Consider the following 266,140-nt stretch of genomic DNA (forward strand, 5'->3'; position numbering starts at 1 on the left):
AAAAGAAAAATGGAAAAAGTGCTGAGGTCTGTTAGCTCTTGTACAAAATTGAACCAAGAATGAACAAAGCCCCCAGAGGCAGCATCAGCTGCGGGCTGGCAGATAGCAATCCAGCAGCTTACTTCCCTCAAAGGAAGGACATGTGCTAACGAAAGGGATGTAGTGCTATGTAAAGCCCTCGCCTGACTCCCTCTCCCCATCAAAAAAGGGTATGGGATGGATATGCAAATTTTTTTCTCCTCCTATTCATTAGGAGCCCACTCAAATATGTTCTGTTCCAGCGAGTGTACCACTGCTAGTGAAAATCCCATAAACACAAGAGGCAGTCTTACAGAGTAGGACTCCTGCAGACAGGGAAGGGCACAAACACGCTATGGATAAGAAACGAAAAACACACATCCCTATTATCTCCGGTATTTGCGGTGCTACAATGCATCCCAGCTAACTCAGCCCCGGTTCTTTAAACACTGCAGAAGTGCGCTATAAAAAGATTTTACATTTTTTCCATGAGCACAAAGCATGGGGAAAGTCATCCCGTGTGCTTGTCCCATCCGATGCCACGCCACCACCGATGTCTTGTTGGATCAGCAGCAGCTGCACCAGGGGACCAACTCAAGGTATTACCACTAGGAAGAAGCTGTGCAGTCCCAGTCAAACACTAACAGAAGTTTTAGTTTTATCAACTGCTATTGTTTTTCCAAATCTTATGCTAGAATGGGCATTTTCCCCCAAACAGCAGTTGCTGGAAGCCAGGCATTGCATAAAAATCCTATTTTCCACCAGAAAAGTTTCCCATCCCCACAGCCAAACAAAGGTGGGAAAAGGAGGACCAGAATACAACAGGGCACTGAACAACTGGAAAATGTTTCAAAGATACATTTGAACTGTGATGAAAAGCCATGATTTTAAGACTTGGTGGGGTGTTTTGGGTTTTGGTTTGTGTTTTTTTTTTTTTTTTTTTTTTAAATTTGCCATTATCAACACCATTGTTGAAAAAAAAAATCAAAGTCCCTACTGGACAACCTAAAAACAAATTAAAAGCATGCAAATACTTATTTCATACAGAACAAATAGTAATTCTGCCCTGCAACCCTTGTGCAGCGTGTCCCAGTCAAAAGCAAACTGACACAGCAGGACCAGTAAGAGCCAGCACAGGAGCAATGAACCCCCAGCCCACGCCTGTGCCGATGGGTGCCCAGGAGAGCAGCATCCCCCCTCACTGCCCACCTCAACCACAGTTTTTCAGCTTCTATGTGGTTGAAATTTTCTTACAGCTCTATCTACTTCGAGTAGAAAATTCTCCAGGGAGCTAGCAATTTCTAATGAATCTGAAAAATTAAATAAACAAACATTATGACCCTATTAGCACTAAAAGTCTACAAACCCCAGAGGATGGATTTTTTAATAATACTGGCACAAGCGTAGTAAGAAGCATTGATACACAGCACAGTAATATCTTCCTATAATTTGAAGCAATAGTATAAAACAGTCACTGTGACAAAGCTAAGTTCTCCAGGGCTTCTCCTGATGCTCCTTTTTCTTCCGGTAGAAAAAAGTACAAGAACCCAATGAAACAGCACAAAGAAATGGCTGCTCAGAGCAGGGTCCCAGGAAGCAGAGTTCAAGGGTTGCCACAACACCACTTGTGCACTTTGGAAGAGAAAGCTCCTGGTCATTTCCAAAACTGGAAATGACTGACTGGTCTTCACCAAACCTCCAGGAGCCGGGTGAGAGGCTGGTTTTGGAGGGGCCGTGCCCTCATGGATGTTTGGCTAGATGCCACCATGGTGGAAAAGCAGCTTTGCAGCTCCTTGGGCTGCGGGATTTGGGGCAGTGGACTGAACAGAGCTGGCGATGCAGGGGAGGTGAAGCGCCCTGAAAATGCAGGATATCATCAGTGCATCACTTCATCGAGCGCTGCCACTGAACAATGGATTGAAATGGCCTGGGCAATGAAATTCAGTTCCCAAAGGGAATCGTTAAGCTTGAGCCCGAACATCCAACTTCATATTCATGCGATAAACCACAACGCCCCTCCAGACTGAGACACACAGCCACCACTAAAGGGCTATAAAGAGCTGCCTTGGCAGCAGGGCATTCGTGTACACTGCACAGATCAAAAAATTTTTAAGTAGGCCACATTAAAATTGTAACACAGTTTCCTGCCTTTTAACCCAAAACACAGACGAAGACAGGAAATGCCATACAACTGCCAAACTCACCCTAGGTTAGGAAGAGACAGGAATCTTGACTTGAAGGCAAAAGGAAAAACAATTTTGCCACCCCTGGCATAGAAATTAAAACCAGGACAAGAACCACTTGTGCTGTTTCTCTGCCCCGTGGCACCCGACCTGCCCCACACTCCCCATGCAGAGGACTGGCTGTCCAATGCCTGGCAAGCCTTCAAAGGAGGTCAGAGCCTGAGGGAGGAAGTGCCGGTGACCGCAGGGCTGTGACATTCACCAAGGAGAGGGTTGGGGAGCAGAGGGATGGCTTCCTCCAGCATGATGGGCAGGAAGGAGAGACATGATATGGAAAGGGACCATGATGGAGAAGGACAAAGAGCCCTAGGGGACAACTGCATGGTGCTACACACATGGACAGTGCCACCCGTGGGGACACCGAGCCTCTTCCAGCTGCAGAGACAAGCTCTGATAAAACTGTGGCCTCCCAACCCACTCCACAGGCACAGGTGGATTAAGCCCCATAAGCTTCTTTGCCACTTTTTTATCCTAGGCAAGACGTTTCTTTCATTTCAGGCTTATAACTTCGTCTCAGCACAGCTTGGAATTGCAGAGTTTAGGAAGAAAAATCAAATGAGTTATATTCAATGGGAAAAAAAATGGTAAAGCTCCAACCTGCTTGAGTTTCTAGCATGTAAGCCTTAAAATAATCCTTACAACTCCTGGCATTAGTTTATTACAAAAAGAAACAATACCCTAAAGCGTTCATTTATCGAGTTGCTAGAAACAATTCTGGGGTGTCATACAAGCCCCAGGCTGGTAACCAGCTGCTCTGTAGGCTGTATCAGCTTAATAACCAGCTACAAGTGAAGAAACGCTACCTTGCTGATGATGTGGAAAAGAGGCACTTCCAGTTCTAACATGCTGTGGGACTTCATCTTGTCTAATCCTTCCCAAATAAACTTCTTGCTTTTACTCCGTAATTGATTTTGTGATAGCCCTTTAGGACTACAAGGGTCAACAAGGAAGAGTGCAAATTCATCAGAGCTAGTAACGCTGAGGGAGATCATCACCTTCTATGTGGCTCGTCTGAGTTTTACCAAGTTTGCTGCTGCTTGCCTGCCTGTCTGCATCACTGATGCATCCAGAGGAATTCACGCCACCCAGCTGCTGTGCAGTGACTCCTACTAATAAACCCTCCTGTAAGCACAGTTTCTGTGCAGAATCATTACTTGCTGTGTTTTGGGAGCAACACAGCCTACCTCTTCAGGTAACTTCAAGCCTAAGCTACGCACAAGGTTAGATCATCAGTAGTGAATCAAACAACTTGTTTCTTCTGAAGTCCAAAACATGGTTTCTTCTCGGACCAGAGCTGAGCAGTTATGGAGAGAAAACAACACCGTAGGTCCGGTTGGCACTTCTGCTCCTGGAACGCCTGTGGGCAGCAAACACAATCCTTACAAACTGCATTGCCGTTAAAAGGAAACACAGCTACGAGGCAGTCGTCAGCCCAGCGACGCGATCTGTGCCAGGAGGTGCCTTGCTCAGACACAGCCCACCAGCGACAAGACATGATGAGCGCAATGCTGCTTTGCAACGCGCTGCCCGGCCTCACGGCACCAGTGCTCCCATCGAGCGCTCATCTCTGAATACCAAACCCCGACTTGTGTCTTGTGTTGTCCTTTCTGGAGGAGCACTCTCCTGCCACTCATATCTTCGATCTCTTTCTCTCGCCTCAATACCAGGTAGTCAAGATTTTAGTGTTTTTGAAAAATTTGACCACTTTCCATGCCAACATGCCAAGCAGACACCTAAACAAGAGACAGTGACACAGGGCTGCTGTCGGCCAGCAAGACCAAGAAAAGCCTCTAAAATAAGTCTTCACTGCAGTGGTCTTTAAACAAAAAGCAAAGCAAAGAAAAAAATCATTAGTAGCCACTTACAAAAGGTTCAGAGAGCTTCACACAAATGGAAATCTCAACCCAAAGTCAGCTCCTAATGACAGAAATTCCTATAACGAGAAGTTCTTTGTGCAAAGAGCAGAGAAGAAAGATTCCTGTGTCACTAAACCTTTTTCTTCTGCTTTTCACCAGTCAGAAAACACCTCATTAACAGTTAACGTCTACATAATGGTTGTATTTTACCACCACCTGATTTTTTTAAGCTTACCCAGTCTTGTCAGTAGACATTGCAACTTTGACCACATCACTGACTATATAACCTGTCTGTCAATATTCCTGCCTTTCAAATACAGTTCAAGACCATTTAAACTCCCCGCCCTCAATTAACAGCCACTTATGTCCCACTTGAGGCTGAAGTTTATAATTTATGATCAGATATGTTTCAAATCCCTATAAAACATCTTATATTTTTAAAATAGCAGGTAACACAGATGTGATTTATCTGTCAATAAACAAGTAATACAGCCTTTCCCCTTTGAACTGCTCTACTTTACCCAAGGGTAGATTGAACTTTTGCTGAAGAATGTGAAGTCAAGATTGTTGATTTTATGCTTTCTTCTCATTTTAAATCTTCCTCCCTTGCCACGCTCCTCTCCCGCGGTCACCGTGACATTCACCAGCGGTGACAGGTTGTTATGTCACTGCAGCTTCTCACTTTCCACTCATGAAATTCAAAAGCAGCTGCTGATACAAGCTGGGACACTTATACGCTCCCTTGGTTCAGTACGAGCTGCTTCTCCAACACATTCCCTCAAGAGAATGTTGTTTAGGATAGAGGACCAAAGAGGTTAATGAAGAAAGTGAGAAAATTCAAAGCTAGATGCCTCTGGCATAGACTAAATCAAAAGGAACTGATAAAAAGATGCTTTCGGGCACTTTTTTCCCTGGCCAAACTTTTGCAGTTATTTGGGCCCATACAGGACACACGCATGGGAAAGGGATGGATCAAGCAGAGCTTTGACACCTGGTGTAAAACTCACCAGCACCTGCACTCAATCTTTCCCAAAAGCCTAGGTATATTGCTCTACTCAGTGCCCAAGTACACATGAAAAATGGCAAAGCAGCTTCTGTGTAGCCGTGCAAGGAAGAAGCCTGTTCCCATTAGCTCTCGCACTCAATCCACCAGGCTCCAGCGGTCTGAGTTTGCCAGATAAGCTCTGAGCAAGAATGTGAAGTCTGGGTGCTGCTCCAAACCCAAATCTGAAACCTCTGCTGCTGGCCCTTCGCTGTTTGACTAGCACAGTCCATGATGGATGACTTGCCACTGCTTAGAATCTTACTGAGGAGATTAGATACCTCTCTAAAATGAGAGGTTTTAATCTGGTTTCTGGAACAAATCCTGCAGTGGTTGGTATCAAACCCAGATTTACTAACCCTAATAATTCTTTCTGGCCTTAAAAAAAAAATAATCTAATCTGTAATCTGGGGGCATCAGGCATCTGTTACCAAAGCTGAGATTAGAACCCTGTTCCTCCTATGCAATCGCATAAACCTATATAAAATCTTTCAAGACTTACTCCAAAGGAAAAAAGTGAGGATAAATGTGAAATGTTTAATTATTACTGACTTGCTGATCAACAGATGGCCACTGCAAACTATGGTGCATGTAGAGTTCTTCTCTTTCAAAATCCAGACAAACCTTGACTAAGCAGTCATGACACATGTGCATCGTGAGCCCAAGTGCCTCAGGTGGCTTCAAAGAGACCAATAGCTCCAGCCCTGAGCACCCACTGTGGGGCCAGGGAATCCTTGCACCCAGCTCTTCCTCTGCACAACTCAGGGCAATGACAGCGCTACCCAACATCCCAAGGACATATTGATCTTTATTTGAAGATGACACCATGCTTTCAGAGGTCAGATATTATTCACTAGTACCCTCTCTCAAAGGAGAAGCTGTGCAAGACTGCAGCTCACACTATCTTTATTTAATGAAGAATGACTAATGCTAGATAAAGACATTAAAAATCAAGTACACACATTACTGCTTGGACTAGTATTTCCCTGAAGTCACCACTGCACCAACACAAACCGTGCAACTTGATCATAAAGTTCCTCCCAGAGCCAACCAAACCTGGCAAAGCCTGCATGATCTTGCAGAACCTCTCCCCTTAACTGGTTAAAGATCTTCCAATTTGTAGGCTAAATCTGCTCATCTCATTTGAAGTGAAACATTTAACCGCAGATTGACACTTTGAAGCAAACTGCTGTCATAACAGTGTTGTAAACTGGATGCCATTACAAAATAAAGGCTTCATTTTGAGTTAAGGGTTCATTAAAATATCTTGAAGTGCTCAGTCTTAATTAAAAGAGCCAACGCTTTTCATTCTGTGCATTTCCAAATTACACCCCCACCCCCAAGTTTACAATTTTTTGTAGTTCTTGTATTATAAACATTTGATCCTGTCACATAAAACTCAAATACCATGTATATTCTGGCAACTGTTTCCTAGAGGGGCATGACATGGGACACTTTTGGTGTCTCCACCTCTACACCAGCACAAAAGCCTATTTGTTTTCCCCAACCATTTCATCCATGCAATCACACCCATGGCCAGCCCAAGTCCAGCCTTGACCTGTTATCAGAAACATGCCCATTGCACATTCCTCCTCGCATTGCGGGGAGGCACTGGGCAGCAGATGAACTGCATCATGCCTTCCTTAACCCCTACTGAATAGGAAAGAGGCTTTGAGATGTTGAAACTCACTTGCCCTGTTATTTTGGCATAACTCTGATTTTGAGCTAACAAAGCGTAACCTTATTACTGAAGGTTTAATTATGCTAGTGCTTTTACAGCCTTAGATAGTGTATTTATCTACCTAGATTTAAAAGGCTTAACACCACATAGAGGAGGAGGAAAGGCAGAAGACCACAGCAAAGGGACTGTAAGGGCTCCATTTCACATTCATTACCAGGAGGGCTAATACCACGTGTGCAAACAGCACCAAAGAAACTCATTGTGGAGATAAGGGGCCGCACAAGGTGTTGTGGCACAAACACTGCCACTGTTCCCCTCTTTCGGGGGGGAAATCCCTCTTTCACAGCAGGCGATGGGAGCTTTGGGGCTCAGCAGTGTGACCAGAGGAGCCAAATCTGCTGGGAGCACACGGCAGGGCAGGATACAGGCACCAGCAACTGCATCCCTCTAGTCATCAAGGTGTTGAAGTGGCTTAAAAACATTCCTCAGGCCTTCCCACTTATCCTGATAAGCATGGTTAGTGTTGCTTGCAAATGTGCTAAGGGCCTGAAACCCCTGTTGAGTTCAGCCAAGCTCTGAGGTACAGCACCCTTGGGGTAAGAAAAAAAGCCACCAAAACATTATGTATTTTAAAGCAGGCCTTACATGTATTGTGCACATTGCGTTCAGACCAAACCCTGTCCTCCAGCATGCACAATCATCTCTTCTAGAGAACATGAGCATTTAAGAACAGTCAGTCTTTTAAAGATGGGCCTTTGATCTTGTTCCCAGTTATTTATTGAGGTTCACCCCAGAGAGCAGTAAAACGTATGAACTAGTGGAAGAAGGCAGATTTTACATTTTACAAAGTTTAACAGAGCAGAAGAAGCCATACGCATATTTAATATGACAGTTTGCACCAGCTCCATTAAAATACAATCATACATCTTTGAGCAGAAAAAGTCCAAAGCGTTTCTAGCCATTTGGTGTATCTCTGCATACTTCACAGCCCCTCTGCTCTCCGCCATTCACCTCCAACCCAAAGCAATAATAAATGCAAAGGGAAAGCATGGAGATGTATTATACAGTCCAAGCTGCTTAAAGTCTGCTCCAGTAACACAGTTACACATGCGCTGCTTTTGCAAGACCAGAGACCCAAGCAGGGTATTACCTCTTCATTTACATTCAGCCCTAATCTAACATGTCATGCAAATGGCACAGGAGGGAAAACAAAACCAAAAAACCTCCCAGACCCTCTCGTACCCCTGAACTACCAGACCATCTGCAGTTTCAAAGAAATTCTAGCAAGCACAGCTCAGCATCTGCACCCCATTAAGATCTAATTTGAAACAATTGCTATTCACTATCTCTCTTGTTTTTCTTGGGTAGATCAGCTTTGATGTCTCCCAGTTGACAAAAATACATAAGAAATAGGCATTTAAAAATATCAACTGGAAGGTAGGAATTCGTTCACATGAACAACAGGTATCAGTGTTCAGCAAACAGAAACCAGAGCCCCGAGCACTCACACCTCCCCGGACACAACTACTGTACAGGGCAGGCAGATGTTGCCTCGCGTCTTCGTAACTATCACGTTAGGAGTAACCGCAGCTCACTCATAGGGCTCAGCCTCTTCCAACCTGGAACTGGGAAAAGAGAATTCCCCGTATACCCCAGGACAGAATTATCATAATTTGTTCTGCAAAACCTTGTGACAGTTGCAGGTTTGATATAAGCAATGAATAGTAAAACAAAATATGAACCCAGGTGATTCATCCCTTGCAGACAACCTGCATGTTTTCTTCTCATTCCTCATACCTCAGCTCTGACTTTGGGTCCCTGGTGAGGACCCACCATCTTTTCTGAATGTATGTTTTACATAAGTTACTGACATTTTAAAGGAAGGGCAATTAAATCAAAATGAATTAGTTTCAAGTGCATTACAGTAGATGCCTGGCATTTTAATCAATGGGGCAATAGCTTTCCACTTCTTTAACCTACAAGAGAATATGAATGTGTTATGAAAAACCATCCATCAGCTTCCAAATAATCCCTGCAGTTGAAAAGCTGACATTCTCCCCATATGTTTAATCCTACTATGTGACTCATACACTTATTTTTATCCTTATAATGAAATTATTATTACTGGAAAACTTCTCTTTGCTAAATCAGTCTCTGTAGGTGCCACACATGAGTTGAAAGCTTATGAAGTCAAAGAGGGCCTTTGGTTTTCAAGCTAAGTCAGCTGGTGACCAAATGGCACATGTACTCTTTAAATGCAGATTTCATAAAACAAAGCAGTTGCTTGCCTCTGCAAAACTTTGCCCAAGCACAGGCTTCCTTAGATAAACCAGAGGTGGCTGAGAGTATTTAGCATATGGCAATTCTCTGGTTTGTTTTCATCAGAGTATGAATAAGGAAGACTGATACTTGTACAACTGTGGAAGAAAAAAAAAACAAACAAACAAAAAACAAACAAACAAAAAAAACCCCCAAAACACTAAACTGAAGTGCTCCAAGGCTCTGATGACCCAGAACAGAGCTGCAAGGAAGCACCATGCCCCCTCCAGCCAGCAACAAGGGGTGATAGTGCAGCAGCACCACGGGATACAACCCAGTTTGTGATCATCTCTGATCATATCCATCCCGAAGTCCCGCCTGCCCACCAGCACAGTCACTTCTCCACATTTCACATTGGAAAAACTGTCACAGTGGAAAGGCTGGATGGGGAAACACCAATACACCCCCGGTTAGACCCGCATCCTACAACGCTGCTGCTCTCCACAGACTGTAGCAGGGCCACCCTCCCCTACATCAGCACCAGTGGGAAGGCCTGAGGCCCACCAAGCCATAGCAAAGCCCAGTAGCCAAGTACTTAGATTTGGCAAAATTGTAGGGGAACCACCCACCTCATCCCTGCTATTCCCCTCCTCCAAAAGCCTTGTTACACCCCAACTCCCCCAGCACCGAGAAAAGGAAACAACCCTCTTGTTTTACAGGCAAATCAATAAGGACAAGAGATGGCACTTTTCTAGCAGCATAGAGAGAGGGGGGCAAGTGGGCACCCAGCACAAGGGTCCCCCAGAAAGGGCTGAGGTCTTGGACTCGTGCAGCAGCTCCTGTAGCTTCAACCCACACAACATCCTTTGGTGATAATGGAGATAGGGGAAGCGGGATGTGTCCTGTGCTTGCCCCAGCTGGGTTTGGCAGAGACCCAAAAATTTAAAGAGCAGAGGAAAAGCAACTTAAGGAGATAAGCTTTACAAGTAATTGGGAGATCTTCCACCAATTCGACAGGCAGGGGACCAGGTCACAAGCAGATGTGACTTGCCAGTATTTTTGTAGCGTTCCATCACCCTCGTGGTGCACAGAGGCTGGTTTCCCAGAATTTTAAGCTAATGTACACAAACTCAAGGAGAAAAACCCCCAGTAACAGCACTTTGGAGTAAACCCATCCCAATCAGATTAATCCAGTTCTAAGTTGCACACTGTGCTGGCGAACATGTTTTCCCAAGTTGTAGGTTATAAATATTTACAATTTCCGCAGTAACAAAACGTGAACAAAAAACTGCATACAGCTCATCAGGAACAGCGCTGAGTGCCAGGCACAAGAGCTTGGACTTGCAGTAGTTTCAGTTTTTTCCCCCATGGATCTTTCAACACATTGTTTAACCTACCACTGCCATCACAGGAGGGGTTTAATCCAGCACTGCCCCTGGAAGAGGCTCTGCCACTTGCTCCCAACTCCAGCCCCATCCAACCCTCTGCCAGCCCATTGCTGGCATGGCTGCAGGGTGAACCACAATAGAGACAGAACAGAGATTACTGGGGACAAACAGAGAGAACAAGGTTGGGCTGAATCCTTAAAAATTTATGCCAACAAAAGGGAGAAGATTCTAGAGGAATAAGAACCAGCACAGGGTGGAAAAAGCTCTTTGGGTGGCAACATGAGTAGATCTGGTTCATGTTGCCCAGGAAAATGCATGTTATGGAGAGGTCTCATATTGTGCCTAAACGGATCTAAGAGCAGGATTTCTCCAATAGTAGCCCTCTCTCCCTGCCATGGGACCTGGGCAGAGATCAATGCAAAGATCACCCCAACACCAAGCATACTGCCAAGGACAGAGTATGCTGCACCTTTTGGTGGCAGCTCATTGTTCATCAGTTTGTTGCAGCATGAATCCAAACAGGAGGCTTTCTCTTTCATCCACAGCTGCGGCGCCTTCATGCACGGCACCGTACATCTGTACGCATACATTCGCATATGTAAACACATCTGCAGAAAAATAAATAGACAAAACTTGAATCTGGCACACGCTTCAGAGTTGGTTTCCCTGGAAGGCTCCTTTCACACCAACATCTGAGCAGGATGTTCCACCTTGTCTTTCTTCCCCATGAAGACCTGGAACATGCAGAGTTCTAGGAAAAGCCTCCAGGCGTACTTTAAAATATGGCATTTTTGAACCGCAGCCGAGATGAGGTCAGACACCCCATCATACAACGACCACCACTGGTGCACACCTAGAAGCAGGCAGCTCAGCCCTGCCCGAGCCCTGTGCTGCCAGGGCTGCGCCTGCCCAAAGCTGGGGAGCAAGCATTTGCTGAGGCACCTGGTACGTCCCCAACTTGAACAAGCATTAAGTAGAGACTAATAGTAGATGCCCTTCCTACCCCAAAGCCCCATAGTAAAGAGGCCTGCAAAATTTATCAATGAGAGCTGCAAACTTACAGGAAAGCCTGAGTGTTTCATGGGATATTTCAGAGCAGGGACATTTTCAGTTTACGTAAATAAAGCTGACAAATGACTGGATAGACATCTGAAATCCCCCTGTAAACTAAATGAGGCAACTCAGCTTAGAAGTATCTCAATTAAAAGCACTAGCAAACCAAGTCTCACGCATGGCTATAAAAAAGCCCGAAAAACAAGCAGCTGTCAAGGAAAAGACAATAAATAGTAAACACCCCCATGCACACCTTAATCCTCCTTGCTCAGCTGCTTAGCATCTACTCATCTTGTCTCCACTCCTTTTAGGAAAGGTATTCAAGGGCAAGAATGTATCATTTTAGAACTCCTGTTACTTGGAAGTATTTTTCCAATCACTCTGTGTGCACAAGGGAAACTTTTCCCAGCCATATTTTGCTCTCCTGTGTCAGGGAACAGCAAACTTCTCCCTCATGACTCCCTCCTGCTCAGGGCACCAGGCTGCACCAAAGCCCAAGAGCACCTGCAAATGGGGCTGACAACGTCTTGGACTGATCCAGCGACTCACCACAGTCAAGCATAAGGAAAAAGGTGAGTCCATGCCCTCCTTTTTGAGCTGCACCCAGCCATCACACAGCCTGCATAAACATGAAACCATGTCCCCAGCACGGGCGGTAGGTGCCTACAGAAGACCAGAAGGAGCTCAAAATGTGAACTCCATTAAAAACAGTGATATTTACTCTTTTTATTAAAGTACTTTGAAGTTATTAAATTATTTAAATAAAACTTCTCATTTCTTCTGTAGAAAGTGGAATTGAGACACTGGGACAGCTTCCCCTGCAAGACTGGTAGCCCCACGCTTGTTCCAGTCCAGTGTAGAGTGCAGTGTCTCATTTCCAAATTCACTATCTTCAATGGTTGCAATTATCATCTTTTAAACAATACGAAAGCCACCGTGCATGACTCTGTCATTAGGAATTTATCATATACAAGAGGAGCTCCCACACAGATCAGGCAGCATAAAGCCAAGTTTCTATTAGGAATGCATTTCCAAGGTCCTGGAAATGGAGCAGGAGGGTTCATAAATGCCAGGAGAACGTGTCTCAGAGAGCTCTTGTTGTCCAAGGTTTAAAGTAAGACCTACTCTTTTCAGAGATGTCTTAAGTTATGCCCTTCAGGAACACTGTGTGCTATCACATTTACCCTTTAATTTCTTGGATGCTTTACTCTAAATCACAAAGTCTGCTTGCAGCTGTCCTGAACTGTGCAGCTGGTCTCTGGGGACGCCAAGCACCATACGAGGGCAGTGATACCAGGGCCACCAACTGCCTCCTGTTACCCACCTACACTCAGTTAAAAATAATAGTAAAAAAGTCTAAACATCTCTTCAGCCATCTGACTTGTCCTCAGGCCTGAAATGGGATGCCAGCAACAAGCATCATCTTCCTCTGAGGAAAGCTGACCTTTCAGCTTGTGGCTGACTCAGATGCGAGCTGTAAACAACTGCAATTTATTCTTCCCCTGTAGCCGTTTGTCCTCCTCTCTCGATCTCACGCTGCTCTGCAGAGTTCAGCTGCCCTCCCCGTCAACATGCACTCATACTCACTTTTGTTGTTTGTGGTAGAGGAATCCCTTTGTTTGAAACTATGCCTACTACTGCAGGAAGTTTTATCCTGGCTCAAAACATCATACTGCACAGAAATAGAGTAACATCTATGAAAGCTATTATGGTTTTTTTTTGAGTTTGGGTTTTTTTTGTTGGTTTGTTTGGGTTTTGGGGGGGGTGTGTGTGTGTTTATTGCCTTCTTTAAAAGAAGAAACAACAACAACAAAAATTGCATAGTCACCTCTCCCCAATATCCTCCTTCTGTTCAAGAATTTCCTCGCTATGCCTCCACATCACCTGGGAAACCTGCTCATCTCTGATACCTTTTTCAGCAATTTGATGATGTACCAGGGGAGTTTCCAGCACCAAAAAGGCAGCGGTCTCCTGGCTTGACAGCTAGCTGCTAATTTGAATCAAAAAAACCCCACTCCAGCTCTTCCCTTCAGCATTACGGCTGGCAGAGCTATATTTCCAATAAGCCTCACACCTTTCACTCAGCACTTTACAGGATGTGTTATTGCACTGCTCTGACAGAAGATAAACGGCACTTTATGGCCACCCAGAGCACTGACTGTTCACATTACACTGACTCTTCAACACCAAAAACATCAAGGTTGCAAGGAAAGTAAAAAAAAAAGTCAATCAGGACTTGGGATATTCAGCCAGTCAAGTTAAGAGCTTGTCATACAAGCAGCAGCTCAGCTGTGGGGGTTACAGTTGAGTACGTCTGAGGTGAAGTCTCTGTGGGACGGAAGCACTCATGCTCAAAAGCACATCTGTCTTTCAGAAGCATATCTGCTAGAGTAATGCAAAGATATTGCCTCTCCCCTGCAAAACATAAACCTGCATAACACATTACCGCTATGTGATCAAACAAGCCCGTAACTCATGAATCACACAGAGCCCATGCTGCTCCCTGTGAGCAGGGGGCAAGAAATTCTCCACTCAATGAAGCCTGTGCAAGCACAGCACTAATTAACACTGTGGACGTACTTTGTTATTAAGAAGCCCTGATCAGTACTGTCAAGGCACTAGCTGGACTCTTGACGTTGTGGTCTCTAAACACAGACCTATAGGGTTTTATCCACATCGTTTTATCTTTTCTAGCAGAGTCACTTTGGTGAGGGTGAGTGAGCCCAGCAACTGAAGATGGGTTTAGCAGCTGCTGTTTTCTTCAGCAGACATTAGCTGTCATGAGTGCAGTAATTTGGTTGTCTTGGTAATGACCAACACAACATGCAATGTACTTAAGCTGACCGAGCTGGCCAGGTAGAGCACCCTCTTGAGATATTGAGCTCTTCTGGTCTCCCAAAGTGATTTTACAACTCCAACCGTGAGTAAAGAGATGTAAACGCAGCAAGAGCCCACTGCTTGTGACTCCCAAGCAACCCAGAGCCTCCGTAACTGATGGCACCAATGTCATTGCCAACATCTTGGAATTCAGCACATATTACGCCAAAAATATCTATATGGCAAACATCCAGCTAAGTGATTAAGAAAACTATTTTATGGTCCTGATTACAGCAGAAGTCTCCACCACCAGCGATGACTGGACGTTCACCCTCTTTTAAGTTCTGCCAAATCACAGGGTTTCTGCCTGCTATGAAAGTCTGATTCAGCCCTGATTGCCACCAGGCAGAGGAGTTGAGGGGCAATGACATTTTTGGTTAGTTTGAAAATTGCCTGCAATCACACAGAAAAACTCTGGCATATTTTAACATCAAAAGCACTACTGCAGGGACAACCAGCAACAACAGCTAGTATCTACGTCAAACCATACACCACATTTGCGATCAACAAATTGAGCGGTACAAGCCTCAGCTTTTTTTTTTTAAAATATAAATTAGGTTGATTAAAAACAGAAGGAAGCAATGACTAATCCCCAAAATAGAAGAAATAGTTGGGTCAAAGTGACATTGGCAGGGGAAGAAAAAAAGAAGCTGTCAAGGGACACAGGGATTTCAGCTCAGCAGCACTTGTGCTTATCAAATTATAAACCATCATTTCAGATTTGGACAGAAGCACAACTGTCCAGTTCAGAACTTTTTGCTTCCTTAAGCTATTAAATTTTAAGTTCCTCAACAATAGAAATTTCTTTATAAAACACAGCAGCAGTGCAGGAAAAGAAGTATATGGGTTCAGACAACATTAAATAGCCTTTTAAACCAACAGGGCAAGAGACATGAATCCAAACAGACCTCAAGGTACTAACTCAATCCAGTATTAATTCATGAACTAGAACACAAGAAGCTTTTCTGTATTTGGTATTTTTCAAGTTATAGACGCGAACCCTCTCTTTCTCACACATAAAATGAGAGCCCAGTCCAAGGTTTTAATTGCAATCCTCCATCCATCTCAGAAGGCATCACGGAAACTTTACTGATGGTGAATAGAGATGAAAGGTGAATTACCTTTAATGAGCTACCTGCTCGGCATCTGCTTCTTCCCTGTTCACTCTGAGCTATCAATAGAGTACTTTTGGTCTTATTACTGCCAAAAAAAGTTAAAAGACTATGAGGAAAAAGCCAGGTACAAAGCTTGTTCTCTCAATCTTCAACTATTCTTGTGTAAGAAGCTGCCTTTTTCTATTTTTATTTGCCTGCGTGTTTACTGTCAGCTCTCTCAACTATGGATTAAAGAAACCATTTACGGGTAATTCATTCGGGATCCAAGTGCCCTAAATGACATATTTCGTGCCCTTACTGAGCAGAGTAATTTTGCAAGATTTTTGTCTTTTTCACTACTTCCCTGAAAACAGTTTAGTTGCACCTCTTCCTAGTTTGGGCTACTTGTTCCACTTCCAGTTTCAGGCACAAAAGATTATAGTCTACTCAGGACCCAAACACACATCCTGAAGCCAGACACAAGGCACTTTGTACTTAATCAAATATTAGTACATTTTCTATGTTAACAGCAAAGTACTTGATGCAACCAGTTCCTCCTTTCTGATGTCTCCATTTCCAACAGAGCACAGAAATAGCAACATTTTCAAGTACGAGAGTCCAAGCGATGCACGTGAATGCAATTGCTGGGGCATTTTATGTGCTGCAAGGCTATATTGCAAGATGATTGATTTCTTATGGCTGAAACTGTCATGTTCAGGCAACATTAAGCGTTGAGTCACGGTATTTAATCTGCAATGTGTCACAAGATCTAGATTAAAGAGGACAATTGCATATTCTTTTCCAACCCTCCAAAAACTCAACAAAAATATACCAATGGCAACAAATTAGGAAACCTGGGCATTTCCTTCCCTTTCTTGGTTACAAAAATACCACTAAACATGTAACTTATTCTTTTTGGGGAGTCAGAGGAGATGAAATACATAAGTCACTATGGGAATTAATTACTCAAATGCAACAAGGGGAGATAACATTTTCCTCTCAGACCTCTACAGAATTTTGGGGCTGTGATATCCAGCTCCAGCTCCATGCCTCAAACTCCCAGGGAGGGCAAAATATCACAACCAAAAATCAGCTGGACAAGTTCAAAATACCAAACTATGTTCCTAGCCATCAAATAAGCTCCCCAGTGAAAGCACTGCACAGTACAGCACAGGAAACCAGTTTCCACCCCATCCTAAACCAGGGATTAGAGTAACCAGACCTATGTTTTATGGTACATTTCCAAGACCAGCTTTGGTTCACAGAACACTTGGAAACATAATATGAGGGTTTTCTTTAGGGAACAGCTACTTTCCTCAGATTTCCAGGCTATTCATGAACCTGAAAGACTGGGTTAACACGTTAATAGGCTCATACAAGATTGAAACCAAAAACACTGAAAAAAAAATACAGACACTAAACCCAGCAACAAGTCAGAACTGGGACACACACTACCAACGCCGGCACCAGGCTGACGTACAGCGGAGGAGAGACTGGCAAAAGAGAGGATTGTGTAATTGGCATTACCCAATTCAGAGAAACCCTTTTCTAGATGACATCGGTGGCTCTTGATGCCAAGCAAGATGCCTCCTGTTTTTAAGTCCTTTCCAGAAATGCAAACCCTGAGGCCAACTCAGCAGCCATGGGCTCAGCAATGTCTCAGAGACCCCTCTTCAGAGGCAGATCCACATCGTTCAACGCAGCATCCATCCTCCGCTGTGTTCTGTATCTCTGCCAGTCCCCATCACAGCCAGACTTGGCTTAATTAAAAGCTCTGATTCCACTTAAATAACCATATACCAGCTTTCTTCTCAGGTTACCAATTTAAAGAACGAGACCAAAATGCCTCATAAAAACTCTGCAAAGTCTAGAAGTGCCAAATGCTATAAGGAGCTATAGAAAGCAATTATCCATCAGTTTATTTAAACTTGTTCACTGAAAATATTTAAGCAGGAATTTCACGCCGAGATAAGCCACTCGGAAAGGCAAGAGGTTATGGTAAAGATATAAGCTCTTGTATGTGTGCGGGCATAGGTTACAGCAGGGAGCGTTAGGACTGGATGGCATTTCCAATTTAATCCCCTTTTCAGTTGCAAATAGCTTTATTAAACAAATTTTGCAAAGGTCTAAAGTTTTCCATGCATCGTCTGAGCCCGAAGGCAGTTTTCCTTGTAAAACTTTAAGTAATGTTAAGTTGGAGTTATGAGCGCTAGAAAATAAAAAAACAAACCATGTTTTAGGCAACCCATTGGTTGAAGGAAAAAAAGAAAAAACCCGACACATGGGAAAGTGTATTCACAATTATTTTTACTTAAAAAGCAGAATATTTCTGAACATATGGGCATCAGCATTTCCAACTGGGAGAGGGGAAACCTCTGGGCTAGATAGTCCACACATAATGAAATATGATCCCTTTCTCAAAGCCCTGACTATCTGAGGGCTAAGTCCAGAGACTCAAATAGGCCAGAAAAACTCAAAGTAATTCACCACCAGCCCATATTTTGAAATATGGGGAAAGAGAAAATAATTTTTTTTAAAGATAATTAATGCATACTGCATCAAGTAAGGACAAAGTTAATTCTTATTCAAAACAGAAAGGCACTATCACAGCAAAGTCAACCCAGCATTTAGGAAAGAAACTAATGTTTCAAGATAACAACTCTTAATTCCCCCCAAATTTTATCTTCCTAATTAATATTTTGCAATTTCCTTTCAAATTGGCAAGCAGGAACCTGCCGTTCCCCACAGGCCCCCTTTCCCCCTTCCAGCCAGCCCCTTTCAGGGGAACTGTGAGAAAAATGTGATGGGAAAAAAGTTTCTAAGGAAAGCAGAGCAACGCTTTCACAAGCATTTCTCTCCAGTTATTCCTCTTCTCCCAACATTACAATGTAATTTCCTCTCCAAGGTATTCTTTATCGCTGGAGATTAAAGGCACATTCTGCGGCTGTTTGATTTGGCTTGTGCTCAGATAAACAAGTAAACTGCAGGAACGCAGAAGTCGACAATCAAGATCAGTTGAGTTGACGGCAACCAGATAAAAAGAAGCAGGTCAGGGTCTGGTTTACTTCATTTTCTTACACATCCTCTTACCCTGCTACAGGCAGGGCTCTGGGAGGAACTATTGCTCACTTAAAAAAAAAAGGTAGCTCTGTGTAAGAAAATAATTAAATTTTTGGAAGAAAAGTCAGCATTCAACAGCACCTTCTCTTATACCTTACTTTTTGCTGGAGGGAAAGAAAAAAAGGAAGAAAAGGAGGCTTTTCCACCAAGAAGTTCACATCATGAGAAGTGATGATTTTTCTGCCACCTTCTGCCTTCCTCGCTTGCTCTAAAGGAAAGGCACAATAACGTACTTGCTCTCTTTCCTTCCCTGAAATGGCAGAAGACGCAGCAGGAAAGATTTGGGAGATCCAACACTGAGAATGGGTGAACTGCTATATTTCTATGGATAAATATACACACCAAAAAAGTATGTATGTTAAAGCACTCACCATTTAAAAAGTTTTTTTTATTGAAATGAAAGCCACCACTCCTGCATGCAGAAGCAAATCTGGAGTAAGCCCCACTGTGCTGCACTGGGCTCAACCTTGACTCCTCCTCCAAGCCCTCAGCTCCCCAGAATGCCCAGCTCTGTACAAGCTCAGCCTGCACAGTGCAGGTTTCTTGGGAAAAAAATAACCAGGCGCACCCACCATCACCGCCTCCCCTTCCCAGGCCTCAAGTCCCTTGCACAAGGGCCGACCCCAACGCAGTATGCATCTATGCCCTCTGCCTCCACCTCTCCATCACATCCACAGGCACCCGGCTTAACCTCCGCTACCTGCTGTATTAGACTAAACCAGACATCCTTACACGTTACAAGTTAAATTTCAAGAAATAGGTGTAAAAAACCCAACCAAACCAAACACAGCAAAAGCACCCCATCACCAAAACCACCCCAACCCTACAACATAGAGCTGGGACAGGCAAGAACAGCAGCGCTTGTTCTGTGTTGAATAAGTTTTCTCCCTTTTACCCCAAAAAGGGGCCAAAGTGACACACAGGCTGTTTCAAACCAGTTATTTACCACATAACCAAGCCACAAAAAGCTCAAAGCTTTGCAAATTTGATCAGCTCTGGAGGATTAAACTTCCTGCATCTCCAAAGACAAGCATGGCAAGCTGCCCATTCCTGGAAAAGTTGGCCAAAAGGTATTTTAGGGCCATTTCTTAAATTAACTCATTCAGTGTTGTTATTTCTTTTGGGTTTGGGTTTGTTTTGCTTTAGCTTTTTTTTAATTAAACATTCAAGAAAGGGAGCTAGCAAAACCCTTATTTTTAGGCTAAAAAAGTAAACAATTAATGAAGTTCCTATAGCAAGAAGTTAAAACGATGCATTCATGGCATACTGTGCTGGGAGCTTTATTGATGATTACAGACATTCAGTAGAGCTAAGGAAACATATAATATTGTTCATAAAAAGAACAGATTCAAGCTGAGCAAACAAAAGCTATGAATTTGCACTTATCCTCATAAATAGTTTAACTGGGGTAGGAATAAGTGCAGAAAGGAAAGAGAGAAAAGTTTTTAAAAGGATAAGAATCAAAAATCTTCTCAATTCTTAGTGGATTTATTCAGTCTGTTGCCTGCTTAGAGCATATCACAAGCAGAAGACAAGGACTTCAAGAAAGCAGAAAGAAACTGAGCTCTAAGAAATAACAATCTTGTTTTTATTATTGGGGTATTTCTAAGGAAGGCTGGGCCAAGGGTAACAGAAGAGCAGTGTGGAAGCAAGGTTTTCTGAGACCAGCAGGAGCTTATAGTTTTCCCTGCCGTACCATGAAACGTTTATGTGGAGAGCAGGGTTGAGCTCTCAGCTCGTGGCAGATCTTAACACTCTCCTAAAGGGAAGTTTTTCAGCAAACCGCCCACCGGCATTTCAGAGCAGCTCCTGTGGTCTGCAGACGTGCTGCTGGTAGATACAACAAACCAGGGGGATTTGGTGTTAAAATACATTCAAGGACAACAAAGCAACTCCTTCAGCCTGACCACAAAAATTAATACATCTAGTAAGTATCTTTAGGTCACTTTAAACACACTGGTGGTTTCAGTATTGCGTGGAATGCAATAATAAACTCAAATCCTACTGGTCCTCCCAGCAACCACCTACAAGCGTAAGTTGGGATGAAACACAAGGTTAGGGATCGGCAGATCGCAGGCTTTCTCTGCCGGCTATGCCATCGGGCACGGTCTTTGCTTTGCCCTCTATTACCAGGGGGATTTGTCCCCTTCCCTGCCTGAAACAAATCCTCATGACTTCTGGCGCAGCAATGCTTCCCCATCTCACCTGTGACTGTTATCGTGATAAGCAACCTCCCAACCATCCAGCTTTGGCACAAATAACTTGCAAGCACATTAAAAGCCACGCTCAATAGATCACGTCTGCAGGGAAGGCAGGCAAGATGCCATCAAGACGCATAGCCATTAACAGCTCAGTTGGTCTCAAATATATTGGCAGAAAATCCAGTTTCTACTAATGGCCACGCTGCCAACAAAGCCAATAGACCTACGGGAACTCAGCCATATCGCCCATACGCGCCTGGAGAAGAGAGACAGCAGACTCATTTCAGAGCAAGGGTTTTTGAGACAAGGAAGATGCTTACAGTAGGTGTAGGAAAGCCAGCAGCCACAGACTGAGGTTAGAGGAGCAATAGTCTTCATCTGGGCCAGAGGAAGAATGTGAACCGAGAAAAATCACGGGCAGTATAAGCCAAGGCCTGAGCCACCACACTGTGCATGGCTTACAGACAAAGCCGGTCTCCTAAAACTTCTCCCTTCTCTCATTCCCATGCCAGACGCAGCCAGGACTAGAAGCAGAGCTCCACGGGGATGTCATGGCCACGAAGCTGAAACCCTGCTTCCAAAGAGATCCATGGGAAAGGGAGAAAGGAGAGCAAACCCCCATGGTGAGAGCCCATGCCATCTGCCCTGCTGCGTTTCACCTTGAGGAATAAGGGAAAGGCAGATGAGCCACAAGGAGTCAGAGGAGAGCCAATCGCCTTCACAAAAGCCACTGCAATTCATGCAGCTGTTGCCAGGAAAAAGATGGGCATGGAGCTGGAGGCACAGGCTGAAGAACAAACTGCTCATGCGGAAGGAACAGAATCCAGGCAGAAAGGATTTAAGAGAAAAGATAATTATAGGAGCATATGGGTGAGCCTTAATTCACTCTTTAAAACTGCTTCCGTGGATGGCATCGTGAACTCAAGTCGGGGAATGATGAGTCACTGGGTTTTAACAGCTCCATTAGCCTGTCCAAATGGTTGTACTGGAAACCCAGATCTGCACAACACACGAACCTCATCCGTGAGCATATTCACTTTCCACTACATCTGAACATGAATTATTTTGGCAAAAGAACATATTTCATTTCACGAGTTTAAAAAAAAAATTCCACTTCTTTTGAAACCAGAACATAATAAAGCGAATAAGAAATACACAAGCAGCATGATGCTCATTTATTTCTTATATAGACCAGAAGGAATGTAATTTAAAATGTGAACTTTGGCAATTCATCACACAGTCTTTCAGACTTCAGAATTCTCAAAGAAGAAACTGAAATGAGCAAGATGTTTAATGTTGAGAAATGCCTACCACAAACACCAGAACTATCAGACATAAGGATACTTACCTTAAATGCACTAAATCCAACTCATCTCTGGTGCAACTCTCCCAACTCTGAGACAAGCAAGTCTGGCATGCTGCTCTAAACACATCCGTGAAATACTATTTATATCATCACATCTAAAAATTCAACATAATTACATGGAAGAGGTTTTTAAAATTAAAATATTTATAGACTGCAGGTGACAGAGCCATATAAACCTGTTGGGTAAGTCATACCTATGCAAGACTTGCACAAGAGTTAATGTGAATGCTTGTGTTCATCACTGCTCTGTTGGATAACACTGAAGATTTGTGCTAAATATCTACCATATTACTTATTTCTGAATCCAATTTGTTTACACAGCAATTTGATGTATAGAAATAGAGCTTTTCCTATCAGTGTTCTTCACACGGCTCAATCTTGGTCACGCTGAACACGGTGCCCCCCAGGCCCAGAGGGCATCAGGAGCGTCCCAAGCCAGAGCTGCTCTGGGCAAGACGAGATGTGACAAACCATTGCACAAATTTGTTTTTCTGTTATCACTGATGGAGGAACACTGGCTTTTCCATAGGATATGTTGAAGTAACCAGCAAGCCCATTCACTGCTTACAGTTAAAATTAATAGGCAACCTTGCCCTTCCTTATCTATGCAGCAATTATTTCCTAATGCAAGCAGCAAAGTCATGCCAGGTTTGCCCTCTGGGCCCCACAAAGCACAGCCTAATTCGCATTATCCGGGAGCAGCCAAGCCAAAAATTTTTAGAGGCAGAGATATTCTTATATCTGCTCTCATTAAGCAATTTCCTGTGGTATTTACTGAGTGGCTACAGCCTGCCAGCACACCCGACAGCCATACCCCTCCCAACGCCCAAGTTCTTCGAGGTGTCTAATTTTTTTTTATTTTTATTGGGCTTTTTTAGGGACTGAGGAGTGATGTCCAAACAGCTGAGAAGTCTGGCCAAGAAAGCACAACCCAACTCTGTCGCCAGAGTTATTTCTGCTGCTGGCTCTGCAGGAGTCTAATGCCACGTTACGCTCATCTGTCCCATCAGGAGGGAAAAAAAAAATTAATAGGGTGGGTTTTGATTGTTGTTTGTTTTTTTTTTTTAAACTCTAGAAGTAACCTGTTAGAAAACGAAGAACATTAGTGCCAGACCTATATTAGGCAAACAACCAAACACCTATTTCTCCTGCAATGTCCAAGCATCCCAATCCCAGCTAAGCTTCCAGGACTCCGGCAAGTCACCAGCCTAATTTATCTGACACTTTTCTGTAACCCCTTGAATACAGCTATACCCTTTGTTTTTCTCCCTTCCTCTGGAAGGTGATATTGGAATTGAATATTACCACCTCCAGCAAACAAGCAAAGTCAGAAGGGACTTGAAACCTTCACATTTCACAAGTCTTCTGAAATTTTGGGTTCCTATTTATGTTCAAAATTAGCACTTTTTTTTGTTATTGTAGGACTTAGACATGCATTTCTAGCGAGGACTAAATTTCTCATGCAACTGAACAAAGCAGCTCAGAGGGTTAATTAAACATTACAACACTCATGATAAATAAAAATAAATCAATGCATGCTTGGGAGTTTATTTTACAAGTTAAAAAACCATGAAGGATTATAAGAGAGGAAACAAAGAGAAATCCCAAGCTAAGCACAAGTTGGATTGAATTAAATTTAAGTCAGCCTGGACTTAATTGGTGACAACCTCTGCGAGGGGACTGCATTAATAAATGCCTCATGAATATGGTAAAACTTGAGCCGAGCTTGCAAGATAGCTCCACAGCAGACTGTTTTTCACCACTACAAATGATCATAATCTTCTCATTTCTCTACTTTCTTCCTGTAGCTGGAGTGGCACGGTTATATGCTCCACTACGTTTTGTTGCCAGAAGTGGTACACAGGACACCCTTCAGATAAGGGCTTATTTTTATATCTTAAAAGAAAAAAAGCAAAAGCATTTTCTCCGCATTAAGCGGTCTTAAAGATGTGATTTGAACTGCTCTGGAAGCATTTATATAATTGAATTATAATTTGCTTCATTTGGGCTTGCGGTCTCTTGTGCACTGTCCAGTGCACAAATCAGGCATTTTGTACAATTCAATTACAAATATACTCAGGAACCTTTTAATCTCATATTAGGTTTCATAATTGATTCCTGCTGTCAGCATCGAGTCTCAGTGTTTGGAGAGTTCTCTCAAATCGTGTGCAAAGTCTAATGTTGACTTATTTCATATGTTTATAGGCAAAAAAAAGGTACAATTAAGTGTAATGCATAGGTTAAGCCAGATTTTAGGGACCTGATCGTAATTTACAAGAGCAGACATAAATCCATCCATGTGTGCAGGGTGGGAATAGTCAACAGAGCAGCAGCAATCTGTACTTGTGACTCTTTCCCTACTACTTTTAAGCTCTGGGTTTTCCACAGAAAAAGAATATATAGACATTATTGAACTATAAGGCAAAAGATAGAGTATAATCAGTTTACACCTGGAAACACATCCTCTCCTACCAGAAAATTGCATGTTTATATTTTTAGAAACTGGAAAAAATCCACAGTAGTACATCTGTTAAACAAACATCTTAAAAACTCTTGCCTAAAGTAATGGAAAATGTCATCACAGAGTAGCGTATGCAACAAGCTCCTTTAAGAACTGAAACCAGGTGTTACCACTCTGAATTTTAAAGAGAATAAACACTAAACACATCAGTTTACAGAATATGAGTGAATCACAGGCATCATTTTCCAGAGAATCACCATTTCTCCTGTCCTTCAGTCTGCTCAGGCAGCACAGGAGAGCGCACTTCCCACAGAAGTCTGCTCCCTTTCAAAACTATCTGAAGATCGGGGATTGTGGTCATCAAAGTATTTTTATACAATTAAAACAGCTCCAGCAATCACAAGCACTGCAGTGCTTTTAATTACCTACCAACTTTTTCTGCAGAATCTACTGATACACTGGCTTTTGCAGAAATCTCTCCCTCTTAGAAAAAAAGTATTGAGTTTTCTATAAGTGATAAAATAGACTGAGTTCATACCAAAACATGGAACCACCTTAGCAGTACCAAAGCTTCACAGGACTATTTTCCTATTTTTCAGGCAGGTGTGAGATTCAGCAGAGCAAATCCAACTCTGCTAGCAATTATACCCGCACAAATTCACAGGTCTTGAAGGAGCCACATTGGATTTACTCTTCTGTAAATTACAGTAATATTGTATTTAAGCCACAACCACAGCTTCCTCCGGGTTCAATGTCCTCTCACACCTCTGCCAACGTGCTCCAGCCCATCTGCGTCAGCTACCATCTTTCACAAGGTGAATACCTTGAGACATACATCCCTCTCTGCTTCTTTTCTCATCCTAATCTCTTGCAAAATGCATACTTTTAGATAATAAATTTCATAATATGTAGAAAGTGGTTACCATTATACACCACCCTACACAAGTTAGACAAGCGCTACTTTCTCTGTGCAAGCAGATCAACAAACCAAGATGGATATAATGAGGAAAACAGGCAGATACACAGGACATTGGGTTTGACAAAAGCAGAGACTCATATACAGCAAGTATCCACTTCATAACCCAAATTTAGTAAAACAACTGGTGCTTCATTTACCATTTGTTTTTTTTTCATGGTTCATGACTGTGGTTTCATGAAGCAGCATCCAGTTTTCCCCCAAAGGCTCTTTTAAAAAATAAGCCAGTGAGAAGGAAACCTCCAAACAGCTACCTGAAGTTAACCTGCAGAGTCATGACAAGCATCAGATTAAGTTTTTCCCTTATATGCTGCCGTGGGACCAAAGAAGAAAACTTTCCACCTTCCATACCATGTGTTGTGTGTTTGAAAAAAAAGAAGTAATCTATGATTTCAACACATTATATTCATAATCAGTCCACATCAGACAGTTATAAATGCTACTTCAGCCTAAACACACTTAAAACAATGCTTTTCACAAGAGAATTGAACTGCTGCGGCTTATCACAATACAAAAAACAGCAGCTCTGGGGGGTCCGAGGAACTGCAAGAGTTTGTGATATGCAAAAGGAGGGGGGGGAAGCCCCTCCAGTAAGGAGGGCGGAGCAGCCAGACACGAGCAAGCACAAATGTGAGCCTAATGGGTGACCTTGGACTCTCTTGCTGGCATCTGAGATTGTCCAAACATAGATGATGGCTTTTACAACACAGACTGTTAAATGTCACATCCTTTGACAGTGAGGCTTAGCCTTAAAAACTGATATCGCGACCCAGGGTGGCATGGGGTAGGGCTGGCTAGAGGAGGACACCATATCCACTGTGGATTTATTGGCTTGCGTTACTCAATAGCACTGTGTGGGCAGCTGATTGCAAGCAGCACTATCCCCCTCTGCCAGGACTGGCACGGCTGCAGGTGGGCGGCCAGACCCAGCTTTGGGCCCCCCAAATCAAGGGGGATGTTGATCAAACCCTTCCGCCCAGGAGGCTGGACAAGAGCCCTCCTGCAACACCTTCCCACCAATGTTTCTGCAATTCAAGGTTCTCTTTGGAAGAAACAATAGCAGCCCAAAAAGTTTAAAAGATGATTTTTCCTGGGGAAACAAACTATTTTGCAGTCTTTTCTTAACAGCCTAATTTAACACGCCTCAAAGGCGCCTGCCCTTTAGCAAGTGTGCAGCCTATGCCCTTGGAAAGGGACAGGCCTGCTCACAGATTTTATTGCCATAAAGCGATTGTTCATTTTTGAAGTGTTTTTGCCACCCTATTAAAGCTAAAAGAGTTTTAACCAAACCAATATAAGGACATTTAACAGCACTTTTGGGATGTTCATCATTCTGCCCAAGTGAGAGACCAGCTGGTACAGCTGTTACTACATCACATCAGTTCATACCGCTGTAATCCCAGTTCAGGATTGCCTCGTGTTGCTCATTTTAGAGACCCTACTTTATATATTGTCCTTACCAAGCCATAAAATGATGATTTCTATGTCTGTATCTCTTGCCTAGGGCTGGACCAAATGAGTTGTTCATGTCACAAAAGCTTTTAAGAGTTTCTCCATTATCCCTCAGTTTTAGTAAAGTGCATGAAGAGCAGCTACATAAAGGCTTACCTGGGGGTCCTGACTCAGTTTCACTGTTATAGATATGAAGGAAGAAAAAAAGAAAAAAAAGAAAAACAAAAAAGGTGATCCAGCTCCCAGTCCCCCCAAATCACCCCAAGGTCTGGAAGCCAAGCTAGGTCCTTCTCACAGGAAGGGGAAACCCTGCTAATGGTACATGAGCCCAAAAAGCACACAAAAAAAATCCAGCTTCTTCCTTCTTTGCCAAACCGACACCACAGCGTTAGGATAAATAAAACCCAAGATGATTTGAAACACATCTTCTAAAAAGGAAGGTGCTATTCTCATGCTTCAGCTTCAACACAGCCTGGGGTTTTAATCTTTATAAAAAGTTTACAGCCTTTAAGACTTGTTAAGCAAAAGCTAGGGTAATATTATACATTTAGGCAGTAAAACTCAAAAGGGAAACATTATATTTTAAAAAGCACAGAAAGTGCCAAGTTATAGGCAGAACTAGATGCAACAGTTTTATCCTGGCAGCACCTCCAAGTGGAAGGAGGGAGGAAGGGGCTCAGCCCCGGGGACAGACACCCCCTCCAGATGGCTTTGTTCCTTGCTGCATGTGGGCAACCTGTGACAGCATCCTCTTGAGCCAAGAGTCCCCGAGACCCAAACTGAACTATAGGCAAGGATAAAAGACACCAACACCTTGGATCTTCATTAAATTACTTTTATTGTTTATATGCAGTTAAACCACAGGCTTGCAGGACCTAGGTCACCAACTGACATCAGAAAGTCCTCTTCAATAGCAAGGAAAAAAAAAGTGGTTGGATAATCCCATCAGCAACGCAAGCAACAACTGGCAGAGAGCAATCCCTGTGCGCTTGCATCACCTGCCTCATTTCTGCAAGAAATCAGGGTGCACTGGACTGACGCAAGGGCGATGACAACCTTGGGACCTTTTCCAATAATCATTTTAGAAGTTGATTTAGAAGATGTATTTGCCAACAGAGACAGACACAGCCTCTTTCCCTGCATTAGACAGTCACGAACGAGGACTTAACAGGCACAAGACTTTGTTGAAGATATAAAATGTCATAGCAGCGTGAATCTTAACAACGAAACAGGGTGCAGAGGAAGCTGGCTACATCTGCAGTGTGGAGGAATCAGATTTTAGGTGCTGATTTTGTGTCAAGCTCACAGCACCAGAAAGCATGCTGATTTGTGAAGTTTCGGTTTAGCTCCCCAGGATCCTCCTGAGTTAGAAATAGCAATTTTCACCTTGGGTCTGAAAAAAGATGCTCACTTAACTCATTTCACCCATTCTTAAGAAAACTATTCTTTGAGAAATTCAAATTACTGGAAAACACCTGTGTCCGCTTCAAATTGCATGAAGCAGGTCTTACATCATGAGGCAGGGTTCATTACGTCACACCAAGTAGATGTGAAAGTCACATTGCTATGCTTACTCAAAGAAAAAGAACAGCATGATGCAATAAATACTCTTTTATATATCTATCTATAAAATAGCTGGAAATATTCCAAGCTATATATAGAATACAAAAAATTGAAAGCAACAGAGCCAAAAGCAAGTATTTTTGCATCTCCCATGGTCGTCTAAATCTTGTATTCACAACAGAACAACTTTCTCCATGGTTCACAGCTTCTCACAACTAGGACAGAGAGGGACTAAAGACTGAAACAACACCAGAATTCACCGTGCTTTAAAAATCCATTTTACACTTAGTTCAACTGGTGGCACCATTATTTCTTTTATTTCTTTCTAGGCATTGGGCTGAAACTGAGTTTTTTAAAATTGATTTTGCTATTGCAAACTTGATGTGTATGGTAAGGAACAAAGCAAAAGCAAACCGGCCAGAAGGCAGCACTGGGCAGCAGGAGATGCCACGCAGCCTGCGATAGGGAGAAGCAGCCAAGCGCTGCAGTACGTACCTTCCAAATGAGACCCAGACAGATTTCCTCCCTGTACTATTTGCCCAGCCCAAGAGGATGGGCCAGATTGCCAAAGAACAAGTACGCTTAAGCATATTGTCCTTAAACTTAGTTACACTCTCAGCTAAAACATACATACTCAGGACAACGAGAACTGAGGCATCCACACGTGCATCTGACAGATTTCATTATCCTCTCCTGCAGTTTACGTTGAAAACTAATTTGTCAAGTACTTTCTATATCACTATATCACACAACCAAATACCCAAGGAAGTCAGAAACTTAATTACTCACACTTTTTTTAAAAAAAAAACCAAGCTGCCTCAGTAACGGTCCCATGAATTACAAGCCCTCAGGTCACTTTGCTTCCAGGGTGCGTATAACAATGGTCCTTAACTGAGGTTCCTGGGTGCTACATATAACACCACGTGTGCAAAGTTGCTACAAGAGCAAGAAAAAATACCAACGCATACTTTGCCTCTCCCAAAACACACGCCCAGCTCTGTGTACAAATTCCAGAACTTTAAGATGATTCACTTCAGTTACTGATCACACCAAAGGCTTTAGTAACAATTAAAATTACTCTGTTGTCTTTTTCTTCAGGTTCAGAAATATCCTGGTGAGCTTTTGGGTGTATCTGCATCTCAACATTCATACACGGCAGCCCCGGTCCATCAAGCCAAGACCAAAAAGTTTGCAGAGAAGTCATCTCATGGGACTTATTTGGATTTTCCCTTTCTTCCACCCTAGATGAGATTTAAGTGCCTCACGTGTGATGTTGGTATATCACCTGTGCTTTCTAACTTCACAAAGACCACGGCCAGGTGCTACTGAGGACTCCCACATTAACATATCAAACAGCCAAGAAAAAAAAAAAATGCATCTGGAGAGTTTCTGAGGTGAATTATGCACAGGCATGGCTGCTCTGCAAATGGGATCCAGTTGGTATGATACTCCAAGTGTGTTCAGTATTCATCATAGAAGCGGGTGATTCCAGAGGAAATGCACCTGTGATTTCATCCATGTTTTACAGTTGATCTGGATGTTTTCCAAACAGGAAAAAAATAAATACCGATCAGGAAATATCTCCTCCTGCTAAGGATTCTGAATGCTTTTGGTTCAGCAACATTACAGAGATGGGAGTTATGCTGAAAACAAAGATCTAACTCAAATCTTTATATTATTCAAAAGAACGTATTAAGAATTGCCTGAAACTGCAAGTAAATTTTGCCAGCAAGTCAAAACGAAGTCTAGCAACTGAGTCAGAAAAATCATGATGAAATTTGAAACATCCATTACTTCTCTGGTTTGAGACGGAGCTCTGTGGGAGCACAGATAAAAGTCGCTGCAGCCTGCCAGCAACTCAGTTACCTGCTGTTTGAGTGCAACATATCAAGAGATCTCACTCATGAATGAAGACCTCAGTGTGCTATCTGCTGCTTGCAAACAAAATGAAGACTCCCGGTGTGCTTTGTCTTACCCCAGTCCTCAAAACACAAAGTATTCATGCACCAAGTGGGAGCAGTAGGAGAATTCTGAGATGCCTATTTGCTGATTGTCCATGTTCAGACACGTCTTTGCAAGGCAGGTTAACCCAGCTCGAACATTACAATTCTGTATTTCTGCTGTAGATGATGATATCAGATTCTGGAGCAGCCAAATTGGCATCGCTTGTCAGAGGCATAAAGAAAAAACCAAACCCCTGATGAATAGCGACATAAATCAGAGTTGAATACTTGTCACAAGGGACAGGTTTTTAGGTTTTAATCTACATAAAGATCTTATCTTTCCATTCACATGGACTCCTGCTAATTGCTGTGCCAGAAAAAGCTATAAACCTGTTAATGAGCAGACAGCCAACTACATGAAGTAATATGTTAGAAATAAAGTCTTCCCATTTTCTAAATTAACAGGTCCTAAAATGAACCACAAGAGATGACCTCTGGTCAGTTTTTTCCTGCAGTTGCTCTATGAAAATGAAGTTGATTTTGTATCATGTTAGTTTTTCCACGTATAATTCAATTAGCACGAAAACCTGTATGAAAACCACATCCTGATGTTTGTTGGCTACAACAGTACAAAGTCACTTACGCAGATCCCAAGCTGCTCTGGCCAGCAGAGCTGTCATTTATTTCATAAGTGCATGGCATTCTGGCACACTGCAGGTTAGAGTTTTTAAAGGCATCTGATTTACCTCAAGGGTACCCTGAAGAGTCAGCCTAGCATGAAAACATACACACATTTCATAAAGGTCATTCAAAAGTACATCTGCTGTTGATTCAACCTGAAAACTCGTAACTAATCCCTATAAACAGTTACTTAATCTTCTCTTTACTAAAAATTACTCAAAAGGACTAGAACCTTCTCATGCATAAAATAACTTGGTTATTCATCTCGATTACAGAAATATAGGGAGAAAAAGGACTCTGGTTGGAGGATTATACCAGGCCCCTCAATATCATCATCATCATCAACATCCCTCAAGTAGAACCATTGCTTAGCACTTGCCAGATCTCAGTTCAGATGGGAAAGTTCAAGGCAGCCAAGAGTGCAATGGTGAGCCTTCCCCCACCTTCTTTTTCAAACTCATTCCTCAAAGGACAGCAGAACCATTTGGCTTTCTCCTGAGATGTCCTTTAGGACTACAACCACGTTCATGGAGGCCAGGCACACTCATTTGCAGGACCTGGTAAACAGACTTGTTGCATTCAATCTCCAGAACAACCCGTGCCCATGTAGTGCAGACCCGAGGCTGGGAGGGCTGCGAGGTCCCAACTCACCGTACCAAAAGCACCCCCAGCACCTCCTTCCCAAGGGGCCTGGCAGAGGCTCAGGGGTTTACAGCAGAAAGCTGGGTGTGTATCTAAGTCACCCCAACTGCCTTGACATTAAAAAGGACAGCAGGCACTGGTGTTCAGAGGGAACTCCTGCAGGAACAGCTGCTCGAGGAGGACAAGGGATTTTGCTTAAGGCTAGGTAAGCCACTTGCTTTGCAAATTTGCAGTGACTGATCATTGGGGGAAGGAAGGGACATTTGCCACACTGAAACCTTCCCAGTGATCAAAGGCACTTTCATGCACCTAAAAGGACTCTACCTGCTTTGCAGCTGAACATAAAACCTAACACAATTTTAGGAACGAGGTATTAACTTCTTAACCGTAGTTCTGCTGTGTTAGGTCACTCTGACCCTCAGATCCTAAGCAGCACTGTGCATTGCCACCAGTCCCTCGGATGTAGCGGGACAGAGAGATGCAGGTCTGACCTGGTGGTGTGTTTCTCATGCAGCCCCATCATCACCCCTTCCGCCAAGAAATTCAGGGCTATGTTTTGTCCCAGCGGGTAAAGAACCTGCATTGTCACCCATTTCACTTCCAAGCTACCGAGTTCCCTCTCTAGTACTGCACTTTCTAAAGAAAAGTAACAGGGGGCTGGAGAAATAAAAGCTGTGTTAATGTAAACAGGGATGTTTTCAGACTGAAACTATTCAGGCCATTTAGAGTTTTCCAAACAACCCCAAACCTTTTCCCAAGTGATTTTCCTCTTGGTTAAGCAAGAGACACACACATTAATTAAAGCATTCATTTAACTCAGGTCAGAGTTAGTTGAAGGCCTTTTGGTGCTCAGAGGAAAAAGAAAACTGGAAGCCATTCTAAAGAGAAAAGTTATTCATTCACTCGCAGAATTTCTCGCTACCTGTTGCTTCCTACGGATAACTGCTTATAAACCATCTCAAATTGAGATTTACGTGTCTCTGTTTCTGCAACAGTCCTCGTAATAAGCCAGACAACTGCTTTTTCCTTCAGCCTTGGTGGTTCAGGAGATTATTATACACACAGAGATCCTAACTGAGCAAACTCCTCCTGGTTGTAAACCTTGCTGTGCCCTCCCGAAGCCCAGCATGGGGACAGCCCACCCCTGGCCAGGGACTTCATTACGCAGATATTTAAGAACATTGGATCTTATCCCCCCGGTTGCAGATACCAACACACGTAAGTTCATAAAACACAGTCCAGTCTGAAACATTCAGGACTATTTCGTAACAACACAGAGCAGACCTGGATGCCTGCCCGTCACTTGTACAGGTTGTTACATCTGTTCTCCAATACTGTGCATTCTTGGTGGGGGATAAGGAGAGCAGTAAGGAAGCACGACCTTCTTGCTCAGTTTATCCCACTATTGAAATATGCTTTTTATGCACGTACTTAATGGTTCATCCTCTCCCATTGTTGAAAACATCCTGCTTCAAGCATCACTCTCTCCAGAGGGAAAAGCATGTATTCTTTATTTTTTTAATATGGCTATGCATATATATATATATGTGGGGACGCACATTATACACGTGCCGCTCAAAGACAATTCTATATAAGGGGTTGTGAGAAGAAATCGCTGTGTTTTAAAGGCAGTGAAATCAGTCTCGGCTAAGTAGTGCTGTAACAGAATGTACTTACAGCAGAAACGCTTATGGTCTCTATAAGCATCAGTGTGAAAACTCAGTCCGGCACAATTCTGTATGGTTAAGCACACAATAAACAATTGGTTTTTAAAATTTTAGGTATGTGGAAACACATTAATATATCTGCCTGAAGGATTCCAGGGACAGCCATAAACATTGTGGACATGATAAACTCAATTAGTTCAGTAAACAAACAAGGCACTGATATATTCACTTCGGAAATGTTCAGTGGCACATTATCAGCTTTTGCATCATACATCCTACATTAACAAACGAAGACATTTTTGCACATAAAGATGCATACTCTCCTCTTTAAACCCACAGCTACCTCTGCGGCAAGTCCCATGCTCTTGGGACGGTTTCTTAATTATGTCCACGGAGTGGAGATAGTTCAAAGCCAACTCTGGCTGCAAGCTCACGCCTCAGTAAGCTGAATTTCACTGGAACATTTGCTTAAATCATTATTTCCAACCCCTGCTCCCAGTGGGGATCTTGCCTTTGGCTTTCCATAGCAAATGTCAGCTGCCCATCAGGCTGCTAGAGCTTCTAGCTGTAGATAATCAGTTGCCGCTGCGCCCACAGCTCCTAGTTAGCCAGGACATTACTAAACTCCACCAAACTTGCTGCACTAGGGAAAAGACCCCATCGTGCTCCATTGTACTATTTTGTCTGGCTTTTTCCAAGAGTCGCACCCCCAGCACTGTCGCCAAATGAAAGATGCAACACAATCACTCTTGCTTCTTTCAATAACCACAATACAAACTGCACAAGCGCAAAGCTTTGATAAATACATTCTCCACCTAATTCTGTCAAGTTTTTATTCACCTCAGACCTTCCCCCCCATACCGCCAGATAACGCTGCTGATGTGTTTTACAGCAGAGCATCTTCTATGGAGGCCAGAGGTGCTACATGAGGGACTTCTTATGCTGCTGGTATAGGTGGCTGGGCATCCCTGCTCCAGTGAAACAAAACCTGCGTGACCAAAGCCAAAGTACACACTCTCCAAGCCACAAATCAGTGCCAATATAAGAATATCTCATTTTTGCAAACCCCAGAACAGAATTTTATTAGGTCAAAACTACCTGTGTGAAATCCAACCACCATCCCATCAGGAATCAGAACTTAATCCTCTCTTCCCAGCAAGTGGAAGAGTTGATATTTTCCTTGGCAGTCAGAACTGCTTCAGAAAAACATATTAGGAAAACCACAGCTGGACAGAGGTGAAAAGGTGCACTTTCAGAGCAGATCCTATTTGGTATACACAGCAAGGATGAAGTTCATTTCATCAACACAGAAAACCTAGGCAGTCTTCCAGCTTTCAAGAAATTAAAGGCTTGATACAACAGCAATTTGAGATGTGGTCAGCCAGGAAACATCATGTTCATGCACAAGCGGCCTTGGAAATTCAGACCTGGGGAAGCAAATGTTCTCCTGCCCCCAAATCATGGGTCCCCTGATACCGTCACCACCACACAGGGATGCCCTGTGCATCTTAGATTCTGAAATCCTGATTTACCAGAGGATGACTAGCCAAGTTAATTAATTCTAACTATATTTCTGCACAGGGGAAAAAAGCATGCATCTTTCCCACTGAAGTCAACATTACATTCAGTTAAACTTTCCAGCACCTTGTCCGACTTGAGGTGCTGCTTCCTGAGCACGTTTGTGTCCCTTCCTGCAGCCACGTGCTTCAGCCCTGGGGAAAGGGAAAGGTGTGAAATTGTACCGACTGGGGAAAATGCATCAGAGCTGGCAAAGAAATCACAAAACAAATAAATGCACGCAATCCCACGTAGGCAGACATTAAGCTATGTGTGTTTCACAGCAAGAGGGAAAGGGGTTTGGTGCGCGCACAGCCAGAGCCCAACGCCACCCAAGGCAGTTTCTGAGGATTTGGGGTTTTTTTTTTTGCCATTGCTCAAGGCATACACTAAAATATAATAACAGTTTAAAAAAAAAGAAAGCAGAAAGATTTTTTACTCCCTGGGTTAGACACTGGCTGCTAAAATGCATGTTTGTCTCAGTTCAGGGCATGGAAAGTTTCTGATTTTAAAAGGAATTAATCTGTTTACCACAGACTGTATTAATTAGGGTTTATTGCAGAACTGTATTCTGTGCTTGAAAAATACCACCACATATTTATCAAATTTTAACCATGATTATTGTGTTTTATTGTTTCATAAACTTTGAAAATGTCATGTCATGATCTATTTCATCTCAGACTTTCCTTTCCATTTAGAAACCATTACATATGCTCCGAGGAGAAGCCAACCCAGCTGCACATGTATGTAACTACAGGATTCTGTTTGCAATGAGAATTATCTGCAGTTGATTCTCATGGAGACCAGTCTTCACAGGCATTCTGTGAAGCCAGAGCTAAATAACAAACTATTTGTAAAAAACCATACGTTTTCCTGCAGGCAAAAAAAAAAAAAAAAAAGGGTGTGGGGAAATACAATTAGTGCACTAATGGCAATTCCAAGCTAACGGAAATCTCAGACATCAGCAAAGTGCTGGAGATGCCTCACTGCGATTTCAGATGTTGGAGCTCTGTGGAACAGCCCAGCAGTCCACAAAAGAAACCCCAACAAAACACAAACAAACAAAAAAAACCCCAAGTTTTTGAAAAATACTGAACTGGCACCAGAGGAAAACTGCATGGTATAGAGCCGAGACAGACAAGCCAAGTAGCATTGCTAGTGCTTCTGCCTCCCTAAATAGTGCCACTGGTCCAGGTGCCCTCAAAGGGGATATGATGAACTCCCGTATGCCAGAATGGCTGTGGAGGACCATCATGAGCAGGCTAGCCATGCCACTGGAGGCCCCATCCTCTCTGCCCTGCTACAGCAGCACTAAACTCCCAGCAATGTTTCTTTGCTTCAGTACTTGAGCCCTCACAAACTCCAGACTCTCTTCACCTACAGCCATGCCACGCACCAATCCTCCCTTCCAATTAATTCCAGCATTCATGTTTCCACATGGGAATTTCATTTACAGTCCCTCTATAGTCTCTCTGTACTCACCCATCCTTCTTCTCTGGATTTAATTAATTCATCAGTTCAAACTCTGTGTGATAAGGGGAAGATGTCTGGGTGTGATTTGAATCCTGTTTGAATCTTCTGAATTTACCAGCCCAATTACAAGGGCTCTGTGTTCTCCATCTTCCCTTATGGGTTTTCCAGCCTCCACTGGGACAGGGGAAGATACTTGAACAACAAAAGCCTCTGTCTGTGAATGCCTACAATTCCCCTGGGAGCTATTGAACCTACTTGACACCATGCTCAAAAGGTATCATGCTGCAGGCAACCCAGCAGAGTGCAAAAGTCTTGCTTTGCTTAGCCTGATATAAGCATCCCACCGAGAGATGGGGAAGGCCATCACCACACTTTAATTATAACTGAGCTGATATTAATGGGCATTTCAGGCAGGCTCCGAAGCAGGGAATGCTTTCCATCCCACCACCCGGGTGTTGTGCCCGGGTGCAAGAGGTGCATGGCTGTGCCTGACCCTGCGCGAGCAGAGGAAGGGTGGGAGATGCTGGGCTGACAAAGCTGCCTCCCTCCATTACCACAGCCCGCGCCTGCTCTGCACACCAAGGTGTTGGCCTCCAACCTCAAAGCTGTTACAAATAAGCAAGTGCTTGGCTGCCAAGCACAACGTGAACAGAGGGCTCCTCTTCTGCCTCTCTGTCCCACCAGGGTCATAAAGTCCTCAATGCTGAAAGCATCCAGCACAGAAACTGGTAAAACCAATCCATGAATTGTATTAAAACCCCGTTTTCACCTCCCAAAGCAGAGGCCTTTACTAAGGGAGAGCCCTGTCATGCACACACAGGGCCAGGACACTGCTTTTGGGGAAGAAACAGGCACTCGAGCTCCCTCCACCTCCCCAAACATGCTCCAGACACAGGGAGGATAGCTCCAGGGCTGGGCTGGCTCCTCTCAAGGAGCTTGCCCATTAGGGCATGCAGACTCAAAAGAATCCCCAAACCTTACATAATTGATTTTATGCATATTCAGTAGATTTTATGCATATTTCCTATCTTTCCTGGCAGCAGAGTGGATACAAAAGGAATCAAGTCCAGCATTACTTGCTAAACAGATGGAAAAAGTCTCTGTCCCCTGCAAGAAAGTACCACTGAATAAAATTCAAAGCAGCAGTGCTAAAACTGTAATATCTAGGCTAGTTCTGAGCACCAGTAACTGGTTCTCTGCCTCCCTCTGACCTTACAAAAACCAAACACATGTCAAAAGCTTCCTATTTCTTCAGCACCAAATACACTACTTAATGTTGAAGAAGTGCCTCCACCACATCTCCTCCACACTATCACTTGCAACACTTTTATCCTGCTTTTTATAAAGCCTGGGGAGTTCAATATAGGCTGATAAATTCTGAAACAATAGAGTTTACAAGTGCAAGAAACACTTTTTTTCCCCCCCTTTTAAACTTCTCTATTTGAAAGTTTGCTGGGATTTCTGCCAGAATCTGGTGGAAAGTTTTCACATCTGGGCTGTACAATTAAAATGTCAAAGCCAGAGATTATTTAGTGTATTAAGAGGAAACCTAAAGAAAAGCCACACATTTTTAAAAGTCATATTCTTCACTGAATTATGCCAAGACTATCTCCTCATTCAGTGTGAGCCAATATTTCATATACTATTACAACTATTACGAGGGTCTAGCCAGTTTTTAAACTCTTTTTGCCACTTTTCCCCCTTCCCTTGCCAGATTTCTTCCTCCTGCCACACCAGCAGCAATGCCTTGAGCATCCCTCAGCACAACATGTACCAGCACCAAAGCTGCCGCAAACACGCACCGTTAGTAATTAAGATTCAGTAGGTGAATATCTGCAAGAAGTCTGGTTTGTGAGGGTGTGACATCAGATGGCAAAATGCATCCGTGTTATTCAGACACACTTCGATCACTAGGACTGTTTCTTGAGCTCTCAATAACAACTTAAATCTGAGTTGCTGCCGTGCAAAAGAAACAAGGTAAAGCTGTTCAGTACAGCAGGTTCTTCCAGACTGAAAATCCACCGGTCTAGAAGGGGCAGGGGAATCTTTGGCAGCAGGCTGGCCAGCTTGGTGAGGCAGGCTTTAAACTGAAGGACTTGGGGGGGCAGGATCCAAACTGGCAATGCTAATGCCATCACATCCAACGGGATAAGCCAGGCCAACCCGAGCAGCGACAAAGGAGCCTTAGCTGCCACAGGAGATGACAATCAGACCAGATCATCACAGGGCCACAATCTCCTTGCAGTTATAGAGACGTGGTGGGATAGCTCGCATGACTGGAATGCTGTCATGGATGGCTACATACTTTTTAGGAAAGACAGGCCAGCAAGGCGAGGTGGGGGAGTTGCTCTTTATGTGAGGGAGCAACTGGAACATATTGAGCTCCGTCTAGGTGTGGAAGAAGAATGAGTCAAGAGCTTACAGGTAAAAATTAAGGGGCAGGCAAATATGGGTGACACTGTTGTGGGCGTTTGCTACAGGCCACCTGATGAGGAAGAGGAAGTCAACAAGGCCTTCTACAGACAGCTGGAAGTAGCCCAAGTTCTCACAGAGGACTTCAACCACCCTGATATTTGCTGGAAAAGCAACATGGCGAGGCGCACACAAGCCAGGAGGTTCCTCCAGAGCATTGAGGATAACTTTTTGACACAGGTGGTGGAGTAGCCAACAAGGCAAGATGTGCTGCTGGACCTTATACTAACAAAGAAATTCTGGTTGAGGATGTGAGGGTTGGGGGTAGCCTTGGCTGCAGTGACCATGAGACAGTCAAGTTCGGGATCCTGCACGGTAGAAGCAGGGCAACAAGTAGGATTACCACACTGGAGACCTAACTTTGGCCTGCTTGGAGGAATCCCATGGGTTAGGGCTCTAGAAGGTAGGGCGATCCAAGAGAGCTGGTCAGCATTCAAGTACCACTTCCTCCAAGCTCAAGACTGGTGCATCTCTACAAGGAAGAAGTTGAGGAAAGGAGCCAGGAGATCTGCACGGATGAGCAAAGAGCTTCTAGAACAACTCAAATAGAAGGTTTACAGTATGTGGAAAAAGGTACTGGCCATTTAGGACAAATACAGGAATGCTGTCAGTGTATGCAGAGATGCAATGAAGAAGGCCAAGGCTCACTTGGAACTAAATTTGGCAAGGGAGGTCAAGGATAACAAGAAGGGCTTCTTCAAATACATCAGTAGTGAAAGAAAGACCGGGAAAACTGTAGGCCCAGTGCTGAACAAGCTGGATGCCCTAGTGATGCAGGATGCAGAGAAGACAGTTAATGAATGCCGCCTTGGCTTCAGGCTTTACTGCTAAGGCTGGCCCTCAGGCATCCTAGCCCCCAGAGGTGAGAGAGAAAATCTGGAGAAAGGAAGACTTGCCCTTGGTTGAGGAGGATTGGGTTAGAGGTCATTTGGACAAAAATGGATCATCACAAATCCATGGGCCCCGATGGGAAGCACCCAGGAGTGCTGAGGGAGCTGGTGGATGCTGGCACTAAGCCACTCTCCATCATCTTTGAAAGGTCATGGAGAACAGGAGATATGCCCAAGGACTGGAGGGTAGCCAATATCACTTCAGTCTTCAAAAAGGGCAAGAAGGAGGACCCAGGAAACTATAGACCAGTCACAGCCTCACCTCCATCCCCAGAAAGGTGATGGAACAGTTCATTCTGGAGTTTATCTCCAGGCATGTAGAGGAAAACAAGGTTATCAGAAGCAGTCAACATGGGTTCACCAAGGGGAGATCATGCTTGACCAACACAATAGCCTTCTATCATGGCATGACTGGCTGGGTAGACGAAGGGAGAACAGTGGATGTTGTTTACCTCAGCTTCAACAAGGCTTTTGACACTGTCTCCCATAACATCCCCATAGGTAAGCTTAGGAAGTGTGGGTTAGATGAGTGGACAGTGAGGTGGACAGAGAACTGGCTGAACGGCAGAGCTCAGAGGGTCATGATCAACGGTGCAGAGTCTGGTTGGGGGCCTGTAACTAGTGTCCCCAGGGGTCTGTGCTGGGTCCAGCCTGTTCAACATAGTCATCAGTGACCTGGACACAGGGACAGAGCGTCCCCTCAGCAAGTTCACTGATGACACCAAGCTGGGAGGAGTGGCTGATACACCAGAAGGCCGTGCTGCCATTGAGCGAGACCTGGTCAGGCTGGAGAGCTGGGCCAAGGGGAACCGCATGAAATTCAACAAGAGCCAGTGCAAGGTCCTGCTCCTGGAGAGGAACAACCCCCCGCACCAGCACAGGCTGGGGGGCACCTGCTGGAAAGCAGCTCTGCTGAGAAGGCCCTGGCAGTGCTGGGGGGCAGCGAGGTGACCCTGAGCCAGCACCGGGCCCTTGGGGGCAAGAAGGCCAACTGTATCCGGGGATGCATTAAAAAGAGTGTGGCCAGCAAGTCAAGGGATGTTATCCTCCGCTCTTATTCCACCCTAGTGAAGCCACATCTGGAACACTGCGTCCAGTTCTGAGCTCCACAGCTCGAGAAAGACAGGGAACTACTGGAGAGAGTCCAGTGGAGAGCTACGAAGATGATCAGGGGACTGGAGCATCTCTCTTCTGAGAAAAGGCTGAGAGACCTGGGTTTGTTCAGCCTGGAGAAGACCGATATATATCTAAATATATACACACCTATAAATGCCTGAAGTGTGGGTGTCAAGAGGATGGGGCCAGACTCTTTTCAGTGGTGCCCAATGACAGGACAAGGGTCAATGGGCACAAGTTGGAACATGGGAAGTTCCACCCGAGTCTGAGGGAAAACACGTTCCCTGTGCGAGTGCCAGAGCAGGGACACAGGCTGCCCAGAGAGGCTGTGGGGTCTCTTCCCTGGAGACATTCACACCCCGCCTGGACGCAGCCCTGTGCCCCTGCTCTGGGGGTGCCTGCTCCAGCAGGGGGTTGGACAAGATGATGTTCAGAGGTCCCTTCCAATCCCCACCATTTGTGATTTGCACTGGAGTCTGCAGACTTGCAGTAGGACACTTAGAGTAGACTAACAGCATCAGAATAATGCACTCAAAGCCAAAGAAAGTGAATACTCAAAATCATAGGACTGGGAGGAGAGTGGGCTGGTATTTTGGGTGGTTTGTTTGTTTTTTAAAAATAAATCACAGGGACACCTTAGATCCCAGCAGGCTCACAGTTTCCACAAGCTCTTCTATGCTTGCATGAGCCACAAAGGAAGTGCAGTGCTGGGACACCAAAAGCACCGCAGCTTCTGCTTCTCTTACACGATTCAGTGACCTGAGAGTCCAGAAGAACCCAGAGACCAAGAGCAAGCTGGGTTCCTACAGGACTGTTTGCTCATTTGGGTTGTCTGTAGCATTGGTAGGGAAGTGATGAATTTAAGCTTAATAAAAGTTTCCTTATGTTAATGTTTGAAATAACACTCCAACATTTTCAAATTGAATTTTTACCCAATAACTCTGCAGAAAAATATATATTACACATACCCAGTTTCTACCAAAACACAATGAATTTATTTCTTCCTGAAAGTCCCTCCTGCAAAGCAGGAGATGTCATAGGTCAGTGCTATCTACATGGCTGTACCAGGACACAGCAGATATTTAGTGGAGCCCTCCAGCCACCATGAGAGCGACCAGTGCCAGCCAGCACCACTACTTTTTCCTAAAGAAGATTCACAGCCTGCCTTGTCCTTGTCCCTGTCATGTAGGCACCACACCCTGAGCTCCCCAGCACACATTGCTGTGACGCAAATAAAACCAAAATAATTTTTAAAATATACTAATTTCTCACTGATGGGACTATTCAATCCTGTATCTCATTTTTCCCAGTACTTCGCCTCAGGCTGTGCAAATAATAATGAGTTTCATTAAGTCTGAGTGCAGCTCAGATTTGGATAGCAGCGTCCTTACCAAGCGCTAGAACTAATGGCTTCACAATTTGATAATGCGAACCAGAGTAAGGAGGAAATTATTTTGGCAGAAGAGAGCAGAACTGGAACTGAAAGGTCAATCTATTTAAGGAGTGGTACCACAACTTCACAGAACATACAGCTAAACCGCCTGCAGGAAATATGATCATCTTCTGGGTGATCTGTTCTACAAGAGACATTGCAACAATCAGACAAATCAATGCATACACAAGCCTAATAAAAATATCTGCGTCCTAATAAAAACCTTCCAATCCCAATAAAGAATAAATAAATCTGTTAACAATAACCAGAACCAATACTGACCAACAAAAGCTAGAACTGGGACTGACTGCAACCCAAGGATTTAAAGTTACATTCCCATTAGAAGCTACCTTAAGATTATAACTGACTTTTCGTATACAGCAGAGAGACCCGAGATTAACTCAACAGTGTAAGGTAAGGCAAGGGCTCCACAAGCATGGACTGCACTGAAGGCTGTTGGAAAAGGATGGGCTTGCTGACTAAATCAATGTCCTTAAGCAACTTGCTGCAAAAATACATATTCCTGTCTTGTTTAATCAGTATGGTTCCCTCCTGCTGTTTTGAGAGAGGATTCATGAAAGGGCAGCAGGTACAGCAGAGCATCTTGCAAGAGAAGATGAGATGGGAGGGGCTGGAACTGTGAAGCAGGTTCCCTTTCATGCCCAGGTAGTTTGTCTGATGTTTGAATTACAAGTTACATCAGTCATCTTTCTCACCAAAGCTGTGTCTTGCCCAATGTGAAACACATTTATGATGGAGATTTGTCTCCTTTTGTTTTTAATTATTCATATGCAAGTCCATTTTTGGAGGGTGGGAAGACCACGATGGAAATGACACGTCAAGATACATAAACTGGTAAGGAAGACAAGGGAACAAAAGAGGGCTCCTCCAACCAAAAATATCTGCAAACAAACTACTTCAGTTTATTTTTCACAATTTCAGATGGATTTTTTTACAGATGAGAGCTGAAGAGTCGCGTGTGAACTGAAATGAGAGACTTAAATGATAACACATTAGCGATGTCTGTACATCTAGGCTGATCCCTAAAGAAAGATGCAGGCAGGGGGACATGTCCATCCCCAGTGTATTTTTACCTAGACAAGTTGGAAAAAGCAGATTTTGGCTGCAGCTCTCGAGCTGACCAGAGCTGCATGCAATGCTTGACACTGGAAAGCTTCAGTTCAGCCCCATTTTATACCACTTATGGTTCCAACCAGCAAATCAGTTTGTGCTACTTAAAAAAAAAAAAATCCTCCCTAACTTTTTAAGAGGGGGGGGGGGGGAAAAAAAAACCAAACAAAAAACCCAAACCAAAACTGAACACCCAGCAATGTTTAGCTCTCTCAAAACTACTGGGAAGGACCCTTTCCCTGCAACAGTCCCACAGAGGTGTTCAAAACACAGACCTCCCGTTTTCCCTCTCTGGAAATGACAGCCGCGATTAGGACTTGGCCGCATAAACTCAACGAAGCGAAACAAAAACATTTCACAGCCCACAGCATTCCTGGCTCCCCATCAAAACACTGGCAGCTGGGAGAGGGAAATCAAACCCTCCAGTCCCAGGCTGAGCCTCTGTCCCTTCATCTCCCTCCTTCCAGCTTTTGCACTTCAAGCTATCAGATAGGTACAAATTGCCTTTAACAGGCATTACTATTCAACATCTCAGGTGCTAACAGCTCTATCATCCACAGGCCCTGTCAGTGTGTCCTAATTTGAGCAGACACAGCTTCAGTAAGTGGCCTTGATCAGAGGGGTCCCCCATCAGCCTCCCAGCTAAGAGCCATATTTCAGCTGGCCCCGTTCATTAGGCTGTTCATTACTCCTTGGCAAGGGTACAGCCCCAAGCAGAAGAGATTAATTGCTTAAACCCAGGGCCCCAATTTACATTAAGGCAGGCTATTGCTAACATCTACCAAGCATCGAGGTTTAAGAGCAGAGAGTTTGGCACCAACCACACTAAAGCTGGCATCCATCAGCAGCGACCTCCCCATCCACCAGCCCCACCAACAGCCACGAGCTCGTGCTTCATCAGCACAGATGAGCAGCAAAACAGCAATTAGCAGTCACTGCCTATGAGGGCAAGACACATTTCCACATTGGGGCTTGGTGTGGGGTTTTTTTGGGTGTTTCCTCCCTCTTTGCATTCTGTAACACACCCCAGACAATGTTTCCTTCATCCATAAAGGTTTACCTGACTCCACCCTGCCCCAATATAAATACTCCACACACAAAAAAAGCCCCAAACAACAAAAACCAAAACCCAACAAAAACTCGCAAAGACAATAGTGCAGTCACATAACCAAGTCGTGGAAAGCCTACCACAAACAGAAGTGTTATTACTAACTGTCCCTCCATTGCCTGGAAAACCTCTTCTTCTCCGAAAGTCACCTTTTTGGGATGACAACCCACTACTACATCCGCTATTCTTGCAAAAACCCCACGTTGCTGTTTCACCAGGGCCAACGGCCAGGCCCAGTCCCCGCTCTCTGCCGAGCTGACTCCCACTGAATGAAATGGAAATCTGGGATGGAGGGTTCACCTCGGCATTTGCCCATCAGCAGGGCACAGCCTGCTGATGAGAAACATGAGAAACATGGAGGTTTCTCGAGTACTTAAACCCCTCTTCTTTTACAGACAACCCAACTGTGTTACCAGCGGTGGTTTACAGGGCCAGTGAAACCACTTGTGCAGGAAGGTGGGGGAATACAGTTGGGCTCTGCAGCTATTCCAGAGTAAAAGCAATACTTTGCACAAGTAAAGGGCTAAAAAAAAAAAACCAGCCAGGAAAGCAAAGACTCTTCAGAAGCATCCTGTGGTTTATCATCTTGAAATTGGGCCACTTCACCCTTCTACTAAGGGTTTCTAAGGTGCACATTTGTCAGACATTCCCCACATTCACCAATTACAGCACAGTCTGCAGCAACCAGACATCCAGCTCTAAAGGGGATGAGTTAAAACAGACTTCAAAATCACACACTCATACCACAGCTCAGACCAAAAGTCTCCCTAGGGCAACACACCACCTCTTGCAACAAAAAGGGCACGGAGAGCCTTGCTACAGCCTCACACCTCCAACGCCAAAAACATAAAGGACTTCTCTAGGCAGTACACAGCCTACTTCAACAGCTACCCACAGACCAGACCTTATATGAGCTCCTCCACACATATCCACATACATAAATATACGCACACCTCTGCTTTCCTGCCTGTTGGCAATGAGTTTCACCCCAGTACACCTTAACCCCTCCCCTGCATTTTAAAAGGCAAGGGGATTCAGATATTCTAAAGACACCTGTATATAACACTCATTCCCAGACTGAAAGGCAATCCCAACTAACATCACAATGAGCACATGTGTACAAATTGTCCTTTTGTTACACCTTCCCAAGAACTGAGAAACAGCAAATGCCACAAGACTCACCTCAGCCACAGAGAGCACAGAGCCACATCCCACCAGCCTGGAGCCCCATCCACGCCGCTGAAAAACCCCACAAGGGCCCAGGAGATCAACATGAGACCTCACAGGAGACCACCGAGCCCACACTTGGCCAGAAGGGCAGGCACAACCCCCAGCCACACCTGGGATGAGGGTGGTACCTCAGGAGCAGCAGCTGGGCAGTTACCAGCATCGGCAGGTGACAGCACTGCTTCCTAACGGGCCGGGGGGGGGGGGGAAGAGCATGCACCAAACAATGCTCCTCTCTGCAAGAAGGGGGGGAGCAGCCCTATTGTCTTTTCTGATCCCTTCCCTAAGATACTCAGATGAGGGAGAGAGGTTCCTGATGTCCCTTCTGGCTCCTCGGAAAGAGAAGCAGTAGCTAGTTTGGGGGTCATTCTGGGGGGGCAGGGGAGACATGAGAAAGGGATGAGAGAAGAATCTGGCAATACAGGCTCAGCATTATGATTTCCAGCCTGCAGGGAGTGCCTCTCAAGCTGCAGGTGAGGTGGGGACGTCCTCGTCACAGCCCCGGAGCAGCACAGCTCCACTGCTTCCCAGGCTGGTGGCCTGCATTGCTCTTCCTCTCACCATGAAAAAGGATTGTGAACTATACAATTAAGAGAAGCTGCGTTGCTTATTTTGTCACTATTTAAACGTGCATTTGGATTTTTTTTAACTTGCATCAAGAGCTTCAATGTAAATAAGTTTTAAAGTCTACTAAGTACTTTTTATTGTTTTGCCCTGAGAAGGATGCTGCAAAGTGTTTAGAGGTCCAGGGCTCCCTGCTGGGGCTGACAGCACGTCAGCCACCAGGACAGCAGCCAAAAAATAAAACCCTCCTACATGTGAAGATGCTACAAAATGGGATTTTGGATCTTAAATGACACAGCTTCGATACGTGTGTTTCCTCTCCCTTGAGTGAGCACAGTTTTACACCCAGGAAAAAGCCAACATTTGGTGGCAAAGGCCAAACTCCTTGGGGTATCAGTGCCACGTTTGACACTGCAACTTCATTATGGTGGCTCTGCATGGGATTCCTGCCAGCAGCACTGAGCTCGCTCTGTCAAGTGGCTGAAATTCAGATGGCAATGCCATACAGACTCACGGCAGTGGTTCTACGGTGGGTAAAACTTCCAAAATTATGTATCAAATAAATTTTAAAGCAAAACAGTTCAACAAACTGTTGGGTTCAAACAAGACATAATTACAGCTTAAACCAAATCAGGATGGAGCCACCTAATTTCACCCATTTCCTGCAATGAAATCCCCTGGGGATGAGCTCTCTCGGCGCAGGGCCGTCGGTCAGGGCCGATCTGGAGCAAAGAGGAGCTAAAACCTGCAACAAGCAAAGTCCAGAACAAAACCCAGTAAAAGAGGATGGGCATTTATTCACCGAGGAGAAGGGATGTGTTTGTAACTCCCTGCTCCTCTGTTTTCATTGCATTTTGCTTTGCCACTTAATGAGCATTAAAGAGTATATATACATATATATGGGATTATATATGGTATGGGATATATATATATATGTATAAAAAGCATTCTTCCTTATAAACACCACAATGGGGCTGAAGAGTAGGGGGGCTGTGCCCAGGGTGGGGGAGGTTGGAAATATCCACTGACCTGATGAGGTGGGAGGGATGGAGAAGGGGTGCTTCCAACCTCAGATCCCCTTGTTAAGTCAAAAAAGTGAGGTTTGGGGATTTTTCTTGCTAAATCCCAAGTCCCTACTTTAACAAATCACAGCCTCCCCTTCTCTGCTTTTTTTTTTTTTGGTTTGTGTGTGCATAAAAGCTGAGAAGCCTGGCTTTTATCAAAGGCCTGAATGTGTCTTTGTGTCGCTATAACCAAGGGGAACCAAACCAGGGGGGTGATTGTGCTCTGCTTCTCCAGATACTCCAGACCTCATGTGTCTGATCATCTCCAGCACAGCCATCTGCCTCCGGCACCGGGGCACGACCAAGCACCCGGGGATGCTGTGAGGCACTGATGCACTCTGACCTTATGTCTGTGTGAAGAAATAGTTTAAAGACTGTGAATCTTTTCACTGTGAAAATGAAATGGAGTTCCTTAAAGTCTGTCTTAATTCTCACTAAAGCAACCCTCACAGAGCTAAAATCCAGTGCTTTTATCCTTAAAGTCAAAGTAGTCTGCATAAACTCCCAAGTTAGAGTTTAACACCCCTTCTTGGGGAATTTAATCATATCTCTGGAATTAAAATAAGACTTTTATACAGTCCTGATCTACAAAATGGATAGATACAAAAAAAAAAAAAAAGAAAATGCTGCAGAAAAGAAAAGCACATGTAACTGCTGGCCGGGGTCAGCTGCTCCAGTGTGGGATCGACATGCGCCCAGCATGAGGGCAGGGGCAGACCCACACGCCCACACGCAGTGGTCACCCCAATAACAAGCATGACTCCTGATCCAAGCCCTCCAGGGCTGAGCTGGAAAAACTGTGGTTTAGTATGCAAAGTTTAGGACAAAAATTTAAAGCAGCAAATGAACACGAGAAATCCCTGCATTCGTGTCACAGACGAGCAGCATCGCCCAAACCAATAGCACACAACCCACTACCAACAGCATGTTTCCCATCTAATTCCCCTCCAATAAATAACCAGCTGTTTTCAGATGAGCTAACAGCAGCTGCTAGTAGCCAAAAAGCCAGGCTTTCTCTTAAAAAGCGGGACATACATTCCTTACCAGTTCCCTATCAGGATGCATTTTTGCAATCAGCCATGCCCTCAAGCCCCCCTGGGATGGCGCGTTAGTCTCCTGACAGGGTCTCCACGCAACACGGTTGAACATATTTAAATGTTTGCACAATAGGGACCCAGAAGCTTGGTAGTAGTTACTGCCAAAGCTTCCCAAAATATGAAACAGATCATATCAATACCAACTGTTCTCATCTCCCAGACAGATCTGCTGGGGGAAAAAAAAAAAAAGAAAAAGAAAAATCTGTTCGACATCTCATCCAAACTCTTCCATCTCTCTTAACAGTGAAGCAGCACAAACCTGCTCAATCCTCCTGCACCAAGCGCGCCATGTGCTGGAGTAGCACGAACGGGGACTGCTCAGAGACAGCACAAAATGGGGAGAAAACCCAGACAAACTTGAGCCAGAAAGAAAGATTTCCAGATGTAGTGTACTGATAGACCTCATGTCTACTAGTTTGGTTTTTTTTCCTAAGTCTGACCACAAGCATACAGATGGATGGGAACTACATCAAACCTATTTAATTTTTCTTTGTAAATACTTCCCTCTCCATGTCATACTTGCCGGGAAGCCACCCAAGAGCCTGGGGCATGAGGGGTAAAATTTTTATGTGGTGCACAAAGCTTGAGTTTAAGAGGTCCACCCAGAGGCCGTTGGCCTCCATATGCTGCTTGTACAGCCAACAGCCACGGTCATGCTACGAAGAGCCAGAAGCAAAGGGAGAAACATGGGATTTCTTGCAAGCGCATAGGAAACATCACACATGTGCTGGAGCCAAGTCTACCACTGGAGTTGTCCTGGCATAAATGGTGCCAGTCAACTTGCACCAAAGGGGACCTTCTGATGGACAAAGTCCCATGCCATTGGGGATCAGTGGCTCTTGCCATAGGAGTCACACAGGGTGTTAAAACATAATTTGTGTTGCATGGCCATCCCCAGGTAAAGACTGGATTCTCTTGGCCTTCAAGTCTTGTCATGATTGTAATCATTTTGAAAAAATAAACCATAAAGGGCAGCCGCCGTTCAGCAGAAGCCAAGTTCTCTTTATGTCTTCAATAAATAATTATACAAGTAAACCAAATTTAAAAGTGTGCCAGAAACATGAACAACAGCTTCAAATGCAACCAACGCAGCCCCACATCCCTACCCCAACCAACATGCAGTACGGCCTACAGGCTGAATGTGAGGTCTTTCATGTCTACCTTCCAACTTCAATTTGTAGAAGAAGGTGGATTTCTGGCACCAAATGAGCATTTAACCCAGCGACAGGCTCTCTGGAGCCCCCTCCGTGAGCCCCCTGGTTCACTTGATTCATCCTGCATGTGCATTTTTTTTCTCCTCCTTGCTGCACTAGGTCACATTAAAAAAGCAAATGAGCACGTACTGGGTGGGCAGGGGGACATTCAGGACCTGCCATCCCCTGCATTTCCAGCAGCTCTTTGCCTCGCTCATACAAAAGACTGTGAGCTTGATCCATCTGCCGCAGGCATGAAACCCGAGAAGCACATTGTATTTGCACAGGCTGCCAAATACGAGTGTCCAGGAGTATCTTGGCACCAGCGTATCTTCTGCCACATGATAAAACAAAGACTGATGGTGACAAACGAAGAGCAGGTGGAGGTTTAATTAGGTCACCAAACCATGTGATTGCAACCTGCAAGGCCGCATTAACACAAACGCTCGCGCCCACCACACTCGTGCTGGGGGTGGAAAGCCACCGCCTGCAGAGACGATCGCCTTCCCCCCGTGCTGGATGCTGCATACAAGCGGTGGGATTACCGTGGGGTCATAGCTGGGAAATAACGAGAATTGTTGCCTCTTGGGTCAGATTTAGAAAAGCAGAAAGAAATCTAGCCTTTTTTACTGTCCAGTTTATCATGGCAGGACAGGTGCAATTAAAAAAAGATCAGCAACTGAATCTGTCTCCTCATGCTACTCCTCCTTGCAGTGTGTCACCACGAGGACCCGTCACTCAGAGACTGGTGTACCTTGTGCACATGCATGGCAAGGTCAGCTCAATGGTTAGTTCCTGCACATCCAGCACCAACCCCAGCCAGGTACAGCCACCACGTCCCCGGCACCCCAGCCAGCACCCCGGGGCCAGGGGACCTCAGGGACACTACTGCAGCAGCGCTGTCTCCAGACACCTCACAACCACAGCTAGACAAACCTGTAGCCAAATCCTCCACGTTGGATGCTTTTAAAATAGCTTTTCAGTGATTTCCACAACCAGTACAGCTTCATGAAAAATGAAGGTACAGGAGTACTCGGTCACACAGCTGCAGAACTGCCACCCCCTTAACACAGCTGGGGACAAACTCGCTGGTGTCACACTGTCTTCCCATGAAGCAAGGTCCGGGTGTTCTGCGTATCAGACATGATAAATTAAATAATTTCGCTGCTGATCTAGATAGCTGGTCGCTACAATAAAGGTAAACCCGGTTCCACGCTCAGGATTAAGACTGGGTTGCATCAAGCTCTGCAGATACTAAAGACACTGACAAAAGTAGGATTTTCATGTTGCAAAATTCCCACTCACTCAGGTTATTGCAGCTTCAGCTAGGAAACCCTTCAGCAAAAGAAAACCCTGCCTCCTTCCTCCCCACTGCTGGCTTAATTGAACAGCTCACTCAAGCCAACTTCCCAAGAAGTTCTGTTATATAGAAGTTTAATGACCTAAACACATTTTTCCCAAACTCTTTGGAGGTGTGACCCACTCTCGTTCTTTGCCTTCACTGACTCCAAGCAGTTTCTAGAAGTTATTCACCATATTTACAGGTTTTCCCCTGTTGTTCTTTGTATCTTCCCAATGAACTGTGACACATATTTTGAGAAAATAGACACAAGGTTCCTGCTCTTGCTCTGCTTTTATCTCTGAAATAACACCAGGAGCCTTAAGTGTGATCCCAGCTGGTATGATTGATGCTTGGTTTGTGCTCTGGGTTGGTAGCGGAGGGGCGAGAGAGAAGCACAGCAGTCCACGCTTGTGGCTGGTATTTGGATTCACACCCTGGCCCTCACGGGCCGGGCAAGCCTCACTTCTCAGTGAGCAACTGTTGCAACATAATTACTTGGTTAAAATCCTATTAGGGCTCTTAGCGGCAGCCAGATACGGGTCTCATCCTCCAAGTCACCTTCCTCCCTCCCATGAAAACAGGATGGACAAAGGACGAGCAAATTGGGCAAGGTGAAGGCATGTTATTCAGGTGCTGGAGTTCAGAGGAATACTTTCCTTTAAGGAAACTCTATTTAACAAGAGCTGAAAGGGACTCTTTTGCCTGGAAAACTGTAAAATAACCCAAAAGTTACTGATAGATTTGCCCTTGGGGATGAATTCCAGCCTTTATTGGAGTGACATGAGTGATGGAGATACGTTTGGATTCCTTAAAGTGCAGTACATCTACTGCCCCTGCAACCCTACAACGTAAAACAAATGACCATGTCTTGGAGCAACAAAAGAGGAGCAAACAAGCAGCACCAGGGTGAGAGCAGTGCTTCTGGTCTTTGAATGGTGAAACAGGAGATAACACCAGGTTTTCTCAAGTGGGAAGCCAAGGGCAGAGGTTGGTGGGGCAGATGTGGCTGTTTGTCCGGCCTTTGCCTGGGCTGGCGCTCCCTGACAAGAGGCCACAGGGATGGTTATTTAACAGTATCTGTTGAGGAATGAAGCAACCCCCACCCAGTGCAGCGAGCACGGAGGCGTAATAGTCATACAGCCTCCCTGCTCCGGTTTGATTTTGACTGCTGTTACGTACACGCTCCCAGTGCAGGTGATCGTGCCTACTATGCAGCATGCACTTGTGCAATGCAAGTCATGAACCATCAGCCTGGAGCTTCTTGGTGGCAGAGAAATAAGGCAGCTCTTGCTTCAGGAATACATCAGCCGTAGCTGACTTCCCAGAAATCTTTTCTGTACTAAAACCTGCTTCTGTCAACACTGCATGAATGATAAGATCCACCTAAAGCATGCTGGGTTTGCAACACATTCCCATCCTGTTACACCCAGGATGGACAGGAGATGACAGCACTACCGGCTCAATGAGACAGCATGGAGATACACCAGGTACCATGCCAAGCGCAGCCTATTTCAATAATCAGTGCTGCAAAGCCAAGTCGTTGGTCACGTGGGTGACATTAATCCATCATTTGAACAAGAAAGAGAAGGAAACCAACTGGAAGCTGATGGGAAACTCCCAGGTGAGTCAGTCCATGAGCATTGAACCAACCTGCTTCAGAGCCTCCTCTCTGGAAAAGCAGTGCTGAAGGGGCTGGCAGCAAAAAATATCTGTGCCTAGATAAATGACTTCATATGTCGAGACAAAGATAAAGTTACACAGTGTGTCTCACAAAGGATATGGTCATCAGGTTTATTTTTGTAGTTTTCATTACACTCAAAATAACTTTGGCAGACTTAGAAAAAATAAATTTTCAAAGCCTTCTCCCATTGATGTCACCAGTTTTAATTAATTTTTGCTGAAGTGATTTAAAGATGAATGCTGCTGGGAAAGAGCTGGTTGCTGGTGTACTGCTCTGGGCCTCTGTGTTAAAACGCCCGAGCTGCACCAAACACCACCAGGATAAATACTGCCGCAGTCTCACTAGGAGATGGCTCCAGCCCATTTTCCTGTGCCAGTGGTTTTGAGGCCAGACTGCCTTTTAGCTCAGGCCTCTGACTCTGTGTCAGAGGCGCTGCCAGCTCTGGGAATAACACTGGTATCATGCTATTTTCCGCCTCAGAAAGTCCTGGCCACATCCAGCATTTAATGTTACCTCAGTAGGACATTAAATGTCACTGCTGGCTGACACAGCAGCTGATCTGGTAGGGTATTGTTTGGATGGGTGTTGAGCAGAGGACGTGACTTCCCTTGGACACCAAGGTTTGACAGCAATCCCCAAATTCCCAGACTCAAACCTCCCCTTTGCTGCACACCCGGCTGTCACCTGCCGCTCCCTCCGCTACCACAAGCTCCTCAACAGCGGTGCAGAGCAGTGCCAAAAGTGGCTTTTCAATAGAGAAAAGCAAGCCAGCGCGAGCAGAAGTCCCCCTGACGCTGCCATGACATACCTGGCTGCTGCCGCTCTGCCAGCAACCCTCTCCAGATACAGCACAACCCACAGCACCACGAGAAAATCATTCCTCTACTTTCAAGAGGAACTTTGGGCTCCTTTCCCCTTGCCAGCTGGCACCCCGCAGCGCCCAACGCACGCACGAGTCGTAAGGCTGGGAGGAGACGCCAAACTGAGCAAGGCTGCCTCTCCTCCATTTATTTCCATCCATTGCAACCACACAAGAAAACAACTCCCCGACACATCGATTTCCATCAACGGAGTCCTGAAGCCACGAAACAACTCTCCAAGCAGCGCTTTAAGCTTCCCAAGGATGAGATGGGGGCCCACCACTCTGCGGCGGCTGCTTCTGTAAGATGGAGGGTATCCATGCCCACCCCAGGTAGCTCCCGGGAGAAGGCGGCTGGCGGCTCCCACACATGTGGCGTGCAGACACGGCTCCAGATGTCCTCAGGGCCTTCCACAAATATCCAAAAGGGACTGGGGAACGGTCGCCAGGAAGGAGCTGATGGAAGGTGGCCAGCAGTAATTTATATGCTCAAAGAGCGTTTTCCCAAAAGCTGCTAAGATCTGTGATCAGATTGTATTTTTGAAGGGGTAGGATTTGAAAACACGTTAAACAGAAAGTAAGTGCCTGCATTTAAATGGCACCAGTTGTCAAAAGTCCTTCCCAGCCAGTTGTTCTTCGTTATTTAAGTGCTTTAATGCTTGGCTTCTAGCTCATTTTTAAAAATCCTGGCACAGGTTTTTCTGTGCAGGAGAGGATTGTGATTGTATTTGTAAGTTTAGTGCAAAAAAATCCTGTTTATATTAATACTGTAATTCTAATGTCCCAGCCTCCTGCAGGCAAAGTCAGATCGAGAAAGTAAACCCTGCTGAAGTGAAGTATGGGAAGGGATGGGGTTCTCACAGAAATCACGGCAAGGCGGATTTAGGAAACATTTTTAAACTTGAGGATATTGTAAAGCTCTTCGTCCCATTCTAAATCATAAAAATTATAAAAAATACTGAGTTTTAATGGTTTCAGTAGGTAGGAAAGCATCTTTTTATGTGACAGTAAGGAATATTTCAGACATTTAAGCTCAGCAGATGCAAAACAAGTCAGAAAAGCAGAGGTCACCACTAATTTAAAAAAGAAATATTCACTTCCATTTCATATTTTTTCATATCTATTTAACAATCCTGAAGGACACATGACTCAGAAATGCAGGACTACAGACCCAGATACTGAAGATGTAAAAAGAGCAATAATAGAGAGCTGCGATCACGCAAGAGTGCGAAACAAAGAGCCGGCGTTAACAGAGCTCAGTGCATCCCATTTGGCCTGCTGGAAAACATCTGCTGTTTGTCAGGACTACAAAGCAAGCAGGGCCCTCTTCTCCTTGATCTCCAGCAATTAGGGAAATTCTGTTGTGCTAATTACCTGGGGAGACGACGCAGGGGGGGAAGGCAGATAGTGAGTGACATTGGAAGACAACTTTTACACCAGTAAAAACTAGACAGATATTTCAAATTGCTGGGAACCACAAAATGTACCGCACCAAGCTTCCACGGCAAGCTGGAGAAAGCTGATCCTTGTGTATAAAGTTAGGGTAAAAATTTAAAAAAAAAAATTATATATAAATAATAACAAGCACAGCAAGAGAGCCTCTGGAGTTGCTGAGTGTGCAGAGGTAGGGAGGATTTTAAATGATCGGCTTCCCCAAGTACACATGGTTTGAATTGCCGAGAAATGGAGCAATCCGCCATCCTGCAGGCTGGAGTACCACTCCGCTCTTCCCGCTGCCAAGCCATTATTGGGAAATATTTGTCACATATTAACTGGAACATCAGATTACTACACTGAACATTTAACACTGTTTTGTAATATATACATACATTCAAAAGCATATGACACCATCTCAGCGTGAATTCAAGATGAAGACAGGGACATGCATCATCCAGCAGCCAGGAAATTTGGAGTTAAGGCTCCAGAGCACAAAGCCTGCGGAGGTACCATTAAATGAAAAGGCACACGGAAACACAATGCATACGTTGAAATACGCAGTGCAAGAGCAGCTGAAGGAGCTGGAGAGTTTCACATCCTTGGTCTGCAATACAGCAAGGACTAGCTGCCGGACAGGGCATTTTTCTGTGGACTGTGGCTTGTTTTAAACCTTTTTTTTTTAAACTGGATTTAAGAGGAAATGCTTGCTTTCAGGGTCTAGCATGGTGCATCCAGCACCTCAAGCTCTTGAGGGACCTTCTCACAGACCCTGAAGATTTTTGGCATGGCTGCTACTGTATTTAACAAGAGCCTTTCGCACCTTGGGTTTCAAAAGACTGCTTAAAATTACAAGGGGGAAACAAAAAAGAATCCTTAAAAAAGAAAAAAAATAATGAAAAGGCAGTCAGAGGCCACACAACTGCAAACAAAGTGTCTGTAAGCATGAAGTTTTAGTCTTGCTTTCAACCCACCTACAAGTGCTCATCAGCTGGAGGCTGTCCTAAATGCCATGTAAACAAGTGGGCCTGCACCTGCTGGATTTTATCTTGCAGCGAAGGCTGTGTGAGGATCCCACCAGAGAAAGAGGCTGAACATAAGGGATGAGGGGCCTCTCTGCAAAATATTACAGGCCTGGCTCAGGGAATGACAATAATAATAAAAATATTGAGCTGCTGTTTCGCAGCGAGCCAACATATGGGGACAGCCTGTCCTGGGCCTGCCCGGCGCCAGCAGCATGCGACCGCTGCGCCCCCATCCCAAACAGGTGGGGGGGCGGAAAGGCCGCGTTCCTCACTGGAGAGGGGTCACCAACCCGCCCCGTCAAGGCATTTCGGAGCCTGACCCACACCTGGCCCTGCTGCCCCAAACCCCCAGGACGCTCTCCTCTCCCTCAGCCACAGAAAGGCCCAAACCACGAAGGAGCCAAAGTGACACAAAGTTGTTGTCATCGTGCCCTCCCCATCGCCTTGGTCAAATAAATAAATAAAGCAAAACAACTCAGAGCAGCACACAGATGCTAAGAGCAACTACGGAGGCACCTTTTTGCAGCTTCCCCAGCGTCAGAGCCAGGGCAGTAATTTTTTAAGCTTTAAAAAAATTATTAGCATTTTTCGTGACGATTGGGATGCCTTCGTGGCCCTGGCAAAACAGCCGGGCCCCCTCTACTGGCCACCGGCCCCATCTTGTCCTGAACTGCTTTTAACACATAGCAAGTTGTTTTAAGCAAAGTGATCCCCAAAAAACATCACCCCACCCCCCAAATGGAATTGCTTCAAGGGAAAATAGGACTTGTTTAAAACAAGCCCAGCTCGCAGGGCTCTGAGTGCAGTTTGCTCCTGCCGCTGCCCGCGGGTCTGCGGCGAGTGAGTCCCCCTCTTCCTGGAGAAGCACTGAGGGGGGAACCACGCCAGCACGACGGAGCAGACAGCACCACCATCGACAGCTCTTCAGTGGGCTTGCTTTAAATCCAGTGATAAGAAAGAAGTCATCTTAAGCTTAGCAGGATTTCTGGAGGAGGAAAGCCCCCCAGCCTGTGCATTTAGGAGACCCATCAGCTTCCAGCTGCCCCCAGGAAAGAACGAGCAGGGCTGCAGCCAGGGTTGCCAGCACTGGCCATGCTTCCCACCTCCCCCTGCCTGCGGGCAGGGCTGGCAGGATCTCCCCATCTCCCTGTCCCCTCCATGGAGGGGATTTTCTCTTCCCCAGGGGCTGCTTATTTGGTGAACGGAGGCAAATTGAGGCTTAGTCGTTAGTTTGCAACCTGGCATAGCTCTGCAGCAAATATCACAAGCCACAAGCTTTTGGGATATTTCTGGACCAAGCTCTTTACAGACCAGAAGGCAATTCAGCCTACTTCAGGAGAAAGAGGAAGAAAAAAAACCCACCACATGTAAAGATTCTTTTGATTTGCTCAAAAATAGCTGAAAGGCTTCACAACAGCTCAGCAGAGCATCCTTGCCTTAGCACAGCACTTGCCTCCTGAAAGGTGGTAGCCAGGAGCAGCCACGGATGCCACGACTTTTCCTACCCACCAGGGAAGCACTTCTCCTTCCTTCAGCTCACACATTATTTTGACGTTCACTACTAATGACTGTAACGAGTATTTCAGCAGCACGTGGGAAAACCTTCCCCTTCCTCTCTTCCCCCCATCTCTCAAACAGAGCAACCAGCAAACCCAGTGACCCGGAACAAAATTGGGACTTCTGTGGCCACAAAGGAGCCTCTTCAATCCCAATTGCTTTCTGCAGAGCAAAGGAAAAGCTTCTTGACCACTTAAGCACACCAGTAGCACCCCGGTTGCACAGACCAGAGCAAGACGCAGCCCACAGAGCCCCGCGAGGCTGACAGACTTGGCTGGGCCTGCGCATCAGAACAGAGACAAGTGATTTGACCACCGGTGTCTGACGAGATGAAAATAAGCATGATTTGAGTCTCAGCTGACGAGGTTTTGTTATAATACAGTGAGATGTACAGGACACCCACAGGACCCTTCCACTAGAAAACCAGCAGGTACAACCGCAGCAGCACATTTAAGAGCATCGTTACTGAAATATTTCCGAGGTTATTATACATAATCTTATGGAGAAAAAGTCCATCTTTTTTTCGCCCTGTGAGTAAGGACTAATGCTGTGTGTTCTGGTAGGACTCATAACCAGTATGGCAGGAAAATCTGAGACTGCCCATTTGCCTATTATGCATCTACATGTAGCATTTCAGGTTTGGTTTTCTCTTTAAACCCAGAATTGAACTATCTGCTGCTTGCAAGGCTTTGCAACATGCCTATGCATTCTCCCCCATCAAAGCACTGCACATCTTTCACCCATCTTTCGCTACTTCTGTGAAAAGCAAAAAAAAAAAAAAAAAGAAAAGGCTTGAAGAGCCTCAGCCCGAAGCCATTCATGCCATTCAGTATGACAGCAAAGCTCTTAACGGAGCATTTCTATAAATGAGATTCCTTTACAAACTAATCTAAGCTGTTTATTGTTTCCAAGGAGCATGCACTTCCACAGCAGAACAGGAAGTTTTGACAGTTTAAGAAGTTCATTAAACTCTGGGAGGAAATTTAAACAATCAGCGACAGCTTTCATACAGCAAGGCAGCACTGGAGAAGTCGCTACCCTCCTAAAAGGCAGAGAGGCTGCAGCTTTTAATTATCACACTTGCATTAAGCCCCAGTGATTTTGTTACTACTTCTAAATTGTTTTGGCCCGACACCCAGGGCTCACAACCGAGTAAAGCTATTTGCTCTTTTATTCTTATAGCCAAACGTCGCTTTTGTCCAAACCTCAAACTCCTTTATCTGTAAACAGGCCAAAGCAAGGCAATGGAAGAAGTTAACAGTCTCAAGCACAAGAGTGCTTCAGCTTGGAAAAAAACCCACTTCTCAGTGCATTTTTCTTGATACGGAAGAATATAGAAAAGAGGAGATCAGTGGCATCAGTCCAGCGAGAAGGTGGCTCCTGGGCAGTCTGGCGTTGGCTGTGCCGGTACGTTTGCACCTACCTGGGGGGCACATGCAGTCTGATGGAGCCTCTCTTGCCGTCCGCAGCTTTGCTAGTCCTTCACCCAGTTTCTGTTTGGAGAAGAAATAAAAATAGCCATTTAGAGAATAAGTTATATCTAAATGCGGACTGCACATGCGTGCCAATGGCCAAACCATCCAGCACGCTTCCTTCCAGCGAGAGGTAATAATTTCACCCTGTTCTGTTCAGCCTTTTGGGATAATATCTCATGCCACGGTAGCACACAAAATATTAAATGTTTCTTAGCAAATGGCCAGTGTACAACCCCCTCACACGGGGCAGGCAAAGGCTCCTTGTGCACATCCAAAAAGCCACCTGTGACAAGCACCGTGGGCTGGATTCACCCTGAGCAGCTCTAACAAGTCCCGTGTTCAGATGTCAGCATCGTCTCAGCGTGTTTGGCGGCAGGAACAGTGCTGGGGGAAGAGAGCCCCTCTGCTCCACCACGGCTGGCCCCGACAGTGAGGCAAACGCCCCGGGGAAAGCCTCCCTGCAACCAACCGCGAAGCTGCTTCCAACCACCCTGGAGGTTACGTGGCACGGAGATATTTGCACAACAGATGTGACCTGATTTGGCTGATTTTCTACTTAAAATTCATGCTATGTGGAGTATTACAGGTTCTTTAGGACAGGGGTGAGGGGACAAAGGACAGGGGTGGGCACTGCCACCGAGACCGGGGTGCTCAGCCACCCCCAGGTCCACCAAAAGCCCCGTGCTTCCATCTCCAAGGTGAAAAACTTACCAGTGGGACTACTAGAACTTGTAAAAATCCACAAAACTAAAGCAATGTCTACGTGGCATATTGCAGACAGATGTGAGCACACTCTGCCTGCTCTCTAAGCCAACCAAAATGTTCGTGCCTGCATTTAGGACACTGCCAAGCCCAAGTTAATAAGGCCTGGTGACAGGTAAGTTATATTAGCTCAGGCATAGCGCTTTGTGGCTGGGGCAGCCCAGCAAGGGCGGGAACATCTCATCTTCACCCGCAATCATTGCGCTCACAGTCCTCCAGGAATGCCCTGTCTCACCTGAAGTATTTACCAAGAGAGAAACCAATAATCTGATAACTGGAGTCTCCACATTTCAAAGAGAGAAAATTCAAAGTACTTATTGAATTCAGGGCGTTCAGACTTGAATTTTACACAGCTGATGACCCAGTCTATGTTCAAATATTTGAACACTGTGGACTATTCAGGAATTAGGCTACCTGTGAATTAGGTTCTTTTCCCTTTATTCCGGGGATTAAGTAGTTTTATCTGCTGTTGAAATCCTGTGCATTCCTTTCTAGCTGCTCGGATGAGATGCTAAGAGGTCCTGAAAGTATCAACACGGTTTCACAGCACCTGACAGAGAAGTCGTCCTAAGGGAAGTGTAAATATCGGTATGATCCAGCTGCTTTCTGCCGCACATACGCTTTCCTTGAGAAAGTGGGAAGTATCTAAAGAGACTTTTCTGACAGCCACTTGCAGTCTAAACATTACAGTCACTCAATTTTTATGTTTATTTTAAAGTGATTTGGATTATGAAGGTGCTCAAGGAAACAAAAATAAGCTCTTTCGTCCTTTCAGTTCAGCAGGCACCACCAGGAACAGCAGAGGAGATCTGCTCCGGTCCTGAGTCCTGGAGCAAGTCCTCTGTTCTCCCATTGAATTGTTCTTGTCATGAAACTGATTAATCTGGACACTCTCTGCCTACCATGGACAATAAATCCTTTGTGAACAAAAGGGTCCAGCTTTGTTTACAACAACTGGATGCTTCTATAATCCTCCCGTTAACATTTTCCCTTCAGGATGAAAACTACGCACTCTGAATTGGGGCTTTTGACATAGAGCAAGTGGAGATGCTGCCGCATTCGGACCATGCTGTCAGAAATATTTCGGAGGGCATCAAAGCAGGAGCCTGCAGCACGTCCCGCTAAAGGAACGGCCAAGGGAAGGGCAAGGTCCCGCCCCATTAAAAATCAGTGATTTCTCCAAAGTAAGACAGATGCCTGTCATGGGGCCAGAAACTAAATCCTAGCTGTGCAAATCGGCTTTCATTGCCTTAACTACACAGTCACCCTTCCTTTATTATTTCCTATCCTCTTTTACTTGCCAAACCTTTAAACAACACTAAAAGGAACAGAGACAGCATGTTGTTGTATTTGCTGCTCTTTATATGCAGCTCTGCCATAAATTACACCAGCAAACCCCTCGACTGGCATATGGAATAATGCTTTTTGGGCAGCGACAGAGAACAAAGTATGCCGGGTCATGCACAGAGAGCGTACAGAGCTTTGGTTTCACTTCTGAAATATTGTGGTAAACTTCAAAGGAGGACCAACACAGAATTTAACAAAAAAACTGACCCCAGGCACCAGTTGATGTTCATGATGATGGAAATATTCTCTCGCTGTCCAGAAACAATCAAGCACAGAAAGGACAGAAGTTGCCCGACGAGCCTTGTGTAACGGAGAGGAGTTTGGTCAAGACACTTTCTGAGACTTTAACATAAATGAGTAGGGTCATTTAAAACGTCTGTTCATAGATAGCACAATCACTACCGTGCGTTCCTTGAATCTGCCACTCGTTTCAAAATTTGCTTTCAGTATTGACAAAAGTTTGGTCATACTAAACGTTTCAACAAGCTCACTCTTGCATTAGAAACCCAATTATGTGGTTTTGCTTTATTTTCCCCTGTACAATCTCCATCTGAGCGTTCCCAGTACAAAGCAAGCTTTCCACACTTAACTAAATCTCAGCAAGAGGTTGCACATGATCTTAGGCAGTGCCACAGAAACCATTCCCATTGCTAAACACATTTATTGGAGTAATTGGAATAGAACCACTGCCACGACTGGCAGGCTAAGTCCTGCCTGGGGAAGAAACGTTAACTAGATTTTGTGATTACGCCTCGCAGGCACCCCTCTGTTCTGGTATTCAGGGTTTTCACAAAAATATTTTTTAACATTTCCCTTTATCACGGCACATCAATGCAGCCAAGTTTCCGGGAGGATGGACACGCTGCGGCGGTGCCAGCAATGCCCTCACCGGAACAACCAGCAGTAATGCGCAGCAGGAGGAACTGTCTCCCTGACTCCCCCAGTGCCCCCCAGTGCTGCCACTGTCCCCCCTCGCATCCCACCCCACGCCCAGTTGAACCAGCTCCGCTCCCCAGTGCTGCTGGCAGCTGGAAGACACTGCGCACAAATACGTTTTTGCATGATTGAGGCTTCATGGCTGTAACGATTTTAATGCCGCACCATGTTTTGCACCCCAGTCACACCATTAATAAAACCCCAGTGTAAAACCTTCCCCAGATGCCAGAATCAATCACTCAGGAGCATCCTGCGGCAGCCCCGTAAGCCGTGGTGACTCTTGCTGCACTTCATGAACTACTGTTTACACAAACCCAGCAAACCATCTGTGGGATCTTCATGCGCTGCCTATGAGCGATGGGAGCCCTCCCCGTCCCCCTCGCCGGTAATAAGCCCTAAACCCAAACACCAGAGTCCGGGGAGAACGCTGCGACCAAGCGTAACTTCTCCCGGAGATTTGGTTTAGTTATGGAGAAGGGCATCAGTGTGGACAATTGTTCTCCAAGTGGGAGAAACCTTTCAGCACCATAATCTTTACTGAGTAATTTCCAAAAAGCCTGGGACTGAAGATGAAGTAAGTAGTTGCTCATCTCTACCTGCCATAAATCAGTTCAGCACCATTGGGCCACATGATACCCCGTGACAGACAGCCCAGATAACAGGGATCACGTTCATAAATTTCTAACACGGAACTTACAGCCCATTACATCCCAGGACAAACAGCATTTAAGCGCTGGGGCTACCTTTGCCAGTGAACAGAAGGAGGGGAAAAGCCGCATGTTCTCAAACATCACACGGCTCGCCTTCCCACCCGGGGCGTTTTCAGAGCCCGAAGGGCCAGGCTTTGCCGCGCCTCGCCCAGCAGCCCGGCTCACGGGGCGGCAATGGACGGCAGCGGGCGAAGCCGGGAGCAAGTTTTCCACAGAGGGGACGAGAAGCCGGTGACTGAGGGAGGGAGCGAGGCCCCGGGGCCCCCCGCGCCGGAGCGGCCCGAAGCGCCCTCCCCAAGTTTCTCACCCCGCTGCCCCAGTGGGTCCGGTCCTGCGCGCCCGCCCGTGGGTGCTGCCCGCCCGTGGGCGCTGCTCGGCCGTGGGCGCCGCGCGCCCGCCCGGGGGCCCTGCCCGGCCGTAGGTCCTGAGCGCCCGCCCGGCCGTCGGCGCTGCCCTGCCGTGGGTCCTGCGCGCCCCTGGGCGCTGCTCGGCCGTGGGTGCTGCGCGCCCGCCCGGGGGCCCTGCCCGCCCGCGGCTCCCGCCCTGCCGCGGGTCCGCGCCGCCACTCACCTCGCGGAAAAGCTGCTCCACGCGCGGCTGCAGCGCGTCCAGCAGCGGCCCGGGGCCGGCGGCGGCCCCCCGCTCCTCCAGCGCGGCCAGCCGGCCCTGCAGCTCCGCCGTCTTGGCCCCCAGCAGCAGGCAGACGGCCACGGCGGTGAGCGAGAGGAGCAGGCAGAGGGCGGAGGTGGCGGTGCCCGCCGCGGCGGCCGCGCCGCTGCCCGCGCTCATCGCGCCGCTGCGCGGGGTCCCGCTCGGCTCCCGCCCGCCTCCCCCCGCATCCAGCGCCCGCCCCGCCGCCCTGCGTTGCGCTGCGCTCCGCGCCCCGCCGCGGTCGTGGGGCCGGCAGCTGCGGAGCGGCCGCTCTCCTCCGCTCGGCCCCGCCAGCCCGGGTCTTAAACGGAGGAAGCTGGGGGTGGCGGCTCCCCCGCCGCCTCCCCCGCGCTGGGGAAGGGGGGATGCGGCCCCCCACACCCCCACGGGGGATTACGCGGAGCAGATCCCACCCCCGCCGCCCGGCCCCCCGCGGGGACGGCTCACCACCCCACCCCACCCCCCCCCCGCCGCGCTCCGGGCGGTGCGGGGGTCGGCGGGGCCGCCGCGGGGTGCGGGGCGCCGCGGGCGGGCAGCAGCCCCGCAGGGCAGCCCGCAGCGGGGCCGGGGGCCGCGGGCGCGGAGCGGGCGCCCTCCAGCGGGGCCCGAGCCGGGTCCCCCGGCCTGCGGGGGGGTGCAGAGCTGGGAAGCGGCCCCTCCTCTCCCCCCGAGGGCAGCGGTACGAGGCGGCCGGCGCTGCAGAGCTCGGGTCCGCCTGTGCTACAGCCCCCCTTCGCGCCGGGGTCTGGTTTGGGCAGGAGACGGTACGGGCACCGTATCGGCCGTCCTCCCCCGTGCTTCTATCCCAGTGAAGCGCCCGTCTGCCCTAGGGAGCCTCTGAACGAGAGCAGCTGCGCTCAGCCACAAGCACTAAGTACCCCCAGACTCTGCCAAACGTCCTCACCCTTTTCCTCTGTCACAGATTGTGTCATGTCAACTCCTAACTTACCTATAAACACCCTCGGATAATCTAGTGCCTGTCTATACCCTGTGCACCTAGTGTACAAATCCAAATGTACTCTTTGCCTCCTGGCCACGGATGCTGCCCTTCTAGGGGCGAGTGTGGCTTCTAGAAGAGGTGGGTGAAGCCTAGGACAGGCCTTCGAAAAAACCACGAGGAGCGATGTCCGTAACTGTGCTAGACACCACACGCATGCAGACGGCAAGACTGCCGTGTCGTAAATATACAGGGGTTTTTGCAGCCACTATTTCCCAAGCAGTTAGGCAGGCAAATCTCTTACCACTTGCTAACAACTATTTCCTGCTGCTCTTCACATGCGTGAAGATACAAAGAAAACCCCAATTTTGTGAGCAAGAGCTTCCTTACCTTCCTGTCCCCCTCCTCTTCCTATAAGCCTGCTAAGACTGCGTAGGAGCTCTGCTCATGGCACGCGCAGAGCACACTCACGCTGGGGGAGCTTCCAGGGTGCAGAGCATCTTGTCCTAACACACGTCCAAGGACCCAAGGCCTCCTTACACCAGGGACACCCAGAAACTGCAGCAAGAGAAAGCGCTGACAGCTGTAGCTCTGAGCCCTCTGCCCCCGAACTCCTAACCCCTTTCCCACTAAGGTGAATCCCCAGCTCAACTCTCCCCCTGCCCTGCTCGGCTTCCCAAGTTCTGGATCTCGTACGACGTTTGCACTTCAGACACAGCCTGCTTTGTTCACTTAAAGAACAACTTTATTTTATGCTATCATCCACGTTTAGTAAAACGTACAGCTGACCCCTAATGGAAATGCATACCCTTGTCTGCCTGGCTGAACCCTTCACAGGCTTACGGACCAGATTTTTAAGGTGCGATAGCTAAAAATCTGAAGGGCAGAGAAAGATGCCAACAGACGATTATTTACCAGCAGCTATAGGCAGTTAGTGCCAGCTTGATCCAAACACATAATACATTAATATAATCAGCACAATCTTTAACAAGACAACCGAGCACGTGTGTATAAAAATCTCTCCCTGAGTAAAGACAAAGCCAGGGAGGGCAGCCGGAGGCCAGAGATCAGACCTGGTAAAGGCAGAGCCCTGGCCCCCGCTCTGCTGCCAGCGGCCCCCCTGCAAACTAACGCTTCTCCGGTACACGCTGCAAGGCCTGCAGAACTACTTGGCACCTCACCGCAGATGCTATTAATCTTGACAGCACTTTTTTTTTTTTTTTTAAGTTTACTGGGAGAAGGAAAGTGAATTTAAGCGGGTTTAATAATACATGTTTTTTTTTTCTATCATGTACCTTCTTTAGCAAGGGAAACACGTTTTAGAAACCGCATTAAGGCAGGCTAGCACTCCTTAGGCAGGAGTACGCAATCTTTCCCCTTCTGATAGAACTGTTTTATAGTTACAGTTTTATAGTTATAGCAGCACATAAACTTTTTTCCCCCCCATCTGCCTTTGATTTGCATGGCTTAGGCAACAGGCTTCGCCAAGTCCTCGCTTTGCCTCTGGAGGTGTGGGGCAGGAAGAGGCGATGGAAGGAACCCACCCCGTCCCCCTCAGCCCTGCCGAGCTCACCTCTTCTGTCCCGTGGAGAAGAAACAATGATGCGAACACCAGCACCTAGGAAGGGGGGTGTCTGCTCCGAGATACGATTCGGCACAGGAGGTGGCACTGGCTGCACCAGATAAGCTTTCAAAGCCTCACCCCGGCTACATTCTACCCCCCAGTTGGAGATATGCACGTCTGGAGCCTCTTGCAAATTAAGCCTCCTCCACATCACTGGAACAAGGACATCAGTTTAGAAGTCTTACAGTGCATCAGGACTTAGCACAAAACCTGAAGTCAGGCTCCTGCAGAGCTGAAACAATTTACTATTTCCTTCCTGAAGAAAGGCCTGCACAGTGAAGTCAGGGCTGAAACAAACGGCCGAAGCCTGCGCTGACAGACAGGCGGAATGAAGCCTAGCACGGAAGCTGCCCTTGCCCCTGCTCGGCCGGCCATCCAGGCTGTGTCAAACACCTTGAGAGCCTTGAACAAGACTTAGAAAACATCAACTCGAACAGGGAAGAGCATTAACAGGGCTCGAAGGGCGCTGCCGTTCTCAACTCAGCAACCGAGTTCAGTTGTGACTGAGAACACCCCCCCCCCCAATCTGATAAATCTGACAAGCTTCTCAGTTGCCAAGGCTGCTTAATTCATCAGTAATTAGAGACCAAGCTCCACAGAAATACATACCTGAAGACTTCAGAATTATCTACTGCAAGGGCTTCAATGGCAGAAAAGGCAGAGCATGGCCCTGCCTTTTTCTCCAGGGGCACTACAGTCGTCCTAAATAGAAAACTTTATCATCAAAATGCTGATTTTCAGTGAATCAGAACAGCACTGAAAATCCATGATGTTACTTTTCAGAGCTTAACAAAAAAAAATTACCTATAAAGACTTTACACTGACAGCATCAGCCCAGTTTCCAGAGACTAATTAGCCAGCCACAGCGGGATGCGTGCTGTTCAGCAGAAAATCTGGGAAAAAGGTGACCCACGAGAGCCACCCCCACTCAGAACAACGGTGTTTCCGAACACTATCACGCAGCATCACACAGCATGGTCAGGTAGCCTCAGCCCTTCCAATCTTTTCTTTGTGAATCTCAGAAGGAAGCAAGTTAAACCCATTTAATGCTTTCAGAACTCATTGGGCCAGCCCACAGACTCCTCACCTGGAGCCAGAGCCCTAGCTAGCCCCATGGGCAACGCGTGGGGTATGGTTTCAAAGAGAAAACAATCTTCAAAAATGAAAATTACTTTTATTTTTCACTTCGATACCCATAAGACTACAACTGTTCAACAAGGTAAACATAACAGTTATAGAAAACGTGGAACTATTTACATACTTAACTGTACAAAATAATTTAAGGTTTACAAAAGCTTCATGCAACCTCTGTTGACTGACACAGTCTAGGAAATCTCCTTGGAGAAGCATAAAAGATCTCTGATTTTGTGTATTTATTTATTTAACGGTTCAAAAAAAGGATGCTGCAAGGCTTCATCGAGAGTAATTCTTTTGGCCGGATCATATTCCAGCATCCTCCGAACAAGGTCAAACAGACTTTGATGATCTGTGTCTTGGCAATGCATGAATTCCTGAAAGAAAAAAAGAGGAAGCGTTTGAGACAGATCTTTCAAAACTGGACATCTGACAAAATAAACGTGTTGTCTCCTACCTTTAAAGGCTTACAGCGTCTCCTAACGTATCGTCCTGCAGAACTGTGTTCATCCCAGTCCAGTTGGTCATGGTGAAAGTAATGCTTTCTGCACGATGAGGAAAACAGTTTTAAGATGGTGTCAGTGCCTGAAGCGGGCAGACGCTTTTCTAAGAAGTTACATACTGCACGACACTACAGCGCCAGTTACAGGATTGTCTGGAGTAGCTGGCGAGAGGGCCACTTATTTCAGAAAGAGAACGGACCATCAAATGCCACGTGCTCTGGATTTTGGCCACCTGGGGGGCTAGGGGAGCACCCTGCACTGGCTGCTTCTCCTTGCAGCGGGAGTAGGAAACTCCTGCTGCACATAGTTCTCTTTGGGCAAGAGAGAAAGATCACTGAAGCACATGTCTGAGGGGTACGAAGGGACAGAGAGAGAGGCTGGCAGCTCTATTAGCAAGACAGGACCCTCTTTTTCCTTTCAACATAAATCATCTGATGACAGCAGGTTCTTCATTCTCACAGATTACACAAAAATAGGTGTCTAATACTGTTCTAGTGACCATACACTTTGATCAAGAGGCTGGCATTTTGGCAGCTGGCAACTCATACTAAAGCCAGAAAGGAGGACTACTATCAACTATTTAGTTCACCTAAATCTGACACAATTTCTTGCAACAGACTAGCAGGTAACAAGAAGTCTGGAAGCCTCTTTGTTGATCTTCAGAAGCTCATGGTTAACAACAAAAACTTGAGAAATTTCTCTCATAATAAGAAAATATTAGGCAATTTACTACTTCTACAATGAACTTACCTGGATTTCTTGATCATGTGAGCTGGCAGAGGCCCTAGTATTCTTTCCATCATAGCCAAGTGTTCTTTACTATCATGGGTCTGTGTGGAAAAAGCAACAATGCACTTATCAGATTTTTCTACACTCAGCCACTTGGCAACAACACCCATCTACAAACAAGATGTGTGCTGGAGTACTGTCACTGTACCTTTACAAATTATCACTATAAATTATTAAAAATGGGTTATGCAATGTAGATTGTTATATAGCCCTTTCCATAGCTAAGATGGCCCCACATAGACCAAGTTTTGTACTAGTGTGTTTTCTTTACTCTCAATTGCAGCAGTACCTTCAGACTCTAGACAGGCTTCATCATCCAGGAAGCCACAACAGATCATCTTAAATAGTCTGAAGGAAATACCCAAGACATCACATTTTCACATAGGCATGCAGTCTTTCAATCTCGTTTATCTAATCCTTAAAAAGCCTATGAAGTTATGCCTTTCACAGTAACAGTTAAATGCATGTCATTAAAAGAGCAGAATCAGAAGCCTGTATCAAAAACAGTCAATTTAACATTATGTACCTACCTGAAACACCGTAAATCCTAGGTAATACTCGATGAGAATACAACCGATACTCCAAACATCACAAGGCTGCGACCATCCCAGTGCTGCAAAAGAGGCAAAGTTTGTTTTATTTTTTAACATATCCTCAAAACCTGTAACCCACAAAGCATATTCCCAGTTTCCATGCATTTTCTGATGCCCATTTTTCCCCGCCATGCCTCTCCCCAAACCTTGGTGGGAGAGTGGGACAGGAACATGCTGGGACTTCTGTTTTTAGAGTATTTCTTTTACTGTTTACTCTCAAGAATTCTAACACTGCCATCTGTGAGGGACAGCTGAAGTATTAGAACCATGAGCAACTACTCCATTTTATTAAATAAAGGCATTTCAATGAACTTTAACTGCCAGAAGGTTTAAAAGTCTTTACTGACCTAAAATAACCTCAGGAGCTCTATAATGTCTTGTAGACACTAATGTGCTGTGATGCTCATCATCAAAAGTTGCACTTCCAAAATCAACGACTTTGATGTCTGTGTTTTTTAAAGTGCGTTCATCTCGCTTCTGCAAGAAAATCAAAATGTTAGCATTTTTTAAAAGCATGCTTAGGCAAAAGTCATTCATCACATTACCTTTAAAATACCAGTTAACATAAAACGCTAAAAATTAAATGTATGTAACAAAACACTCCTGCCAAATACAGCAATTCCTATTCAGCTCAAGCTCTGAGAGGAGCCAGTAGCAAAGCGATTTAATCTGAATACGCAAAACAGCTGAGTGAAGACCTTTCCCACAGTAACAAAGCTCCTTTCCTCTTTTCATTAACCTTCAAATTAACTTCAGCTAGTTATCTCTGTCTTTTTTTTTCTGTCCCTTGGTGCACACGTTCGTTTATAATTTTAGCTCTAAAAAAACCCCCATAAAATCAGCCTTAGGGATAAACTAGCAGCAGTGAAGCCCATACTGCTTTTCTGTCTCTTAAGAATTTCTTATACTTTGAAAAAAAGAGCAGCAGCATAAAAAGAAACTTATATTTCTGCCAGTGCTAATAGCAATTTGTGCTGACAAGTTCTTACCCTAACGCTGTGCCTTAGTGTTTTCTTAGATTTAGAAGGAAGACACTGGTCAAGAATAGCCCTATCTGGGGCCTGTGCCAACTGTAACACTGCCCAGTGACCAACACAGAAAATTCATCTTGGCTATTAAGCCAAGGACTGCAAAAGTGGCAGGTGCTTCAGACTCCAGGGCAATCAGACAGAAAGCAAGGTCTGACATTCCTCTCAAAACACAGGGATGCTTTAAAGAAAGGCTTAAGATATGGAAAGAAAAAACCTGGCTAAATTCAAAGCCACTAACACAACGCTCCCTGTGAATGCCAGGACTTCATTAAACAGCGAAGAATGGAACTAGTGATCAGATGAAACAGTTTAGTTTGAGTCAGAGCAAAGTTATTCACATAGCAGAAATTTAGTACATCTCAAAGAGCACAAAAAAAATTCTAGGAAACATAACTATCACTTCATCTTTCTACAAATTATTTTTTTTTTTAAAAGTAAAGTTCAGATGAAGCAAGTAGCCCAATTCAGGGTGGGAGAAACAAAGAACAAACTTACCATTTTGGCATTGTACTTCACTACATAATCAGACTCCACAAACAAGATGTTTTCAGGCTTCAAATCTGTGTGAGTTAGTTTATTATGGTGTAAAACTACAAGGAAAAGAAGAACAGTATTCCGTAATTAATACATTAATTCCCTAAGGGAGAAAAATACCATATTTGATAAGAGTATTGAGATTTACTTACAGTTTATAGACTGGCAAATTTGATAAGCCATATTTCTAATGTCATTAATATGAAATGGCAGAAAGCTGTTTTCCTTAATAAAGTCGTAAGTACTAAGTCCCAGCAGCTCAAAAACAATGCAAACGTGGCCATGATGATCAAACCACTCCAGCATCTGGACGCAGCGGCTTAAAAAAAGAAAAAGACACATCAACAAATGAAAACTCAATTTATTGAGTAATTATCTGCTGCAAATCCTTAGTATGCTGACTATTCAGATTTTATACTTACAAAGTGCTGCTTGGATCCATGGAGTTCAAGTGTTCCAACACCTGTATTTCTGAACGGGCTGCTTCCCGGTATCTACCAACATTTTTCACTATTTTAACTGCTACATGCATTCCTCTCCTTTAAAAGAAAGTAAAGCATCACAAACTGAAACAGTTAGTGTTAAATACCTACAACCACAAAGCAGCTCAATTTTACCAGAAGAAACACAGGAAGAGTAAAGGTGATCGAGAATTATGTGTTGGATTAGGGGAATTTGAATTAAGCACAATTCAAAGCAGATCTGGTTTTATACAGAAATGCAATACTGATCTTTCGTCAAATACTCATAGTATATGCTACATTAACTACTTCTCAGTGTTATTATCTGATCTAAGGTAGAGCAAACATCAGGAATCCACCTGCAAGATGATTAAAAAAAATTAGCAAAGTTCTCTTTTGAAGAAAGTACTGAAAAAATTTGACATTTTTTCCTGCAACTTGTACAACTTGTTCCGGTCTCTTCCAGTGCTCCTGTGGGATCAGGGGAATTGAATAACTTCTGGAGTTTAGATTCCGAGTATTTTGTACTAGTGAAAACTGACCTGCACACAGTGTAGCATTCAAACTGTACAGCCATTACTTAAGTGGATCACAGATACACATAGTTCAGTCTATCCCATTTGCTCTTCCTCAATTTTTAATTGTCTCTGTAGAGCTATTTAGATTCTAACGACTTAAGAATACTGTCTGCCCTCAGAACACGATCTCAACTTGCAAAATGGCAGAACAAACAAACTAAGGGCAGAGCAAAAAATACTAGAATCATGTCACAGAGCTGCAGATACAAAACATATGGTTAAAATAATCTGAGTTTTACTAACACACAGAGGTAACCATTCCATCAAAAAAGGACTGGATGCAGGAGTACTGTGCATTCAGAAAAAATTCCAAGGATAATTCTGAATATGGAGACTGAGGAAATATATTTAGAGCTTGACCAATTCCAAGCAATTGCTCTCACTAAGAACCAAAACTACTTCCTCAGCATCTCACTGCATCGTCTTCTAACAGTCAGTCTCCCAGATCAATTCCGTACTCTTTACATATCCTCACTCTAGTGTTCTCTATGTTCTCTAGTTACGGCAATAGCACTTGTAGAACCAACAGAAAAACACAGTGAAGCAAATCATAGTTCTCCCTCTTTAAGAAGGGCAGATGACATCTACTTAGTAATCAGGAGTTTGCACCATGTGGTTATACAGCTTGCATAGAAAAAAAATAAAGTATAGTTATATAAAAAGGTTTATTTTTGAAAGAAACCCAGTTTAGGCAGATGTTTCCCAAGACAAATGTGGTTAAGGAAGTTTACTGTTAAAGAGATTCTCAAAAGCTTAGAGAAAAAACAAAGTATTTCTCTATATACCATCTTCTATAAAGTCTATAAAGGATGGTAGCCATCCAAGGGCCTTTTTTCACAGAGCGGCAGAAGAAACAAACACACGTTTATAGTATTGGAAGAGAAGACTGAAGAACCTTAAAAGCAATCAGGGACAGATCTGGTATCACCTGAAAATCCTTAAAATTTTTAAGCTAGAAATAAGCTTACAAGGTAGCTCTCAAAATCAGTCTAATTTCTTTCTTAAATATACTACAAGACTTTACTTGAACTGCTACTTTCTGTTAAAGAAAGTGTCCCTGAGCTTTAATTTCTGAGCTAAGTAGTGCCTTTTAAGAACTGCTTATAAACATAACCAACACTTACATATCATGATCTATGCACTCCACTACTTTTCCAAAAGCTCCTTCTCCTAAAGTCGCAACAATTTCATCTAAAAAGAACAAACACAAGTCAGAATTATAAAACTACTTAAATGAGAATGAATGTTATTAATGTAGATTTAAAAATGTACCATTACAAAAGCATAATTACTTTAAATTTCAGCATCTGAATGCATTATTTTATTGGACAGGTGTCATGAAAACAGTTAGCCAAAAAACTATCTCTTGTTCTAATCTCAAGATTCAAGTTCATTTACTAATTGGAACTTTTTGAACACAGTATTTAAATTATACAGAAAAGAAGATATGCAAAAAAACAAAAAAGCACAAAAAAAAAAACAGAACAAAAAGAGCAATGAAGATTTCTTTAGCCCCCCTCCTCTGACATACTATTCTAAACAGATTTTTTGCTGAAAGTTTTTAAAAAGTGTTGAAAAATGTTCTATACATCTTGCTCTTAGAACGTCTCCACTTTCACAGATCAGGTGACCCTCCTCATCATCCTCTACACTCCTGGATCTTTTCCTTCGGTGACTCTTCTGGAAACGGCACCAAGATCGTCCAGCCAATCAATATATCAGAGTGAATTCAGGGCAGAATACGCAATTCATTCAGCGGGGAGATATTCAGGCATTCAGTTACACACCAGGCCACGAACAGTTGGCAGGAGCAATTTCAAATTCAGTCCCCAGAAATTCACAGGGCACAGTTTATGTTACAGAAGAAAAACATGGCAAGGAACAGATTTTCAGATAAATACTTAAAGTGATAAAGCAACAGAAAAAACAACACAATTTTGTCTCTCAAACAGTGGCTTAACTGCAGACAGATTAAGAATGCAACATCACTATTTCTAATACTTTGCTAGCAAATAGTAAAAAACAGTATTTATTTACATATCTAAGCTTACAGTCAGGTGAAATGTTTCTACTTTTAACACACACACATTATATAATCTAAACAAAAAATAAAGTAATTTTACTTCCCTCATCTTTACAGAGAGAAGAAAAATTACTCTGAAGTCCTTTATTTGCATTGCATACTCTAACACAACTTGATGTTTCTATTGCAGAAATGTGACATAGAACACCTGGAGCTGAAGATGTATCAGTGGGCATCGCGCCAATAACAGGAAATTCAGAGAGCATGCCTACAAAGGCGGCAAGCAGCAAACTTATCCCATCTTCAGTAAAGACATTACTGCCATTAGCCAGACAGGTGGCTTATCGAAGTTTTCTGGGATCAGGTGTGGAACTGTAGAGCTTATTCTCATCAATTTACCAGACATGCACATTTCCTAGTTCCAATTAGGCTTACATTAGAAAGGCATGTCACTTCAATTACTTTTAGTAATAAGATGGATGGCCTCTCACAGTCTACCTGAAAAAACATAGTTCACTATGTCGTAGAACTAAAGAGTGGTAACCATACTTCCAAATAGGATAGTTACCTGTCTTCAATTTCAAGATAACATTTTTCAGATTAATCCAGTGATCTTAACTACTGGCCACCTACGTTCCCAGTGTATAACTAGTACTGGTGAAAATCCACCCCCCACCCAACACTGATCCAAAAGTCTCAACTAAGAACATATTCATATGCTCATAAATGGACTCAACTACAAATCCTTTTAAAATAATATAATATTTCTTAAAGTATTGTGACCAGGAATTGAAGTTCTAGCACTCACTTAAGAAGTCTATTACCACTAATTCATTAATAATAAAGTTAAAAATTACTCATACCGAATGTGATTGGTGACTGGAGCAATGATGTCTCTTATGCTTCCTTTTATGACTACTTTTCCTGCTCCGACCAGAGGATTTGCTATAGTGATGATGGTGACTCTTTTCATAGTCTCTGTGATAATGCCTGTGGTCATATACTTCACAGAAGTCATTTCTGTATTCCTCAACATATCTCCGGTCATGATGGTCTCTTTCATTTATGGCTCTATCGTCCAAATAATGACTGAAAATATATTTTAAGTGAATGTTCTCCACTTCAAAAACTTGAGGTTCCAACAAGATAAGCGACTTGAGCTGAGTTACAGAGTTACAAAGTATCCACCTTTACACCAAGAATGTTTCCTAATTGACTCCCTCCCCAAAAATAGTGGAGCATTTGATGTTACTTTATTAGGAATCTAACAACATTGTCAGTCTCAAATACACAGCAGCCATCCACATGAACAATAAATAATCCGTCCACAGTTTTCACAGTAAATAAGAAACTCAGATTCAAAAAGGAGAAACAATTACAATCTCCAAAGTCACAGGATCACTCTTGATACAGCAATAATCTCCTTCTATGCTTCCAAAGCTCGAAGTGTTAAAAAAGAAAAATAAAACCTGGAGACTGAGGAAGTAGCATTTTTCTTAGTACTCGGCATTAAACATTAAAAATCTCAGAGAATATCTGGATGAAGGATCTTCTGCACGAAAAACCTTTAAGAAAGCTGCTGCGGCAAAGAGCCCCCGTATTGCTGTGGACCTACCCCTTCTGGCTTTTATAAGCTTGCGTATGAGCTCTTAAGAGAGCTCCATAGGATCTTCTTCTCAAGGAAAAAACCAGAAACACACACCCTTGCAGTGAAAACATTGCGGGAGAAAAAGCAAACCACTCCAAATTAATTAGTAAGAGAAGCTCATACCTACCATTGCATTAAATGATTAAACAAACCTTCTCTTGCTTTTGTTCACATTACATAAATGAAAAAGCATACTTTTTACTTGAAATGTAACACTGAATGTATTCAATACCAATTCTTAACTGATGACAGTGAAACAAACTAGTAACATTCACTTGTTTTTATTACAGAATTTCTATTTAATGGTTCAGGTACCATGTTAACAAAACTTGACTACTACTTAGGCTTAAGTGAGCCAAACCTTAAGGAACTGCAAGCTCTGGGCAGTCAAAAACTCTTATCCTGAAAACATATTTATTTTAGACACGATAAGAAACGTTAATGCTACTCAATTCAGAGTCTTATACCTTTCTGAAATGTGATTTGGTTTATAGTGCTTGCTTTCTTGTCCACTGCTGTGGGACCTTTTCCTGCGTTTACGACTGCTACTGTGCTTTCTTTCATCCCAGCTCTTTCTGTCCTCCCATTCAGGACAATGAGATTGTTTTGAATGCCGCATCTGCCACTGAAAAAAAACCCAAATCAACAGAAACACATAAAAGACAGAAGCATTACACTGGTATTTGTAGATGCAAGTCAGCTACTGTAGTTTGATCAAATACGACAGAACTAGAAACAGAACTTCCTCAAATAATTATTCTTGGTCAGCTTCCCCCCCACATTATTTTGGTTTGGTCAGTAGACATCGTGCTCTCATCCTAACATTGTGACACTGTTATGCAACACAAATCAGGATTAAATAGGCCAACTCATCTTCACGTAATAGCTTCAAACATGTCATTAAAGCCTGTTTTAAATAAACTCTCAAGTGACTAAACAGAATAATTTCCATCTTCTGTTGGGGAGAGACTTTAATCTTCAAACATCCTCGCTGACAAAAACTGGATTTAGTTCTTCATACTATATTGTAAATAAGTTACCGCATGAAGTTACTACTACTCTTACAAATCGATTTACAGACCACTGTTAAACACTTTTAGAAGTTTTAGCAACAATCACAGTGAACTCTGATATATTAACACATAACTCTCTACTACTACGAGACAAAACCCACCAGCTTCCGTTGCTGGATGTTATATGCAGGAATTCTGTGTTCAAACAGGTACATGCACAACTGGAAAAAAAAAAAAGAAAAGTAAAGCACAGCTGTAGAATTAAGGGTGTAACAAAACCAACCATTATTTGTTTACTTTTCTTTGGCTGGAGTTTTTGAAAATAATAACAACCTTACATATCTATTTCAATATATTCTGAAGAATGAACTCAGGACAAGAAGAAGTTTCCATAGTGAGCAGTAACAGCAAGAAAAGCAGTTTAAAAACAAAGATAGCACTAAAAAAATAATCATGATGGTGTAAATTTACACAGAACGTTAGCTGCATCTACACCAACTGAAGATATTAAAAAGAAAACTTTTAGAACACTTAAATGGCAAGCCTGTTCTGAAAAAGAAGTTTTCTGATACTTGTATAATATTTGTGACAGGCTGGTAGCTAAAAAGAAACCACAATAGACACCTGCACCAACATATTTTACAGAAATCTGTTTTAAAAATACAAATACAATGCAGGCAAAGTGACAAACCGTGCAAAAATAAATGCCTGGTAACACCCTTTGAGTCACTCATGATCTAGGCCTCACAAGAATTTTATTCACTTATGATACATTAATATGAAATAAAAATACCAATGTATCAAATAACAAACAAAAACACCTGAAGGACCAAGACAAAATTTAAACCAACTACTGTTTCATTTACATGTCAGAATTTCTTCTCTTCTTACCCAGCTCCAAAGCCATTTTACTCAATTTTCAACCTACGTAACTCAAATTATGAAACACACTCAGGTTTCAGTTATTCTATTTTTGAGGTGAAGAGTTTCCCCCCCCGACTCAGTTATAGGTGAAGATTTTACTTATGGTTGCCTTTTTTTTTCCTTCTCCATTTGGCAGAAGGCAGACTGCCTAAGGCCCTAGAATGGACAAATATCTAAACAAAATCACCATTAAAATGTCCTGCAGAGGGGAGCTTGCGGGGAAGGACATTTGACACAGGAAACTGGAGAAAAGGTTTAGTTGAAGTCTAACTGCTGCTTAACTACACTCAAGTGCCTACAGAACTAAGACGGGATACTGCAAATTCCGTCCCTAAGGGAGCCAAACAAACGCAAATGAGGAAGAAATCGTTAGAATCGGTCTGTGCAAGGCCCGAAGTGGCCACAATCCATTTTACAGTAGGAGCCACCTTAAGATTTCTTGACTGTTATGTACTCCCTCTAAATTTATGCGCCGAAGCACTTCACTTACGTAATACTGACAGCTGACATGAACATATACTTTCCTATAGCATGTGATCCTCATCCATATCACAGGCCGTTTCAATCCCATATTTTGACATAAGGTTTCTCAAACAGGAGCCATGGACCTTTTGTAAAAGACCCACGAATAAAGCCGCCTCAGGAAGGCCACAGAAGTCCTGCCATAAGCTGCCTACACAGCAATTTCTAAAGGTCTCTCCTCGAAAACTTGGCAGGCTGTACAGATCGGAGGTCAAAGGCTTATTCCTTTGAGATGACCTAAGTCCACCGGGCCGGGTCCATCTGAGCGTCTGGGGCACAGACACGCAAGAGCAGGTCCTACAGGAAACCCACCACCCCAACCCACGGCCACGAAGTCCCCTCCCACGTAGGTCTTCCCTCCGGCGGCCTCTGGAGCCGGGGGAGGGCGGGTTGCGGGGGGGAGAAGGGCTCGTCTCCGTGGCCATCTGGGCAGCCGCCAGACACCCCCGTGCAGGCCGGGCTCCGCCGCCCCCGCCCCGAAAAGCACCCGCCGCACACGAGGCCCCAGCCCCGCCCGCCCCACCCCCACACGTACGGCGCCAGAGGCCCCCTCCGCCACAGGAAACCCTCACCGGGGGGATCCTGTACCGAGGATCCCTCTCCCGCCCGAACCTCCTCAATAACCCCTCACGCAGGGCTCTACGCTCATCCTGCTCGCCGGGCCGCGGAGGCGACGCAAGCAGCCCCCCCTCCCCCCCTCCCTCTGCACCCCCCCTCCACTTCCCCGCCGCTTCGCGTTCCCCCCTGGAAACGTAAGGGAGAGAGGAAAAAGGGAAGAAGAAAAGAGGCCAAGGAGAAAGGCCGCCTCCGCCACTTACAGCTGAAAAAACCAAGCGAGCGAGCCCCGTATCCGCCCTGCACGCACGAACAAAATGGCGGCCGCGCCCGAGAGCAGAGAGACTGCTTCCTCCTCCGCTCCTCTCTCGCTCTCCCTCTCGCGGCTTCTGCGCGGCGTGACGTCACAGGCACAGCACAACGGGCGGGCGCAGGACAAAGGCCGCCCCCTAGCGGAGGCGGGGGGTGGGGAAGAGCCGAGCCCGGACAGGCATAGAGCGGGCGGCTGAGGCCCCGCCCCTGGAGGGGAGGCCCCGCCCCTGGAGGGGAGGCCCCGCCCCTGGAGGGGAGGCCCCGCCCCTGGAGGGGAGGCCCCGCCCCTGGATGGGAGGCCCCGCCCACGAGGCGTCCTAGCCGCCATGGCGGCCCCTTTGAGGGGGGCCGGGTCTTCTCAGCCCACACGCTTCAGCCCGGCCTTCCCCCGCGCCCCTCTCGGGGGAACTAATGAGGAGCTTGAGGCCATGTGGGTAGGGACACAAATTCACCCTGGTTTCAAAGGCTCCTGCCGAGCTGCAGGGCTGCCCTCTGGGGCCCGTGAGTCAGCTCCACACACTGTCAAACGAGCGGAGCGGTGCAGAAATCGCACTATCAATTAATGCTGCGTAATGAACTCACCAAACGTTGTGTTTAAGCAGTTCGGTGTCGGGGTTGATTCCGCTGTTAGGCCTGGCTTTGTGCTCACACGTTAAGAGTAGCTCGTTGGTTAGCCCCAGGGGAGTCGTTCCTGAGCGATGCTGACAGGCTGTGTGGTTAAAAACGTAATAAAACCGATTATCTGCCCAAGTCAGCAATTTGCAATGGCCCCTTCTTCCGTGAGGCATTGCTCTGACACTGAAAAGGGAATATGTGCGATGCCGAGTGCAAGCAAATGGCCGCGTCCTCATCCTGGGACAGACCCCGGAGGCGCCGCGGCGGCCGGGCTTCCTGCGGGGTCGGGGTGCGAGGAAAGCAGGGTGCCAGGCCGGGCCCCCGCGTGTTGCCCTGGCCGTGCCGTTCCCGAGTCTCACCCCTGGAAATGTGATATGGTGAATCCAGCTCAGTCATGTGCTTCCACCAGAGGCAAACGCTTGCTTCCTCCGAGAAAAGCAAAACCCTGGTGTCACAGGTCTGAATTCATGCGGTACCATACGGTGGAAAAATGTCATTACTGACTCCTCTAGCAGTCATTCAGACAGAGAGTTTAATAAGCCCAAAGGGGTTGTTTTAAAGTAAAGAAAAGTAAACCCAAAACAAGGAGGAAGTGGGAGTGAAACACAACTTCAAACTGATTAACTCACAATGTTTTATCTGAGGGAAATGACAAATCTCTGAAGGTTAGTTGATAAATTGAAAAATTCCTGAACTCTGTCACTCTTTCCCAGAATAATTTCAGCAAGTTTACCTCTAATATGGCAAGATTTTGCAACTGAAGCAAAAACCAGAATATCTAAGGCGTAGTGTACTTTTTATTGAACGAGAGCTGATGTCTTTTTAATATCAGTCCCCCAAAGTATCAGCAAATAGTACTAAAATGAAGACATACATTTGTTTTTGTGGTTTTAAAATTTTCATTAAGATTTGTTTGCCAGTGAGCCTAAGATTGGCATTTAAACATTTAAACATGGTTTACACTAGAGTGAAAATCCTGTTTTTCTTCTTTTTTTTTTTAAGAAGAGAAACTAAGATACGGAGCATTGACAGCTGTTTGTTGCCACATGGTTTTTTAAAAAACAACTTTTTACCTCATAGTCCTTGTCGCACACCAAATCTGACGATGCCAAATATGGCTTCGGTGCCAGTGGTCTAGTAGTTCTCATTTAGCATGTAAATGATTAGTTATTATTTATAATACTAGCAATAGCATCTGCAAAGTGTTAAGAGTTTTCCCAACATCACTGATACAGCCCCTGCCTAAGGAATTCTCTCAGACCGCGAGCAGCAGAAAAAGATAGAGGGATAAAATTATATACACAGAGAGCGAGCATGTGTATGTGAACATGCATGGAGAGTGTTGTGAACGTGCAGAAAATATCCGTTGACCTGACACTAGCCAGCTGTACCAGATAATTACAGTTTCTCACTGATTTCTTACTCCAGTAGGAATGTCTAGGAAGGGTATCTGGATTTTGCGGAAAGTTTCGTGCTGAAAGGCTGGTGGCCAAGCAGTGGCTGGTATCCCTGGCAGGGCAGGGAGATGGGATGTGACAGGATCACGCTATCTGCCTTCCTTGCCTCACTGCCTCTGCTAGGGCTTTACTAGGTCTTACCTTTGCTATTTTTGTCTTCTTATGTAGATGACAGGCCCTCCCAACAGGGTACAGCAGCTCGGACAATTTGGGAAAGCCCCATTTAATGGGAAAAATAAGCCAATGCTGAAGTGACTGTCAGAACTGACTGCCTTGAAGCAGGAAAATTTTGGTTCTAGGGTGTGTCGATTCTCTCCTGTTAGGAAGAAGGATCTTCAGCTTGGAACAGAAGAAGTGGAAATAACTATTGTTCATTATGAAAATGCAACAAATGGGAGCTAGTGAAAATGTACTATTTTCAGTCAGAGGTTTTCAGCTGACAACTGAAAGAAGAACAAATTTAAAAGAAGTTAAGAATAATTAGCTTTTCATTTCGAAACTTTTTGAAGAAGAAAGGTGGTGTATAAAGGTTGTACCACCTTCACATCAAACATACATAAACTAAAGACATTTCACTCTGAAGCAAAAGCCTTATAACAGCTTTCATAGAAAGGAGCCTCCATAGACAGGTTGCAAAGCAGTGTCAGCTGTTGCTGTTTGGGCTGAACAAAGGGCTTTCAGAAATACCTCTACAGACATTCAAAAGAGAAGCATTATTGAAAGCAGTTAATTTTCGTTCATGTTCAGGAGGTGGCAGTGGAGACCCAGCAGTGAGGAATGTCAGCTGGAATTCAAGTAGTGTCTTGGAGTAAGATGAAGTCCGGAGAAATTCACTGGCCATGACAGGGTTACAAAACATCAGCCCCTCTAGAAATGGCCATTTTTAAGATAAGAATAATCTAACGGTGAAGAATCAAATCAGAGAAATTTAGTCTTTACAGAACTGGGAGGAAACTCATTCGAGTGTAATTACAGCTACTTCTGCTGTCAGCCCTTATGGTGTTTACTTTTGTTTATATGAGTTATTTCCTTCTTTAATTAGCTTTTACAACACCAAATATATGCACAACTTGAGGAAAGGGTAACGCACAACGCAACTATGTTTTAGCTTGCTTTGTACAGCAGAATACGTTACAATTCAGTGTAATTATGCTGGTGGGACACATTTGTGCATATATGAAAAGCTACATTCAAAACATTTGCTTCAAAGTGCAATTTCATATGGTCCCTCTTTCAAATGCTTTGCAACAGTAGGTGATCCATCCTCACAGCAGCTATTCAGGAGACGTAAATCTCATTTAGTTTTCTCTTTGTTCGGATACAAAATTTAATGCAGGGGTTGTCTGCCTTGCTCAAAGCCTCAGAAAGACTCAACGGCAGAGCCAAAAATTCCTGGCTTGCTTTCTCTTCATTAAAGATGTATTGGTTTTGTTTTTCATCCCTCTGGTTAGTGTCAGAGGGTGGTTGATGATTAGTAGTTGTGCTTTGCTTTTAGTTGTTTATGGATTTCTGCAGTTCCATGGTTTGTTTTTTTATAGGGATGGAGAGAATTTCATAGATCCCCTCAACTGGGTGGTACCAGCTGTCGCTTTGCGTGGGAGCTCAGGGCCAGAGTAATGACAGCACTGCCTGTTTACAAGGGACTGAACTGAATGGGGATGGAAAAAACCACCAGCAGCATTTCTAAGATATATCAGGGAAAATATATTATTCATTTCACAAATCACTATAACTACTGATCAAGGGAGCCAGTGTCCTAGATTGTTGTGGCGTGTGTAAATTCTAAGAGATAATAGGAGCGTGGATGGGTGGGCCAGCAGAAGGGCAAAGCAAGAACCCACTGACAGTAGTATTTCCACCCCATGAGAGTTCATTTTTGAAAAGGATAATTTTAGAATAGATTTTTCTTTTTTGCAGATTATGCAGTAGAAGACTAAAATGCAAATATTCAGCCAGGTCAAAAAGAACAAGATACGGTTATAGCTCAGGGAGAGGTTTTCCTTGTTAATGAGCTATTAGAATTTTTCTTAGGAAAGCAGTGACCCAGAACCTTTGTGTGGGCGTGGGCACTTGTGCTCATTCACACATGCGTTGGTGAACAGTTGTGGCCAAATAATGTGACGGTTCTCTCTGAGCTGTGACTGGTGGTGGAACGGCCTACACTGCCCTCAGCGTGTTCACTCATTGTATTAAGGGAAGAGAAACACCATGCCTTAAACAGCTGGCAGATTTCCACTCAGGCACGATGTTTTCTCTCCAGTGTTTAGACTGGTTTTCGCTTCAGTAATAGCGCTGTGACTGTCTGTGTGGGATCACCTCGGGCTGAGCTGACCCGATCCGCTGCCTTTTATTTCAAGGCTCCCGGGGAAGGTTGAAACTTCAGCTTTTCTCACTCTTACTTACAACACAACTGAGGATTGAGCCTTCTAGGGACTGAAATGTTTTAGCCTAATAAAGATTTGGGTGCTTGATACTGGGAAGCCTAAATAAGCTGCAGGCTGCGGGAAATTCAGCCAGATGACTTGCCAACAGTCCCTTTTGACAAGAGCTCCAACACCCTGAGTAAGAACACTGTGCTGAGAAAGGGGGTTGCACATCACGCTTCTGCAAGCTTTGGAGTCAGTGACACTACTTACACAGAGCAGAAATCCTCACCTGGTATCAGCAGCCAGAGCCAGGCTGTGCTGAATAATGTCACATCATGAAAACCCCACCACTTGGCACCTACACGAGTTTCACCTCTGAGCCTCTTTCTGCTTTATTTAAAAGAATTTTAAGCTACCTGAGCAAGGATGTCTTTTACTGTACGTGATTATTGAAGGAGGTCCCTCATCTCAGTAGAAGCTCTTGGTTTACTGCAATACAAAGAATAAAAGAATGCATTTAAACATGAGTTGTACCACGGAGTTTTATAGGAACAGATTAAAAATACTCGGGCTCAGTCCCAGCTTTTTCCTTCCATTATGAAGAGGTTTGGAGTCTATAACTCCTATTTGGGAAAACACTTTATTATGGGAACTAATTTGTCTCTTTTCCTTGCAGTGTACATGCAGTGCAACGTTCTGAATGCATGAGGATGAAGAGAGGAGCAGTAAAGTGGAAACAAGAGGAAGAGCAGAAACCACAGGTACTTTTGTGCCTACACACATATTCATGACTTGCCGTGTACAGTCAGAAATATATTATTTTTGGAATTTCAAAGCAACCCAAATTTTCTCACAGCCTGTTCTGTAGATTTGTAGCTGTTGAAATCTCTACTACAAATAAAATCGAAAAACAAATTCAACGCTGCTGAGCCTTTTTTTTATTATTATTATTATTATTTGACACTCACATTACAAAATTTAGAAACCATAGACAGTTCAGGCAAACTGTTAAAACACAGTATAAATTAGGGGGGTTTAATATATAAATTCTATACATAGGTAAGTTAGCTCGAACATGACTGACAAAAGGATTTCATAACAATTTTACCACAACTGTATAAAAAGGCATGGGAATAGGATGGGCACTATAATCATGAATGCAGGTTAAGACATTTTCCACAACAGCTATAAAGCGTAACAATGACCATGCGATTCTTGCAGTGGTTATGTGGGGTACAGTATGCATATTACCATTAACATTTTGCAAGATCTATGTACAGTCACAAAATCATAACAGCCACTTTCAAGTAACCTTACTGTTTCCTGCCTGTGCAATTAATAAAGTGTCGTTATTTGTTCTGAGGACTTTGAACAAAGCTACATGGTTTGAATATTATGGATGGTAGAGAGATTTCAATTTGCCCTGAAAGTGCTAATCATAACATGAAATTGCTTAATTTAAAGAAAAAGCTACAGGAAAAGCACAGCTCCTCATTACTATCGCTTACACAATCGGTACATGCCAGTCTTTTAATCCATATTTTTTTCCTAGCTTGATTCTTTTTAAAAACTGAAATGATAATTTAGTTCCCTTTTTTTAAAGCACAGTGGTAAAAAGGGGTTACACCCAAATAAATGTAAAACACAGATTTGATATCTTCATAGGGTAATTTTTTGAAAGGACGTGCTTCTCAGGCAACTCTGCCATTCAACCTTTGAGTTTCTCACTCTGAAAATCAGGACAGTTTTGCTCACCCATTTTTACTCTGTGCTTTTAGGTCTGTGGCTAAATGTTTTATAATAGTATGTTCTTGGAGTTTAGGTTTAAGACAGCTGGTATGTCACTGTCACTAAAAGTGAAAAAAAATCTTAAAATCTGATTTCTCACCTTTATAAGATGGTGAACACTTGCTAAGAGTTCTGCAACCCAGGGGATAATTTATTTTCCATCTATGTTGCATACTAGCAATGGTCTTCTTACAGACAGACTCCTCAGGGAAGTACTTGTACATTTTTAAGAATCATATCTTGAAATACTCGAATTTAATAGCTCTGTGTGTGCATCTTTCACTAAGTTTTCATGATTAGGAAGATTCTATTGGAACAATTCCTCCTCGTTCAAGGCAAGGACAGATAAGTGATAACCTGACTTGGGCTGTTATGGAAATACACGCAATGTCAACTGTCCAGTCTACAGCCCCCGTTTTCTCAACTCGCTTTACCCATGGGCCAAACATCAAGAAACCATCACATGTTTAGTTGTTTCAAAAAGACTGGAATTTTAGAAGCATAATTAAATAATGAGAGCAGCGATGTAGTACTGACCAGTAACAGTTCACTGAGGAAGTCACATTTCTCTGAAAGGTAGCTGGACTATGGAATTTTCTGGTCAGAATTCCATTAAATGGGCTTTGCACATTTTAGAAGGAAGTTTCCTGTACAGATATTTAACTTATGGGACTCATGAGCTCTGAACTCTTAAGCCTTCTGCATTCAGGAAGGCCTGGGAACATTGCTGTACTGCAGTATTGGTCTGGGTTGCCAGTTTTAGGGCCACAGGGATGAAGGGAGAAGGACTCCTATTCTATTACGACAGCTGTAGAGTATGATTATAGAGCCCTTGTATGGCAGAGAACTAGAAAAATGTTCCTATGGCATTTTGCAAGAGCTGTTTATGGAGCAAAATACCGCTTGTGTGAAGAGAAAGGCATCAAGGGAAGAGTAAGCAGTCTAAGCCACTCTGAATTTACAGCATTACAGTCTGCTCCAGGCCACTTTGCAAGGCAGGGATATAGACAGGAGTTACTCGTACTTAGCTTTTTTCTGTAGCAGAGGTTATAGCCTGAATTTCAGTGCCTTGCACCCGTGCAGAGTGTATGAAATACCACCCATACAAGCTATTAGCTTCTCATCTACATCTTGCATAATGTAAAAATATTTGCAGGATGTGATGCCTTGCATGAGCATTAGCTTAATGTATTTACTATTTTTTGCATATATGAAAATATGCAAAAAGCACTGTAAAATAAATTAATACAAAACAGATTAGCCTCCAGATCTGTTCCACCAAAAAAGGTAACTTGTTTGCTGCCTCCTCTGCCCAGCTCAGAGCTCAGCTGCTCCACAGAGCAGCCAACAGTGGTTGCAGGGAAAGGAACACGCTCTAAGGCAGTGTCCTTTCTTTCCAACATACCCAACATTAAAACAAAAGTACTGGCACAGTTTTCTGCATCAGTATTTCACTGTATTCTCTCCTGCCTTAGCCTGCCCAGCTGCCACTGATATTACCCCTTTGGGTAGGGGTAGATAGTAGGGACAGGCACGGATATCTTGTTCCGCTCTACTGCCATGCTGTGAAGTATGAAAGTTAACAACCATCTAGGTATTTCTCATAATTTTTTTAAGTACTTATTTTTCCATGTTACTTCAATCTTAAAACCTCTGTCAGTGAAGTAACAAATTCTTCACTGTTTCAAGTCCTCTAGAGGAAATTTCAAAGAATTTTCTTGTAATCATTCTGTCGGATGGATGAGGAAGTAGGCTTTGCCCCAGGTGAACTTCCAAGAACTGCCTACCTTGCAAAAGGTGTGTGTCCCAGCATCAGAAACCTAAGAGTGCAGGCTCAGATATGAATTTGCATGTCAGCTTTGTACAGGATCATCTAATCACCTCTGCATGCCCCTATATGGGTACGTGCTGCCATACAGACACCAGGTAAGTGGGTGCTGTTTCCCAGCCACAGTTCAATAATGCCCTGCACCAACTACTGAGGTAATGTAACTCAACAGATAATGATAAAAAGGACAAAAGAAAAGAAAGACATTGGCCCACAGTTGAGCCTCTGAGCAGTGACAAAGGGGCTTTTCCCTGTTTCCTTGTCACTCCCTAATCCCATTCTGCAATTACAGCAATGGAAATAATCAGTTTGCAATCAAAGGGGTTTTAATTTCCAATGAAAGACACCTGAGACAGTAGGGCTAATTTCTACCAGTCTAAAAAAGAAAAAAAGGTTCCTAAAGCCAGAAAGTCAAATTTTGCTCTCAGACGTGAATTAATTAATTGGATCAGGTTTAGTCCTTGAATTTGCTGCTGAAACTTCAGCAATGTCAAAGAAAACTTCTGCTAAGGCTGGATTTTCACCCTATGAAGTGCAACCTGCCCATCTGAGAGTTGCACCTGGCTCAAAAGGCAGGCCAGGGAGTATATTAGTTGTCAATGCAATTTAATCCCTAGGAATAATTTAGAACTGTACTGTAATGAATAATTGCAGGACTGCTCCAAAGCCCATCACAATCAATTGGAGTTCTTCCTCTGGCACGTCGCTGTGCCCTGGGATCAGCATCATTCTATGGAACACAGTCATCATTAGGCCAGATACTGTTAACTGTGTAGCATTTTCACATGGATATGCTTAACAATATCTTTTCTACTAACATGTCTCCTTTTTGATAACTCCAATTACATATTCAGTAATCTGAGCTCTGTTCTAAACTGGATTTACAGTTATGTGCAAACCAGTGCTCGTGCTTTAATAAAAGGTGCATAAACTATTGCAATAAAACACGATGAAGCAACCAAGGGATCAGTAAGGGAATGGCTTGATTTTAAGTGAGTGATTATCTTATCACCACTGACCACATCATAAATATTTTCAAGCTGAGAAAAATATCTCTATGCTTAAATTGATTCTTATTTGAAGTGCTTTAGCAGCTGTGTCCACACTTTGTTAAAGTGCCATTTCAGCAGTGGCTGGAAAACAGTTTGCTTCCAGATCTGCGTGTCCTCTTATCCACCCCGGGAGCTTCCAGCCAGCTTATGATAGGATTGTGTTAACTGCCTAACAGAGAGACCAACGGTACGCTAAGCTCGGTGTATTCTGGTGCACAGGGTTCTTGTGTGCTAGACTCATTTCAAGAGTTTTTTTGCCCTCAGACCTACATCCATCCACCTTTAATTAGGTAATGTGATTGATGCTGATGTGAAATTGAAGGCAAGACTGTATGACTGAGTGTCTTTTGAAAGGCATTGAGCAAGTTCATCTCCTGACTTCAACACAAGCTGAAGGCACACAATTCCCTCATTGTTTTTCACAGGGCTTTTTATCTAGCCCCACGTTGCAGAATGGCACACTCAAGAAATGAAAAAATAGAACTTTTGTTACCACTCTGATTACACTAGAGGAGGTGCAGAAGTGATTTTGTGTATCTGGGTCTTTTAAAAATATTGCTGTATACACAGAAGTTAATGCTTCTGAAAGACTCTGTATCATATACTCACATCCTACTAACTTAGGGTTTTTATACTAATGCTACAGACCTATAGCTCTAGCTTTGCTCTGTTCTCTGTATAGCATTAGTTCAAGCAGCTGTCAGGGAGGTGAATCCACTGAAAAAAAGTGGAATTAGAAAGCCATAACATTATTACTAGTAACTTGTCTAGATGTTAATGACTACATGCCTTACAGTAGCCTAGTGCTTGGTGTTAAGCGATATTGCTTTCTTTTCAGCATGGTAGGAGTTCTTTACATGTTTATAGCAAGAAAACATGAATTATTGGTGGTGCCTTTTCACATTTTCATGTAACGTTAATACATTTTTGGAAGAAATCTATTCCCCAAATTGTCATCCTTTGTACTCGCGCTTTGTAAAACCTGTTGGTGAAGCAAGGCTCTAACCACTCTCCCGTCTGAGGTTGTACACCCTCCTTAGGCCAAATATGAAATACAAATGCAACTGACAGCTGTAACTTAAGGCTTTACATTGCTTCCATTTAAACCAATCGGATTTTAGCCATGAAATTATGTGAAGACAAGCTATGATTCCTGAAGTGTGTCTTTTAAAAGTGCTGTCTTCTCGTTTCAAGTTGCTGTGTACTCTCATCTCCAAGTCGTTTTGCAAAGAACAGCCTGCATCTCTGGAGATAAATACTATGGATTGATATGCCACGCACCTCTAAAAAAGCAATAATCACCTCAGTGATAACCAAGAGATGAGGATGTTTAGCACCTCTGAAAAAAGACCTTTTAAATGTGTGGCTACATAAAGGCTTAAAGATAATTTGGCGCTTCAGAAGTCCCACTAAGCCCTTAATACCTACCTAAATCTGACCTTTATGCTTCCATTTTAAGCACTGAGGTTTGAAAGTTTTGGACTATGAAAGTGATTTAGTTTGCAGCAGTGATAAACTTTATGAGATCTAATTTAACCATACTTGCAAAATTGCCTGAATTCATGGAAGATGCCCAAGAATATGAAGTATTATCATGAGAAATCACATTTTGATTCATCCTCAGGGTGTTATAATCTCAGCTGTACTATCTTCTATGGGCTCATCAGAAAAGGAGTGAGGATTTGCATTTTAAAAAGCAGGTTTTAAGAAAGGGCTCATCCACCTACATTGGGTTTCAGGTAAATAAAAAAAAAAAATCCCACTATGAAGTCACACTGTGCCTGTTAAAAAGATGCAGACATTAAGAAAAAAGTGACCATTAGCAAACACTTAAGCATTAGCATTGTTGTAGATATGTTTATGGTTATTGCTCTCAATTTGGTTGGAATTTAACAGGCTTTTAATGGCATCATTTTGCAAATGGTTCTGCTTGAAGGAATGGCTTTGTGTGCAAGCTTCTCTGTATAGCTCTCAGCTTATGTATGAATATTAACAAACAGTATATTAACAGTATCACCAGAATAGCGATCATTCCCTGCCTGGAATGATGTACCATCCTTACACTTAGTTCTTCCATATAAAGCTTGAGTAAACACACGACGTTTTTACGTTCCCCCAGCTTGAATTCATGTGCTGATAGACCTATACAGAGAGGAGATCTGAAGTTCTGCCTCAAGCCCCTACGTATGCGAATCTAGCAGAAGCTGCCCTGCTCATCTCAGCAACTGCAAGAGCAGTGGATTCCAGGTGGCCAAGATCCAGACTGCACAGGTTTTCACAGATCACAACCCAACATAAGAACTGCACTGCAGACACTACAAACCTTCAGTGTTTCACATAGAGCATGTCTCAGGCTGCTGTGCTCCCGATCAGCTCAGTTGTCAGAGCACCCCTCAAACGCTAGCTCACCAGTGCCTCACATTTCAACGACTCACTCAGGCATGGATAACTTCTGAAGCCTGGCAGAGGGCACAGACAGTTCCAGTTTTCTGGCTAAATGCATAAGCCAACGCAGCCAGGTTTTGTGATTAGCCTAATTTTTCAAAACACTACAGCCACTTGGAACCACTCTGTATTGAAATAAAACCATTACTGATCTCAAGGAAAGGGTTATGTCCTTCCATTGCAGACAGAGAAAGACTGGAACATCTGAAAAGGCCAGCATCAAGTCAGTAATAAAATGCAAAATTTGGTATTGTGGCATTTATGTTTCATTTCAGGTTCTTGAGATCTTTTCTGGGTCAGGTAGGAACATTCCTTCCACATACAATTAGTCTGCTGTTAGGGCTTAGTTTTGAATCTAATATCCATACAGTTCATTATAATTTAATATTATGTGTTACAGTAGCACCTTGATTATTGTACAACTTTAAACAGAAGACACAGCCCCTGCTTCATATTATTTGTAAGGAAATGGTGAACATGATTTAGAACCTAAAAATAAAAAAAGAGAAAAAAGGTTATCTGCTCATGAATGACAAGTTCTTTAGCGCATTCAGTCTAGTCTGAAACCCTTTGTCTTTTTAAAGCGTACCATGTAGTTCCCAAATTCAGAGCGATTACCTCCCCCTTCCTACCCTCCCACATCATGTTGCAAAATAAACAGCGCTGTATTAATTGGAACCTGATAGACTTTTTTTCAAATGGTAATGCAGTATCTTTTTTCTGTAAGTGTGATAACACCCTCTAAATGCTGCATCTTGGCATCCACAAAATTAGGGAATACACTACATACATTAAGTAGAGGTAAGTTGAGTCCAGAGTCATTTGCTTCTTCAGTTCAACTCTAGATGTGGTGGGGCGGCTGGTCTTTAAGCAATACCATCTACACTCTCTGCCCTCCTCAGGTCTGCTGAGATTCACAGTAAGAAAAGCAACAACGGTGGTGGGAAGGATAACTAAGCAATAGTCATACTTCAGATTGTTCTCTGTAAAAATTCACGGGGTTTGTACAACTGTCCCATGCTGATGTGGTCTGTGTGTGACATACGTGTATACATACGAGCGAGTGATGTCAGTTTTCATCCGCTTGAAGCTTATACCTGTAGCAGTCAGTGCTTTGTTCAACAAGGCTGGGGACTGCTAATGTGAGATTAAGTTCTTTCTTCGTTCAGCAATTAACCAGATTGCTGCTGTGTCTGTGTTTGATTTAATTTTACAATCCTCAGAGGGTTTAAAGAGCTGCTATCTGAAGCACCTGCTTCTGAAATCTTCATGTGTATTTTTTGCTTTCCTTTTTTAATACTTTTCCTTTCTCTTTTGCAGTACCATGGTTCTCCATGCTCCTGATTTTCGTACGTTTTCCTTCAGAGGCAAAAGTTACAGTGATCCTGATGCAGTTTGGGCACAGCCGCAAATAGTCTGTTTGTCCTTCCTCTCTATGTCTCGTAGTTAGAAAAGCGTCATTGTGCACACAGTTCTGTTGATTTCAGTGGATGAATCCAGTTCATCCATCATGTTAGGCAGTCAAAAAACCCAACAAAAAACTCAAACGAAAGAAATTGTCTAAATCCCAAACAGGCATCTTTGGAATCAGTAGTGCAAAATGTTTGCGGATTTCTTTTCCTTGACCTACTGCAATAATCTCTTAATCTTCAAGTCTTTCCTAAAATAGTGGATCTGTAAATTTAAAACATAAGAACAATGAAAAAAAAGCAAATATAAAGGTGGTGTTTTTTTTTTTAAGTCACTCTCTTTAGATTCTCATTTACACCAAACCTTTATACATCTCTTAAGAGATGTAAACTGTACGAAGATCCAGTTAACCTAGGACATTTTTCAGCTACACCAGGCCTCTTTTTCAAGGGTACAGCACTGTATAAATGCACAAGTGGAGGGTATTCTTTCAATAGTGGGTAATTGGAGATTACAGTTAGCTTTTATCAGTGCAGCCTCAGCTCTACAGATTATTCTTAAATGGAAAAGACCTCCATCAGAGGTCACATTTTAAATGGCAGCATGTTACAGGCTTTGACTATCAGTGCAGCATTTTGGAGGTACTTTAGAAATGAGCTGTAAAGTGAGTGGTTACCTTAAGGATTTCCACCTGTCTTTTTCTGTCTGGTTTTCCGGACTTTCACTTTCATAGGAAGCCAGATACAAACCTGGAACAGGTAAATATGTGTTACTCCAACAGCAACAGTGACCTCTTATCCCTCCACATTCTTGTACATCCTACATTGCACCACACAGCAAGAGAACATTTAAAACTTCCTGGTCCATCAGGTAGCTGGTAATAAGTAGGACACTGATGTTGAGCTCACATGTCTACCTTTGGAAGGCTGTTAGGTTAATTTTGATGGAACAGTAAAGGAGCCCAGAGTTAAAATATGTTAGCGTGACCGTCTTATAACAATATTAAACAGTTAAATGGTCTCTGGTTCTGCATATGGAGATCCGGGCCTATTTACCCCATCTCAGAACTGCTACCAAAATGTTATATGAACATTAAAAAAAAAGAGACAGCGAGTGCTGACAGCTAAACAAATAATCATTTCAAAGTTAAGGATATTCCCATCACTTAACACAACTTTATTTTCCTCAAACTTTTAAAACTTGTGGGGACATGGTATCTTAAATGAATACAAAACACACTCAAGGTGAAAATGAGTTACAGAAACCAAAGAAGGAACCCAGTAGAAGAAAATAAACAAGCTTTTTTTTTTTTTCCTGCAAAGCTGTGCACTGTAGGATGTATTTTATAATACCAAAATGTGTCTAGGCTGTAGAGTCTCCTCTGCAAAAGCTGGTGATGCATTAATAGCTCCCTGTCTTGACAGAATTGTTTTAAAGTAGGCTGTGATTTGCATTCACTTACATTTCCTCATCTGTTTAGCGATGCTTCATCCTTTCATGCTCGAACCATCTCAGTATTCAAGTCTGTGCTACAATCCAACTGCATTTTAATATTCAAGTGTTGGCCCACTATTCCTCCACACCATGACAAGCATAGTACAGCTGCATTTCACATACCACTGCTGCATCTCTCTATTATATTCTCCCACCGTTTACTCAGGGCAGGTCTTTCTCCTCTGCACTTCCCCTGGGTAACAGGGGAGGCCTGCTATGGCTTCTGCAGAGGGCATCGCATGAAAACAGTGTGGATACAGGGGAGGGCACAAGAGAAAATCTGCAAACAATCAGTGGGTTAAGGTGACCCTTTTTTGGTCCAGCCACCTGAAAATGGTACTTTTAAACACCACTTCTGAGATATCCCTGACTTTCATTTCTGTCCCTTTAGAGCCTAAAACCAGCACAAATGCCTCCATCCCATCTCCTTTCGATATGTATTACTTTAATCACATTAATTATTCTATTTTGGCAGACATTCTTCTTAGGATTTAGGCAGGATTTCTGAAGCAGTATTTTGTGTTCTGAAGTAGTCTGTGAAATGAAAACTGTCTGGTCTGCTTAACTTGGATTAGTACAGAAAACTGCCTATAGAATAAAGAAAACATAAACCCAACACCAGTATAGCTTATGGGAATACAGCTAGAGACAATTTCTGCGCATGACAATGTACCAAGAGGCAACTGACATGAACCAATACAAAGTGACACACTCTGACATGCTGGATGCCACACTGAAGAGGACACATAAGTATAAAAAGACAATCAGAGAAATAATTTCAGAACAGAAATAATGTCAGAACAGGGCTTTCATAGCTACAGCTTCAATTAATTAGTGGAAAATATTTTTCTTAAATTTTTTTTTCTGTAGGTAACACATTTCTTTGCTGTAGTGAAGGAGGTCAGCTGGACTACCATTGCCCTGGGCTGTGTTCACTGAAGAGATGACAGTGTTGGGTTGTTGAAGAGATTAGTTCTAGCTCCATCAGTCACAGGAAGAGTGGCTAAGGGACAGCTGACATTCATAGCAGTCCATGACATGGCTGTGTGGCCTCTTTTCTGGTGTACAAAAATAGGGCCACAATGGCAACTTCCTAGACAGTGCCTTATAGAGAAGCTATCGACAGAAGAAAAGCAACCAGGCAGCAGCTTCATGAGCCAGAAGGTTATATTTGCAAAACCACCTTGCTAGACTGGGGATAAACAAGCTGCATGACAAGAAAGCTAGGGAAAGAACTGGGACTGGTCAGTGAGAGAGCTCACCAAAGCATGGATCAGGGTGTTAATTAGCAGTGATGAAGAGACATATTTTCAGTGATTAGAGATTGTATAGAGTCTTACCATCTTCAGTAAAAATGGGAGCAGTATGCAAGTAGTGGATGATGTTAGGGTCTTGTTCAAAGGGACATTCCACTTGCTTCCATGTTATAAATTCTCCTACTTGTTTAGCCAGTTCCAGAAATTTCTGTAAACATAAAATCATTCCACTCAGATCCAGTAAGATTATCTCACTAAAAAAACTACATCGAAGCAGATGAATGGGATCCAGGATCCCTTGTGCCAACCACAAGGATATTAGCAGAAAAGAGCCTCATATGTTTTAGATGGGTTTATTTTCACAGTTCATTTACAGGGGAAAGCAAGAGGAAAGGGTGTGCTATGTTCCTTCTTACAAGCTGACTCAGTTTGTACTTAAATAAAAATGTATCTGTGAATAAAGTTATGGGTTACACATACATACTTAAGAATAGAGGACATAAACTTTGATGGAACAGGAGAGAGCAGAATTAGATATAAGTTACACAAAGTGGAGCGACTCCAACACCCCACAACTCTTTGGGTCTTGTAACAGTTCTGATATAATTTAAGGCAATGCCAGGCTCAGTATTTTATACATTACTCACTATCTCACAATGCCACTAACTGAACGTGGGACCTGGGGGGATCTGGTCGATGGCAAGCTGAACGTGAGCCAGCAGCGTGCCCTGGCAGCCCCGAGGGGCAGCCGTGCCCTGGGGGGCATCGAGCCCCGCATCGCAGCCGGGCGAGGGAGGGGATTGTCCCGCTCTGCCCCGCGCTGGGGCGGCCTCACCTCGAGGGCTGCGGGCAGGGTTGGGCGCCGCAGGACATTAAGGGTATAAAGCTACTACAAAGAGTCCAGAGAAGGGCCACGAAGTTGGTGAAGGGTTTAGAGGGGAAACTGTAGGAGGAGCAGCTGAAGTCCCTTGGTGTGTTCAGCCTGGAGCAGAGGAGGCCGAGGGCAGCCCTCGTGGGCTCTGCAGCTCCCTCCCAAGGGGAGGAGGAGGGGCAGGGCTGGTCTCTGCTCTCTGGTGACCAACGCCAGGGCCGAGGGAACGGCAGGGAGATGTGCCAGGGGAGGGTGAGGCTGGGCGTTAGGAAAAGGTCCTTCCCCCCGAGGGTGGTGGAGCCCTGGAACAGTCTCCCCAGGGAGGCATCACGGCACCAGCCTGGTGATATTCAAGAAGCTCTTGGACGATGCCCTCAGAGACATGGTGTGAATTTGGGGTGTCCTGTGCAGGGACAGGAGTTGGGCTCGGTGATCCTTGTGGGTGCCTTCCAGCTCAGGACATTCTATGATTCTATGAAGGAGAAATTTAATGCAACCAAAGTGATGCTGAAGAAATTTACAAAGAATTTGAGAGCTCAAACTATTTTCTCATCGATGCTGGGCAGTTCTTTCAGAAGCACCCCACCTCTGCCCCTCCACCAGTGTATAAACACAGCCACCGCCATGCACAGTGCAATGCAGAACACCTGAGTGCCTGCACACTGCCACTAGCAACAAGTTGCCAGTGTAAAACCATCCCCTCCTGCACAAAACTGGGGTTACTCAGGATATGTGACTGATACGACCTAGTGCCAGGGCTGTGAGGGAATATAAATCCTTCTACTGCATTTAATATCAATCCTTCTGTGTAAAACCTAAAGGCAAGAGATAACACATTCAAATCCTTATATCAGCAGCATGACATTTACCTCATGGACACAGTGACTGGGTACTCTAGATGTAATTCTCTTTGTGTTCTAATTTTTCTCTAATGACCACAAGTAGTTTATGTCTTACTTTGCCAAACCTCTTTATTAAAAATGAGAAAGGACTAAAAAGGCAGATAAAATAAAATATAAAGCATTTGATACTGACTTGCGTCTGTCTGCTTGTGTAGGAAAAGTAGTTTTCCATGGTTTCTGAAAAAGTCATCTTCCCCTCAAAGCCGTAAGTACAATCTTTTATACTATTGACACTATATTTCTAGCAGCCAACCAACATCAAGCAAGTTAGGATGATCTGCTTGTAATGTTTATATCAAATATTAATTCTTTAAAAAACATTCTGGGATTGGTTTAACCTTCACACAGTCACTAGAGATCGACCCTTTTGGCATATTCAGTCTTTGTCGGTCTGCACTGAAACTGCAGGCAAACGGTCTCAGACAGTGCTGTCAGAGCAGGATGTATAAAAACATTTTTCAGATCTTACTTCAAAGTTGACGTGTCCATTTGGAAGGCGATTAGCACATCCTTCATTCAAAAAATAAATGTCTTTGATCAATAGGCTGAAGAAGGGGATCACAATCTGTGAAGAGAAATGACATAACTGTTATCTTTCCAGTTCAGTATTTTCTCTGCATGAAAGAAGAACTCAATCAGGAGAGAGGAGAAAAAAAGAAATAACTTTTCAGTGTTCTGTGCACTTAAAAAGCAGTACAGTGACAGGGAAGTGCAAGGGCAGTAGGGTATAGAGACACCTTCAGCCATCAGGAGGATGTAATGCTGAATGAACTGAATACAATGTTCACTGAGCAGAATAACATGGCTAAGAAAATGCTAATAGCCCAGTTTATTATCAACAGCATCACTGTCTGATGACAAGATCAGACAGCAAATTGCAAAACAGAATTGCAGAACTCTTCCTTTCTCTGTTGGGTCTTTATAAGCAAAGATGTTGAATACACAAATTAAGCACTTTAAAGACAGCTGGGAACCAAAGAACCAGTATTGTCCCTGAGCAAGACAAGACGAATAAATTTTAATGACCAAGGACTTGTCTACAAACAGTTAATCCAGAGCTGTTTAATTTTCAACTGCTCCATGCATGGCTGCCTCTTGAGGGATGTAATTTCCTTACTGGTGCCTGATTAGTACAACCTGCTTCTCCAAATTAACCTGTAGACAGTAGGATTGAAAATATTAAGTCAGTTGACAGGAAACTGCCAGCAGTATCCAGAGAGATCATTGTAGCGCCCGAAATAAGCCCTGGGCATCATCCAGGGCAAAGTGGCATATAGCAGTGATTCAAGCCTTCTCTCTAACCCATCAGAGTCAGGTCATAATTTGTTATAGAAAAAGTCTACTTCTAGGTAAGACTCTTGAAATTAATGCAATTGCAGCAGAGATAAATTCGATGCCAGATGTTCTATGGCAGAAAGCAGCAACACTGCTCCTGAAGTGCATCCCCAGCACTTTGGCAGAGACCCAGGGTGCAGCAGACTCCCTCTGGGTCCTCTTGTGTCACAACTCAAAGGGAAAAGAAAGATAACACGAAGGACCAGTCCATGACAAAGCTGACCCCCAGGGCTCTGGGATTCAGTATTCAAATCTGAGTTTACCCACCTCTCCAGCACTGGCACTGTGATAGAAAAAGGCCACTTGGAGGGTTTGAGCTATAAGGTCAGCAGCCACCTCTGTGAGCACCTTCCTGTGGCAGCAACACCTGCCTTCTAAGCCACTAAGTATAAACTTAATCACCACAAACTTAAAGGAAAGCCCTCCATGCTAGAGTCTCTAAATGTTTCCACTGTTCTATTTGTAAATTAACAGAACTGTAGCTTGTTAAGCGTGCACCAAGGTTAAAGTGCGTTCATGGCACGCAAGACCAGCCAAGGGAGCAATCCTTAAATATTTAATGTCGTAATGCTATTCCACCTCATGTTGTACACCAGCTGTAACAGGATATGAAATGGACCCAGGACAGGATTGGCAGCCGTTATTTTCCATTCTACAGCCTTCACAATGCAACAGTGAGTGCGAGCAAGTCATAGATGTGAAAACACTTACGGAGGCAAGGAGTCCACAAGCCACTACCAACCATTGCTGTGAAAATGGAAGCCAATTTTTATTTCAGCTAAAATACCACATGCAATAAACTTCCAAAGATCCACATCTCTGCTGGCTTTTTTATGGGACAGCCATAGATAAACTCTGTAATATCAGTGTAATAGCCATAAAAAAGCTTGGACTGACACTCCAAGAGCCACTGGCATTATCCTGATACATCCCACTGATATAATATAGGAATGGAAACAAAACACAGCCTAACCCCTCAAAATCCTGAGCCCTCCTATGAGGGTGAGGTGGAGAAATTTCTAGTCAAACTGAGCTACATGTGTTTCAGGATTCACTTTTATATCATCAAACTAGATTAATCAACGTGAGATAAAGAATACAATTCAGTCTATGTGGTTTGTTTCTTATAAAGATGATGATAACTCTAACCAGTGTGGTCTTATAAGGTGGAAGGATACAGAGAGCTGGAGCCAGACACTGATCCCCAGCTAGAAATTACTGCCAGGTTCTGTCTACATATTTTTTGCAGGCAGACGCGGGCTTGTTCTGCCCTGCTCCACACTGCCTGGGAGCTAGGTCACCATCATTAGTGGTACTAAACATAAATGAAAAGCCTTGCTGAGAGGGAAGGTATATGAATGTGGGCTCAATGCCATGCTAATACAGCTTCAAAGCCACCAGTCAGCTCAGAGAGTGGGTAGAGCTTGTTCTCATCTGCATCCAAAAGGTGGCAAAGACATACCCTGGGATACCAATTCTTTACACATTGCCAGGGGATTTCTTTCTTTGGGTCATCATTTATTTCCCCAATAAAAATGTTACCCTGTATGTTGTGCTTTCCAAATTTCTGTAGGAAAAGCAATAGAAGTGGATACAGCTACACTCTAACGTTGGCTTCAATCCAGGCCCTTTGCTAGCGTAAAATCTGGGTCAGTGCCAGAAACTCATATTTCACTCCCTTTTGATTCATCCCCCGTGCCATCCAACCCACCCACATGCTGAAGGACAATTGCCTCCTGCAGAAGGAAGAAAGCTAATGAGATCAGGCATGTTCTTCATAGTATGAGATGGCAACAACACAGAGTACCGCACCGTACATACTCCCAACATTTCAAAGCCAGAGAAATGCCATTAGCACAATGCAGGGTTTCCCAGTAGAATGACTTAATTTTGGAGATGGCATAGGTCAGCTGACTGCATAGATAAAGCCAGACTTAGTTCCTAACAAGCATGCCCCTCTGAATTCTGCATGAAATATCAGCCCTTCTTCGTTACCAGTTCTCTCACCCTGCACTTTGGCAGGTTTGTTTCTGCTGCTGTATTGCTCCCCTCAACTTTGAGAGCTGCCTTGCCATGCCTTTTTACAAGCCTGCTCCTGAACAAGTAGCGAGTAGTTATAACTATGCCATTTACACACTGAGAGAAGGGCTGGATTAGAACCATGAGGACTGAGGTCAGGGATCCTCCATGGGTGTCTTGAGATCCTTCTCCTACAACCTGTGCTGCAGTCTCGCACGAGCACCCTGAGGATGAGGATGGAGCGGGTGATGAAATCAGGCAGTGCTCTTTGTGCTGGAAGGCCAGTGTCATGAGGGGGATTTGGGTGAGATGGGTGCACAGAGTAGGAGGAGGGAGGGTGCCCCAGGTCCCTGGCTCACCCTGTCTCCCTCCTAGGGTATAATTTAGCCCCCGAGCTGCGGTTCTGTTCAAGTGCTGTTCGAAACTCAGCAGCCAAGACACCAGCCCTGAGGAGAGAATAAAGTAACGTTTCTGGTGAGGCTGCCAGTTAACCATTGGCTCCTCTGAGCCTACAGGCAGTTTTAATTCCTGCAAGACATAACCCACTGTTCAGTCCGTTGGTCTGCGATAAGAGCGCTCCCTCCAGAGTACCTTCCTTCTCAAGCAGGTGGGCTGAGGCCTGAAGCCTCCATCTGTGCTTTTGGGGTGGCCACTTGTCGAGAAGAGGCATTGGGGTGGAGGGCATTGGGATCTCAAACTCTTGTAAGCACAATTTGATTTGAAGGTAAAAGTTTTCTTCAGAGTGAGCTCTGCTACATGAAACAACATAACATTTTCTATCAAAAAAGTGATCATGTTCAATTTTATTCAATCTCATTAAAATAAATGATAGTCTTGCTTATAAAAAGAAACAAAATTCCTTAATTCCTACAGCAAAAATTGCATGATCTGCTGTACCTGACACTGTAAAATACCCAGTGTGAGTAGCTACCAAATCATATGCCTGTGCCTTTTCTTGAGCTAATGTTATCTACACAAAGGAAACAGAATATGGGCTTTTTCTTATGTAAAACAGATTCCTTTCAATCTAACAACCTCTCTGCCCTCAGTATTAACCAGCTAGGGGTAGAGATAGGACAGAGATTGCTAACTTCCACAGGAAATTAAGTCAAACAATGAAGCAACTGGTTTGAATATATATGATGGTCGCAGGAGAACTAAACTGCAGAAGCATCTCAGACTGACAGGTCTTCGCTGCAGTATGTGAGTGTTAAAAGAATTTCTCTGCCAGCCACAAACATCCAAAGCCATCATCTCTTCTTTGGACAGAGAAGTGCTTTTCACAACAACTCAGCGCACTCCCACTGCAGCTGAGTCAGCCTGCAGCCAGATGCTGATCTCATTTCACTGTAAATGCTGTGAGACTCCATTAGCTTCAGCAGATTTACATCAAATTTGCAGTGATGTGAGAGTAGCGTCTGGCCTGGCTCCTCTAGTGAATGAATACTAAATTCCATATTACGCTTGTTCATGCAGTATCTACTTTACCTTAGCCATGCTCTGCGCAGATTACCCATTTATGACTATGACAATCACAATGTTAAAAACAAACCCTCTTTCATAAAACAAAATAAAGAGAACTGAATGGAGAAATAAGAAAATTAACAAGAAACACACTGGGGCACAAAACAGGAGGATCCTGCACTAACCTCTCATCAATCTGATTTTTGCAGCATCAGTGACATCTCAGAAAGCTATGTACCTGCCACGGACACTGATAAAACACACCAATTCTTGTTCACTGAGATGGCTGTAACAACCTAATGAAATGAAAATTCAGGAGGAAAGATTTTCACCCCAAATTTGCTGCAATGGGTTCAGACCAGACTTTTTTGCAGGACTTGTGGTAAGTCATCTTTCCCTAATGTAAATTGAGAAGCACCTCACCTCTGCATGCCGTGCCCTTTGCTCTCTATCTCAATCACACACTGCACAATAGGGGCTTGTCTGCACAGAGGCCTGGCTGGCACAGTTGTAACAAAAGCGCCGTTCCACCTGGACCTGCCAGGCTGATGCTCCCTACCAAAATAAAAGTAATTTTAGTCTAGAAGACCTGTTCCATCAGCTTTATCAATCTAAACAATGTAAATTTTCTAGGGAAAAAAGATGCTTGTCACAACATCCTCCACGCTGTGTGCTCTGCCCAATGTCTGAGAGCAAGTCCACAAAAGCCCTGTGATCATTTTCAGAGTCCTTTCAGCCACAGAGTTACATTTCCAGTTGCATTTAGCAGTGCATGGGCCTTGCATTGGTGACCCATGGAAGGGAGGAGAGCATTTGCTTCAAGTCTTTGAGCCACTGACTCTCAGCAGCAATGCACACCATCTATCTGGAGATAAATGAGGGAAATGTGGTCACGCCTACCTTCTCCCTGTTGCTGTGTGCGGTGAGTGATCTGTGAGCAGCCCCCCGCAATGCTGTTCTGTAGTTATAGAAGTTACCAGTAGGATCCATCTGGTGCTAGATACACAAATGAAGACACGTTGGTTAGCAAGCGACCTGGGTCCTCTGAAGACAACTTTACCCTCAGTTGTAGCAAACCCTGAAGAGAGCCTAGCCAACATCTTCAAAAATCCGCATGCACAAAAACCCATGAACCACAGCTACAAGGACAGATCTACAGATCATGGCTGTTTGTACCTTTGATTCTTCTAGTAACACCTTACTGATCTTTTATATAAAGAATAAGGACTGCACGTTTTATATATGCCGAATCCTGGTATCCTCAATACAAAAAACAACCTTGGACCTTGTTTACTCAACATCCAAGGTACAGCTTGGGAGCTTTACGCTCAGCATTGTGTCTGTGGCCAAACAAAACTGGCGCTGGTGGAAGCACTGTGGCTTGCATATAGGATCCTATTTTTGGTTTTATTCCTCCTCCTATCTGAGCGCTCCAATTCCCCTCTACATATCAGCAGCTTCAGAACTTCCTGACTACACCTGGGAATCTTCAGCCAGAATCTGGCCATCTGTGTATGGAACACAGCTACAGACATCTCATACCTGGATAAAAATGTGAAAATTCATAAACAAAAAAAATCCAGAATATAATTCAAGCAGTGTATCAGCACCTTTTTTTTTTTTTTTACCTCAAGAATGAAAAATTTGGCTGTTTTCACTTTTGACCAAGTCTTCTTTAGCCTGGAAACTGGACTCATGTTCATTCCAGCTGTGAGTGAGAAAGAAGAAAAGAAAGCCATGGATGAGAGTCAGATTTCCCCTTTTCATCTGTGACAGCTGATGTCGGGACCTGGTTAGAAGCTGTACTTACAAATGATTGCCATCAGCGAATTAAAATTCCCTATGTTAAAGCACTCTCGGGCAACGTCAATGAAGAATTCGATGACTTGTGCTCGCTGTTTCTTTTTTGCAGGCTGCAAATTAAAAATAAATTAATATCTATAATAAGCATATGCAGAACTGGAGGGCACCTCATATATTTGTTACATACATAGCAGGGATCCAAGCACAGCTTGGGTCCTCTGTGTCAGCCACCGGCCCTAATTCTGTTCCAGCAATCCAGTGGATGCTGGTGACTGGCAGTCTCCAAAATCAAAGCTTTCATTGCAGTGACACAGAAGAAATTCATAGCAATTCCCAGGCTTGCCTCAGTTAATGTCTTAGCACTGGAACAGGCAGCCCAAAGACCCCTGAAGTAGTGCCTCAGCTCCCTGCTGGCCTCCCTCAAGTCAGTGGGCACATCAGCACAGACTTTCCTAAGGGTGGGATTTCCCATCCATGCAACAGCAGCATTATTCCAGACAGACTTTGTTTCACTGCATTAATCCCTTCCCCTCTTCTGGCCCTTTCAGCAATATGGCCAGGCCAAATGGTAGCTTGCATTTTAAATACACACTTTAATTAGACTACAATCACCCCACCTTTTCTAAAGATGATCTTCAAATGTTAATGCTTTTGAGTCATGGGCTACCTAGGCTGTTTACACCATTAATATTCCTCTCTTCCACACCCTTTTCAAAGGAGAAAACATTAATTTAGTTTTGATGGGGCCAAGTGAACAAAATAAAACCACTACCAAGTTAAAAAGCCACTAGTCACAGCTACAGTAATGGGCAGCAGGACAAAGAGCCATGCAATGGGAATTCACAAGCACAACAGAGCTTTAGGATGACAGATAACAAATACGGCTTCACTAGAATCTTTTCGAGCAGAAATCTCACAGGATAATTCAAGGCATTTTTTCCTCCTTTTTTCCCTGCAGGGTTCATTATTCCACACTGTGCTCCTTCTACATCAAAAGAGCAGTGCATCCCCCATGTGTCGCCAGCTCTGTTTTGTGACGTGTTTGTCATTTATCAGGTTGCTTCTGCCGAGTGCAATATTACTAAAACTTACTGTCGGATGCTTAGCTAGGTCACAAGAAATAAATCCCCAGGTTTGCTTATTAATGTACAACCTCAAACGGGTACTTCAGGCCTGTGGTAAAGCATGCCACATACTTTTCACTCACCATGCAAATTTCTGTTGCTACAAGATAGCAGAGTCTATTGAACCATTTCACATAGGCCTCAAGGTTACTCGTCTTCTTCTGTTCACTGAAACAAGTCTGGGGAGAAAAAAGCACAGAAAGGCATAGAACTGTGCTTCAGTTAGCTGTGTGATCGCTAACGTAACTACTACACAAAGGTGATTACTTGGCCACATCTCTCTCATACACATGGGAGACTGTGCATCAAGGGCCCTGCTCAAAAGGCAGCGGGTAGGTGAGTGGCTGGGAGATGCACAGGGTCTAGCTGAGCGTGTCACACTGCACAGTTCACACTAGCATATAGAAAACAGCCCCGTTTTGCCTGAGCAAGTGTTCACCAACACAGTCTGCACTGACCCTTGTTCACTGGGATGTTCACAGCTGGGGCACTGCAGGATTCACACAGCAACAACAATATGCAGAAAAAGTAAGACAAGCACAGTCTTCCACAGCACGCTCAGTTTGTGCGTTTTATTCAAGGATTTCCTTCACTTTAGTAAATGCAATCACCCACAGCCCTTTTCTGGAGGGGAGAGACCAAAATTTAGTGAAGCAAACAAAAGATGAGCAAAAGAAAATACAGTTCTAGTTGCTTCTGTGTGGAAAAAAAAAAAAATCCCTTATTGAGTTTTCAGGATAATAGGCTCTCTAGTGACAGCTCTGTCTTGATGGCTGCTCTTGAACAGGTCGCTTATATGCCAGAGATACTTCATTGATAAGAGCCATTACAAAAGCTTTTTTTATATGAAACTTAACGTAAATTCCCATAACAGATACAGGCTGTGGGAGTAGATACTTGGCTGAACTCTTCCAGTTCCTTTGGCATCAACAGATAATTTGACTTCAGCAGAGCAATAGGGCAGTTCACATAGCCTGAAGATGTTGCCTGGGATTATAAGAATTGAAGTAATTTTCCCAGCCCTAAATATTTAGCCTGTCCATCTAGGACACACAGCTCTCTAGAGTTCATGTGATTTATTTGAACATTCATTAATATCCACTAGAGGGTATCAGAGAATAGCGATTTTTTTGTTTTATTAAGATGATCATTTCCCAGAGCTACCATAAATACATGCCTCTAAGAAAAAATCACAACGCATAAACACAGATCCATTAACGTCAATGGGATTACCCATATTATGTAAGTTAAACAAGTGACTAAAACCCCTTAAGGCTTAACAAGCCCTGAAGGCTTACAAGATTCCCAAGGTAATTCAAGGTAAGAAAATAGTCACCTGTGATGTTTAGAAACAGAAATCACAGTACCATGCTATGGAGAAAATCTTAACAAGCCTGAAATTTCTAGCCACTTTGAGTAGACTACATATACAATACAAATATATTTTAAAGCATCTCAAAGGTGAATATCAGCAAGCAGCATGTAAATATCAAACAAAACAAAGGGTACCCAAAGCAGCCCCAGTATATCCACAGCAGTTGCTTTTCTTGCACTCTGAGGTACTGTCCCTTGTTACTGCAAAAAAGTACACGAAACCTAGGCTTTGTTCTGAATATGGTATTTCCATCTCAACACTGCTGTCCTAACCAGGGCATAAGAACCACAGCTAATACCACAAAACTTGTGAAAAATATGCAACAGCTAAAGTTGAAACAGACTGCTTTTTAAAGGTTAAGCTTTATAAATGGCAACAATATTTAGCACCTCCCTAGCATCTTCCATCTGCAACTCAGAGTGCTTGATAAACATTCATAAGCGAAGCCTTTTGAAGCCCTCATGCAAGAAAGATGTTTAATATGATCTCCAGCTGGAGGGAATTCAGACCAGAGCCAACTCCCTGTGGTTGACAGGGGTGGTCTCCATAGGTCGGGGAATGATATGTCACTCCATGTAAGGTCTGGGCTGCTCTGTACAATGTTCTGCTGGGTCCCACACAATCCCTTGGCCATACTTTACCCTGGTGTGGAGGCTCTCCTAAATCATTGCTGGGACCTATGGTCATCCCAGGGAAAGGGTGGGGAAAAGTTGCAAACTACCTCTGCTCTCACCAGCCTTGCTGACTTGAAATCCAATGATTTCTTAGTGCCATGTCTTGTGTGAAAATGTTACAGCAGTTTTTGCTTTACTAAGTAGATCCTCCTGGGGGGGAAGACATTGCCTTGAACTTAAAAGGCAATGCAGTGGCGCATCCCTGCTTTGCACATGGTTTTTAATCTGTTATGCACTTCATTGAAGTCACAGAACTGTTACTGGGCAGCACCTTGGTGTTCAGATTTGCATTTGAAGAACATGCATAACTGTCAAATAGCTTGCCATAGTCTGTTGAGATGCTTTTCTTGGATTTCCCATCCCACCATTATTTTCAGGCTCTCTGCCTCTCATTCTAATCCTTCCCATCCACTTTAGCTGACGTTTCCTTATGTTTACTTGGTAACCTCAAACTCTCTTCACATCTTGGTGGTATCCTGTGCTGGCCCTGCATTTAAAATTCTAGGCACAGCTACAGCCGTTGTGTGTACATTAGTTTATTGCTGAACATTTCCTTTTTCCTCTCAGCATCCCCTCCCCTCTATGGCTTTATGTAATTTGATTTCACTCACGGCTGCCCCCCTTCTAGTCTTCCAAAATTCACTCAAATTTAGTGTCGTCATTTGATCTCTTTCATTTTACTTCAATACAGATAATGACAGCTGTTCATTTTCAGTCTTGTCCCTTATGTTTGCAGCAGGTTGCTGAAATCTCACTGTGGCTAGTTTGATATTTCACCTTTTCTGATGAAATTTTCTGACATTTCTGTTATTATGATGTTTCTGACCCATCTTTGCTATCTTGAGGTTCCTTCCTAAAGAATGTGATCAACACTCAGAATACTCGAAACACCATCTCTGCCCACTCCTCTCTCCCTGAAACCAACTGCAGAACCTCCATAACTCCAATAAGAGAAGGAAAGAGCCCAGTGTTGCATTTTTGATTCATCCACCCATTTTTTCACCATTACAAGCCATTCTGGTGTTCTTTGGACAGCACTATAAACAGAGGTCTTCCTGTTATGTTCAGCATCCAGTGATGAAATTCTGCCATTGATGTATGATCTCAGTGGGAGCCCATATGCAGTTCTGGGGAAGAATTTTCTACCCTCTTTCTTTTCTGGCGGTATGTGAAATCTGTGACTCTCCCTCTCCAGCCAGGAAGTCTCTTTCCTTATTGAGACTCACTGAAATGCTGCTTCAAACCCCACTGAAATCAGTGGAGAGACTCCAACTGGCTTCCACAGACTTTGGATGAAGCCCTGATCAGGCACTCCATTCCCTGCGGTGCTTTGGGTTAAAAGCTATTGTGTAGAGAGAGAAGAGTATGTTGATTCATGACGCACTGACTCATTAATGTGGTGTCTGGGCACACACTATGGGCATTACATCACGTCCAGAGTCTTTACGCCTTCAGCACTGGGAGCAGACATTCCCTGGTTATGTACAGCCACAAGCCATCTGCCCTGGCCAAAGCAGGTTAGGAGGAACAAGCCAGAAAGCAGAACATAAGGGTGCTGGCCCGTCTCAGGCTGGGACATACTCTCATCAGGAAGGAATGGCAATGACCCGCCAGCACGAGTTCTACCAACAGGTCCCATCCTTGTCACGAGAATACAGGTGATCAGTCGGCCTAGCCCTGATCGACATGTGCCCCAGGCCCTGCTCTTATGGATCTCGTCACATCAGTTCACCTAGAACAAAAAGTGATCACAGGAGACACTTTACATGTGGACAAATCATACCTTGGTGCCATCCAGAGGGTCTTTATGTACAAACGCCTGCACAAACTCCTCAGGTCCAATGTGACTTAGCCTTTCCTATTAGAAGGGGGAAAAAAAGAGAGAGAGAGGAAGAAATAAGAAAGCACCCCAGAATCTCTTCTGTTTCTCTTGGGAAGACATCCCCATTATCTGTCAGCTCTGAATGGTGTTACTGAACTAGTAGACAGCCAACTAGCACCAGACATAAAAATTCATAAGAACAATTAGAGTTATTTCAGCAGAAAGAAGAAAATGAGAATAGATGTGTCTTATTACTGACAAGCTGCAGGAAGAGCCCTGTTCACTACGCAGAGACAAAGGTGCCGGATGCACAAGGCTCCATCTGGGAGCCAGCAGGCCTCAGTTTTGTGCTTGATGCTGCCACAGACCTGCTGTGGTCCAGCATTACTCAATAGCCTTGTTTCCCAGCTGTTAAAGTGGCAGTTATGCTGTTATCTGGTAACTACAGAAATCCATTGCACATCTGCACACACAGTGCTCTGACCCTGCCTCCCGACCCACTGGCGCTCAGGTGATGCCCTGGGGTGGTGGCTCTGTGCCACTGGGGAAGGAAGGCATGGAAGGTGCATGCGCTTACATTAAAGGTTTTGCTTACACTGTGGAGTGTCCCAGGCATTACCCAAAACAAGAGTAAATAAAACATCCAGATCTCTCTTGTAAAAGACAGGCCACCTCCCATCAGCTCCTGAACAAACCTGGCATTTCAAGCCACACACTGGCCTTCTTACTAGGCTTTTCAATTTCCTTAAACATGTTTATTAGACAAATAGTATTTTCAGTAGGTTGTAGGCCACAAAGGTACTTCAGAGGAGATATTTTGGAATTTCTAAGGCCCAAACTTAGGACACTCAATCAGCAATGAAGTAAACAGCAATTTTACTTAAGTGAAAATTTTATGCCTATTGCTATCCTATTTCTCTTAGCTTCTCACCTTGCCACTGGTAACTGTATAGGATTCTTATTAACAAATAACTGTTATCAAATAAGTAACAAATAATTCTCACTAACAAATAGAGAGTTTCAGTGCAGAGTAGTTGGTGTACTGGATGCAGTAAGTGAAAGAGAAGGTAGAGAGCATTGCCTAAAGTGAAGTGGAAGCTGCATCAGTATGAAAAGTGCAGTGGTGCCCCAGTCACAGGGATCTGCCCTTGGAAGGCAGTTGTACTGTGAAGGAAAAGAAAAGCAAGAAAAAAACTCCATGCAAAACAACTTCTACTCTCTGGCTTAAGTTAAGCAAAGAGAGCCAAAGATGCACGTTCTGAAAACTAACAAAGGTGAGATGATGATCCTAAATTTGGGGTTTCTGAACTATTCTACTTCTTGACAAATGGGATGTCAACTACCTTCAGAATTCCCAAGGCTAATTCCATGATATTCACTCCAATCCACAGTTCATTTCACGGTTTGTTTTTCCAGCCTTCCTCTCAAGGATGAACAGTGTCTACAGGAGGACAGGCAGCGGGGAATCATTAGAGGATCAAGAGATCTGCAGATGGCAGTAATGTTTTGTATTCTTCTGTGAATATCCAGGAGGTCCGCATGGAGGACCTGAACCTGGGAGAAGGGTGTGCAACACAACAGTTCTTCCAACATCTTGGTACTGCAATTGGAGCAATTGCCATCAAAAGCCTCTTTGAGAGTGGACTGCAGTCCAAGGAGGGAAACAGCAGGACTTCATGTGGGAGTGGTATTTGCACACCCTTGTGTCCATGCACGAAGTCCCAAAGGGAAGAATAAAAAACATGTCAGGCAACTCAGATGCTTTGTGTATCTGAAGGAACGGATGTGAAATGTTAAAATGTCTTGCAAATTCATAGAAGGGCTAATGATCACCCATTTCTACAGGACCTTCAGGTTGTGGACTAAGAGGACCTTAGAGAAATGAGAACCTCTTGGCCTTCATGGGACTATGACTTGCATTTCACTAATAAGCAAGCTGAAAAGGTAAAGTGACCCACCTCAAGATGCATGGGAACACTCTGATATATAGCTTGCTTCTCAAGCATCTCTTAACCTGTCAAACCCTGCCTCCTGCAGCAGTGCTGATACAGCACGGGATGTGCTGCAGCAGTGCAGACGTTTTTTGGTTGTGTCTGGAATACTTAGCAGCTGGTGGCTTAAAATAATATCTCTGACTGCAGAAGTTGGGAACCGTTCCCACTTACCAGCTCCACATGTGTCAGCTGCTGAGCCAGAGTGTAAGGGTCACTGCAGACACTCAGAATTTCTCTCTGAATTGATGGAGGTTTACTTTTAAAGGCAACCAGCTTATCAGAGACAGCAGCACTGATCTTGACAATCCCTTCTTGCCCATGGCTGAGGGTTGCAAGCTTCTGATTCAGGGTTTGCAAAAGCTGATTCATCTTTTTCCAGTAGGCCTGGAAAGACAGAGGGAGAAAGAAACATAAACCACCCACAGAACTTGACAAAGGAGTGTTTTTATGCTGAATTTTCCCTTCTGCAAAATATTCCTAAGCCAGCAACAGGTTACCATCTTATTTTCAACAAGCCTATTACAGAATAACCAGTTGGCTTAATTACAGTTCTGTGCTCTGGACCACAGAAACAGACTGCAGTCAAGGAAAGAGGCAGGCAGGACTGGTGGGTTGGGCTGGCACTGATACTCTCTTATTCCTGCCAACACCAGGATCAGAGGAGAGGTAATGCTACAACATGAGTTATTGCAGCTTTCTGGAGCACAGCAGCATTCAGTACCTATCCTTTATGTCAGCTACATGTTGGCCAAGAACTCTACCTGTTGGTGATGCCTACTCAACTATTATTTTTAGGAATAAAAAATGTTTCTAATGCTATTCTCTCCATCCTTTTTCACCTGAGAGACGCAGAAGCATGCTGCTACTTGCTACCCAGTTGGAGTGGTCTGAGCATCATGTAGCTTTGAGTATTTAATATCCAAAATGTTAACTGCTACTGAAGGAAGCTCATATCGTATTCCAAGCACAGCCATGTGCTCAGGGTGATCATTACTAAGTTGCTCAGGTTGTTCTCAGAGCTGGAGCAGCTCTTTACAGGCAGTGAGTGGAGCCGCTGGCCATGGAGGATCGGCAGAAAGAAATGCCTTCAACCCTTCATGACTGACAGATGCAGATCTCATAAAACTGAGATAACTGAGAGAACTGGTGGATAGGCTCTAAAGACAAGGATTAACTGGAAATGTCCTTGGGCAAAAGCCTCATGTGGAGCACAGGGTGTACACTGCTGAGAAACATGGCCTCATGGGCTTTCCCAGACAGAAAAAGGAGCAACAGGCAAGGGTGCAATGGGTCCTTGCTCAATTTCAAAGAGCACAGTCACTTAGGAATACAGTTTGCACACTGGCCTACTACGAGCTCCTCTTCCAGAACAAAGACACACAGTGAAGAGATCCTCTGGCTGCTCACAAGTGGAGTGCCTCCTCACTCCACATCCAAACAGAATTTAGTAAAGTCAAGTTGCCAGCAACATCAGTTTGTAATCGTCAGTGTGCAACCAGAGCTGGCACGAAGCCCTCTTCTGTTACATCTGTACTGCACAGCAGATGTACACCCTGGCACCCTCCATGCAGTCCTCATCATCACAACAGGGACTTGGACGGAGTATACCTTCCCATGAAGCCAACACACACCTGTGTTGCATCCCAAGCTGGATGCAGCCCAAGTGAAGTCTTGGGAAGTACTCGTGAATCCCAGGGTTTAGATACAGCCTTTGTCTTCTTCAGGCTTTTGTAGACTGTGGATAGTCTTCAGTGTTAGACATTGACAGCACTCATGTTTTAAGTGTTCAAGGTACCAGAAGCCAGAGTCAGTGCTCTTCTCACCTACACAGGATCCCACCTGCACACTGGAAGTAGCATCTCCCACTACTTCTCAGCAAAGGACAACATGCTCATATCTACCCTGTTTCCGTAACAGTCTGAGGCTGGAAACCTTCAGAACATCCCAAGTGCTTCAACTTCTGCTGCAACACTGTAACTTTCATACAGCTTTTCTAGCAGAAGGTTTCACATTGCTGAGGAACCTCTCACATCACTCAAGGAAGATGCTCTCTTGAGCTGGGCTGGAACACAGGCCAGACAAGCAGGATGTAGTCAGGCCTTTTTGCAAAAGAGAGCTGATAGGTCTGCAGTGAAGCAAGAACGTAGAAGGCAGGAGGGACTTGTCTTGGAGAATGACAACACGTTATATTTGGAAGCAAATCACACTGGAGAAGTGAAAATTGAGTGTGGAAGATGTAAAATCAAATAATTTAAATAATTTTTAGAAAATTAAAGAACATTCTCTTAGTTTTTATCTGTTCCTGATGTATACCAGCTCCAAGGAAGAGAGACTCCTGGGCATCTTCTTGTAAATCCTCATTCAAACAGATGGTCACGCTTTTGATTTATAAAGACTGTCCTGGACACAAACTACTGAACACCATCTAAATATTTCTCTGGTTTACATCCAGGTGTGTTTGCAAATCTCAGCATAGCTTATCAAGCTCTATAAATAGAATGTTATTTTTTAGTGGAAACTAAACAGCGACATATTTGGTATTTTTTAAACATATTTTGTAAACAGGAGAATTAATTTCGGGGTGGGGGGCAGGCACGGCACTGAAATCCAAGTTTTCTACAGAGCATAAAACATTTGGCTAAAAGACTTTTAGCTGAAAACCCAGCTCTCTTTCAAAAAGGAGTTTGGATGAGAAATCTTGGACCAGCCATGTCTGTGCAGTATCAAATTCTTCACTGTTTGGATGAAAAGCCAAAAAGCAGCATATAATTGCTTGAAAGACATGCATATTAGCCAGTCTTTCAATAAATCCTTATCAAGAGATCTAGTTTCACCTAGTTTTGTAGAGAATATGGCATGATAATACAGATATAGACAACAGCAAACAAAGACTCAGGTAAGCCAACCACCTAATAAAGAATGAAATGAGAGGCACTTAATGGACACAAAAAAGATTATTCAGAAATTAGAGCTCTTGAAGAGACTCACTGAAAATCGGTTGGGTGCCCCCTTGCCTAGAAAGCTTTTCTGTGCATGTTGGGCGAGAAATTAAAAAACATCCCGCTTTTGCCCTTTTAAAAGCATTTCCTGCCTTCTTTAAACTATGTTCACTAAGTGAAAACAACATTGTTCATTACCTTCAACCTGCTGGTAATTACCTTGCCGCAAAGTGACCCCCCATTGTACAGGGGCTGCATGCTGGACTCTACCAACCGATTTCACTTCATTGCCACATGAACAGTCAAAAGAAGCATACTACTGTTTAATATTTAAAGAAAATGTTTCGTTCTTAACTGGGAAAGTTCCTCTGAAGACGGCAGGCCTCAGCAGGTGGCTTAGGAGCTCAAATTTTAATTAAAATTTCTAACTCTAAATGCAAATCACAGCACTTACTAAGAAATGCTTCTCAGCATGGACACCTTTATAAGCACATCACAGAGCCTTTAGAAAGTAGACTCTACAAAGGACAGAAGCGTACACTGCAGGGGCAAATCCTGTGCTAACCTACATGGACTAGATGACCTCACGAATCTTTCAATCTTTAATTTCTATGATCCACAACGGAAACAACTTTCTTCCAAACAACTAATGGGCAGCACCACCCTTTCATGTTGTCCCTTAAAAAAAATATGGAAATTTGTATTTGCAGGACAAGAGCTGTTTCTTAAATTAATTATTGATTTTGCTCAGGCATAATCACCATTACAGTGCCTAGTAATATTCAAAAAACAATTATTTGCCCCAAAGGGCACCCATATGGATTGGTACACAGCCATGCCCACTCCAGAGCAAAGGTGTGTGGCACTTGCTCAGGTTATGCAAATAAACTATTGCTTTGTATGCAAAAAGTTGATTTTTAGCACTTATGGCTCTTCACCAGGGCAGCTACTGCTTTTAAAGACCACCCATAAAGCCCCTGTTCTCTGCCCTTTTGGCTGGTTCCTTCTTTCCAGTGGATGTGATTTTGGTGGGTGTGTATGGGTTTCTCCCACTTCAGATGCTGAAGAGATGCAAGGCACCTTTCTTGGTGGTTGACAGTGACAAGTTCATTGCCTCTTCCCCTTGAGGGAGAAGTTCTACTGTTCTGGTCAATGGAATTGAGGTCACCTTAGCTCTTTCAGAAAGTCCTTTGTGTTCCCTTCACCTCCATCTGTCACATGGCTTCCCCTTCCCTCCCACAGGCTGGCCAGCCCAGCCAGCCAAGCCATGCCAGTCTGCAGCCACCCAAAAGTGCCAGCCGTGATGCCCGCCCAGCCCAAGACCAGCTGTTTCCATTTCTCCTGTGTTTCATGTGGGTAGGAGGGTCTAATTTCACTTCCGTTGTGCTGCAGCCCTGCTAATTCCTTCTTCTTCTCTCCACCCCTCTCTTTCTTGGACTCATGGGCGTGCTCTTTTTGTTCTACTGAATTGCACCCATCTGTGGCCTGAACTCAGGCCTTGATGTAGCCAATGGAACTGAATTTTTTCACATCCCATGGTTAACCTAGAAGTAATTAGAGACTCTCTATGTACTATTTGCTTTTATCCTTATTATTTTCATGGATTTTGCGGTATTTTTAATGTTTCTGAATTAATTTATGGGATTCACCCACCTGAATTTGCAAGCAGGTCTCCCAGAGACTCCATTCACTGTGTCCTACTCTGCCACACACATGGCTCAGGCATTTGAACACCAAGACCATACAGCCATCTAGACTGAGTTTTGCCCAGCAGGCCACAGCCTGCTGTCTTCTGCCACCTTCATGCTCCCAGAAAAGTTACATGTCCATAAACATTTGTATTTTCTTTAAATGTAAGGACTGCCCCTATCTATCTCACCATATCAGCCCAAACAGGCTGGATTCAACGGGAGCTATCTCCCGGCCCATAGATCCTGTGAACTTTGATGGGGATTCCAGTGGCATCAGTCAAACTATGATCAGAGCCTGCTGCTCTGTGCCTGCTCACCTCCTGGGTCTGGGTCCCTGCTTTACAATATCAACCAGCTCAAGCACAGGGCTTGTGAACTCTTTTACACAGGACAAGAAGGTGTAAGCCAAACCCGTGTTAGATTCGCTAATGAAAAAGATGACAAAATGCAAGGATTGTTTAAAAAAAAACCCACCAGATGGAAGACATGTAAAGTAAGGAACAGGAAATTAGATTTTGGCACAAGTGATCAAGCAAATAAACAAATGGGGAAGGTGAGGCAAAAAAGGACCATAAACGCCCTTTAGTGGTTACTCTTTTGCAACCACTCATTTTCTTAGAGAAAGGAAGCCTTCATCAGGTGCCTTCAGGCAACTGATGATCTTTTTTAGCTCCCCAATGCAATCATTTGGTGACTGGCAGCTTGCTCCACTCCTCATTCACTAACTAAGCATCCTGGAACACTCGTGAGCCACTGCTTGGCCGGGATGCTTGGTCTCAGGTCACAATACTTCACTCCTCTGCTAGACTGTAATTTGGGACATCACAGCTCTGTTGCTATTTGAATTGTGACCACCACATTCAGTCTATGCTGTGCCTCAGATCTTCCATCTGTAAAATGGGAATTTTACGCTCTTACAATTTGACGTGCAGTAGGTAAATTCCACTGATTACTCCAGTGTGTCCTCAAGTCACTGCCACAGGGGCACCTAATCAGAGAGATGTGGCTTTCAGGGAAGCTACTACAGGTTTTAACCATTAGAGAACACAAGCGTAAGAGTTCCCAGGAAGAGGCACAGAACAGAATGTGGCAAAAGGAGGAAATGGAGGAGCCAAGTGGGGAAAATGAACATAACAGCTCCACACAACATCCCACGTCAGACATCCTCACCTCATCGCACGGGGCTATCCTGTGAATCATGTCTTTCAGATGACCAATCATCCGCTCTTCCTGAAAGTCATACGGGAATGTCTCCGTCCACTCTGTCAGCAACTGTAAGATTTTGGGTCCAAATTTTCTGATCCGTGCCTGAAATGGAAACCAGAATGATGATCAGGGATTGAAACTTTTACTTGTTCAAGTCTCCCAGCAAATACGTATTTCACTGAGAGTGGGGCCAGATTTTCAAAGAAGGAATTGATGGTTGCACCTGCAAAATCTGCACACATGCAAACAAATACTGTGGTGCACAAATGGTATATTTTGACATGCAAAATATACCAGTGTGCATGCAGGTGCACACACAACTGTCTGTTTTACATGCAGATTTAAATGTTCTGCACATGCAGTTGACCAGTTTATGGCTGGATAGATATTTTGTTGGTGCAACCTTTACACCTTTTTCAAAAACATCTGGCCTTTTTGCTCATTTGAACCACATGTTCCTTCCTTTTGTACTTAAAACCCTTCTACATTTTCACCCTTTCTTGAAAAATTGATTGCAATATATTTCTTGACCAACAAAGAAGTGAGTCTTTTGCTTTTTGGCCATATGAAAAAACCACATAGTGACCACTGGCAGATGTAACATGAGGAACAAAAGACAGAAAAAACCACTAGCACTTTAGTAACTTTACCTGGGCTACTGATAACGTTGCTCTCTTCCCCCGTGACCTCAAGGTCATGATAGGACAAGGACACCCACTCACATAACGTACAGCTGGTGCCCACTTTACTTTTGGTGTAGATTTATCTGAGGATGCAGCAGTGGGAATAGTCAGGAAGACAAGGGGCAAGGAGGGATATGTGGGGAACAGCACAACTGGTGCATTAGTATTATCCCAAAAGATGGCCCCAGCATGGCTGCTTCCAAAGCTTCCATCCTCCATTATCCAAGAACATGTGAAAAGGAAATTGCGTTAAACAACAAACTGCATTTTTATTTACAGAAAACACAGACCAAAACAAACAGCTGCCTTCTGCATCCTACGTACTATAGCTGAAGTGCACCCTGTAATCAGGAAAAATTATACTCTTGAGCTCCACAGCGCTCTGCTTTTCAACCAAGGTGGTTAAAATGCATATTTCAGCTTTCCACCAACAACAGGTTTCAATGAACCACATCTCTAAAAATAACTGCTGTCAGCTAGCATTAAGCTCATGCTCAAAGACCAGCAGGTGGCTGCTAAGGGGAAAGCTTTATTGGAAACTGCAAAGGTCTGAGGAGACATTTGCTCCAGCTGTGTAAACTGCTATTAGGAATTGAAGGAGAGGACTTTGTGAAAGTCACAGGACACAACTCGGGATGGGAGGTTGCTTGTATGCAAATTTCAAAGTCAGCCCCACTCTCAGGAACGCAAATTCACCTGTGTCCCACCAACTCTGCATTACTACAGGCTAGTCCAAAATGCAGACTCACCTCAGGCAGATTGGGAGATCTTCATAATAACATAATGTTTCTCATTTCTTGCAAAGTTTAATGAGCAGCAAAACTTTGCAATGCTCACATTTTAATTCTGCGAAATTTGCATCTGCCATAGTATTGGAGAACAGAACCTATCACATCTCAGAAAAATTGTTTTGGATGCTGCACCTCATACAGATGTTTCTATTAACACAATCTGTACAGGCAACCCAGGTATCAGACTTCTCTGTAGTCTGTCTGCCTGCTCTCCACAGTGAGGGCAGAGCTCCTGTTACTCGTACCACCAGTTGCCTGGGCAAAAACAAGCACACGTTTACAGATGTTGGTGATTCAGTATGTGATGCCAAAAATCCTGTTTCAAAGCTGAAAGGATGATCTTGAGAATCATTTCAGAATTTGGGGGTTTTTGAAAACTTGCAATTAATGCACGTTCTTCCCTCCACTGCACTGAAGATGCATCTCCTGCTCCAGATGATGTACTGTATAGGTCTTCGTCAATGCACTGAGGAGAGCTTGGCTGGAATCCGGCACTGAATATGATCCAGTGGGTTCCATCTCCACCGTAGTGTCTGTGGGACTGCCAGAGGATGCACATGTATTGTTACACACTGTATCAGTCCGCCCAGTCCCTAGGGCAAAACAGGAGGAGTGCCAACGCAGTAACAGCTTGGATTTTCTCATTCTGTTAGCCTGTCACAGCCTCACTACTGCTTCAACTCCTTCCTGGTGTGCCAGACAGCGCTGCTCTGCAGCACGGCCGTGCGGACGATCTGTCCGTGCCGGCAATGGGAGGTTAGTGGGTAGCTGCATGCTGTTACGTAGCATTCGAAGTGACAGGTAAGGCCAAGAGGAAATATTACTGTCCCAGAAGCAAGAAAGCAAAAGGGCATACACATTAAGTATAAATGGGACAGTGGTGTGTGACATCTGCAAGTGACAGTGTGTGAGGTTTACATCCTACCTCCTTACATCCCAGAGGCTTCATCAGAGCCTTAAAGAAGTTAAGAAGGAAAGTCACCTGGGAAGACTGAGACAGGGGAAAGGGAAAATTGGAAGAAGATTTGAAGTGACTAGTGCCTGGAGCACTGCTCTTGGACACAGATACTAGGATGCCTCAATGTCAGGATCTCAGCAGCAACCGTCATCCTTTATGAGAAAGCTTCATTCCATCCAAAGGCAGGCAAAGGACACACACCAGAGCCCCAGAATTCTCTGCCCATTGAAAATACCTCACATTTTTCTGCTGTAAAGATAAACTAACCTTGTCCAGCACGGGGTCGTCCAGCCGCTGCTGCTCAATGCACTTGTGACAAACTCGGGACAAAAGCTCATGGGGTTCGATGAAGAGTCTGGAACTCAGCAGGAATGTAAAGATATAGGCTTTCTGCGGGGGAAAGACAAACAGGCCTGCTGTAAGCAGCCACACAGAGGGTAATATTAGCTATAAAAGCCCCGAACTCCACAGCTTTTGCATTTCACTGGGACAGACCTCTATGACTAAAAGACATAAGGATTCCTGACCCTGAAATGGAACTGGTTACAACAGGAGGCAGTGGCATCTTCCTCCACAGCATCCACTTCCAGCCTTTAGTTGTCCAAACCCTGTGCAAACATCCAGCAAAGACAGTGTGTAGGTCACTCCACAGGATAGTGAGCCCAAGTATAGGAGACAGCACAACCAGGGATGCACGGAGGCCAGTGAAAGCTAAACGTGTAGACACTCAAGCATCTCTGCGTTGTAGCGGGTTGTGAATTGCAGATGACCCCAGATTACTCACGTCTTGCTATAGCCCTGCATGTCTCACCCAAACTGTCTTAAGGAATATTTAATTTATTCTACTAACTTTCTGAAATGTATTTCTACCAGCCAAGCCATATCAGATGCAGTCCCACAACTATGAAGCTGTGGGAAGCAGGCCTGTTGGATAAATCCTTGGATTACTTAAAGTATTCCAGCAGTGACTTTAAAATATATACATGAATCCTCAGTTGTTTGCATCCTGACCCTTCCCAGCACCTGAATTATCTTCTTTCCCCCAGACCTAGCCATGCTCCTGAGCAGCAGGTATAATATTACACATCACACATTACTTAATGAAAATCTCACAGCCTAATCTGTCCATTACCTATTTTTATTGCCTTTCTGTTCTTCTTTTTTAATTGATATGCTTCCTTATTACTTATTTTTAGCTGATCAGAAACTGAACTGTGGGTAATTTAAGACATGCTGTCTGCTCTGCATTGATAACTTTCGTAGTCTTCTAAATTGCCCAGAAGTCAATGCTACTCTGTGCTTTGAAATACAAGCCTTTCCACAAAGATATACTAGCACTTAAAAGTCTTCCAGTCAAACTCTGTCCTGAATTCCACTGAGGATGTGCAAAACCCAGTGAAGTCAGTGGCTTGCAGAACTATAAACCTGCTTCCGGTTTAGATCCTCACACTGTTGATGAAGGAACACTGAATATTCATGATGGAGCAAGTATTAGGATCTGGATGTACCGTCCAGTGACTGCAAAGCTGATGTGAATATAACCCTAGGTAAATTATAAACCCATCAGAAGGGGCGTCTCTGTTGTCACTGAGGGAATGCTTTGTACATGCAGACAAATCTGGATGACATCAGCAGCTACTGAAATTCAGCTAATTTAATGCCAGTACAGACTTGAAGTTTTTTGCTTCAGTCTTCATCTAAACCTCCCTGGGATGCACTGCTATTTTTGAAGTGCTCCAACTGCTGTATCACTAATTCATCACCACCACAGCTTTCCCTCCCTCACCCTGTTCTCTTATTTAAAGGCAGTATCAACTTTAGGATCTGCTTTTTCATGGGAACAATTATAGAGCAGTGAAACAGCATTTAAAGCAATGCATCAGTTTACCAAGCTTTAATTGCATGCAGCTTTTAAATTAGTCCTCTTAATTCAAAATTTAACACATTTGCACTTTTGTATAAAGCACTGCCCCAATTCATCAAAATTAAACTGCTTATTATACTGTGAATTACTTACTTCAGGGTAATAATCAGTGGTAGGTATGAGATGCTGGATTAGAGCATCCAGAGATGCTGAGGTAAGGTTTCCATCCTGGAAGATCAGTCCTCCTTGTTCATCTTCTTTTGAAGTATGTAGATGAGGGCTGAAGCCACATGGGGTAAACATACTGGTAGAACTCAGCGTTTGGGGCATGCCTTCCTACAAAAGACAGACACTCACATCAGGGACAAGAACCATCGGATTCACAGCCACATCTGTCTTCTGGTTGATTTGAAAAACACAAGCCATTAATGAGAGCTTCCTGTTTACAAAATTCACATGATCACTTCATTATAACCTTTTATTGTTGCCATTGGCAGATCATGCCTGCAATGGGAAATACACAGGAAAATGGTACATTGTGATTTATGCTTTTGGGCTAGAAAGAGACATCAGCTGCTTCAGGCTCCCACCCCAATCATGGGTGTCTGTGATGACCTGTTTTTTGCTACCAGCCCTGGTCAGTCCCACGTAGCAGAGGTGAGATACTTGGGTCTTGAATTCAGCATGTTCCTGAGCAGAACAGAGCTGTTCATCTGAACCTCTGTCCCCCTGAGAATGAGGTACTGTTCTGGTATCAGCTGGGATAAAGTTAATTTTCTTTCTAGTATCTGGTGTAGTGCTGTGTTTTGGATTTAGTACAAGAATAATGTTGATAACACACTGATGTTTTAGTTGTTGCTAGGTAGTGCTTACGCTAGTCAAAGACTCTTCAGCTTCCCATGCTCTACTGGGTGCACAAGAAGCTGGGTGGGGAGGGGGCACAGCTGAGACAGCTGATCCAAACTGGCCAAGGGGATATTCCATATCATATGACATCATGCCCAGTACATTAACTGGGGGGAGTTGACCAGGGAGGGGCAGCAATCACAGCTCGGGGATTGCAGGGGCATCAGTCAGCTGTTGCATCACTTTCTTTTCTCCTGGGTTTCATGTCTTCCTCTCTCTCTTATCTTCCTTTTCATTACAATATTATCATTAGTAGTATTATTATATCTTATTTTAATTATTAAGCTATTCTTATCTCAACCCATGAGTTTTCTTACTTTTGCCTTTCCCATTCCCTCCCTCATCCCACTGGGGTGGGGGGAGTGAACAAGCGGCTGGGTGGTGCTCAGCTGCTGGCTGGGGTTAAACCATGACAGGCACAGAGAAGTTAGGGTGAGAGAGGGAGAGAAAAGGGGTACCACCCAAGGCTTTCTCAGGAGGGACCTTGAGAAATGCTCTGTGACTCCCATGGGACAGGAGAGGCGTCAGAGCGAGCGAGGGGTAGCAGCAGGAGCAGAAGTCAACTGGAGGAGGATGGAAAAATGAAGGGAGTTGGAGGGAACGTGGGAGCTGAAGAGGAGATTAAAGAGCAACGAAAAGAGAAATGACGGAAAGTGAGAAGACAGACACCTGCACTATTTTTGGAGCCTGAAGTTAGTCAGTCCTAGATCTATACTTAGACACTAAATAAATGTTTCAAAAGGATCCTGAGCACTCACTGACTTCACTAGAGATGCAGAGTCCTCAGTACCTTTGAAAAGGAGGCCAGGCAAACCTGGAGCATGTAGCCCAGTTTGAAGCTCCCTGTATATTGGTTCTCTGGGCTCTCTGGGTTGCATTCTAGGCTCCATCTCAATTTTGTGGCTTACAATTAGCTTTTAACGTTTCTTCTGTTGAGCAAAGTTGGTTTGTTCCTGATTTGGTACAGGGGGATGACAGATTTTGCCTTCAGAGCTTGAAAGCATCTCCAGCTGCCTCCAAAATCCCCCCTAAAAGCTGCTCCACTCTCAACAAGAATAAACATTATAGGATGTGGGCTGAGGAAAGCACAGGGCATGCTTACTCCCAGGTCAGCAAAAGTATTATCCAGAGCAAGGGATCCCTCTGTGACCTGACAGTTTGCTTCTAAATTTGATTTTACTTGGTGCGAGGAAGGATGGAAAAGAGGTGAAGGAAAAGTCCTAGAGCCAACCTCTACTCTCCTGAGCAGCTACAAAACATCTCCTAGGACTCCGTCTCTCCCTCCTAAGCATAACTTCTGTCTGCTAGAAGAGCAAGATCTGCACCCTGTGGCCTGCTGAGCTGGCACCAACCTCCCACGTAGGAAGGCACAGGGCCACAGGCTGACAGGGCCTGCCTGCTGCTGCACCTCAGCCTGACGACTCGTCCTCCCCGCTGGTGCTCAGTCACGGGCAGTCAGCAGATATGCCTCATTCTCCGGTATATTTCTCTGCTCTGTTCTTCACCCTGCTCCATCTAGCATTCTGCCTCTTCAGCATCCCACACAACTTCAAAAGCTACCCCATGGATTTGGCTTAAAAACTTGAGTTTGCATTTCTCCCTCACATATATCAGTAAATGTGCTGTGACCCAGTCAGCTCAGCTTCAGTTACGTGTACAGCATGTTATATTTATTTCTGCAAATATCCCTGCGTGCAAAAGCACCTCTCTGCCTGGCACAAGCCGTCCACTCCCCCCGCCAAGCTCAGGCTGCTGGAACTTGCCAACTCAGAGCAACCTTAGGCTGCCGAGGATGAGAAGGGCAGTGTGCCTGTAAGCCAGGCGGCATGTGAAGCCCTGGGAGAGGCTGGGAGCTGGGTCCCAGCACCATGGGACATGAGGCTTTATGAGCAAAACTTGGGTGACTTCATCCTTCAAAGTAGGGACCATTCCCTGGGAGCCAGTGGTTCAGTTACTGTGTCTTATCTCCTTCTGGGAGGCTCACACAGGCTGGGAGCGTGGGCTGCCTCTGGGATTTGCGATCAAACAAAAAGGAACCAAAATGTCAAAACCAACCAATTCCTGCCTTGACTGAAAAATAAAATAGATGTCAGGGATTTTAGTTTTGTTTAAAGACCAGAATATCTGAATGTCATCCCAGCCAGAATGGAAGTTGAAGTATCTAGTTTTAATGAATGTGCAGATGTGCCTGTTAATAAGGCTCTGAGAGCAAGTAATTGCTGCTTTTTGTACACAGCTCAGACTGTGTAGTAAATGGGAAAAACTGCCAAATCCCATTTGTTACTTCTAACACGGTCTATGTTACGGCTTGTTTCTATGGCAGTAATCCCAAGAAGGATTGCATGTCCATATAGATCAAGAAATAAATCTCATGGACATATAGCTGTCTAGATGAGGAAAAGAAAAAGTTAAAACATCTGTGAACTTACAGGACACATCCTGGCTTCAGTGTAAAACAGAGCTCAAAGTAATAATTTATTCAGTGCAATCCCTCACTGTCAACGCCATTTTTATTATCAAATAGAAATGTATCTAAACAGGATATTGCCTGAACTTTTGCATCTCATTACATGAGAAATCTTGCTGAAACACATAGCAATGCTTCTGGGGAAAAAGTTACCATTTTTTTCCCAAATTGAATAAAACCAGCTGTACAACTGTCACTGAGACATCCATCTTGGGTATCGTTAAGAAATTAAATTTGACTTTTTCTTATGAAGTTCCTGGTCTAATCTCAGATTTTTGGCCCGTGTCATATCTGAGCTGGTGCCTGGTTGCCACCTTACTTGCTGCTGAAGACGACCTTGACGTTTTCACTTCATGCCTTTTTGCTCACCGTTGACCAATCCTGTTGTGTTCACAGCAGGATGAATGCCAACTATACAGACTATAAACCTCTTGCACTACTAAGCTTGATAATAATTAACATTAGTATTTGGCAGACAGGAATTTAGGACAGGGACTTCTCTGCTCACAACACCTCATTTCTTTTTCTGTTCATGCAGTTTCCAAAGTGCTCTTTTTAAAAGCACTAAATAGAAGCAAGATCTTGCTTTGAAAGAGTCCACATGTGATTGCCTCCAGTAGGCAGAAGACAAGGTTATGCTGTCAATCACTTGCAGAATACAGAAACAACAAGGGAAGCACTGAGAGAGGAAAACAAACAAGCAAACAACCTCAAGGAGATTTGTCTTATCGTACTGATGGTGGTTTGGATGATGGAAAAGGTAGGTGGTTCAGACACAGTCAGACCCTTCACCGAAGAGCACAGTGACGGGACGAGAAGCAACACCCCCAGGCTGCAGGAGGGAAATTCCAGTTGAACATAAGAAAATCCTCCCAAGCGCCACACGAAATTGGAAGAGGGACCTGGAAAGGATGTTCTTTCTCCATCCTGGGAGATTTTCAAAACTCAACTAGACAAGGCCCTGAGCAACCTGAGGAAGCTTTGAAGTTCGCCTTGCTTTAAGCAGGAGTTTGGACTAACAGCCACGAGAGATCCCTTCTGATTAACTTTTCTGTGATTCTAACACGTCTGTCTGGAACTGTTGCACTACTGCCCCATTTCTGGGCCTTTTAACACAAATGACAGCAAGGAAAAATCTAGTCCAGATCATTAGATATTTGTAAAAAAACTCCATGTTGGCTGTTTCCACTTTTCCTGGAAACAACAGCCCACATGTGGTAAAAATGGCCCCAAACTTCACTTGAAGACCACCTGGACTTAACTTGAAGTCAGTAAGGTTTAGACATGTGAAAATTCAGCAGGTAAGCGCTTCCCTGAACTTTAGTCTGATTCAACACATAATGTTGCTGTTCCTCTCATTTCAGGAAATCAGATTCCAATTTCAATCAAAATTTGCAGGATGATACAGAGATCTCAAAAGCATCTGAGTTCCTCCATGTGCCATAAACCTGAGCAGCTGGGTAGAGGAGAAACCCAAATTATTGACCTCCTGGGGAGAGAGCAGCAACATGAGCTGACCTGTTGCTGGACTCAAGAGGACTTGTAGAGAGGTGAGAGACCTTACAAATATGCTAGCTGAAGAAACAGCATCCACCAGCCTTGCTAAGTACAGGGAAATCTAATCATGCAGGAAAAAGCCAAACCCCCAAGTCTCACAAGTTCTGCTGCTCTTACACATACTAAGACCTGGAAACTTCCAGCAGTACTGCTATACGCTGGTCCCAAACCCAGACTTAATGCTTGTGAGTTCAGAAGGAGCAGAGATGCTTTGCTAATGGCACACAGGCTCTTGTGGTAGTGACAAGGGTAAATATAATGCATGCCTTGAAGAACCGCTTTGATAAATGGTGCTCTGGAGGAAGCGCTGCTGGTGAGGGGATCTTAGTGAAGGGCAGACTTCCATACCCTGCCATGCAAAATGACTGATGATACAGGTGGCTGCACACATATGGCATTTAAACTATCCCTGTGCTCTAAAGGACTGAGAGCTGGAGATGTGAAAATGTCTCTGCACTGGTTAAAAAAATAAAAAAGAAAAAAGAAGATGCAAGGGGAGAATGTTTCTGGGACTGGTTTCCATTACACAGGACCTTCCATGTGGGATAAGGCAGGGCATGTGGTTCCTTCCTTGCCTACAGAAAAACAGTTATAAAATGGAGAAAAAGCAGGTTGGAGTCAGCACTGACATCTCCACAAAGGCAACATAAAATGCTACTGAGCCAGTACCGTAGCATTTTGCATTTATTACCTAAATGTTAAGACCACTGGCAGAGGCACAACGCAATCAATAATTGCAGCTCTGTGCAGGTGGTGCTGCGCAAGAAGGCACAAGAAAGGTCCCTCCTCAACAAGTGTTGGGCACTTTGCAGTAAGTCGCTAGGAACAAGGAGGACAACGATGTCCCACCGGATCAGAGTGGGCTCCTCAATGTTCTCCCAGATCCTGGGGTTGTGTGTTCAGCCAAGGATCCTCTGACTGGGAAATGCTCAAGCAACAGCTTGTTCAACTGTGACTTTTTTTGGATGATGAAGTTGGCTTTGCTGGAAGTGAGCCCACGGCCACTGCAGAGGAAATGCACTTCTGAGGTGTTACGGTAATAACTGGAACAGGGAATCCTCTCCTGTATTTATCTCTACCTCTACTCCTTTTTGGTTTTCTTCTGTTTCATCATTCATCATTCTTCGTTTTTATTGGCTATTACAAAATGCCTTTTCTTTTAATATATTTCATACTTTCATAAAACTGGAAAACAAGTTTAAAAATAATGGCAATATACTGCTTTTTAATCTTTCTCCACTGTCCAGCACTGCTAAGTACTCCAATATAGTGGTGAAAATAGGCAAACCATACACACTTCTCACTACAAATTATGTTCCTTACATAAAAATATTTAAGGACTTTATCCACTGAGTTGAAGCATGAGACCAAACGATCACCAACACTTGGGAGAAAAGCCACCCACAAACTCTGCATCTATCTACAACCTCAAGTTCAACCTCTCGAAAACCAGAGCCCAAACCTGGAAAACTGAGCTGGGCATGGCTGAAAGGACGGACTGCCTAACTGCGGACATAACATGGGCCCACAAATCTGCAGCAAGAGAGCTTCGATGTGCTAGAGGATGGCTAACAGGCTGCCAGCTCTGCCTTCCTGGTGCCAGCCAGGTGACCTGCAGCACAGCCACGAGGGTAAATACCCCACCAGCATTCCCCAACTCCACCGCCTGCTGTTACAAACGTCCCTGGCAAGTATAGTTAATGCTTATGTGGACATTAAATGTTCAGGAAACATTTAATGTGTTTTTCAGCAGCTTTGATGTGATAAGTGTTTTATCCTTTTATCAAAAACTTAATCACACTGTTTACTTTTGATCTTCATTTCATCTCTGCCTTCCATCTGCTCTGCCTCTCTCAAGGGGAAACAAGAGCTGGTACCATGTGATGAATGGAGCAGGGCTGCAGACTTATCTTCCCACCCACTTAAGTTTCAGATTAACAAAATAAATAAAACCCTTCCCACTTCAGGGATGAAAGGCACAAGCTTTTGACAATCTCCCACTGGAATTACAAGAGCTAGAGAGGATGGTAAGGGAAGGTGTGGAGGTTGGGGTGTCCATCTGTGCCGTGAGAGAGGCTCCAGTTTCACTCGCTATCCTGACCGTGATGGTAGGCTCCTCCGTGCAAGAACTCAGGACATGCAAGTCAGTGCTCAATGAGCGTGAGCAGGGGATAAATCAAGGGTTCAAGAGACTCAAGGTCAAGCCTAATTTGGTAAGACACAGACTTTAACAAATATACCTAATCTGGAGTGAGTTGGACTGGCTCTTACCCCCATCTGGGAACAGAGGTGGGACACATCTCCCATCCCATCCTATCTCAATCCTGCAAAAGTCTTTATTGATCCAACTTTCACCAAAACCAGGCAGCTCAAGGAAGTGAGGGTAGTTCACACTAAAACATTTTGGAAAATAATTTTGGAGAATTCTTGGCCAGCTTTAGTAACCAAACCTATCAATCAACCATCACTAATCTCTCTATGCAACACCAGAAGGGCTTTGCTGAAGGATTTGCTCTGCTCCAAACGCATCAGGAACTAAGGGATGGAATAGCAGAACAGAGAAAGAATCACAAGCAACCAGAATCTTCTCTAGATAGATGCTGGCCCAAACGATCTAACAGACTGCACAGGCCCACAGCTCACAGCAGACATACAGATCTCTCCTGTTCAGTTGCAATACCACCAAAACAAAGGCCCTGTTGGTTCTAATTCATATACAGGTGAATCATGCCCTAAACAGAAGTCACCATGGTGATGGACAAACAGTAGCATAGGATGCTGGAGCCAAAGCTGATCTACTTAATGCCACAGGTGGGTGAAGAGCCAACTCCCCATCCTATTCATTGGGATCTGGGGTCCAAGCTATAAGCAGAGTTACCATCCAGGTAGCTTGGAAAAGATGGGTCCCAAACCGACACTTAAACAGGTAACAACTGAAGGAGCAGAAACAACTGTGCTGTGGAGCAGGTTGCACAGTGCAGATGAGTTTCGAACCCTCCCCACTGACAACTTCACAGACAACCTGAACACACAAACTAGAGCCAGAAGTTGAGCTGTTCACAGATGCGTTATTTGGCATGAAGAGACTTTATCAATGATGCTTCTTGTCTCTGCCTTGCAGTCCCTGCAGGTCAGGACATGGCGTGAGTCCTTCAGCTGCTCCCCATGAAGCACTCGCTTTCTGCCCCATCCCCCGCAGAACAAACCCTGCTCCGTGCTCTCAGCTAGGACAGCATGAGACACAGTTGGGTCTCATCTGCCCCAGTACCTGACCGCCATTGTCATACAAGCTCTAAATACCGGTGGGCTCAGCAGAAACTTCAGTAACAGATGCTCATTTTTCTTTACATTACTTTCTGTAATTTTCCAGCTATTCATCTTTGCAGACAAAAAAATTTCATAAGATAATCATAATGAGTTAAAATTCAGATTTTTCTCTATTTCTTTTGTAGGGAAGGAAGCAGAGGAATGAGGGGAGAAAGAATTCTAATGTTTCAGAAAACAAAAGGAAAACTACTGCGAAGTAATTGCTTCCAGTTGTCAAGGCCATGGTTATAAACGTTTTTTTCAGCAAGAGTACCTGGCATTAACAAACTCAATGTATTTGATGCTGATGTAATTAGGAAACTGGTAGCAGATGTAACTTCCTTTTCACCTTTTCAACAGGCCATAAAACATTCAATTTACAGTCTATGAAGTTGTGAGATTGCAGAAAACTCAACCTGTCAATCCCAATACTGCTGGAAATGGTTAAATGAGCAATATAATGGAGCTACACAACTTAGAAATACAAAAGAATCACAAGGGAAAAGAACCATGGGACAGGAAAGGTGGGGAAAAACACTTAACTGCAATATTCTCCAAACTCAATAACAATTACATCTCGATGCGGGCTGGCTCCCTCCCCTTGCAGCAGCTGAGACACTCTACTGAGATTCCCATGAAGGAGACTGCAGGAGCAGCAAGTGAATTTAAGAGTTTGGGGTATATAACCAGAACTAGATTACAATTCTATTTCCTTTGATCCCACCTGATTCTCACCTCTTACTCATCTTCCTTCCCAAATTGCTTCCCTAAAGAACTCACCCCCACAGTCCTCTCATGTGGAGCCTCCTTTGGGTGTCACAGGTCAGGAGGGGAAGGAAAACTCCTGATGAATTTAAACCAGCAATCTCAAAATACAACCTTGGGTAAGGTAAGGGAAAGGAGAACAGAGCAGTGGAGAGCAAGAGCGCAGCTCCCCAGTGCGTTGTGGCACACGACACTCCAAAGCAAGGGAGGGATGTGGGCCAGGAGCCTCAGGGTGTCTGGAAAAAATTTGTCTTTTTCTCCTGGAAGTTTTCTTTTTGGGGCAAAAAAATTCTGCTAAACACCTAGTTTGGCCCAAAGTGAAGCGCTCCGAACTGTCCTGGGAGTTGCTGGAGCCCCATTCCTGGGGAGGAGAGGCACGGCATGGCGAAGGCCCAGCCCTCAGCACAACGTGGGGAAGGGGCTGTGCTGGGAAGCTCTGACTGGGGGGAACAAGCTACAAGAGCAACTGAGCTGCAGCTTCCATGGGGCGCTGGGGAAGCACCCAAAGCATAAATCCTCCTCATCCAGTTTTTCAAGGAAAAAATGAAACCAAAGTGACCTCTGCTGTAAAAAGCAGCTACAAACTTACACACTAAGCAATTCTTGATGGACTTCCCGACTTCCCCATGAAAAAGCATTCTAATCCAAAAAGAGTAATTCCAAAGATTCAGACCAGAAACTGGGCCCAGCACCTCCAAACCAGCATTTACATTGCCCCAGAACACGCAGAGAAGTCCTCAGGTCTCCATCCTCTCCCTGCTAGCACTTGGGCGAGTCACAGAGCAAAGGCTAACGTTCATGGCAGGCACAAAAACTATCCCAGCTTCTTCCCTTGCAGCAAACCTCCAAACCAGAAGGGCCTGGTGCGAGCGGCGCCTGCAGCGTAACTTCATTCCCCTAAGGACATTGCAATGTGACAGGAAAAAGATTCGACTCAACCCCACAGAAATAACTGGGCTCTGCCTCTCACATATTTACTCCAGGCTAGAACAAGAGCTTTTATTCTCCGAGATATGCACATAGCTGCATTCAAAGCCAGTCAACAGGAGTGGCGTGCGTATGTCTACCAGCTGAATTTTTTCCATCACGTCAGTGAGAATGATCACAGCTACTCTTGTACTAGAGGTTTATGAGAAAGATCTTGCAAAATACTACAGTGAAAAACCAACTACGCTAATCAATTACCTCAAAATCTGATGGACATGCCTCAGAAAGAGACCCAATTTATAGGTAAGGAGGCATTAAATCGATTACCAGCACGATGCAAGCAAGAACAAGGTCACCTTGCTGAAGGAATATTTCTGTTTATGCTCATGTCAGAGTATTTTGTTCGATAGAGAAAAATGAAAACCTGATTATCATGAATTTGGTAGACTGGTCTGAAGTAGAATGTAAATCTGAAACAAGAAGATTTATGGCCAATTAAATTGAACTCCAATCAAAATCCCATTCAGGCAACAGTTCCCTGGGGGCTTCAATTTGTTAGTGCCACATTTTTTTAATAACTTTCTTTTTCACGTAACATCAGCAATAATAAAAGCCCTTCAATAACAAGCAGAGCTGCAAATACGTTATTTATCTTAAGATGCCATCATTGCCTGGAATCAGAAAGCACTGAAAGGACACACTGAAATCGCTCAGGAACAACCCCCATGAAACCGCAACCTTTTTTTCTTAGTCTCAGAACAATTTCTCTTTTTATTAATCTGGTTCAAGTCTGAAGTATTTCTCCTGAGTAAGAATGAGCTGGCATCGACCCTGGCATGAGACTGAACACAGCCTCCGATGTCTCAGACACTTCCCCGCTATTGTGCGTGCATGTGAAGTACAGGGCCGGTGGCATATCTGTGCCTCATCATTATCAGATTTCTAGTAATATTAGAAGGAGAACACCTACCAATATATTCCAGATGCCCTTGACAGTACTCAAATGTACACTAAAGGCAGCAGTCTGCATTTCTTTCACTTCAGGCTAGGAAATCTATTTTCTGCTCTAATGTGCCTCTACTCTTATGCTTCCCTCTTCCTCCTGAGTTCCTGGTAAAACCCTTAGACAATATAAAAACTATTCTGGTATATAGGATTTATTTTAAAGAAAAATTTATCCTTTTTCTTTCCTTAAGGAAAAGAAGGCTTTCCTTTTCCATAAGGAAAGAAAAAGGGTAAATAGAACATAAATGGAGCAAGGAAAATGAGAGCGCTTAGAGTGGGAATGAATTCCCGTACCTTTTGTTAAACACAGAATTGCAAAATTTGCCCCAAGTGAAGCCAGAGTTCAACCAGACATGGACAGGGAGGGAAATCCTGGAACAAAACCATGCAGGCAGTGTTCCCAGAAACCACTGACATTAACAGGAGCCTTTTGGCTCAGTCCAGTCATCGCTGAGGGGCCACCACTGTGACTGCCTGGAAATCAGTCAACGCTTGGATTTTCTTGCTTAGGCAGTAGAAGTGGTAAGGAGAGGAAGTTATTTAAGGATAACTAACAGTTGTCAATCTGAAGGGCTTTGGGGTTTGTAGGGCAGTCGGGGCTGCGGCATCAAACTCACACTTGTAAATGAGAAAGCTGCTGTAGGAATTTTATTTAATACCTAAATACACAGGCATGACATCGCGACTGCCTTCAGACCTCAGAAGCCGCCTCCTCTCAGGAACAGCATCTTCCAGGCCAAACCTGAAGGAATCAGAGTGCCTTAAAAGCAACATGGCAGAGACTGGCCCCTGCAACACCGACAGCTTTGCATGAGCAAGGACGCCTCTCGCCATCGAAATGAATGCTGTCTCCACCGCATGCTGTCAGAATTACAATGGAAAGCCCGTAAATAAAACGAAAATGCAGACCTCAGTCCTCCTCTCTCATGACATCTTGGTGAGAACAAGCCTTGACAGGAATAAAAAACCTCCCACGCTAAGCAAAGCAATTCTGCTATTTATGCAGAAGGAAGAAGGAAAGCTGTATATCAAACAAATAATTACAAGAGCAGCTTTATCAGTCCCTGCTGATTATTCTCAGCTCGGTTTGATGATTCTGCCAGCGCTCCGCAGGTTGTTCAGAGAGGTGCATGTCACAACATTTCACTCACAGTTCTTTCATTTATTAGCACCTACTGCTACCTGTCTCTTAGTCAAAAATCTTGGCATACATTTGGAAATTGGTCTCCTGGAGTCTGTCAGGAAAGTTTAAAAGCCTATAAATCATATTTTTATATATACACATACATCCTTCAGACAGACTCCGCACATGAATATGAATGCATAATGAGGTATGTTGGGCGTTACATACATATACGCACATGCAGTTATACAGAGGCACAGACATTTTTATATAATTACACCTCCCCTCCCCAACGTGTAAAGATAGCAATTCAAGTACCTTGCTTATCACTGCTCCAGTTTGGCTGGGACATTTCATTTGACTTTTCTTCCCAAATTTGCTAAAATATTAAATGGAATAGGGTCTAATCCTTACCAGAGAAAACATCAATGCCTTCTGAAAAGCAGCATAAGCTTTGTCACCAATGTCAGTTTATCACCACTGTTAATTTGAGCAATGCTCAGTTACCAGATTAGCACAAATGTGTCTTAAATTTTTGCTCTTAATTGCCACAGACTGTGGGCATCCCTGAGATTTATGTCCCACTGCAAGGAATCCTTTCTGGCAAGCACCTCTGTGCTTCAGTGTGCAGTGCTGAGCCAAGGAGACATATCTGAGCACCTGATCTACGGTGCTCACATTCCCTGTCCTCGACTCGCCTTCGAGAGCTGTGCACAGAACTGGGGATGCGTAAAGAGCAAGAGGTCACAGCTGAGCCTGTCAATGATGGATCCGGACACACAGGACTCCTAGCTAACTCCTCCCAAATATCCCCTCAACCCCGGGCTGGAGAGGCACAGACAGTGACACTCAAACACAGGACTTCACTCCCTGCTAGGGAAGGGGGACAGAGCACAGGGGGTACACCAGTGCAGCCAGCATCAGGACCCAGGCTTAGCTATAGATTTGGGTTATTTAATCCTAGCAGCCCCAGAGGGCTCCAGACTGACGAGCAGGCTCTTGCTCTGTATGGATGACATATGGATGCATCTCCCTAAAAGAAACAAGCTCGTGAGCTTCTGGATTTTCCCTTCTGGAGCACCATCTGTGCCTGCTCCCAGTCCCACCACCCACTACCACAGCGTGACCCAAGGCAGCTGGGCACACTTGGGCGCTCGCTAGCCCCACGCTTCTCACATGAGGTGAGAAAGCAGCAACGTTTTCTGTAGCTGTCCCCAAATTTAAACACATTCATGCTGGAATATGCTCAGCCCACGCAAGTTCAACCTTCTTTTGGGCAGGCAAGGAGTCTTCTGCTGACAGATTTTCTCTGGCTGCATTAAGTATTAAAAAAAAATTAAAAAAAAAAAAAAAAAAAGAGACACACTCTGCTGACATTTAGGATAACACAGCAAGTCTGTAGCTGGAAAATAAATCCCTCAGCTTCAGAAAGAGGACGTTTCAGCTGCAGCCCAAGTTCTGCTGCTGCCTGTTCTCCAAGGCACCACAGGTGGGGGTGCTGGGCTGGTGGGGGTCCTGCCAGGGTTCCCACACCCCAGAGAAGCACCTTGCTCAGCCCCAACCACCCCTTCCCCAGCAGGCAAAGGACAGGGGGGAGTCACTGCCAAGCTGACTAATTACTCATTAGCCAAAATTAACTCTGTGAGACACTTCTGTGATCACTGCTAAAAGTCTGTCATTAAAAGGGACTGCAGACAATAGTTCTTTGCTTTCTGTCCAACCGCCAGCTATGTGATGCTCTGGCTTCAAGATCAGCAATCTGCTCTTGGAGAAACATGGGAATCAACCGTGCCGAGCTGCCCACAGTCCATCCAGCTCACCCGCCTGGCTCTCACACTGGCCACCACCGGATACATCATAAAAAGGGGCAAGAGCACTGTGGAGGGCAGAAATGCAATAGTTTGCTCACTACAGCAGCCTCTTTCTGCTCTCTAGTAGTTACAGACCAGTACATACTCTGAAGCACAAGATTTAATATCCATCCAAAAACTGCTATTGTTATTCTTAGTGCCCCTGCAAAATTATAAACTTCAGTAACCAGCAAGCAGAAGCCTTCCTAGAGCTATGGTAAGGAGCCTAGTGAAATACACGCGTGTTTGAGGATCCAACTTTAAATATCATGGGATGGATTTTTTTCTTGGCATCATTCCACTGATTTTTGTGGTATAAAAACCAGGGGTGAATATGGTCCAAGATATACACAAAACGAGCTAAATTCTGAACTGCACTTGCTGACCTCATAACTCTTCAGCAGTTGAAATGTGGGTTACAAAGCCAATTTCCATAAAGGACATGTTCAGTTAACAGTGGGAGGCTGTGCTGACTCGAGCTGTGTGAGCACACTACTGAGATATTTCCCACATAATCTACATTCATTCCATACTTTTTGGAAGTGCTTCTCAAAAGATGGTGTCAAGGGTGCAAATCCTATAGATCAGAAAGATATGTGACCTGCCGGAAAGCACAGAGCTTTTTTAACTCATTATTCTGGTGTTCTGAGAAGCCACAAACACCACATATGGTTTTTCTTCCCCACACCCTCCAAGGCTGCAGGGTAGCAGCTTGCTTAGCACATAGGGACATACAGAGATCCCCTCCATAGCATTTGAAGCAGAACAAGCTATACAGGGGCACAGTGAAAATTCCAAGTTTTGTCTATGGATAGGGCCCAGCATAAAAAGCTATATTAATTCATTCATTTTGCATATTGCTTGAGCAACAGTGAGGTTTTTAAAGCAGCAACCACCATTGTTACGAAATTGTACTATTTTAATAATATAACAAACTACCTGATACAAAATTTGAATGTACACCAGAGTTGTTACCCTGTGGCTAAATGTCTCACCCTTACTTAATCTTCTAAGACTCCAGACCTGCACAGGCAGAGACGTACACAACAGGACTTTAAACACTGTAGGGGAATTTCTGGTAAAATTATGCATGTACAGATATGCAAATATGTAGGATTTGCAAAAGGAAGAGTCTAATGTCATCTGTAATCTCTCAAACCCATCGATTTATACATGCAATTGAAGAAAAACCCTGACTTTCCACTCCACATGGGAAATTGGATGAATCACATGCTCAAATTAGGTCTTGTGTTGCAACATAGCTCGGGCCAAACTCTAACCATCTTATTTCTGTTCAGTGGCCACAAACTTAACAAGTCTTTGAAATCAGCGTGACTATTAAAAAAGTATGCTCTGCTTCATGGGGATACGGGGAGTCACCTCCGCTCCCCAGATACAACCAATTGCTCACGTAAATATTTACAACAAGGTTAGATATCACATAAAAATTCAGTCTCTGGTATTCATAAATTTTCTAGGAGCGTTAATACCAAAACCAGAAATGTGCAACTTGTCCTGAAGCATTTATTCAGCTAAATAATCATTTCAGTTTGAGTAATTCTAAAGGAGCTGAGCCAGCAGCCTTTCTCAAACAAATAATATTGACGGGAATGAGCAAACACTAGTTTATGCTCAATTTAAGGCAATAACTAGAAGAAACATAGAGCACGTTGTCAAACAGATATAAAACAAGTAGGACTATGTGCTTGGAGAGAGAGGCCTCAAAGGCTATTGCAGTACTACTTCAAATTTAAGTAATAACAGAGATTAATGGTCAAGACATCAACAGTGTGTCCAAAACTTGCATGGATGGGTTCCCAGTGCAAAACACCCTGCACGGACCCCGTTTTCAGGAAATGGACTAAGGTTGCACTCACACATTTACTGTCACAGGAGTTTGCAGAAGGATGGACACAGGACAGATGAAGATTTAGTTGCTAAATGCTCTGCTGGATATCCCCAGCTGCAGCTACAACAGACACAGGGTATGAGAATCTGATTAAGAAACAATCTGAACTCCATAAAGGAAAAACTGTGGAAATGGAGAACATAATGAAAAGTCCAATGTTCAATACAACAAAGACATAGGTTTGAATGTTGACTCATAAACAATATTAATTAGACCAGAAAAATATAAGAATGACAGAGTCACACAAGCCTTCATCACAGTTTTCAGCTGAGGAGTTGGAACGCCATATACAAACAGCAATGCCTCTTCTCCTGGTGCACTACAACACTACTACGGTTTAGACATGGTATATGGTTATCCTGTTCTTTGGGATGGCACTTTAAGATCCAGGATGCTTTCCTTGCATTTCAAATTTTCAATTCCCCATTTCAGCAGTCCCTGCTGTACTTTGGGATGGCGCTGAAATTTCACAGTCAGTGTTTCCTTAGTGACACACACAACTACCGAAAAAATCCATTTAGGAGGGAACTGGGGAGGTAACCAGCTGAAAACCCATGATGAAGGAAAGACTACTTGTTACCTCCCTGAGGGAGACTGGGGAGAGTAAAAGTTAATGGAAGGATAATCAGGAACCCCTCAGGGATATCAGTTTATAGGGCAGGAGCATATATAACCGAGACTTGTTTGCATATCCAGAGACTACAGGAGGAGGTGTGACAGCCAAATGCAGCTTATGAAAATATGGCTATCTGCAAAGCCAATAGCTTCTTCACATGTGAAAACACAATCCCAACGCTCAACTTGGCAAGTGAAGGCTAAATAACATCAATATGTCTGTTTTGGGCAGCCTGTACAGTGAAATAGCTTCTTACAACATTCACAGTGTTTTCAGCAGACATGCCTGGGACTCAGAGAAACAAGCTAGTTTTTTAGGGATTTCAAGGATCCCTGCTTAAGATACCCACAAAAATGAAACACTCAAGCTTTAAAACAACATGATGGAATTGGGTGCTTTTTAATGGTCAGTGAAGGAAAAAACCAACTCAGATTGCTCAAAACCAACACATTATGCTACAAGAACAGGGCAAGATGTAATTCAGCTTTAGACAGAGCTCTGGTATTTAAATTCTTCAGTTTTAACAGATTAAACTACAGAGAAGCTGCAGTATCCAAAAGCACAGCTGTAATGGCTACTTACCTACTCTGCAAACACCAAAAGCAGTGCATATCTACAGCCGTGTCACCTCATCTGGAGACCTCCCCGTATCTCAGCACAGCCAAGAGCCCTTCATGTCAACACTGGCATGGGAGCCCTTTTGGGAAATATGAGGAGTTTGCCTGTATCTCATTTCATCCTCTGCTGTAATAAGCATTTTGTTCAAGTACTATTTAGATAGAGATGTCTGCAAAGATCACCCCCTTCACACCAATACTCTGATTCACTTCCGTTCTGCACATTTAATAATCCCTCCAGCTGGTCCCTGCAAGCATTGCCGTGGTTTGGCCAGATCTGTGCCCTGACCTTCCTGCCAAGGCCAGCACAAAACTCTCCTTCCCTTCCTGCTCTGGATGGGTTGGCAATATTGCTACAGCCTATTAAACAGCATGAAAAGGAAGGATTACTAAAAGCCTTTCATTGGGCTAAGCAATCAAATGCAGGATTTTATTAGTAGAATCTGTTTTGTTGAAAGGAAGATATTGGCCAAGATTATCTCAGTCTGTTTATGATCATTTTAGTGAAATCTTTCATGTTAGCCAAATCCAGAAATGTGTGGGAAATTAAGTTATTTACCCCATTATGCCTCTTTCACCATACTAATAGTCAATCATCTTCTTTATTGTCCAGGGCATTTTTAAGTGTATGCCTGTCTTTCATAAATATATAATTGTTTTCTTGTTTATAATTTTTATTAACATAGTGAATATTTAGATGGCTACCACATATTACTTGGGCAGAAAAAGACATCCATCTTATATATGGTACAAATCCCCAACATTTTTAAGGGCTGCAATCCATTTTACCAGCCACAGTAATTTCTCAGTCAGCTCTTAATTCTGAAATTCCCAAATCCTCCACTTTTAAAGCATCCCTCTTCATGTTACATCGGCTCTACATTCCACTCCACTGCAACACCACACACCGTGAGAAGCTGGAGTCGAAAGGTTATTCCAGAGCTCAGTCCATCATTATTCAATACCCATTTCTACAAAAGCCTCTAGGAGTTTCCAATTTCCAAACGACCCTCCCACAAAGAAAGGTTTTGTTCCAGCGCCATGTCTCCATCCTCTGTAGAATCCCATGATTTTTCTTCTCTCTCACATCCACAAATCTTTGTTAATTTTTACCTTCTCTAGGCCGTTCTGTGACACTTCTGATTTGCAAGTGAGTTCAGACAGGAATTTTACCAGATGAGTAGTTTTGCTATCTGCATGCATTTCACTATCACATCAGTACTGGCCTTCTTCCAACCAGGAGACTTAGAAGAATCCTGAAGAGGTCTTTGTATTCAGACCAAGCCTTCTGCTGAGCTGTGGGCACTATCTATAAAGTGACTCTATGAAAATGACATCATTGTGTGGCAAACGGGTTCTTCCTACAGTAAATTTGTTTGGCATGCAAAGTCAAAACCGAGATTTTTCAAATTGTCAGCATCTTGAGCTCAGTCTTGCAGCTAAATACCACGTTGTATTCTTTCTACTTCATGTCTCGCACATCAGCAACAATATGAACTCGGCAATCAAACCTGAGCTGGTGTTTTTTGTGGTGACTCACAGAGCTGATTAAAATACAATTGCTATCCCAGATCTGGGCTGGCGCAAAACAGCAGCAAACGTATCAAAGAAGTGTCTCTTAATTCCCCACCCTTTGTTCAGAAAATTAAACACACACAGAGAAGAGACAGATGCATTAATGGAGTGTGCATTTTACCCTTGTTTGTAACCGGTCCAACTCTTAACTAATGGGGCTTGATGCAGTTGTACATTATGATTTCAGATGGGCGTCTTTACTCACGCTGAATTATGCACTCCATGAGTAGCAGTAACAAAACCGCGCACTCACCAACTGAAGCACTGAGAAATAAGGCTGGAGTGAGACTCTAAGTTAAAATGACATTTAGTAGCATAACAGCTACATAACCTCGAGATAGAGGCTCTTAACCCATAGCGGGCTTATTTCTAATGCCATGTTTGTCACAGGTGACATGAAGTTACGTGCTCCCCAGACAGCAGTGACACACAATAGAGAAACCTTCAGTCCCTCTGAAGGCAAAAATATTTGTCCTTGTCACCCAGCAAAAGACGGCAACCCCAACCCAGCGTGTGTTGTAATCACACCACTGCAGAAAACCCAGGGGGAGGAAAATTAAAGCAGCAAAGAGGTAGTGCCTACCTTTTGAATCGATTTATCTTAAGGCATGCCTGTAGCCCTCCTCTGCAAGACACCACTGCTGTGCACTGGCAACCTCTCTAGAGCAGTCAACAAGTATCGACCTCTAAAATGCCAGCCAGGCTCTTCTGTATGAACCTTGGATATGACTCACCGTGGGAATACATCTTCAAAAGCAAGAGCTTCAGACAGCACTCTCTTTTAAAATAATAAAAAAAAAACCCAACAAAACTGTCCCAAACAAACAATTCATTTCAAATCACACTTCCTTCTTCCTTTTGTTTTTGCTTTTAATTGCACCAGGAATGATTTTTTTGGGCTACTATTTTAAAAGTCTAAGCCTAGGAAATTCTGCCAAGTCCTAACAAAACACGATGTAATTTTAAAATTACAGTCTGACAAACTGCTGCTTTGAGAGAACGATCATCTTCTAAATGACTGGGCAGGCTGTCTCAAATCGCAGCTTTACATGAGCTGGAGAAGGGGCTGCAAGAATGCGTAGCAGACACTGCTCTAACTCTGTGCAAGCCCCCGACTTCAAAGACATCTGAACATCACCACAGTGCTAATAAAAATCCCAGGGAATTGCCCTGCACCATCTTTACTTGGCCTGAATTTGCTTACTGCGCTGAAACGTCAGGAGGGTACCAAGGCAAGTCTGTTTGTGCCTTCTTACAACTTCAGATGGATACCACGCAGCTCCATCAAATAACAATAAATCATATCTCAGATATGATTAAACCCCTTTGTGTTATTTAAGTCTGAGCTGGACTGAGCACTAGAGAACATTAGACAGAAACTGGGAGCAAAGGGAACAGCAGCGATCACCTAAACATGTCTGATGCTCTAAACAACAATCCGATTCCAGCTGGAGGTGGGACTAAAAAAGCAGTGATGGATGATCTCTGAGTCTCACCAGAGATGGGATAGTCATCTATTTTCATTCCTCCAAACCCCTCTGCAGCTTTCAGACCTGTCAACAATAAAGCACTGCCTGGCAGGAGCAAAGTAGTTCAGGATAACCCTGCGACATAGCTCTTCCAAATCAATTGGAGTGATAGGCAATGGCACCTCCACTATCAATCCTGCTCAGCACCTCCTGGACCACAACGTGAAGGGACACGCAAAGACTTAAGAAACTGTCAGAGAGCAGAGAAGACACAGCACTGCCTGCCCTTTGCCTGCACAGCTGTGCTGCAGGTACTAAGATGATGCATTGCACAGGGGAGGATGATGAAGGGCCAGGAAGCAGCTGGGTGAAACTGAACCCAAATTTCAGAGACACAATACTACTCAGCAAAGAAAAGTGGTTTGGAGAAGGTTCCAGCCACAATACTGTCTTTTAGGCCAGAACAAGCCTGTGCCCTGCAGTCATCCATCCCGGGTCCGGGCTGAGGGACAGCGTGTGACGTGCTAGCCACATTGCTGACAGCCCTGCTGGCAGGCAATGAACAGCTTTTTGTTGCTGGATGTGAATCCATGTCCTTCAGCTGACTTCCCAGAGACTTCGAACCTGTGTATCACCACGTCCCTACGGCCAAGGCCAGTGCAAACCATCTACAGTGCCACCTTCTGCTGTGCAGGGCCCCAGAGCACCAACACCAGTAGCACAGTGTGGGGCCACCTGCATCACAGATGCTGCCTCTAATCAAGGAGGGTGAGAGGGCAAAAGCAAGAAAAATTAGTTGGCTGGTGAACATTCAATCACAGCACAAGTTGATTTATCCAGGGTGGAATTCACCCCTGAATTTGCCCGGGGGGAGGGGCGGGGTGTGGGGAAATTCACTTTTAATAGTTTACATACTTAAAAAAAATTCAAACAGCTTGAGACACTGCAGCCCAAAGCAAGCGTGTGTCCCCGTCTTTTAGCTTTAGCAATCTGCAGCGCCCTGCTTGCTGCTGGCTGTAACCTAGAGCATTAACACTGTACAAGATTTATGTTTAAAGCATATTAGTAACACTTTTTAATGATGAAGGAAGCATTTTAGCAAGCAGTAAATTCTGCAGAAGCTGCATTTGGCAGAGTTATCAATAATCCTATTAATGACAAGGTGCAATTTACAGCAAACTGGCAGTGGAAAGGAGATACGGGACTTATGTGAAACAAAAAGATAATACAATATTATTCCATTGACTGTGCTTTCTCTTAATTGCCTTGTTATGTACACTCGGGGCACACAATCTATCACGGATGAGGTTGTTTGTTCATAAAGCAGCACGCAAGAGGTTTTTAATCCAAGATCCCTCTAGCTGCATTTCAGGATTTATTTAAAAGTTGCCTTTAATTTTTCTATTTTGTGTAAGTTTATCCTAATATTAGGAAGCACTCTGCTGAAAAGAAACTGCTGTGCTTGATTGTGCTACTTGTACAGGATTATGTGACTACTTACTCAGGCTTTACTCAGTAAGACTGCACAAAGAGACATAATTTGCAGAACAGACTGCAGATCTCATGTCGCTCTTCCCTGACACCAGGTTTGCAGAAGGGCTGCTGGCCCTCAGGACAGAATCCAACTAATATTCATTTGTGCATGTCCAAGTGACCCATGTTGAACGTGCCAGGTTCAGGACACACATTATAACCAAGGCATCAAGAAGATCTTTTGCACAGTTATGAAGCAACTCTACCAAACTGAACGATACAACTGTAAAGTAACAAGCAAACTTTATGCCTCAGAATGTATCTATCCTATTAACACATGAAAAAACACACTGGAATCTTTCAAGATTGTAGAAAGATGCATTTGAGGCTTTAAAATCATTTAAAGATTTGTTTTCTTTTCCACATGAACTCATCTTCAGGTGTCCGTGTGGGAGGGCAGACAGATGGTTACTCAGCTGAGGAACTTGAGGCTGTTCTGTCTTTGTATCATGGTAACAAACAGCAGTCTGGAAAGAAGATCGGCTTCAGACCAGGCCGAAGTCCAAATACAAGAGAAGAGACTCTGGAAACATCACTTAAGGGAACTGCTCAGATCTAGCTTTTGTGTGGTTTTGCTTCAGCTTAAATTCCCAAGACTCTCACAGATGGATTTGGTCATTATACCATGAACAGTTAAAAAGCCCAAGGTGCACGTTTTTATACCATACATAGTGCAAAGAATGTAAGCTATGCTGAGAATGAAGATGATGAATGAATTTGTTTTATTTGTAGTTTTAATTATCAGGTAAATTCCACTTACCACCTAGAATGTGAATGTGTTTTATTACAATAATATGCCTTCGGCACGATGCCAAGACAGAGCTTCCAAGCAAGGGGGAGGAGGGGGCATTACATTGTGCTGACTGGTGTTGAAAGCGCTTGACATTTCTCCATTTCATTTCCTAGGTGCAACGTCATAAATAAGCTCAATAAACTGTTGCTTACAGCCCTGGCCAATTTGAAACCCTACCTGATAGATTTATTTCAAGTATACCCTGTCCTCCAAAGCTGCTGGGAAACAACAACTTATCACTGCCAACCTGTTATTTCTACACCCTACGTTGTCTGTAGCATCAGCAAAGCCATTTCCAGTGCTTGCTTGAAGAGCTGCTGAAAGTGACTGGAAGCTGACGGTTGCCTGCACTCATTGCTGAGGACACAGCAGATAAGCTGAGTGACATTTAGCTGTCCTACGTCACCTGCACTGCCAAAAATGGAGACCACAAAAATGCAGAAATAGATTTGGATTTTTGCAATTCATATTCCACAATTTAGAAGAACTAGAGAATTATTCCTTGCTTAGGATAATAACACTGACCAGTCTTTTTCTATAGCTCTACTCACATAGCAACCATGTTGACTTGCACCAGAATAATTCAAAGTTTTTCAGAACTTTCTCTTATAAAAGCCATCAGCTTCACATTATCTGCCTCTGGCAAATGCAGAGCAAAAATCAGCTGACCGTGTTTCTCCAGGTGTGTGCTTGTTAAAATGCACACATGGCTGGCACCCTCTGTGCAGATGACCAATGTTAAGAAAACCAGGACCTGGACTTTCCAATTTGGGGAGAGCCTTACCTTAAAAAAAAAAAAAAACACGCAGATGAGTAGTCATGGTCTGCTCTGTTAGATCAGGTACATGGTGAAATTAGTGAAACCAATTCAGTCCTGGCATCTGACGCCTTAGTGACAAGCAGCGCAATTGCTTTGTACAGCTGATGCAAGCTGGGAGCTCACATCACAAGAAGCATTTGCAACACACGCCTATCTTGGGGTTCTCCGACTCAGAAAGCTATTTCACACTCATGCTGTCATGCTGCTCTAGCTGAAATTTCAGCTTGCAAAAAATCAAACCCTACCCTGTTCATCCCTTGACAAGGCTGTTTGCCACCCACCACCCTCTGTATGCCCAGAGTCCTATAGGAACATTTCCCCCTCATAAATTCAGTGCAACAGTCTGGCCTCCGATCCCAGCTGGAGCTGCTGGGCAGAGGGAGACAGTCCAAGAGATTCCCACATTATCATGGCTCTCCATAAATGACTTCAAAAGGAACACATAGATCCTATCTTCAGCAGATTAGCTGGAAGCATAGCGCCTGCATAGGCAAGCTTGTTCCAGTCTTTTATCCTGTAACTTGCAGGATCTCCATACAGCAGAGAGAATTCAAGACCACATTTGCCAAAGCCTCCTACACTGGGTCTGCCGGATGGTCATTTCCAGCTGCCAGAGCTATGGAGAGGATGGGACAACACAGCCTCTCCTATAGGACAGAGAGGTGTTTATTCCAAGATACACAACAACTACCATTGTTTTGGTTAATACGTATTCAAATCTTGTGCTGTTTTGAGTTCCAGAATTGCTTTTACTGGTTAGTTTACACAACATACATAATTACATTTCCATGTATACAAACCCTATTTCCTGTCATGCCTTTACGTTCAGATAAACAGCTCAGCAATACATAAATCCATATGTCTGAAGGATAGCAAGTCCCTGGGTGCTTTAGATGCATCGTTACAGGAAAGAGCTTTGGCCGCAAAGTGGGGAACAGAAGCTGCACCTGCCATGAACAGTAAACAACGCTATTTTGAAAAAGTATGTGTGGGTTCCTGCATGCAGCTGTGAAGCCCCAGGGAAGCTCCATATGCTGTTTTATTTCTATTTAGCGCTGTCAGACATAGGTTGCTTGGGCTCTGCACAAGCTGCTGTGGATAGGGCTTGGACAGTCCCTGCTCACAGCTGTGTGAACTAATGGTACCCACACCAATGCTCTTAGATGCACTTGTGAATTTTCACAAGCGTCTCCATGTTTGACAGACTCTCTGGATTCCCAGAGATCCTACCAGGACAGCAGTGGAGAACCAGGGACAGAGAAAAGGCACGTTCTCCATACACCTCAGCCACCACAGAAGTTTTCAGAGGGATCTCAATGAAGGAAACATAAGCTAAGCTTCACCTCCATGTCTTGCTCATGCCAGCCGGAGGAATAAGGATAGGGCAGAGAGAGAGCAAAATCACATGGTTGCTGTTTTCTCCCAACAGCTTCAGCTCAGTGTACTGGCAGGCTCTGCTCTGGGCTGCTGACTGGCACTCCAGCTCCAAGAGCCAAACCCCCTTTACCCGTCTCGGCCCATACAGGCTCAGGGCTCCTAGCAAGGCCTGCCTTCAGGGTGTTTCTGTTTCCTCACTGTAAACCGAAATGCGAAGGAACCTCAAAGTTGCAGGGCAGCAAAGATAAAGATGGCGCAAGTTTCCCTCTCCTGGATGAAACCTTGGGTCATGCCAACTGGTGCTGCATTATGCACATCTCAAACTGCTCCAGCTCCGCATTAGCATTCTGGAGCGCAGTTTTATCCTCTTGCCTCAGAGACCAGCCCCTGCTTTACATAAATCTTTAATGAAAAGCTCTGCCTCAAGCACCGATGCCTACGCACAAAAGGCAGAGTTGAAGGAAAACATGGTTTTACCTCCAAAAAACAGAGCAGTCCTACAGATCACACATGGAAATTATGCTTGCTACACCTCTCTAAGATCCCTGGAGCACCCCTAAAGAGAGGATAGAGCATCAAGAAAAGCAAGGAGCTGGGAAAAATTGTAAGTACTTTCCAGAAAGGCAGGGAAGAGAGCTGTTCAACTGTGGTACATGCTAAAACACAGCCGGACCGATCCAGCCTCCCAACATGCATGTCTGGTTGATGCACATGCAGGAGGCTGTAAGGCTGCGTGCGCTGGGCCACCAGCACTGAATGCTCCACAGCAATGAAACAGGCTTCCCACCGATCAAGAGGCTGGTGTTAAAACCTCGAGATTTAAAAACACATGTCCAAGTCTATCAGCTTTATATTCCCTCTGGGATTCCGAGCGCTTATGGTTAATGCTGTCAAGTGTTTCAAGTGTTTCTTTCAAGAATTTAAAGGCTGTAAGTATCCATCTCCCCCTGCAACACGCACTAAGTAGAAATAAGAATAGGAACGGAGACTGTACTGTTGTGAATCAGGACTAGGAACTGTGATTTTAAGATACAACGAAGTACCATTAAACTAAGATAAAATTGCAGGGTCTGGCAACACAGCACGATAAGGACAGTTGTGGTCTTGGTGCAAAACGGTGACCAGGAGAAAAGGCCTGCAGAGCTGAGAACACAAGCTGCAACGCAAAGACGTCAAGCATTTGGGACATCATACTGTAACACTTGATTGATGTTTTTCAAAGTGGTCTACAGGAATTAAGGCACATATGTTCTGTTAATCTTAATGAAAATGTTTGTTTAAGTCCCCAAAATTGCCTTGAAAAAAAAGTATTTCATCTTCACAATCTGGACTGGATGCTTAAATTTTAATTTTTAATATCCACATCTGCATGTAGGCCCCAGGTCAGTAAATCATTTAAATGTGTGTTTCAACATGCAACAGCCAATAAGGCTACTCATGTGCTCAAAATTAACATATAAATAACCCATCCAGCAGAGATGGGGTTGCTCACATGGTTCTGTGTTTTGCTGAACTGCTGCCCAAAACCTGCAGAGTGGTTGCCATAAGGAAGTTACTGTTTTGCCAACAAATACTGTAGTGTTACCGCGCTTATTCCTCCAAATCAGGACAAAAGGCAATGTCAGAGACATGCTCCAAGACAGACTGGTGTCCCAGAGACATTGGTTACTTGTGCACCTTGACTTTCTCACACATATTTTGGGTTCCCAAATCAGGGATCTGAACCAAGCTGAAAAACAGAACCCAACTGAATATTTTTCAAATATTCCTTTAGTTTTTCTGAGCAGCAAGAGTCCTGGACTAGGTTTTCTGTATCACAGAAGCAGCTATTGTGAGGATTAAAAATAAAGCAAGAAAACACTCTAAAACCCAAAACCAATACCTTAAAACAACAGTAACATGGAGTAGAACAAACCCTCCTCCCCAGCTAGATTTCAAACACACAAAATACCCTCAGCTTTGGCTCTCCTTACCTCTACAGGACAGCACAGGATGCCAAGGGACAGGAACTAAACTCAGGAACTTGAGCTGAGTGCCCAAAGACAGGCAGGGGGTTATTATGCCCTTTGGACCTAATCTCCAACTTGGGAACAGAGTTCTCCGAAAGCATGGAAGTATTTGGAACCCATCATCTGGTTACCCTGATCAGCATAAGAATCTGACAATAAATTAATTACTTCATGCACACAATATTATAGCTTTTTAAAGCCAAACAGCCATTTGCGGCTGCATTTTGAATCTCAGAACTAAACAATAGTCATATAAAAGCTCAGCAGTTCCCATTTGCAGGCACATCCAACGTAAGCAGTAAGTAGGTAAGACAGCAGTTGGATGTTAAACATAATCCAGTGCAAGCATGCACAGCGTGAAGGAGAGATCCTGCTCTCCCACCACTGACTGTTGCTTCCCTTGCAACAGAGACAGCAACTGGTAGACAAGCAGAGCGAGTCTGTTCAATCTGCTCATCTAGCAGATAAATTAACACACCTAGAGGTAAAAACCCTCCAAGGACTGCTCTGACCCTTATTGAAACTGAACACTGCCCACAGGATGAGCCCGGGGAGTCCACTCCTGTCAGCCACACAACCTGCAAAGCTGAGGCAAGGGAGAGGGAGGAGCTGCACAACTGCAACAGCAGAAAGATGCTGTCCCTTCCGGCATCAGTTCACAGGTAGGGCAAAGCCTTCAAGCCACGCTCTTGGTGAGCAAGTGGCATCCAGCACACGTGGGGAAGAGACAAAGTTGTGGGGTTTTGGGGCTAGCCAGCAGACAGAGGCAGGTTTGCACAATAATACATAACCAGCGCAAGCAGAGATGTGCACATAAAAATCACAGCACGTGGCTGGCAATCTGCGTGATGCTTTCCCACAGCTGGGCCGAGAGGCACACTCAAACGGAGGGTGCACATTTGGCCTCCCCTCCGTACAGCTGTAAGCTTGGCTGAAGTCCTGCCAAGCACAGAGGAGTGCCATTTTTTCTACCAAATCCCTCCTCCCTCCCTGAAATCCTTCATGTATTTTTGTAATTTGGAAGGAAGAGCATGTGTGAGAGGGGCAAGAGGACTCACTTACCCAGTGTGCATTCGTGGTGAAGTGCTGAAGGTATTGGCCCATTCGCATGGGGGAAGCGGGCTCATGCCAGCAGGTACCAGCCACAACAGCTCACTGTTGGACAACTGCATAAACTTCCACCGCCCTCCTCGGACGGCTATAACAGTCTGAGCTGTATTCATATTGTCCTAGAGAGACTCAGCTAAACCCAGCTGCAGCAAATCTTTTATTCAATGCACTGGTACTGCCAGAAGAAAACAAGCAAGCTGCAGTATTTTCTGCAGCCCTTTACTCATATTCTCTCTGGTAAGGTTATTACTCTGCCTCTTCTGCAAACACCTTTGGTACCCTCATCTTCCTAAACATACACAGACCCTTACTCCTACATTTTGGCAAGGACTTATGTGAACAGGTAATTGGAGTCACAGCCTACCCTGCATAAAGAATGAAGCTTCTTTGAACTCATTTCTGTGTGAATGACAGCACCATTTGCAGAAAAAAGAAGCTAATTTTGATCTTTCTGAGTAATTCCACTAATTGGAGCCACCAGTAGATTGCTCTGTGGCTCACTGATTATGCTCAATGTGAATAACTGCATTACTAAAGTAGACTGGCTCAGGCACCACTGGAGGCAAGTCAGAGCAGCCAGGGATGGCAGAAGTGGTGCACCCACCTGTATCAGGGCCACCCAAGCACCATGACTCCAGGACGAAAGTAGAAGGTGCTTGAAGCTGCAGAGAACTGACCTCCAGAAGGTCTGCAGCTCTCTGTTCGTCTATGCCTGTATCTTGCTCCCAAGTGGATGGGCCACTTCATGTCATGGTCCCAGGCGTGCATTTAGTATGCATGACGGTGCTCCTGAGGGCAGTGCCTACGCAAAGCAATGCTAAACATGCTGACAAAGGCAAGGGAAGTGACCTGGAAATGACAAAGTGAAGCAAGGCAAGGAGCAAAGATGAGTCGGCCAAGGAGAAATGTCTGCATGGTTATATCAATTAAGCCCACCAAGGAAAGCCGATGAGTTTTGTCTGATACAGCTGGTGCAGTACAGGTGTTGCTAGGTGTAACTGGTTTGGGCAAAAGCTCTGTAGATTAGCAGCCACAAGGTTAGTCTTATGCCACCCAAAAGTGGTAGTGGGGGTACACATGGAAGAAAAAGCGCGCTCCTTTATTTTTTCATCACGTAGAATATTACATCAAACAGCAGAGACGCACTGTCCTGAGCACATAAACAGCTTCCTGGCAGCAAGCACAGAGCTGCCACACAATTCTGAGCAGTTTAAACTGTAATTCTCAAAGCTGAGGTCCCTTTTTCTTAACAAGTAGCAGCAGTAAAATTACTTCTAATATGCAGAAGGAAACACTTGTGAAATCAAAGATCAATTCTAAAAAACTAAAGAGCTATTTTTCATGACAGATGATGTTTTAAACACCGCAAGAGAGAAGAAGCTTCCCTTAAATAGGTGCCAGTTAATTAATGAGATTTGGTAAATGAGTGCATTTCCTGCGCAACAAACTACAGACTTCCACTTCCAAAGTACATTATGTTAAGTTGGACAAAGGCCCATTATTCTGGAATAAAACATTGCCCACTGGAGGGTTCACACTAAAATAAGTATTCCAAGAATATCTTCATCCAGGAATACAAGCAGTGTATTTGCAAGTGGAGACCAAACAACCCTTAACTATACTAATATCTCCTAAAGGAATTACTACAAAGATTAAACACTTCATAGCCAAAGAAAACATAGTAGCTGGACCTATTGGTTTATACAAAAGCTCAGGAGACAGAGCGATGAGGTGCCTGTGAATACAAGACCCTCAGGGCAGGTATATGCTCTCTAGTATAAAGTCATGAACTGGCTCTGTACCCTGCACTGTACCACGCAGACATCACGTCTCAGCCTGCCTCAGTGCCCTGGGACCACGGTGTACTTTCATTTGAAGAGTGCACTACATTCTGAGCTGGCGTGTCTGAGTTAGCTGAGCATTGGGGCACCACGGCACATTGTGGGTATGGACAGCACAGGGTGAGCGTCCTTAGCATGATGCAGGGCACCACGGTGGACTTGGGCATTATCACCAAATGGGTGAGTGCATGGCTTGAGCACAAGCTAGTGGTGGACACTACAAATGCAATACGTGCTCCCACTTCACACTTGAGAACACAGACATGGCAGCTTTTCATCGCAGTCCCCCACGCACCCTAAACCCGCTGAGAAATGGCAGGGGTGTCAATAACAAAGTTGACAGAAGAGACACCAGTCACAAGACCGGTGTGGTTTATAAGCACTCTCCCCAGCTCACCCTGTAACACTCCCAAAGCCACCTCCTCCAAATTCCACCCAAAACCTTGCCTACAAAAAGCTTTACACCAGCAGGGCTGCTGGCCCAGATGAAGGGATGCTCACCAGTGATTCACAGTGGGCTCCTAGGCAGTTAATTCATTTGGGACAGACACCATCTTGACCACACGCTCTGGGTGTCCGTTCCCCAGGTTAAAGATGATAATCCTTAACAGACTATGTACTGCTGACACAGAAAACTATTCAAGTTATTCTCTGGAATAATAAACATCAACCTTACCTCCTTAGGAACATCCCTCTGAGCTCTCTCACTGCAAACAGCCAAAGTCAACTCATCAGGACGCCAAACTCTTGACTTTCATTATGGTAAGTTATTCAGAGCAGAAGTGTCACTTCAGCAGTCTAAAATTCCTTGCCTTTATAAATATTTTCATATCATGACTTTCCTTCTCTTATACCTGTGGAGTCTTAGACCACACCGGTTTCTTCACCTTTAGACTGTGCATAGCTGTTCTCACACAGAGGACAGTCCCCAACTTACTAGAACACAGAGCAAGACTCACAAGAACCCTCTCTAGACCTTCAAAAAGAAGCATTAATATTAATTTCTTACAGCACTTTCAGTGGTTTTTCCCATTCCCCAAAATAAATTTCCCTTTCACACCAGGAGACCCAACGATGCACACACTCCACCTTCAGTATAATCAATATATTGATATAGAAGTGAATCCCTTGCAGTACATCATCCTACTGCTTTAATACCCTGACTTTTCCCTCTGGCTGTTTGAACTAAATCCATTATAAACCTTAACTGTATTTCTGTACCAATGATTTCCAGTTCAAAGGCTTTGCATTGCCAATTACACACATACATGCACATACCTACATATACAACTTCTGCTAATACTTCAAGCGATACTTGAATCCTTTAACACTCTCTTGAAGGCCTTTCACTATCTTCCCACAACACTCTTTAGGCTACCAGTCAACCTCACTGAAACACCACTGTTGCCCAATGCTCGTACAACAACAGTCAGAGAGAGGACCATGTCACAGAATCATGCATTCATCTTCTCATATGCATGTACAAAGTCCTGGCTTGCCTATAACCATGTTTTTGCTAACTTATCTAGGGACAAAAACACTATCAGTTATTCACAACTCCACTTACCCACATCTCTTTTGGTAGTTCCGCGCAGGAGCGCTGAGCCATGCTATGAGAATCATTACTTTTTCTTCAGTGACCTGTGTGGCATGCCCAGTGCTATCAGTTTACACAGGTTTTGCACACTAATAGAACGACTAGGACTGTACAGCAGCAGCAGCACAGCAGATAGGTATGCTGTAGCAGCTAGGACACATCACACCCCCAATCTCCTGTAACATGCCACCCCTAAAATGGTAGCAGGGAGGAGCACTACTTTCCATTTCCAGGCCTGGTTTCATGCTGTCAGCCACCCCGAGGTGTGGACGTGGGCAGCAGATTATCCCGTCACAGACAGGATACGGCTGAAGTCTACAAAGGGCTTATCCTTCCAGCAGCTTGTGCCAGAATAGCTGGGGAAATAAGTGGAGACTCAGAACCTGGGTGTTGCTCAGAACCTCAATTTACAGTCAACCTTCCAAGAAGATATTTCTATATCTATGAAGTCTTCAGGACCATATTGGTCCTCACCTGTAGGTCGTATAAGGAAAACAAGAGTAGAAATAGTCCCTTCCACAAGCCCTGGCTGCCAACGGATTCTTGCTGGTAGCAAATCTTTGATTTCTCAGTCTTGGTGGTTTTTAAATTGAAGTCACCTGCAGTATCCTGTTTGGGAAAGCATTTCCTAACATGCTTTTGTCCATTGGGATAAATGCACATTTCTGTGCTCTAGTTAAGAATTGACACTTTTTTCTGATCAAAGGAACTGGAACTTCCTTGTTGCATAAAACACTACAGAAATGAAAATACACTTTTCCTATTATGAGCATGAAAAAAGAAAAAGAGAAACGCTCCTATATCAACATGATAGAACAGACACTCAAGTTGCATACTAAGCATTTTACAGTGGTTTGGGAAAGAAAAGAAATTCAAAATTTGAAGTTAATATTCCTCATGGAATGAGATTAGAGATATTTATTTTACGCCCGACTTGAACCAGCATGGTAATTTTCATCTGCACTAATAAAAATAAATCAGAAGCTGATCTTCCATGCATTAAAATTACTATTTCATGCAACAGTCACAATATTTGAGACATATGTGCCCTTTGGAACTCCTGCCACAAACAGAGCGGAATTTAGGGACTGTTGCGTGCACAAATTTATTATATCAATTCTTTCCGGAGGAGGGTATTGTCATATACAAAATGCAACATGGACAGCTAAATAAAAGCATCCAGCACCGAGTAAAGGCTCTTAGCTTTCAAGAAGAAAATAATTAGAATGGAACAACTAAAAGAAATACCCTGTTTGGAGCACACTCGTCACCTAGCCACAAATTAATAAATTCGCAAGCAGTCCCTCTGTCTGCAGCTCAGCTTCTCACAAAGATGCTCATTTGCAGAGCAGGATACAACTTGCTGTTAGACAGGAGTTCAATATTCATTAACCAGAAGAACCCCCACTTGCTGCTGCTGCCTGCAGTACAAATCATCTGCCCACAGGTTTTGTCAATCCCGTCACCCGCTGTTTCGTGAATGCTGTACCTGGAGACACCGCGCAATGCATCAACACTCCCTGCCCTCAGCCAGGGCGTTTTCATCACCAGAGTCCAAAGCTGGAAAACCACAACCGCCTTTTGAGCAATGGAAATAGAAAATGTTGTCAAGACAAAAGGTTTCATCTCAAATTTGCATACAGCAACTTCTACTTGCAATAGTTCACTCTTCAAAAGATAAAGAAGCTATATCAAAAGGGAGAATTGCAGCGGGCAGTTGCACGTTGGGAGGTTTACTCCAAATCCTCCCAGGGAGCCTGCGGCAGGCTTGCAAGTGCACGCTTTTCTTTTGCGACCCAGGACCGCAATACGTTCAGCTGTGCTAAAGCAAAATTGTCAGGCACACAGATTTAAGGAGGTAATACAGTGAAGGCTCAGAGACTAGATATAATCATAAAAAGATGCAGGCAGCAGCTGCTTCTTCCTTGCTATTTACTATCAATCGTCTCCACTCTTGTATTGGATAGGGAGGGCATAGCACAGTTGCTTCAGAGGAAAGGGTGCCTGGGGCTACCTTTTCCTCAGCCACCCCAAACCAAACTCAGCTTGCCTCGATCACCCCAGGTCTTCTGGCTCAGAAGAGCCCAGCTCTGGTGACCAATACAAATGGCTGCATTCAGGTGTGTGAGGCACTAGATGTTTAAGGGCTCACTCTGCTGTAGCTAACACTGTCAGGTGAAAGTGTAACTCGCTTAAGAGGCCAAAGATGACCTTTCTTAGATTCTTCTGTGTCTACATTTCTACTACTGAGCTCTGCAGTAAGTCTTGGCAACACACAGATGAGCCAAGAAGCTCAGTAAAGACATGGATGGGAAATACTTAAGTATGGTAGAGACCCAATACTATACAAGCTGTAAAAAAATTTCCTTTCAAATCTCTGGAAGCCATGCAGAAAAGATCTTCATAGCCATCTGCTTGGTCCCTGTAAGTAGTCTGTCCCACAGGTCACACGGGCAAAAAAAAAACCAAACAAATACAGCAAACTGGAAAGCCCCATAGCCATATTTCTAGTAGCACGTGGGCTGAAGTCTGCTACCCCAGCACTGGCGACACTTGGTCACACATGCTTTTCTCTCTCCACTGTATGCTTGAAAATGCTCTGTTTAAGGCACAGCTGTGTCAGACAGCCTTGTCACCATCTTCCAAATAACTCATATGAATGTCTCGCATTTTTCAAGTGGTGTCATAAAATGTGGGGCTGCACATGCCACAAACACTGACATATTTCACTAATACAATCCAGTAGCAGCATATGGAGAATATTTATACAGGTCTTTATTATTTTTTATGAAAGGTAAACTACCCTTTTGGGGAAATGGTGACTTGCACTGACAGCATCTTAGCTTTTAAGAAGAAAAAAAAAAAACAGTGGGGGGAACTTTGCCAATCTATCTCATGGGTACAAATTCTTCTGGTCCCATTGCAGGAAAAAACAATCCTCTTCTTCCCAAGATGTTACTGTTATTCATTGTATAAGCTAGTCTTGCTAAACCAGTTCCTTGACACAGTAATTAGTAGAAATAAGATACATATAAATAAAATCCAGTCTTCAAACACAAGTTCCCATAATTTAAAAGTCACCTCCTCGATATACTTTCATATCTTAAGGCCATATACTTCTAACTGAGAAAACAAGTGATTCTGCTCATCACTGCAGGGCTTACATTGAGCAAAGTTAGCTAGCTGCACGTGCTGGTCTGCTACAGCATTCCCAAGCCCAGGAAGCAGTAAGATTTCAGACATCTGAGTCTAAGTCTCCTTAATTGTTGTTTTACTAATTAGGATGGAGCAGTTTTGTCATGATTTTAGCTGTTGACAATTAAGTAGAATGTGGCATTAATTGCTTCTTGGTCTACTGAGGAAAGGCAACACACATTCAAACTCAAGTGAGAGAAACCAAAACTAATCTGAGTGATACGATATTAGCACATGTTGTCTCACCAGGTAGAAAGCCAAGAAACCAGCACTGGCTCCCCACAGTGCCAAAAGCAGAGATCATTTCAGCTCTCCCAGCCCAAGCTGGTAAGGTACCAAAACCTCAAGTCTTTGCACTTGTGCTTTGCTTGCTGACAGCAGTAACACCCTTTGAAGGCCATGCCAAGGTGACTCTTCATCTCATTACTTTGTTTTTTTCCTCTCGTGTTTCCTGGTATTCTGCCTTTGCTTTACAATATTCCAGACTAAAGACTGCTTGTGTTTCTACTGATATTTCATATTAGCTCATATATCTGCAAAAAAAAAATCTCTTCCATTGCTAGTAATGAACCCAGCCTTCTTCTACTCTACTAGGAACAAACTTTTCAATATTTTAAGCACTCACAGAACACAGAAGGACCTACACACAGCCTCTTGTGAATCAGGTAGCACTTTTTCACAGCAGGGAGACGAACCAAGGTAAAAGCTGATGGGTTTTGTTTTTTAAAGCTGGCCCGTTGATAAAGGAAGTCCACGGCCTCACTCCCTGCTGTCATGAACCAATACAGGGAACTGTGGGCTGAGCCATGCCTTGGACCCACATCATTCACTTTTCAGTGAATTCACATGCAGGATGACTGCTCCAGCCCAGCCCAGCTCTGCCAACCAGCATTTTGGCCCTCAGCTTTGGCAGGGGGTCTTTTCACAGAATCACAAAATGGCAGGGGTTGGAAGGGACACCTGGAGATCATCTTGTCCAACCCCTCTGCTTGAGCGGGCACACCTAGAGCAGGGGGCACAGGAACACGTCCAGGCAGGTTTTGAATGTCTCCAGGAAAGGAGACTCCACAGCCTCTCTGGGCAGCCTGTGCCCCTGCTCTGGCACCCGCACAGGGAACGGGTTTTTTCTCCTATTCAGGTGGAACTTCCTGTGATCCAACTTGTACACATTGACCCTTGTCCTGTCGTTGGGCACCACTGAAAAGAATCTGGCCCCATCCTCTTGACACCCACACTTTAGGCATTTATAGGTATTGGTAAGATCCCCCCTCCATCTTTTCTCCAGGCTGAACAAACCCAGGTCTCTCAGCCTTTTCTAAGAGAGATGCTCCAGTCCCCTGATCATCTTCGTAGCTCTCCACTGGACCCTCTCCAGTAGTTCCCTGTCTTTCTCGAACTGGGGTGCTCAGAACTGGACGCAATGCTCCAGATGTGGCTTCACTAGGGTGGAGCAGGGGGGGAGGATAACCTCCCTTGACCTGCTGGCCACACTCCTTTTAATGCATCCCCGGATACAGTTGGCCTTCTTGCCCCCAAGGGCCCGGTGCTGGCTCAGGGTCACCTCGCTGCCCCCCAGCACTGCCAGGGCCTTCTCAGCAGAGCCGCTTTCTAGCGGGTCACCCCCAGCCTGTGCTGGTGCGGGGGGTTGTTCCTCTCCAGGAGCAGGACCTTGCACTGGCTCTTGTTGAATTTCACGCGGTTCCCCTGGGCCCAGCTCTCCAGCCTGTCCAGGTCTCGCTGGGTGGCAGCACGGCCTTCTGGTGTATCAACCGCTCCTCCCAGCTTGGTGTCACCAGCAAGCTTGCTGAGGGGACGCTCTGTCCCTGTGTCCAGGTCATTGACGACTATGTTTAACAGGACTGGACCCAGCACAGACCCCTAGGGACGCTAGTTACAGGCCCCCAACCAGACTCTGCACCGTTGATCACGACCCTCTGAGCTCTGCCGTTCAGGCAGTTCTCTGTCCACTCATCTAACCCACACTTCCTAAGCTTACCTATGGGGATGTTATGGGAGACGGTTTTACCGCTGAATCAGCCAGGCAAGTGCAGGGTCTGCATTAACAGCTCCGATGCTGTGAAAACTGGGAACTATCTGGAGTAATTGCGAAAGGAATGGGGCAAATCCCTTCCCCTTCTCAGCTCCAAATCACCATGGAGACTTCAGCCAAGCCACATATGTGAAAGACCCAAGTGATAATCTCCCAAACACCTTTCCCCGGGAGGTGGTTTAAGATCAAGACCTGCTAATTTGACACTGTCAGTTTTCACTACTTCCCCTACAACTTTTGTTTTGGTTCCCCTCTCCATCCTTCTGGGACACCCCATGCTGGCTCCTGCCTTCAGTCCTGATGCACTTTTCCTAATGACATAAGTGCAAGCTCCTCAAGCAGCATGTGAAACACGCTGCAACTGGAATGAACACCATGGTCCTTACTGTGCTCTTTATTCAGACACTGGAAAGCCATTTACACACTCATGTTCATTGGCTTTCCCAAACCTTTGTAACAGAGGACTAAGATTTGTCTTCAGGCTCCAGAGGAAGGTCTGCACTGTGGGAGAGTTCCTGCAGTCACCATGGTAGAAGATGGGGAGCACATCTCTTTTCCCCTTTGCAACCGAACGGTGTCTGCTCCCCAGATGACAAAGCACCCCAGGGCACTGATGGGACAGGTCAGCACCCTCCCCTCCTCTGCCTGCATTTGGGAGCCTGGCACAGGGAACAGTGCCAGTTTTACAAGGTGTTTTTTTTTTGCCCTCCCGAGGAAGGACAAAAGGACAGTATAGCCCAAAGTAAGAGCTATGCACAACTCAAGGGACCAGTCTGGCTTTTAAGGTCCCAGCACTTAACTCTTGTGCTCTACTACACCACACAGTGGCCTCTAGACAAGTCCCATAATTTCACTGTCCCTCTGTTTCTGTCTATCAGAAGTGGATAACAGCCTGTCTCTAACATGGAAGGACACCTTGATAAATACACTAATTATCACCAGACATCCCACCCAACAAGTGAGAAAATAAAAGGCCATCCGTTTGGCTAAAAATCTTCTAGTTATAAAACCACTACCAGAAAACTCTGCAAATCAAGACTCTGGGATCCGATTTAATTAAATCAATGAGAAGTGTATCATTAATTTATAAGAAAGCTCAAACCTAACAGGAAATTGTTTATATTGACCAGCATACAAAATCCTTTCATCGAGCCGCTTGGCGGTACCTCCGCCATCGAACAGTCCTCACAGCCCAGCTGCACCTCCGCTGCTCCATTTGTCATCTCAATGCACCATTTGTTCCTCAGAACACAGATCATCTTACACAAAGCAGTTGTCATGCGTCTTCCTAGTCCCTACCATCTCAAGCAGTTTCCACATTCCTCTCCACATGTGCTCATAAAAATCACTTGCCATAAGAGTTTTTAAATGGGGCTTGTCAAAACATCAAGATAGAAGGAGTGCAGAACAGAACCTCAGATTTCTTGCGCTACTTGCTGAAACACTCGTACGCACAGCCTTATACAATAGGCTTTTCTTTCCGCAACATACCACTGAGATATTTGGACACGGCTTGCAAAGGAGAAGAATCCTGCCAGGAGGGGAGGCGAGAGAGACACAACAATCTTAAAAAGAAACTTCATGCATGTAAAAGCCTACAAAAAGTAAAACCTGGCTATCCATAACAGAAACAATTAGGAAGTGATCTAAAGCAGTTTAGAAATACTGTTTCAGTGGTTGGCTGAACACCTCCTTTTGAATACAAATATTCAGCAGGCTATTTATAGTCCAACGGGACAAGCTCCTGATTTCCCCTATCCCAGCGCAGCAGGCCACTGTCTGTTCTCAGTGAGGAACATAAATTTTGAGCAACTCCAATAGACATGAACAAGTTGCTGGATTTATTTCAATTTAACAGATTTCAGAAAACTTAAAGAAGCGATAATCAAGACAAGCATTCTCGAAGACACTCAAACCCCTGCTAGACCTATTATTGCACAGATAGCAATTGCTGATTTATTGACTGCAAAATGCTGTGGATCAAGCCATAGTATTTACTAATACTGCTGCTGAAATTGTCCTTTAATGGTCCAATCCAACTCCCATTAATGACAAAGGAACACCTATTTTCTTTAATAGAGTTGTAGCAGGTAGCATCAGATCAGGAAAAATAAAGCATTTGGACCAATTAGTCTACTAGCTGCATTTTATCTGATATGAAAACTTCAAATCTAGGGCTACAACACAGAAATTATACTGCTGTTTCTACATTTAAAAAAAAAAAACAAACCACAAATAAAAGGTTGTTGACAAGTGGAAATCCACCTCTCATTCACTTGGGTGTAATTCAGAAGTAACCCTGGTGAAGCCGGGGCAGCTCCAGGAACATAAATGCAAAGTGACAGGGAAATCCAGCCTACTATTCACATCACATATTTCATGCTTCTTTTTATTTCACAGTAATACACCAAGTTAAGCTGCTTATTAGATGGGCATATTCTCCTAACCGCAGCCAGACTTGTATTTTATGTTGGGCTCGCTATCAGCACTGACTGTCCTTTAATCATAATTCTGCTGTCATTTGTGGTTCCACTTTGGAAGATACTTCCTTTAATAGAGAAACTGGATAGCTGTTACCCCAGAAAGGAGAGGCATATGAGTAATGCCACGAGAGGGACTTAGTCGTAACCATCCTTATTTATACAAACCTCTCGCACATTTTGCCAACAATCTATACTCCCAAATACTTCTGTTGGCCTATATGCGGCACATACTTCCAAGCCTCACAGTACACCAATTCACAAGTAATGACCTTCCTGAAATGACCTAAACACAGCTAATAGTTGTGCAATAAAGAACAAAAAGGTTGTTGCGGTCTCTCCTGGAATAAAAAGACCACCAAATTTTTATTAGCAGAATCACTAATGGACACATGGTTATCACATGATCTACTTAAGAAATGCATAGTATCAGATAACAAAGTTATCCTAGAAAACAAAACCAAACCCCAAACCAGCAACTTCAAAATGCACACTGCAGTCTGGCAGCTTATGAATGAAACGCTCCGTAGGTGTTTGTGTACATTTATAATTTACTACACCACATTAAGAAATAAGACAACTGCAAATGACAAGCTGATGCTCTCCCAGCTGTGTACACTATGTAATGCTATCTTCTGCCAGGGCTTAGCCAGCCTCACCATCAACTTCTCACTTGCGTGACAGACAGAAGGATCCAAAGGATCCAAGTATCTCCAGCAACTGAGTAACAAACGGCAGCAACTCCGCCTTCATAAAGCCTGTATTGCTGGTGTTGTAAAGCAATACACACGGCACATCTGAAATGCTGTTTAACATATGCACACGACGGAAACAAAAAGCACAAATCCTGTCCCTGATGCACAGAATGAGTGTAAAAAGCTTGCGCTGGCAGTCTTCACGGAGGCTGAGAGGAACAGATACCCCTACAAGTCTTGTCACAGCAGCATCTGTGAGAGAGGCTGCTAACCTTGTCCTTCAGCAGTGCTCAGATATGGGGAACACTAACTGCACCCCTCCCTCCATCTCCTCTCCTTGGAGCAGGACAGGAAAGGCCAAGGGACACTGCTCCTTAGCAGGGACAAATACCATGGCCTATTGCCTGGTTCTCACCTCTTGCATGTCACTTGCATGAGGCATGAGTGGTTCAGCTATGCAGAAGTTCACCCCCAGGTCCTGAAAGAGAAGGGTCCCATCTCACCTTGCTCTGCTCCAGACCTTGCTTTTATCTTGCATCCCAAACTTATAAAAAAGTGACTGCTAATGTCAGCTGAAGGCAGACATCCATATCTGACAGCTCGTGCAGGACCAAAGAGCCAAGTAGTTGACAAGGCATTAAGAAAAACAGCTAAATAGCTAACAGCCTGTAGCCTTAATTTGCAAATGCCCAGGCTCAGACACTGTCCCTACTGACTTCTGAAGAACTGCTCACACGCCCTGAATTATTTGACTATTTAAAACATCTGCAAGATTACAGGTTTAATATACATGTCTGTTTGCCAAGACAATGTATTTTAAAGAGAGCAAAGTAAAGCCCTGATCTTCCAAACCTTGCTCGCTTCCTGACTTGGTTGCATTGGATGTGATTGATGCAGTAACCATTATTAAAATGACAAACTGATTTTGAAAAACCAACCAACCCAACAAAAAAAAAAACCACAAAACAACAACCCCAAACAAAACCAAAAACAACTTCAGCACAGAATTACTTGATTCTGTCAGGGAAGTACTCTGATCATGTGCCATGACCCAACAGGCTAAGTCAACAAGCCAAATAACTTTCACCTGTCTTTCATTTTTCCTCTCCCCCACCCCCACCCCCACCGCGTTTTTCTGCCAATAGGTATTGTACCTTACCTCAACCTTTGAGAAAAACACAGAGGACCCACTGTGTCTATGACCAGGTGACATTGGGCTTGTGTTAGAGACCCCCAGACTTCTGCAACTATTGAAACCACTGGATTTGCAGCAACTCCAGCTGTTAGATTGCAGGAAGGGAACAGGAACAAGCTGCTACTCAAGTAAAAAGCACACCTAGTCTGTAAGCGGAGAGTCAACACAAAGATTTTAAGGCTTCATACCCAAACCCAAGGTATGATGCTTTTTTAAAGACATGAAAGCCGGAGCCATGGACATTGGGACTGCAGGGTCAGCCCCTCTGGAACACGGCACCAAACTTGGCCAGCCACACAGAGCTTTAAGCATACTCCCAGCTCAGGAAGAAGTCTCCTCATGCAGTTTTAGGCACATAATTAATTCTGTGAAACTTAGTGAAACGTAGGCTTTTCTTTACGTCATCACCAGGAGTAGTCTCAATATAAGCATGCACTGAAGCGCCTCGCTGATTCAGGCCTCACACAGTGACCGGGTCACAGCATAATTTATACAATGCTTTCACACACTCTGGATCTTTCAGCTGAATTTCTCTATTGGATCCACTGTTTGCAGGTGCACCTGTAACATCGGTGAATTATTTCATACAGTGTCATCCTAATGGCTGAATCATAAGCGACCTACAGGACTGTAACCCCAAATTCCTTTCTGTGCATACAGATAAGGAAGCTCTGCAGAGTTTCAGTTCCACGAACAAGATGGCAGATCCGAACGAAGTGATGGAAGAGACCAGAAGATCTCAACAGCCACCTCTGTTCCCTGCAGACCCACGGAGTACACATAACATCTCGCCTGTGTTCCAGGTTCAGTACAGCTATCCAGGGATGGCCACTGAGCCCTGATGCTTTCAGAAGGCACCTTCTCCAGTCCACAGGGCAGAGAAACGGACTGTGTGAAGACATTCCTCAAGTCTGTTTTCTTGCCCAACTTCTATACCTCCACATAATCCTCATTCCTATAACCTCTCAAACTCCCGCCCCTCAGAAAACATCAAGCCTTTTTCCAGCACCAACGTGGAACGCTGCAGCTTCTTGCACTTGTGGCTTTCTCTTCTACCTGCTTTAATTTGTGGAAGATGCATGGAACACGAGCCCCAAGCCTAGATGACCAGGCTGTACATTGTCTATGGTGTTTATACACATGCACTGGAACAGACTATACGTTCAAAATTGCTGTAATAAGGAAATGAGCCATGAAATGTGTAAGCGATGGCACATTAATAATCTGTTTAATAGCTTAAATTAGAATCTTCGGAATTTCACAGCCAAAGACTTCTAAATAGGTCAAAAATGTGGTAATCACACTTAATGATCACACTGTGATATGCACTGCGTCAGAGCTAGGAAACCTGAGCAGAATGGATATGAACTACTGGCACATTCAAAAAAAGCATTTAACGAACCTCAAGTACAAGACACATAGCCCAGGCCAGAAGTTTTTTTTTGCTGCGCCTCCATATCTTCCTTCCACTTATCACTGCAGCTCAGCAAAGGTTTTGACCACTTACAAGCAGCAAACATTTAGTGGTGAAAAGAAAGCCTCCCCCAACAGAGGAATGTGGTTTAATTTTGTACTTGCCCATGCACATTTCAGCCCAGGTAGGCATAGTTAAAATACATTCCTGGGTACCAGCATTTTTATTTCTTTTTAAGAAAAGAGCAAGACTTGACAGACCAATCGCAGTAATCCTCTAGGCTCCAAAGCGGGGAAACCCTTCACAATTTTTCTAAGTGTAGACACACTTATATTCTCCTTATACCACCTGACTTTAGGTACAATAAGCCTGATGGATAAATTGTGGAAAGAACAAGAATTTCAGCAAAATAGACAGTCATTGCTAATTAATCCTGTCCTGTCAAGCTGTTGAGGCATAACCAAAAAGGTAAACCACAAAAAAAATAAACCAGCTAATATTCTGTGAAAACAAAGTCAATGTTTGTCTACTGTGAAAGTACAAAGTCAGCAGGGGAGACTGCTTGGAAGCTTACAAGAAAGCAGGAGAGAAATTTTTTTTTGTTGTTTCTTTTTTTCTTCCAGTCAGACTTGGCTTCTTCTAAAAAACAAAGCAAGGCAAAAGATGAAAGGCCTTCTCTTCTGAAGCCAAAGATGAAGAATACAAAGAATATTAATGACTAACAAGTCTGTCTGTAAATGCCATGAGCTTAGCTGTAGTAAGGACAAAAAGGAAGAACAGCACCACTATTAACTAATGAAGTTTCTGATCTAACGAGCAGTGATGAAGGCTGATTGGGTCATTTATGGAAGGGAACGTTAGTTCAGAAGAACACAGGTTCCCTGCAGAGGATAAAAGGAAGGAGGGAAAGATGCCATTATATACATGCAAAAGCTCAGGATGGCTGTGGTTCATTCACAAAGCACATAAAGGTAGTAAATTCCCAATTAGGGCTTATCTGTCCCCTGCGCATGTTTGTATGTGCGGGTACACCAGACAGCTAATCTGCAGGAAACTCGAGAATTGTTGCAAATTTGCCACTTGCCTTAAATCACAAAACATCAGATTTTGATGAATCGCATTTCCTAAAGGAAAACTTCAAAACACACAGAAGCTTGCCTTTGTCACGGGTATTTGATCTGGCATAAGCACCCCGGCCACCGCAGCTTCCCAGGGCCACGGCATCCCACAGCCATCCCGGAAAGCCTTACTGACAAAGGGCAGAGCAGCAAGAGAGGCAGGCGCCAGCCTCTCACCTCTGCACTGCCCCAACAAGTGCTGCTGTGCAAGATCAGAGCAAAGCACGCCCCTCCGCATTTGAAGTTTACCCATTCCCTTTTGAGAAAGTCTTTGACCTTAAGGAAATGAAGCAAAACAAAACCAGGTGGAAAAAAAAACACTAACAAAAAAACAACCAAAACCCCTGCAAAACAAACAAAAAACCCGAAACAAACAGAACAAAAAAAAACCACAAAAAAACCCACACCAAAAAAAAAACAAAACAAAACCAAACAGAAAAAACCCAACACATGCAACTCTGAGCCAGAAGTGTTACTACACAAACTTCAGATTTGGAAACTGATTCATTTGCCAGCTCATAGGCACACACACCTAGTATGTCTATATTTATATGCATGGACTCAGGCTCTCTGCTCTGTAGAGGATTCTGAGTATTTTTAAACCAGTGAAAAATCCTTCTTTCTCTAAACTGTGACCATTCAGATTACAGAAGTCTTGAGACAGCAGCACTCCTTACAACATCCAGCAAGACTGAGTGCCAGGATGGATACAAGATTTCCTCTGAGATTCTTTCCCTTGTCAGGCCATTGCTCATTCCTGCAGACAGACCGTATTTTGGATTGGAGTCTGATCCAGTAGGTGATACGAGAAGCCTTTGTGTTGGGATGGAAGTCTGGGGAGCATTCTGATCGTGTGGAAGATGGCAATGTTTAACCAAGCACTGCCAGAGAGCTGTGCTGCAGCCCCTGCCTTACAGGGCTGGGAATTAAAGGTTCCAAGTTCAATGCCCAGCTTTGTCCATAACCCACAGTGGTCTCAGCAGATCACCAAACTCTCTCAGCATCTCCTTCTGGAAAATGGGGATAAGGGCATGTCACAGTAGCATCACAAAGATTTGTCAATGCTTGTAAGCACTTTGTAGATAAGGAACATCAAGACAGCAGTTAGCAGAGGGATTTGGGTACAGACATAAATCCAAAGTACTCATATCATATACTCTTTTTAGACAAGCATAGCAGCAGATCAGCTCCCTGCATTTAGCTGTTGCGGGCTCCATCCTCTCAACATACTGAGCACTCTGCCTTTGATCCAAAAAAAAATTAGTCCAGGGAGAATATTCACATGTTTAATGTTAATCATATGCTTAAATCCTCTGAATCTATAAAGAGGGTAAAAGAGAAAAGTGTTCCCCAGCTCCAAAACACACACAAATTCCCAAAAGTTATATTTAGGACACGAGTAAACATTTGACCAGCAAAAGAAAGGCCTTCACAACACACCTGCTGAGCTTCTGCATACCTGTAGAAACCTGCAGGTGGGAAAAGTGTCCAGAGTGAGTTTGCTTAGATAAAACATTTCTAACATAGCCAATGCAATGCTAGTGGAAAGAAGCAGCCCAGAGCATTTGAACTACTATTCCACAGGCAGAGCAGTCCTTGAGCAAGGAAGCGAGAAAAAAGAATAAAAGAAGTTTACTAAGGAACTCACCACACAGATTTAAATTTACAATTATTAATTTGCTACTATTAATTCCTTCATTTTTTAACTGTCTAGTGTGAGAGAACAGGCACTGCCACCCACTCCTCACAAACACCATGCGTCAGCAGCAGCACTTAGAAAGCATCTTCTAACTCTGTATCAGAGAGCAACAATACTAAACAAAAGGCATTGGATCCCCCCTTAGAGCCATTTTAAGCACATGCTGCTCTCTCTCATCTTAGCTATCTGAAACATCTAACTCAATTTACATCCCGCTAAACTCCTGGTCTAGCTAATGGCCTGGGGCAACAAGTCTCTTAGGCTCACTGGCCAGAGCATCCTGAAGTCTCTGCTCTTGCATCAACCCCACTTGACTCCTTTCCAGCAGGTGCAGCAAGTCAGTGGAGCAAGGACACAGCGTTCCTTTTGCACAGGTGAGCTCAGCACAGCAAGAGCAGGTATCTGCAGCACCACCGAGCACCACCTGGGCACAGACACACCCACAGAGCAGAGCACCTCACACCACATCCATGACTGCAGCACGGACATATCCCTGACCAGATTAGCATCTGCAGCATAAACAAATAACTGGCTTCCAGAGATGATTTTCAAAACGCTGTTAAACCAGCATGTATAGCAAGAAAAGCCTCAGGCAATTAAAGGACCACTATCCAGAGCTTCACTGCTTTAGCAGATCTGTAAACATTATCCAGCTTACTCACAGCAACATCACACTTCACCAGCGATGTGAGAAGGACAAATCACTCTCTCACCAGTGTAAATTGCCCAGGATGCTAAATAAGGCTGCTAATTATTTCTACAGATTTTTAAAGAATCCTTTAAGATTACTGTCCCCAAATTTGATTAAATAACACTTTAAATCCTTTCAACTGACCGTCATTAGGTGAAGTTGACTTGATGGTATAAAAAATGTTTTCTCTACTAGTGGCTTGTTGAGAAGCATGCTTTTTAACAGTACACACCACTTTTAACTTAACCCAGAGGGAGCTGTAACACCTTACAAAGGGTTAACAAGGTAATTATCATCCTTGGCTGGCTGAATTAGAGCTATACAAAATGCTGTGCCTCAGAGGAGGCAGAAGCTTACTCCTAACCTTCACCTGCTGTAAACCAAGAACTACAAGGGATGGAATTACCGCTTCACCCAGCAATGTAAGAAGTCCAACGGAAGTTAACACACCAGTAGAAATGCTGGTTTTGTTTCTCTACATCCTTTGCAAAAGACACTTTGCTGTCCTAAGGTTTGTAGGTACTACAGAACAACACAAAGTTCACTGCTATTGCAGCTTGTTAGTATGAGGTGGCAGATGCCACCACTGGGGAAACCCTCTGGAGACAGCTGAGTGCCCAAGAAGGCACTCCCATGACTGACTTTCTCACTATTTTCCTGAAGGAAGAACCACCACCTTTCACAATGGGGTAAACCACAAGGCATAACTCCAAGCCTCTGCAGTCTCAGAGCATCTCTGACACTAAGCTAAGACCTCTTAGAGATATCTTGTGCCTTTGCTTTGTTCAGTGCCTCCACTAATACAACCCAGGAGGACAGCTCTAACACACTTCATTGCCAGACACTTTCCCTTAGCTAGAGCCTTGACTCCTCCTTTGCTCTGCCGTTTCTTTGTTGTCATCTCTAAAGAGCCAGAGGGTAACGAATGCATTCCCCATCCTCACCGCGTTACCCAGTCATGCTTCCCCACCCTACACATGCAGTCTGCTCCTCCTCATATCCCTAACAAAATAAGTGAGCTCTAAAGAGTCGTGGAAGGCAGAGCACCAGCAAAGTGCATCTTTCAGCACTGAGGGCAGAGACACCTCCAGGCAGGAGGTGCCATCAGCTCCACCACAGAGCACAGGTATCCCACAGCAAGACCTGAGCCTGGGTGAGGACTGCTGGAATACACCTTTTGTGCTATACTGGCTTGAAAGCAATAATTAAACTCCAGACTAATTTTCTTCTGATCTACAGTTCTAGCTCCTGAATGACTCCCATTATGTCAATTATCAATTTGGTGTCACTCTGGATTTTTGCCTTAAATAAGGAGCCCATGAAGCTACTAAAATGATTACAATCTTTTTATCTATGAAATACCTGCCCAGGAAATTTCTTCTGTGGAATATAAGTGTCAGTATTTTAGGTTTCAGTAGCAACATTAGATGTACCACCACCATCCTACTTGGAAAACACAGGGGCAGAGAACTATTAAGGACCAAGTCTAGAGAATACAATCCGAGCACAAATGGTTCCTCCTCTGCGCTTCTCTTTCCCCCCTCATCTCCTGGTGTTTCATGCTGTGCCAGAGCATCGCTGAGAGACCAGTGCCCAGCGTGGGTCCTCACACAAGCCACCAAAACACCCCAAGCTACGCTGTGTCACCCAGGAATACCCCGGGTATCAAAGCCATCACTGACAGCCGGGGTTTGTGCAGCTGCTCCCTTGTCCTGTTAATTAGGTGCTGTGGACACGCTCACGCTGTAAGCGCATCTTTGACATAACATAGCATGACAATTTCTTCAGAGTCACAGAAATGCAGAGCATACAAATAAACCTGAATGCTGAAACCATTTCATTGTTCATAAGAATATGCACATTGCACCTGTTACGAGCAAGGGTACTGCCTGTGCCTTGGAACTGAGTATTTCAGCCTCTAACAAGCCCATCTGTCTCAGAGGACTGTTAAATTCCAGGAGTAAATAAAGCACAACAAAATTATTTTACAAAAAGAAATCATTACCCAATACACAGAGAGAAGTCTTTAGACCCAAGGTAAAGAAAATAATCCTGAAACTAACATTTTTCCCTGAGCTTCTTAAAACAGCTGAGTCAGTTTAAATTCAATTTAGCCGAAAGAAAATAACTCCAAGATTGATACCGGTGAAGTCCTACCCCGAAACAAATGTTTGGGAGCCCAACTGCAACCCCCCAGCCCAGGACTTCTAACAGAGAGGGAGGCAGGACGCCCGCCCCGCCAGGAGCCGGAGCGCTCTCCCAGACCCCATCCCGCAGAGGCGACGCTCCCGCACCCCCGCAGGCAGCCGGAGCCGCGCCGCAGGGAGCAGGTGGCAGAGCCGGTCCCTGCCGCCCAGCCCCGGCGCCGCCGCCAGCCGGGCCCCCGCCGCCAACGCGCGTGGGGCACCGGGGGTGGGGAGGGGAGGTTGATTTTTTATGAGGAGAGGGGGAAACGGCGGAGCGCGGGAGAGGGCGGCAGCATCCCCGGCTGCGGCAGCGCGGTGCCGGGGGAGGGGACGGGACCGGGGGCCGGGGCCGGCCGCGGCGGGACTCACCGAGCTACGCGCGCCTGCTGCCCCCGCTGCCGTCCATGGGGGCGGCGGGGGGACGGGAGCCCGCTGCGGGCGACAGCCGCCCCAGGATCCGCCGCATCTGCCCGCCGCCGCCGCGGAGGAGGAGGACGACGAAAAGGAGGAGGAGGAGGAGGAGGAAGAGGAGACCGCGCCGCCCCAGAGCCCCAGCGCAGCCCGGCCGCAGAGCGCCGCCTGCCCGCCGCGCCCGGGATGGGACCGGCACCGGCTGCGGCGGGAGGGGCGGCCGGGCCGCGGGGGCAGGTGCAGCCGCCCCGGGGGGGGCCGGGGGGCGGCACGGCGGGGCGCGGAGCCGGGCGCGGCCCCGGGGCGGTGCAGCTGGCGGAGCGGGGCCGGCGGCGGCCAGGCGCGGCGGGCGGCTGGAAGCGCCTGTGCGGAACGGGGCCGGGCGCGAATCCGCCCCGTGAGGGCTTTTAATGAAGTACAGATGTTCCCTAATATAATTATATCGTCCTCTTCCTGATAATTGGCTTTGGCAGGCGCTGGTCGGAATCCCCCCGCGCGGCTGCTGTGCGGGGCCTCCCACCCGCTCTGCGGCAGCGGGGTGCGGGGGCCCCCCAGAAACGCAGCTGCGGGAGAGGCCCCCATACCCAGGACCCGGCTCCTGTGAACCCTGCATTTAGAGACCGGTGCTTTCAGTGGAAGCTTTTTGACTTACTGCAGGTGGAAATAAGGGGCAACGTTTATTTACTTATTCCTTAAAGTGCGTGTCCTTGAAAGCAAAATGACTGGGCTGTTTGTAGGAAGGGAGGACAGAATATCCTGGTTACACGAATGAAAGGTTATGGCAAATGTTAGGGAAGGGCAGTCTTATTGAACAGGAGCACAGCGCCACTTGAGGATAGCAACACAGTCTGTCCAGGCCAGGTGAGCAGGACCAGCACCCCCGCCTCCCTCACTCTACCTGTGCTCTCAACAGGCCAGGTGAGCTGCAGCTGGTTAAAACACTCCAGTTCTCCCCAGCTTGGTTTGTCTTTAGAGAAATTGCCAATGAGGACACGCTAATACAAGCCAGGTGTGTGGGTGTTTTATGCATGTATGTGGGAGAAAATGGATCAAGCCCACAAATTCATCTTGCGGAGGACAAGCAGCCAACACAAGGTAATGATTTCTAGTCACTACAGGCCCCAGACCAGACTTTTTTCACCTGATGACTCAAAGCTGACATGCAGCTGTGCCATACCTGCTGATACTTGGGCACTATGAGAAGTGCAAACACTTCAGATAAGCAGGATTAGGGAATTCTCCTAGCGCAGGGTTGTGGAGGGGAGCAGCCTGCACATCTGTACCTCTCTCCACCCGTCAGCCCAGACAGTGTCTAAGGGGTTCGGCATTCCTGCGCGTTAATGCACAATGCAAGTTGGAAGCGACCTCCTCACCCCCAGAAGAGACTGTGTCCTGCCCGCTCCTCTCGCACAGTCAGGGTCTCAGCCACCAGCTTCTATCAACTTCTTTTTGTTCTAAGTGAAGGCAAGCAACTACAGCCCTTTCAAGAAGACCAGCTTCGCAGCTCAAACCCACAATAATAAGTCATGCTCTCATTTTATATTTACCAGCAGTGCTGACATTACACCTGTGGACTGGGAATCATTTTGAGCCTATGCAAAGGGTAAAGGGTAAACTCTCCACCCAGAGACTGGGGCTACATCAGCATTAATTCTGGCCTCCATGCTCCAAGCGTGTACCCATGCAGGTTTTTCCTCTGGAACAAATTAGCCCTCTAGCCAGACAAGCTCAGCTCCAGGAGGGTGGGTCTGCAGGCCCAGCTCAAGGGCAGCTAGAGACACACTGAATTGCCTACAGACACGAGCCCTCTGCACAAGGATCTCTGCCTTTTCCTCAGCAGGAACAGTAAGATGCTCCTTGGTTTTGCAACTGTGCTCTGCAGATTTCTGAGGGACAAAGCAGATGAGGGGTTTCACAAGCGTGCATGCCATGGGACATCCTTGTTCTGCCTTCGATTGGGCCCCTTTGGGTTTTTGCTCACCCTCTAATACCCCCATGGCTGCTCAGAGACAGAGAAGCCTATGTGATCAGAGACAGAAGTGATGCTGTGTCTTCCAGCCACTATTTTTCATATGCCTGCTTTCTGTTCTTGATTCAGTTGGGATCCCCAGAGAGCAAAGGCACAGGGAAGGTGTAACGTCAGAGGCAGCTGTGTGTATTCCCTGAGCACAGATGCCACTGCAGCAGATGGCTAAGGAGGCAGGACAGGGATGGAGAAGCTAAGACTATCCTTTCCTCCAGTTTCACTTCAGCCGTAGTAGAATATTTTCTTGGAAGGATATAAATATAAAAGAGGTGAGGGAAACACAAAATCAACACAACCTGAAACGACATGGCTTGAACCAGAGGACAGGCAGCCTGACAGGCGGACTCTGCAATTCCTCTCTTAAGGTCTTTTCTCTAAACGTTAACTTTTTTATTTTAAAGACCCATCATAATTACGGGCTGTCGCTCAGACATCCCAATCTTCTAAAACCAACATAGAAATAACTTCAGAGAACTCCCTAGTTTAGTTTTACCTCAGGGACAGATGCAGGAAAACATTTGCCCTGAATAGGGAAGTCCTCCAGTTTGTGAGCTCCTGAGTGAAGATACAAGCAGATTCGCACACTTACCTTATTGGCAACACCCTTGTTTTTCTTACGCTTCGTGGACCTTTCAGCAGCAGTCTTCTCCTGCCCCAGTTCTACAGATCAGTAGTTTTCAGCTCTCTCTCATTGACTCAGTTTTTCTACCATCTTTCCAGCTGTTAAGCTGATAACTCTGTGATTTCCAAGGATCAGCTTTGCAAAAAGAGGAGGAACAGTATGCATACTCCTCTCTGACCTCTGTTGTATTTCCCATCCTCCACCTGTTATTAAAGGTAGATGGTTCTGAGCTGGCTTCAACTTGTTCCTTAGATATTCCAGGGTAATCTTCTTCAGGCTTTGCTCATTTCAGTGTACCTTTTATTTCTGTGCCCCTCTGCAAGTAGGTACACGTTGTTTCCTGAAGCTATTCTCCTGGAAGTAGAAAACAGGGAAGCTTACTGTAGAATTCAACCAATAGCAGGTCAATCATTCATTTTGTTCTTTATTTCATTCAATTTTAAGAATAAATACTTTCTTAAAAGAAACAAGGTAATGTAACTGTTTGATCCTGAGCAAATAAGAACAACGCCTTTTTTCCCCTGGTATAGGCACCTGTCCAACATTGTATTAACTTTGCTAATTGCATTAAGCATCCCGCAGTGCTGAACAGTCCTCAGCTGCTAATTCTCAGATCCCTATAGTTTAGTTGACTCTTAAATGAGAAAAATTCATAGCAGGAAAAAAAAACAACATTTTAGACCCACAGTAGCAACCAAATGATCGTACAGTTCTGAATTCTGAACAGCTCCTAACAGTGATCATATTTTATGAACTACTGGAAGATTATATTAGGACACACACAATAAATACGATACGCTTCTGAGCGGTACGGGTACAAGTGAGATTGATTGATTGATCTTACATGTTCAGACATTTATACAAACAAGAAAAATTATGTTTCCATATGTGAATATTTTATGCAGATTTTTATGCAGATAATTTGTATCTGCTCTTTCATTTTGTTACCTGTAGTATTACATATGAACATAATAATGATCTGAATTTACATACACAAATTACTGGAAGGTCTGGATCTGGCACATTGGGGAATAATTTCTGGCTGGAAACATTAGCAGTGTGATAACTATTTAGACAACTATATGAAATTAAATAAGCACTTGTCAAAGGAATAATGTGTTGTTATGAAAACTGGAATTGGTATAGTCTCAAATAAAAATGTAGTCTGTTAAAAAGAGTTAATCAGAAATTCTCTCCTGCAGCTCTCCTACCTTATTGCTTTTCTTGTCTCTTTCCTCCCTTTCCTGGGGTGAAGTCCTGCCACCCAGAAGCAGAGAGCTGGGGAGGCAGAAGCAGCCGTACTGCACTGCACACATGGAAAAGCAGTAAATCACCACTCAATGCAGAGGGGTGGCAGACTCCCCGCAGTCCGGGCAGGTGGCTCTGCCTGCAGGGACCAAGCATGCATGGACCCGAGGGGGACCCCACCCAGGACGTGGGTGCACAACACGCAAGGACTGGCTGTGCATGCACAGTAGGTTTAACATGGGAAACGTTGGACTTCATAATTTTGGTCCTGACAGGAAGCAGGGGAAAAAAAAAGAAAAAAGAAAAAAAAGGCCAGTCAAGCTACTGCTAATCATATTAATTCATATATGTTGTTTTCAATTAGCCTGCTTAAACATTCATTTCCTTTCTTCAATAAAGACCATATCTCTCCAGGACCCTCACCATGTCCATTGTCTTTGTGACAGACAGTAGAGAGAGATACCAATTACTCAGCTGTTAAGTACTCCAAAGTACTTTGATGCAGCAGCACCGTAAATTCTCAGTAGCAGCTAATTGTCTTGTTTTAATTCATTTCTAATGAGACACCTGGGAGAATGAAGGAACATCACAAAACCACAAAAACCCAAGAATATTTTTGAGTTGGTCTCCCAGTTCCTCCTTACTTCTGCCTTCCTGAAAAAGGACTTTTTGGTGTTTGCACACAAAGGTGCAGCCCCTTAGCTTCATACCCAGCTGTGCGATGGCATCATTCTCTGTCACGTCATAACCCGTCTCCCCCGGGCAAGGGAAGGCGATGGTAGAATCTATAAAACACCGTGGCAGGAATCCAGAGAGAAGAGGCCTCTGGTCCTCAGACGTTCCACATCTTCATCATTTCTGTCTCTCTAGGCAACCAAGCCACATTTCCCATGTGGCCAGCGCTCTGTAGAAGGAAGGGTGGGGTTGTTGCTCATCATCATTACTTGACACGTAGGTGTGATTCTCAGATAAAAAGAAAAAAAAGGTGGCAAACGAGTATATTTCCTTCATCAGCAGCTGACTCACTCCATACATTTTTTTGTGAAAGGAAAGGTGTCCTCCTATAGTGACCAGCTTGGTTGCCTTAGTTATGATAGGAATGCAGCCTCTTGCTTCTCAGTCACAGTGCTTAGCATTCTACTCTGTGCTAACTTCAACATACACGTTTTATTGGCTCAAGAGGGGAGTTAATTCCAGTAAGACAGAACTGCCCAAATCTCTATCAGCACTTTGGCTTCAGGAAGTCATTGACACAGCATCCCACTGGTCTCTGCTGCTGTAATGGCTGGAGGAGAAAGGAGCATGCTCTAAGGCAGCCATTAACCAAGCCACACAAGGAGCTCATAGATCAAACCCAGCACTGCGAATTGCACCCAGGAGAAAGAGCAGTGGACATTGAGGAATAGATGCGGTATGTTCTCAGTTTAATTAGAAGGGTACCTATGGTGACACATTGCCTGTGTTTTCACTGAGGGATTTATCAAAACTCAAAGGCATGCCCAGTAAGCCATGTGATTTCACTAAGATATCCCACTCTCAATTTTGGTAAATAGCTGTGCTCTTTTGTTAGCATTGTGGTAATTTTTACCAGGTGAGGACTGTCAGCTGTCATAGAGCAGGTGCAGCTGGCCCACAGCCACCACAGGAGTTATCATCCCAGGAGCAGCATCTCCAGTTGTCCCTGGGGATGATGGCTGGAGCCCCTCGTGGTGGGGCTATGCCTCATCCTTGCCCCTCATTTTATATGACAATCTCTGTCTTTAGCTCTGACTTGTTAATGAGAATCTGGCAAGCGGTCAGGTGTATAGGAAGATCTACAAGTTTCAGTAGTGGCTTGAAAGTAGCTGTGGATGCTCTCTTACACAGAGCTCTGGCTGTATTCTCACAGCCAGGCAGAGGAGGCAGATGTGCACCTCTGGTTAATGCTGGCCTGCCCAGATGCCTTAGCCTGCAGTCACTAACTAGTTTCAGCAGGGGAGAACTGTGATCCAGGCTCAGTATCTTTGATGCTTAACAGTATAATGACATTTAATACTATTAGTATGCCAACAAACTGGCTGTTTCTTTTGCATGTACTTTAGCTGCTTAGTTCATAAAGCAGCTTTGCACATTTGGAGTACCGAGACAAGGGGCTTGTTGATTCCAGCAGAAGAGCTCTCAAGCCTGTGGTAAGGTCACAGTAGAGAGACTAGCACAAACACTCAAGAGTTTTATCCTGCTCAGCTGCAAAACTCCCCCTGAAATTTTGCTGCTTCTCGGAAATGCCTGAGTGAGGTGAGCTGGCTCCTTCCAGGGAAAGCTGCCGAATTTGTTAGAAGCAAGGGGCTGAGGGTCATGTTGTGACCATAGGGTCAGGGAGACCGTCACTTTTGGGAAATATGCACCGATGTACTGAATGTACTGTTACAGGAAAAAAAAAAGTGCTAAAACCCCATAGTACTTAAGAGTCCTTTGTTGATTAAGATTATTTTGACAAGACCTCCAGGAAACTTACTTTCTCACTGCAAACCCATTTTCAAGCTATTTTTGCCCTCACTGTAGTTCATCTCTTTTTCTAAGATGGATTTTTTTCACCACAGATGAGATCCCAATTTCTTTCCAGATTTAGACAATAGTGTAGTTGAAGAGGGTGACAACAAGAAGCTTCTCAAACTACTGCACAAAAGACTTCAGTCAGGATATTTACAATAAATACAGGCACCAAGTGTGAGGGCTCCCATTTCCTGGCAGCGTTGCTTTACGCAGTGTTTTCTCTGGAAGGAATCTATTACATCAGTGGCCTCGGGAATGTATATTGAGATGGTTTAATCGGAGTTGAAAATCACAGTACAGAAAGGGGCTTCAGTTCTTCTGGCTGGACACAACATACCCAATTTGGGAACCACTAAGGAATTTCACTGATACCAGACACGTTCTTTACCTCATCTCCGTCCAGCATTAAAATGGCTGATGGCAGCATTATGGCCCTGATTCAGCAAAGCACTGAAGCATGTGCTAAACCCATCTCTTCAATGAGACTTAAATACCTGCTCTGGGCTGAGGATATGCCACAATACCCCCAGAAATCACAGTGCTGTTCAACAGGTAATTTGTTTTGGCCAGTGAATCCCTCTGTAGATAAAGGTTTTGTCAAGTTTTCCGTACTCCTGTCTGTTGCTTGGATCTCCCTGCTGACTTTATTCTTACTTTGCCAGGCAGCTTTCAGGACACAACACTTCTCCTCATTATATACATGTACAACAGCAAGTACAAATAAGGGTGTAGTTTCTATACCTCTCGTAACACAGCAGGAATGGATTTAAGCACAGGCTTTATTGTCCGCCTAAATGGAAGCTTATATTTACTTATCTTTCTTGTGTTTTCCTCCATGTTTGAAATGGGTCTTTACTCAACCCAGCTTGCTTTAGATCCCCGTGGGGCAAACTGTCTGTGGGTGGAATGACATCTATTTGAAGGGAACAATATTAAGCGAGGAGTAAAGATTAAAAGGTCTGGAAAACTTCTAAGACTTTAGCTGACATGTTGAGTAATGCCAAGGTTGTGGCAAGGTGACAGAAGCGATGTTCCTATGTGGCTTGGAAGCTATGGAAAAGCAGAATGTTTCTGCAGTAAGTTAATCTGCTGATAAGAACTTAAAGCAGTGGTTAATTAGAGAGGAGGTTCAAGGGAAAGCTCAGCTGAGCCTACAAAGTTATTGCATCTGTGAGACAGCATGAGGTTTGAAAGGAAGTATTGTATGTAGGCAGCTAACCTGCAAGAGACAGGCCCAAGCCCACTCTGCTCCACCAGCGTAAAACTGATTGTCAGCAGGAGCAGATACAGGGTGATAATCGTCAGTAAGTTTCAGCAAATCCTGGAATTGTCTGCTTAATTGTGCGAGAATTGCAAGAGAATGATAAAGGTGGATCTAACTCAGTATCCAGGGGCAAGTTCTGACACTGCTGGACAAACATTTTGCTGAAGGGTCTTTCTTAGGTATCAGGTTTTTATCTGAATTCTGTCGACTGCATTCCTAGGAGGAGGAAAAAAGCCTGCAAGAGCAAACCCTCGCTAAGAGAGGAATAGTATGTGTTGGATTGACAGTCATGTACTTTTTGTTTTAAATTAGATTTTTCAAAGGAGTAGGGTCAGGGGCTTTATCTGGCAAAAGATCAAAGGTTACATCCTTTGCTCGTTTAAACCTACTTGCCTCCATCGACTCCTTTGTTGATTTGTAGCAGCTGAGTGTCTCTACTGAAAATATAGACCAGACACAGAATCAGCAGCACACCCCTGCCTGCTCTCCAGTCATGAAATGAAACATGATTCATACCCCAAGCACAGGAGAAGTGGAATGCAAAAAGCAAACAGAAGACAAGGTGAAAAGTAATTACATTCCCTTAATTGCAGATTTTTAAAAAAGTGTAACACCAAAAATTGTTCATTAGATTCTTTCTCTTTAAAAACCTGTAAAACACGAGGGCAGGCCCTTTATTGAATCCTGTTTTTTCACAGTAAAATAAATACTGTAGGCATTATTGGAATGCACAAATGTACATCCAGTTAGAATCTTCAAACAGAAATGCACTGCTAATGTACGAGGTATTAACCTGGGCTGAGATATATAGATCATATTTAAATGGAAAGGAGGTAAATAATCAATTGCTCTTATGTGATTGTCATTGGCAGAAAAGGAAATAGTGTGGAATTATGATAAACGGTGTAGCCAATAAGGGAAGCTGTGGCTAGCATCCCTGAAGGAGGCACAACCCAGAAGTGGTGAGTAAAGAGAGTGGGAAAGCAAATAAAGTAGTGGCAAGACTGAAAGTAAAAAATCTATTCTGTAAACTGCAGGTTTGAATGTGGAGAGGGTTCTGATCTGATGACTGAAATTGCAGGATGTAGGAGCACCAGGGCAGTGAAGCTTTGGCTAACCTGATATTATGATTTCTTGCCATTTAGTCCTGCTGTGTGACAGGCAGGTGGGTGTATGTGTGCATATTGGGGCATGGACTGTTCTCCATTTCAGCCCAACCTGGAAGGTGGCGGTTTACTTCAATTAGTTTTAACTGGTTCGAATTATGTAAACATTAATTTCACACTTACAGGTTGAGATAATAGATACTGTCAAAGAAAAATTTAAAGACAAATGTGTGCACAAGAGTAGAAAGGCCTCAGCAGCACAGAGGAGAAGAAAACTCTTTGCAGAGCTCTACAAGATGAACAGAGCAGCCACTTTGAGCAGGTATTACCCTGTAGGAACAAAGTTATTTTCTTTGTAAGAACAGAAAGTGATTTTTATTTTTACCACAGAAGACATCTAGGCTTACTGTCTGTGATGGGGTCTTGTCTGTGATGGACTTGAGAACCAGCAGAGTAATACTCTGTGTGTCCAATACCATATTGCAAAACACAATTTATTTGCCTTTTCCATCAGAACACACTCTGTTCCTATGGGGGCATAATTTTAAAGCTCAACTCTCGTACTGGCTCTGAAAGCTTCTATTAAGACAGAAATCTCCCAGATAATAGAAAACTGTCGTAGGCCCATTCGCTTGCATCTCAGGCTCTGTCTGTCCATTCAGGAGTTTATAGCAAGCTCATGTTTGCAATAATAGAGAGACTTTAAAGGAGGTCTTAAAAGGCCAATGGTTTCTAACAGCATCCCCATTCCCCCTCCTCCACTGTTGTGTCTTTTTCCTCCCTTGTTTCTGGCAACCAGTCGTCACTGCAGGTCAGCTCTGGTAAAGAGAGATATCTCATGCTGAGTTTGGAGGGTGTCGAGATTTGGTACCATTTTGACCTCTTGTGGCAACGTGTACTGCAGTCAAAGGGTCCCTTCCTGGCAAGCTCTGTTATGAACTGGTATCCCACCAGCACCATCTGTAACACCATGCGGATTAGTGGTAATGTTTGGTCTTGAATGTAAACTTAGTTCCTGAGACACCTCCCCAGAGCACCTCGTTACCACACCAGGGCTGTCTGCAAAAGCAGTCGCTGCATTTCTCCAGTCTCGCGTCCGGGTGCCTCTGCTGCGCTCTGATGCAGGCTCTCCTGCCAGAGACTGCAGCTGCTTCTGACTGCACAACGGGGAACTCAACACAGCAGACCTGAGCTGCTCATAACGACCTCTTCATTGTTTCACATCCCCTCTGAGACAACTCCAGGTAACATTTTTTCCTAGAACGACATTCCAGAGGTTCAGACCACAGCGAAGAGGCTAAACTAGAAGTCCTGAACCAAACTTACTCCACCACTGAAGCTGAAATCCCCTGGCAGCAGTAGTCTGTGCCCCAACATCTCCTGGCCTGCAGCAGGGCAGCCAGACTCACATGCCAGGCTTTCCCCAGAGGGGAACCTACTCCTGCTTTCGCATAGGAGAGGATCACAGACCCTAGGCTTTTTTACAGAAGGATGAATAAATAAAAGTGAAAACAGAAACACAGCAGGCAGCTGCATTTCATTACTTTCCGATTCAGTCATCCAGAGAGTTATACTTACAAAGTGATAGTAAACATTGTTATCTCCATGTACTGGGTGGGTGTGAAATATAACTTGAAGGTCACACTCTCAAAGCTGTTATTGGCTTGCTTTATGCTGTAGACTTTTCTAATAGAGCTAAATTAATGTCTCTGTACTGTATCACAGAAGGAGGCTGGGTTTATTTAATATCCAAAATGCTGGCCCAGACAGGTGGCAACACAGCCTTCCATCAGCAGATAGAGAGGAAAACCACAGCCCAGTTCTTTGGTATATTTGTTTTAACATTTTTCATTCCCAGCATTCAATTAGTCAGCAAGGTTAATCTTTAGCTAGAGCTTGATGCAAGGACTGTGTTTTTATCGTCCTTTCTGCCGAAGTTCCCTGTGCACGGAGCCTTGAGTTCGTACATCTGCAAAGGTAGCGACTGACTTCAGGAAAATGCAAAGTTGTCCCCTGGTCCCCCAAATTCTCCCTGGCTGAGCAGGCAATGAGAGCTGCATTAGTACAACCCCTCTGTTGCTGTGTTTCCCACTGACCCAAGCCTAGTCCAAAACAACAACAGCCCCAGCCAAACCACCAATGATGTTATATTTGCTCTTAAATGTCAAGCTGAGGAATTTGCTCCAGTCATGTCACTTCCTGTGCCGAAATCGAATTTCAGCAGCTGCACTGTCCGCACCAGTCAGAACTAGCTCTTGGTGCGTTTCTGAGTGGGTTTATTACAGCTCAAAGCTGTTGGGAGAGGCAGAGCAGAGACGTTTCAGGAAAAAAAAAACACAAAACCAAACAACAAAACAGCAGTCATACTTCACACATGAACTCATTTCTTTCTGAAGAAGAAAAAAATTGTTAAACCTCAGAAGAAAAACTCCAGATTGCTAACTTTAGATCTCTTCCCAGCAGAGTACCCTTATCTGAAACACAGGCGTGAGAGCGCAGGACAGCTGAGATGTGATCACTCCTTTTCCTTTTGTTATGCGGAAGTTATGGGAAGACCAAGCCAGTACAGATGATTTGTCTGTGCATTAGTCAGCCAAAGAACTCGTACTCTTGCAAAACAAAACCACTACCGACAATAATTCAGGCTCTCCAAGGAACATGTCAGGGGATGTAAAAGCTGGAGACCAAAAGACAAGCTGGGAGGAGGGGGGGATACTTACCTCCCCTTGACATGAGCAAAATATTCATGTCAGTCATACCCAATGGTGCACCATGTTGAGGTCCACGAGTGATCTCTGAGCACAGCCCCAGCTGTGCAGGGCTGGTCAGTGGGGCAAAAGCACCTCACGTTAGTGCCATACTAACTGCAGAAGCTGGAAAGATCCTGTTTGTGGAGCTACCTCCATCAAAATTAGGTGAGATAACAACATCGCACTCGATTGAACAGTATAGGCTTGCGCCTTTGTATCTCGGAAATGCATTTGGGGATTTATCTTCCTTGATACTTCAGAAAAATAAGCTCTGTGAGACATTGTTGGTTACATACAAATGCAAAACATTGAGCAATGGGAGAGGATTTTAAAAAGCTCTTTACAATAATTTGTTATAGGTACTCTAAGCAAGGAGAATAACTGGACTATGAAATAACTAGTCAATATAAAAGGATACAGAGAGTACGAAATCCTATAGATTTTATCTCTCTAGACAAACAAGAAAACACCATCAGGGAAAATTAGATTGGAAGTCTGTTTGGTTTTGGTGCTGGATTGTGTTTTTAGAGCTGAAGTGTGTCTGATGGGGAATGAATTTTGATTAAGCAATGAAGGGGCTAGACCGAAGTTGGGCAGAAGGGGCAGAACAAAGCACAGGCTAGAGAGATTTTAAAGACAAAGTGCACCAAAGGAGAAAATCAAACCTTCCTGAATGGTAGGCAGGCAGGCAAGATAATTTTCCAAAGTACATTATTCTGTCACTAGATGATTAATCTAGGTATTATGTTATTTATTCCTGATAGCATCCAAAACTTTTGTCTACATTATTTACAAAGTCCACAGCTATTTGGCAACAGGACAGAAGGAGAAGTGTCAGCTGTAAGGGGCTCCTGCTTTGAAGACAAACAGACAAGCAGACAAAGAGTCAAGGAAAGGCTCTAGCGTTTCAGCTGTGTGGCCAAGAGCCACTTCTTTGTAGCATATGGCATACACTAACAGGTTTATTTTCCATGAGGAGGATGTATAAACTGTCTGCAACTGCTCTTCACACTTGTCACTCTAAGTCAGATAATTTTTCCAAGGCATCCTGCAAAAACAGCCCCCTGGTTGAAGCTGAACAAAGAATTCGTGGACGCCTTGTGGATCATTCAGGGAGCAAAGGGCCGGTTTGCACAACCAGAGTGTGGTAAAGCACATGGGGGAGTGTGTCAGAGAAGCCGACAAAGGCAGACGGATGCAATATGAAATGAGAGCAATTAAATGAGGAGGGGCAGGGCTGGAGGAGGGCACTGCTGGGAAGCAGAGTTAAATTCAGGTCAGAAAAGAGAAGCAGCAAGTGGCAGCGTGTTTCTGCAGCTGTCCTGGCCGTGCTGCGGTCCCAGCCCAGCAAGGTCTCATCTGCGCCAGCGGCCCTCGGGCTCTCCCCCGGCGCCGGGCAGTGCCCGGTGGGTGTGAGGGCTGGCCGGCACCTGCTGCCAGCCCCACCGAGCTGCAACCTGCCCTGAGGCCCGTTAGACACCGTGATTAATATGCAGAGACCAAAGTGACTGGCAAAGATAATTACACAGCGAGTCAATTGGCTGGCAAAGTTAATTATGCAGGGAGTCAAATGAGTGGCAAACCAAGTGACTGAGGCAGAATAAAGAAACATTTGGCAGTGACAAATGGCAAAACAAGTTACTCAGACAGGGGGTCAAGCGGGCTGGACACTGGATGCATTTTCCGGCAGCAGAAGCTGGCACGGTGTCAGCAAGAGCCGGCTGCCTGGCGGCATCGCTCCCGGCACGGCTCCCCGGGCAGGGCAGGAGCGGGAGCGCTGGCAGTGCAGCCCTGGCTCCAGCGGGACTCGCACCTCGATCTGCCTTCAGTTGCTTCAATTACTCCATAACCTCAAGTCATTTAACTTCCCTCCGCCTCAGGACTGCTCACTGTCCCCATTGCACCACATGAGGAAGTATTTTGCATTCTCTTCAGCCAAATGTAAAGCAGACGTATCGACCCGAAAGGGAAAAATATGAACTAACCCAGAAGCAAATTGTGTGTGCACCCTTGCATGCATTCTCAGTGCCTCCATCAGCAATAACCTCCCAGCACACTCAGGAGCTAAAAGGAAAGTAACCGTTTTTCTTCTGCCATTAGCGATCCAAAGGGGAAACAGCGCATGGGCTCAGACAGAGGCATTTTTACCAACACATACTAAAAGGCCACATCTTAACTGGAAACCAGCTAGATTTATTTCTCCTGACTATGAGCAATGGCATATTTTTGAGGGCTTAGTGAAAGAAGATGGCACAGAGCTTTGAGATCCCTTTGGGAAAGGTTACATGCTTTATTTTCATATATATTAAACTGCAAAAATAGTAAAAGCCCTAAAGTGACCTGCAAAGTGCTAAAGGGAGGCAGGTAACCAGGACCTTTTTATTCTTTACAAGGTATAACCAAACCCAGAAGTGTTGAGACTCTCAAGTGTTTGGTTTTGTTCCTCTCTTGTTTCTATATTAGATATCTCACACGAACGTCAGAGTTTGAGTCCCCCAAAATTAGGATATGCCCAGAAATTGCAGAAACAAAATTGAGCACCAGATTGAACAACTGAAAAAAGAATGTTTAATCCTGCTATCTGCAATAGTTTGGGGTTTGTTAGTATTTACTTAATTCTGCTGGCAAGTTGGCACGGCTGGACAACGGAGGGCTCTGAGACCGCATCTGTTGGGAAAGCTCAGGTATCTATAATGCAAATTTGCACAGAAGCTCTTCAGTAAAATAAAAGAAATTAAAATTTACCTTTTCTTAATTGCCTACAAAGACAGTTTTTCCAAGCTATACCTGGCATTTGCTGGATAAACTCCATTTTTCACATGCAACATTTTCATACCTTACTCAAGCATTTTATATGAAAGCAACATATTTGTTTTGGGGTGAATTATGCCGCTATGGTCATGAGATTTAAGGAAAAAAAAAACGGAGGAAAGAAAATGAAGGAAAGGCAACCCCAAAACACTGGGCAAGTTTAAAACAAAGAAAAACAAATAACAATAGCAAAGAATCAATGTGGTACATAGAAAATAAATCCTTTCTAGGTCACGCTTAAATTTGCATTAATGACCTTCTTGTCAAATTATCTCAGGGGAACTTTGGATTAGCATGCAAAAGAAGCATGATACAAACTACAGCAGTAATACTTGTTCTGTTTACCAGACCATTTTCTGCAAAGGAACTAAATGAGAGAATTTTGAGGGATTTGACTTTCATCTTTTGTAAAGGAAGCGCAGTCAGGAAAAGCTCACCATAATTAGCAGCTAGTCAAATAATATATAATTCCTCCTGTATTTACTCAGCAGTGTGTACTTTAATCACGGAAAACATTAAACTGACCCTAGCCATCTCCTTCTATAGACCAGCTCAGGAGCTCATTTGTTCAGTTCTTGGATCAGCCCTTAAGAAAACAAATCGTACCGAGGGCACTTAAAAGTAAACACAGGGTACTCCCAAATCTGCATCTGAAAACATATTTGATAAATAAGATACAGAGTGGAGGTAAAAAAAGTCATAAGCATTTAATCTGCCAGTCCGATGTGTAGGAGAGGTGAGGTCACCTAAGGTTTGTTGCTGTTGTTTTGGAGTAGCAGGGCGGTGTTTTGACAAGATTTGAGAATTAATAGAGATCCTGGCTTTTACTGTCGGCTGGAGTCCCAGTGGGTGGTGAGTAACCAGGTATTCGGGCTGCTTCAGCAGATCATGTGGCATACTCACCACATCGGGGTTTTGATCCATGCACTCTCTCAGCATGAAATGAGACCCCTCACACTAGTCTTTTCTTCTTATCATGCACCTGTATAGAAAGCATTTGTTGACGACGCTCCATGTCTCAAGTGTTGTTAGTAGGTGGAATCTGGAGGTGGTTTTACACTGCTGCCTCGCTTCTGGTGGGTCATGGTACAACCCGTCAACTACATTTTTATTTAGCAAATCTGTTAAGGTTTACTACAAAACCAACCTACTGCTTGCACAAGGGAAGCCTGGAGATAACAAATGGACTTCTGCACCCAACTCTGAAGGGCGTGTGAGCACACAGATATAAAGGCTGTCTAACCTACAAAGGGGGTATCATTCATGCCATTGAATCTGTGCTTTCAGAGCGGGGAACTGCACCAGGAAGCCTCTTGTCAGGTGCTAAAGATCTCACTGCTGTCCCAGCAATATACCTGATACAAGAACACTGCTGTTATCATTACTTCAAACTAAGAAAATGGAAACAAATCCTTTGCATTAACAGCCATCTTTACAAATAGCAGAGAGCTGCCAGGTTCTTGGACTTTTTTGAAACTCCTCTGAATTTTAAAGCTACTCAAGACTTTACAGCTGGAGTGGGAGTAGATAATCCAGCCCAGACACTACTCTGGGAAAGTGCCTCAACAGGGCAAGAGAACAGATGTAAAACACCACAGCTGGTGGAAACCATGTATACCCACTTTATGGAGTCACCAATCATTACAGGGGGCACAAGGCAGTAGAAAAATCACACCGAAAGAAAACCTAAGGCAGCCAGGGCAGGACACAAGAAAGCCGCTGAAAATTTGTTTTTAAAGCTTTGGCACCTACAGTGAATACAGAGTTACCTGTTTTCATCCTGGTATTCAAATGCTGATTTTCAGAAATATAAGTCCCATATATTAGTGTGGTTTGATCAGCAGTTTTACACTGCTCAGCCATGGCTGCTTTCATTATCTGCCACCCATCTGTACTGTTGGTATGCTTGGCTCTTTTACAGTGTTGATCATGTCTGATTTAACATGCCAGGTTACATTAACAGCTCTGAAACCCAAATGGCCACACAAGTCCTGAAAAAGCGGTTGGGCTGCTTTGCTGTTGTTACACATTATATTCCCCTCCTCATTGTCACTAAATCCAACCCGGGAAGCACTTCTGGGGGGAGACCATTAGCCACCAAACACCCCAGGGCATCACAGCTGCCCACAAAGCTGATACTTTCTGCCAGTCGACCAGCAGCTCTAAAATGTGCAGAGCCTCTGGGCACCCCTCCTCCCCTCAATTATCAGCGACTTCTCTGTACCAGGAATTAGGAAGAAGGGGAAAAAAATTAGCTTTTCCTCTGGCTTCCAATTTAATGAAAGGCTTAAAAGTTCAGTGAATTCAGAGAATGTAACCTGTGGGGCTCTCATGAAGAACAATGATAATATTAATAATAAGAAAATAAGAAAATCTAATGTTTCTTGTACAAGTATATCCCTTAAAACTGTTAGAAATCTTAGCTTTTTTTGGTGGAAACTTAAACCAGAGGCAGCTCAGAGTCTTGTCAGACTGCTATAAGATTAAATAGTCTATTAATCAGAAATCAAATTAACAACACTTTGTTAAAGCTAATTATGTGAGGAAAGCCAGCCCCTTGTTGCATTGCCAAAATATTGGATATAATTTTTTTTCTCATTCATTGCACCATTTTAGACCAAATGTTTTGGCAGCTTAATTAGAGGCAGGTGGTGCCGTTGCCATAATTACATCGAAGTCCTCATATTTTGTCATCATGCTTAATTAGAGCTGTTGATTCAGCATGAAAGGGAAGCATCCTGGCCAACCAAATATTACAGCAGTCTTTATGGGAAATGCAATGCACCTTTAGATGAGAGCTGCCTGGTTTAGAGGATGCCAAGTATTTATTTCAGGTTTGGGACAATACTGCCTTTCCAGTAGGAAATAGTTATATTAAACTGAAAGCTCTCAACTGCACATAAAACCCATACCCACTGCAGTCAATGGCAAAATTCCCATTGACTTAACTGGGACCAAAATCTAGCTGGCTTTCCTGAACAGGGTAGGACTGGTTTACTCAGGACAAATATAGGACAACTCCACATATAAGTGAGATCAGAATTTGGCTCGTTAATCTCACAGGAGTTGGTCTGGCTGTGGGCAGGGAAAGCAGAGCTGGGTTTGGCTTGTGTGACACCTCAGGATCACAAACCTCAGCTTGCTCTGCTCTGAAAGGGGATAATACTGTTCTCATGCGGTCCTGGTAAGACTTATGCTAAGGATGTAAAGAAAGTGGTCATCTTCAGTTCTAGGTCATAAGCAGAGCCTACAAGTCATTCACCTAGCAGTCTGAAAAAACTGATAAAGCTTCAACTGCTATTGCCACCTGCACCAGCTGGTACGAATGGGAAATTCATGTCTCATGCCAGCCAAATGGCTGATTTTTCAGAGTGACAGAGCAAGTGTAGATGGCAAAGTTACAGTCTGTACATCCCTAGGAGTCAAATAACCTCTCAGCCTCAGACGTTCCTTCTGGGCTAAGGAAATTGTGCCATGGCACACAAAGGAGTGGCTCAACCTGCATCACATCACCATCACAATTTTCAGCACCCCAGACTCAATTCCATTCAGATGTATTGGCGACAACCCACAATAACACCTCTGAACACACAGCATGGGCCACGGCTGATCCTAACTGAAACAGAACTAACAGATCATAGCTACGTGTGTTTTTAACACCTTTGCCCTCTTTCCCATTTCTGCCATCCCATTTTTTACAACCATATGAATTATGATTGTTCCCTGTAGACTGAGCTCTAAGGGCCCTGTATAGCTCCAGTGTGTGGAGATCCCTCTGATCTGGATAAGGCGCTTCTAGCATTAGAGAGCTATCAGTCAAAATCAGTGCTACAGAATGTAAGTAATAAAGTTCTTTAAGCACCACATTTCCCTTAAGCCTTCTCATTTATACCTGAGATCACACACTGCCTGTTCAAAGTTAGTGACAGGACTCAATTTCCCATCTGTGCTTGCTGATTTCTTCCTGCCCTTAAAGGTTTTAGAACATTCAATCCAGATAGATTTTCTACAGGGAATGAGGCCACGGTAACATACCTCAAAGAGCAGACCAGGAAAGTCACTGGGCCAAAATGCCCAGTCCCCCATGACTCCTTGATCATTTGGGAAACAGTCTGAGGAAATCAGTGTTATACTTCCTTCTGCTTCTTTGAATTTGGAGCCCACCTCCCACTGACATGAGAGAAGCAGATCAGCTACCAACCTAAATGAGATTTTGATTTCCCTATCTCAGGCTGTTTCTGTGAGGCTGATTCTGGTGGTGCAAAACTGATGAGAGCTCAGCTTCTTATCAGCAAAAAGATCAGAGTTTTCCCAGTTCATCTGGGCACAGTGCTGTCTTAAAGAAGAGTGGATAAATTCCAGCATAATCAGTGATCCATTTTATCCCATTTCTAGTGTATGCAACAATTTTTAAACCTTGTGGCTACTATTATATTTAATGCCAATAGCCTAGCAATAATCTTATTACAGCTGTAGCTTCAATGAAGTACTTAAGATGTCACAAAGTCTTGTAAAGTGCAATCAACTCAACAGCCTGAGTAAAGATATTGCAGATTATCAGATTTTAGGGTGTTTTCCATATACACAGCTAAAAATTCCTGAAAGGTATTAAAAAAGCCCAACAACAAATAAAGATTATGAGGCTATAAAAGACCTTATTTAAGATATTTTTGTAACTAAAAAACCCAACAAGTATTTCCTGGTCCTTTGTCTAAACTCTGAAGTCTGCAATGAAGAAAAAGGCTCATTAAATGAATCCCTGGACCTTGAAGTTTTCAAGAATTAGAACAAGTTGTCTGATAGCATTTACCTGCAAGGAGTGCTCGGCCGAAAAGAAAAGGAAGACCAAAGGCTTGAGACCAAAACTTGTGGGTTTTTTTTGTACAGGGAGGAGGGATGGGAGGACAGGATTGAGCAGTTGTCAGAATCACAGCTTGATCTGTATTTCTGCATTTCTGTTTTGGACGAACTCCAGGCTCCAAATGAAAATGCTTTGCCCCATACTACAAGGGAGTTTTAATCCACCCCAAATTTAGCAGCGGCAGCATCCCTTCCCCCATGGCAGAGTGCACTTAACAGAACACTACTGCAGTCATTTCCCTCTTTTCCAAGTCCACCACTGCAGAGAAAATCTCCATGTTTCACTTTTATTATTTTCCAAATGAAATGGCAGGGAAGTTTCCCCAAGGGAAAACTCACCACTCAGCCCTACAAGCTGGCTGGTTCAGCACGCAGCTGAGTAGCAGCAAAAACACTGTGAAGACTCCAGCAGGAATAGCAATGCCTTTGAAAGGCTCAGCCTGTGCTCCCAGACACACTGGCACAAGTCCACTCGGTCGGGTATTGTGCTGAGGCCAGGCTAGTTCAGGTGCTCCCAAGCTGTCATCCATGAATATGACCCAGGCAGCTCAATGCTTCCTTCTATACATGCACACAGCTGAATGCCTAGAGCCATAGCAGTAATGGTGGTAAATGGGTAAAGTGAGCCTTGGGAACCCTAGCTGAATTGAAACAAGACTAACTCCTTTAATTTCTTCGGAGAGGAGAGAGGAAACATCAGTATTTTGCACAATCACAGCTGGATGGCACATTCCTCACTACAGCATTTTGATTGCTTTAATTACCCAGACTTTTTCTATTTAAATGAAAGGTGTTTCCTGGAAATGGAAGAACTGCAGACACAACACAAAAAATGTGTCTGTAGATTTTAAGATGATATTTATGGCAGTCATAACCAACTTAGTGTAACGGGTTAGAGACACTCCACATAAAGCTCTCAGATTGTTTGCACAACTGTACTTTTGAGATATTGTAGGTTTGTCTGTAACTGATGGAGAATCCAGCTCCTCCAGAGATCCTGATCATGCTATTTCCATCTGGAATAGCATATCTCTACATTCTCATATGAGAAACTTCCCAGACATAAATAATTTTGCTCCACAGACATGTGGAAGCCCAACCAGCAGTAGGGCTGATTTTCCTCATGGAAGAGTCAGAAGCAACAGCAAACACTTTGCCTTGCTCCATGAAGCACCCAAGCGGACCCGTATGCTCATCATCCCTCTGTCCGTTGAAGTTTGGAATATAGCATTTCCTGAAAAGCCCAAATTCACATCTCAGCAAAAGTTACTGATTCTAAATCCATTAATTACTTGAAATGAGAGAGATTCCAATAAAGAAAATAGTTTTGGACCAAAACCAATTCTCTTTGTTTAGTTTGCGTTTTCATTGTTTAAGCAAACCAACATCCTATGGCAGCCAATATCAGCCTCTTTGAGAGGAGATATTAAGACTCTCCATGAGACAGATGTGGAGCAGTACACCTTCCTGGCATGTCCCTTAGCCTTTAGTATAAGAGACTTGTTCCTTCCCTGACACACGAAGGTGTACCATGTACGATATGTTACAGGTCAAGAGAAACTATCACAATAATCTAGCACTGCATTTATACATGTCTTGCCTTGCATTCACCAGGGCCGTGCCCATGGGTTCCAGCTACGCTCAGCCCTGGGTCTTCAGTGCTACACTGGAGGAGTACCTGTCCCCAGCTCGCTCTCACCACTTGTAACTTCCAGTTTCAATTTTAGCAACTCCTGCAATGGTCTACAAAATGTATGCTTTCCCCTGGCCATTATAATACCTATGCTATGTAAGGTTGGGTGGAAAGTGTTTTTATCTGAAAACCACTCAAAGCAAAATGATCCCTGTCAGTTTTATTCACTCCATGTTTTATAGGAAGAGAATACAAAGCGTGTGTTGCTTTGGCGATTGTTATTTCTCCCTTGCTATCTTGAAGAAAATTGATTGTTGCCACTACACAGACGCAATGTGGGTAAGGCATGATTACAGTAACTTTGCTGGTATGGAAGAGATATCCCATGACTTAATATAATATTCTTATGATTAGTATTCACCCTTTGATCATGCACTATTGGCTTTTCTGCTGATTGATTCATGCCCCAAATAAGTAACAATTAAGAGGGCTTAGTTCAGCACGTGTTTCCTTTATGAAGGCTTTGTAGCAATGGTGGTTATTGGTTCATTGTTGCCCAACACTGGTCACTAGAAACGTTTGGGAGGCTGTAGCAGCCATCTCCCTTTCTGTTGCAACATGTTGTCTCCAAGAAAGGCCAGCTAAAGGAGCTGCAGGGTGCATGGTTCTGTTTACAAATGAAGGGTATTTCTGACTATGCCGCTGTGAGTGGTGGTGAAAGAGCCACAAAGTGGGTAAGATCTCCACAGCATGCTCAGTCCTGGTGTTTCCTTGCACTGCTCAAGTGAAAATGAATTACGGCTGTTCCTCATGGTCCACTTGGTTTTTTTTTCTAATAGTTTCCTATGCTGCTACCCTGGTCCAGTGGTCCTTGACACAGGTAATAAAAATTCACAGGACAAAGTGCCCATAAAACAGAAGAGGCTCAGAGGTGTCTTCTTGTCAGATAACTAGCACAGACCATGCCAGCAGACGCTCCTTTCCACAAGCTGGTGTGGGAAGATGGGAAAGTCTCAGAGCTTTCTGAGTTTGCTGAACAAGGCTCTTATGCAGCAGCCCCATCAGATTTCGGGGTATGGACACCAGTCCCACAGCCACAAGCTCAAGGAAGTGTGGAGTCACTTTTGACAGGGACTGCAGTCCTGAATGTGAGAAGCTGGGTGTCCCATTACCAGTCCCCCAAGCCCTGTCTCTGCCTTTTTTCTACTTTGAAGCTTTCAGCTATACTTCAAAGGCTTTGACCCCACAATCCTTAATCAAGGAAATCAAAAGGAATTTTACCAGATTAAATCAAAAGCAGATTTAAAAGATTAAAGACTGTAGAAATAGGAATTCAGGTTTGAAAGGAGAAACTCTGAGGTGCTCAATGTACAGTAAAGAAATATAGTTTTCCTTAGGTGTCTGGGATGGGGATTTCCAAGTAAGTGTGACACAGGAAGGCACCCAGATCCCATGGAAATTCCTGGGAGCCTAGCACCTAATTGCATTAGGGCACTTTAAAAATCTCAGTCATGCTTATTAATTGTCTGTGATAAAATTTAAGTGATATATTTGCCCTTCTGTTTTACAAGGCAATAACCCAATTAATGTGTGGATAAACTAGGAGGCCAAAGGGAATTGGATTATGTCTGAGGAAAACAGAGGAGCAATTAAAGTATCACTATTATAGGCGAGATTGAATTAACATAGTAATGAAAACATTCCTCCCTGTTTGGGAAATGGGGGCTAGGTCTCCAGTTTTGTGTCTGAGGATATGAGCAGCGATAGCCCCTTGTAATACTCTACCAGTTGACATCACAGCTCTCATTTCGTTGCACATTAGCTGGCCATACAGGGAGATGGGAAAAGTAGAGATTAGAAGAGTAAATGTTCATGTACCTCTGTCTGCCCCAGAGCTCCACCTTCTTGCCAGCCTCAGCCTCCCCCTCACATCCACACCCAGGGGCTGCTGCTCTCCTGCTTCCAAGCAGTACTTCAAGTTTGAGTCCAAGTGAATGTTTTAATTAACAGAGAGCAAATTCTACCTGAAGCAACCTCATTAAAAAGACAAATCCAATGTTGGTCATGATTTGCCCTCAAAATTAAAATAGCGCCTCCAGGAAAACATAAGACTGTCTTACAAACCCACAGAAAATAACCATAAACCAAAATGCCTTAGAGTAACAGAACAGCCTTCTTTTGACCAGGCTGCCAAGCCTATGGAAGGACTGTAATTCCAGTCCATGGGCCTGTTTGGCTTTACTAAGTGTAAAAGTCATAAGTGGGAAAAAAGTGTACACAATGGTTATTGCTAGTTTATGGCTTCTCTTCCACTGTTGCACAAGTGCCAGGGTCTAGCTTATAGCTCAGACAGTAATATTGGTGTGCACAACGGTGGAAAACGAATTATTGCTTGGTGTAATAGAATGGCTTCTGAAATCATGATGATAATGCTTAATCATGTACTTTGCAGACTATGTTCCCCAGAGTCATAAGGATGCAAAACAGTGCTGGAAATACATTAGCAAAAACAAGAAGGACTTCTACCTCTCTCATAGCTTTGTTAAAACTTGGATTTTGCATTGTTCTTTCTGGGGATGCGAGTTTAGTCCTGGGAATATTTAACAAACTGACAAGCTAAGGAGTTTTGCCAATGAATAGGCTTTTAAATTTAAGGCTAGGGTTGGGTATGTTTTAATTGAGAATTTTGATAAAGCCATTTTCAGTTGTGTGCTAAAAAGTACTTGCTTGCGCTCTAACATGGATTATTTTATTGCTCAACTGGAAAAGTATTAGCAGAAAATCACTACTAATTATCCACATGCTTGTGTTAGCAACACTGTAACAACCTTATAGAGACTAGCTGAGATGATGCGTAAACTTGCTGGCAATATGGGGTTTTTTGTTTGTTTCTTTTGTTGGATTTTTTGTTTTGTTTTTAAAAGGTGAAGAATATGCATTATAGTGACAAGAAGCCAAGTTTCAAGCAAGGGCAATCTGGGCAATCCAGCTCTCAGTGTCCAGGCTCAGTTTAGCACACTAGGCTGACTAGCAAAGCCAATTTTATGGACGCAACAACAAAATTGGACATCAGCACCATTACAGGCACTTTTAAGACTAAGGACAATTTGTAGTCTGTTTGGGGGATGTGACATATTGGTCCTTATATCCAAGAGATTTATTTTATCTCCATTAAAATGTAAGGCAAGAAAATCCCATGATGTTATACAAGTTAGGCTGGATCATTTAAATGGCTTAATTCAGCCCTTAAAATATAAAACTATGATTTTCAAAGCCAGCAACACTGATCCATACCAGGCTATTGTTTAATTACCTGGATTTCTAGAAATCTGCCTATCAAGGTACACGTCAGCCAAGCAATCAGGGTTTCGCAGGGTTCGGTTAAGAGTTCAGGATATCTTCATTTGAGGGCCTGGATTCAAAGTCATTACCAAGCATCTCCTTTGACTGGCTGGGTGTCACAGGGTCATAGCAATGGGCTGCTCCAGCACAGTTCAGTGGAGCCATACATGGTATGTTCACACTGTCTGGGATGGGATGGGATCTCAGCTCAGCCCCTGTGCCTGCCGCATCCCCACATCCTGTGCAGGACTTCAGTGGCATTAGCTCAAACTGTACTAGGAGTTGTACAAGTAAACCTTGAATTTCAAACAAGATGTATCAGTTTTCATGGCAAGGTTTTGATAGGAGGGGGCTACAGGGGTGGCTTCTGTGGAAAGCTGGTAGAAGCTTCCTCCATGTCCAATAGAGCCAATGCCAGCCATCTCCAAGATGGACCCACTGCTGGCCAAGGCCGAGCCCATCAGCGATGGTGGTAGCACCACTGGGGTAATATATCTAGGAAGGGGAGGGGAAAAAAAAACCCAACTGGGCAACTGCAGCTGGGGAGAGGAGTGAGAATATGTGAAAGGAACATCCCTGCAGACACCAAGGTCAGTGAAGAAGGAGGGAAGGAGGTGCTCCAGGAACCAGAGCAGAGATTCCCCTGTAGCCTATGGTGAAGACCATGGTGAGGCAGGCTGTGCCCCTGCAACCTATGGAGGTTAGCGGTGGAGCAGAGATCCACCTGCAGCCCATGGAGGACCCCACACCAGAGCAGGTGGATGGGTGGATGCACCCCAAAGGAGGCTGTGACCCTGTGGGAAGCCTGTGCTGGAGCAGGCTCCTGGCAGGACCTGTGGTCCTGTGGAGAGAGGAGCCCACTCTGGAGCAGGTTTGCTGGCAGGACTTGTCACCCCGTGGGAGACCCACGCTGGAGCAGTCTGTTCCTGAAGGGCTGCACCTTGGGGAAGGGACCCACGCTGGAGCGGCATGTGAAGAACTGCAGCCGTTGGAAAAAGGAGTCCCACTGGAGAAGCCCATGGAGGACTGTGTCCCATGGGAGGGACCCCAGGCTGGAGCAGGGGAAGAGTGTGAGGAGCCCTCCCCCTGGGGAGGAAGGGGTGGCAGAGACAACGTGTGATGAACTGACCCCAACCTCCGTTTCCCTTCCCCCTGCACCACCAGGGAGGTGGGAGTAGAGAAAACTGGGAGCGAAGTTAAGCCTAGGAAGAAGGGAGGGGTGGAAGAAAGGGGTTTTTAAGAGTTGGTTTTATTTCTCATTACCCTATTCTGATTTGACTGGTAATAAATTAAACTAATATCCCCAAGTCAAGTCTGTTTTTCCTGTGACGGTAATTGGTAAATGATATCCTTCTGCCCTTATCTCAACCCATGAGTCTTTCATTTATTTTCTCTCCTCTGACTAGTTAAGGAGGGAAGCAATAGAGCAGCTTTGGTGGGCACCTGGCATCCAGCCAGGGTCAACTCACCACACAAGAGTAGAATTGGGGCAAGTTTCTTGCTTAAAATCTAAGTAAACCAGAACTACATCTGAATAATACTAAAAGTCCAAGGCAAATATTCCCACTAAGTCCCTTCCACAGAGCACGATGCATCTGTAAACAGACTTTCTCCATCTGTGTGCTGTTGTGAAATGAAACATAGGCTTCTTGGGATCCCAAAGGCTTACAGCTGAATGAATGTAATGAAATGAAAGTCTGTACTTCACAAATATTTTTAAGTCCCCTTCAGTGTTAAAGTCTCAAACCTATCCTCCTAATCCACAATGATTAATGGCAAGAGTCTTTAATCACATGTAATCTAATTGAATGCTTTCAATCTCCATGCCTGTAAATCATGAAACAAACTAACATTGCACCCACCTTAGGCCAGGTCAGATCTGCTACCAGCGCAGGATATCTCTGTCCCACAGATTGCCCTGTTAGCCTGTAATAACCTCACAAAAACTAAGACACTTCACAGTAACTGAATCTTACTTATTAACTCTACTTCCTTGGGCAGGCAACAACTGCTGCAGGTGGAGTTACACAGCACAGCTGAGATGCCAGCACTGAATTCAGAAGTTCTGCTCTCTGTCTTGCTTCAGCTCTGACTTTCATTGGACCCTGTGCTGAGCCAACTCAGTGTGGCAATTCAGCAAAAAAAAAGTCCTTTTGGTTTTGGGAGGTTAATTTTCTGCTGGATTAACAAATGGATTCAGCTCCATGCAGGACCCAAGAATCATCAGATCCAACGTAATGGAGGTAGGGAGAGCAGAAAGGAATAGGGGAGAGGCCAATCAGTCCTTTCCTAATTGGCACCAGCCGGTTGGACTCATGGAGAACCCATCCCTGTCTTTTCGTATGTGGCAAACACACACACAGAAACATCCCAGTCACTTGCCCTTGTGTCAGTCGTGGCAGACAAATAAACCACTTCCCACTTGAGGTGATCAGCAATGAAAGCTTGCAGCTGATGTCTGCCCTCACCCCCACAGTTACTGTGATATGCCAACTGCAGGCTTCATTCCTGTGCACTGCTTACCCCCAGGACTGTGCCCTGTGGAGCCTGGCTGTGTGCTCCTGGAGACAGATGTAGCAGGAACTCACCCTCTACCCAATCCAGGAAGCACCATGACAAAGGTACTGCTCTTGCTTTAGAGCTGGCTGCTGGATGACTTTACCCTTCTTCTTTCAAGCTGATTTGATCCCATAGGTTACAGCATTTGAGAAGGCTGCAGGGGATGTACGGTATTAAAAAACAGAAATGCTAGGAGAAGCCAGCCCTGAAGATGCCTAACTAGTGCTGAGCAATGGCTATAGAGCAATAAATATAGAAGTTGATGAATTATTGAGGAAAGAGAAGCTTTTTTTCATGCAAAATGTCCTTATCAAAATTGAATGAATCACCAACTGCCAACCAGATATTTGAAGACTTTACCCTGGTTTTAGCCAATCCCAGTCCCTATGAATGCATCTGTTATTCCTAAATATCCATAAAATTTTGGATCCAGTTGCTGCAATGAAGCCATTACCAGTGCAATTAGCCTGGGCACGTGCACACCAGGTCCAGTGTCCCAACACAGGCATAAAAGACTGATGCTCACAGAAGCAGCCAAACAAATTTTCTAGCTCATTTGATTTTAAGGTGTGCAACAGGAAGACCTGAAAAGACATTTATTTTTCCTCAAATTGAAATGTTTTTAATCTTCCTTGGAAAGGAATTTTCTTCAGATTCCTTCCTTCCTTTCTTTTTTACCTCCCCTCAAACAGCAGCCCCTTTGCTATTTTAACAAGCTCTCTGTCTCTTAACACTTCAGTGCATTCAAACATTTCTTAATAAGTGCCTAGAAAGGGAGCAAGAAGAAGGAAAATTTTTATTTTCAATCCATTCCCTAGTCAAACTCTTACATTTTAACTGCACTTAAGCTGAAATTCATTAACAAATTATAGGTAAAAGATTCAGCGTAATAGTCAAAGCACCTTTTTCAGAGATGATTCCCTGCAGTCTGGATATTGAATGTCTAAGGAAAAAAAATCTACATTAATATAAACATTTGTCCTTTGAAAACACTTTTTAAAAAATGCCATTCCTCTTAAACAGTAACGTTTTTCTTTAAACAGTTAATAATTCATTAGTACTGAAGTGATTCCAGCATTTTATTTCATTTTTGAGCTAGAGCTTTGCTTTTATTTTCAGGGGTTTAAGTCAGCCAGCGTATAACTGAGATTATGTTAACATAATGAGACAAAGATAATTCTGTGGTTAAGGCCTTACTACCATTCAGGAGCTGTAAGTTCAGTTCAGCTTCTGCTCTGGAGTACCTGCAGGACCCTGGGAAAGCCGTTTAGCCCTTTTGCTCTCAAAGGCATATTTTGTCCATCTTTTCTATTAGAGAATAAGTAGAGCTTAATAATAAACCAGACCTTGATTACAGGAAAAAAAAAAAAAAGAGAAAAAAAAAAAAGGAATTTCCAGGATCGTTTTTGGCCAAGACCTGCAGCCTTTTCATGGAATTGAAACCCTACACTATTTATTCAGTTTGTATGGGATTTTGGAAAGGCTGGGGCTTCTAGGAAAGTAGGAATTAGTGGCCATTCAGACATGCATACGCTCTGTCAGAAGTCTGGGAAGTCAGGTCATTTCCACAGAACCACTAATATTTGAGAACGGGAATATCCCTGCTCAAGAAGATCCCTATGAGCCTTGCATACAAGTTCCAACTACAAGTTCTTCAGGATAGAGACGAGCTCTAATTACCCAAATGTATAGATATTAGCAATGGAGGGTACCTGCCATTGGTTGATACCTCCATGTGCTAAATGATACCATGTGCCTAATGAGGGACAACTTCTTTAACATGCAAGATTTGCATTAGGGAATTATGAGGAACCTTTTGACAACAATTGCTTTCCGATGTTTCATTTACACTGTAAAAGCTGCTGCTTCCTGTAATAACTGGGAGGGAGGGGCGGCAAACCACAGGTAAACTGATCTGCTCCTCCAGGTGCCTGTGCACACAGCTTCTGCCAGATCAAAGCAGAGCCACGCATGGAGGCTGAGGGGAGAATTTGGCCCCTGGCACTTTACAGAGAAATACGCTGGAGCATGCCTTGTGTTTAGTCAGGACCTGGCATGTATCTTTGATGTGTGATAACAGCAAGGCAGGTAGAAGTGTAAGGGGAGGCCTAACAAGTTATAGCATAGGTGGGGAACGCAGTTACAAGTCCAGGGTAAGTTGAATGAAATAATATTTGTGCTTTTCTAGACATTTCTCAGCCATTAAATGATCCAGGCAAAGGCAAAAAAACCCCACAAGATCCAGAAACCTGTGGACAGTTAATAAACTTGGAGGTAAGACGAATGACCTGAGAACTGATACAGCTGTGGTTGGTGTGGAGGATCAGGAGGTGGTGGTTGAACTACAGGCAAAAAACCCCATTCCATGCACAAAGAGGAATAGCACTTAAGATAGCAGCGCCTTGATGGCTAAAGGTGGTGGGACCACATTTAGGTGGGTGTAACTCATTACTGACCAGACTTTATAGACCTCAAGACTCCAGATTGTTTTCAGCTCCACTAATGTTTGCGGTACTGGGAGCAAACCAGATGTGAGCAATGTATTCGTTACACATTTAGTATATTTGCATTACATTAAGCTTTCTCCCTAATGACAGAGATCCGGAGGTGGTTTCTTTTTGGAAATGGCCACAGAAAACACACAGGCTGAGCCTAACCATCATCAACATTGCAGATCATGTCTGAACTTTAGAGGTTTCAAGTAGTCCTGAGTAACCCTTCTCCTCTCTCTCCTTAATTTCATATATCTTTGTCCTACTCAGGAATTAGTAAAGACAAGAAAAAAATCCGGCTACCAAAGTTGTAAGATACCACTTGAATAATCTTTACTAAGCTTTAAGGAAGGGAACTTTTCTGCCTGGTTACCCATATTTGAAGTCTGGGGTCCTGCAATGTGTAACGTTCATGTTTTCCACTTACAGGCCTACAGCACAAAGATTTTAGAAAGAAATTAAGTCACTGAATAAATGAAGTCAGTTTTATGCTCTCCATTTCACATTTATTGTTCTTTAAGGCAAAAACGTCCTTGTTGGAATTTTTAAAACAAGGCTTAAATAAGCACAGTAAGATTGCGCAGGGGAGTCATGTTCGTGCATGCTGCAAATTTGAGTGGCAAAAATAAGCTACTATGTAGAAATCATAATGTTGTTACACACCTAACAAAGCCAAAAAATCCCAACTTGGCCTGATTTGACTGGTTTTACTTTTGGGGGATGCCTTCAGCAAGCTTTTGTTCATCTTTGACTTTACAAGGAAGCAAGTGCAAAAAGACTGGAAGATCTTCTTTTGAAACTGTTCTGTGTAAGGGAAGGAGAGAATTTAAATTCCTTAAAAAAATATTTAGGCTCCTTGTGAAGATTCTTATTTACCAAATGAATTATTTTCTGCTCATCTTAAAGATGTGATTGATTTGATGGTGAGAAAGAATATGACTACTGAATGCCCTTGTTAACAGCTATGAATCATTAGCCCTCAGTGACTGACCAAACGATGGTTTACCCTTCTTAATCCTACAGTCACCACCAGCAGGTCGATGATTTTGGTGGTCAGCATCATCCCCAGGACAGGAGGGATGAAGAAGGCTTGACAAGGTAGATGGTGAGTAATGGCACCAGATCACCTCTGCCTTCGATACTGGGAACCTCATGGTACAATTGGAATTGTCACTTAGAGCGGATGACAATTTTATTATTTTCTTTCTTTCTTTTTTCTCCAATTGTGATATTCTGACAAACTTCAATTTCAGACTTAGAGTTATTTTACAGAATAGTCCTAGAAGACTATTTTGCATAAGTATAAATCTAATTATATACTTGGCCTTGTCCAATTAGCTTTTAAAGCTCAGCTTTTAAACCACAGAATACATATTCTTGAAAGGAAAAGGATTTTTTAAATAACAAGATGACTATCATACAGTTTTAACAAACTTCACACAAGACCATGCCAACAGTTTTCTGAGCCATATGTGGATTTCTGTTGTCAGTCAAAAATCTTGAATACCCCATGCAGGAACTTCTGAATAAAGTTGTTTATATTCTACAAGTAAACAGAAACATTTTGGATTATTCTTTGCTTTTCATCATTATTACCAACTTAAGGCACTTTGAAACACATTAAAGTTTGTATTGTTCAAAAACCATCAAGTTTTATGAATAGAAACAAACATTGTGTTTAATATGATCTTTCAAGCCAGAACAGCTGTAGCTGACTACAGAGCTAATGCTCTTCAAGCTGAGAGCCAGCTTTCTGTGTTGTGATTACACAGTGCCTCACAGCAGAAGTGTATCCTTAAACCAGTAACTCCTCTGATACAGGTTTACCCTTTTAGGATCAACCTGGAACAGGACTGAACAGCCCCATTTTCAACTGAAGCAAGTTCTTGTGACTCTTGTGCCCTAGGAAGGCTGAGGATTCAAACTTGCTATCACAGAAAAATGTCAAAAGCGAGAAACTACAAGGCATCAGTTCCCTGTTCTATCTCCATCACCATAAAAACACAAGAGCAAGGGCCAATGCCACAGCTCGCTCACACTGAGAGCTGAAAGCCATGATCCAGCTGCTTTGGCTGGTGCGCCCTTCAATATCTCTGGAATTCCCCAGGTGCTGCTCTTTGTTTTGCAGCAGGATGAGCCTGAGCAGCTTGCTTGTACTCAACCTACCGCTCAGCACACGGCATCCTCAGCACGGATAGACCCATCTCAGCTGTGATTAAAATCCATCAGGAACAGCAAACTGAAGAAATACTATTTTCTTTCCACAGTTCATCACCTTTGCTTCTGTTTTCCTGGGACAGCTCAGCTAATCTAGAGGATGCCACTGAGGGTGCACCCAGAGTGCTAGCGCAGATGGCACTGTTAGCTGCAGCAATGGCACATTAAATCCTGGCAGCGTTAGAGACAGCTGTCCCTACACTGAGGAACTTTCCAAATATGAGAGTTTTACAGCTAGCAGTGAGTTCTCAGCAGAAGCCACTCCTCTGAGTCAGTGCTCACCTTGGTTGTGGGGGCACAGTTGTGCTGGAGCAGTTGGGTCTGAGGTTAAGCAGAGTTGTTAAAGATCTTGGCTTGCATTTTGTAAAATGAGAGTACTGGGATTAGCATCCTGGTTGATACCTGGCTCTGCCACCAGTGGTTTTCCTCTTACCTGTTCTAACTATGCCCTGTGGTTTCTGGGAATGTGCACGGGTCTTTCCTGATACCCAAGCTGCTAGGTAGTGGTTATTATCCCAGCTCTGGTCCAAACTATAGAAAGGACCACTCCTAGTTACCTTCTTGGGCTGGGTCTAATATTCTGAGCTGCTGCTGGAATGCAGATGCCGTCAAAATAAGAGCATGTGAGAGGCCATTCCAGGTCTTCCAGTGATATTTATTGATGGACAAGTCACCATTTATTATTTATTCTGCAGAGAAAGTGTGACATTAGAGTCCAAGTGTGCCAGGTCCCAAGTAAACACAGCCAAGCAAAACCATTGCTCTGATATGGCATTACTCACAATGACATCCCAAACCAAAGTAGCTGCAATCCAAATTAACCAGACAGACAAGCAACAAAGCAGCAAAATAGCACAAATCAGGTGACCCAGCCTTGGTCACATAGCCTTCTCCCTCTGCCACAGACCTCCTCTTCCTCCAGGGCCCAGCTCAGTGCTTTGCCACAAGACTACCCTGCCTCGCTTCCCCAGCACATCTTCTCCTCCGTCCTTGGAGATGCAGCTACTCTGAACTACTCTGTGGACTGTGTGCATCCTAAACATGTTTTAAATGCTAACAGTTTACCCAGGGTGTACAACGGATGCTGCAATGGAAAGTTAAGAGTCCCTGTTTCTAATTCCTCTCTTGAACTACTAAAATCATTCTAGATTTTTGTTTTTTAAAGAATTTGCACCTACAACAGCCTGCTTAATTTAAAAAGGAATATAAATTTTTATCAAAACCCACTAAAATGCAAATCGTTGAATCTTTGCTATTTTGGAGAATGATAGTTATGAGTTGACAAACAGTCTACTCACCATGAGAGAGCTTGTCACAACACACATAAATTAACCCTCCCCCGCCCCAAAGTACGGTAATCTAAAAAAATTGATTTTTCTTTTCTTCTACCACAGCCCACGGAGAATTATCTTCTTTGCAGAGCTCCTTGTGATGTATTGCTGCTCAATCATGCATGCACCTTTGAAACAGCATCACAAGTTCTTCCTGACAGAAAGGAATGTGTTCCTACTCCAAGGTTACCTTTGTTCAAAATATACAATAGAAACTAGATGCTAATGAGAAAATAAATGCACAGTGCAGTCTTTGGAAATGGCACTGCTGAAGCTATCACCTTGCCTGAAGCAATGAATTCCAGACAAGCACAGACTGTATTTTTAAAATTTATCACCACACAGACTAACAAGCATTGATTATATGTTTTTCTTTGAGTAATTGCCAATATCATTAATATGTTCAAAATTATACTTAAAAAGAAAACAGATTCTGTGCTCTTCTACAAAGGAGAATACGTATGAAGAACAAAGACTAAAATTCTCTGCCAGAGGAGAATCCTGACAAGCTCCCAACTTCAGTTAGCAGGGACAAGCTCAGTAAGGAGATAAGATTGTCGCTGATGTTAAGAGCAGCGAGAGATCAGGGAGAGTCTGTAGGGCTCACATCTTGGCCAGCCATCACCCTCATGTGAGACCCAAGCCCCCCTCAGTAATCCCAGCCAGCATCCCCTGTGCAGGATTTCATGAAGAAGCAGAGTTCAGAAGCTCTGCAAGTGCTTCCAAAGCAGGAGACAGTCTGGCTCCCACTGCTCCTTCATCTCTGAGTTGAAGTGAGTTGTGCTTTCCTATGGCAACCTAATCTACATCCACTTAGCTTAACCAAAAATGATTCTGGGGGCTTCCTTCCCCTTCATTTGGTACAGAAAAGCCAGGATAAAACCCTCCTTCAGAATTGTTCCTACAAGTTAATAGCAATCCTTGACCATGAGCATTTAGCACTCGTGTCAGCACAGTCTTTCATTGAAAGACAAGCCAAGCGCAGGGCATAGCAGAGGTGCAGTTCCCAGTTGCTACCAGGAACACCACAGAGAAAAAAAAGATTAAGGAGAGAGGAAAGCACCTTATTTTCTCACTATGTTTCAGTGATGTTCCCTCGTCTCTGATATACCAAGGCGTATCTGTACATGACAACCACGTGCCCCATTCTGGCTGTCAAAGAACTGACTCCTAAGTAGTACAGAAGATGGTAGTTAAAATAGAAGATTCAAGCAGGCTCCTCATCTGTGGGAGAACTGAATTAACAGTATTTGCCAGGGGAAGGTCTCGCCCTACCCTCTTTATGAAAGTCTGGAAGTGCCATTGGGTTAGACAAGCACAAAAGCAGAGAAGAAGCCTGTATGGAAGCCCAACTCCATAGCTCTCCCTTCCACGCTGTAAACAGAAGGGCTCTCTCACAGTCCTTCACATTCCCTGCCCTCTCACCAGGGCTTTCAGAATCAAAATGAGACCTGGATTAGCATTTGCTGCACCTACCTATGTCATATTTCTCACACTGCCACTGTATGTTTCAGACAAGATGCTGAAATCCTATCTCAAAGAGGCAGCAGGAACAGAAAGGCTCTGGATAAGGAAAGATACATTTTTCTCTACCCAACATTATAGATAAGAAATAAGCTGCTCATTTATCCATTGTCACCATTCTAACAATGCTAAAACTCTTTTATTTCTGAGTATCATCCTTAAATATGTCACGAACAATTAACTAGTGTAAAAAGAACAAAGTAACCAGAATCCAGCGCAGATAAGAGAAATATCTTTGTGGAAGAGGAGCTTTAGGAAATCTAGAGAACATTAGATATATATCATGTATGTTCTAAATTTAAGATTGAGGGTAATTATTTTAATGTGGAACTTTCAATCACTGCTCACCCTACAGAGCTTCCCCACGGATTTGAGTTTGAGTAATGTAGTAATGACAGCATTACCACTTGTAATAGAAAGAATCATTACAGCATCATTATCAAGGAATTACTCTTGCAATTAGTAATAATTCCCACATTCACAGTCAAATAAGTAACACTTTCCCCATTAATTTCATTTTCTCTGTAAGGCTAGAGTAAGCAACTATTCTTACCACTGTGTTGTAATACATCTGTCTGCTTCTTTGTCTAAATAGTTCCTAATCCTCTGCTTTTGAAGAGCACTGCATCTAGTCAGATGATTTCACAAGGATCGAATTATGTGATCTGTCAGGTTACCAGGCAGGTAAAAAAATTAATTCCTCATGTTTGACCTGGTTCTACAGTGTACTTTAAATGGAAATCACACCCTTCAGATGCATTTTCAACAAGAGAAGAATGATAACTGAGGACAGTGTAAGACATTATCCTGTGTTCATCCAGTTGTTTGCAATGGCTGCTACTACTGGTAAGCAGTAACTCACAAGATTATTGCTGTATAATTACTGGGAATATTCCCATTCACAGAGGTTGATCCAAAGACCATGCAAGCTATCAAAAAGAGCAGCCCAAGTTCAGAGTTCAGGCCCACACAGTACCTGGGAAGGGATTTTGTTCGCTTGTTCTTTTGAGCACACGTACTCCTCTGGGGAGGGTCAGGTGGTAAGGTCTTCCACCCTTGGTTAGCTTCTATTTTATCAGCCCCTCTATCATAGCCTGCCCTGTCAGATGAGATTTCAAAGACGAATTTAGACCTGCAGTTTTATAATAAGTGCATTAAGTATTTTGTATCACAATGAACCATATATATTGAGACTCTGGCGTATTTCCTTTCTTAAGACAAGAAATCCCCCACTTACCAATATAGAACAAGGATGCAATGCAGCGCAGAGGAAGAATGAGGGTTTTTCCTGGTACTTCCAGTGATGCCACTGGCAGAGGTTAACTTACAGAAATATTCTAATGGTGTTCTTATTTTAATTTTACATTGAATTTACATTTTTTCATTTAAAATTATAATCTTAAATTATATTAATTTACATAAAATTTTCAATTCTGGTCGTTTATGCTGGGCAAAAATTTGTCAACCCAGATAAATTTTTTCCATGCAGAATTGTCCTGCAACATGCCATCCCACGTCCAGCCCTATTGAAGAAACTGCTCCAAAATTCAAAACACTGTACCCCCTGTGTCCTGTGACTACCTAAAATGCCTGCAGCCAGTCACCCTGCCACTGCAGGCATCACGGTGCTAGGAAGGCCACAGCACTCATCTGCCGTCTTCAAAGTGCCTCTTGGCTGACTGTGATGAACAGCTTATCTCCATGGCAGACCCAAGGAGAAAGTGCTGAGCACAGCGCTCCATTCAACAGTGCCTAAGTGGGAGCCAAAATCTTACCCTAGGTATGGACACTGAATTTCTGAGATCCTTTTGTAAGTTCTAAGCATGCAGAAAGAGAACCAACCAACCAACCTTATGACACAGCCTATGTAGTACATTAGATGGATGTGCCTATCTTATGCATAATTGTATTCCCCTTCATCCCCCAGCTTAACTCTTTGCAGAAGCCCTCCTCAGTGAGATCTTACAGCTGCTTTATATGAAAGCTGATGAATACATTCATTGTTCTTACACAACTCCAACGCATATAGCTTCTTAGTAAATCAGACATTCAATACACAGAGGAAAACACCGTAAAATAGTACAAGTACAGTAAGCAATACTTGGATTACTATCAATAATTAAATAGAAACCATTGGGTAGTAAATCTGCTGATGTTCCTCATGCAGATTTTTCCCACTTCGCTGATGTTACACAGTGTCTGTATTTCAGCTCACGTTCCCTTAGGACTGCAGAGGATCTCTTGAGCCATCACAATTCTGTTATCACATACTCCCATGTCGTACAATCCTTCAGATACTAATCAAATGCCAATTTATGGCTATTTCAGGTGCCTTGCCTACATGATATTTACTGTGAGCCTTTTCCAGATCCCTGCAGCTCTCGTACTTGGAAACCTGCTCACACTCAAACTAAATTTATTCTCAACTACACTGTAAGTGTTCCACTCCAGTGCCAAGCATAAAAGTACCCTAGCCGTTATGGTCTAAGACCAGAATAAAAACAAAGTCTGCAGGGAGAGGTAATATCTTTCATTAAATCAATTTATACAATGGGAAAGCACTGGGCAAGTTTACAGATGCACAGGCCAGCTACAGAGCTCTTCTTCCTGCTGTCTATCCCTCTTGTATTTATAGCTAGCAATCCCATTGTCTCCTTAGTTTTCATTTCGTGAAGCAGTACAAGCCAAGCTGTTTCTCCTATGACAGCCTCAACCTCCTGTCTTAGGATCTGAGATTCCTTGTTCTTCATAGCAAGACCATCAGCCATAGCAGACCTCTCCCAGCCTGGGGTGGCAGACTGCTGCTCTGCTCTTTCAACCAGCATCTGAAAGGCAGACCAGGGCCCACCAGAATTCTGCCTGGAAGAACCAGAATTTCAAGCATCCTATGAATTGTTTAGGGATTTTTGTTTGGGGATTTTTTTCTTCCTTTTTTTTTTTCCTTTTTATTTGCACTGTCTTATCACAAAGGGAAACCATGACATGTTTGCATTAAGAATTCTGATATCAGTAACAGACACGCGTTGTCTAAGCCTGAGTGATGATACTTAAAGCCATTGTTTGATACCTAAAACCACCCTGGGTGCTTTGCTTCTGCTCTCTAATAATATTCATAATTAGAGATCTACTTCTTGCCTCTCTCATTGTGCAAAACAATGTTTCCCAGCTTTAGCATTGATGGGAAATAGTGGTGAAGGGCCTATCACAAAAATTATTAATGCCACAAGTAGGAATTCTGTCCCCACATCACTTGTACAAACGAATATGTAGTTTGCTTCATAGGAAGGTCTCATTCTTGGGTGATTCTAACTCATTGTGCTTTGCAAAGCCCTAAGGTCACATAGATTTTTGCTACAAGTGAATGAAAAAACCTTGGCATTCCTCCAACCATAGTAAAATGAAAACCACCAAGATCTCTCAGAGCAATTTGTTCTAGCAGAGTGCTCAGGCTATGGGACTTGAGCACAATCCTGCAAGTCAAAGCTCTACAAACAAAGCCCTGTATTTATAGCAAATCTCCTCCTCCTGATGTTGTTGGGATTTCAGCTTGCAAGTACCATACAAGGACCCAACTCAGCTATCAGATGCCCCTATTTTCTATTCTTGTGCAGGGCAATAGTGTTCATGGCAACACTCTACCCAGAGCCCTGGAGCCCAGGTGGAAGGAATATGATGGAGACTGCACTTTGGATCAGGTTTGTCTCCTTAAAAAACAGGAGAGGAAGTCCACGCCCAAAAGAGTGTGTAACAGTGGCCTCTATGGCCTTTGATTTTTAGCTCCAGAACAAGAAGTTGAAGTTGCGTGACCCTAAGCCTGAGCTAATAAATCCTACTACAAAGCAGCTACATTATTTACAGTCATAAGAAACCATGATTTCTCTGCTCCGTGATTGCTTTGTACAACACCTAGCACTATGGGCGATGAAAGGGGTAAGAAGGGTTGGAGACTGTTGTCCTATTTGTGTTGCAAGTATTTTGTTTACAGAGGCAATCACTATGCTCAGCAGACTGAGTGCTGCATAAAGATCATAAAAAGAATTTGCCATGAATTAAAAATGAACTATGCTTAAAAATCCCATTTTCCTATTCTCTCAGCAGCATGCAGCACAGCAAGGTAACTTTTCAAAGAAAGCCTCATCAGTTCTGACACTTTATAAAATGCAGAGCCTGACCTGTTCGGCATTTACATAGTTCACTGATCAATTAGGATGCAGCACTAAACAGCAGTGCTCAGGACACAGATATTTCTCCACCTTGGCCTCTTTGACCTCCCCACACAGTAATGAATTTTCTTCCTGCTTGCCCTGCAGAATGGATCAACCTTAATTATCCCACAAAAGACCAGCGTTGACCCAAATTTATTAGAAAATTGAGGGACTGTCATACTAAACTAAAAGTCTGATGTCACATTAAAGTTAACTCATAGCACTGTTATATATCTCTGCGGCCAGGACTGCAGTGCAAGTATGCTCTCTCCGACTGAAATGCATGGCAGCCTCGCAAGGAATCAACAGTCCGACGCCAGCGGCAGCTTTCTGTCCTCTGTCTGCTGTGGGGTCCCAGTATCCCACAAAGTCAAGTCAGATCTGAGGTCTCACTTGAGCTGCTGAGTAGAGTGTCACGAAGATGGAAAACAGCAGCCACAAAGCCAACCTGCGGGGACAACAGGGTGTATCCACATGCAGGGTGTACCCAGCCCATGAGAATGGGAGCCTGCGGACCACAGCAGTGATTCCATATTGGGAGACCACGGCTCAGAAGAGACCTTGAATGTGTCATTCACCTCCTCTGTAACACAAAAGCTGAGATCTTCCTTACTAACTGCTCTGTTGGAGGATCTAATCCTTCATTAATTAATACCCTTGTGGCTACAAGGGTATTTCCATGTGCAACTTCTACCAGTGTGAATGTGTTAAGTCCAGATTGTAAGGATCTATAGAGTATATAGGTAGGCTCTACACAAGAGAAGTTAATTAAAACCTGATCATAAATTAGTGTAATTAGAAATAAAGTGTGAGAAGTAGCTATAATGAGAGCTCTTCATGAATACAGAAGAGACAAATCATGCAATTGAGTGCCAGTGCAGAGAGATCACACACTGCCCAATACCTAAGTTACAGCTGAGGTGTTTGCAAGTATACAAACCTTTGTGGCATTTATTTTCATTTTTCGGTGCAACGCCTGTTCTTGTACATGCCCAGAGCAGTGGCAGCTTATAAATATAATCGGTGTGGATTGATGCACATACAACTGTTCTAAGTATTACTTTTTCTGAGGCATTTGCTGGGACTGAGAGCTGAGGCAGCTGCACAGTAGATCCGTGCTAAGACAGAGATGCATTGATGATTCTGCCTGTGAATGAGGTCCTGAGCTACCCCAACCCTCTTCTCCTGCTGAGCCCCAAAAGATGCTCAGACCCCAGCATGTTAACATTTCAAATGACATCTGAGTATCAAACAAGATGACACAACCCATTACATCCTTAGAGCTGGTGGAAGTCCAGGCCTGTGTCCAGGTTTTGCACCTCTGGTCCAGTCTAAGGGCTTCAGCATTCCATAATTACAACTCAATGCTGCTGAATGCCCAGCTCTTACTATGAGACAAACATCTCTCCCACAAAATAATCAACAGAAGATCCCTTGCCCCAGTGAATTAGCATTGTAGGACTCAGAGACCGCACAATCTCCTAAACAGCTTTTATACAGCAACATTTGGAAGATTTATTATTCATATTGTGGCAGTACCCAAAGGCTTCAGTTAGGATTGGAGTCCTACTGTGCCAGATACTGTATAAACACATAAGAAATAATCCTCCTCTGCACATTCTTCCCCAAGGACCTGCAATTTTACTGGAGACAAAGCTTGGAAAATACTGGAAACTGCCCTAATGGGAGCTCATAGACAAAATGCAGCAATGTAGATGTATAGCCCAACTGCTCTGAAATGCTGACACCTTTAAAGCAACAACATAGTATGTATCAGCAATCCCTGCAGATCTATGAACTATCAGATCTACCCTTTTAGACAAGGAATCAGTCTGAGTCAAACTGCGTAAGATTCAAAAGCATTTTTTTCCAAACTCTAATTCATAGTCTTCATTAGCGATTGTTTTAAAGTGGAAGAAATGGAGCGGGAAAATTATGTACTTAATATACCAAGTAACTAACTAAAAGCAGCTATGTAAATCCATGTACTGCTCAGCTTCAACTCCAGCGGAAGTTGCTGGTTTTAATTTTTGTCAGCTTCTTTGCTAGTGTGTATCAGTGTAAAGTCCAGGGAGTGATACCCGCTTCCATCAGATAAGAACATTTCATGATATTATCTGCCTGCCCAGAGGAGCTGGCTAACAAATTTGACTCCCATGGGTCATTCCAGTCTGGAGAAATAATTAATGGTGGAGTCTGATATCTTTGACACAATCCTGTTCACTTTCAAATTATGTACAAAGCCTTGTTTCCCTTCTCACACCAGGAATGAAGCGGCAGGAGAGAGCTCCAAGTCCCTTTTTAGCCAGCAAAAAGCTGCATTCAGCATTTTTGAAAGACTGTGCTGCCAGTGCTTTCTCTGGCTGCTTACGCAGATGATCTGCTGCCATTCTGCCGGGGCCACAGAATGGCATCTTGTGAAGCCCCTACAACCCCTCTGACTGGTAACTTCAGCTTGTGCTTTTGGTGGATGCTTTGACATATGAAGGGGGAGATCATCTAGGTGCCATGTTTTTCCAAAATGAAAAGGCAGCTATTAACACAAAGGTTTACTGTGACTAAGCAGTTACTAGATTTCATGCAACTCATAACAATACAAATTATATTTTTTATATATCCAATTCAAAAAACAGGCAAAGTCACAATCCTGGATGGCTTTCTGGTCACTGAAGTGTTTTTGGGTATAGAGCAACATACTTGATACTTGCCTAACACTAAGCCAGGGCCTGTCTCTGTGGCCCCAGATCTGATCCCAGCTATTTCTACAGCTTCTCCCTTTGCCTGGGACTGACCCTAGAGCAGGGAGTTTCACTGTAGCCCTTTTAGCCAAAAGGCCAATATTTTTGCATTGTAACCAGCTGACTGGGGCTACATACACACATAGATTCAAGGTACTTAAGCTGCCTGGCACCAATGTACAGGCAACTCAAAAGCACAGCATGCAATGTGCTACCTCTTTGCGCTCAGCTCCACTATTCTCTTGAAGCAGAATGCTTCAAGGTTGAAACCTTGCCTCTAGCTTTATTTATATATATTCTTTTATTGTTATCATGTATTGTTGCCATCTCACCATCCTAGTTCCATTTTAATCCACATGCTGAGGCAGGATCCCACTGTTCTGCTGCTTGCTCTCAGCCTACAGACTGCATCTCTAAAACACATGCATGTGCACACAGTAGTGCAAGAGCCAGTCTTGCACAAGTCCGTGCTGCCCCTTGCAAGTTTGTTCAGGACTGTATATTCCCCACCACTTCACACTACTATATTTGCACATGGAAGATCTTTGCATTCAGACAAGTCTTTAAAAGTCCTTTTGCATTTGTTACAGGAGCCATCAACAGAAAGGTGTTATATATCAATGTGCTATAGGGTGAGAAATATTGATTTCTTTCTGAGGTTTATTTGCAGTACAGCTGAAAGACCTAATATTAAGAGACAACAAATTGAGACATCTTATTGCTCGGGGGCAGTTTGGAGAGGGTTACATGGGTGCTGGGGAAGAACAACAAAACAGGCACAGCATTACCCTGTGGCCAGGGCATGACAGAAGCACCCTCAAAATACATTCAGTGTCAGGAGCAGCTAAGGAGTGGACGCTGGAGTAGGAACACCTCCACATAGCAATCCAGAGCCTACCTGACATGTCTGACGCTCTTCTCACACAAGAGAGTGGCCACAGGTGATGTCCCAGCACCCTGAGGTCTAGGTGTACTCCAGGGTCAATTTGACAGCCTCTTCTCTTCCAGCACCCTGCACAGGGTTGCTGCGGGGAGCTGGGCTCACCCCCTAGTCCCTGCTGAGGAGCCAGGGCCTGGGCACAGGAGTACATGCATGGACTAAACAAAGTGATTTTTATTATTTTTTAAATAAAAGGTTTTCCTTGTTATGTTTGCATCATGGGGAAGAGCTTCTCCATGGCTACTCCTGCCACCACACCTCTGCTGGCCCTGCCAAGAGGTCCCAGCACCAGGCCCGGGCTCATGGGCTATCCCTATGCAGGGAACAGCAAAAAGGGTGGTCATGGCCCAGCCAGCCCTGCTCAGCATTCAAAGCCTGACAGCAAGAGAGTGCTGAAAGGAGGACAGTGAGAAGCGAGGGTGGGACATGGCACCTAACCCTGTGAAAGCAGCCCTGTCATGGCAAAGGGCACATCTCCTCCTGGCCCCCGGGGGGGGGAGCCATCTTGAAGGAGGCAGGTGAGGACAGCCATTTTATAGTCCCCCACAGTCAGCACCTCAGCACACTGCCTCAGGAGAAAGGCCCTCCCTGTACAGGAAAAGCACCTTTTTCCTGTTTCTTACCCCCCTTTTTCCCTTTTCTCAGGAGTCCCCTCCTCCTGAGGGCATCTCTGGCAGTAGATAGTGAGATCAACTAGAAATGGCAATAGGGGTGTTACCTCATGTAAAGCCAGTGGTGCCTTATCCATGATGACACACAGAGATCTCCTCCCTCCTGGAGGGCTGTTCCTCCCTCACAAGTTCACCCACATCAGTCTCCTTAGCTCTGAGGAAGTCTCCTGCCAATGCAGGGCCCCCTTCCCCTTCCCAAGGGCTGTGGCCCAGCCTGTGTGAGAAGGGAAGGATGCCCACCAGCAGGGCAAGGACATGCCAGAAACCCCTGCCAGTAGCAGGACTGGGGCAAAACCATCTCCTAGTCCCTTGGACAGGGCAGTCCTGTTCCTTGTACAACCCTGCTTTTCAAAAAGTATATGGGATCATGGTGGTGTTTGCTCACTCCTGGAGGAAAGGCTTGCAGGGAACATCTCACTCTGTGCTAAGATGGGTGTGCCATGCCCTTTCAGTGCGCCACAAAAGCAAAGAGCAGCAGCTCTGAGATCAGCACAGGGGAAACACTTCAGCTGCTTGCAGCCTGTAAGGGAGGCTGAAATGTATTAAGCCACGCAAGTGCGGGTTTTAGTGTATTACTTTAGGAAATTAATTTCTTCTGAGTTCTGCAGTTTTCCCTCCTGCTCCATGGGCCCTGTGATGGTCATTTGTCACTGCTGCTCAGAAGAAACGTGATTTTCAGGAAGTCAATGAGGCATTTGACAAGCTTTCCAGTTAAATGTGGAAACATCATGTGCTGTCATATAATAGCACTGTAAGCAGTGACGCCTCTCAGCAAGTTGTATGGTTGCATCCCTAGGTAGTGATGAAAGCTCCTTTTGTTAGGTTAAAGAAAAAGCTCAGGGAGGATATGCTCCAGAACAGGGAAGAATATGAATAAGCAGCAGATGATTAGACGCTCAGTCGCACAGACATCATGCAAATAAATTGGTGTGGAAATCAGATACCCCTTAATAGAGTGAGTCAAATTTTGCAGTCCTCACTCAGCCCAGCCTCTCTGCAATGGATCAGCCTTAGATCACTTGCCGGTATTGTTATTACTTTGCTAGTTTGATAAGCCTCCTCCACACATACTCTGATTTACATAAGCATATAGACAAACCCTGCCAATGACATTTGCTACAAACCTTCCCAAAGCCTATATTGAATTAGCTTTTCTCCCCAGGCAATCCAGGCCCCTATGTTGAAATCCTGCAGCATTTCCTTGCAGAGCAGCTGATTCCTGCCTGACATAACCTGCAGGTGTTTATTTAGTGCAAGAAACAGGCTGCAATGGAAACTGTACCCCTTTGACCTTGTGAGTAAAGAGATCACAGAGACTTTATAATTACTTTTATTTCAGGGGCCATTAATTGAATAGTGACCAGTCTCCTTGCCAGCTAAAAAGAATAGGGCTCTTTCTCTCAAGCAGCATGGGAACATGCCTTCCTCATCCTGTCAACCTCCTAACCTTCTAAAGTCTGCTGCTCTCACATTTTCCCAGCTAAATTCCTCCATCACAAACAAGATTTAATTCCTAGTCTGGATAGCAGGCAGAGGTCAGTGGGAAGATACAAAATGGTATATGCTACAGTAGGAATGAATAAGTTTAACACCTTGGCTCCAGCGGAGAGTGAAACCTAAAAGGACTTGCAGCCTATTTCAGCCAACGCTTCCTTATCACCATTTCTTGTCTTTCTAGATACATGCTGCTCTTCCGGCTTTTCACACAGAAAATACTCTTGCTCAGGTAGAGAGAGCCAGTTCTGTGGTTATGCATGAGTGATTGTAATATGTGTGGATGTCAACTAAAGGGCAACAAAACTGGTTTAGCTAGCATACCAATGGGTCTAGCAGAAGGTGCTAGTGACACCAGTTTTGGCTTAGTTCTAAAGTTAAAATTGTCATCTCCATCACAGTTTACTAATAGGTATGTATGTTTTTACTCTAGCTAGCCAACTCTCTCCAGTTCTGATTCTGAAAGGGTAAGATATAGGGCTTATTTCCATGTTGCCTTGTGCAGTTCAAGATCTCATTTTACAAAGCTCACAAATTACAGCCATTTTGCTTTCACATTTACCTGTGCTTTCACATCTGCATTGCATCAGTAGAAGGCTAAGGTCCAAGGCAAAGTTTGAAGTTTGTGATAAACAGTGAGGTGCTGACCGTAGACATCAGAATTGTTTTCCCCAGGAGCTAAAAGGCATCACAAACCTCCCTGTCTCCTAACCAAAGTACCAGCTATGTATATCTTCAGGCTGACTTCAGGAGCATCCAAAGCAAATCCCATTTGTAGCACAGATAAGAGATGCAGAGAGACACAATGAATCTCTCCTGCTAGCCACGAGGCTGTTTGCTTAATAGTTACAGGAAGAGGCTTTGACACCATGTTAATGGAGGTTTTATTAGACCCTACACCATTGAACATAGAAAAAGGGAGATTCAGAATGCTCATAATAATGTCATCGCTTTTTGCTGATATCCCTGTTTAATTTGGCACCAAATTAATTGTTTTCTGCAGTAAGTTTCTGACATTCTGTCTATAGATTAGGGTGTAAAAGCCACCTGAGGGCAGCCAGTGTTTTGCAGGGCTGCTTCTGATTCTGGTCATCTCCAGAACAGTCCTGTAGTACATTAATGTATTGTACACTCAGAGGTTCAGTCTTTATTCTGGATCCTTACAACAAATGAGAACCTGAAATGAAAGGCAGGAATAGAACATGTTGGACTTGCTCCTATTCCTATTTATAGCAATTTGGTTTAGCTCCATTCATTTCAGCAAAAGCTGGGCAAGGTTCAGAAGCACCAGTTCAAACTGGGGCAGTGTTTATGCATGTACTACTTTCACTGGCGTTGATACAGTGGAAGCATCAGACTTCCAACTGAACACATCCTTAAGTGTGACTGCAAGGTGAATAGCATTACAGAAATCTGTGAGAAGGGAATCCATTCCTCTAATCTCAGACATCTGTAGAAGTGGCACCTTTTTTGCCCAGGGCAATATTATGGGTTGTCTCAATTTTACCCATTTGCACTCTGAGTGAGGCTTCTCACATTTCCAGCTGTTTCGAACGTCACGTCTCACACTGAAATAGCCATGAAACAAGACAGTGTTGGTAATAATATAAAACAATCACTTACCCCTGAGCACGTCATTTATCTCGGACCAGAATGCCAGAGTAATAACTAGGATTAAAGATAGAGCAGTCAAGACAAAAAAAAGGTAAATCAATCACTACATTAGGATATTTGAAGAATCATTTGCATGTACTCAGAAAGTATGATACTTGCTATTAAGCCCAGCTGTAGCAGAGTCCCAAATTCATTAATATTCATCAAATAACCTTTTAGCAAAACTCAGTGACTATGATGGTGGCCAGCTACTGAATTCAATCTAATTGAAAACCTGAGAAGTAATGAAATGATTGCATGTCTGTCTCTTCATTAAATCAGTGTGCAAATTTGCATAGATTAATTTGTGTTAAATTAATAGCTCCACTCTTGGCTTATAGCCAAGAGGACTTATGATCAATCTACAGTTTTAATTCAATTCTGCACTCCCAAAATGTTGGGTGGTTTCTGCTATTTTAGAGACAGAAAATCAGAGCTGAACATGGTTTTCACTGCTTCTGTCATTTCTCCCCATTTCTTATGTTATGATGATTAATTATAATAAAATGTGCACATGATTAAAAAGCAAAAAAGAATCATGCAGTCTCAGCCGTGGACAACTGAGGTCTGGTTTGCTTCTCTGGAAATAAAGTCACATTGGAAGGCTTGAATTGTCAACTACATTGAATTCAACACAGGGTAGTGTATGTCTGGGGTTGAACAGACAACTTATGGGCCTGTTTTATGGCCCAGAGCAGTTCCCAAGACTGGTGGAGCCCTGGGTTTTAGCACAACTTTGCCTGTCATTCATCAAGACCCAGCCCATCATGCTCATCCTTTCCAGAGGCTGCAGAATTTGTTTGATTTTCAGAGATCAAGAATTTGCTTGATCCTCTCAATGTTTAAAATGTATTTAAACGCACTGAAAAATAAAAGTGTATTTAAACACTGATGTTCAATATGCTGAGCTCTGTCAGGAAAACAATGATTCCTCCAGCCTTCAGTTACTTGAAGTTAATAATAGGGATAGACAGTGCACTCATTTACATTGTTCGCTTGCTTTTATTTTTTAACCTACTTTTTTTAAAAAAAAAAACAATCAGGCTTTAATTCAGGACATTTGATTAATCAAACTCAGACCATCTGCTACAGTCCTGTCTCCTGCTGATCTGCATTGCCTGAAGTCAGTGACATGTTTCAGGGCTGCAGTCTCATACTGTCTCTTCCTCTGTCAGCTGCTTTACTGCAAATCTGTTCCTTTCACCAGCATACAGTGACTGGGCTTTGTTTACTGTGATGACCATTTACAATAGCTGTAGTGCTAGACAATTTGTATCAAAATACAGGACATGTGCAAGAGGCAGTTGTACAACAAACTGTTCTATCAGCATGAAAATACTATGAACCAGAGAAATTGTGGCAGCCAAAGTAACTCTTCACTAAAAAGAACTCTTCAAAATTCAAATTATTCTAGTAGCAACAAGCTATTTTAGCTTTCTCATAGTTACACTTTCTAGCAGTAACAGGTATTCTACCTTCACATCTTCACATTCCTAGGTTCAGAGATGTACTCAGAAACTCAGAGCGAAGAGCTAGGCAGTATGAACTTGCATGGCTTGGGGATTTTGGTGGGATTAGACCAGTTTTAGTCTAGCAGATCATGCCCTAGTACTGGATGTAGCATGGCTAAGGGCTGCTACTACCTTGTGTTTGTGGGTATAAACACTGCACTGGCCAGCTATATTTGGAAGGAGAGGGGGAATATGGCCTTTCAACAACTCTACCATCCAGCAGAACCATAGCAGCTTTCAGAGTCATGTGGGGATAAGTAGCATGGTTAGATGGCAATAAGAGACAGGATAAGGTTCAGTCACCATAGAAGACCTAGTTTTTAGTAATGTACAGGGCTTCTGCAGATGGATATCGTATCTGTTGACATCAGATCTTGGAGTCAATCTCAGAAGTCAAATAGGAACAGCACCTTCAGATAATCAGCCCTCAGCCATCAAAACCAACAGGCAGATTATCAGAAACCATCAGTACATTCGATATTGAAAATGTGGTTATCTAGTTTCCAGTGGTAATTGCCAGGGTATCAAAAGACTGGATTCCAAAAAGCAGACCTGGTTTTCACTCTTGTCTTGCTGGTTACCTCTAAGATACTTTACTATGTTCCCGAATGTCTGAAGATGGAACTCAGCACATGTAATTGTTGAGTCAGGAAACTCTGCAAGAGATTTATTGCTGCATTTCTGAAGGATCAGGGCTCTGCTGTGCCAAATGCAGCATGGAAGAATGGAGCCATGCCCTACCCTAAGGACATATAGGATAAACAAACAACTTCAGAGAAGAAAATAGGAGTCCAGAAAGGTGAAGGTTACATGGGGAGTGATGGTATTCATGTCTTCTGAGGCAATGCCATTTGCCGTGATAGTCATCAGCAGAGAATATGGGGGTCTGTACCTCTGCTGCATTTTGCCAGCCAGAAGAGGCAAGCAAAGCACAGGATTCCCAAACAGTTTCAGTTAAATGGGCAAAGCAAGTGCTGCAGGCTTTGAACCTGAAGTCTCAGACAAAACCATCCAGAAACTAACTTCTACCAGTGGTCAGTAACTGCCATGGTGAGACACAGCTCTGCACATCCCTGGGTTTGAGCCAGCCCTTGCTGGTACCTGTGGAGCTCCATAAGGAACTGAAAGCACTGTGCTGTTTGCAGTAACAGGACAACAGCTATCTGAATGCTTTCAGTAACAAGCATCCTCCAGCTACTGGGGCTAATGCAATAAAGAGAATTTCATTTTGGCATAAGAAAAAACAAGGGAATGACATGATGTATTGGCAAAATTTTAATTATGTGAGGCCAAAGAGGCAGCTTAAAAGAGTTAGGCCTTTATTAATCAGGTAACAGTGATGCTGCATTTCAAAACAGGCTTAACATGTGCTAATTTCATTTCACTGCTGCTGAAGCTGAGTCAGCTAACCCAGCCTCTTCTGGATCGGGCACATTCAGAGCAGCAAAGATATTCCTTGCCTTCATGAAAATGTTTTCCTCTCTTTAGTAAGGAGGCTAAGAGGGGAAGGGGAGACAAAGGATGACTCCCTGCGTTCTTTAAGCCTGCCAATACCCTGTGTGGCTAGAGCTGAGGAGAAAGAGGCTAAGAAGCATCATAGTATTCAAGGAAATCCCCTAGATAAGGGCTATTACATCTGCAACACTGGTGGAAGAAAGGGAGTATTTCCCTTCCCCTTGCAAATGGGGATTTGAAACAGACCGAGTTTCCCTGAGTCAGAGTAAGTCAGTGAGAAGCCAGGAATAGACCCAGTCCCCGGTGCCTGCTGTTGCAGTAGGCCACAGACTCATCCCCTCACTGCCCTCTACCCCCTGCTAACTGATTATCTCCTGCTGGTTTCTCCGAGTACGTTTGCCCTCCTCTTTACTTTGGGGAGGACAAAACTGATCTCTGAATTGTTGCAGTGAAAGCAAGCTCCTGCTACCAGGGAAGCTGCCCTAGAAACAGAGTGAAAGCTGGCATGGAGACTAAGCAGTGCTGAAGCGTGCCAACCACTTCTTCCACCACCCAAAATCAGCTCAGTAGGGCAACTGTTCCAGTGGGACTGGGCAGCAACGCTGGTTCCTTTCTTTCTTGTGAATGAACCGGTGACCATAAATTGAAAGTTCCATTCGTTTTAAGTTCTGATTTCACTGGAAATCCAAGCAGCCCAGCACCTAAGAAAGTTCAGATATCTGTGTGAATCGTTTTCCTATCCACTTTGCATGAATGTACTTCTCAGTTTCATGTCTCTTCCATGTTAACACAGCATGTGCCACTGTACATATATGCCATACAATGCTATCAATGCTGTTATCCTGGAGTGCATAATGTGAGTTGCAGAACAGCCATGGGCCAGGTACAGAGCCAGCCTGGATCTGCCTGGGTTCATTAGCAGATGTACAACATGGTTGGAGCCTGACTATGCTGTTGGCTTCGCAAGACCATCCTGGCTCTGAAAGCAGCTCAGTAACTTCTGCTCACTGCTGAGAAGCCATTCTATATTAGTTCTGTTTGCAGAGTATCTTGTTTCAGTTGCCTGTGTTTATGAAAAGTTAAGGTTTCAGTAACTTGACAAAGGACCTCAGGCAGGTCCTACAATAAAAGGACTGTGGTAGGCCAAATTCTTTATTTTCTTATTGCTTTCATTCTGCTTGGAGAAAATTTTCACCCCAAGGCTAATGACAAGAACAGCGAGTCAGATTTTTATAATGGAAGTTCTTTTGCATCCTCAACTACAACATTTGCTATCAGTGGAAATTATACCGCTAAACCTGTATAATAGCTCAGTAGTTGATAATACAGCATACACCTCATTTTCCATGACAAAAAGGTATAGTAATAGCAAGAAGCACTGCAAACCAACCGTAATATACTGAAACAGGACTTGCTTTACCAGGATTGGCATCTAATACAGGCTTATATGGTTCACTTATACGGTACAAAAGACAATTGTGAAATGACTAGAAATGTAATACAGAAGAACATAATTGGGCTTGCTGGAGATAGAGGGGTGGTGGTTTATGAAAAGTAACCATCGGAAACAAAGGCTGGATATTTTTTCCTCTCTGAAGTCCTGGCCCTATAAGTTATCTGTTCTTATACCAGTATAAACCACCACAAACTACTATGAACTCCACCAAGAGAAAACTATCATAAATAAAAGGAAGATCTGAATAGCTTGGAAGTCCAGACTATTGGGAAAGAAGCCACAAGAAACCTCTTTCTGATTTCAGGTGTGAAGCAGGTCTTTTGTAAATTTGTCATGTAGCCCACTGCAGCAAGAGACAGCTTACAGTGACAAGAGGATGCAGCAGACACAAAAGGTCAAGTGTTTTTCATACCTCAGGATCAAACATCCTTCATCCTCTGTTCAGCATTTTTTATTTTCAGAGCTCTCAGTACAATAGGTGTTGAACTCTTCTGAAAATCACTAGGTACCTGTCCACCAAGAGCTGCTAAGTACTTTTATGAGTTCACCCACTTCCAGAGCTATCAGTATTTCATAAACAAGCATATCAAGGTTCAAGTATAATGAGTGTGGGCAAAAAGCCAGTAGAAGCATAACAAAAAATTCCCAGTAATACATGAATTAACTTGACCATCTATCACTAAAATTCTTTGTATGCCTAGACAACCCACAAAAAATAGCTGTGGTTAGTTTTACAGAGGATGATAAATAATCATAACAAAAAATAAGCATACCAGTCTCATGTTTTTAGTAATTCATAAGGAACAGAACTTCAGCCCACCTTTACCTTCTCTGGGACACAGACCTACTTCCCTGTCAGACTGTCCCAGGGCACTCCCAGGAGCCTAGGAAGCAAACTGTGGGAAAACAACCCACTTGATCATATCCACTTCAAAATCCACAGAAATGAAACACTGCAAGTGTAAACACTCAGGACCAAATTAGCCCAAGGACTGCTGCTTACCTGCAACTGAAGAACCACTCACATTGCAAGAGAGCTTCAAAAAATGCATAGTGCAGTAACAAGAAACAAAATCCCCCTCAAACACACATTAGAGTAGCTACCCCCCCAACCTGATCCCTCACTAGGGCATGGCTATAAAACAGCTGGGAGGGGATGTATTGCAGGATGGAGGGGGCAGTGCACAGCTGGCAGTGATTCAAGGCTCTTCATCAGCTAAAAGAGTGTTCCTCCTCTACCACCGGCTGCTGTGGGGGGAAGATGGGGTGATCCAGGTGAGGGGTTGCTTGCACCTGGAATAATTTACCAAATTAATAGCTCTAAGAAGTAAAATGTAACCCCTGTATAGATCCAGCAACACAGAGAAGGGGTCTTACTCCAAGGGCAAGCCTTCTGGGGTCTCTGTGTGTGTTGCTGTGCGATACAGTAATTAGAATAGCTAAAGCTGAGACACAGTAGCTGACCTGATTTCCAATGCCAGCTTGATCTTTGGTATTTTATTAACAGCAGTGCACCAGCCTGAGCTGCAGGACAGCACAGACGAGATGCAGAAATAAAACACAAGCGCTATAGCAGCCGCATACATTCCTTTGGGAGATATTCTTTCAGTCTCTGTAAGTACAGATGAGACGCGAATGAGTCTCCCTTCAATAGTGCAGGTCTGCCTGGGAGCAGAGAATTCCTGGAAGAAGAAAGCTGATCTCTCTAGGGGAAGATTTCTTTTTTCAAATGACATTTAAAGACCACATGGCTCCTTTGTATTTTAGATACATTAGCTAAGCAATAATATTAATGCTTTGAATTTGCACTTCCCACCAGCAGTCCTAGCATGCTTGACAAACATTTAAAGTGGGCTTTTCCGGAGCATCTGTAGGAATTAGAAGTGTAAATCACAGAATCTGTAATGCTTTAAAAGAAATTGCTCTCTCAGTGTTAACTTCCTCCTTGCGGTGCTTCTGTGCCTTTGGTGTTATCAGGGCCAGGGTTCTCAATGCTGGTAAAAAATGTGTGCCTAAAATTAGGAATTAGATTTAAGCACCTAAATAAATATTTAACTCAATAATAGTGGCTTGTTTTTTTGAGGTTGTTTTTTTTTATGCTATTGTTGGATCCCCCAAGAAAATCCTTTTCTTTACAAGGTGATTTAAAGTCTGCAACTTTTCAAGCCTGGGGGTCAACTTTATCCATCAGTTATAAGAAGAAACATCCCTAAATTATTTTCTTTTTTGCTTTCAGAGCCCCTTGAGGACATTTCATGCCTCCACTAGCCCATTTGCACTAACCATCACAGGTCTAAAATTAAAAGCACAAGCAGGGATGCAAAGCTCAGTGCAGAAACCTGGTACAAACCCAGCTGGGACAGCTGTGTACAAAGCAGCAGGTTGTGGTTTAACCAGGCACCTGTGCGTTTAAAGCTAAGTATATGAAAAGGTGACAGGCTAAGCCCTGAGTCTTGAAGGCTGCTGTGTTTGGGAAAGGGCTAACCAAGCACCAAAAATGCTTTAGCTTACACCAGGTTGTCTCCCTTACCCACTGAATCCAGAACACCAAGAGGAGAGTGCTGGTACAGGGACATATGAGACTGGTGCTCAGCATCTCTTCCTAGAAAGTGCTGTCTCCCCTTGCTGTTGCCCTGTGGACTGTCTCTGCTCCCTCTCTTCCCGCTGACAGAATAGCTAAGGCCATGGTGGGCATTCCTCAGCCATTGCTGTAGCAGCCAGGCACAGAGCAATGCTAATTTCTCACTGAATTTAGAAGCAGTGAGCTGCTGGCTTCCCTGTGGTCCTCATTGTGATGATCACAGGTACAATTTTTGCAAGAAAAATGATGATTCACCACCTATCAGAGGGAGTGGCCTCAGCTGCTCTGCTGGATTAGAGCTCTGCGCTGAGCTGGGAGCTCTGGTGAGAGCCAGACCTTTGCCAGGCTAATTTATATATTTTGTCAGCATGCTGGAAAGGAGCCTTTGGATATATTTTCGGCTCATGTCAAAACACCACACATGTTATTCTGATCCCTGCACTTACATTCTAAAATGCTTTAAATCTGCTTTCATATTTGATATTTTTAAATAAGGAGTGTATACATATACAGTACCATGGTGACAGGAAAATAAAAATAAAGGCAAGAGAAAAAAAATCCACTAGTGCTTCAAACTCTATTCAGAATACATATACTATTAACATATCTAAATGAATCAGGAAGGTCCAGATGTCTTGTGACTACTGTTTTGATCAATAACAGAATAGGCATGATGATAAATTCCCATTACAAATACCTTATAGATTTTAAGGTCTCTGCCCAGTTCATCAATATCCACCATATAATTAACCCCAGAGAATGTGAATCAATCTCTTCCTCCAGCACCAGTTCTCCATCATCATTCCCCTGTGATGAGCCTTCACCCTCCGAACACTGGTGTTACGGCCCAAACTTGAGCCCACACAAGGTGATGCTGCTTTCTCATGACATGCTGTTGAGACCATCGAGGCACCCTGACCTGCCAGCTGGCCCCACTTTGCTGGGTGCTGCCATTGCTGTCTTTCCTGAGGTCCAGATAGACCGTTCCAACAATCCTGATCCCCTTTCCTGAAGGACCATTGACCATGTTTCCATATGAGCAGAGCTTCTGGTACTCTAGTAACACAAACAACACAAATACATTTATTTTATATCATGAACAGTTGTAAAACATAAATAAATATCTTTAAGAGCTTCCCAGGCATCAAAGCTAAAACTTATGTTCAGGAGAGTTCTATTTTAAAAGATGAGAGACCCAGAGGAAAAAGAAAAAAAAAGCAGCACTGCTCCATGAAGACAATTTTTATTGAGCTCTGAAAGCAAATTGAGTGCACTTGCAGGCAATACTTATTAAAGCCTGGTAACAGGAACGAGAACACAACACTCCCACTGCCATTTATTATGGGGTTGCAGACTACAGTTCTACTATTTGGATCTTAGCTACTGAAGTCACAACCCCCAAGGGCGGTAAAAAGTTGCTGTTGTCATATATAAATCAGTCTTCTTCATAAAAATGATGTGGTTTGACATGTAGGGATGATATTATAAGGTAACTACCACGGAGGTTTCATGCTTGGATATGTTCAAAATGATGTTTCTCTTTATCCCTGACCACAAATACTTGTTGATGGTTTCTTGTCAGCCGTTTGAAAGCCTTACAGAACTGCTACCTCTGCTGGGGTCTGCTCTGTGGCTGAACTTTTCATTAACCTTTGATCGTTCTCCAGAGCATTATTTTACCAAGCAACTGAAGAATTTCAAGTACTACAATGCTTTTGTATGTGTGTGGGGGAGAAGAAGAGGAAGTGAAGATTTTTATAGACGTACATGTATATCTTGTACAAATACACACCCGAGTCCTTAACTCTGAACAGGGCTAGAGAAAACACAAACGGGTTTTTCTATTTTTAAGATTTTGCAAAATCAGATGTGAGAATAAAGAGGATTTATTCTCCGCAGTTAACTCTTCACCCCAGGGAAGAGAACAGGAATGGTTTAAATGGACTTAACATCCCTATACTCAGGGCATTGTGGAGGTCTGCTGTGCAGACGCCCTGGAGACAGCCCAGCTTCCCCTCAGAGGTGCACACTGCGGTTTGGGCAGAGCCTGGCATGAGAAGGTGGAGGTGCTAGAAGACTTCAAGCACTGCTGCAGTCTATGGGGATACTGGGGGTCCACCAGTCTCCCGGTTGATTCAAAAGAGCATGGAGATACCAAAATCCAGCATGTTCCCCTGTCTCCTTTGGCTCCAAGGTGAGGTTTGGGTTCTCCCCCCTCACCATGGCAAGGTGATTTTAACACACGTCTCGCCTCAGGCTGCCTGCCTGATCTCACCCCCAGTAAAAGCCTGTCCTGTCCGTGCTGGGCTTGCAGACAGAGAAGCTCAGCAGACCCCATGGGTTTGATGCTGCTGCTCTCCAAGCAGTTCTAGCTGAACTTTGCAGATGCAACTGGTAATGCAAATATAATTAACCCAGGCTCTTGCTCTCTGTTGAGGGGCACCAGCAACGCTGCATCTCTTCACAAAATCTCAGGTTTGCAAAAAACTAAAGTTTCATACACACCTAAATAGCATCCAACTACAGCAGGCAGTCTGGAAATGATGGGTGAGATGTCTGCTTCCCTCCTGGGTCGCTTGCTGTGCCCTGTGGTGGCAGCTGGTTGGCAAGGCTGACCGCGAGCTTGCCAGCAATGCTGTCTGAAGGCAGCAGCACAAAACCCCTATGTGGGGGTCTGCACATGTGTCACAGAGCTGCAGCTTTTTGGCATAATCCCTAAAACACTGAACGCAGGTTCATTCATTAGGTGGAACAGCTCATTAGAGCGCTGTGGATGCAAATGCTCATTGCGATACATTTTACCTTCTGTTCTGCTCCTTTACAAGTTTAACTTAAAGGATTTTCTCCAAAGCAGACACACTCCATTAGCATTTCTTCATAGAGGTACTTTTATGCATTTAATTATCTTCCTGTGATATCACAGTATTCACTAAGCTCTCCACAAGTCATTTTTAGCATCTCTTTTCCTCCCAACAGCCATCATGTCTAACAGCTTGCAAATTTTCACTAGCTTGAAGCGCAGGGTAAACTTACAAGCTGGCAGCTGCACCAAATTTTCAAGAATACGGAGCAACTGTGGTCATGATTCTTCCCACTCTCTCCTGTTTTGCCAAGGCAGGTTAATTGCTGCTTCATGCAAGCTGTCACCCTGGTGCTAGAAATGCCATTAGATTTGGTGCATGCTGGGAACTGTAGTCTTCTGGGAGATTTGTGCTTCCAAGGAGGACACCAGATTGCAGTTCAGCTTTTAAGGCTCGCCCTGATTTGTATTTTAGATGCTTGTGTTTTGTTTCACTAAATGGCTTTCTCTGTACCAAGGATATAAATCTCTATATGTGTCTATGAGTAATGAATTTGAAATGCCTGAAAATAAACATGGCTCTTCTGTTCACAGCAGCTCTGCTGTTTCCAAAGAGGATTAAATAAATAACAGAATGTTACTTAATCATAACAAAATGTGGAAGCTGAATTGATTTGGGGATTTAAGGGTGTTGATTTTGTTTGGGGAAATGCCTAAAGAGAGTGCCATTAAAGATAAATAAATGGTTCTGATGTCTAGCTGACTGCTTGAGAAATGTATAAAGGTTTCAGGTCAGGTTTTTCACTACTTGCAGTCTTTGCTTTGGGCAGTGCCCATAAGTGGCAGAAATGGCCATTAGTGGTGTCTGAAGACAAGGTTACAGGGACATGTTCCCTGTCTCCATGCCAGGAGTTGATCCCCCCCCGCTTTGCTGTGCTGAGGCATGCGGTTTTGGAGCACTGGTTTTAATTCACATGGATCAAACTCATGGGGCAGCCCCCGCCACAGGTACCTGCAAAGGAATGGAAACTGTACATGTGGATGGAAACAGGTCAGGAAGGTTGGAACGTCTTAGATTGGCATGGCTGCTAAAGAAAATACTTGAGTAACTGCACCCAGAGCTTTTTTCTAACAGGAAAAAGGATCTATTTTAATGATGTATTTGATATGAAAGGGCACGGTGCTTCAGTGCGTAGCTTGCAATAAGAGGAAAGCAGATATGACAGCTGAGGTTTCACAGTGTTAGAAATGGGCCTTTCAGACTCTAAGACAAGAAAAACAAACACTGAAGGACATATTTATGGCTAGAATAATAGACTGGTGGGTTTGGGGGAACATGCTTGAAGTAAGCTTCCCTTGACAGCTTCTATATTTGTCTCATGCTGCCTACTTTTCATGCAGTGTCCCCACCCCCACAAACTCCTCAGCTCTAGGTAGAGCTGGAGGTTTAACTGATTCCTTGAAGCGCAGCTAAACCGTCTCAAGAATCATCATTGTGAGTGTGTACGCTGTGCTGCAGAGCAGGAGACAAGCAATTCAGTACAACTTGGGTTTGCTGTGGTACGCAGAAGGGCTTGTGGGATGCTCAGGATGTTATTGGTTAAGGACCAGAGCTAAATAAACAGAAAGTCATTCATAAAAGGTAACGAAGTGTTTTGTTGGTGGGGTTTTTTTTTTTTGTCACAGACAAAAGAAAGCCAGCTTGTATTTGGGGAGTCACAGAAATGGGAAACCAGTTTCAGAATCTGAGCTGGGTACATCAGAACACTGTTACCTATAGTCATATATGGGAGGGGGAGGAAGACATATAAGATATGTGTGTGTATATATATATTTTTGGAGTTGCTTCGTTACTCAGGCAGTTTGACAGTCAGGCACAGCTTGACATTTTGTGCCTTTGGGAGCTACGTAGGACATGGAGAGCTGGAGAAGCATTTGGTGGCAACGGAAGAGGAGAATTTCTTCCCCACTGCCCTTCCCTGCCAGGCACTCTTCCACAGGTCCCCCTAGACATATATTTTGTTGCTCTGCATTACTGTTAACCCCAGAAATTAATTGATGGTAGCTCCTTCTAGTACACTCGATATTCTATTTTCTTTGGTTATGCTTCTCTCTTCATTTTATCCCATCGAACCCTGGGGACATTGTTAGTGCTCAAAGTGCTTAACCTTCCCTGTCTTAAAAGTGACCTATTTATATCTGAACACTCTCTTTTTTATACATTGGCCAATCTTGCCCATTTAACTGCCTTTTTAAATACATTAGAAGAAATTGCACCAGTGTGGATTTCTTTCACTAAGCTTCCAGTTTCTCCCCAATTTATTTTCTCTCCAAGAATTGTATATTTGCATTTACTTGCCAAACCCTTAGCTTCAGGTTACTGACTTTCTAGATACATCTCTTAATGAACTAAATGATTTCTTAATTTCTGCTAAATGTTCCAAGAATAGACTATCATTCCAGCCTGCAAACATACCAACAATTTCCTTGCATGATGTGGCCTTTTTAAGTAATGAAGAGTTGAGTTTAATTTCCATATAACCACACAAAGTTTTGTAAAGAAACTGTGATTTTCTACAATTTCACAAAGTTGAAGGGGTAGAAAAACTGCCAGGATGACTGCTGAATAAATGACTCTGCAAATAAAACAGCTCAAGTGTACAATGCATTCAACTTTCATATTCTCCTGGTATGTGATAGACAGATTTCCATTTATATTTTTTATAATCTGGACCCACTGTAAAATTTTCAAACAATTACTCTTGCTCAGTTTTTTATTGTTTCTACAAAACAGGGGCACAGGACTTTCAGAGAATATTACCACATTCCTTCTCTTGCAGACTCACACATTTATTTAGTTCAGATACTGTGAGAACTCTAGCTGGTTCTCATTTTCAGGATTGGGGCCTAAGTATTTCTTTCAAGCTGTTTATTTTCTCTAACAGATAGATCAGAATACAACAGAAAAAAAATCTAAAAATTAAAAAACTCCACCGTAGTTGGAATTACTGAAGGTTTGCTTTCCTTTCCTAGACACCTTGAGGATCCAAAACCAGGGAGTCCAGCACTGTTCTTCCAGTTTTCACCCTTACCATTTAAAGTCTGTTTTTCAGTAATGCAAATGCACTGTCTCTAACAAAAGGATTTACTGCAGTAGTGGCTATTTACAGCCAGGGGAATATATTTGGCTGCTCTTTCTTCCACGCTCTCTGGTTTCCTATGACTCCGAGGAGTCTGTCCACACCATGTTGTCAAAGCAGAGACAGTGTTTGTGCACAGGCAGCCAAACTCCTTACAGTTCATTTTAGTCTTCCCAGTTTCTAGGATTACCCATATGCTTGTGATGAGTTTTTCTGTCGGACAAAGCTGAACATGATGCTGCAGCCTGTGGCAGGAGGGAGAAGCCCAGAAATTGCCTGAGATGCCAGTATGCTTTAATGACAGCTCACCTAACTGGGCACCCTGCATTACCTGCCCAAGCGAAGAAATGTATGTGCAAGAAAACACTTTGGTTCGGTACTATTTAATATGGGGTTTCACTCTTACTGTGTATGCTGCTCCATTTTCATGTTAGAGATGAGTTAGCACAATGAGCTCTGCTTCTAGACCCGAGGGCGAGGAGATCTAAGCTGATGCTCCATTCCTGGGGGGCACAACCAGCCCCAGGGGACACCTCACCCATGTGGTGGAAAGTCTAACTATGCCTGAGGACAGGTAGGGTCAGCTATAATCTTTATGGCAGTGTTGTCCACATTGCCTTCCTTAAAACCAACCTAGAACATAAGCTTTTTAAGATGAAGCTAAGATAAGGGACCAATACTTTAAAGGGTTGATGTTGTGGGACTATTTCAGTATACTTTTATGTCAGGAAACCCTGAAAATATCTTGTCGTTTTTAGAAAAACCTCTTTCTTACGTAACTCCCTCTCCAAAAATATACTTAAGCCTTTCAATACCAGCAGCCAAAAGCTAATAGAAAGTGAATGCATCAGCTAATCTAATGTTGTGTTAGGTAGTTTTATATATTGGCTTGCTAAATAATAAAGTAAAATAAATTAGTTTCTATCAAATGTTTCCTGAATGCATTTCAGCCAGAACTTATTGTTATTTATTCATCTGTTGGATTGCATCTGTAAAAGCCAAAGCTGTTTCAAGAGTGTATGTGACTGGAATAGTCTAAATGGAGAAGCCATGAGTTGGGAATGAAGCCAGCAAGTCATTAATTAAGGAGCTGTACAGTTTGCAGTCAGACTTGTGCATCATGAAAACTGCCTAAAGTCCGTTACTATCTTCTTCCAGCTGCAGAGGTGTCACCATTTGTACATCACCAGGTTAGTGCAGCACTCTGAGCACAGGATCACCGACCACGGTGCTTTGGGCAGTAAACTGCTGCGGTGGACGTGCAGCTCTTCGTGCATGAGGTGTAGGAGCCAGGGCACTGGAGCAGCCGCTCAGCAATGAGGTGTGTGTGCAGAAATGCTGTGACACAGAAGTGTCGTGTCCAGGACTGCCCGCAGGATTTGATCTCACATGCAATCTCAACTTCCCCCATCCCACCACATGAGGCTGTGCCAGGCTCAGTGGAGAGCTATGGTGCAAAGTATCAGCCTTCTGCATCTAGCTTGATGTGGCTTTATCTTCCTATGAGATATACAATATTCTTTGCGTCCTATATATGGTGCCGATTCTGCATTTCTAGCCACATCTATCCGTGTGTGTCTGAGTGGCCCACATTGCAGAAATAGCTGAGATGGAAATGGGGAAGCGAGTGACAGCAGCTGTACTTTAAAACCATTTCAGATTTTCCAGGTCTTATTTCACGATGTTGCTTCTCTGGCCTCTCTCAAAATTTGTAATGCAGGCAGGAGAAATGTGCTTGGCTAGCACAACTGCCTTTTTCTGTGTCACTACATTTGTAACCCTTTTGACTGCACTATCAAAGTGTGGCTCATACCATTTCAATGACAATAGTATTATGTATTTAAATTACACTTTATCTTTAATTATCATTTGAATATGTACAGTTACTTAGCCAATTTACATTTGAAAATGGTGAAGTGGAAGATTCACTGGAGAACAACAGCTGCTCAAACAAATGAAAAGCATTTTCTTCTTTTATTTACCCTGGAACAATAAGAGTGGATACAGCATCTGGTCCTCCATGAGGTCTTTGCTTCCTACCCAACTTCCAGCTGGAATGATTGAGAGTCAACGGGATCTACTGACCTTCCTCAAGGTCTCCAGTGATGCCACCCAAAACAGAACAAAGCATTCTGGCTGGACGCCTTTCATGCTAATCCCTGAATCAATACGTTTCCAAGATCATTATTGGGCTTTCATTCACTGCCAGAAGATTGTGTTCCAGTGGTTCTCTCATTCCCTGTGTGGTATATCCTTTGGAGTGTTCTATGTTATAAATCATTTTAACCTTCACTGTATTGATACACGACCTTTACTGTGCTCCCCTTGTGTAATAATCAGGAATGTGGGAAACCATTTCGTCATATCTTCCCAAACAGAGACTGGAAAGCTGTAAGATAAAGAAAGGTGGGAGTTGAAGTTGTAGCTAAAGTCCTTTTGAGTCCTTGAAGTGAAGGCAGTATGTTTGGAGGATGCTACTGCGGCCTTGCCTCCTGCAGCGTTCCTGTCAGGAACAGCAAGATCACTCTGGTTGCCTAAAATAAAGTCACCCGGATGATGACTTCCCATGGCTGAGATACTTATTTTGTGTTAAAAAAAAACCAACAAAACCCAGTGACCTGCTGAGACTTCAACATTTTACAAGAAAGGACTATGGTGCAAATCTTCATCTGTTCCCAGAATGGACAAATCCTCCACCGACAGCTCTGAACCTGCACCCCCGAGCCACCGGCTTTGGCAAAAGACCCGTGGGAGGTACAATCCCATCGTCTCCCGGGACATCGTGGAAAACAAACTGCCCCTTATTGTGAGGGAGAACAAAGTAGGGGAGAGCAGCAGGCACCTTTGTCTTCTAATTAGCACTGATGGCTAAAGCTCTTTAGTGAAGGGACTTTCCCACTGTGTGTTTGCACAGAGGGAGCTGATCCGATGAGGGCAGCTGAATGCTGCGGTGTAAATAATGAACTACACAATAAACACTACGAGACTGGTTCAGTTGAGGGAGAAAAATAAACACAGCAAACAAAGAAATTCGTCATGTTAGTTAGAAATCCCATGTCAAGACTCAGCAGAGATTCTTACCAACTTCCTCAGAGAGTCCAGATTGCAAACATTAGTCCATAAATATAAAAAAATACTTTTGCACACCAAACTTTGCAATGTGGAGCATCTGCCCAAAGGGCAGAATAAGTGCAGATTTCCTTTTCTATCTGTATTCTCAGTGTCTAATGTAAGCCTGACCTTTTGAAGAACCATCTTTGCATATTCTTTCCCAGTGGCAGTGAAGAGTTACTACTTGATCTCTCCCTTAGCAAGAAAAAATTAACAAAATACTTATTTCGACAATGGTTGTATATTAGCCAGCCAGGGAACCTTGTGATGTGCAGGGAAAACATTTGTGTAATAAACCATGATAAGGGCTGTGAATACTGCCAGTGCTGCAGAGCTCTGGGCTCAGAGCCACTCTCCTGGCTTCGTTCTTATGTTGCTGTTGATCTAATCTGTAGTGAGATGGTCACAGGAGACACTCCTTACATTATGTACCTTGGATTTGGGGTTGGATGGAGATCTGTTTGTTTTCTTCTTTATTCTTCATTTCTATTATTAATGTAACACGGCATTAACAAATTTCGTAGGCAAGTGACTCTTGCCTCTCATGACACGTTATTAATCAAGGGTGATGAAGATGCTGCTTTCCTTATACACTCAAGCTACGTGACCAGCTCCAAACTTGCAAACTACCTGCAGCTTTAGGCAGGGATTAGCCACAGCAGCACACAGGCAATGAGGGCACACAGAAATGTTCTGTGGGGCAGGCAGCAACTCAAGCAGGGTCTCCTGATTCCCACATAGCTCTGAGCTGAGCAGAAGCCAGCAGGTCTACTTTATGCAGACACACAGAGAAGCCAGAGCCAAGGAGGATACAAGTGATGCCAGCTCTCCAAGAGATTGATATCTGACGGGGAAAAAAAACCCACCCAGCCAAAAAAGATCTGACATTATGATGCCCTGCTTTGCACAGAGATGCAGTACTGGCTGTCTGCTAGTCTGCACATGGGCACTTACCAGTCCTGAACTGGTGAGTCTCAGCATGCTGAACCCATTATTTGGGTCTGGCATTCCTGCCCCTGTTGCCCTCCAGTCCAGTTTACTCAGTTTAGGCACTCTTAAGCAAGATTTTGATGACAGTTGCAATCGTAGCACCATAGATACAGGGAATAAACAGACCCAGCTCTCAATGGCTACTAGTTTTTGTCTGTTTTCCAAACAAGCAGTTCTCACTGGGACTCATCCTGGAAGCAGGAAAACCCACCAGATCTCCAGGAGCAAAGGGTAAAGTTCAGGCTCCAAGGAAGTCCCTTCTGGCCAGGTTAGTGAGCCAGTGGACAAGCCCACGGCCCAGCTCCATGTAAATGGTGGGCTTTGTTTTCACATCTGCTCCCAGGTAAAACGGGGAAGTGAACAAGAATAAGACACAGTTTAATGACTTATCACACTTCATCTGTTGGCTATTTGGAGTTCAATATCATTAGGGGTGTACAGCATCTAGCCTATGGGAGTCTGGATATAGTGGTAAATCAATCTGCAATACAAGCTCTATGGAGGGCACACAGGGTACCCCACCTTCAGTGCTTTCTTCTTTTGTGCTTATTTCCCCCTTTATCCCAACTAAAAGTTGCTCAGAACGAAAACCCCTGTTTGCTCTTTGTCTATGGAAGGCCCTAACGCATACCCGCACTGCCATACGACTTCTCCTGCTCACACACACATCCAAAATGTCAAACTCATCTCCCGAGGTTGTCAGAAATAGTTATCATTGCAGCCTGAGCTTTTGAGATTGCAAATGGTAATGCTGAACCATCCAAACAGGAGATGTCATTCTGTCACCATGAATGACAGACGATTATGGCTCTTTCTAGATGCCTGTAATTAATGTTACTTTTTAACTTTGATGTGAACATCCAGAAGCCCAGTAAATGGGGAAATCCTTCAGAAGCTTTGGCTTTCTTTTCCTCTCCCTGCTCTTTACCCTACAGGTCTTTAAATAAAATGAAGAAATCACCAGCTGTTCTCCATAAGACATCCCAGAAGGGAAGCTGAAATTCAGAGTCCCAGATAAATACTTCAGCTAATGCTGAAGCCAGGAGCTGGGCATGCACAGTCCTTCCCTGCCATCATTCAAACATGAACAACGCGGAGATTGGTGCCTCAGCGTCATGTTGTTATCTTGAAAATCAAGACTGACTGCCACCAATCTCTCTCTTTGCCCTACACCTCCTAATATCCCCTGCCATTTCTGTCTTTTACAACTTTTTTGCATCTATGTTAACATTTTTGCTCCTGACCAGTGGTAGTGTATCTGGTGGATGCGCTATGTCAGCAGTGGGCTCAGGTACCTGGAGAGTGTGGTTAAGAATTATAACTCCCTGCTGCATATCACGTGTTGCTGAACAACAATCAAAGAAGGATTAGATTTTCCTGGTAATAGATAAACAGCAAAATGAACAAGATCATCTAAGCTCTTCAAACAAAATGATGTGGTTTTAGTCTATAGAAATTCAAACCAAGACTCAGCCAGAAACAGGAAAAAGCAAAACAAAGATTATTGAAAGCTTATGTTTAAACAGTTTCAGCCCAAATATTTACTGATAACACACAAAAAAAGAACTGATCGTATGTTTTGCAATGAAGAGCTAGACCCTTTAATTGCATAGGAAGCCGGGTTTGGAAAAATCAAAAGAGAAAATAAACTTGCCCCCTGCAGAATTCACTGTAAAGCCTTTACATTTATTTACATTCTCATTTCTCTTTAACCTACATTCCCCCTGACAGAGGGGTTGTTTTGGGTAATAATCCTTTTCATATGGGCCAAGTCTACAAGAAACTATTTGCAATTCATTTAAAATATGGATTTTGGAATCTACTGCAAATCCCTTTTGCTAAGATAAAAAAGCACAAAGAAGAAATAACATGCCATTTAATCTTTGGGCTCATCAAGTCCTGGAAGATTATTCTGACAGTTAATTTGATGTATTTAACAGAGCTTCCAGTCTACACTGCTTGAAGAAAGCCATCATTTATGATTTGTTGTTGTATAGGAGCATCCCAGATAGCTCCAGTGTCTTTTGAAGAAATATTTACGAGGGGAAAGAGCATATATTAATGTTTGCTCGCAGTTCAAGCTCAGTCCTTCCAAAATACTCAGTCTATTCTATGGGCCTTTCCCTGGCTCATAATGGCTGTTTCTCCCCCAGCAGAAATGGCAGCCTGGGATTGCCTGTGGACGGGTAGCAGGGAAGGCAAAAGGTCTGCCACATGCATTGGGGCTCCTCCCAGCAGCCCAGCCAGGCCTGTTGCAATTTGTAGCATAGAAATGGCTTCGTTCTTGTATGCCATCAAAAAACCCGCTGATCCTCCCCAAGGGAATGCTGTGGCCATTAGCACATGGACATGCACAGCCATGGGATGTTGGTGCTGCGAACTGAGCGGCGTGCTGTTGCCCTGTGCCAAGGCACGGTCAGCCTGGGGTACAGCCCACAGGAGCAGCAGCACCAGAGCAGCTTCTGCACTTCCATTTCACCCCTTGTTTTCTTTAACTGCAATATTGCCACGTCAGGTGATGCTGCTCAGGACCTGAGAGACGTCCCCTGCCCTGTGGTGGTTCAACCACCCTCATCCTTTCAGAGACAGGTAGAAGCTGTGGCCACACAAAGTACAATTTTGCAGAATTTCTTGCTGAGGGCTTACACATTTGGGCATTGGGAGCAGAAAAGCAGCAGCCCCCATGCCCTGACAGCACCGACCACAGGAGGAACAGCTCTGAGCTTAGGTACAAGGAGGAGGAGGTTGGAGCAGCAAGGTTGAGGATGTGTCCTGGTCACCACGTGTGGAGCTCGCATCAGCCACCCCAAAAACTGCTCTGCTTCTCTGGGGAGCAGCTTTTCTAAGGTGAAGCTCATTGCGGTGCAAGATGCCGACACTCTCCTGGAGCCAGCAAAGGCTCCCGGGCAGTGAGCACTCCTGCAGTAGCTCACTGCAAGTCAGAAAACAAGAGAGGCCTTTGTGTTACAAATAACAAGAAGTAGGTCAGATCCCGCAAATGCAAACAGACAGGGAGGAAGGCGCTTGCGGTTCTTTACACTCGTCTTTGGGAACAGCTTCATAACAAGGACCAAAAGCCCTCAAAGGACTGCACCAAAGCACGGTTAGCTGGTCCCTGCTGGGATGCTCGCAGCCAGACGTTGCTTGCAACCAGAACAGTCTCCTTGCACATACAGGCCGCTCCAGAGCAGGAAGCCCCCTGCCACACTTGTGTAATAAACTCAAAAAATAAACTGCATTGGACTGCAGGAGCTGAGGTCAGACCCTTCGCTTGATTTAACAGAGCCCTGTGCTTGTAGGTGATGCTCTGCAGAGCAGCCCATTGAACAGCTCACAGAGAAACACAAGCATTGCTGGGCATACAGAAACAAGTCAGGCTCAGTTTGTGGCTCATTAGCATTTTTAAAATCCAGCTGATGAAGCCTTGCTAGCCCCTCTGTCACCTTGGTCTCAAGGCCCAAGGAAAGCAGGGGATTCCATTGTGGTTTAACACGGTTTGGGTTGTACCTGGCACAACTGTGGGCAGGGGACAAGATGGCACCAGCCTGGGCTGGTGACTGGAAGCTACTATGTCCCCCTGCTCCCTGTCCTACTGCAGGCTCAGCCTTGGTCATTTGCCATTTATACCCCTATAAGGCCTGTTTCAGACAAACTCATCCCACACCCTCTAGGTGCGGACAGTGCTGCTCAGGCAAGCAGGGATCCGGGGGGCAGGAGGGCAGTATCAGCTGCCTCCTGCAGCTCTGCACTTCGCAAACCAGCCTTCATTTCATTTTCTCTCTTCATGGACAGAGCAAAGGGGATGCAGAGAGCAAGGGGGACTTGCGGAAGCGGCCATCAGCAGAACAAAGGTCATTCTCCTGAAGTCCAGTCAAATTCTTTGTCCCCGACAGCATTTTTGGGTGTTTTTGGCCAGCGACCCAAATTTTTGTCTACGCATGTTCTTGTCTTTCTCTTTCTGAATGTATGATTTAGGGGAAATAAGCCAATAATTTTCCTAGGCAGAGTTAAAACTGTAGCATCATTTAATTAAGCTGTTGTTTAAAATACGCTCTGGTGTTTTACCAGCCTGTTGAAGAGCTAGGAGCTGATAAATACTTGTCCGCAACCTCCTTCTATATTGTGAGAGCACATTTTAATTACCACCCTCTGTCCCATTTGCAGCCAGACAGTTTACAAGCTCTCCGCCGCAGTGCAGATGAACAACAGTACTTTTTCCCCTCCAGATGATGCCAGGCACTCGCCTGGGAAGTGGGCCGAACAAAGGCAGCTCCTGGAGAGAAATAATTGGGGGCACCAAACAATTTACAGGACATCATCCCACAGCTTGTCTGCTCATGACAGAATAAACCCATAAACGGGCCACATCTTCCTATACAAGGAACTGGCTTGGATGTATTGAGCTAGGATAATAAATAGGAGCCAAGTAACCATGTGTTAATCACGTCCCCAAGGTTCTTCTGTCTCAAAACCTCAGGGCCAAATGGTTTTGTTGCCAGACTTTGACCTCCTGTCCCCAAATCACAGCAAGGCTGCAATTTGCAGAAACAACCGCAAACGTGGCATCTCCCAGGAGCATACTTCACACGCGCACGTTTTTCCTCCAATGCTGGCGTGTCAAACAGTTAAAGAGCTGGCACTAGATACGGCGGTATGTTAACAAGCTGCACAGCAGCTCTTCAGCTGCAGCTGAAGCTTTCCCCATTCCTCAAGCCTGGTTGCAAGTCAGTAACTGCAGCGAGAGAAGCCAAAATTCATAAAAGGCACCAAGGTAGCAGGGCCTGATTTGTGACGATACATCAGTGAGGTCTGGGTCACCCTGTCTGGCAAAAAACTCCGAGCTGTGCTCGCAGACCACAAAATCTTTCCAGTTTTTCAGGATCACAGAGGGAGCATCCAAGGGAGCTCTGCAACTGCAAGTGCCCTAGTGGTACCCAAGTACCAGGGAGCTTGGGAACTCAAGTTCCTCTCACTTTCTCAGTTTCTGACCATACCCATCCACACTGACAGGCATGTGGAAACTCTCACAATGAGATTTTGCAGGGGGTGGGGCAGGGACAGACCCTTTGGCATTACTGGGATTAAAGCAGGGATTTTCACAGGTGAATGCAGGGCTGGAGGCAGAGGCAGGGAAGAGACACCTTTAACCATCAGCATTTGTCTCTGCTTTATACCTGCACGAAGAGCTGACACCCACTCACCCCATGGTATGGAGGTTTAGGGGCTTTTTTGGGTTCACCTGAATCCATGGCCCTCTGCAAAAGGGGTCAGATCCCAAGTCTGCCAATGGCAGTAAAATTATGCGTACATTTTAGTAGTATAACTGAGACCTGAGTCAGTCCTTTCACTTACTGGTTGACTGAAGGCTGCTTACCATGCCATGGCACTAAGAGGCAAGAGACTTTCATTTGCCAGCTGATCCAGGCTGGTTTTGGTTTTGCATCAGGCTGTGAATCCAGTGACATGTAATCTGCTGTAAACGGTCTCATCTTCCCCACCAGCATCAACCAAGCGACCCAAAGTATTTCTAATCAGTGATTTAGCATATTCTTACCATAATGGAACTATATAGTATTAAAAAATAATTGCATATTTTCATTATACTTTATGCCTTAACAACTACAGTTGCCAACTACTATTCTTCAGCTTGGCTATTATAAAACTACCTCAGCAAATGAGAGCACATTTGCTGCAGTTGACTTGCTTTGGGCCTGATCTAAGCCCACTAAAATGTCTTTCTTCTGTCTTGAGAATATTTTGAATCTGGCTCTGCTGGTACCAAACACGCTTGAAGCAAGGCAGTGTTGTCTGGCTGAGGAAAAATCCTTCCTAGTGAATTTGTGGAGGCCAAAATCACGCCTGACACAATTCTGCTAATGCTCAAATGATAATGCCAGGGAAGGATTGGGTCTTTTCAGTTTAACCTTCGCCGTGCGTGTCCTTGGGAAGTACCAAATTAGTTAATCACAGAAGCAGCAAGAAAAAAAAAATTCTCATTATAAATACCCACAAGATCACACACAATCCAGCAAACCCTGTCTAAATGGAGGAAAATAAATTAGGAGTGGATACTGGCCTGGTGATTAAAACTTAACCAACACTCCCCATGATGGGCTGACATTTGCCTGCTCTTCAGATAATGCAGTCACACAGACAGCCCCTCTGGCTGCCAGTGACATTAAAGCATAAGGCTCCCTTGATTTTAGGAGGAACAGGTATGATGGGACTGATGCTCCCCGGTGTTTAGCTCTATGCAGGGGAGAAGCCCATTGCCATGCAGCGACAACCCAGAACCCTCTGCCCCCTTCATTATACCTGGGGACAAGCTCTGGTATCACCCTCACCATGGTGGGAACGTAGCTATATGAGCACAAAGCACCTCACTCCCATCACAAACCAGGGGAGAGTTTGCAATTCAATTCTCTTTGGCTTTTTTGCTTTCATCCCCAGGGCGATGTTGCTGCGTGCTGCCCTGGCAGGCACTGTGCACGCTGCTGAGCCTTGCCTGGGAAGGATGCAAAGCCCAGATCCTGCCTGCCCTGCCTGCACCAGGGCCAGGGAAAGCCTGCAGGCGTGGGCACGGCCCTCAGCACCGGCAGGACAGGCAACAGCTCGGGATTGCTTTGCCAACACCAGAGCCCCAGAGAGGAGAGCCGTTCAGGTAGTGGACTTGCTTCTGAAATTCATACCTGAGAAATATCTTTAAATATTAGTGATTCCTGGGCTTTAAGAATCCGATTCCCCCTGAAATCACCCAGCCCCACTGGTATACACCTATACCTTTTTCTTACTATTATTAAAAGCAAATCTGTTGGCAATTGTGTAGCTAGACCCAAATTTGCCTCGAAGAGAGCAAAATAATAAAATAGGAGGAAAAGGAGTACCCCTTGCACTCCCTACCAAGCTCTGATTAATTTTTCATTTACAATTATTTTCTGTGCAGCACTCCAGAGTTCAGGTAGTAACATTAAAAATTCCCTGTGCCCTCAGCTTTCCCTAATTAAAATTGACAACCCTCATTTTGAACCACAAACATAATTACCCAGTCCTCCTCACCGACTTGATAGCTGAGGTTGTTTGTTGATAATTTATGAGCATTGGAGAAGATGAATAACAAAGCCGAGGCTCTCAGAAACCTCTCAGTTCCTGCCTTTGAAGTCACGAACACGCCGGCAGCAGATGAAGATGCTCAGAGGCTGTGTGTATGGCCCTTTCCCGAGGCTGTGCCATGCCTCTCACCCACAATGGTGACATCCATGGGACTTGTGGTCCCTCTGAGTGTTGGGACCAATCAGTCCAAATTGCTTTTCTGAAGGGTTTGCAGAAACGTTAGGGCAGATCCTCAACACCAGCTGCTTTGGAACATGAAAACAGACCTAAGGGTTGGCTTGGGACAACCCGGGAAGAGGAGACATCACTTGTATGGGCACCTTAGTGTTTCCCTGTCCCCACTTGAGAAGCCCCCTGCTACCACCCCAAGCCAGAAGCCCAGCTGAGCCTGGCTTGCTTTCATGGCCCCATGCAACTTGCACTATGTGACACTTCCCAAGAACAGCCTGAATAACAGTTTCCCCTACATTAGAATGTAATAAAGACCACTTTTTTCTTCAGGTTTTCCAACATTTCCTTACCACCTACAAAACCCCTATGCCTTAGCACCTGTACAAAATCCTGGCCATATGTTGCAATGCTTATCCAAAGACCTCCACGCACACCAGCAGCTCTCACTGGTGCCCACAGCAGCGTGAAGCTTCTTTGCAGGCAGGAGATGGGAGCACGGCACAGGCAAGCGGCTGACCCCAGCGGGGAAGGACAGTGGTGAGGGGGACAAACATGACCCACAGGTGACATTAACACCTGAGCTGGGCAGCCTCAGGGTGAAGCACAATGCACCAAACACTGGATATTAAGAGCATCTCTGCTTAGGTGCATTAATCTTGAATACAAACACTGAAATCAGTTGCTTCCTGTGGGAACCTGAGGAAAACCCCTTGCCCCACACCAAGGCAGGAGGGAGGCAAGAAAATCTTAGAATCATTAAGATTGGAAAAGGCCTCTAGGATCCTCAAGTCCAAAATGCCTCACCCATGCCTGAGCAGCCCTTTGCCTGCAGGCTGCCTTCCTGCTAGCAGCCGCGGCTTTGCCCGGCTGATGGGGCTCCGGCTAGGGAGCAGCAGCAACACTGTGATGGACATCACTTAATCATGCTTTGTTAAGCAGCAACGTGCATCAAATCTCACCTGCATCTGCCTGATTGCCTGTACCTGCCTCACCGAGGCCTGTGATGGGAGGTCAGGGAACGATCCCATGCCTGCGGATTTGCTTGGTCCAAGTCCAGCAGCACCAGTTTTCCTTTGTAAATAGGATAAAGCAAGCTTTAAGCTAAAGCTTTCAATGAGAGCATACAACAGATTCTAGTGAGCACACGCTAGCTGTCGTAGCTTCAGGGAAGCCAATACCTCCAAGGGACACTGTAAAGCCAGCTCCATGCAACCCATCCATCCCTCATAGACTGGGTTTTGGGGAGGCTGAGTTTCCTCCTCCCAGGGACACAGGTGTACCTGGGGCGCAGAGATGTGGCTGTCGCTCCTGGAGCTGCAGAAAGAAAATAGGACTAATGGGTCCAGCGGGTGCGAGGAGGGGTAATCACACATGTGATATAGGTGGCTGGCACCGGGTGTCAGCCAAATTACTATTTACATCAGAGGTGAGGGGAAGGGAAGCAGTGAAAAGAAAAAAGATCAATGCATTTCAATAACGGTTTGCTGCCAGGTCTATTTACAGAAATCTTCTCCCAGCCTTGCTCTCGGGGAGAAGAGTAGAATCTCATTTTTGGGATGTGAAGCTCAAATGCTATTACAGCAGAGCAGCAAAGCCTTTTCTCCAAGAAAAATCTCTATCTTTCCTGTGTTTAAAGATGGCAAGAACATGGGGTTGTTTTGTCTAGCAGCTCTTGGACAGCCCGACCTACTGCAACTGCCAGGAATGCGGGGACTGGGGGGAGAAAAAGAGAAAAACGGAGAAGAGACTGAAGCACAGAGAGAGGATTATTAGAAATGCATGTATAAATGAAATAGCGTGCTGAGAGCTAGGCAACATCACTGAGCAATGCAAAGTGCAAACAGACAGTGCAAAGCTATACTATTCCCTTTAAGGTCAAAACTTTCTATAAATTCACAGCAAAAGCAATTCAAGTGCACTCTGTTCTCCCCTAGACTTCCCCCAGACCAAAGGCTGTTGTATAACCGCATCTTTAAAGAAACCGTAACTCTCTGTCTGTAAAGGAAAAAAGAATCCGACATGAATTACTTGGTTTCTTCTGCTGTTTATGGGAAATTTAATACATTTCATTGAATACGTGTACCTGCTCATTGCTCCTCTCTGAACTGCAAATGTCATGCAGAATGCTGCAGCTATAAAAGGAGCATTGCCTCTTTAGTGGTTATTCTCCCTGCTAAATTACAGGAGTTAATAAATGAAAATCTACCCAGGTAATTAAGACTCCCTTCCCCGAGCTGGCCCAAGATGATCATAATGATATTTGGTTGAATTCAGCACAGACCAAAGTACCATCATTTTTCATCTAAGCTCTGTCCATACTCAAGGGTCCATTGGGTCCAGCATCAATAAACTCACTATTGCCACTGCAATGGAGGAGCTTGCCCTGGCAGGGAAAATAATTGCAGTGTTATTATTATTATAGTTCGCTTACAGTCCAAAAGAAAGGAGCGTGCTAAAAGAAAAAGACAAACAAGAGAAGTTGCAAAACTTTCAGGAATCAAACACAACAATCCTCTCTGTTTAGGCTGAAAGTATTTTGCTCTGCTCTCATTCGGGGCTGAATGAGATCTGGGTTTGGTTTTTTCCCCAAATTTGTGGATTTCAAAATGAAGGGAATCTAAAATGAGATATTTGAACAAGAAAAATCAAAATGGCTCATTTTGGAAGTGTTAAAATAATGTTTTGACTTTCAGAAGAAATTTTTATATCAGCAGCTTGGTGAGGCCAAGAAGAATTCCTGAAACATTTGGATATTGGCAAATCTACTGGAAAAAATTCAGCTTAAAATGCAGCCTATCTCTGCCTCCAGCTGATATGGGGATTTTCTTCTGACTTCAGGTTACTTCTGACCTCTGTTTCTCTTCTGCTGTTTTCCCTCAGGTTACTGTTATTTCATCAATAACCTACATGAAAAATGACAAACTGCCAGAGAGCAATTAATATCTATCCATTTCCTTCTGCATTAACAAAACACTCCATTTACAAACCAGCTCTGTGTGCTGAAATCTAGACACGCGCCATGATTGTGCCCATTTGTCACCAACCCAACCCAATGCCTGCTGAGAGAGGGACTGGGGATGGTTCCAGTCCCTGGGGGCCTAATCCTGAACCAGGATGGGAATCTCAGCCCCCTGAGGAGTCCGTGGAAAGAAATAGCAACGAGATTAGGGGGGCTCAGCATCACCAAAACATGGCGTGAATAAATCAGGACTGGGATTTTCTCTGGGGGCTTGGGAAGAGTGTAGGTTTGTGCAAGCATCAGGGTATAGCTCAAAGCCTGACTTACCCATGCTATCAGTCCTGCACAGGGGAAACTACTGAGATCTTTATCAGAGCCACTGAGGAGAGATTTTCCTCCTCAGCTCAAAACTGGGACAGGTAGAAGGTCACTGCAGGGACTTCGCTTTTCCCACCCGAGCAGGGGAGGTGTCACAGAGCAGTCACGGAGGTTTACGAGGTGGGCATGGAGCGGTCCTGGGAGAGTTTTGGGAAAGAGGGCTTTTCTTCATGCTCACATGCCTGCATTGAATTAAGAAGCCCACAACTCATTGTGTGCACAGCTGTGGCACCAGCTCGTATCACAGGTTTGCCATCAGCACAAAAACCAGCTTTTAAGAACCTCTCATTAAAAACTACAGAGGACAGGATTTCCCCAGTCCCCACAAACAAATTATACACCGTGGCTCCTACCACGCGTATGAAAAAAAGAGCTCCTTTCTGGGATTGTGCTGCTACTTAAATGTATATTAATACATATTTTTTTAAAAAGTTCCCTGAACTTAAAGCACAGCAAGGAAAGTAGACAGCTGGGCTGCAGAAATTCCCACCAAGGCATTCCTTGCACATGCTGTGGTCCAGACAGCGACATCCCCGCTGCCCCTGCTGCTCTGGGGACTGAGCCACATGCTCCCCATCCCAGCACTTCAGCACACAGACCTCGAAACAATTATTTAAAGTTTTATCACTGGCACAGTTGTCAGAAATTTCTTTTATTTTTAATTCACCCTGTACAGCATCTTAATTGTGCAAGATCCAAGCTACTGCTGTCCCCAGTCCTCGGGGGATTTGGTGGGGTGGTCTCAAGGAGAGCAAGGCTCCTGCCACTGCGGCAGGAGTGAAACCTCAGCATCTGTTGCTTATGGATGGAAATAAATGCTTTTGTGCTAATTAAATTTATTTATCTTATTTTGCTGTGGAAACTTAGCTGTTAGTGATTTTAGACTATGTTCTCTAGTCAGCTATGTTCTCTAGTTATGCTAGCAAGATGGAATAAAATGCGCTTTTTAGTTTTGATCTAGTATTTACACTGCTCTTACCCTTTAAGCAGAGCACCTTACGGTTACCGGTTACTTCTGTCTCTCTAGCCTCAGCGTGAAGTAGAAAATCCCTGTGTCCGGTGAAGGGAGGCGAACTGAAGCACTGGGCAAAGTCAGTGGTTCGCAGGGCCAGGGGGAAAGCCAGGACCAGAACCAAAACCCATAAGTTTTGGTGGCATGGTGAGCCCTCCGCTCCTGCCTGGCACCGTCCCCGAGCGTCCCTGTGCCACCAATGGTGCAAGCCCTTGTGAAGTAGCCCCTGAATCACAGTGTACAGCCCAACATAATTAAATGAGCCACTAGCAATTTTGCATTGCTTTGTCTGCAGGGCTGTGAACCCCATTTTCACAACACAAGAGACTCAGGTGACCGGTGAGTCAGTGAAACGGGCACAAATACCCCTCGGCCCTTCTTGGTGCTGCTGATGAAAGAGGTGTGGAGAATCTGGGGGAGATCCATCTCCTGCTCCGGCCCTTCCCAGCTGGGACTTTTGGTGCTTCTTCCTGGATGAACCTGTTTGAGCAACACATTCCCCTGAGGGCGCGTTGGGCAACCTCCTCCTGACTCACCGTGCGTAGGAGTGCACCCAACAGCATCAATCACCCGTGTCCAAGTGAAACACTTCAGTGAGACATCTGGAAAATTCACCTACCACCAAGGAGCTCCCCATCCCTTCTCCTAGCTGGGAAGACCAAAACAGATTCTCCCAACCACAGACCATGTCATGGTGTTTGCACAGCAGCCACAGATAAAGAGCTGAGTGTTTTAACCCAGCTTGGTTTCTTTGCTAATTGGCAACGACAAACCCACCTCTCCATTTCTAATGGGCCCTATTCCTGTCCCTCCTAAGGAACCAAGCCTAGGGCCAGCAACCCTGCTCAGACCCAGCCTGGGAAGCCATCAGTGAACCAGACCCCGCTGCCCAAAGCAAAGCAACTCAACCCCCAGAAGTTTGCTTAGAGCCTCAAGTTCATTGGATTTACATCTCCCAAGGATGCCAGCCTCAGTGAAAGCCTCCCATGTTGCCCCTCGCACCCCTGCAGTCCCCGTGAGCTTTGTGTTGGGGGAAGAAAGCCGCTCAGCACTTTGGTGCTCTCACTCCACCAATGGAGGAGTGCAACAAGACAACATGTGAGGCCTTTGGAGAGCAAATGGCTGTTGTAAATAGCTGGCATGAAGTTTAAGGGAACTGGGGGGAAAAGAAAAAAAAAAAAAAGAAGGAAAAAGAAAGCAAAAAAGCCCTAAAGCCACACATCCCATCCCGCACCAGGACCCCATACCATGGGCCAGCTGATTTCCCAAAGCCTGCACATCAGCACACCCCAAGCTGGGGATTTTACAAACCAGGAAAAAATTAAAGTTGCTAAAACTTTTATAATCCCAAACACCCAGGACTTGTGTGGGTGGTTATCACTGACAGGGTAAGTGACCTCCCCACTCCCTCCCAGGGCAGGGGGACATCTGGCGTGTCCCTCCAGTGGGGCATGTGTCACAGCCAGCCCAGTGCCGGGGACCGAGCTGGCCAGTGTGGCAGGGAGGAGATTAAAGCAATTTGGACCTGTCACTTCGATGCACAGAGTTTTGCTTTGTGGTCACAGGCCTGTCCTTCAGTAAATAAATAAAAGCAGAGATGGTTTCCTTTACCCGATGGGATTTCTTGGGCTACAATTAGCATCAGAGAAGATATTAAAATGCAGGAGCGTAAATTTATAGATGTAGCTGTCAGAAAGGGAAAAAACCTCAGCCCTTAAATTACCAGCACCTTTGGCTGCTCAGTGCCAATACGAAACCACAGAAGACACCGTTCTGGCAGTGCTGCTGTCTGTGTCCTCATAACAACTAAAATAGGATAATATATGTAATACAAATAAAACTGCACATAATGTAATCTACACAGTTATAATTTCCTTTAAGATCTACACAGGTTAGACTTTCTATATAATTAAATCTATAGATTGCCTTTGAATGCTTACCTTGCAATTCCTTGAGCTCTGATGAAAAGTATGCTGTTCGCAATGACAAGATTTATTGCATCTAGCACTCTATATTATAGCTGCTCTGCTAACCACAATAAACAAGATATGAAAAGCAATCATACAGGTAATGCCACGGAGGAACAAGCACCAGCTTCATCTTTAACCCTTTCACCTGCCTTTGTGCTGGAAACTCCAGTCAACATTTCTGCAGCATCATCCAACCCCACTGGATTAAGGATTTTGTCTCTATAGTAATAGATTCGGGGCTTTAATTTGTTTTACCCCATTTCTAAAGCAGCAGTATTGTTGGGAGAGCTGAGTTTATCTCTGTCGCTATCAAAGAGCCAGTGCATGGCTGGAGGAAAAATAAATAAGTAGAGCCAGGCCAAGTGCTGTGGTGGGTGCTACTTAGCAGGAGTGACGGGGCAGGACTGCGGCTGTCCCTGTAGGAATTGAGCTTTGCAGTGCTTCAGTCCACACTTAAAGCCCGATCGTTTCTGGATTTAAACCCCCTTCCCAAAGGCTGGAGGTAGGTCCTGAGCAGGGCTGGGACAACCCATCCCTGTGCTGGGCTCAGCCTTGCTGCCCAGCAAGATGTCAGCTCAGGACTCGGTAATTTCATTAGTAATGTTTTGCATCACAGAAGCCTGGATTTGACCCTAGAGACTTAGAAACGTTATTTAAAGGGCAAATTTCCATATGAAGGTCAAGTGGAGATGTATAAGCTTAAGCAAGTCACAGCTCACAAATGGAATAAGGTCCCTCACTGCCTGCACACCTGAGAACATTTCCTCAGCCCCCCCCCTTTTTTTTTTCCCCTTTAAACCTTCACTAGATCCAGAAAGAAACACTCCAGAGGCCAGAGTAGCAACCAAACACAAGAGTAGTAATGATAAAAAACTATTTCTTGCCATTCCTGTTCATACAATGTAAGCAACGAGCGCATATTCCTTGCACCTAAACAAATAAATAAAGCCCTGATAAATATTAGCACACACGAGGACGAGGAAGCAAGCAGTTGCTTGTTTTCTGCCTTACACATGGAAACCATTGGCCATTTCAACCCAGATGAATGAGAAATGCTCCACAAGCAGGTATTCACTGCTCTATTACAGTATTTTCTGCCCCAGAACTCAGATAACCATTTACAAACAGGATAGAGACAGCAGGCATGCTTTATTACTCCTCTGTATAGAGGAAACTTATTTCTTTTCTTTCCTGACCAATTTTTTTTCCAGTTTTAAGTCTGTCTCCAGCCAGCCACAAGCTGACATAGTCCTTGTCCACACAAGAAGTACCCCAGAATAATAAACTCCTTGCAAGCTATGCCAAAATCGGGCAATGACAGGGAAAGGGGCAGCAAGGTCTTGGGTTTAAGAACAGACCAAATTGTTCTAGCGAGGGTAGAAAAATTAAAATATGCTGGAAATTAATGTAAAAATAGACTGGGGTCTGCGGTCCAAACAGAGTATATATTTAGTAGTTGTGAATGGGAAAGAGCAGAACATTCCTGGAAAATGTTCAAAAAGCATCCAAGGAAGATTAAAAGATTTCCAAGCAGAGATTTTTAAGGCAGGTTGCTATGGATGTCGGGAACGGTGTTAATCTCTGACCCTCATAACAAAATATGTTCCCCAAAACCAACATTTTTCCAGGAACTGTAAGGAGGACTTCAGTCCTGGAAGCGTCTAAGAAACAAACAGTTTGGTGCACAGCACCCTGACATGACACAGCACCTTCAGCACTGGTGACAAATAGCCCTGGGAAGGACCAGGAGAAGCGACCTAACCCTCTTCTCAGGCTGTCAGGCAGGAAAAAATGCTTCTGAGAAACATAATCTAGGCTGTTCTGTAGTTTCTTGAGATGGAGACGGTCCTGAACACCTCCTCAAAGCCAGCCAGCCCCTGCCCACATTTTAGATGCCCAATGTGTGCTCTGCTTGCTACAGCTTAACTTCGCTGTTCCCTGCCCCGTCCACCAGATAGACTTACATGAATGTTGGGTGTTCCATATCAAAGAAACTTTTACAGGATTTGGTCTTTCAGTGCGATACAAAGACAGCAGAAGACTGTAATCTTCTGTGAAAATGACACTAATAAGGATCATGACTCCCTTGCAATTTTTTCCCATGTTGCATCTCTTAAGAAAATAAACCTTTGTGGCATCTGCTGCTTTTACAGCCCATCAACATGACACATCTGCTAGACACGGGACATGAAGAGAAGATGAAAGGTGCGGCAGGTCTCCAAGAGCCCATCAAAAGCTGTCGGTGCCCAGACTTTTGCCTTTACAGACATGGTTTCCTGTGACACAAGTTGAACCTGTTGATTTTTGCCCCAGCTGAGAAGCAGCCCGAGATCCGCATGTAAAAACAAATATTCTGATATTAAAATACTAATGACAATAAGGTTGATCACAGGCCATGTGTGACTTTGAGCTGCCCAGGGACAGAAAATACATGCACGTTTGATGTTTCATCTTAGGCAGTACTTGGGCACTGGTATCACTTACTGCAGGGACGTTTGAGCTGTTCACCCATCCCTGCCTCACCGTGGCAGAAGGCTCCAAGCTTGGATCCAAGATAAAACTTGTGTGATGAGAAAAAGCCTATGCTACAACCAAGGAAAGTTAGAAACTTAGGATACCCTGCCTGGGGAGAAAGCCCAAGTTTATTGACGGGAAAATGACCTTCTATGGCAAATGTTTGCATGAGTGGGTGCACCAGAGTTACTTTAAATACTCCAGAAATCAGCTGATTTCACAGAATAGGCAGAGGTAAAATAAAATTTTGTTTTTATAGCCCAAGGAACAAAAAATGAGACACTGTAGGAAACAACAGTGAAGCGAAGCCAAAGTCTGCAGAAGCAGCGCACACGCCCGTTTGACCAAAGTGCTCCCACAAGCACCTGTCCAGGACACAAAAGCGATGATCGCTGTCACCAGGTATAGGGTTTCAGTCTATTTGTAATTTAATAGAAGAATTTCACAGAGATTTCTGCCTTATTGATTTTGCCTAATGGAACAAGCTCATTTCCTAGGGGTACTATGTACTCCAGTCTGTGCAACACATAAAGGGCAGGAGAGATCCTCCGCTCCTATTCTAGTAGACTGTCAGCATTTAATTAATCTGGGAGCTGCAGGGCAGACCAAAAACAAAGCTAAAGACAAAACATCAATTTATGCTCCGAATGCCCCAGTGCATTATCATCGTACTCTCAGAGCATTTGAACTGGAGGCTACAAGGCTGGACTGCTAGTGGCAGTCGAACGCCTGTCAGATTTTCCCCCTTTAAGGCCCCTGCCAGATACTCTTTATGCTTTATAACATCAAATGCTTTCAGTAGGAGGTTCTCTTTGATGCTGCTTTTCTCTCTGATTCTCCAGGCATAGACAAATGAAGGTTTCCTTTATATTTGGAAATGTAATGAAAGTACATGGCATTTCATTATCTGCAGTCACGCACAGCACAATGAAGCTGGGCAGGTTCTTTGGGAGCATCCCATCGCATACCAGTGGATCATCCCTGCTTGTCACCAGCTGCTCTATCATTCCTGAATGTCACCACCAGACGTGTTGTCCCTGAGCCCAAATACAGCCTGCAAGGATGATGGGGTGCAGAAGAACGGGAAGCTTTTTGTGGCTCTGCACACATTTTCCACTGCCTTTGTCATCACAGACCAGTTGGGTCACCTACTAAAAAACACCCCCAACTCCTTTTAGCAGATTTGAAGCTAAATTTAGAATGCTAACCTTTAAAAAATTACTTTTGCTTTGTTTTCAGTTGTAGGTTTTACTGCCTGTCAATGCTACACGCTGTCAACTGCTTTGCCACTCCAGTCTGTCTCATTCTCTTCCCACCCCTGTAAATACATCCCGTCCACATGGATGTTGCTGCTAAACATCAACCGGTTTGCCTCACTGCACGTCAACCAGCTAAAGTAAAATGTTTCCTTTAAAAAATTGGTAAAGCTGTAACAGTTTATGCATGCCGGAGCACAGCTAATGCCTCCACACACTGCCAGGAAACCTTGCAGAAGACCAGGTCAACATTCTGTAAGCTGTCCAGTAATCTGACGTCCCTGGGAACACCCTCCCAGATGCACAGAGCGCTTAGCAGGTAGCATTGGCCAACAGCAGCGGGTGAGCAAAAACCTTGACAAGGTCACCACATCATCCAAACCTCCTGTTTCTCTGTGAGTCTGAGCACAGGGTATATGGAAAACAGCAGGCAACCACCACTGGAGAGGAATTAGCCAAAAGGGGAGAAAAGCCCTATCAAAACACAACTTTGGTTTCAATCTCCCAGACTTGACAGGGAATATATAATTTAGGGCCATGTCCAGGAAACAAATGATTTTGCAGCCTGACATGGCACGTTCCCCATTTAGGTGACAACAAGCCTTGTTCTGGCACAAGATGCAGACCAGAATTTGACACTAGTACTTGACTCACTGTGAAAAAAGGGTGTTGATTGACTTGGCTTCTTCCAAACACATTGCTACCCAGAGATTAAAGACCACATGGCGAGTATGTATGAAACTGCTGAATTTTATGGGAGCATCTCTCAGCTCCTAAGCAACAAAGAAATTAAGTCACTGCCTTTGGTGTTTTCAAACTTGTTTGTCACTTTCTAGGCTTTCAGAATTGTGAGGCTGGGATATTTTTTTTAGCCTTTTAAAAAATGTGATAGCAAAGCCTCTCCCTACACCACTGAAAGGAGCTCAGAGGAGGGTTGTTTTGGCATCTGCAAGCTGGATTCTCCCTTGTCTGGAACTTTGTCATCACTGAGTGTTCCCCAACAGAAAGTCTTTGCGATTCCTTGTCATTGGGAGAAACGGGGCAGAACGAGGGACCCACATACAGGAAAAGGCAGAAGAACAACACACAGGTACAGTCTGGGTCATTAAGACAATTCTGTGGTTCAAGACTAGGGTTTGTTTTCCTTCCCACTTCAGGAGAAGCTTACTGGGTCTGTAAGGGCCTTACTTGTGCTGCTAAAGCATTAGCCTAAATGGTCATTTATGTACTGTAAGAGAAACCGTGCTGAGGCCAACAGTTGTCAGTAAGAGTTCCTCCGTGGAGGTTCAAGGATGGTTGAACAACTCTTTCAACAGTTCATTCAGGTTGCACTTTTTTGAAGGCTTTCATGTAGACAAAACACCCTTCAGCTGTGCCTAAGATATCTTGGCCACGAAGCAGCACAGGTCTTGGGCATTGTGGGCGCACGAGCCATAAGCAACCAGATCTTTGTCTCCTGGCCATTGGCGTGGGACAGGCCACTTTGCTTTATGCTCTGTATGAAGAAGACAGTGAGCACTACCATGCTTCAGAGAAATAGGTGCACAACTGAGGCACCATGTGCCGGCGCAGACATGATGCCCAACATGGCTGCCACCATTCCAGCTAAAACACCATGAAACATCAAGGAGTTCCTGGTGTACCCAAAAAATAACTCCTGCTGCCCATCATCAGCACTGGTGGAATAAATAATGGTTAAAACAGAGTATTGGGTGCCTTCTTACATCAAGAGCAGGTGCAGCAAGTGGGGAAGTGCATAGGAAAGTGGCCTATCCCTTAGCAAATTCCTTGCCATCCATCTGCCTTCCCACGTGCTAAATCCCGGAGACGCCACTGGCGTGCAGATAACTGGATACTGGACTGCAGCCAGCCCTGCACAAGTAAAGGCACATTCAGGCCCAAGATGTTTTCTGGCATCAATATCAAGCTTCCTTTCTAGCAACTAAAGATGCTTAAAGGGCATTATAATAGCTGCCTGACTATCAGAGACACTCCCATTACTGTTTGATTTCTTCGTGCAATAACGCATGGTCAGATTCACACAAGGTTTGCAAAGGATCAAATCTGCTCTTTTCAGAGACAGCTGGGAATACCCCTGGAAAAATGTGAAAAACACAGCATGTGTTGGGACCAGTGCCTCTCCCTCATTATTCCATGTAAATACAAGCAATCTGACCCCTCCAAAGAGACTTTGCATTTCTCAGAAAATGACCATCTGTCAGGCAACAAGGGGCCCTCATTATTTAAATTAAGAATCCACTCCGTGCTGCCATTTTTGCTCACATCTCATTATAGCAGAGTCTCTCAAACACCCCATTCCCATAGCACGATGAGCTGAGATCACAACGTACCCCCGCCTTTCCCAGCAGCTATCACCCATAAAGACCCAACTAAAGGGTGCCAAAATTTGTGGGCCAAGAGAGCTCTGTCTTGCCATCCAGGGGAGTTATGCAAATCAGAAAATATACACAAAGGGCCCCGTAAACTGTGACTGTGTAATAGTGACTCGTAAGCATCTTATTATGAAATCTAAGTTTTCTTCAGGGGTGTGCGTATGGGCGGTGGGGCCACGCAGAAGTCCATCTGCAGGCAGGGGCTGGCAGGAGCTGCCCTTGCACGCTCTGCGGGGTGCTGCACCTCAACAATTCCAAATAATCTGCACCGTGCCGGGAGAAAGGGGGTAAGGCCACCCAAACACTGCAAGTCATCATCTGTGAACCACAGCAACACCTTAGGTGCAGTTGCAGAAACATAGGGGTGAAGGAAACTCAGCAGAGCCTCGACTCCCCTGCGCAGCTCTCTTGCTTTCACAGCTATTTGCTGCTGAAGAAGAGAGATCTGGGTTAGTTTTTCTTGCTAGTTCTTACTGTTAATCAAGAGGCTTCCTCCCACCTCCCAACCCCCATTAGGCCAAAAGAATCATATCAACGAATCCTCAGCTTGACAGGATTTGCTAAATGTCACTTGTCACAGGGCTGCACAGCGCTGCAGAGCTCAGGGAAACACGAGCAAGAAGCCAGCGCAGGGGTGAGGCCACAATGCTAGCAAGGCCTCCGTGGCTGTGCCTCGGGCTCTCCGCAGGCAGCTCCCTCCCATCTCTGGGCCTCAGTTCCCAGCTAGACAAGAGGGAACATGGAAAAGCCCTATTTCAAATTGTCTGAGGGGAGGTAAGTAAATTAAAGGCCATAACATACCCCAGATTCTTCAGGGGTGTAAATAAGCAAGACTGGTCTTAGGAATACCCAATTCCTGCTTAGCTGGGGGAGCAAGTCCAGCTTTTAACAGGCTGCTGTCTCCATCACAAAATACCCAGAGATTTAGCGGGTATGAAAATGTCTGACCTCCCTGTGGCTTGAAAGACAGCAGGGGGAAGCTTGTGCCAACCGCGATTAGAAAGCGCTGGGGTTTGGGTTGACAATCGCACATCGTCTAGAGGTACTATGCGAATTAAGTCTCTTTGCTAGAGGCAAGTTGCGTGGCCAGACACCGGAAAGGATTGTGAAATACTCATATTCTCTGCTGGAAAGAGCCTTGGGAGTGCAAACTATTTATTAAACAATAAACCCCACCAAACTGCTTTTAATATTTTATGTAAGGGGAAATGTATTGATTTCTGTTATTTTTAATAAGGCAAATTTTAAACATCTCTGGAGGAATGGGAAAGGATCTGTTCAAAATAGGTGTAGATTCTCCACAAGCAATCCCAGCCTGTGTTTATTATGGATATTGTCACATTGCAAGATGCAAAAATAAAAATCAACAAAGCACAGCCTGTTTTGTCGAATTGCTTTATACTCTAAAAAGAGCCAAAAGGGAGGGGGAGCTTTAGGAATGCTGAAATGACATCAACTCTTCTCTTGATCACAATCAAGACTGAACAAGTAGAAGCATGTGATCTTTCCAAGTGCTGAATGCCAAGTGACCCCATACCAGGAAATTCTGAGAGCCGCATTATAGATCGAGCCTGACATTTATCAAGGAGAAGCAAAGAAACATCCAGGGAGTGTATGGGGGTTGGCTGGAGCTGGTAATAGGTGGTCATGAAGATTGGTCGAAGGCTAACATAGCTGTACAGCTCAAGAACATGAGTAGAAATCCCATTAAATGTGACTAATCAAAAGATTTGGAGGGGAATGGTCTAATAATGCCTGCTGTTTGCCCCTGTGGCAGTGTTTTTCATGCTGCTGAATGTTTTAGAAGCTGTGCGTCCTAGTCATTTGTGTGTTTGGTGTCTGACCACAAAAGCACCCTCTGCTTGAGCTTGTTCCTGCTGCTGCCAGCTACATTCTAGGGGAAAATAAGCAAGAAAACAAAAAATATCTGGTGCAAATTTAGGAGAGCTAGACAAAAATAAATCACAGAGCTCATCTCTGGACCACTCTTCAAAAGAAATTAATTGAAAGTAAATCAAAGGCTATCATCCAAGAACAGCAATGGAAAAACATCCTAGAGACATCCAGTTCAAGCAGTCACTACAAGAGATGGGCGAGTATTGATAGGAGAATACGGCGCTTTATGCCTTCCTTCTGGAAGTCTTTACTTCTATCACAACATGCTTTGCCCCAGGGCCTGCCTCTAGGAAAAGGCTGTACAAGGTACCAAAAAGCCCCAGCTGCACACACAAACAAGGTATTAGTTGCTTCTTGATGGCCCAGATTGCCCATGCAAGCAAAATCACAGGATGAAACTATGCTGAAAAATCAGTGCTTTCTATTGCAAAACCAGGAGCATACCCTAAAAAAAAAAAAAAAATCTTCCTTCTCTGTTTTGCACTGGAAGAGCCTCAGCTTAATTACTGTGTCTATCTGGACATCACACAGCAAAGCCAACTGCAACAGGTCCAGGGGAAAACAAAAACAGCCTGGGAAATCAGTGGCAAAAAAGACTGAATGAACTGGCACTATTTAGCTGGAAAAAGAGCAAGAGAATAATGTGATGAGCATTTCCCCATGTGGATCTGAGCTTCTCCAGAAAGTAGAAAAAATGGGGAAGCTGAAGAGCAAGATGGGCAGGTGGGGTCAGGTATGACATAGTGGGGGCTCAGCTGTGTCCAACCTGCAGCTCACAAGACCATGGGACACCATTCATAGTGTGCATGCAGCCCTGCGAGGCTGAAGCGCCCACCTGTGCCATGCCCACCAGGTGGTACCCATCTCTGCAAACGGGGACAAGTGAGCTTTGACATCTCACAGCACAAGAGCCCCATCCACCCATCTCATGGCCACCATCTCCTGGGAACAGCTCCTGTTTTCCCATGGGACTGCAGGGGAATGTCTGGGTCAACCCTTATCTGTGCCCCTCAGGACTCGTAGCCTTCTACTTCTGCTTTGGGTTCACATTTAGAGAAGCAACACTTGACATCTCCCAGCCAGCACAGCACCTTCATGACCGAATTGCTGGTTAAATGAGAATTCAAAGGAACATTTAAAAATTTCATCAATGCCACTTGGACATATGCCTTCAGGCTGTTTATCTTTAAATGAGATGTCACATGTAATTTAGTGGCTATATTAAGTATTGTTTTTCACTTTTAGCTGCATTGCTGTGGGCAGCCCTGTATCAGTGCACACCTTCATTCTTCATTAGGAGAGATAAATGAAAATGGCACCATTTTTCTGAATTAAAGTCCAAATATCTGACATGTCAATACCATCTAATGGAACAAAGCACTACAGATTCCTAGAGCAGGTGTTTAATTTGCATGTTATTACTGACAAGCAAGATTAATGCTTTACTAAATACTTATGCTGCAATAACGAGAAAAGCGAGCGGGGGGGGGGGGGGGCTATACATAAAATGCCAAACAAGGATAAAATATTCTAAGTTCCTTTTGCTGCTCAAGTGGTTCTGTCTTTTTAACATAACTAAAATCTTATGGCTTTGGTATTTGTTTTCAAACTGGCTTTTTTTGTGTGTGTCCCTCTGAAAAGGCAGTCTGGGGAATAAGGCCCTCAGATTGGAGAAATTTATATTTTAATAACAAGGAGGTGCTGTACTAGGTATGCTCTACCCTGACTTTTAGGAGATGCAATGGTTCTTCCTGCCTCTGCTGCCCAGCAGAGTCTCTTTCCTCCCTGAGCCTCAGTTTTTCTAGCTGTAAAATGGAGGCAGTGATGCCAACCTTCTTTTCTAAAGCCCTTTAAAACACAATGTAAAGGTACTACATAAAAATCAAGAGTTTTCCCATCGATTTCCATAACAGGAGATTGCTTAGTTTTTTATTGCAAGCTACTGGGAAATTTTTGCTTTCAGATTTCACAGACACTTAGACTTCTCCCTCAGAAAGCTCCAAGTTGAACAGCAAAAGGTAGGCAGAGCAGGTAAACCAGAGAGCTCTGAGCAGCCAGGGGCAGCGGGGAGCTTTGGGAAGCCTGAGCCCCACATTGCCCAGCCAGGCACCAGGATGGGGAGAGCCCCACCAGTGGAGGCTGCCCTAACCCCGGCTCACAGGCTGCCAGCACAGTGCAAAGCCCCAAAACCAGCCCAATGTGACATCCACTGATGTGGTTTAAGGCTTTGGCAGCATGAAATGAAAATGCATGTCATCTTTTTTATCACGTCCCCTTATGCTGCAAAAGTATGATCCTCAGAAAAGGACTTCTCATTGTCTGCAACACCTTGAACACACCAGACGGGCCCGTGGCCATTTAGGGTAGCGACATTGATGCCTCTTGCCTCAGTTTCCCTATTTCATCCCTGGCAATGCAAATGCCCTCCTCTCTCCATGCAAACAGCAAAGCAGCAGTGCAGAAGTCTCTGGAGGCCCCTGCACACATTAAACATGCCTCATGTTCTCCTCAGCTCCAGTTTGTATCCACCCCGCACTCCATCCTCAGGAAGAGCATCTGAATTTGCTGAAGTTTGTTTTTATTAATGGGGATGCTTCTGTGACTGTTCTTTGCCAGGGGTCGATAACACTTAGGCTGTTTAAGGTCTGTTATGGGTGAGATGCAGAGTTAATTTCTCTGCCATTAGGATGCGTTTCCTTGCAAGGCAGTGGGCTGTCACGGGGGGCAGAATGAAAGCAGATATAGCATCCTAAACACACCGGATGGGTCTGCAGCCATCCAGGGCAGCTGACCGGCTCCAGGCACCTTGCCAGCTTGGGCAGGAGGGGTCTTGCTCCCATCCCTTCCGCAGACCCCTCCTGGGGGCAGCTCAGCGTGGTGCTGGTGGCACAGCCACCAGGGAGAGCAGGTGGCTCTGTGGTGTCCAGGAGGGTTCAGAAGGCTGTGGGTATGGAAAGAACTTGTGCGCTTTTGGGTCGTGCCAGCCAGAAATACCACAAGCTCTCCCTCAGGGCTAAAGCCAAGGCTGGGGGACGGCAGTGATGCTCTCAGTGGGAGCAGGGATGTCACCTGCTGCCTCACTGCCTCAACCCTTCCTTCAGCTAGAAGGACTTCTGTGGGGAAACAAAGTTTAGACCTCATCTCTGAGGCATTCTGCCCCTCAAGATGTTTCTTTCTAGATCATAAGCTGGCTCTTGCCAGACTGTTTCCTACGTATGCATGTAACAGCAGAACATCACGGGAATCCAAACTGCTTCTGGAATTATAATAAAGAAAAAGAAAAAAACAGAAATGCAATTAAATTACAGCTCAGGGCCATTTGCTTTACAGGAACTCTTTGCTCTGCAATGACTTGCCACAAAAATTCAGCAGGATCATCCTGTTGTCAGCACTGACATGTGAACTTGGAGCCTCTGTCCCAGCTTCGGAAGAGCTCCTCTGGATTTGTCCCAGCACCGTCATTTTGACAAGGACAGTGGGAAATGCACTTAATTTGGATTTGCAAAGCTGAATACGTTTATACATGCTGGGTATCCAGATCCTGATCTCCACTGCTGACCAAACTAGAAGACGACTTTTGTGTCATCAGATGTAGGAAAAGCTATAGGACAGTGCTTGAGTAGAAAATCTGCCCTTTTACAGTGAACCCATCGATACCCAAGGGTAATTGTTCCCACTTTCTTTGCATACTTGCTTATAAGCATCGACCCAGCTACATCTCACCCCAGAGCAAACCAAAATCAGTAGGTCAGACCCTTTCCTTGGCACAAGCCAGCAAAGCTCTGTTGTCTTCAGTTATCCCAGATACAACCAAGCCGGGAATGGATCTGGCCCCAGGGAGCTGCACAGGGGTAAAACCAGCAGCTGTAATGGCAGGATGCCAGCATGGTACGTGCTGTAACAGTTTTCGTTTATCACAAACACACAGCACCTTTATAGATCAAAGTTTAGGTGCAAACCCAGCCTGACAAAAGCAAGGATCATTTCAGGGCAGCTCACCCGCCACGCCTGCACTTGGAAGTTTTTGGCAGCAGCACAGGTGAGCAGAGCCCTCCCCGCCATGGGATGCGTTTGCTGGAGAAGGACAAGGTGCTGCCCCGTATAAAGGGCTCCTCTGCCCTTCTGCTGAGGCACCCACCGCTGCCATAGCCGTGTTTCCCTTCACTCACAGCCCTGTTCCTCTGTGGTTCACACCATCACTCACCCAGTGCATTATGGATGCGCCTTATTCAGCTGCCCTTGAACTATGGACTCAGTGATTTCAGGTCTCATTTTTTCCTGGTACCTATGCAGACATCAGAGAGACGTGATCAAGAGAAGGACCTGGGCTTTGCAATGCCTCGCCACAGTACTCCTTTAGGATTTTTATAACCTGAGCTTCCATTCATTTTCCACAAAAGGACTTTTATTGTTTTGGAAACAACAAAATAAAGGCTACTATTCACCGGCTGTCAGATTAAAGACTCAGAGCAGACCTGCACACATTGAGGAAAACAGGAGTTCAAGGAGCAAAACCAGCATTAATTGCAAATAAAAAGCAAGAGTGACATTCACCTTTATTAGTCGCCCTGTCCACAATGCAGTGATGCTTCAGCATCACTGGGAACCATCACCTCTGCCAAACCAGTGTCCTCAAGCCAAGCGAGTCCAGCCCAGCAGGTCGGCATGCACCACATCTGTGTGGCCACGGCTCCCGTCTCATAAACCAGAGGCAAGGGAACAAAGCTGCAGGGACCAACAAACCTCAGGCCAGAGGAGGAGGCTCTGAGTCACCACCTGCAACAAAGTCCTTCCAAGGCTTTTGAAAGCCTCCGACAACAGTAGTGCCATTTGGCCGTTTCCACCCTTTCCCATGCCAAATGCTTTCAAAAAACCCAACCCCTCAGTCCCATGGTGTTTTAAGGACACTCTGTCTTAGGGAGGGCTCCCAGCTTGCAGGAGATGCTCATGGTGGCACCAGCAGCACCTTCCCCACCCCTGGGGCCAGTCCTGTCACAGCAGTCACTTGCAGCCTTTTTGCAGAGCAAACCGTCCACAGCTGGCCTCTCCAACAGCTCTCCTCACAGGCACAGGAGGATGAGGCACCCACCAGGGATGGCTGTTGCTGCCCAGGGACACTGGGGCAGGGACAAGGAGCCGCTGAGGACACCGCTCCTTATGGCTGTGCTAGGGGACATATCCTGAGGTCACAACAGCCCTGCTCTGAATGCTTCCCCACATGGCTGCTGAACTGGGGAGATGTTCTGCCTCACCCTCCCACCCTGCAACCCAGGTCACCATTCACACAAGGCCGGTGCTCACCCCACGTACCACCCATTGACAAGCCTGGCACCAGATTTCCAAGTGCTTGGTGAGGCATTTAAACACACCAACTTCTCCTGCAGTTCCTTACATTAGAGTTTGGTTTTTAAGAAACACTCTCACCTGGTATCTCCTTTGGTCAGCCTAAGGGTGCAACTCTGCAGCTCCTAAGCCACTTCTGCCCTTCAGAATTTGCAGTCAAGACAAAAATCTTTAGTATTATCACACAGCACAAACTCAGCCTACCTCCAACCCCACCACCTCTAGATTCCCCTTGGTTTCAGGTGATGCCCCTCATTTATACCCCCTGCAGGGCCATTAAGTGGAGGGCCAAACCCTGTAACGAGCTCCTCCCTCCTTCTGGGCAGCTAATGGCAAATAGAGCGAAGGCTTTGGGGGATTATTGGCCCTGAAGTGATTAAAGTAGCTGAGGTCACCACCTGGGCCAGGGAGGATCTGGGCCTGGCAGCATGGCTTTCCCTAGCATGTCTCGGGGAAGGCTGGTCCAGTGGAGTTGTCCCTGACAAGCTGCACCTCACCCCAGCATTAACATTTGTTTTATGAAAAGCCAGCCTCGTATTCCTGGGGAGGAAACTCAGTTAATAAACAGCTCCTCCTCCACAACAGCCAGTGCATTGCAGCCCGCGGGCTGGCAGGGAACTGTTGTATGCAGAGTCATTAAATAAAGTACAAACCTATGTTGCCGTGCTCCCTCCTGCTGCATTGCATATCATAGAAAAAATGAAGGAAAAAACCCACATCAATTATTATTGATTTAAATAAATGTGCTCATATTATCAGACGGCAGCAACAAACGGCCAGCAACAGGGAAGGCACTTCTGAGAAGCTGCGTGAGCGGCTGCCTCCGAGCAGGGCTTCACTGGAGGATCAGCAGAAACGCGGAGGCAAATGGGGAGGTTTCAGTATCTCTTAGCCCTAATGAAAACAGAGCTCGTTCAAGTGACAGAAACTTCAGTGTCTCCAACCTGTTTCCATCTTTAATGTGTGCTTTCAGCAAGTGCTTTAATGTTTGGGAAGGTAAAAATTATTTTACCAAAAGCTCTCTTGGGCTGCAGCATTGACTGGAGCCTCTTCATCAACCCCCCCCAGCCCCAGGCCGTATGCAATGCACAAATCCTGCTGCTCCAGGAAAGTTTCATGCATCCCCACGCTCACCTCATCCACCTGGAGCCACGGGGGTGGCCAGGGGCCAGGAATCTAAATCCTGTTGCCAAACGTGGCCAATTTGTCTGGAGGTAGTTTGGTTTCTTCCCATTTGGGGTTTGCTGTTCCTGTCGTGTTTTGAAAGCCTGACACTAAAGGAGCTCTTTTGGGGGGGGGGGGGGGGTGGGGCGGAGATGAGGCTCCTGGCATCCCCTCAGGGGTGGTGGGTGGCAATTTGTCATCTCCTGCGGCTGGGGCAGGACAGACCCACCATGTATTCCTGCCACCAGAGAGCAAATGGACATGGATGGTGGAGAAGACCAAGCTCAAGGCACTGAGAGATGCTTTGCTCCACTGCTGAGCCACAGAAATTGAAGGAATTACCCCAAGTCATGAATTAGGCCATTAAGTTGTGGCCAAAAGTACACTCCATGCCCCAACTTGAGAGATGTGCCACTTTCACCCTTAGCCAACCCAGTCATGCTCGGCTGGCTACAGATCCTCAACTCAGGCGCAGGTTTGCCCAAAGACTGAAAAAAATGGCTGGTTTAGGGAATTTTCTCCAGCAGCCACACACAGCAGGGAAAATTTCACAGGCCCAGCAGTGCCTGGGTCAACGGCTGGGATGTTTTCAGCATAAAACCTGGCAATGTTCAAGGGTTTGTAAGCAGTAAGACTCTTGGTGCCTGTTGAACATGGGTTCAGACTTAGATAAGTGGCTTCCTCTTAAATTGGCAACATGGAGCCAGGCTTTGGCTCTGCTGTGCCTCTTCGCCTCCAGCAATAACTTATTGCCACAGAAATCCTGAAATATTCATAGCAGCTTTAGAAATTACTTGTAAATACGATGGCCAGAGCCAACACTTGTGGTTTCAACTTAGGGTCAGAGTCTAACTCCTGGCCAACAAGTTTGATATGTGGCTGCCTTGGGCCCTTACTTCAGCAGTGTTACAGAAATATGAGCCATGCACCTTTAAACAGCCTGATAAGAGCCTGATCCAGGCACAATTTATGTTGCCCAAATGCTGGACCTCCTTCCAGATAAAGTGTAGCTTCTCTTCGGAGCACAAGCTGTGGAGCTGATCACTCCCAGCATGGTGATTTACGCTGCCGGATTTCTCCCTGGAGCTCTGATGTCAGGGTGTTGGTGGCTGCAGGAGACACTTCGGTTGCCATCAGTCATTTGCTCTATTTTATTATCCTAGAGGAGAAAAAAATGACTCGGTAATTAATTCCGCAGCTTCGGTTGTGGTTTTGCCTTTATTTTATTTATTAGTAATTATGGACTAAAAAAAAATGAAAGATAGCACATGAGCCCTATCTAAATAACTCCTCTGCCCACCACTGCACCCGTGCTATAATCTGCAGGGCTGTCTGCACTCTCAGAGTGAACTCTTTAAAGATTTAATCAAATAAATTAATCCCCTAACTCGCCTTTTCCCTCGTAGCTGTCATTCAGGAGGCAGCTTATTTTCCAATTTCTAAGAGCCCAGGTTCTGCCAAGTGCAATTTTAAATGAAACAGTCCTTAAAAAATGCCCAGATAAAAGATTTGCTCCAAAACCCCCAGTTTATATCCTGGCGTTTGTTGTATATGAAATTGAGATCCATTTAAATTCAGCACCACGCCATCGAGCCCTGCTAAAGGCAGGGGCTGCTCGGAGCTATTAGAGGAAGCGATGGGATTTAGCAGGACGGGACTCTCCTCCCAGCCCCACGGCTGTCTGCTCTGACCTTGGCCAAGTCATTTAAACACTCCACGCTGGTTAGTCATCTGTAAAATTAGTATATTACTATTTACCTACCTCCAAGAGATATAGCGAAGGTCACTGTTTGCGAAATACTTGGAGACCTTTGGGGGGAACAGATCTTACGTCATGTCCGCTGGTTTCCGACCAGCACCATGAACTAGATCCTGCAAATCTCCTCTCCTTAACGGAGCCTGAAGGATGAGACCCCAGTGCCATGGGGTGAGCTCCTCCTGGGCCAGGGCCAGCAGCTGAGATGGATATTTTTCAGGTCTAGTAGCAAAATACTGTTTCTTGGAAACTAAGCTGAGTCACCTCTGCAAACAGTTCTGGGGTTTAAATAATGATTTGACCTGTTTTACACTTGAAATAACAAAATAAATAGCCCAGTGACTGCCGAAACTCTCTGCCATGTTCATCTTTTAAATGTGAATGAAACTGAAAAACCTTTAATTAGTTCTGCCAGCCCTTTCCCCTGGAAACATGCACTGTCCTACAGACTACACGAGCTCTGCTTGAATCACTGATGAACACAGCCTTGAAAGCTGACGTACCCATGGCTGTTGAGCCATGTCATAGCGCTTACTTTTTACCCAGATGTTCAGGATCTTCTCTGCAAAGAGTTGTTAATACCTGCTAATAACCAGAAGCGACTAAAAAAAATGCTTTGTAGAAAAAATTTAAATTTACATTTTTGTGCTTTGGGATCTTTCAGCCTTTTCATTATAGATGCACCAGAAAGTGATGCTGAAAGAGATGAAGCAGAGGCAGATGCCTCAGGTCTAACACTGTGCCCAGTTCAACCCTCTCAGCCAGCCTTTTGCCAGCACCAAAGAGGCCAAGAGAGCTGGTGCACCGCAAGAAAAGGCTTGTCTGAATCAGATTTAGGGGCTGAAGCACACGAGGCAAAAGGAAACAATTGGGATTAAACCAATTTAGAACACCTTCATGCTACAAAGATGGGGAATGGTTGGCACTGTGCTGAGCCCAGCCTGCTGAGCGCTCCCATTTATCTCTAGCATGCATGCACAGAAGACAGGCTGCTGGAAAAGCAAGTTAATAGAGCCACTGCTGGATTCTCATTTATTGCCCTTTCTTTTTATTGCCCTGCGCTAAAGGCAGTTGTCAACATTCTTAAATGCTGAGGGCTACTGTTGGGAGAGTGTTACACCAATATGATATATTTTCAGCCCAGATTCTCCACAGCGTGGGCAAGAAGATGACTTCCTAAGTGCAGAAATCCTGATAAAACGGTTAAAACCAAGTACACTGGCACTGGCACACGCCCACAGATGACTCTCCATCACCTGGAGAAGCAACAGTACACATTTAAAACCCCTCAGCCCAACGAACCGTGATGCATTTAAGATCTAACCCCACAAACAGAAAAGCGGTGCCAATACAAGCAGGGGTAAAGCCACCGCCCAAAGCCTGCGGGCTAAGTCCCACGAGGGGGCTGAACGGGATCTGCCTGCCCCAGGGCACGGGGAGAGCCTCAGCCCTCCTGCACACCCTGCGCAGGCAGCTGTGTCTGCAGGAGGGCTGCTGGATGGGTGCTGGGAACATCACCAGCTCCCAGCGTGGGCACCCCACAGCCCCCTCATCCCCCCGGACCGTGCCCCACTCCGTGGGGCTCTCTGCAGGAGCCGCTTTATCAGCGGCACTGAGCTTCCCATAGAAGTTGCTGTATCATTAACCTGAGCTTGGCTTTGAACCAGGGCTTTAAGAGTTTATACAAGTAGTAGCTAAAAGGCATTTAATAGCACACTGCAGCCAATAAGCAATGAATTATTTAGAATATTTTACTAAGAATAATTGCTGTTTTTAAAGAGATTTTTTTCCCCCATCCTCCCTGGGGCCTGTAAATGATTTCACAGTAGTAATAGTGAGTAAGAAAAAAAAACCCCAAAATACAAAGCCACCTAATAGCGGCTGCCTGGAATCAACTAAACCATGATGCAGAGGAGAAACGGTATCTCAAATGTGGTTTCAGCATATGTTTATTAATTAAAGTAAACACACAACCGCAGACAATAAGGCAAACGCACTGCCAAGAGCCAGGTTCAGAGCCCAGCTAGTCCAGGCAGGATCGTGCACAGTCTTCCACTTGTTAAATTTATTATAACTCTCCCAAAACACTAAAAGAAATGTTGCTTTGGGCCCTGACCCCATGCCTGAGATCTACTGCGCGCTCCCGGACGTGGTGCCATGCGTAGCCCTCCCAAGGGCACGATGCCGCAGGGAACACCACGGCACGGCCCCTGCCCGGCCCCAGCACAGCTGCAACGCCGGCAGAGCCCCGGCACGCAGCTATCCTCAAAAACATTTCACTGCGTTTTGTCTCCCTTGTGGCTCACAGAACTATCGCACAAATAAGCAAAAGCATTATTTTTTTTTGCAATTATTGGTGGTGTTTTCCCCGATATAAAATTGACATTTGCGAGTGGGTGGGATGGGCAGTTCCGAAACTGAATTTGGGCACAGGGCCATTTCCCAGTGGTCGGGGACGAGCAGCCAAAGGCCACGGCAAACACTCCCCTTGGATGGTGCCATGAGCTGGGGACGGTGGGATGCCATGGCTCTGGGGGCAGCTAGGCTTTTTCCTGGAGGTTCAGTGCAAGTCACTCAATTTGGATAAAAATGAAGGGCACTATTCAACCCACCTGCCTGATCCTGGTCCTGCTCAGGCCAGGGCTAAGGCTTCCAGCAGCATTCAGAGGATGCTCTGCCTGCTGAGAGCCCCCTCTTCTGGAAACTTGGCAGCTGCTTTTTGTAAAAACAACAAAATATTTTTCTTATTTATGTGCTATTTCAGTCTGTGAGCACTGCTGGGAGGGATGGGGGCAAGAGAGGAGGGATCAGAGATTTGCTGCTCAAAGATTTAAGAGGGGTTAAACTTGAACAGGGCTATCCCTGACTTTTGCTCACACATTTTGGAAATTCATCTTTTCCCAAAATCCCAGGTAAGAAAACTCTCTCTTCCTCCAAAACACAGGTGGGAAGGAGATGGCTCACTCAGGACACAGAGGAGTCCAGAAGAGAAAGGGAAAACAAACACAACTCCGAAAACTCAATTTAAAAAAATCTGAGGCTTTTCCAGCTGCCAGTCATTTCCCCTGGATTGCAAATGTTTCCTCTAATTAACAGTACTCCTCTCTTTGAGTGTCTACTAATGATAAGCTCTGGGCAAAAGACCTAAAGCAGGGAGCTCTCTATTGATTCCTGTATTGATTTTTTATCTTTTTCCCTGTTGTTATTGTACATGCAAATGGCTGGTAACGACTTAACATTACCACCGCTCTCTTCAAGTGACATTTAGGAAAAAATGATTTAATCAGAGGGCGTAACACAGCTGCTTTCCCTCCCAGTTGCCCTGTGCTTGGCCGGGGTGACCCTGCGGCACTGGCCTTGCCTGAGCCCCCTCCTCCCCTGCAACATCCAAGCAGGATAGGGCTCAAGCACCGTTTCACCCTATTCTCCCCACAATTCTGCCCGAGCATGGGCTGAGCCAGGCACCCCAGGGGTCCGTCCCTTGCGCTCCCCTCCGGCCATGAGAAGTCCCCACCAATGGGGGGTATGAGGGGAGCAGGGGGGACTGTCCCACGTGGCCCCATCCTTGGCATCCCCGACCCTGCAGGCAGGACCCCGAGCTGAAGGGCAATTTAAACTCTCTGTGATGAAGCACACAGTAGCGAGAGCAGGGAAAAGCAAAATCATTTTCACAGGGCAGCTATTAGACAGGAACAACTTCAAATCATATACCTTCAAAGCAGTAAGTTGTTGGGGCTTTTTACGGTCATAATTTTAAGTCCCCTAAAGCTATCACTTGCTTCATTTTTAATACACATTTTTCTAATCAATTTGAATACGAACATGGATTTATTCCTTCCACTGAGTTTACTGCTCTCAGCTTGATTTGCCTAGATGAAATATCTTGTTAAGGGACGCATCTCCTTTCTTCCCTCTTTAATCAGTACCTTTGCTTTTCCCCCATAACATGCAACAATGCAGCTGTGTACCAGCCCAACACGCTCCCCAGCATGATTGTGTCAACACAAACCAGACAATGAAAAAATCCCAAAGCACCAACTAAATCTTGTCTGAATGCGATTTAAAAAAAAAAAAAAGAGCCCTGTAGGAAATGACCGGTCTCAGCACTGGTGGGGAGACAGGACACCTGTGAACACTGGTGCTCCTCCATCCCAGACAGCTCTGGACAGTTCAGCTGGAAAGCCAAAGACTCCAGATTTTCTTGGGAAATTCCTGACATTTTCTCCTTGTGGATGGGGCAGAAGATATCATGAGAGCAGTCTCTCCTCTTGTGTTTTGGTATTTGTTTTCTGGGAACCTCCTCAGTGCAGGCAGGCAGAGCCAAGCCTCCCCCGGAGCATCGCCCACGGCTCAGCTAGCCACGAGGGACGCCATGAAACCCACATCAATCCCTGGCTTTGCACTCAAGCAAGTAACATAACTTGCTAAATAGCAAGGGATCGGGGGAGTTTCTGCAAAATTTTGTGATGTTTTACAAACTGACTCCTGGAGCTGGGAGACGGTCTATTCTTGCCCTGCAGAGCACCCTGGCTCAAGAGGCAGTGGCTACGCTGCACTCAGAAATGGTCCCCGGCAGACCGAGCTGCCCCGTCTCGGGCTGCCCTGGTGCAGCAGCCAACGGAGCACGTGGGAGAGCAGCTTGTGGCTGGGGGAAATGCTCAGAGTGGGGTCAGACCCACCTAATCATCTCCATCCTATCTCCACCACTCTGAGGAAAGGCCCAGGGAAGGGGACGGTGAAGCCATCCGACCTCCCGA

The 266,140-nt window shown here is 44.4% G+C and overlaps 2 protein-coding genes and 1 long non-coding RNA gene across 7 annotated transcripts; 1 reads left to right on the forward strand and 2 right to left on the reverse strand.

Moving 5' to 3' along the window:
* Positions 1–67,401: 67,401 nt before the first annotated feature.
* Positions 67,402–79,670, reverse strand: CLK4 (CDC like kinase 4). Of its 5 annotated transcripts, none has more exons than XM_064458395.1 (14): positions 79,450–79,468; positions 76,716–76,775; positions 76,009–76,166; positions 74,757–74,982; positions 73,460–73,550; positions 72,995–73,061; positions 71,254–71,370; positions 70,984–71,150; positions 70,793–70,887; positions 69,614–69,743; positions 69,204–69,286; positions 68,635–68,714; positions 67,839–67,926; positions 67,402–67,758 (listed from the first exon to the last, which is right to left on the reverse strand). In XM_064458395.1, exons 2-14 carry the CDS (start codon positions 76,767–76,769, stop codon positions 67,621–67,623), a joined length of 1,494 nt encoding a protein of 497 aa, XP_064314465.1. In that variant the 5' UTR covers positions 76,770–76,775; positions 79,450–79,468; the 3' UTR covers positions 67,402–67,620. The 5 variants fall into 5 exon arrangements, with proteins under 5 accessions (XP_064314465.1, XP_064314464.1, XP_064314467.1 ...); XM_064458394.1 differs by lacking the exon at positions 79,450–79,468 and adding an exon at positions 78,819–78,958; XM_064458397.1 differs by lacking the exons at positions 73,460–73,550; positions 74,757–74,982 and having other exon boundaries at positions 79,450–79,670.
* Positions 79,598–84,220, forward strand: LOC135314656 (uncharacterized). The gene is made up of 2 exons (XR_010374156.1): positions 79,598–79,859; positions 83,982–84,220. It is a non-coding gene; the product is annotated as an uncharacterized LOC135314656 (long non-coding RNA).
* RASGEF1C (RasGEF domain family member 1C) lies at positions 84,221–168,595 on the reverse strand. The gene is made up of 14 exons (XM_064458400.1): positions 168,358–168,595; positions 120,247–120,429; positions 118,497–118,619; positions 115,762–115,899; positions 110,133–110,345; positions 107,929–108,003; positions 104,180–104,275; positions 102,980–103,082; positions 102,798–102,877; positions 102,070–102,165; positions 96,821–96,916; positions 94,663–94,786; positions 92,505–92,577; positions 84,221–92,092 (listed from the first exon to the last, which is right to left on the reverse strand). The coding sequence occupies exons 2-14, from the start codon at positions 120,421–120,423 to the stop codon at positions 92,068–92,070; spliced, it is 1,419 nt and encodes a 472-aa protein (XP_064314470.1). The 5' UTR covers positions 120,424–120,429; positions 168,358–168,595; the 3' UTR covers positions 84,221–92,067.
* Positions 168,596–266,140: the final 97,545 nt, after the last annotated feature.

The sequence above is a fragment of the Phalacrocorax carbo genome, chromosome 8 (genome assembly GCF_963921805.1).
Source record: "Phalacrocorax carbo chromosome 8, bPhaCar2.1, whole genome shotgun sequence".
NCBI lineage: Eukaryota > Metazoa > Chordata > Aves > Suliformes > Phalacrocoracidae > Phalacrocorax > Phalacrocorax carbo.

What these genes read in the sequence shown, in the direction of transcription:
- CLK4 (XM_064458395.1), bottom strand. Translation starts at nt 76,769, where the DNA reads ATGTACCTGTTTGAACACAGAATTCCTGCATATAACATCCAGCAACGG. An exon ending in GAGTGCATAGATCATGATAT is followed by an intron (nt 71,371 to 72,994) that starts GTAAGTGTTGGT and finishes TTTCTTTTAAAG; the next exon opens with GAGAGGAATGCATGTAGCAG. An exon ending in GACGCTGTAAGCCTTTAAAG is followed by an intron (nt 67,759 to 67,838) that starts GTAGGAGACAAC and finishes TTTTTCTTTCAG; the next exon opens with GAATTCATGCATTGCCAAGA.
- RASGEF1C (XM_064458400.1), bottom strand. Translation starts at nt 120,423, where the DNA reads ATGCCCCAAACGCTGAGTTCTACCAGTATGTTTACCCCATGTGGCTTC. An exon ending in GGATAGCCCCGTGCGATGAG is followed by an intron (nt 110,346 to 115,761) that starts GTGAGGATGTCT and finishes CTGTCTTTCCAG; the next exon opens with GCCTACTGGAAAAAGATGAA. An exon ending in GACAGGTGGAAATCCTTAAG is followed by an intron (nt 92,093 to 92,504) that starts GTAACCACTCAC and finishes TTAAATTTACAG; the next exon opens with ATCCACTATTTTAGGAAAGA.